Source organism: Eurosta solidaginis, chromosome 1 (genome assembly GCF_040869045.1).
Source record: "Eurosta solidaginis isolate ZX-2024a chromosome 1, ASM4086904v1, whole genome shotgun sequence".
Classification (NCBI taxonomy): domain Eukaryota; kingdom Metazoa; phylum Arthropoda; class Insecta; order Diptera; family Tephritidae; genus Eurosta; species Eurosta solidaginis.
This window is the reverse complement of record NC_090319.1, coordinates 10,320,020-10,607,771: the sequence shown is the minus strand read 5'-3', so window position 1 is coordinate 10,607,771 and position 287,752 is coordinate 10,320,020. Positions and strand designations below refer to the sequence as shown.

The 287,752-nt window shown below is 38.2% G+C and overlaps 13 protein-coding genes across 32 annotated transcripts; 7 read left to right on the top strand and 6 right to left on the bottom strand.

Annotated features, from left to right (window-relative positions):
* Window positions 1-18,261: 18,261 nt before the first annotated feature.
* Window positions 18,262-47,016, top strand: Hmt-1 (ABC transporter ATP-binding protein/permease Hmt-1). Of its 3 annotated transcripts, none has more exons than XM_067779679.1 (9): window positions 18,262-18,518; window positions 18,572-18,686; window positions 27,952-28,292; window positions 40,097-40,296; window positions 40,355-40,671; window positions 40,736-41,140; window positions 41,338-41,513; window positions 42,461-43,010; window positions 46,143-47,016. In XM_067779679.1, exons 3-9 carry the CDS (start codon window positions 27,996-27,998, stop codon window positions 46,751-46,753), a joined length of 2,556 nt encoding a protein of 851 aa, XP_067635780.1. In that variant the 5' UTR covers window positions 18,262-18,518; window positions 18,572-18,686; window positions 27,952-27,995; the 3' UTR covers window positions 46,754-47,016. The 3 variants fall into 3 exon arrangements, with proteins under 3 accessions (XP_067635780.1, XP_067635786.1, XP_067635792.1); XM_067779685.1 differs by having other exon boundaries at window positions 18,563-18,686; XM_067779691.1 differs by lacking the exon at window positions 18,572-18,686.
* Window positions 47,017-56,737: 9,721 nt separating this feature from the next.
* On the top strand, window positions 56,738-110,547 carry cv-d (crossveinless d). Of its 5 annotated transcripts, none has more exons than XM_067779639.1 (20): window positions 56,738-56,830; window positions 56,970-57,240; window positions 62,485-62,693; window positions 76,121-76,348; window positions 76,418-76,728; window positions 76,831-77,357; window positions 77,415-77,549; window positions 80,235-80,407; window positions 81,346-81,563; window positions 81,657-81,876; window positions 87,270-87,498; window positions 87,582-88,078; window positions 88,157-88,272; window positions 88,336-88,462; window positions 91,324-91,542; window positions 101,583-101,726; window positions 101,788-101,964; window positions 102,150-102,399; window positions 109,056-109,413; window positions 109,497-110,547. In XM_067779639.1, the coding sequence occupies exons 2-20, from the start codon at window positions 57,210-57,212 to the stop codon at window positions 109,678-109,680; spliced, it is 4,353 nt and encodes a 1,450-aa protein (XP_067635740.1). In that variant the 5' UTR covers window positions 56,738-56,830; window positions 56,970-57,209; the 3' UTR covers window positions 109,681-110,547. The 5 variants fall into 5 exon arrangements, with proteins under 5 accessions (XP_067635740.1, XP_067635756.1, XP_067635749.1 ...); XM_067779655.1 differs by having other exon boundaries at window positions 56,743-56,812; XM_067779648.1 differs by having other exon boundaries at window positions 56,743-56,859.
* LOC137248762 (arginine kinase) lies at window positions 93,487-97,522 on the bottom strand. The gene is made up of 4 exons (XM_067779671.1): window positions 97,149-97,522; window positions 96,762-97,012; window positions 94,391-95,127; window positions 93,487-94,074 (listed from the first exon to the last, which is right to left on the bottom strand). Exons 1-4 carry the CDS (start codon window positions 97,155-97,157, stop codon window positions 93,701-93,703), a joined length of 1,371 nt encoding a protein of 456 aa, XP_067635772.1. The 5' UTR covers window positions 97,158-97,522; the 3' UTR covers window positions 93,487-93,700.
* Window positions 109,592-196,249, bottom strand: spn-E (spindle E). Its single transcript, XM_067779627.1, has 18 exons — window positions 195,907-196,249; window positions 195,550-195,828; window positions 162,894-163,043; window positions 124,453-124,692; window positions 124,259-124,375; window positions 123,986-124,203; window positions 123,760-123,914; window positions 119,815-119,981; window positions 119,428-119,758; window positions 119,199-119,341; window positions 116,854-117,455; window positions 116,644-116,794; window positions 116,347-116,571; window positions 115,096-115,437; window positions 113,140-113,709; window positions 112,939-113,060; window positions 110,316-110,534; window positions 109,592-110,239 (listed from the first exon to the last, which is right to left on the bottom strand). The coding sequence occupies exons 1-18, from the start codon at window positions 196,096-196,098 to the stop codon at window positions 110,101-110,103; spliced, it is 4,362 nt and encodes a 1,453-aa protein (XP_067635728.1). The 5' UTR covers window positions 196,099-196,249; the 3' UTR covers window positions 109,592-110,100.
* Pbp45 (proximal sequence element A Pbp45) lies at window positions 192,074-193,473 on the top strand. Its single transcript, XM_067763897.1, has one exon. It carries the CDS (start codon window positions 192,129-192,131, stop codon window positions 193,362-193,364), a length of 1,236 nt encoding a protein of 411 aa, XP_067619998.1. The 5' UTR covers window positions 192,074-192,128; the 3' UTR covers window positions 193,365-193,473.
* A 563-nt stretch (window positions 196,250-196,812) lies between the features above and the next one.
* Window positions 196,813-219,571, bottom strand: LOC137248650 (uncharacterized). Of its 10 annotated transcripts, none has more exons than XM_067779581.1 (9): window positions 208,892-211,725; window positions 208,602-208,827; window positions 208,002-208,541; window positions 207,658-207,948; window positions 207,419-207,602; window positions 207,242-207,359; window positions 204,412-206,480; window positions 198,108-198,492; window positions 196,813-198,048 (listed from the first exon to the last, which is right to left on the bottom strand). In XM_067779581.1, exon 7 carries the CDS (start codon window positions 206,330-206,332, stop codon window positions 205,103-205,105), a length of 1,230 nt encoding a protein of 409 aa, XP_067635682.1. In that variant the 5' UTR covers window positions 206,333-206,480; window positions 207,242-207,359; window positions 207,419-207,602; window positions 207,658-207,948; window positions 208,002-208,541; window positions 208,602-208,827; window positions 208,892-211,725; the 3' UTR covers window positions 196,813-198,048; window positions 198,108-198,492; window positions 204,412-205,102. The 10 variants fall into 10 exon arrangements, 8 of the variants coding, with proteins under 8 accessions (XP_067635682.1, XP_067635669.1, XP_067635674.1 ...); XM_067779568.1 differs by having other exon boundaries at window positions 207,419-207,948; window positions 208,002-208,300; window positions 208,357-208,541; XM_067779573.1 differs by having other exon boundaries at window positions 207,419-207,948; window positions 208,892-209,104; window positions 209,292-211,725.
* A 2,673-nt stretch (window positions 219,572-222,244) lies between these two features.
* Window positions 222,245-222,941, bottom strand: LOC137238870 (uncharacterized). The gene is made up of 3 exons (XM_067763896.1): window positions 222,882-222,941; window positions 222,627-222,804; window positions 222,245-222,565 (listed from the first exon to the last, which is right to left on the bottom strand). Coding segments are annotated over exons 1-3 (444 nt in total). The 5' UTR covers window positions 222,884-222,941; the 3' UTR covers window positions 222,245-222,301.
* A 1,743-nt stretch (window positions 222,942-224,684) lies between these two features.
* LOC137248634 (histone-arginine methyltransferase METTL23-like) lies at window positions 224,685-225,738 on the top strand. Its single transcript, XM_067779549.1, has 2 exons — window positions 224,685-225,046; window positions 225,148-225,738. The coding sequence occupies exons 1-2, from the start codon at window positions 224,810-224,812 to the stop codon at window positions 225,736-225,738; spliced, it is 828 nt and encodes a 275-aa protein (XP_067635650.1). The 5' UTR covers window positions 224,685-224,809.
* A 25-nt stretch (window positions 225,739-225,763) lies between these two features.
* Window positions 225,764-226,149, top strand: SLIRP2 (SRA stem-loop interacting RNA binding protein 2). Its single transcript, XM_067779552.1, has one exon. The coding sequence runs from the start codon at window positions 225,764-225,766 to the stop codon at window positions 226,022-226,024; it is 261 nt and encodes an 86-aa protein (XP_067635653.1). The 3' UTR covers window positions 226,025-226,149.
* A 2,998-nt stretch (window positions 226,150-229,147) lies between these two features.
* Window positions 229,148-232,506, bottom strand: Dhod (dihydroorotate dehydrogenase 2). 2 transcript variants are annotated; one of them, XM_067779537.1, is made up of 3 exons: window positions 232,209-232,339; window positions 231,408-231,617; window positions 229,148-231,337 (listed from the first exon to the last, which is right to left on the bottom strand). In XM_067779537.1, exons 2-3 carry the CDS (start codon window positions 231,513-231,515, stop codon window positions 230,378-230,380), a joined length of 1,068 nt encoding a protein of 355 aa, XP_067635638.1. In that variant the 5' UTR covers window positions 231,516-231,617; window positions 232,209-232,339; the 3' UTR covers window positions 229,148-230,377. The 2 variants fall into 2 exon arrangements, with proteins under 2 accessions (XP_067635638.1, XP_067635627.1); XM_067779526.1 differs by having other exon boundaries at window positions 229,160-231,337; window positions 232,213-232,506.
* A 14,608-nt stretch (window positions 232,507-247,114) lies between these two features.
* Window positions 247,115-248,101, top strand: LOC137238869 (copper homeostasis protein cutC homolog). The gene has a single exon (XM_067763895.1). It carries the CDS (start codon window positions 247,193-247,195, stop codon window positions 247,970-247,972), a length of 780 nt encoding a protein of 259 aa, XP_067619996.1. The 5' UTR covers window positions 247,115-247,192; the 3' UTR covers window positions 247,973-248,101.
* A 3,153-nt stretch (window positions 248,102-251,254) lies between these two features.
* Window positions 251,255-264,370, top strand: asl (asterless). The gene is made up of 6 exons (XM_067779510.1): window positions 251,255-251,618; window positions 251,687-252,487; window positions 252,731-253,852; window positions 256,785-257,627; window positions 263,959-264,084; window positions 264,161-264,370. Exons 1-6 carry the CDS (start codon window positions 251,517-251,519, stop codon window positions 264,227-264,229), a joined length of 3,063 nt encoding a protein of 1,020 aa, XP_067635611.1. The 5' UTR covers window positions 251,255-251,516; the 3' UTR covers window positions 264,230-264,370.
* A 3,433-nt stretch (window positions 264,371-267,803) lies between these two features.
* On the bottom strand, window positions 267,804-275,873 carry SecS (Sec synthetase). 4 transcript variants are annotated; one of them, XM_067779520.1, is made up of 5 exons: window positions 275,474-275,848; window positions 275,277-275,406; window positions 275,030-275,218; window positions 269,101-269,195; window positions 267,804-268,630 (listed from the first exon to the last, which is right to left on the bottom strand). In XM_067779520.1, exons 1-4 carry the CDS (start codon window positions 275,585-275,587, stop codon window positions 269,131-269,133), a joined length of 498 nt encoding a protein of 165 aa, XP_067635621.1. In that variant the 5' UTR covers window positions 275,588-275,848; the 3' UTR covers window positions 267,804-268,630; window positions 269,101-269,130. The 4 variants fall into 4 exon arrangements, with proteins under 4 accessions (XP_067635621.1, XP_067635619.1, XP_067635616.1 ...); XM_067779518.1 differs by lacking the exons at window positions 267,804-268,630; window positions 269,101-269,195 and adding exons at window positions 273,714-274,136; window positions 274,199-274,915 and having other exon boundaries at window positions 275,474-275,873; XM_067779515.1 differs by lacking the exons at window positions 267,804-268,630; window positions 269,101-269,195 and adding exons at window positions 273,714-274,136; window positions 274,199-274,918 and having other exon boundaries at window positions 275,474-275,872.
* Between the last annotated feature and the right edge of the window lie 11,879 nt (window positions 275,874-287,752).

Below are 287,752 nucleotides of genomic sequence, written 5' to 3'. Positions count from 1 at the left end.
CTGCGCCTGTAAATCGCGGCAAGGATTTATTCAATTTTTAGGGAGAAATTGAGGGTATTTTAAATTTGCAGTCTTCAAGGCCATAACTCCTTCAGACAGCGCAGAGTACCGTCACCACCAAATATCAATATGATATCAACGTCTTTTGATTTATGGTTAGCCAATATTTAAAAAAATGTTTCTATTTAGTATGCATTGCGCATTTTCCAAAATTTTACTCAATTTTTATTTTACGTCATATAGTCAAGTCACTTCCCAAGCTGCATCACTTAATCAGTATTTGGTAATGAATTATTGAAATTTTTCCATTTTTCGAAAATTTCGATATTATAAAAGTGATCATTTTTAACATATTCTGGATTCAGATAAGCCAGTGGTAAAGATATCTGAATGTTTACTCAGGTATTGTGTCAATGGACGAACGGAGGAGGGAAAATTACGCGGTAAAAATCCTACTTGATTCTGATAACTTCGATATAAGGACGTCTTTGCGTCACATTCCTTTATTTCATTATAACTCACTAGAGATGGAGATGTACTGTTGTTCTCTAAAAGCTAACCTCGTTTTCAAAATTGCTTTTGTAAAACACACTCAAATACAGGGAAACTACGCCAGCTTTAGAAATAAGCGAACCAAACATAAACTGCCCTCAAAAGCTCGATGAGCTAGTCGGCAAGGTAGAGCTCACAATAACTACGCCTTGCAACAAGTGCACCCCATTTATTATTCGTAAAAAGAAGTCCCCACCCTGGTGAAGCGGGGACCTTAAGAAACTTAGAACGACAGTACGGAAGGCATTTAATGAGTGCCTTACAACTAAGGAGTGGCAGCCATATAGGGATGCGCTCAAAGCATATAAAAAAGCTATAAGGGTAGCGAAAGCTGTATCCTGGCAATCTTTCTGCTCCTCAAAGAAAACACTCGCGAGTCCTCCAGACCGAGTAAAATTCTGTCCAAAGAACACCACAACAATCACTTCGTAAGAAGCGAGGTAGGCCTATGAACAAACTCAGCAAAGGACTCCCTGGGCACACTCATCAATACTCACTTCCCTGGATGCGATCTAGCACCAGTAAAAGAATCCCTCTGCAGGGACTCTCAGCCCTCAGAGGGCTTACTGGACAGGATAATAGACAGCGAAAAGATCAGGTTTCCTATCAATGGCTTCTCTCCATTCAAATCGCCCGGTCTGGATAGCGTTATCCCGGTAATGTTACAAAAACTAGGTGATCTAATGATCCTCTGGCTGGAAACCGTATACAGAGCGAGTATCGCCCTGACCTATATTCCACAAAGCTAGAGAAAAACAGAAGTAATCTTTCTGCCAAAAGCTGGCAGACGCAAACACGAAAACGCAAAAGACTACAGGCCAATTAGCCTCACATCCTTCATGCTCAAGGTCCTTGAGAGGCTTCTGGATATCTATATTAAATCGATAATAATAGGACCAAATCTGTCAAAGGCACACTAAGGAAAGATCACTACACTACAAACAATTCACACTAGGAGCTTTCTTAGATATAGAAGGCGCCTTCAATAACATCGAAACCAGCACAATTGTGGAAGCCCTGCAAAAGACCGGAGTTGACAACCACATCTGTGGATGGACTCAATCAATGCTGGAAAACAGAACCATACAAGCGGATATGGGCTCAGTGACAATGACCCGCAAAGTGATACACCCCAGGGCGGGGTCCTCTCGCCAGGCCCATCCTGGCGTACGGAGCCATAGCATGGTGGCCTGCCCTGAACAAGCAATACAACATTAAAAAACTAGACAAAATACAAAGGGCAACATGCGCAGGAGGAACAGGTGCCCTTAGATCGTGCCCGACGGATGCACTAAACGTTATACTTAACCTGCTGCCACTGACCCTCCATATCAGATATACAGCGATCAGCACAGCCATCAGACTAAGAGAGTCTAAATGCTGGAAAGAAAAAGGATATGGCCACAGTGACATCCTAACAAGGCTCACCGATGTGGATTCGACAACAGATTACCTCTCAAAAACACTGATTTTCGACAGAAATTACAAGGTGCAGATACCCTCTAGAACGGATTGGGCGGACGACAGAGTTGGCAGGAAGGCCACCTCAATCTACACTGACGGGTCCAAAATGGACTGCGGCGTCGGTGCAGGTGTCTACTCCAACCAACTAAAAGTCGCAATCCCCATCCGTCTTCCAAACACAGCCAGCATCTTCCAAGCAGAGCTGCAAGGAATAGAGAGGGCCTGCGTCTTCCTTTTGCAGAACCGGATAGACGGTGAGGTAGTTATATAATCCGACCGCCAAGCGGGGTCAAAGCGCTACAATCACCGTACACATCCTCTAAAGCTGTCGATAACTGTAAGAGGGTGCTACGTGAAGCAGCCAACCAGGCAGCTGTCACTCTCAGCTGGGTACCCGGCCACAGGAACATTGACGGCAACGGAAAAGCGGATAAAATAGCAAAGGAAGGAGCATCGTTGGACAACACGGAAGCAGTTGCGGTGCATCGACCACTCACATCAGTTCAAAGAGAAATTCTCACCTATCTAAGGAAAATAGCAATCCGCCATTGGAAAAGAACCGATGACCTACTAAATAGGTCTAGGAAGGAAATACAGAGATTCACGGCCACTACTACAGGGCACTGGCCGTTTGGCACACACGCGAGTAGAATGGGTATCCCCTACAATGAGAGGTGTATTAGCTGTAGACAGGAGGGTGCCGAGGAATCGGTTACTTTAAATGCGAGTCCCCAGCCCTCGCGAATTTTCGGTCCCGAACTCTAGGTAGTTATGTGTTTCCGGACTTAAGGGCGGTGTCAAACTGCCGAATCAAAGACTTCAGTAGGTTTATTGATCTAACCAAGTGGTTTGAGTAAAACCATACGCAGGGTACATCAATCCAAAACGTAATTGGTTCCAGGAGGAAGTGCATCAAAATGGCGCCTAGAGCGCTACTTGGGCCCTGCTCCATGGCCGGGCAGCACAGCAACCAACCAAAAACAGGGCAAAAATCACACATTTGTTAACTACTTTAATATAGTAAAGATTTTACAAATAATTTACCTCCCAATTGATTTCTCATATTTTTGAATACCATTTCTTTAAACTGCTTACCATGAAAACTATACTACATTGTAACGAATTTACCGCAATTCCCCTTATTTGCAATCTTCTGCTAACGTTCGTATCGCTAAACTGTTGAATAAATATCTCCAATATTGAACAATGGAAAATTGCCTTTATTAAAGTACTTCACAATAACACTTATACTTTGCAACTAGCTTGCTTAATAACCAAACTGATTGATAGCTCAAATGAAACTCTACTATTGCCCGACAGATTGCGTGCTTAATCAAAAGCTGATTATAGCGCCTCTACCGCTGATGCTTTTATACTCTGTGATTTCCTCGTGGCATCTTCTAGGCGCTTCCAGAATTTTACTTAGTTAGTTATAAATTTCTCAGCTACAACTACAGATGTATAATTTTTATAGCTTCTCTCATACCCCATGCGCTTGTATGTATGAGAGACACTTCCACAATCACAATTGCATACCTTTAGGAGCATTTCAGATAAGATATCTGCATGTGCTTGTGCGTTGCTCTCAGCTGCGTGTACCTACATATGTGTAGACATAATGATTGATTCGTTTATGTAGATACCAGTGAGCTGCAATTATTCATCTTTTAAAGTTATTAGTGGACTAACCATAAAATGAGTATTAGTGCGTATGCAAACAAAGAATATCAAGCACTTATATCCACTAACACACATTTACATAGTCCTGCTTCGTAAAATGAATAACCGCTCATAAGCCACGAAGCAGTTCAGTACTCAATTGACTTATTGAACAAGAAAGTCAACTGTGTTATACGAAAACACTAATTGGAATAAGTAAGACTACAGTGGAATAAAATGAATAGGGTCCCATCAGTCTTCTGACGCTAGCAACACAACGATGTACACGAGACTAAACTGAACACAGCGCCAAAGTAAAACCGATGATAAACGAAGTATACAGTGTATTACACACGAAATCAAAGTGCTACTGAGTTAAAGCAACTATAACATCAGTTTATACTCAACAATGTCATATGTGTTTGAGACATATGTGTTACGGAGCACTCGCATGTATTTTTTATTTTATGTGTTAATCACTCATAATATTTGTCTGTACTTGACTAAGTACACATTTAACACACTAAGTGCACTAATTTTATTAGTACTGAAAGCAGATCTCTGGTAAATACATAATGATTGATCTATGGATGTGCATGCAAGGCGCTGCTTAGCATCGGCTTAGAGATGGCAGCACCCCTTAGTTTTCCTATAATTCGTAACACTGCCCTCCACCAAAGTCTGATCGTCCCGATCAGACAAATCTCTCGATCTAAACGCTGCTAGCATCTCCAAATGAACCACCCTTCTAATTCGTGGTTTCCCAATTGTTTGTATGCGGTAGATGACATCACTTATCATCTTCACAACTCTGTACGGGCCTTCCCAACTACACCGATATTTGGATGGAACACCTTTCCGCCGGTGAGGGTTGTATAGCAGTACCAAATCTCTCTCCAAGGAACCTTCCGAATTAAAGTTCTTGTCATACCTGTGTTTCATCTTACTTCTCATTACCCTGGGCCGTTCCCTCACACTCTGTTGCTTGGCCAATGAAGAACTACTTCGCAGAGCTTGATCTTGACGGATTGACTTTGCATCATCAGTATCGTCTTCACGTTTCACAACAGTAGTGCGCGCTGGCTTGAAACCACCCTTGCATTCTTTCTGGAAAATTCTTTCATTCGTTTTAGTGCGTCCATTAGGGTTTGTCAATGCCAGTGTTTTTCTCGCAGGTACCTTTGATTTCGCTTTATTTGGCCCATTCGATCCATCAACCTTTGCTCGATCTACATTCTTTGACTTTCGTGGTCTCTGTCGAATCTCCTTCACCAGCACTCGCTTACTGCTGAACCCTTTTTCCAAACTGAAGTTAAGTGGTATATCCTGGTTCTTATAACGCATCACCCTTCTCTGTATATCGATCTTGATGTCATGGTCAACCAAGAAGTCCACTCCAATTATGATTTCATCAACAATCTCTGCCACTATAAAATTGTGTATAACCGTGACGTTCCCAATTGCGACTTCACATGCTACTTCACCTAGAACCGTCTTCTCCAGTGGCTGTACGCAATCTTGCTCCATGCAATGGTCTTATCTTCGTGTTGACTAAATCCACTCGAATGATGGAATGAAATGCATCCGTATCTGCAGTCAGTAAACGTTCCTTTCCATCCACAAACCCTCCGACAGTAAGATTGCTTGACCTTCTTCCAATTTGCGACACAGATATCACAGGACATTCAATATCTGGAGCTAGCTCTCGATTTTTACATCTGGCACGCTCTTGCTCATCTCCTCCAGCTTTGCGCTTACGGCCAACAAAGTTGGAACTACCAGGACCAAGATCGCAATGACGTGCAATGTGACCGGGCTTCCCGCATTTGAAGCATTTGATAACTCTTTCACTCCGCTTTTGCGATCCTTTCATCGCCTCCAATATTGCGTCTATCCACTCTGCCCTTCGTACTTCCACACGGCGTGCTTTGGAAACTGGCTTACACAGAAGCGACGCTGTTTCCTGAATCAGAGCCTGTGATACCGTTTCTGCGAATGTTGGCTTTGGGTTTGCGTATGTGGCTCGCTTCGTTTCGACATCCCGTATGCCATTTATAAAGCTCTGAATTTTTACCCTTTCGGTATATTCCACGGGTGCGTCGGCATTCGCCAAATGTGCAAACCTTTCAACATCTGACGCAAACTCCTGCAAAGTCTCATCAGCTTTTTGGTAGCGGTTTTGCAACTCTATTTGGTGTATCTGCTTCCTGTGTTCGCTTCCGTATCGCCTCTCTAGAGCGCTCATCAATATTTCGTAGTTGTTCTGCTCTCCCTCGGGAACAGTCTGTAGGATTTCAGCAGCAGATCCTTTCAATGCCACGAATAGTGCAGCAACTTTATCTTCAGTACTCCAGTTGTTCACTGCTGCGGTCTTCTCAAAATGAATCTTAAACACCTGGAAAGGAACAGAGCCGTCAAAAGATGGTGTTTTTACCTTTGGATTAATCGTTGAAACTGCTGGGCGATTTAGTTGCAACTGCTCGATACGTCCTCTCAAAGCATCCACCTCGGCCTCGATTTTTTCTTCAAACTGTAAAATTTTTGTATCTTGCGCTTCCAACTTCGAGGAAATGCGTTCTTCTTTCTCTTCCAGTTCAGCAGAGATCTGCGATGATATCTGTGCTGAAATTTGCGCCGACATTTCGGATATTCGTGCCTCTTGTGCTTCAATCTTCGCTGTTATTTCAGACGACATTTCTGCGATACGTGTCTCCTGTGATTCCATCTTGGATTCCATATATGTCTTCTGTTCTTCCATCTTGTATGTTAACCGTGTCTCCTGCGATTCCAGTTGGGATGCCATATTTGTGGATATTTGTGATGACATTTCTGTTATGCGTGTTTCCTGGGTTTCCATTTTTGCCGATACCTGTGATAACAAAGCCAATATAGCATTATTCTCGCCGCTTGCGACTGTACTCAGACTTCCATTCTTCTCTTCAATTTTTGTTATTGTCTCGTCCCCATCAGGATAAAAGACATACTCGTCCACGTTAATTCCTTCTGTTTCCATTGCCTCTCGTAGTCTTGCCTGAAGTTCGAGTTTATTGCCGGTTGTATTCAATCCACGAGCTTCCAACTCCTTTTTCAGTTGCTGGATCCTTAAATCACTTAACTTCGCCATGTCCTTGTTGTGCTTTGCAACTCTCGAATTTATTCAACAATTCCTCTCCTGACACCAATTGTAACGAATTTACCGCAATTCCCCTTATTTGCAATCTTCTGCTAACGTTCGTATCGCTAAACTGTTGAATAATGGAAAAATGGCCTTTATTAAAGTACTTCATAATAACACTCATACTTTGCAACTAGTTTGCTTAATAACCAAACTGATTGATAGCTCAAATGAAACTCTACTATTGCCCGACAGTTGCGTGCTTAATCAAAAACTGATTATAGCGCCTCTACCGCTGATGCTTTTATACTCTGTGATTTCCTCGTGGCATCTTCTAGGCGCTTCCAGAATTTTACTTAGTTAGTTATAAATTTCTCAGCTACAACTACAGATGTATAATTTTTATAGCTTCTCTCATACCCCATGCGCTTGTTTGTGTGAGCCACACTTCCACAATCACAATTGCATACCTTTAGGAGCATTTCAGATAAGATATCTGCATGTGCTTGTGCGTTGCTCTCAGCTGCGTGTACCTACATATGTGTAGACATAATGATTGGTTCGTTTATGTAGATACATAATGATTGATCTATGGATGTGCATGCAAGGCGCTGCTTAGCATCGGCTTAGAGATGGCAGCACCCCTTAGTTTTGCTAATATTCGTAACAATATTATAAATTATCATTGATTTTGATACCTTAATTTTGCTCAGTACTGTATATATGTAAAGGGGAATGTATTTGAATATTTATTCCCTGTTAATAAAATAATATAATATAAGAAATTTAGTATTTAAGTTTACACTTAGCGTATATGTAATTAAAAAGTCCAAGTAATAACGGTTGAATATGGAGCGACGGTTCGACAACTGAAAAGAACGACTTTCGATTAGCAGCTGTACGCAAAAACTGAATTAGGCAACTTAACTCACCGACAACCTAAGGCGAACTTAACTGTACTCGCTCTCTTACATATATGTATTGTAACGAATTTACTGCGAATCCTCTTATTCGCAACCTTCTACTAACGTTCGTATCGCTAAACTGTTGAATAAATAACTCCAATATTAATTAATGCAAAATGGACTTTATTAAAGTACTTCACAATAACACTGATACTTCACAACCAATAGCTTGCTTAAATGAAACTGATTCTCGCGCCTCTACTGTTGCTGCTTTTATACTGTGTGAATCCTCGTTGCATCTTCTAGGCGATTCCATAATTTACTTAGCTACTGCTATAAAATTATAACTACATATGCACGTGTATAGCTTCTCATATGCGCGTGTATTTGTGAGCGACTTTTCCACAATTATAATTGCATTCTTTTTGGGACCATCTCAGATAAGATATCTGCATGTGTTTGTGCGTTGCTTCTCCGCTGCGTGTACGTACATATGTGTAGAGATAAAGATTGTATTATTGATGTGCATCAAGTCACTGCTTAGCATCGGCTTAGAGATGATAGTATCCCTTAGAGCTGCTAATATTCGTTACACTGCCCTCCACCTAAGTCTGATCGTCCCGATCAGACAAATCTCTCGATCTAACCGCTGCTAGCCTCTCCAAATGAACCAACCTTCTATTTCGTGGTTTACCAATTGTTTGTATGCGGTAGATGACATCACTGATCCTCTTCACAACTCTGTACGGGCCTTCCCAACTGCACCGATATTTGGATGGAACACCTTCCCGCCGGTGAGGGTTGTATAGCAGTACCAAATCTCCCTCCCGGAAACCTTCGGAATTATTTTCCTTGTCGTACCTGTGTTTCATCTTACTACTCATTACCCTGGGCCGTTCCTTCACACTCTGTTGTTTGGGCAATGAACTACTTCGTAGAGCTTGCGCTTGACGGATTGGCTTCGCATAATCAGTATCGTTCCCACGTTTCACAACAGTAGTGCGCCCCGGCTTGAAACTACCCTCGCATTCTTTCTGGAAAATTCTTTCCTTCGTTTTAGTGCGTCCGTTCGTGTTTGTCAATGCCAGTGTTTCTCTCGCAGGTATCTTTGATTTTGGTTTGTTTGGCCCATTCGTTCCATCAACGTTTACCTTTGACTTTCGTCGTCTTTGTCGACTCTTCTCCACCAGTACTCGATTACTGCTAAACCCTTCTTCCAAACTGATGTTAAGTGGCACATCCTGGTTCTCATAACGCATAATCTTTCTCGGCATATCGATCCTGATGTCATGGTCAACTAAGAAGTCCACTCCCAATATGACTTCATCAATAATACTCCGCTACAACGAATTTGTGTAGAACCGTGACCTCCCCAATTAAAACTTCACATACCACTTCTCCCTGGACTTTGTTACACTCGCCAGTAATCGTACGCAATCTTGCTCCAGGTAATGGCTTTACTCTCCTGTTGACCAAATCAGTTCGGATCAAGGAATGAGAAGCGCCCATATCGACAGTCAGTTCACGTTCTTTGCCATCCACATTTCCTCTGACGTTAAGACTACTCGATTTTTTTCCAATTTGCGAGACAGATATCACAGGACATTCAACAGCTGGAGCTAGCTCTCGATTTTTACATCTGGCACGCTGTTGCTCATCTCCTCCCGCTTTGCGTTTACGGCCACCCAAGTTGGAACTACCAGGACCGGTGCTGGAATGACGTGCAATGTGACTTGGGTTACCGCACTTGAAACAGTTCATAACTCCGGCATTTTTCTGTTGTAACCCCTTCAGTGCTTCCAAAATTGTGTCTACCCAGTCTGGTCTTTCCACTTCCACGCGATGAGCTTTGTACGCTGGCTTACTCAAAAGTGAGGCTGTTTCCTGAGTCAGTGCATGCGATACCGTTTCAGTAAATGTTAGTTTTGGATTCACGTATGTAGCTCGTTTCGCTTCCTCATCATCTCGTATGCCATTTATGAAGCTCTGGATTTGTACCCTCTCGGTGTATTCCACGGGTGCGTCCGCATTTGCTAGATGGGCCAGTCTTTCGACATCCGACGCAAACTCCTGCAAAGTCTCATTCGCTTTTTGGTAGCGATTTTGCAACTCAATTTGATATATCTGTTTCCTATGCTCGCTTCCGTAACGTCTCTCTAGAGCCGCTCATCAATTTTTCATAGTTGTTCCGTTCGTACTCTGGAATTGTCTGTAAGATTTCAGCTGCAGGCCTTTTTAATGCCACGAACAGTGCAGCAACTTTATCTTCAGCATTCCAGTTGTTTACTGCTGACGTCTTCTCAAACTGAAGCTTCAATACCTGGAAAGGATCAGAACCGTCAAAAGATGAAGTTTTTACCTTCGGATTGCTCGCTGGAACAGCTGGGCGATTTAGTTGTAACTGTTGCATAAGACCTTTCAACGCTGCTATCTCGGCATAAATTTTGTCCTCGAGTGGTAAAATTTTTGCATCCTGCTCTTCCAATTTCGCAAAGAGCTGCGATGTTACCTGTTCCGAAATTTGTGTCGACATTCCACATATACGTGCCTCTTGCGCTTCCAGTTGAGATGACATATATGTCTTCTGTTCTTCCAATTGAGTTGAAATTTGCGACGCCATTTCTGAAATGCGTGCCTCCTGTGACTCCAGCTGAGATGCCATTGTCGATGTTTGTGCAGATATTGTGTTCGTCACTGTCTGCAGTGTTTCGTATTTTTCTTCCATTTTTGTTGTTGTTTTGTCGCTATCAAAATGAAAAACATACTCCTCAGCATTGATTCCTTCAAATACCATAGCTACACTTAGTCGTCTTTGTAGCTGGGATTTATTGCCAAAAGTAGCAAAACCACGGACTTCCAACTCCTCCTTCAGTTGCTGGATCGTCAATTTACTCAACTTTGACATGTCCAAGTTGCATTCCCAATCTTCTCAATTTATTCAACAATTCCTCTTCTGACACCAATTGTAAAGAGTTTACTGCAAATCCTCTTATTTGCAACCTTCTACTAACGTTAGTATCGCTAAACTGTTGAATAAATAACTCCAATATTTAATAATGCAAAATGGCCTTTATTAAAGTACTTCACAATAACACTGATACTTCACAACCAATAGCTTTCTTAAATGAAACTGATTCTCGCGCCTCTACTGTTGCTGCTTTTATACTGTGTGATTTCCTCGTTGCATCTTCTAGGCGCTTTCAGAATTTACTTAGCTACTGCTATAAAATTATAACTACAGATGCACGTGTATAGCTTCTCATATGCGCGTGTATTTGTGAGCGACACTTCCACAACTATAATTGCATTCTTTTTGGGAGCATCTCAGATAAGATATTTGCACGTGTTTGTGCGTTGCTTCTCCGCTGCGTGTACGTACATATGTGTAGACATAATGATTGTATTATTGATGTGCATCAAGTCACTGCTTAACATCGGCTTAGAGATGATAGTATCCCTTATAAAAAATAAATAAATGTAAGGCGCGATAACCTCCGAAAAGATCTAAGGCCGAGCTTCTCTTTTAATTTGCGTCGTGCCCCTCTTGATTTTCCCTACAAATTGGCGGGACGGGACCTACATGTTTTATGCCGACTCCGAACGGCATCTGCAAGGCAGATGAGTTTTCACTGAGAGCTTTTCATGGCAGAAATACACCCGGAGCGCTTGCCAAACACTGCCGAGGGGCGACCCCGCTTAGAAAAATTTTCTTCTAATTTAAAAAGCTTATTTCTAAAATTTTGAGGTTGCTTTGCCCGGGGTGCGAACTCAGGGCATACGGTGTGATAGGCGGAGCACGCTACCATCACACCACGGTGGCCACGGTAGTATCCCTTAGTGCTGCTAATATTCATTACAGTATTTACATATATGCAATGAGTTGATCCCTACGGAGACAATTAAAACGCAGCGAATCACATTTTCTGTTCCGTTATGTTAATGCTAAGCTTTCAAAAGGAATAACCATAATAAAATCACAATAAGATACTGGACACAGCACTGATTATTTTTGTAAGCAATATAAATAATTTAATTTTTATACCTGTTAATAGCGCGTTGAGTTTTGCACACTTTAATTTAATCCATATTTTTATTAATGTCTGATTTGCTGCGATAGCGTAAACATCCACAATAGAAGCGCCCAAAGTAAACGAATTTCCTCTTCCGTTGGTAAAGCAGTGGAACAGAGGGTGCCTCATGTATCAAAAAATAAAACAATGTTCTTAAAAATATTTATCGAATGTAAATTAAATACAAGTCTTTTTCTTTCAAATGGCGTTGAGTTTGCTCAAATATCATTTTTTTCGCTGGGATATCGCATTTTGAAACTTTCATGTTTCTAAATTTTACTAAATTTCTTGAATTGAGTCGTATTTTTCTTAAAATTTTGTCTCACACCATAAGTGTGCAAACTCACCCCATCCCTACGCTATCTAACCCTCGGGTACCAAGTCACACACAGCCCTAACCCCTAGAAAACACCCCTATCATACCGTAACCAGGCTAACCCACTTAACCCCGGGGACAGCGTTTACTCGTATATTTTTCTTAAAATAATTCTTATTTATCTAGATATCTCATACCACAAGTGGGCTAACCAACCTAACTGTTAACCTCTCAACTCCCATATCCCCTAAACTCTAGAAACCACCCCAACCACACCACAAGCGGACAAACCCACGTAACCTTGGGAGATTTAGAAACATTAAAATTTCAAAATGCGAATCTCAGCGAAAAAAAAATTATATTTGAGCAAACTGAACGCCATTTGAAAGAAGAAGACTTGTATTTAAAGGTGCCGTCCTTTAATTTTAGTGAAAGGAAACATCTGCAAGGCTACGTAACCTCCAATATGGACCAAAACTACTACTAAATCTACTAAAACTCTCACTACAACAACTTCTGTAACTTCATCAGCTTTATATGATCCTTTACCGCGTTGCTTATTTTAATACTCTCCCATCTCGCCCGATATTTTGGAATTTTCTTTCATATGTATGGCTGAATTTAATATATACATTTGTATTTATTTATTTTTAAATGTAACATTAATTTATGTTACTTTTTTATTTGAGTGGTCGACCGCTTTGTGGCTGTGTCGACTTTAATCCAAATAAATAAATATGGAAAATGCGAAGTACGAGTTGGTAGGTAGACAACTTTGAATCGATTTAATTTCTCTTTTCGTACTATCCTACATTCATATCCATCCGCAATAACAATTTTAGGAATCAAATTAAAATCAATATATAATATAGAAGATACTTATTTATTGCAGCTACTTACCTTTTATGTTTATAATCAAAATTCAGTATGACAATGATACCAGTGAAGAATGGTACTGATTTATAACCTTTTTTGCCTGAGGATGCTAGGAAGGCTTGCTAAACGTAGGGTCGAACAAGTGGAGTTAATTTAACTTGCACTTTAAACCAAATTGGTCAAAAAACCAAATTTTAATTAAACTATAAAATCATTATCATTTTTACAAGTTCCGACATAAATTGTGAAGAAAAATCAACCAACCGAAAAAGAAGTGGTAAATATGTATGTGCTTTATTTTCAATATTATTTAATATAAAAAATAGTTTTACAGATCAAATTATAGTAACCTATTATTTTCACACTTTAAACCTTGATAGGTTCAGCATAGAATGTATGTGAATGAGCGTTAAATTACAAGGCGAGTTTCTAATGGAATGTGCACATATCCAGTAAATGGTTCGGCTACGTCAAGATCGTATCAAATGTGGTTTTCCGTGCCTGGTGCCTGCCACTGATTTGTATTGTAAATATGAAAATTTACGCTACGCTCCCACTGCCGCACTTTTCAATCCTTGATGCCGTATCCTTGCAGGACGGGGCAGTCCTTAGACCTTAAAACGAAGTTTTCTTCAGTTCCACAATTAACTCCTAATCGGTAATTGAATAGCTGTATTTTCCATATAAATTATTCTTGTCGATAATCGGTAGTTATAAAGAAATTTTAAAGTTGCCAATATCTTTTTCCTAAACCAAGACCACGTTTACATATCCACTAATCTACAATAAATCCACAATAGTTAATCTACGCGTTCACATATATGCCATCCCTAGGAACTAAATTATTCGCTGTCAAATTTTCAGGTTTCGGTTTTATTTGGTGCTTTCACATAGAAATTACACCGTAGAGGTGGTGAAGTGATCAAATGAAAACAAATTTTCGTACAATTGAACAAATTTTTTATGAGTTTTTTTTTTTTAATTTAACACTTCAAAGTACCTGGATGGACCCCCTAGTCTAGTTTACAGGGTTGGGACTGAAACATTGAGTCCCAAAGATCAAACGACAGCATTTAGTGACCTGAAAATGACAATCACAGGATCCCGGTATTTTTCGGGATTATCTAGAGAATGTTGTCGAAGAATGAATTTAGCTGATCCCGAAATAGATCTATACAACGAACTTTCGCAGTTGTCTAATACTTTTTCTTTCTTAATCCAATTTAAATATTTTTCCAATTAAGAAAAAATATATCTTTACTATTATGATGATAAAAAATGTTTGTTAGGCCTTCAGCTCTTTTCGAGCCTGCGATCTTAGACCCCAATTGGTACGCTATTTGCTCTGAAATGAGAACATCGAGTTTTGTAATGCCTGAAAAATCTGCAATTTAATGAATAAACGTTTTAATATCTAAACGTTTTCCCCATTAGATTCGACAAACTTTGGCCCCTATTATGAACATTTTTCGATCTGCGATCTTCGCTGGATATCGAACATCGAAAATCGAATTTGAAATTGGTATTATGACATCTAATATCTCTCGAAATTTTCGTTGAGTATCTAATTTTGAAGCGAATTGAAATTTGTTGTCGACGCTGTGTCGAATTAGAACAAATTGTTTGAACCCTAAGTTTTTGTTTTTATCTTCTAATTTTTTGCTACTTAATAGTAATGTCAAACTATTTGAATTAATCGTATACAGTGTAGGATGCTTTATTTTTATTAAAATTAATATCAACACAAAAATTATTTAAAAGAAAATATTATATTTTCATGATGCAAAATTGAATAATGAAATTTTTGAAAATAGAAAGATCAATATTGAAAATTAAAATATTGTAAAACATTAAAATTACAAAGTTCAACGTAACATAATAACAAAGTTAAATAAAAACAAATAAGGACGGGACTGTCTCCGGCTATGCCGAAGACTTCATACCTTTCATGAATGGGGCTGAACAATAATCTTATCCCGTTCGTAATCTCCGAATAATCGGATGTATAAGATAAGGAATATCTAGTGAACAGATCTACATACCTAAACGATTTTTAAGATAAATATAAAATAAAAAATAGGTAGGTACTTTGTGTGAGGATGCAAAGTTTCAGGTTTTTTGTGGTCTGCGTGTAAAAACTATGACTACGAATCACGTATTTCAACAATATATGACGTAAACGTAACTATTTGATGAAATGTTTTGAATTTTGAAGCTTCTAGCCGTAAAAAAGGGGCAAAAAATACAGTTTATATGGGGTATATAATATATGTACCACCGACCTCTATAATTTTTTCAGACAACAATATATGCTATATACGTAAGCATTTGGTGAAAATTGAAGCTTCTAGCTGTTAAAACGGGGCAGAAATTTCGCAAAGTTTCTTATCTGAACAATCGGTTGTAAGAGATATATACTACATATACCACCGATCTCACTGATTTTTTCAGACAACAATATATACTGTACACGTAAGCATTTGGTGAAATTTGAAGCTTCTAGCTGTTAAAATGGGGAAGAAATTGCGCAAAGTTTCTTATCTGAACAATCGGTTGTATGAGATATATACTATATATACCACCGATCTCAATGATTTTTTCAGACAAAAATATATACTATACACGTAAGCATTTGGTGAAATTTGAAGCTTCTAGCTGTTAAAATGGGGAAGAAATTACACAAAGTTTCTTATCTGAACAATCGGTTGTATGAGATTATATATACCACCGGTCTCTATGATTTTTTCAGACAACAATATATGCTATACACGTAAAAATTTGGTGAAATTTGAAAATATCTAAACGATTTTTAAGATAAATATAAAATAAAAAATAGGTAGGTACTTTCTGTGAGGATGCAAAGCTTCACGTTTTTTGTGGTCTGCATGTAAAAACTATGACTACGAATCACGTATTTCAAAAATATATGAAGTAAACGTAACTATTTGATGACACTTGATGAATTTTGAAGCTTCTATCCGTAAAAAAGGGGCAAAAATGACAGTTTGTATGAAGTATATAATATATATACCACCGATCTCTATGATCTTTCAGACAACAATATATGCTATATACGTAAGCATTTGGTGAAATTTGAAGCTTCTAGCTGTTAAAACGGGGCAGAAATTGCGCAAAGTTTCTTATCTGAACTATCGGTTGTATGAGATATATACTATGTTTTTATCTTGATCTGAATGATTTTTTCAGACATCAATATATGCTACACACGTAAGCATTTGGTGAAATTTGAAGCTTCTAGCTGTTTAAAAGGGGCCGAAATCGCAAAAAAAAATATATATACTATATATACCATCATATATATTATATATATCACCGATCTCTATGATTTTTTGACACAACAATATATACTATATACGTAAGCAATTGGTGAAATTTGAAGCTTATAGCTGTTAAAATGGGGTAGAAATTGCGAAAAGTTTCTTATCTGAACAATCGGTTGTATGAGATATATACTATATATACAACCGATCTCTATGATTTTTTCAGACAACAATATATGCCATATACGTAAGCGTTCGGTGAAATTTGAAGCTTCTAGCTGTTAAAATGCGGCTAAAATTGTGAAAATATATATATATACTATATATACCACCATATATATACTATATATACCACCGATCTGTATGATTTTTTCAGAAAACAATATATGCTATATACGTAAGCATTCGTTGAAATTTGAAGCCTCTAGCTCTTAAAATATGGCAGTAATTACGAAAAGTCTCTTATCTGAACAATCGGTTGTGGGGGATATATACTATATATACGACCGATCTCATCAATTTTTTCAGGCAACAATATGTGCAATATACGAAAGTATATGGTAAAGTTTGAAGCTTCAATCTGTTAAATTGAGTAAGATATTACAAAAATCCTCCTTTTCTGAAAAATCGGTTGTATGGAGGATATATGCTATAGTGGTCCGATCCGGGCGGTTCCGACAAACGTCTAATCGGACACCCATATACACCTGCTCACCAAATTTTATCAAGATATCTCAAAAATTGAGGGACTAGCTTGCATACAAACAGACAGACGGACAGACGTACAGACAGAGAGACGTACATGGCTAAATCAACTCAGCTCTTCATTCTGATTATTTCGATATACTTAATGGTGGGTCTATCTATTTTCCTTTAAGGACTTACAATTTTGGGTTTCGTGACGAAATTAATATACCATTTCATTTTCATGAAAGGTATAATAATTGAGTCAATATAATTTAAGAACGCTACATATAAGTCCAAGGTCGTGAATACAAAACAACTGCTTGGAAGGCTGGTTTCAAAATTGCACAAAATCCGTTTATAACAAAAGGAACTTGCAGAAACGATCAGGTGGAAAAAATAACGAGTGCATTCTCGTACCCGATGCTCAGTTGGGAAATCCCTAGCGCAAAATCTGAGAATTGTTGCCAATTTCAAAATGATTGGAATAGACTTGGCTCTTGTGCATTAGCTGTGTTTTTTTTTTTTCAAGTCTATATACGTTTACGCTCTATTTACATCCGCCTTTAAGGGCCAATTAATGGTGACTTATAACCATAAATATACCTTATGGAAATCAATTTATTCAATTAATGGTGCCATAACATAACGCTAACGCCATATCCATACCATAGCCAACCAATTGGTTTTTGGTTTCTCGCCATATCCATAACCTAAACATATTTGAGTTTTTGAATTTATAAACTTTTTGTAGATTAATTCATTGTTCTGGATACGTTATGACTAGGAGACTTATTTTTTGTGGAATATGTTTGTAATTTTTTGAGTTTTCTTAATTTTTATGAAATTTTCACGATTTTTAGGTTAAAGGGCGAATTAATGGTGACTTATAACCATAAAGCCATAACCAGATAAATCAGCTGATCGAACCTACCTTATGGAAAATAATGTAATCGATTAATGGTGCCATACCATAACGCTAACGCCATAGCCAATCAATTGGTTTTTGGTTTCTCGCCATATCCATAACCTAAAAATATTTGAGTTGGTGAATTTAATAACTTTTTTTAGATTTTCTTCTTTCTTTTGGATACCTTATGACTAAGAAACTTATTTTTTGTGGAATATGTTTGTAATTTTTTGCGTTTTCGTCATTTTTAAGAAATTTTCACGACTTTTAAGTTAAGGCCCATTAATCGATCACATTGAGATGGTTATGGATATAAGTATGGTTACGACTATGGCGTTAGGGTTAAGGAAGTTTAATTTTTATTTATATTTTTGTTTAACTATCGAAATTTCTATCGACGAAAATCACATCACTACCTTAACATTTTGACAATTGCGTTCGTTTTAGTGTCAGCTGTTCTCGCAATTAAATAGCCGGAATTTTTTGTTGTGTCGATTAATTATTTTACTTGTTTTTGAAGATTAAACTAAATATTAAATGAATTTGTAAAAACGCTCAGAGCAATTAATAGTAACCGACAAAAGCAATTGTATTAATAAATAACAGATCATTTGCGCATGTGAGGGCCTCGGCCGTGGTGCAAAAATCGTTTGTCATCCTGAAGAAAAACAAGACCCAAATTTAAAGTGCGTAAATGCAGAAATTGCATAATTTATTATTGTCTAATTAGCATTTCTAGGTTTTAGTTGCTACGTGTTGAATAGAAGATATAATCTGAACGAAAATATGACGCCTAACGTTATCTGAAGACCAAGTTAGCAAGTGAAATAACGAATTAGGTTGCATAAATAAAGGTGAGTTCACTGTTTGCAAAAAAGTGGGTTAGGGGGTCAGAATATACCCGCGGTAGGTATGCCTGTCGTAAGAGGCGGCTAAAATACCATTTAAGGGGCTGTGTAGCGCGCCTGTAGGCTTAATGTGGCCACACAAATCGTTCCCGAGATGGTGGCGCTAGCACCTTAATGACGATGTGTTACCGAAGTGTACCGGATCTGTATCCGGCAAAGGACCATCACACCGATAACACCAAAGCCGTCGGGGAGTGAACTTATCGCTACAACAACAACAACAGTTCACTGTTTGCTTGGAACTAACACGTTAATCGGAACAACAGCAGCAAAACATACGTAGTATGGAATGCTTCAAGATCAATTCCTAGTAGCAGTGTTGCCAGGTGATGAACAAAAAAGAAGCTAGATTGGCAAAAAAAAAAAGGTTAGAAAAAGCTAAATTTAGAAAAAAAAAGAAGCTAAAAAAGCCCAGACATTTTTTTGATTAATTCATAAAATTTTTTTTATATTTTAGTTTACACATTTGTAAATAAAAACTTATAACCATAACTTAAACATAACTTCTTGTTTCAAAACATATCAGGCACGTTTTCCTTGACTAGCACATGGAATTACTTTAAATGACTGCATATGTGCGGCCACTGTGGTGTGATGGTAGCGTGCTCCGCCTATCACACCGTATGCACTGGGTTCGCACCCCGGGCAAAGCAATATCAAAATTTTAGAAATAAGGTTTTTCAATTAGAAGACAATTTTTCTAAGCGGGGTCGCCCCTCGGCAGTGTTTGGCAAGCGCTCCGGGTGTATTTCTGCCATGAAAAGCTCTCAGTGAAAACTCATCTGCCTTGCAGATGCCGTTCGGAGTCTGCATAAAACTTGTAGGTCCCGTCGGCCAATTTGTAGGGAAAATCAAGAGAAGCACGACGCAAATTGGAAGAGAAGCTCGGCCTTAGATCTGTTCGGAGGTTATCGCGCCTTACATTTATTTTTTTTTATTTATATGTGTATATACATAAAAAAATATATTACAAACTAATTATTTATATAAAATATTCCCCGTCTGAAGAAATAGAAGGGCTTAAGTCTGCGTATAAAGTTTAGCTATTTACCATAGATATGAGATAATCGGTAATTTCAAAATCATTACAACATTTAGATAAGCGTTTTGACGAACATCTAATATTAAGCAGCGCATTAAGCATTTTAATTTTTAGTTTGTTCCTTAATTTAGTTTTCAGAATTTTCATGCCACTAAAAATTATTTCAACCTCCGCGTTACTGAGTGGTAATACTAAAAAACTAAATACGAATTCTCGGACTTCCGACCAAAATTGCATGGTGGAGTGTACATTTTTCCATTGTATAGTTATAAGTTTTCGCCACTGCAGCTCTATTAATGCTATTTGACTTGAACAATAACTATACTTCTCTTTTTCAAAGTAAGAAAATACATCTGGCTTCGAAACTTTCAACGAATTTTCAGCAGAAAAAGGGTTAATCTTTTGTAGAGAACTCATATTATTAGGTATTAGGTGTTCACAGGAACTATTGAAATTATTTTATTTTAGAAATTATTAAAACGTAAAAAAGGCTAGAAAAAAGTCAAAATTTCGAGGCTAAAGGCAAAAAAAAATGCTAAATCTAGCCTCGAAAAGGCTAACCTGGCAACACTGCCTAGCAGCAGGCTTTGTTGTACCTCGCTTATACATAAAGGAATATAGCAAGTTGTGTTCGAAAAAATAACCCAGTATTGAATATTGGCCATTATTCGATTTCATCATCATCGTGAATTGGCGGTTTACCGCCTAGAAGATTTTAGCCGTCGCGTAACAAGAAACAGCAATCTTTTCCTTCGGCATGCAGAAAACATGACTTAATATGGGCATTGCTAAATATGTGTACCTTAATTTAGTAACATGACTTTTTCCCTGTTGCAAGTGCACTTTTTCTTGCTTATAGTCATTAGATCCATCCATCGAAGCTTGGCGGATTAAACATGGTTGTGTACACACACCAAGGTCCTTAAAATGCATCATTATCAAAAAAGCTTTACTGTGTTGTATTTAAATTCAACTCAGCACATAACCCCCTGTTGTTGTTGTTGTTGTTGTTGTTGTTGTTGTTGTTGTTGTTGTTGTTGTAGCGATAAGGTTGCTCCCCGAAGGCTTTGGGGAGTGTTATCGATGTGATGGTCCTTTGCCGGATACAGATCCGGTACGCTCCGGTACCACAGCACCATTAAGGTGCTAGCCCGACCATCTCGGGAACGATTTATGTGGCCACATTAAACCTTCAGGCCATCCCCTCCCTCCCCACCCCTAAGTTCCATGAAGAGCTTGGGGTCGCCAGAGCCTCGTATGTTAGTGAAACAGGATTCGCCGCGGATAGGTGAGGTTGACAATTAGGTTTGGAGAAGCTATATATTGCGCTGGCAACCTGAAGGGTTGCGCTACACACCCCTTGAATCTGGTATTTTAGTCGCCTCTTACGACAGGCATACCTACCGCGGGTATATTCTTACCCCCTTACCCGCTGTGGGACACATAACCCCCTCTAGCGTGAGTCTGATAATATTTCACATTTGTATAGCCACCCCTTGGTGCAATACAGAACGCTACCGTCTACAAACGGGATTCAAGGGGTTATGTAGCGCAACCCAATTGTCAACCTCACCTTCGAGCGGCGAATCCCGTTTCACTAACAGACGAGGCTCTGGCGACCCCAAGATCTTCATGGAACTTGGGGGTGGGGAGGGAGGGATGGCCTGAAGGTTCAATGTGGCCATATAAATCGTTCCCGAGATGGTCGGGCCAGCACCTTAATGGTGCTGTGTTACCGGAGCGTATGGATCTGTATCCGACAAAGGACCATCACATCGATAACACTCCCCAAAGCCTTCGGGAAGTAACCTAATCGCTACAACAACAACCGTCTACAAACCCTAACAATTTTTCTTTATCGATTACGACAGAGCAGCTTTGTTAGCTATCCACCTATAAACGAAATAACCATCTTCAATCCGATATGATGGAATCACCAAGAAGAACATATTTGTATAATATGTTTAAAAACAAGGCAATTGGCAATCTGGTAAAAAAAAAACGCCATCTATGAATGATTAGATTTATAGCGCTTATCTATTAGATAGATAGATAGATACTTCTTTATTTCAAAATATTTAACATAAGTATTATGCCTTAAATCTAAACAACATCGGTTGGATTTTCTTAAAAATATATTTTAAAAAATAAAGAATACAACAATGACTTGTTAGTGTTGTTGTTGTTGTTGTAGCGATTAGGTTACTCCCCGAAGGCTTTGGGGAGTGTTATCGATGTGATGGTCCTTTGTCGGATACAGATCCGATACGCTCCGGTAACACAGCACCATTAAGGTGCTGGCCCGACCATCTCGGGAACGATTTATATGGCCACATTGAACCTTCAGGCCATCCCTCCCTCCCCACCCCCAAGTTCCATGAGGAGTTTGGTGTCGCCAGAGCCTCGTCTGTTAGTGAGGCGGGATTCGCCGCTCGAAGGTGAGGTTGACAATTGGGTTGGAGAAGCTATATATTGCGCTGCACAACCCCTTGAATCCCATGATGACTTGTTAGTCGTCTGTCGGAGTTGTTGGATTTATATAAATTTTGCTTCTAGCTTAAATTTATTCACAATTTCAATGAAAACACAAAGTCAAATTAATCGCTTATGTTTTATATTCAAATTAAAAAATTTCAAATTCTGTTATTATTAGTTTTCTGTATTTCAGAGCACCAGTAATATAGTTAATCAATTTTTTCCAATCAGGATCGTTTTCCCCATTAAGCACACTGATTACTTCCTCATCACCTAAATATTCTCTTTCAAAACAAACTCGTCTAAAAGGCCTTAATATAGGACATTGCCCTAAGAAATGATGTATGTTTTCCGTTTCATTGAGGTTGCAGAGTGTGCTGCCTCTATTGTACCTACCCTCTAAATAAATTAAGTCGCATCTCGCCTTGAAAATCCACATTGTGTTCGCACGACTGAAGCTTTCTTTAAAATACTGCGTCCCTAAATTATGGTCCAGGTATTTATAAATTTGATTTTCACTACTCAGTGATTTTCGCCACATTCTTACTCTGTTTTCAGCTTTTAAGTACGATAATAATAAGAAATTATTATTTTTCCATGCTTGCCTTGTCGTCTCTTCATTCCAAACTAGGTTCGCCTCATTTCCCAAAGCGTTTAATCTCTGCGCCCAAAATACATTTTTGTGCAAAACTTTTTTTGACAATATTCTTGGCAATCTATTTTCACTATATTCAAACAATGTCTTGCAGATTAAGTGTGTACAAATGTCCGTTTTCCATATCTGATTCCAGCATTATTGCGTAAGTTGGAGTGCAGTTGGGGAGCCTATAAATTCTTTTGAAAAAGTAACATTGCAATTTGTCAACCTCGCTAAACATTTCAGAACCCCATATTTGCGCTGCATACCCTTGTATAGCTCTACAGATCGCATTGTACATTTGCCACTTTGCCTTCATTGAAATTTGGTCGTTATTTAAATACGTACCCCAAGTTGCAGTTATGCTTGCCTTCGCAGAAGCATTCCTGTTTTCCAGATGCTGTGTAAATACCATTTTTGGTGTGAGCGTTACTCCTAAATATGTATATTCAGATACTATTTTGAGTTCTTCCCCTTTGTATATCCACCCTCCCTGTTATCCCTACTTATCTATTAGTTTAATGCCCTGGCTGGCTTTAGCTTATTGCAATAATTTGATATGTTAAAATTTGTGCCTAAAGGCTACAGGCAAAATATTTTTGGAAAATTTAACAATTTGCGTTAGCTGTACAAGTTCTGCTGCAATCACTAACCAGTATATTGGTATTGTTATTTTAACAGCGAAACACTCCAAAGATTCGAGGAGTATTGCAGAAGTGCCAGAAGTACGTTACTATCACGACTGTAGAGCAAACAGTTTCAAATGGATGAAGTGAACTTTATAGGCATCAAATAGAATCCGCCTCGCATAAAGGGTGATCCATAAATTACGTGATTCGCCCAAGCGTGAGGGGATAAAGGTCAGTGCCATGCAATTAGGGACAGGCTGTGAGTAAGCGTCACTAAAAGTGTCCTAAGTGAATAAGCGCATTTATTTATATTGTGTTTCACAAACCCCTGAATTCCGGTGAGAGACTCTAATGTGTATGTATACTTTAAAATCTTTTGAAACACTAAAATTTCTAGCAAATTCGGAAATCAAAAATCTTTTCATTCATCGCTACAACTCTGCGTACATATCACCCGGACCAATGATATGTGGTATATTATTATTATTATTTTTTTTTTTTTTTCTACAAAAGAGCACGAAAGAACTCTGGCTCGCAACCGGGGGCCTCGGAGGCCAAGAAAAAGTGCGATGATGGTTCTGCGAAGACAATCTCGGGCGAGGCCTGGACGACCGTAAGGAACCGGAAAGCCAAACCACGCCCTGAGAAAGAACAAAGGACAGCACCTGGGCAAGCCAAGAGGGCAAAAGAAAAGGCAAGCCCAGAAACAGACGGGCCGCAACTTTCGTAGTTAGACCAGCTCAGGAATTTTTTTATTATTATTATTATTTATTTATTTATTTATTACGGCCAGAAGCCTAATTCATAAATTTGAATATACATATTACAGTGTTTTATCTTATAGCTAAGGTTTTACAATATTCATATAATTTTGTTTAAAACACTGTTATTTAGTTGCAACTTTTTATATCCATAGGCAGATCATTGTAACTTTTCAGCCCTTTGTAAAAATGTTCTGTGGATCAATTTCAGTTCTAAACAAGTAAGGAAGGTTAAGTTCGGGTGTAACCGAACATTACATACTCCGTTGAGAGCTATGGTGACAACATAAGGGAAAATAGCCATGTAGGAAAATGAACCGATGGAAACCCTGGAATGTGTTTGTATGACATGTGTATCAAATGAAAGGCATTAAAGAGTATTTTATGAGGGAGTGGGCCATAGTTCTATAGGTAGACGCCATTTAGGGATATCGCCATAAAGGTGGATCAGGGTTGACTCTAGAATTTGTTTGTACGATATGGGTATCAAATGAAATGTGTTAATGAGTATTTTAAAAGGGAGTAATCCTTAGTTCCATATGTGGACGCCGTTTCGAGATATCTCCATAAAGGTGAACCAGGGGTGACCCTAGAATTTGTTTGTACAATATGGGTATCAAAAAAAAGGTACTAATGAGTATTTTAAAAGGGAGTGATCCTTAGTTCCATAGGTGGACGCCGTTTCGAGATATCGCCATAAAGGTGGACCAGGAGTGACCCTAGAATTTGTTTGTACGATATGGGTATCAAATTAAAGGTATTAATGAGGGTTTTAAAAGGGAGTGGTGGTAGTTGTATATGTGGTCGCTTTTTCGAGATATCGCCATAAAGGTGGACCAGGGGTGACTCCAGAATGCGTTTCTACAATATGGGTATCAAACGAAAGGTGTTAATGAGTATTTTAAAAGGGAGTGGGCCTTCGTTCTATAGGTGGTCGCCTTTTCGAGATATCGCAATAAAGGTGGACGAGGGGTGACTCTAGACTTTGTTTGTACGATATGGGTATCAAATGAAAGGTGTTAATGAGTATTTTTAAAAGGGAGTGGGCCTTCGTTCTATAGGTGGTCGCCTTTTTGAGATATCGCCATAAAGGTGGACCAGCGGTGACTCTAGAATATGTTTGTACGATATGGGTATCAAATGAAAGGTGTTAGTGAGTATTTTAAAAGGGCGTGGGGCTTAGTTCTATAGGTGGACGCCTTTTCAAGATATCGCCATAAAGGTGGACCAAGGGTGACTCTAGAATGTGTTTGTACGATATTGGTATCAAATTAAAGGTATTAATGATAGTTTTAAAAGGGAGTGGTGGTAGTTGTATATGTGAAGGCGTTTCCCAGATATCGACCAAAATGATGACCAGGGTGACCCAGAACATCATCTGTCGGGTACCGCTAATTTATTTATATATGTAATACCACGAACAGTTATCCTTCCAAGATTCCAAGGGCTTTTGATTTCGCCCTGCAAAACTTTTTCATTTTCTTCTACTTAATATAGTAGGTGTCACAACCATTTTACAAAGTTTTTTCTAAAGTTACATTTCGCGTCAATAAACCAATCCAATTACCATGTTTCATCCCTTTTTTCGTATTTGGTATAGAGTTATGGCATTTTTTTCATTTTTCGTAATTTTCGATATCGAAAAAGTGGGCGTGGTCATAGTCGGATTTCGTTCATTTTTTATACCAAGATAAAGTGCGTTCAGATAAGTACGTGAACTAAGTTCAGTAAAGATATGTCAATTTTTGCTGTAGTTATCGGGCTAACGGCCATGCGGAAGGACAGACGGACGACTGTGTATAAAAACTGGGCGTGGCTTCACCCGATTTCGCCCATTTTCACAGAAAACAGGTAACGTCATAGAATCTATGCCCCTACCAAATTTCAAAAGGATTGGTAAGTTTTTGTTCGACTTATGGCATTAAAAGTATCCTAGACAAATTAAATGAAAAAGGGCGTAGCCACGTCCATTTTGAAATTTTCTTTTATTTTTGTATTTTATTGCACCATATCATTACTGGAGTTGAGTGTTGACATAATTTACTTATATAGTGTAAAGATATTAAACTTTTTATTAAAATTTTACCTTAAAAAAAATTTTTTTTTAAGTGGGCGTGGTCCTTCTCCGATTTTGCTAATTTTTATTATGCGTACATATAGTAATAGGAGTAACATTTCTGCCAAGTTTCATCATGATATCTTCAACGACTGCCAAATTACAGCTTGCAACAATTTTAAATTACCTTCTTTTAAAAGTGGGCGGTGCCACGCCCATTGTCCAAAATTTTACTAATTTTCTATTCTGCGTCATAAGTTCAACTCACCTACCAAATTTCATCGCTTTATCTGTCTTTGGTAATGAATTATTGCACTTTTTCGGTTTTTCGAAATTTTCGATATCGAAAAAGTGGGCGTGGTTATAGTCCGATATCGTTCATTTTAAATAGCGATCTGAGATGAGTGCTCAGGAACCTACATACCAAATTTCATCAAGATACCTCAAAATTTACTCAAGTTATCGTGTTAACGGACGGACGGACGGACATGGCTCAATCAAATTTTTTTTCGATCCTGATAATTTTGATATATGGAAGTCTATATCTATCTCGATTCATTTATCCCTGTACAACCAACCGTTATCCAATCAAACTTAATATACTCTGTGAGCTCTGCTCAATCGAGTATAAAAACGGCAATTTGAAATTATGTTTATTCCTCGTATTTATGTTGTGAGTTTGCTCAACTAATACTATATTTTTATTTAAATACTCTGGTACATTTCCATGTTTGATATTAAATATTAATTTCATGGAGTGGAAAAAATCTTTTGTTTCACACTTAACCAGTCTAAAGTCTTCAACATGGCAGCCGTTCGTGTATCTCTAGGTTTCTGAAAAATAAATCTCATGCATCTATTTTGAAGCTTTTGGAGCTTGCCCACTTCTTTATCCGATATTAAGAATATAATGGACGGGCAGTATACGAAGTCCGGTTCTCTAATATATGATATATGGTGTTCGTTTCCAAGATAAATTCGGGACTCTTTGAAATATAATAACGGGACGATTTTGGGACTATATATTGAGATTATTTCTTAAGAATTGGACATTTGTTTCGCCATTAATTTAAATCGGTTGAAGATTTTATCGGCATCCTTCCGGGAACAATTCGGAATCACGTCATCATTGTTTTGTAATAACTTTCGGAAAATTTTGTAATCATTCGAAATTGTTTCGGGGTTACTTACTTAATTGCCGCTTTACCGTCTAAACTGTTTCGGTGTTACTTTCGGGATTTTTGAAAATATATTTATCTTTTCGGGATGATTTTCGTGATCAATACAATACTATTTCGATATCATTTCTGCATTGCCTATATTTCATTTGCGGTTAAAAAGCAACATAATGATGTTCCACAACCTGCGCTGATCTTCCACTGGCGCCCCGCGGCCCCCATATATGTATGTATGCCTTTATAGTAACATTTTACTAGATTGTTTCTCTTGCTAAAGAGCAATAGACGACGCGTGCAAGCACTGTATGTACATGCATATATGTATGTACATAAAAAAATCATTTTGTAATGTAATACAACAATAATATTATTTTTATCTCACACTTTTTAATACGTGCTATTACATTATATTAATATTCTACCTTCTATTTAGAATTTTTCAACCTCCCGAGCAAACGCAACTATATCAACAAAAAAATGCTGTACTGTCCGCCAAATGTAACGCTTTCCCAAATTTGGGTTAACAATGGCATTTCGCATTGTTTTATGGACACCGTCGGAAATGCAGTGGCAAGTGGTTTTATACTACTCCTAGGAACTGTACAATTGTTGATGTATAGAAGATATGCAACGCGTAATGATCCCACACATATCACCAAATCACGTCTCTACGCCTTTCAACTCTTCCTATTATGCTTCTTCCCTATGTTGGCATTGGTTAGATTTTTCCTAAATGCCCGTATATACAATGATCATGCGGTATATGGCTATATGGTGAGTATGCCTTAGTGAAGTTATTTAGTAGCTATTATTTTTAAGTTCAATTGTGAGTCAATTTAAAATTGTCATAGGGTGTAAGGAGTGTAATTTAATATCACGATGGAAGGCGCTTGTTGTTTTTCATCTTTGTTTTATTCAGAGTTTGAATGGCTGATGAAGATTGATTATGATTTAAATGAATATACTTCTAATAGTCCAAGAGACCGTAACTGCAAGACCTTCGTCATTTTATAAAAGTTGAAATTTCGCCAGTACATAGTTCCAACTGAAGCAGGATCGTTGGTCTATTATAAAACTTGAGTCATAGTGGCTTTAACAGATATCGTGCAAAAATTTTCCAGAAAAATAGACCTGCCTTTCGCCATTTTATAAAGACTGATTTTCATATATGGTCTTCGTCACGATATAAGAAGCGATTAGCCTCATTGCCAGACTCTTTCCATAGTGGCTTTGTCCAGCCAGACACTTTTTATAATGCAAAACTGTACTTTTTCATAAAGCTAAATACTTTTTCATAAGCTGCAAGTTTTTTACGGCAAACAAAATTTCAAAAGTTTTTTTTAAAGATTTTGTATTTGGATTTCAGTATAAAATTGCTTCCATGTTCTTTCAAGTTTAGAAGGATTAGAAGTGTCTGGCTAATCAAAGCCACTATGGAAAGTGTCGGGCAATGAGGCTAGTGGCTTCTTATATCGTAACGAAGACCATATGTGACCTGAAATCATGAAACGACCCTATTGTGCGAAAACAAGTTTTCGAGAAAAACGCGTTTAAAGTTTTTATTTAGCTTGACTCTGTGTAGCGGCTGGCCGTTGTGAACGAATTTTGTAATTAAAATTAATTAACTTCCCGATTAGTTACAACCTTGAAACTTGGAATATAGTTCAGAACTGTGATGATAATCATGGTTCATTTGTACTTCTTTTGGTACATTTCGCTTCCCGAAAGCACGTTGGTACTACATTGACATATTTGGTACATTTTTATAAAATACAGCACTACACTTCAAGTCATTTGCAAAGCAGTTCTGAACGTACAAAAAAATTTAAAATTTTAGAATAAAATATATAGTTAAGTTGTTTTGTTGCCGAGCACAATTTGCCATTTGCAATTATGGATCGTTTAAATATGCTTATGAAAAATTGCATAACTGATTCTAAAATTGTGAACAAATTTTGCATCAATAGAATTAAAGAACAGAAAATAATAACTCAAATAACAGGGCCAGAAAATTATAAATTCATAATTGAATTTTGTCAGAAGAATAATTACTCTCTAATAATAGATGAAACGACTGATATATGTATTTATATCAAAAAATTTGGCAGCTTCGATTCGAATTTTTGATAAAAAGTGCATTGAAAGATTTTTAGGTTTGATACCTTTGGCCGATAGTAGCACGGAGGGTATTTTTAATGCCATTATTAAATCTTTCAAATACCATTATATATAATTTAATTGCCTATTATTTCTTATTCTATTTAGTTCATTTAGTGACTCATTATTACAAGGACTCTTTCCTGACAATTTGTTACAATCTACGTCCTCAATACATAATTGCCTATTATTTCTTATTCTATTTAGTTCATTTAGTGACTCATTATTACAAGGACTCTTTCCTGACAATTTGTTACAATCTACGTCCTCAATACATTATTCTTCCAAAGACTTTACTCGACTCTGCGCCACGTATGCTTGTCCCTCCTCCAACTCCAAAATATTTTGATGTCACTTCTACCGGACTGTATGTAATATTTGTTCCAAATATGAGCCAAATCGGACATCATAGGTCGCTTTCAATTCATGTATGTATTATGTGTTCCGAATATGAGCCAAATCGGACCACAAATACGAATTTTGTGAATATCTCGATCCTTACGCCACCTAGCGGTGACTTTTTTTTCATAGGTCGCTTTCTATTCTCGTATGTATTATGTGTTCCAAATATGGGCCAAATTGGACCACAAATACGATTTTTGTGAATATCTCGATCCTTGCGCCACCTAGCGGAGATTTTTTCATAGGTCGCTTTCTATTCTTGTATGTATTATGTGTTCCAAATATGAGCCAGATCGAATCACAAATACGATTTTTGTGAATATCTCGATCCTTGCACCACCTAGCGGCGATTTTTTTTCTTATTATTGCATTGTCAGCGGGTTCTGAACTATATTCCAAGTTTCAAGCTTGTAGCTTATCGGGAAGTTACTTAAATTTCAATTACAAAATTCGTGCCAGCCAGCCAACCAACCAGCCTGTCAAGTGAAGCTAAATAAAACCGTTTAAAAATGATTGGCATCACTGCCAACAATTGCTCGGTTATGATGGGAGCAAAAAGCTGAGTGCAAGCAGGGCTGATGCAAGTTGTTTCAAATCTGCATTTAATGGATGTGTTTGTCACATCTTAAATTTAGCTTCAACAGCCGCTTGTGGTGAATTTCCAACAAAATTGATAAATTTTTAAAAGACGTAAACTATCATTTTTTAACAGCCCCCTTAGGAGGGCAGACTTTCGGAGTTTTCAAGAACATTTCGGTGCAGAAATGCATGTTATACTAAAGTACGCTCCCACAAGGTGGCTTTCTAGACAAGCAGTCAAGATACAATTCTTGAGCAATGGGATGCCCTCAAGTATTATTTAAGTATTTAAGTGGAAAATAAAAGCAATAATCAAAATATTAATCTTATATCTGAAATTTTTCAAAATCCTATTTATAAAGTATATTTTACATTTCTCACTTATATTTTAAATGAAATAAATAATGTGAATATAGAAATACAGTCTGAATATATTCACAGACATTTACTTATTACCAAATTAAAAATTTTATAAAAAAATCTTATTTAGGCTGTTTGCTAGTTGACCTAAATTTCTACCTAAATTGAGAAAAAACCTAAATCACTGGAAACTGTTGGTAAGGCAGTGCAAAATAAAAATTTAGAATTTTTATGAGCATACCATGTTTCAACTATATGGTTGGCTCATCTGTACAGCAACAAATTATGTCTGTTGAAATTGTCAAAATCTGTGTATTGGTATTAGGCGAATGGAATGAAATGAAAACATCAAACATAGCAGTTTTTGTGTGTGGTAAGAAAATGTTGTCAATCTGTTGGTTTCTTTTTGAGTTTGCCATCCCCTTTTGACAATCCCATCGACCATGCAATGATAAAAATAAAATCAGCTGAGGAGATGAGCCAACCATATAATTGAGGCATGGAGCATACTTTTCAACCTAAATTCAAATGTCAAATTTCAAAAGCAAAAATATGGACTTTTCAATATTGTAAATACAAATAAATGGCTCTTGTCCATTCAGTTTAAGTAAATCATAGATCATAGAGCGATGATCCCTGCTGCGATTAAGGTCCGATCGATTGTACGTAATGGTGAGCTCAATTTTGTTAAAGCTGATGTTGGCGACACAAGAATTGGATCCTTCTCAAATATGGACCGCAATCTGAACATATGTACATATTTGGCAGCCAAGCGCAAATTTTTGTACATTTTTTTTTATTGAATAACTTTATGTTTTGAAAATATATATTTCTATCTTTACATTTACTCTGTTTTATAATTCTCTCTTGATGGAAAAGTGATTTTTTAAGTAAATTTTGCATTGAAGAAACACCATACCTTCTTTTATGAAAAAGTTGTATCTGGCTAGCTCGACCTCCGCGTCCTTAGTTATATGAATATAAGTAAGTATTGTTAGGATTAGCTTGAAATCAAATAACCAGAGTCCTTTTCAATTTCGAACTTCACAGCCCACATTTTCTTTTTGTACACTGTGGGCAGTTGTCACTCAATTTTTACACACACTTATGCAATTGTTTTAGTATTTGTGTGGCCGGCTCTGGTGTACATCGTTGTGTTGCTAGCGTAAGAAGACTGATATGACTATATTCATTTTATTGTACTGTTAGTCATACTGATTCAAATTAGTGTTTTCGTATAACACAGTTGACTTTCTTGCTCAATAAGACAATTGAGTACTGAACTGCTTCGTGGCTTATGAGCGGTTATTCATTTTACGAAGCATGACTATGTAAATGTGTTTTAGTGGATATAAGTGCTTGATATTCTTTGTTTGTGTACGCACTAATACTAATTTTTTGGTTAGTCCACTAATAACCCTAAAACATGAATAATTGCAGCTCACTGACGAACGGACGGACGGACAGACATGGCTCAATCAAATTTTTTTTCGATACTCATGATGTTGATATATGTAAGTCTATATCTATCTCGATTCCTTTATACCTGTACAACCAACCGTTATCCAATCAAAGTTAATATACTCTGTGTGCAAAGCACGCTGAGTATAAAAACAGGCTTTTTCGATGTCAGCTTAACACGGACTTTGCATCGCCCAATTTACCAAGTTATTAAAACAAAACATTTTTATTTTTTTTTTTTTTTAATTTTATTGAGCTCAAGGCCGGTTTTCAATGAAACAAATAAATATGTTATTGTTTTAATTTATTTTTACTCAATATTTCGAATTCAGTCTGAATTCATCATCAGGAGCTAGAAATACACAAAACGAAAAAAGCCCTTTTTTATACACAAACAAAAAATTTTTAAAACAAAACATCGCTACTTACTTCTTCAACTGTGATTAGAAGACTAAATCGTTTATCACTAATTATATGTAACAAAGGTATTGAACATAATAAAACAGAAAAGATAAACACACTAAAGAACAGTTTTTGTAAACAAAAATATTGGAAAACATCAATACAAAGACGGCAAAACAGTAACGATTCAGCTGATCATCCTAGCGTTGGTGTTGTTGTCTCCAAGACGATGGTGTAAATATGCATGTACATCCCTACATATACATATGTATATATATGTTTATGAAAAATGCATTAGGGGTGTCTGTTGTTTTTTATAAGGTTGCGGTATGCATATGCACAATTAGAAGTGTCGGATTTGAAATTAATTTTCTTGTCATTAGGTGTGTCTACTATATGTAACATTTCTAAAATGAATCTTTTGTTGTAATTTTTCTCTTCTTCCAAGACGGTGACATTTTCGAAGTCCGGGTAATGCCCTGTATCTCTACAATGTGATGTTAAAGCTGTTTTGTTGGCCGAAAAATTATTCCTTAATTTTATATTTGATTTGTGAGCGGATATACTTGTTTAAGTTTAGATTTTCTAGTCCCTACATATACTTTCTGGCATATGTGAGACCCGTCGCCATTACAAGGAATCTTGTATACCACATCGGACTTGTCATACTTGTATATTTTATCCTTAACATTGCTGAAAATGCACCGGAGCGTATTGTCATACGTAAAGGCTAGTCGTACGTTTTCCTTATCATATAAGTTCGAATATTTTATCCTTTCCGGTAGCCCAGCGACATATGTTGCAGATTTGTATATTTTATCCTGCGATGTTTCTCTCACATTTTCACCACTGGATCGAGAATAGTGGTTATAAATCAGTTTTTTTATTAATTTGATGGGGAAGTTCTTGTCCTCTAACGTCTTTTTAATTATCTTTATGTTTTTGTTATGGTATATCTTGTCGCTGATGGACAGAACCCGCCGCACAAAGTTGTTGGCCGTATTAATAATTATTTTCTTCTCGTGTTTCGAGTTGAAGTTGATGAGTCTTCCGGATGCTGTTGGATTCTTAAACCAATCTATAGTGATCATGTTGTTTTTCTTAATAACAAGAGTGTCCAAGAACGGTAGCTTTCCATCTTCTTCCACTTCTATTGTAAATTTGACAGTATGGTATCCGTTTAGAAGGCCCAGCATTACCTCTATGTCTTCCGTTCTGACTATGGCGAATAAGTCGTCGACGTATTTTGTCAGCAGTCGTGGTTTGTTGACCGAATCCTCCTCGAATCTGGTAAGCAGCTCCTCCATCACGATATCTGATATAACGGGCGAAGCTGGCGAACCCATGGGCATCCCCGAACGTTGCTCATATATCTTATCATTGTATTTGAAATACCTGTTCTCTTTTATGCAGAACTTAGAGCTGTCAAACTTACAATAGAAGTGGAAGAAGATGGAAAGCTACCGTTCTTGGACACTCTTGTTATTAAGAAAAACAACATGATCACTATGGATTGGTTCAAGAAGCCAACAGCATCCGGAAGACTCATCAACTTCAACTCGAAACACGAGAAGAAAATAATTATTAATACGGCCAACAACTTTGTGCGGCGGGTTCTGTCCATCAGCGACAAGATATACCATAAAAAAAACATAAAGATAATTAAAAAGACGTTAGAGGACAAGAACTTCCCCATCAAATTAATAAAAAAAAACTGATTTATAACCACTATTCTCGATCCAGTGGTGAAAATGTGAGAGAAACATCGCAGGATAAAATATACAAATCTGCAACATATGTCGCTGGGCTATCGGAGAGGATAAAATATTCGAACTTATATGATAAGGAAAACGTACGACTAGCCTTTACGTATGACAATACGCTCCGGTGCATTTTCAGCAACGCTAAGGATAAAATATCCAAGTATGACAAGTCCGATGTGGTATACAAGATTCCTTGTAATGGCGACGGGTCTCACATATGCCAGAAAGTATATGTAGGGACTAAAAAATCTAAACTTAAGACAAGGATATCCGCTCACAAATCAAATATAAAATTAAGGAATAATTTTTCGGCCAACAAAACAGCTTTAACATCACATTGTAGAGATACAGGGCATTACCCGGACTTCGAAAATGTCACCGTCTTGGAAGAAGAGAAAAATTACAACAAAAGATTAATTTTAGAAATGTTACATATAGTAGACACACCTAATGACAAGAAAATTAATTTCAAATCCGACACTTCTAGTTGTGCATATGCATACCGCAACCTTATAAAAAAACAACAGACACCCCTAATGCATTTTTCATAAACATATACATATGTATATGTAGGGATGTACATGCATATTTACACCATCGTCTTGGAGACAACAACACCAACGCTAGGATGATCAGCTGAATCGTTACTGTTTTGCCGTCTTATGTATTGATGTTTTCCAATATTTTTGTTTACAAAAACTGTTCTTTAGTTTGTTTATATTTTCTGTTTTATTATGTTCAATACCTTTGTTACATATAATTAGTGATAAACGATTTAGTCTTCTAATCACAGTTGAAGAAGTAAGTAGCGATGTTTTGTTTTAAAAATTGTTTGTTTGTGAATAAAAAAGGCCTTTTTTCGTTTTGTGTATTTCTAGCTCCTGATGATGAATTCAGACTGAATTCGAAATATTGAGTAAAAATAAATTAAAGCAATAACATATTTATTTGTTTTATTGAAAACCGGCCTTGAGCTCAATAAAAATGTTTCGTCGAAATTCCAAAATTTCCCGTATTGCTATTATTTTCTTAGCAGAAATAAACAATTTAGGTTTTCAAATCAACTCGCACAGTTTTGACAGCTTTTTCCTAAATTATTGCAGTGCTGGAAAGTTCCAGTGGAATATTAGTTTAGGTACCTAAAATTTAGTTGAACTCGCACCCAGCCTTAGACTCCAGTCCTATTTCGATTTTAAATATTGATACAGACGAAAATCACTTAACCTCAGATGAAGTTTACTGCGGTGTTAATGTGGATATTATTCTATCAAACAACATTTTCGAAAAAGATGACGTACACATACTTAAGAGCTGTGCTAAACGATTTTATATACAATTTTGTAGTAATTTTTTATGAAAATAAATTTGAATGATAAAACTTTGTTGTGGCCTGCAAAACTTTCACCAGAAAGTATTTTAAGCGGTGAAACAAATAGTATTGTGCCTTTAGTTATGCACTTGTTTCCGAAATCTGAATTTTATAAAATAGAGAAAATTAATTCTGAATTTAGGGCTTTAGCAGAGAATGAGAGCCTTAAAAAATTCAAGAATTTAAATATATGCAGCTTTTGGGAAGAATTAAGATCAGTTAAAAATTAATTAAATGCGCAAATCTTTTCCAATATTTATAGAATAGTTCAAGGCGTATTGTCGATTCCACATTCATCCACAAACGTAGAAAAATATTTTCTATACAAAATTTTATTAAAACTATGTATAGAAATAGAATTGAAACAAACACGGTTTCGAATTTAATAAAAACTAAAGACTTGATGAAATCAACTAACAATGGTTGTCATAATATGTGTAGATACGAAAAAAAGATTTTTGTCAACTGAGGTATTTAAAGAACGCAAAGAAGAACTGTTAATGTAGTGATTGAAACATGAGTTATTAGTATAGATCTAGGCGACAATTTGTCAACTTTTATACCTGAATCTAAATCTTTTGTACCTAAAATGTTTTTATTAAATGTTTTTGCATTGAATGCAGCATTTTTATTTTTTTTTTAATATTAATTTTATGTTCCTTACTGGTACTCAATAAAGAAATGTTTTTATATATGTACGTATTACATAATTGTACGCTTCAATCGATAAACTTATTTTATTATTTATTATTAAGAATTCATGAGCTTAACACCGGGTTATAATAATTAAATATTCAATTATTATGTTTTTCTAAGAGAAACTGAAAAGAAAGAAAGAAACATTTACGCTTCCCAAGGCAGTCGGTTCTATGTACCGCAACGACTCGGGATTTTTCCCGACCAAGGACTGTCATTTCAGTGTAACCCCATTTAATTTGTTGCGTCCCTCCCACAAATTGTCGTCCTCCCAGCAGCTCCTTGCAGCGGGACTGTTCCATATTTTCTTGCTCCGGGAAGGTATCGAACCCAATCCGGGTCCGTCTCCTGACCCCGGTCCTGAGAAATGGTTTTGCTGCATCTGCCGGAAAAGAATCTTTTTAGGACGGTCATACTCTTGTCAGTGTGTCTCGTGTAAGGGATGGTTGTTCTGGGCTTGACCCCAAAACCCGGCGTCCACATAACTTTTATAAATCTTTTGTGGCTCCTTGCTATTCACGCCCAAGGGCGTTTCGTAGTCTACTTTAAAAAAGGAAAGTGGGACGAATACAAATCCTTTACAGACAACCGCTTTGAGGCCCTCCCTATCCCGACTGATGCCCGCCAAGGGGAGCGTGCTTTCCGCAAGGTCATTGAATCCGCCTCGGCTCGTTTCATTCCCGCCGGTAGAATTCCCGAAATTCGGCCCCACTTCCCAGCGGAGGCCGCAAATTTAGCGAGAGAACGTGACCTTATAAGACAACTAGATCCCGGCCACCCCCAAATAAGGGATATAAACCAACGCATCAGATTGCTTGTGGATGAACACAAGCGGGCGAAATGGGAGGGGCACCTAAGCGGTTGTAACCTCTCTGCCGGTGTAGGTAAACTTTGGTCCACCGTAAAGTTCCTATCGAATCCGTCTAGGCACAATGACAAAGTTTCCATCGCCTTTGGCGATAAAGTGCTGTCGGATGCGAAAAAATGCGCAAGCGCTTTCTGCCTACAATATATAATGCATTCTACGGTCGACAAAGACGGAGGGCCAACAGACACGCACATAAACATAAATTCAGGGCGTCACCAATTACCATCACACCCAATGAGGTTGAGGATGCCATCGGTCATGCTAAACCATCCAAAGCAGTGGGTCCAGACGGCATAGCCATGCCGATGCTTAAAAGCCTAGGTAAGAGGGTTTCAAATATTTGTCACATGTCTTCAACCTGTCTCTTTCCACCTTTTAAATATCCGAAAAATGGAAAATGGCCAAGGTGGTCCCGCTACTAAAGCCTGGGAGACCCGCTAACATAGGAGAGTCATATCGCCTGATATATCTCCTATCGCCAGTAGCCAAGACGCTTGGAGCCATTTTGCTCCCCTACTTCAAAGCAAATTTGCAGCTATCCTGCCATCAGCATGGCTTCAGAAAACTCCATAGTACCACCACCGCGCTAAATGCCATCAGCACCCAGATAAATTGCGGCTTACATCAAAACCCCCACCATAGAACAGTACTCGTTGCGCTAGACCTATCAAAAGCTTTTGATACGGTCAACCATGGCACGTTACTGCAAAACCTGGAAGGGTCTACGCTTCCCCCATGTCTTAAAAGGTGGACCGCAAATTATCTGGGTGGTCGGCAGGCCTCGGTGCAATTTAGAAATGAAACATCACGATGGTATCATTTCGAAAACCGCCACGAATTCATCGTCTTTTATTATTTTTACTGGAAAAGTATTTCTTCATAAATCATATTTCCCTGTTATACTACCTTTAATTTGTGTTACAAAGTTTACTGACTAAAAACAGTCTTTGGATAAAGAAGCAGAATATAACTCTAGTTTGGTTCAAATTCCATCCGAAGACTTTTGGTACATTTTTGGATGATTTGGTACATTTTTTTTCCCTCGTTTGATACAAAATGAAAAGGTCCATTTATCATCCCCGGTTCAGAACCCGATGACAATGCAATAATAAGAAACAAGTAAGGACGGGACTGTCTTCGGCTATGCCGAACAATAATCTTAGTAATGGCTAAAAATCTTTCTATCTGAACGATCGGTTGTATGGGATATATATTATATATAGCTCCGATCGAAAAGATTTTTTCATGAAACCTATGATATATTAGAATAAATATCACCAAATTTAACGTTTTTATATTGGAAATTAAGGGAGAAATTGCCAAAAATCTTTCTATCTGAACGATCGGTTGTATGGGATATATACAATATATAGCTCCGATCAAAGTGATTTTTTCATGAAACCTTCTATGATATATTAGGATATGATATATTACAATAAATATCACCAAGTTTAACGTTTTTATATTGGAAATTAAGAGAGAAATTGCCAAAAATCTTTCTATCTGAACGATCGGTTTGTATGGGATATATACTATATATAGCTCCGATCAAAGTGATTTTTTCAGAAACTCTTCTATGATATATTAAAATATATATCACCGAGTTTCACGTTTATACTTTCTAAATTGCGGCAGGAATGACCAAAATCGACTTATCTCAACGATCGGTTGTATGGGAGATATATGTTATAGTAGTCCGATCCTACCAGATCCGACAAATGTCTAATATAATACAAAAATACATCCTTGTGCCAAATTTCATTGAGATATCTCAAAATTTGAGGGACTAGTTTGCGTTTAAACAGACAGACGGACATGGCTATATCAACTCAGTTCGTCGCCCTGATCAATTCGGTATACTTAATGGTGAGTCTATCTTCTATATTTCTCAACGTTACAAACATCGGACCAAAGTTAATATACCATTTCATGTTCATGAAAGGTATAAAAAACGTTCCGATAGGTGGCGCATGGATCGAAAAAAATTGAAAAGGGATTTGTGAAAAAACGAAGAAGGATAGAAAACTGCGGGTTATTCCATTGGAAAGAGCGTTAAATTTCGTATAAGAATCACTCAAAAAGTTAAGAACGGTATTTTCGCACAATAGGGTCGTTTCATGATTCCAGGTCACATATATGAAAATCAGTCTTTATAAAATGACGAAAAAAGGTCTATTTTTCTGGAAAATTTTTGCACGATATCTGTTAAAGCCACTATGACTCAAGTTTTATAATAGACCAACGATCCTGCTTCAGTTGGAAGTATGCACTAACGAAATTTCAACGGGCTCTTGATCTATAAGGAATTTTACGAAAACTCTAAAAAATGCCTTGGAATGCACTGAAAATTTTGTTCAAATTGCCTAGAAATTGCTCAAAGTATAAAGTCGGGAAAAGCAAATCTTGCGCCTTGAAATATGCAACAATATTTCAAACCTTAAACAATCATTCAATCTAAGTGGAATCATTTTAACAATATTTTGTTATAATTTGTTATTGTAATTTTTCCCATTTATTTCAGATTCTCTCAACCATACTGGTTTGCATTTCTTATCCTTTTTCAATATGTATTATACTAAAGGAGCGTTTTTATCAATTGCCATCACTTCCAACAAGTGGACATGGTCTTATACTGTTGCTTTTTTGGACTTTATGTTTTATTAACGAATCCTTGGCATTTATAAATCTCAGGCATGAGGATTGGTGGTTCGGGCTTAAAAAGTATGACTTCTAATTTGCAGCATTTGTTTTATATAATATTTAATTGCCTCTTTCACAGCAATAAAGATCAAATTGAGATGGGTTTATTTGTTACACGTTTCATTAGCTCGCTACTCATCTTCATATTAGGCCTCAAAGCACCAGGCATAATGCGTCACTATACACCAGTCGACGAACCATCTACTGAGAACAGTAATAGCAATATTCAGCAAGGTTCCGCTTTTCGTAACGCTTTTAAAAAAATGCGCAAACTACTTCCATATCTTTGGCCCAAGAAAGATATTTTACTGCAATTAGCTGTTATTGCATGCATAGGTTTGCTAATCTCTGGGCGTGTTATTAAACTATTTTTACCAATTTATCGAAAGAAATTGGGTAAATGTCTAATATTTTAACTATGAATACACCGACTTAATAAATGAACTCAATGTCTTTGTAGTTGACAGTCTCACCATACCGCCTATACTTTTTCGCTGGGATTTCGTACTCATTTATGTGGGCTTATCTTTTGTTCAAGGCGGTGGCACTGGCACTATGGGTCTCTTTAATAATCTGCGCTCATTTCTGTGGATACGTGTGCAACAATATACAACACGCGAAATTGAAGTAGATTTATTCAATCATTTACATCAACTATCATTGCGTTGGCATTTGCAACGTAAAACTGGCGAAGTGTTGCGTATTATGGACCGTGGCACTGATTCCATTAATAATTTATTAAATTATATTATTTTCTCGATTGCACCAACTATAATCGATTTACTTGTGGCGGTGGTGTATTTCGTTTATGCCTTCAATTGGTGGTTCGGGCTGATTGTATTTCTTACCATGTTTCTTTATATTTGTAAGTGTTGTATAAGATAGCTTTGTAACAATTTTTGGGTTCCGAGAAGAGTAAATTTGAAGTTGATTCAATCATATAGAAAAATCTTCAAATCAGATTTTCGAAGTACTGGGGAAGTTGCTCCCAAGTTGTTATAATATAAATAATAGTGTATTTAATTATAGCTTAACCAATTTATAAGTTTATATCATTTTTAGTGGCTACTATTCTTGTAACTGAATGGCGTACGCAATATCAACGTCGCATGAATTTGGCTGATAATGAACAACGCGCACGAAGTGTCGATTCCTTAATAAATTTTGAAACAGTAAAATATTATGGCGCTGAGCAATATGAAGTTGAAGAATATCGTAAAGCTATTATCAAGTATCAGGTAACTTATAATTTTTTTTTGATTAAACTGTGCAACAAATTAAGAATACATAATTGAATTCCAATTCTGGTTGGAAGATCTACACCGATATACGAAAACCTCAACCCTCAATTTGCATTGTTTGGTCAAATTTCTATGCTCGAAGAATTATAGAAAAAGTTGAAAAAATTATTTACGAAGATTTTTGGGAAATATTTTAATGCTAAATGGAACGGTATTATTTGAATAAAGCGACATTTCGGTGGTTACTGAAGGGCGCAAGAAAATTTTACTAAAGGTGCTCTATGAAGAAACCATTGTTTCAAGAACGCGAAAAAACAGGAAACTTGAAACCTGCAAAATTTGTTTGAATTATTTCGGAATGATTTTTCGTCATTATTTGCCAATTTTAGTCATTTTCGTTATGTCGCGATTAGTTGTAAGTTAAGCTACTAAAAGTCAACAAAAATTAATGCAATTTTTTATTCTCTGTGGTCTTTTACGTTCTTTGCTGAAAAATTTTTTCTGCAAGCTTTCCTAGTGAAAATATTGTAAATTAAAGATTACGATAGCAAAGACAATTTACCTAATACTGCACAACAATTTTGTCCATTTACAATATGGGTCTCGATCTTTTACTCAAGGTTATCCAGAATTATTGCACCACCAAAGAAGGTGTTGTTCATTGTTATAATTCAAACGCTAAGCACTACATCGCACTCTCTTCGCTGCAGGTTTGAAAGCACGGAATTAAGCTAAAAACACGCTACGTCAAAATTACGTTCAAAATCTCGTAGCTGGTCGCTATATTGAATTCATAAAGAAACGCTAATATTGCCGTAAATTCAATTATTTACAGAAATAAAGTGTACCTTGTCGAGCTTGCAAGCTGAGAAAGAGCGAGCCTTCCTTCAACTACCGAATGCTATAGTTATAGTTAACATAAAACGCATCTCCTTTTTTTACAGAAAGAGGAATTTCTCTCAATGTTAACACTAAACATGCTTAACACATCACAAAATATCATACTCTGTCTTGGTTTACTTTGTGGCTCAATGTTGTGCGTCTATTTGGTTGTACATCACCAAACGCTTACTGTTGGCGATTTTGTACTCTTCTTCACTTACCTAATGGATTTGTATATGCCATTGAATTGGTTTGGCACTTACTATCGTGCTATACAAAAGAATTTCGTTGATATGGAAAATATGTTTGATCTACTCAGAGAGGAACAGGAAGTATTTGATTCACCTGGTGCTGTGCCACTACAAACGTCTGGTGCTGGTGTTGAATTTTCGAATGTTACATTTGGTTACACACATCAAAAGATTGTATTACGTAATGTAAGTTTCGTGGTGCCACCTGGGAAAACGGTGGCAATTGTAGGACCGTCTGGTGCTGGTAAAAGTACAATCGTACGTTTGTTATTCCGCTTCTATGATGCACAATCGGGAGCGGTGCTTATCGATGGACAAAATATTAAATTAATACAACAGCAGAGTTTGCGAAAGGCAATTGGTGAGTTGAGAATGAAAAACTATATTTTTTGATACGCAGCAGTGATTTGTAAAATAATAATAGTCTAGCTATACCGATGAAAATGCTCAGGATAACATGGTACGTTCAATTATACCCTGTTGATATTCAAGCCAAACACGAACCTCTTATCTAAATTTAATAATTTGAAACCATTTTTTCATAAAATAATTTTAATATGCACGGGTCTTACCTATCTTTGTGCGATTATGCCTTTACAATGCACAAATGAGTATAGAAGTATTAAGTAGATATAGAATGAACATTGCTTTGGAGGCCGAATAGAACCGACCTGCCTATCTCAAAGAAATTAAATAATAGGCATTACGAAATTTTATGGCCATATCTAAAGGGCTGCATACCATAAGTGGTACTCAAAATTCTGATAATTTTTTTTTTTTTTTGCATTAAAACCGTTTGATTCCTCACTTAAGTAGTTAATGCTAATAGCGACAGCCGTGACAGCAAACGAAAACGAACTGATGTCTCGGTTGGCGTACTGACCCTAGACCCCATTCAAAACAACCAGAACCCAATCGTTCCCGCACCCAGCACAATAGAATTAATAAACTTAGTATCTCCTCCAAGTCCACTTACACTAGAGCCTTTAACTTCAAACGCACCTCTAACAAAACCAGCAACTAGAAAAAATATTGAACCTGCAAACCGTTCTCAGGCAACTGAGCCTGGAACTAGGAAGTTGGTTATAGTCCCTGTTAAAAAATCGATATTGGTGTCAAGATTCGAGAGGGATACTACTGAGGAGGATCTGAAATCGTATATCTCCTCAAAAAGGAAAACCGATCAGTAACAATTCGGAAATTTAATTTTAGTTATGAAAGAAACGTATCTTCCTTTAGATTAGATGCACCTATTGAACATTTTTACACTATGTTGAGTAACGATTTTTGGGCCCCCTGGGGTACTTGTGCGAGAATTTGAATATAGGCGGAATAAGAGGGTTCCAAACTTAGCAAAGATCCCTCTTAATAACACTGAGTCAAAAACTGAACGTAAAATCTGCTTTAGATATATTTTACCAAAATGTTAGAGGCTTGAACACCAAATTAACAGAACTGTTTTTAAAATCATTTAACTTAAGTTACGATATAAATGCTTTTACCGAAACTTGGCTGAAACTTCATGTCTTTAATTCAGAGATCCTCTGTAATGACTACCAAATATATAGAAATGACCGCCTGAACAGAGTTGGAGGAGGAGTTCTGCTTGCTGTATACTCTTCAATACCATCTGAAGAGATTAGCGTACCCGCCATCGATACGACTGAGTTCTTGTGCATACGCACTCAACTAGCAAATATCTTCATTTATTTAGCCGTCTGTTATATCCCGCCATCTTCTGAACTGTCCGTTTATATGCATCATGTGTCCTTGCTAAAAACTGTTAATTCGCTGCTAAAGCCTTCCGATTCCATTATTGCCTTGGGTGACTTCAATATGCCGCACATATCATGGTGCATCTCTGACTTTAATATCGTACCAGTTTCATCAAAGTCTTCCAACAATGAATTTCTAGACGGAATGGCTGAACTGTGCCTTCCACAAATCAGCATCCAATCGAATAAATTCGGAAAAGTATTAAATTTAGCCTTCGTAGATAATGGCTCTAAATATTCCATTAGTCGATGCGAACCCATTATTGAACCTGAAGATGCTTTCCACCCTTCCCTCAAAATAGTTTACGAAGCGGTAAGTAGTGCTCGTAATTGCGGCAATAAACGATACAACCCCTGTTATCGCTTTGACTTTACGAAGGCCAATTTCAAAAAATTAAATCGTGATTTATCTCGAACAGTGAGGCCAATATTTAATGCTGATGTGGAGCAAAGCGTTTCTCACTTTTACAATACCATTTACGCTCTTTTTGAAAAATACGTACCTAAGCGGATTTATGTACATTCCGATACAAGCCAAGATGGATTCACTAAAGAGCTGAAAATTTTAAAGATTAAAAAGTCTCGGTCTTTCAAGTTGTTCAAAAAGACGGGTTTACATAACCATTACTTACAGTACTCGATTATACGCTGCAAGTATTTTCAATTGAACGAAAAGTGTTACAAAGCTTATCTTTGTAAAATGAAAAGAAATATAACTCGGTACAAGAAGGCGTTTTACGGATTCGTAAGATCTAAACGCAGGGTGAAAGGGTTTCCATCATCCATTAAATTCCAAGATGATATTTCCAGCGATGATCAAGAGATCGCCGGCTTCTTTGCGGAATTTTTCAAATCAAATTACTCTATTGAGACCAACGTTTCGCCTAATGAATACCCATGCCATATTGATTCGTGTTATTCAATCAGAGCTCCATTTATATCTTCAGAAGATGTATTATTTAAAAACTTTATACGTATCATATACATACGGCCCTGACAGGATCCCGACACACTTTCTTAAAAAATGTGCTGCAAACATCTATCAGCCGCTAACAGATTTATTTCATTTATCTGTAATATAAGGCGTTTTCCCAACAATGTGGAAGGAATCTTTTCTTATCCCGCTTCATAAAAATGGAAGCAGGTCTTCAAAAGAAAATTACAGGGGCATAGCAAACTTATCCGCTAGCACAAAGTTATTTGAGGCTATTATTACCCACCACCTAACGTTCTCTATTTCCCCCATAATTGCAAGCTCGCAACATGGGTTCTGTAAGGGCAAATCAACTATCACCAATTTACTGGAATTTACCACTCACGTTTGTAATGGATTTAGAAAAGGCCTTGACACCGATGTAATTTACACCGATTTCAGTAAAGTTTTCAACAAAGTATCACACCCATTACTTATTCATACGCTCTGTCAACTTGGTTTTCAACCCCGTCTTATATGTTGGATTTCTTCGTATCTTGGTAATCGTACGCAAAAAGTAATCTTTAAAAATACACTTTCTGGGGTCATCAATGCTTCTTCTGGTGTTCCTCACGGCAGCCATCTTGGCCCGATTCTGTTCTTGTTGTTCATAAACGATATATCTAATACAATTAAATATTCAAAAATCTTGATGTACGCAGACGATGTAAAACTTTTCAAATCATATGCATCTTTTAATTTCCTCTGTTAAATTTTTGAATTATATAAAGTATTTTTCCCATAGGTGTTGTGCCCCAAGACACTGTACTCTTCAACAATACAATTTATTATAACATTGAATATGGCAAGATTGGTGCACGCGCCGATGAGGTATACGAAGCAGCACATATGGCCGATATACATGAACGCATTTTAAGCTTCCCTGATGGCTATGAAACGAAAGTAGGTGAACGTGGTCTACGTTTGAGCGGTGGTGAAAAACAACGTGTCGCTATTGCACGAACCTTACTCAAAGCGCCTGTGCTAGTGCTGCTAGATGAGGCTACTTCAGCGCTCGATACAAATACAGAACGTAATATACAGGCTGCATTATCGCGCGTCTGTGCTAATCGTACAACAATTGTAATTGCCCATCGTCTTTCTACAATTATAAATGCCGATGAGATACTCGTGTTGAAGGATGGTACAATCGCAGAACGCGGTAGACACGAAGAACTTTTGCAGCGCAAGGATGGTGTTTATGCTGAGATGTGGATGCAACAGTTAAAAAATTTAGAAAGTGATAATGAAACAGATGGAACAATTAATGGCGCAAATGGTAGTGGTACAGGTAGAGGCGCTGCTGGCAATGCAGTTTTACGTGCTGGGCATGCGCATGGCGGCGATGCGCGTTAGAAATATGCTGAAATGCAAAGGGACACAATTGGCTAAGTGCTAAGATATACCAATTTTCTTTTAATTTAAATCTATGCGTATATATGTAGACTTGAAAATCATGTATGTGCCTCTACTTGTGTATATAAAAAACTGTTATGAATGGTGTAATGGAATGTTATATGATATGCAGTTTGCGGTTTGTACAATGCAAATTTTGAAGCTATGTATTAGAATGCTATATTCGTATTATAGCAATTAATAAATAAGAAATTCGATTAAAACATTTGTTAGTTTCCTTATAATTTTCATTTCAGTTAATTCTGAATGTGGCTGTTCTGTTCCTGTTACAAATTTATTATACACATATTTAGCAAGCGAGGCTCACGGAACTAGGGGGTGGGGGTAAGATGGCCTAGAAGGGTTGACTTTGTCATATCAAATCGATGTGCGTTATGGCCTAGAGGGTTCAGTGTGGTCTTATTAAATCGTTCTCGAGATGGTCGGACTAATACTTGTTGCCGGTACGTACTGGATCTATATCTAGCTGAGGACCATCAACATTGATCTGGGTATGGCGATGTTGTTGTTCAAAGATAAAAACAATCCTCGAAGGTTGTTGTTGTAGCGATAAGGACACTCCCCAAAACAACAACTTTTGAAGAGTGTTTTCATCGTTGACCAACAACAACGCCATACCCAGATCGAATACGAGTCCTTGATGTTTCTCTGCTTCCACCTGACTTTCGTGAGTTCAAATCATTTCAATTTCAAAAATTAATGTTGTTGTAGCGATAAGGACACTTCCCGGAGGCCTTGGGGAGTGTTATTGATGTTGTAGGTCCTTTGCCGGATGCAGATCCGGTACGTTCCGGTAACAAGCACCATAAAGGTACTAGCCCGACCATCTTGGGAACGATTTGGTATGAATACATGAAACCTTCTGGGCCATACCGCCCTCCCACCACCTTGATTCATTAGGAGTTCGGGGTAGCCAGAGCCTCGCCTGTTAATGAAACAGGATTCGCCATGGGTAGGTGAGGTTGATAATTGGGCTGGTGAAGCTATATATTGCGCTGGCATCCTCTTGGGAGGGTTGCGCTACACAACCCCTTGAATCAATTTGGTATTTTAGTCACTTCTTACAACAGGCATACCTACCGCGGTTATATTCTAAGCCCCGTAACCCGCTGGGGGTTCAAAAAATACTCAGCTTCCATGGCATCATATCAATGCAAGACGACTGTTAGACGGATTTTCTTGGTTGACCATCAGTTGGACCTGAGAAAAGGAACATCCTAGGGCCAAATCGTAACATCCGTGATCGTATGACTCTTCTGGTAAAAACATGGTTTTCGAAATATAACAAACGTGATCGTAGTACTTGATTGGTATTAGGGATGATAATATATGTGAACGAGCAATTGAACGTTATCACTGCATTGATTTTTTTTTGGTATTTTTACAACCAGTTCGACGTGTTTCTATATATTATGACTTCAATATGCTCCAACGTACTTTTGGTTCTAAAAAGAGTAATCCCGTTTAACTTATATGACTGAAGAATCACATAATTTGCTTTCATATCGTATCTATGATCGTATGCTACAATACGGCCCCTGAGTTCATATCCAATTAAGAACTCTCTGTCAGTGAACACTTCTTTTCGGTTCGCTTTTCACCATCCGGTAGAAACCCGGAAGATAGTCCAGGTTTTTACGTGACGAGTTATGTATACGATACAGATCAGCCACCTAAGGTTTCTTCTAGATGTAAGGCTCCTGCTAAAAACTCAGCTTCCTCTGGGGTAAATAGGTGAACCGCAACTTATCTGAACTGTCGGAAGGCGCTTGTGGAATGCAGATACGACGCATCAAAATTAAGAAAAAATTCCCATCCCCGCTCTTGTTCAGTCTCAACGTATCAAAACTCACATTTCGTTCAGAAGGTGTTGCAATGCTTTGATGTGCATAAGGCTGCCTAGTAATGACAACGGGTATCCAAATCCTGATGAGCTCTGTTCTACAATAAAAAGTTATCTAAATGTGATCTGCCGCTTTTGCGCCTCAATTAATTTCAGACTATATCCCAATAAGTCGACGGTCACTCTTCTCACGAAATTTACATGGCAAAGTAATGCCATTGAATACTCAGGTGGATGCACTACGATGCCCATCGTTGGCGAGTTAGAACTTTGGATGAAAGGAAATAAGACTTTTCTGGCAACAAATAAGGCTACATACCAGTCGGTCATCTCAGAGACCCACATTGGAAAAATTTGCAGACCAGCCAGAAGATCTCAGTCAAGACTTCTGTGGGATGCCTGCTTTTTACTGAACATAATCTTCACATTACATTAGCACTTGCTCAAAGTGCAGCTACTGTTGGGCTTTAACCTCACGCAACTTCTTAACTTGGTACCGTCTGTCAAGTGAATAACGTCACATAGTTACGATGAACTTGCCGGCCTGAAGGGACCGCACATATATTGAATGTTACCATAAGTTTTTTAGACGACCAAATTGAAAACTGTTAATTAATTTTTTCAACAAATTGGTGGGATGAGACCTACATGTTTTATGCCGATTTATGCAAGTCAGGGCCCGTATTACGTCTTACGATCAGTGAATGAGAACAATTTTCACTCAAGCGATAACTATGCAGTTGTCAACCTATTTGTGGAATCCATTGTGATTTAAAAATGGGTTTCGATCACGGGTCGTATAACGTAATACGGGCCCAAATGATGATAAACCCCTTCTGAGGCCCCAAGTCACCAGGTTGTTGTTGTTGTTGTTGTTGTAGCGATTAGGTTACTCCCCGAAGGCTTTGGGGAATGTTATGGATGTGATGGTCCTTTGTCGGATACAGATCCGATACGCTCCGGTAACACAGCACCATTAAGGTGCTGGCCCGACCATCTCGGGAACGATTTATATGGCCACATTAAACCTTCAGGCCAGCCCTCCCTCCCCACCCCCAAGCCACCAGGTATTTACCAATGATGTAAATTTTGTCTGTTCCGGCTTTTGCTGCCCGCTTCCTTGCACTCTTTGCACACACTGTTTGTTACCGTATCTACAATTATACCAGGTATATCGTTTCCTTCCCACCGAAGAGCAGCCGCGGTATCAGACAATTTTCCTCTGGCTACCCCAAGTTCCCCATGGATCTAAGGGATGAGAGGGCGGCATGGGCTTGCAGGTTTCATGTGGTCATAACGATTTAGGTTCCCGAGATGGTTGGGCTGGTACCTTCATGGAGCTTGTTACCGGAACGTGCCGGATCTGCATCCGGCAAAGAACCATCAACATCGATAACACTGCCTAAGGCCTTCGAGGAGTGTACTTATCGCTACAACAACAACAACAACATCTGGGTTTATATTCGGCCAAAGATTGATTTATGGACTACTTTATAAAAATAGAGTTTCACTGTTTATGGGTTATTACAAAATTAAGTATGCAGGCAATCCAATCCAGATGTTGAAGCTATGACAGAGGTCAATGTCGCTGAACAACTCATCCAAGTCTTTTTCTCCATAAAAAAGGGAAAAATCGGCAAACTTCAATTTAAATGGAAAATGAGAGTACAATTGAAGCAAGTTGCAAAAAGATAATACATTTGTAAATATGTATGTATATATTTTTGAATGTATGTGTATAGATAATATATGCCTATTGCGACTTACGCAGTGGGAAATGAAGGATTGAGATTATGTGCGTGCACTTTTATGCACCCAACAAACACTGAAAACAAAAATCTCAAATGTTTGAGAAAAACATTGATTATCAGTTTGATATTCAGCATTATTAATCATTTGAAGCTAAATATTCTCTCAACTTTTTCTCAAACGTTGTTCTTCAACTTGAGAATAGTTTGAGATATACTTGCATTTCGTTCCATTCTGGTTGAAAACCATCGATATCATGGAATATTTTCGTTAATAATAATGTGATAACTTTTTGCGCCAATGCGTCTAAATTTTAAAGTACATAATAAGTGTTCATGAAACCCAAAAATAACATAAAACATAGTACAACATGCTTATTTTAAATCAATGCTATCGATAGTGTCGTCGATAGTGCCGTTGATAATTCGTCGATCTAATTTGCATATTTTAGCTGGAAATGTAAACAAGCGATTTTATTGAGTGAAGTTGGACATAAAGTGAAAAAATAAGGAAGTATTTATACATTTTAATAATATTAAGTGATATTGTACTACATTATGCATAAATCTAAACGTAACTCGTTTAGTGAAGTGAGGCAAATAATAAATTTGCCTACCGAAAGTGGCACAACAGTGGATTCCATTTCGTTCCGCTTTATTCTCGTTTGAGAAAAAGTTGAGAATCCAAAAATTCTCAATTTGCAAATACAGAAAAATTCCATATTAAAAATATGCCTTTTAGCTTGAGAATGCTATCAACGGTTATTTGAAATGCATTTTAAAGCTAACGTTTGAAATGTGAGAAATGGACTGATTCTCAGATGTATCTCAAACTGAGAATTGACAAAAATGTTTATGGGGTAAGTACAAGCCCCACAAGAACTTTAATAATAACTATTAGCGATATAACTTGGAGCGATATAAAATCGAGCAGACTTAGTCCGAACGCCTCTTCAAATGAGTGGTGCACTAGATATTTGGAGGGTGGAGCCGTGTGTGGAGGGTGGAGCAGTGTGTAGAAGTACACGAAAGTGAGGAAAGCTTCTGACCGCCATTCACCTGGGAATGGCCAGAGCGATTCTTTTGCATGCGGTTCAAGCAGCTCACTACTGCCGGGCGCTTGCGGCCAAGTATCCTCTGGGTAGCCGCTAAACGTATGTGAGAAGGCGACAACCTGGCTAGGCCACTGTGACATAATCGGTTTAAGGGCTAGCCGGGGGAGATCTCATCGGCAGCGTCTGTACACCTCTAGGTGCGGCTGCAAGCGAGCGTCTGTCTTGGAGCAAGCGGCTCGCTATATAAACGTGCCAAGTAATATTTTTACCCCCGCTGAGCGGGTTGTGCGCTGGGCTTGGGACCCGCCACGTAAAACCATACTCCAATGAAATATAACAACAAGCCTCGGATAAATACACTCTCTATTGATGACGACCATGGCAAACGTTTGAAGGACAATGAATTGAGGGCATGCACCTGGAACTTCCGCTCCCTGAATGGGATTGGTGCAGATGCCCGGCTGGTTGATGTCCTCGTCAAAGCAAAATCTGACATCACCGCCATCCAAGAAATGCGTTGGACGAAGCAAGGAAGAAAGAAGATCAAAATTTGGGACATCTATTGGAGTGGCCATACTTATAAGCGCAGTTTCGGCGTCGGATTCGTGGTGGGAGAGAAACTTTGTCGCCAAGTTCTGGCGTTCGCACCTGTGGACGAACGTCTCGCCGCTATCCGAATAAAAGCAAAATTTTTTAATATATCATTCATCTGCGCCCATGCGCCGACAGAGGAGAAAGACGATGAGGTGAAATACACTTTTTATGAACAATTAGAACGCACATACGAGCGCTGCCCCCGTCACGATATAAAAGCCGTGCTTGGTGACTTTAACGCAAGGGTGGGCAAAGAAGGTGTTTTTGGCCCTACAGTCGGAAAGTTCAGCCTACACAAGGAAACTTCTCCTAACGGACTGGTGCTGATTGACTTTGCCGGTGCTCGAAACATGGTCATATCCAGCTCGAGGTTCATGCATAAAAAGATACATCAAGCTACATGGCTGTCTCCTGATAGAAATACTCGTAATCAGATCGATCACGTTGTGATAGACGGACGGCATGCCTCCAGTGTTTTAGATGTGCGCACGATCCGAGGACCTAACATCGACTCGGACCATTATCTCGTTGCAGCCAAAATACGCACCAGCCTCAACGCGGCTAAAACCAATGAACAAAAAACACAAGGAAAGCTAGACGTCGAAAAGCTTCAATCACAACAGACTGCCAATGATTTCGCAACTCCACTCTCACACCTGCTCTCTGTGAGCACAACTCATCCTGAAGGAATACAGGAGCAGTGGGAGCATATTTCCAAAGCACTTCGTACTGCCGCCGAGGAAAAAATTGGTTACCGGCGACCACGAAAAACGAACTGGTACGATGAAGAATGCCGCGTTTCAAATGAAAGAAAAGACGCTGCCTACAGGGCTACGGTAAAAGCGAGTGCGACAAGAGGAATGTGTGAACGCTATCGTGAGTTGGAAAAGGAAGCGAGACGCCTTTTCAGGAAGAAAAAAGCAGAAGCAGTAAGGCGTGAGTGCGAGGAGCTTGAGCTGCTAGCCACCAGGGATAACGCCCGAAAATTTTACCAAAAAATACGGCGACAGACGGAAGGTTTTAAGACCGGGGCAAACTCCTGTAGGAAAGAAAACGGCGACCTTGCAACTGATGTTGACGTTGAGCAACACCATCAGCTCAGTCAGAATTGGGAAGGACCTCTCCGAGCCGTTCGAAACTAAACGAAGTTTCAGACAAGGTGACCCCCTATCGTGCGATTTCTTCAATTTGATGCTGGAGAAAATTATACTAGCTGCAGAACTTAACCGCACCAGAACAATATACTATAAAAGCGTGCAATTACTGGCATATGCTGATGACATTGATATCATCGGCCTAAACACCCGCGCTGTTAGCTCTGCTTACTCCAAAACTGGAAAAAGAAGCGGTAAAGATGGGTTTGATGGTGAATGAGGACAAAATGATGCACCTGTTGTCATCGAGCAAAGAGTCAGCGCATATGCGCCTTGGCAACCACGCTACTGTTGGCTGCCGTAATTTCGAAATAGTAAAAGACTTCGTTTATTTGGGAACCAGCATCAACACTACCAACAACATCAGCACTGAAATCCAGCGAAGAATCAATCTTGCCAATAAATGCTACTTTGGACTAAGTAGGCAATTGAAAAGTAAAGTCCTCTCTCGGCGAACGAAAATCATACTCTGCAAGTCACTTATCGTACCTGTACTTATCGTCCTGCTATATGAGGCAGAAGCAGATGCAGCGGCTTTAGGAGTGTTCGAGAGAAAAGTTCTTCGAAAGATTTATGAACCTCTACGCGTTGGCGATGGCGAGTACCGAAGAAGATTTAATGATGAGCTGTACGAGCTATACGCAGACATCAACATAGTCCAGCGAATTAAAACGCAGCGGCTGCGCTGGCTAGGCCATGTTATGCGAATGAAAGATGATGCTCCGGCCAAGAAAGTGTTTCTATCGGAACCCGCCTATGGAAGCAGAGGTAGAGGGCGGCCCCCACTCCGTTGGAAGGACCAGGTGGAAAACGATTTAAACTCCCTTGGTGTGACCAATTGGCGCCGGTTGGCGGAGTGAAGGAGTGACTGGCGCGCCTTGTTGGACGACCATAACCGTTTAGACTGTTAAGCGCCAATTAAGTAAGTAAATAAGTAAGATGTTTTGTGACGACTCCAAGTGACATCTAAAAGGTAAGATAATGTTTAACAGGTAGCTTTTAAAGACTGTAATGCACTCTGAGGGTTTTCCAAATATTTTGACTGAACACTAAAGTTTGGGGTATAAACAACTTTCTTAAGTATAATTTTGATCCTAGCAGATGACCAAATCACGTCGTGACTTACGGCTGTAATAACACAGTGTCTAAGATATGCGCACTCTACGATGCCTTAATATCTACTAGGACCATAACCTTGCATCAGCCAAGAGACGCACATGTCTTTGTGCAACGAAGCAGTGATCACAGTGGCACAAGAAAAGTTTGTCGAGAATCTGCTCGTAAACCAGACAGCTGATGATTATTTCACTCGTCGGCTGTTATAACTGCTCAATGAGAGCGAGAAACGGAAGTGCAATTCCAATAGCCACGTTCAGACTACAATGAAAGAGGGACAAGGAGTATACTATGTAGATCTAGAGCTGACAGCCATAAACTAATAGCAAATATAGTTATTTCAAATATTCTTGATTTTATAAGCAACTCTGTCTGGTTATAGTACAAATCCGACGTAGCACTCAGTAGGTTCAGACGAGTTTAACTGCATTTAAAAGGCTTTTCATTAGCTACTTGGACGAGCTGGGTCGCAGCAATTATGCCTACCTATCGTGTAGGGAAATCTCCATCTCTTTTACATGCTTTCAACTGGCGTATTTAACATGGCGATGTCCTAGACGATGGAATATGTTCGTGCTCTATTACCTTTTGTCTAGGTCCGAACTAGATAAAATTTCCGCATAAGAACTAGTCGGTTTATGGGTACTTTTTCAATAGTTCCAAACTTGTGTAGAAATTTATAGCTTTGATTTCTTTCTTTAGTTGGCACTATTTCGTTTGTTCCGAAAGAGACCGAAATTTTACATGTTGCTTCTATTAAGATTTTAACCCCTTTTTTGATAGTTCCAAACCACTCCATAAATATCTTCATTGAAAATATTAACTCCCTTTTTAAAATAGCTCTGATGCAGAAAATTCAAAATATTTTAGTTGGTGCCTTTCTGCGTTGTCGGTCTGCGGCCGCTCTATTAAGGAATATCCATGGATCGGTCTAACACCGGCTACGCGATACAAAGTATTTAAGCGCAGGAACCCTTTCATAAGTGTGTGTGTAAAGGCAGTAAGTATTTCGTTTTCCCCGAAATTGCCCTCTGAAAGACTTGGACATGTTTAATACGAACTGACTCAAATATAAGTTGATTGTGGAACCCCTTTTTAAGGGCCAATTAAACATCCTTAACGCTAACGCCATGGGAGTGTTCGAGAAAATAGTTCTTCAAAAGATTTATGAACCTCTGCGCGTTGGCGATGGCGAGTACCGAAGAAGATTTACCGATGAGCTGCACGAGCTAAACGCAGACATCAACATAGTCGAGCGAATTAAAACGCAACGGCTGCGCTGGCTAGGCCATGTTATGCGAATGAAAGATGACGCTCCGACCAAGAAAGTGTTTCTATCGGAACCCGCCTATGGAAGCAGAGGTAGAGGGCGGCTCCCTCTCCGTTGGAAGGACCAGGTGGAAAACGATTTAAACTCCCTTGGGGTGACCACTTGGCGCCGGTTGGCAGAGAGAAGGAGCAGCCATAACCGTTTAAGCGGTTAAGCGCCAATTAAGTAAGTAAACCCTAACGCCATAGTCATAACCATATGTTTACTTATTCATATCAAATTGGCATCAGTTATTGGTGCCTTCACCTAAAAATCGTGAAAATTTCATAAAAATTAAGAAAACGCAAAAAATTACAAACACATACCACAAAAAATTAGTCTCTTAGTCAAAACGTATCCAAAACAATAAATAAAATCTACAATAAGTTAATAAATTCTCCAACTCAAATATTTTTAGGTTATGGATATGGGGAAAAACAAAAACCAATTGGTTGGCTATGATATGGTTATGGCTTTAGCGTTATGGTATAGCACCATTAATCGATTACATTGATTTCCATAAGGTTGGTTCGATCAGCTGTTTAATCTGGTTATGGATAAGTCACCATTAATTGGCCCTTTACCTATAAGCTAAAGAGTTTACACAAGAGAAAGGCTATGAAGTGTCGGGTAAGAAGGCATACTCATAGTCGAAGCTCTTTAAAGCTGGTAGTCGTTTTTTGTATACATGATATTTATCAAATATATTTTAAATATGAAATATAAAAACCCACATTGTCGATTTTTGAACTAGAGAAAATCTAGGAACTATCGAACTAATACTTATTTGATACTTTAGGTCTAGTTCTCAACCAGAAACTTGTATCACTAATTACTGACTTTCTTACAGGGTACCTACTATCACAGAGCCCATAGTGGGCAAATTTATAGATTCTTCTTATAGCGGGACATACCGCAACCGATTCATTACCAGGTCATGTACTTTTCAGCACTAATTTGTACACTCATTTCTTTGCCATGCTTATCAGTAAGAGTGAAAGGCAAAATAAGCCGAGCTCAAGAGCTAACAGCCACCAACGATCATCAAGTCTCGAGCACCCTTACTTTCAATTTTCGGTCAAGCAACGCTTTAGTACGGTTTTTGAAAGCGTTGTGTACAGTAAAAACTTGCCAATCGCGACTCTTGGAATATTCATGTTTTATATTATCGAATATCCGTGTACGCGAGTGAGCTTGTGTGTGTGATTTGCAATTGAAATAAATTTTGTATTGAAAATAGATATTATAGATACAAACCAGTAAATCATCGAAGCTAAAACGATTTAAATTTAAGTTTGAATACAAAACCAATTTTATCCAATACTCCTTTCTTACAGTTACTTGTAATTCTTACACATACATACATATGTACATCTACGGGTGCATAAGAGTTATCAGTGCCAAAATAATATATACGTACATTTATTAAATAACGTGTTTAAAAAAATAAATTCCCATAATATAAAAAAAGAAATTAGTACGTGCAGAAATAAGTTACATTTAATATTAAAGTATACTCTAAAAAATTGTAAGAGATCCAAAAAATATTGAGATTAGGAAATAGTTATAATTCTTCAATGATGCTTAAAGGCTGTTCATCTTTAGTGTGTACGTAAGAAAGAAAAAAAAAACAATTTTTATCAAATAATTCATTAATAAATACAATGGTGTGTCTATATGTGTGTATGTATTTAAATAATTTTCAATTGCTAATCTCAGTGATGACGTAATTTTATTTAAAATTAAAGCTACCACAACTTATATGAGATAAGCGTAGACCGAAGGCAGCATTAATCCCGATTAACGTGCTTAATTCGTGCCAAATTTTGGCTAAGCCAAAATCAGCCTGCCTGGGGTTAAAAAAAAATTTATGCAGAAGCTATTTATGGCCCAGACAACTTTTTCTTCTGCTAATCCTTCATCCATTAACATTAGGGTGACGTGAATTAATTTTTTTTTTCGAAATCGCTTTTATGTCAACTCCAGAAAGTTGCCTTTCTATACCAGAAATAAGGTTGAAATTTTTTATTTCACTCATCGTATGTTTAGAGGTGCCTCAACGCAACTAAACTTTGAAAAGGACGGTAGGTACATTTTTTTTTTTTTTTGCCATTGATTTACTTTCGCTTGTTGTTATGGTGCTCATTGATTTCAAAAGCTTAGTTACTGGTATATAATTATAACTACAGATGCACGTGTGTAGCTCTACTATGCGCGTGTATTTGTGAGCGACACTTCCACAATTATAATTGCATACTTTTGGGAGCATCTCAGATAAGATATCTGCATGTGTTTGTGCGTTTCTTCTCCGCTGCGTGTACGTACATATGTGCAGACATAATGATTGAATTATTGATGTGCCTTCAAGTCACTGCTTAGCATCGACTTAGAGATGACAGTGTTGCTAATATTCGTAAAAATATGTAAATAATGAGCTTTGTGAAAATCGCGATTATTTTGCTCAACTTCTTGGGGCTAGGGATACCTCAAAACGCCATCCTACGAAAATTATATTTGGTGGATTTGATTAACTCTTTATCTTTTCATTGCTAGGCTATTACAAAAAAAAAAATAAAAATTCATAGGGTATAACTCCACCCTAATAAACACGCTGAAAACATTTTTCCGATGTGTCTATACCGGACAGTCCGGAAAAAAAGCAACTACTAGAATATCCAGGCTCTGAGCTGCTGATTTTGCACATCTTCTAAGAGAGCGCTTGACTAAAACCTTCATGGACTCAATCGACTCGTAATATTTTTGCCAGAAGTTCACGTTCGCAAGGCTTCCAGCTTTTCTTTTTTTGTAAACTTTCGACGTTATTGAGATTTGTTCTGGCATGGATAGAAAAACTTTGGTCGTCCAGATTGCTTTAATTATTGTACAGAGTTCATCAATAAACATATTATAACGAATTTACTGCAATTCCGCTTATTTGCAACCTGCTACTAACGTTCGAATCACTAAACTGTTGAATAAATAACTCCACTATTCAATAAGGCAAAATGGCCTTTATTAAAGTACTTCACAATAACACTTATACTGCGCAACTGATAGCCTGCTTAAATCAAACTGATTTGCGTGCCTCTACTGTTGCTGCTGTTTATACTCTTCGATTTCCTCGTTCCATACTTCTAGGCGTTTCCAGAATTTACTTAGTTACTGCTATAAAATTATAACTACAGATGCACGTGTATAGCTTCTCATATGCGCGTGTATATGTGGGTGACACTTCCACAGATGATTGCCTACTTTTGGGAGCATCTCAGATAAGATATATGCGGTTTGTGCGTCTCTTCTCCGCTGCGTGTACGTACATATATATGTGTAGACATAATGATTGATTCGTTTATGTAGATACAAGTGACTGCCTGCTTTATTGTTGTTGTGGCTTCATTTACTTAGCATCAGACTAGTGATGTAGTGTCACTAATATTCGTCACAATATGTATTTTCGCAACACTTAGTTTTGGATTTATATGTGGTTGATTTATTTCCCTCTCCTAGTCTATATGAAATAGATCAAGCGGTATTTGTCAGTAAGATTTTTTTCCACACTTGCCAGTTCATTACTGAAGATCGTGGTAACCAGTTGCTGTAATGTCAAAGACTTCCTGTCACTATACGAAATCCTCTTATTCAGGAAAACAAAGGTAAAACCGTTACTCTTGTTACATGCTCAAAGATTATTTTCAAATACAAAATCAAATAGAGACTTTCCTTGGTCATTTACTTATCTACTGCCACAAAACGCATTTGTAGGCATTCGCGTCGTTGGCCATTAGGAATATCTCCGGTTATCGATTTCATTAGTTCTGCAGGCCCATTACCTTTGAGCAGCTAACTTGTGTCATCGTTCCTGAGAAGGCTAATACGATTAGCGATAGCAATTTTTGCAATATTCAGGGTAATCTGAGCCAAACCTGCACCTGCCAGGAGTTGATGAGGCCAGATCCTCAACCGGCTCTGCTGATGCTAGCAACACTTGGCTCGATAAACTCCCACGAGCAACCACCCACATCAGGTGCACCCACACCCGCACTTTGTTCTGCATGAGGACGACCATCTCAGAAATTAGCCCCTCAATGGAGCTCCACCTTGCCAGAACTTGCCTTCCAGTATTGTTCCTAGCATCCACCAGGGGTGGCTTTCCGTAATTCCATACTCCAGAGTTTTGGAACTTTTAACATAATTTCTTTTTAACCCGATGACAATGCAATAATAAGAAGAAAAAACTCCGATAGGTGGCGCATGGATCGAAATATTTCAAGAAATCCTATTTGTGGTCCGATTTGATTCATATTTGGATCGCATAATGAATAGAAAGCGACACATGAAAAAAATCGCCGCCAGGTGGCGCAAGGATCGAGATATTCAAAAAAATCCTATTTGTGGTCCGATTAGGCTCATTTTTGGAACACATATTACATACATAATAGAAAACATACATTATGAAAAAAATCGTCACCAGGTGGCACAAGGATCGAGATATTCAAAAAAATCGTATTTGTGGTCCGATTAGGCTCATATTTGGAACACATAATACATACATGAATAGAAAGCGACACATGAAAAAAATCGCCGCCAGGTGGCGCAGGGTCGAGATATTCAAAAAAAATCGTATTTGTGGTCCGATTAGGCTCATATTTGGAACACATATTACATACATGAATACAAAGCGACACATGAAAGAAATCGCTGCAAGGTGGCGCAAGGAACCAGATATTCAAAAAAATCGTATATGGGGTCCAATAAAGCTCATATTTGGAACACATATTACATACATGAATAGAAAGCGGCATATGAAAAAAATCGTCACCAGGTGGCGCAAGGATCGAGATATTAAAAAAAATCGTATTTTTGGTCCGATTTGGCTCATATTTGGAACAAATATTCCATACAGTCCGGTAGAAGTGGCATCAAAATATTTTGGAGTTCGAGGAGGAACAAGCATAGCGCCGAGTAGAGTAGAGTCTTTGGAAGGATTATGTGACCTAGATTGTAACAAATTGTCAGGAAAGAGTCCTTGTAACAATGAGTCACTAAATGAACTAAATAGAATGAGAAATAATAGGCAATTAAATAAAGACTAAAAACTTGAAAATAAAATAATTAAAAAAAAAAATTTTAAGTTATTTGACGCGTCCAACGCTTTTATTTAATTGTCTGATCAACGCCCTAGATTGAAGAGGAGTGTGATGACTAGCATTGTGAATGATAACTAGGTGTGATATCTTATTTGTCAAATGCCTGACAGGATGTTCAATATGGCTACTTTTTAGCGTTTTGACAGGGTGTTCAATATGGCGGCGCCTATCTTCAGCGGGTGATAGAAAGGGACACAGAATGAGACAGCGATAGTCAAATACAAATCAGGTGATCCAATCACTTTGGAATTTTGACGTCTATGTAGAAGATATCACACTTAGTTATCATTCACAATGATGACTAGTACCTAGGACCTACCTAATTATTTTCTAGAATTTAATATTATTAAGTACTTAATGTAAGTATTGTTTTCAATAAAACCGTTTAACTTAAACATTTTTTTAAATTATTTTATTTTCCCTTAACTTCTAATTAAGAAATCATTTTTAAATAATCACAAAAGTATTACAAAATCTCAGTTTACAAGTAGGTAATTCAACAGCTAATTTGCTAGCGAACAGTATTCGTCGCCCGATACAATAGCTGTGTTTTTTTTACTTCTATATATGTACGTTTACGCTTAAACTTTATATGGACTGCTAAGCGAAAAACTTTAAATACACCTCTGAAATTGCTACGCATAAAATTAGTACTACTAAATTTCAATACGCATTATACTCAGATGTAACTGAAATATGTGTCTATGTTTCACCCTCTGCACTAATTCTATTTATTCTATGCGCGTCCACTATTTATCACAACTGATTTAGCTATATGTTATACACAGAAATACAACAGAGGGTTGTGTCTCCGCTTTTCGGTACACCCTGTGTTGTAGCTAGTTGTTTAACCATTGCCGCTAAATCGGTCTCCTAAGCATTATCTAAGCGAGGATAGGCGTCTTTTTTCACGCGCAAACGAAACTTATACGCGTGTAAAAAAAAAAAAAAAAAAAGCTAATGTGTTGGTCCTATGTGTTGCAGAAAACAAAAACCATAATTTCGTTCACATTTTTATTGAATTACTTAAAGCCACCCAGCACAACTTAAAGGTCATCCATCCTCTTATCACCTTCCTATAGCTGTGCTTCGTCAATGCTCAAGCACTAGTGGAAAGGTCCCTATTCTGTTTGATTCGTCTGCTGCGGCTTTGATTTTTAATGGCGTTGTATCGTGGCTGTATTGCGGACTTGTTGCCGAGGGAAGTCTTATACTTCTTGGCCAGCGCTTAATACCATATTCTGTGCTAGGCCTCTGGTGTGTGGACTACGCTCTTCGTCTTCATATAAGTCATATTTTCCAGGATATGAAGATCCCTTAAGTATTTAGCATCTTGATATGGAGTTGGTGAGGCCCAAAATTTAATAAATAGCAGACCTCACCTTACAACAATCTATGGATTTTGGTCTATTATTCAGATTAACTGAATTAACCTTTCCAAAACATTATTTTGGATGAGTGGGAAAATACATAAAGACATACACATTTCATTATATAGATTAGGAGGGGTCCTTATAAATCAAATAAACTTACGTATTACCGTCTTAAGAATTGAACTGGAATAAATGATTTTATTTATTTATAAGTTCCACCCTAATATGTATACATATTTAAATTAACGGGCTTAAAAAATCTCTAGTAATACAATTTTATGCTAATTAATAAATTATATTAATTAAATTATTCAATTTAATATTTTTACTAGTTTTATTGCTTACTGCACTTAATACGGGCGTTTATGCTTTTCATATTACTGCGATAAATCGCCAATACGAATATGAATATGTTGGCTCTGTGGCTGTGGGTGCAAAAGCACCACAAGAAGATGAACATCCGGGACCGCCAACTTCCGGCTGGATTGTACGCGGCAAATTGACTCTACAACGGCAAGCGGTTAATGTTTTGGCAGCAGCGGTAAGTTCAAAATAAAAGTTTATCTACACATCATTTTCTTTTTTGAAAATGATAATGAGTTCAAGTAATATTTGGCAATCCTATTTATCATACATGATTACGTACGTAACACGGAATTGTGTTAAAGCCCCGACACATAAGCACTTTTTTATATAGATGAGTTTTACACAAGCTTATGCATTATGAGTAGATTGCCGCATTTTTATGGAGAACGGTAGAATGAGCGACACCGGCGCCATCTGATAATGAAAAGTAGCCATCTCCCAAATTTTGTTACAAGCAAAGCATAAGAAGAAGAATGTGACATTTGTTTTGGTTAAGGGTGTTGACACACTTTGCAAGTGAAATTATTTTTCCCACTGGTTGGTAAATTTTCTAACATTTTTCGCAAGTAAAAACTGCAATATAACAATCAAATACGACACAAACTATGTTAGCAAGTATTTTTCTTGTACAGTGAGAATGTTTAGAAGAGTGCTTCGCGTAATTTTGTATGTGAATGGGCAAGGCGAAATAAACTTCAATTGCCAAGTCTGAAGTTCTTTCATATTTACAAAGGCAACATCTTGGTTGATTGTGGCGATGATATTGGAATGCATAAGCTTGTGTTAAGCGCATCTTTATGAAAAATGTCATTGTGTCATGGCCTTAACGTACAAGTGTGACGATGAGAACGCAGCTTTATGATACTTAGTGTGTGAGTATATGGAATAGTACTCGTTCAAACCTTTCACATCGCTTCAAAGTCCTTTCAATTTAAATTCACAAATTCTATTTAGTTTTGGCAATGGCCTCGTTAACCCTCCTATTGTTCACCCCATAAGAAATTCCCAATTCAATAAAAACCTAAAAATGCAAATAAATCAGCGAAAAAGGCTACAAAAATGATACAATAAAATAACACTGTACAACAGCAATTTTGCACCAAACTATTTATGGCATTTTTCTGAGCGGCGGCGTCACACTAGGGCTCTTGTTTACAATCTATTTATCGGCAAAAGACAAGACCACTAATCGCGTAACAACTTTTGCGTTGATTGAAGATCGACTAGCTGGTAACCGATTTCAGGGTAGCATGCAATCGACTTACTGTCATTATTCGAATACCGACGGTTCATAAATTCTATATTTAGCATCATGATGCAGTGAAACCAGACAGGTGTAGTCTATAGTTCAACACTAAAAATTTGACGGTCCTCATAATCCGGTCATGAATTTAAATTGGAAAGGAGGAACAATTTTTATACTCAGTTGAGCAGAGCTCACAGAATATATTAACTTTGATTGGATAACGGTTGGTTGTACAGGTATAAAAGAATCGAGATAGATATAGATTTCCATATATCAAAATCATCAGTATAGAAAAACAAGTAAGGAAGGTTAAGTTCGGGTGTAACCGAACATTACATACTTAGTTGAGAGATATGGTTACAACATAAGGGAAAATAACCATGTAGGAAAATGAACCGAGGGAAACCCTGGAATGTGTTTGTATGACATGTGTATCAAATGAAAGGCATTAAAGAGTATTTTATGAGGGAGTGGGCCATAGTTCTATAGGTGGACGCCATTTAGGGATATCGCCATAAAGGTGGATCAGGGTTGACTCTAGAATTTGTTTGTACGATATGGGTATCAAATGAAAGGTGTTAATGAGTATTTTAAAAGGGAGTTCCATAGGTGGACGCCGTTTCGAGATATCTCCATAAAGGTGGACCAGGGGTGACCCTAGAATTTGTTTGTACAATATGAGTATCAAAAGAAAGGAGTTAATGAGTATTTTAAAAGGGAGTGATCCTTAGTTCCATAGGGGGACGCCGTTTCGAGATATCGCCATAAAGGTGGACCAGGGGTGACCCTAGAATTTGTTTGTACGATATGAGTATCAAATTAAAGGTATGAATGAGGGTTTTAAAAGGGAGTGGTGGTAGTTGTATAGGTGGTCGCCTTTTCGAGATATCGCCATAAAGGTGGGCCAGGGGTGACTCTAGAGTGCGTTTGTACAATATGGGTATCAAACGAAAGGTGTTCATGAGTATTTTAAAAGGGAGTGGGCCTTAGTTCTATAGGTGGACGCCGTTTCGAAATATCGCCATAAAGGTAGACCAGGGGTGACTCTAGAATGTGTTTGTACAATATGGGTATCAAACGAAAGGTGTTAATGAGTATTTTAAAAGGGAGTGGGCCTTAGTTCTATAGGTGGACGCCGTTTCGAGATATCGCCATAAAGGTGGACCAGGGGTGACTCTAGAATGTGTTTGTACGATATTGGTATCAAATTAAAGGTATGAATGAGGGTTTTAAAAGGGAGTGGTGGTAGTTGTATAGGTGGTCGCCTTTTCGAGATATCGCCATAAAGGTGGACCAGGGGTGACTCTAGAATGCGTTTGTACAATATGGGTATCAAACGAAAGGTGTTAATGAGTATTTTAAAAGGGAGTGGGCCTTAGTTCTATAGGTGGACGCCTTTTCTAGGTATCGCAATAAAGGTGGACCAGGGGTGACCCTAGAATTTGTTTGTACAATATGGGTATCAAAAGAAAGGAGTTAATGAGTATTTTTAAAAGGGAGTGGGCCTTCGTTCTATAGGCGGTCGCCTTTTCGAGATATCGCCATAAAGGTGGACCAGGAGTGACTCTAGAATATGTTTGTACGATATGGGTATCAAATGAAAGGTGTTAATGAGTATTTTAAAAGGGCGTTGGGCTTAGTTCTATACGTGGACGCCTTTTCGATATATCGCCATAAAGGTGGACCAGGGGTGACTCTAGAACCTGTTTGTACGATATTAGTATCAAATTAAAGGTATTAATGAGAGTTTTAAAAGGGAGTGGTGGTAGTTGTATATGTGAATGCGTTTTCCAGATATCGACCAAAATGTGGACCAGGGTGACCCAGAACATCATCTGTTGGATACCGCTAATTTATTTATATATGTAATACCTGCCAAGATTCCAAGGGTTTTTTATTTCGCCCTGCAGAACTTTTTCATTTTCTTCTACTTAATATGGTAGGTGTCACAGCCATTTTACAGTTTTTTCTAAAGTTATATTTCGCGTCAATAAACCAATTACCATGCTTCATCCCTTTTTTCGTATTTGGTATAGAATTATGGCATTTTTTTTATTTTTCGTAATTTTCAATATCGAAAAAGTGGGCGTGGTCATAGTCGGATTTCGTTCATTTTTTATACCAAGATAAAGTGAGTTCAGATAATTACGTGAACTAAGTTCAGTAAAGATATATCGATTTTTGCTCAAGTTATCGTGTTAACGGCCATGCGGAAGGACAGACGGACGACTGTGTATAAAAAATTGGCGTGGCCTCAACCGATTTCGCCCATTTTCACAGAAAACAGTTAGCGTCATAAAATCTATGCCCTACCAAATTTCAAAAGGATTGGTAAATTTTTGTTCGGCTTATGGCATTAAAAGTGTTCTAGACAAATTAAATGAAAAAGGGCGGAGCCACGCCCATTTTGAAATTTTCTTTTATTTTTGTATTTTGTTGTACCATATCATTACTGGAGTTGAATGTTGACATAATTTACTTATATACTGTAAAGATATTAAATTTTGTGTTAAAATTTTACTTAAAAAAAAAAAAAATTTTAAAAGTGGGCGTGGTCCTTCTCCGATTTTGCTAATTTTTATTAAGCGTACATATAGTAATAGGAGTAACGTTCCTGCCAAATATCATCATGATATCTTCAACGACTGCCAAATTACAGCTTGCAAAAATTTTAAATTACCTTCTTTTAAAAGTGGGCGGTGCCACGCCCATTGTCCGAAATTTTACTAATTTTCTATTCTCCGTCATAAGTTCAACTCACCTACCAAGTTTCATCACTTTATCTGTCTTTGGTAATGAATTATTGCACTTTTTCGGTTTTTCGAAATTTTCGATATCGAAAAAGTGGGCGTGGTTATATTCCGATATCGTTCATTTTAAATAGCGATCTGAGACGAGTGCTCAGGAATCTACAGACCAAATATCATCAAGATACCTCAAAATTTACTCAAGTTATCGTGTTAACGGACGGACGGACGGACATGGCTCAATCAAATTTTTTTTCGATCCTGATGATTTTGATATATGGATGTTGTAATGTACCTTAACTTTGGTACACATTACTTTTGTTAAATAAAATAGAACGATTGAGAAGGCACGTGTTTTATTATAGTTCGTGTCTAGAACAATCTTCAATAATATGTATATCAAGAGTGTGTACAATAAAAGTGGTTGTGCAGTAATATGTATATATAGGAATGTGTATTGTGAATCGATTGTATGTGTGTTCCTGAACCGATGATAGGTTCGTTCCTGACGAAGTCTATATCTATCTCGATTCCTTTATACCTGTACAACCAACCGTTATCCAATCAAACTTAATATACTCTGTGAGCTCTGCTCAACTGAGTATAAAAAATTGATTGAGCCATGTCCGTCCGTCCGTCTGTCTGTCCGTCAACACGATAACTTGAGTAAATTTTGAGATATCTTGATGAAATTTGGTATGTAGGTTCCCGGGCGCTCATCTCAGATCGCTATTTAAAATGAACGATATCGGACTATAACCACGCCCACTTTTTCGATATCGAAATTTTCGAAAAACCGAAAAAATGCAATAATTCATTACCAAAGACAGACAAGGCGATGAAACTTGGTAGGTGTGTTGAACTTATGACACAGAATAGAAAATTAGTAAAATTTTAGACAACGGGCGTGGAACCGCCCACTTTTAAAAGAAGGAAGTAATTTGGCAATCGTTGAAGATATCATGATGAAATTTGGCAGGAACGTTACTCCTATTACTATATGTATTCTTAATGAAAATTAGCTAAATCGGAGAACGACCACGCCCACTTTAAAAAAAATTTTTTTTAAGTGAAATTTTAACAAAAAATTCAATATCTTTACAGTATATAAGTAAATTATGTCAACATTCGACTCCAGTAATGATATTGTGCAATAAAATACAAAAATAAAAGAAAATTTCAAAATGGGCTTGGCTCCGCCCTTTTTCATTTAATTTGTCTAGAATACTTTTAATGCCATAAGTCGAACAAAAATTTACCAATCATTGTGAAATTTGGTAGGGGCTTAGATTCTAGGACAATAACTGTTTTCTGTGAAAAAGGGCGAAATCGGTTGAAGCCACGCCCAGTTTTTTTACACAGTCGTCCGTCTGTCCTTCCGCTCGGCCGTTAATACGATAACTTGAGCAAAAATCGATATATCGGTGTAATGGTGTAAAAAATTACCGAAATCCGACTATGACCACGCCCACTTTTTCGATATCGAAAGTTACGAAAAATTAAAAAAATGCCATAATTCTATACCAAATACGAAAAAAGGGATGAAACATGGTAATTGGATTGGTTTATTGACGCAAAATATAACTTTAGAAAAAAACTTTGAAAAATGGGTGTGACACCTACCATATTAAGTAGAAGAAAATGAAAAATGGGTGTGACACCTACCATATTAAGTAGAAGAAAATGAAAAAGTTCTGCAGGGCGAAATCAACAGCCCTTGGAATCTTGGCAGGAATACTGTACTTGGTATTGCATATATAAATAAATTAGCGGTACCCGACAGATGATGTTCTGGGTCACCCTGGTCCACATTTTGGTCAATATCTCGAAAACGCCTTCACATATACAACTACCACCACTACCTTTTAAAATACTCATTAACACCTTTCATTTGATACCCATATCGTACAAACAAATTCTAGAGTCACCCCTGGTCCACCTTTATGGCGATATCTCGAAAAGGCGTCCACCTATAGAACGAAGGCCCACGCCCTTTTAAAATACTCATTAACACTTCATTTGATACCCATATCGTACAAACAAATTCTAGATTCGCCCCTGGTCCACCTTTTTGGCGATATCTCGAAAAGACGTCCACCTATATAAGGCCCACGCCCTTTTAAAATACTCATTAACATCTTTCATTTGATACCCATATCGTACAAACAAATTCTATAGAACTAAGGTCCACGCCCTTTTAAAATACACATTAACGCCTTTCAGTTGATACCCATATCGTACAAACAAATTCTAGAGTTGCCCTGGCCCACCTATAGAACTAAGGCCCACGGCCTTTTAAAATAGTCATTAACACCTTTCGTTTGATACCCATATCGTACAAACAAATTCTAGAGTCACCCCTGGGCCACGGTCTTTTAAAATACTCATTAACACTTTTCATTTGATACCCATATCGTTCAAACAAATTCTCTAGTCACCCCTGGTCCACATTTATGGCGATATCTCGAAAAGGCGTCAACCTATTGAACTAAGTCCACAACATTTTAAAATTCTCATTAACACCCTTCATTTGATACCCATATCGTACAAACAAATTCTAAATTCCGCCCTGGTCCACCTTTATGGCGATATCCCTAAATGGCGTCCACCCATAGATATATGGCCTACTCTCTCTTAAAATACTCTATGATACCTTCCATTTGATACACATGTCATGCAAACACATTCCAGGGTTACCCTAGGTTCATTTTCCTACATGGTGATTTTCCCTTATTTTGTCTCCATAGCTCTCAGCTGAGTATGTAATGTTCGGTTACACCCGAACTTAGCCTTCCTTACTTGTTTGTACTATTTTTCTACTTTTGTACTACTTTAATAAAGCAATGTGCAGAAAAGAGCCAAGCCAAATTGGAAATAGGAAAAGGAGAAAATAATTTGAAGAGATTTACAAGTTATAATCGAAACAGCTGTCCCCTTGTCTGTCCTGATATTATGTTTAAATTTTTCCTATATTTTTAAAAGAAAGTAGAGGAGGTTGAAGGGAATTCCGAAAAGTAAAGGAACAAGAGGAAGAGCGAGACTGGAAGTAAAGTAAAAATAATGATTTTAGAAAAAGTTAAAAGCAGTGTAAGAATAAGAAAAGAGGTTAAAAGGAAAAAATAATAAGAAAAAGGTTAAAAGGAATAGTAAGAATAACATTAGGATAAGAGCAAGAGCCGGAAGAGGAAAAGGGGGAAGATTTACGAAAGAAAGTAAGGGATGGAAATTGAGTGGGCCTATTAAGGTTAACTTGAAAACGCAAAGGGATGAGGAAAAAGAGAATAGGAAAAGGTTGAGACAGAAAGGATGCAGGTGTGTAGATAAATGCGAAATATATGTCTGCTTTTATCAAAAGACTGGGATTATTCCATGCTGTTTTGAATTTTACCGGGGTTAGCTAGGGCTGTTTAAAAAAGGGCTGCTTAGCCACAGACCTCCTTTTTGGCATCAGCTCTAATTTTTTGAATCATCGTTGCTATAAAACCTCTGTCGCTAGATATTTTTGCTTTCTGCTCAATGGGCCTACCTCTCAATGCTTGATTTACATAGGTAAATGTTGGTTCTTGGGACGGTACCGATTTTTTGTATTACAAGCCTACCAAATACTCATCCCCAACTTTGTGATATTGTTGCAAAGCGTCAGTAATCTCATTGACGTCGGCGGTCTGTTGCCATATTCCTTAGTTGTGGTCAATTTCGTTGATTGAGACTTTTTTATTTCTTCTCAGTAAGTCCGTAATTCTGGAGCAATTAAACAATGCCAGCGGAATATAAGTCCTTATGAAATGAGTGCTAACACTTGAAATTTCACCATTTCTCCAATGTTGCTAAATATTTACTCGTTATTTTCATTTTTGGGGTAAAAACAAAACTATGAAGGACCAATCGTGTTTGAGTCTTATTATGATATGTTAAGTTTTGTACAGGGAGCAATATTTTCTACGATACTAAAGTTTCAACTATTCCAGATTTTGTAAAACTTCACCAAAGACCCCTTAATCTTCAGCTCTGTAAAATATTCAGCAAAATTTTTTCGGTACGAAGTACGCTTGATGAAAATTACCATGTCTACGCTGGTGTAAGGGAAAGTTCTACTTTTGTTGAACTGTGTAATCAATTAAATACCCAAAGACGACTGATTTTCTTTGCTCTCTACTTTGTTGCCTTATATTATGATGTCAAACAAATTAACCTCTCCAGTGGGTAGTGTGAAGCTTCGTATCCAAACGAATTGCAATCGCTTGGTGCAAATCTTACATTTGATTTTTTTACTAACCACGAACTAAGACGATGCCAAAAAACTAATACAACTCGGATTGGTATCAGGTACAAACTATCCTACAGTCAAGCGAACTAATTGCAAACTACCTTACTACTAACAAAAATACGCGTTTAACGCATTTCTAGATGCTCCTGGGCATGTGTAGTGGGAGGCCTGCATCACTTCATTCAGCGAGCATTTATCGATCTGAAGCCTGTGTGGTCTCGAAATCATGCCACTGCATGCTGCAAGTGCCAGTAAATGCGCAGCGATTGTCTTGGACAACTAGGGAGTTCTTTGCATCAGCGTTGATAATTTGTAAAATTGTGCTTCTTTTTAGTTGGGCTGCCGATGAGATAGCTCAGCGTAGATTGTCTTTTAATGGCACTGGAGCGGACCCTTGAACTTTTGGGCTTAAATAGACTCATATCTTTTAGAGTTAGCTTAACGATGTTAAATAATAGCTGAAAGCTCTATTTCAGTGTTATCGAACTTAATTTATTGGGTTCTGCAAATCCTATTTGACTCTGGGAAGGTGTCTTACCTAAACCTAGTGCAAGAGAGTGGAGAGTGGCTAAGGAAGCAAAGAGACAAAGCGACGTTAAGCACGGTAAATAGCGGAACGGCTATAAAACATTTAAAACCTTGGCGAGGTAATTTGGCCCCGAAGACCACGAATCAGAGACCTCAATATGGACATCACACTTCTGGTAAATAAACACAAGTGGGCCAAACGTGAGGAATATCATTTACAGACAGACGATATAGCTCAACATGCAAGAGAGTGATGAGACCCACAACAGAAAGTTTCACGGGAATTATCAAGGACCCGAGCATCTAAACAGACCACTGCTTGATGCATCGCCGCCTCCCAAATAGGGAGACATTTTCGTAAGCACTAAGAAAATACTCGGCATTTTTTTATTTAATGTGAAAAAGGATGAGAATACCCTTGACCTCATCTATACACGGTCCGTTAATTTTTTGATAAACAGTAAACCCCATTCTCAGAGTTCAGTACCTCTTTTTTCGGAAGGGAAAATCAAACTTTCCAGTATCACTTATCCAGAATGACCTTCGATATACGAAGTGTGTGTGCTGCTTGTAATGTGAGGACGATAAAGCCCACCCAAAATACTAGTCATCTCAGAGCACAGCTCAATATTAAGGAGCCTTTGATACATACATGAGTCATATCAGGCTAACAGCTGTTTACCTCGAATGAACAGCGATATATACTAAACACATAAGGAGTTTATGCGTGTCCATTCATATATTAGAATGGGTCTTATCACTGACGTCATCAACAATATCAGAATTTTTATGTTATGTTTATAGTCCACAAAGAAACGAGTTATAAATACAGTAAACTCCATGAATTAGAACACGAAGGTAGTTGAGGTTTGATTATATATATGCTTATACTCAGCGCCTCAGTAAGATTAGGCAAGGTTGCGTGATCCCTCAACTCTTTAGTAGCCGCGTATTTCTCCCATTTAGTCATTTTAAGCTCCCTAATAGATTACGCACTGGATAGCATCCCCTCTACAGGATTCTTGATAGCGACGAATCCCGTTTAGAAGATGATGCGCTGAACGGGCAGCCTAAACTTCCAACTTACTCCTAGTTCTTGACAAAATATTTCTCACCAAGCTTTCCATACAGCTTGGATCTATTTGTAAACAGCTATACCGGACCTATGCCCTGATGATTTCCTAAATCTTGGACACAAGATTTGTGAAGTTAACAAACGAAGCAGAAACTGGCGTACAGTAATGAAGCGTACAGACTTCTCCATGGTATTGCAGATTCAGATGCTAATGTAACAATCATAGTTGACCGCAATGCTGCCTTGAAGGTAATAAAATCTAACTTGAAAAAATCGAAGCCATTACCTTTGTTGGATTGCCGGGCATAGCAATATTGTAGGGAATGAATGGTCCTGAATTCTACTTTATTTGAGGATAGGAACAGACTTCCTTCTCAAACTAAGCCAATCTGAAGTAAAAGTACTTACGGGCGTCATCCCAGCTCATGGCAATTTTAAACCGATGCCTCGATGGATTCACGGCTTTTCGACTGTGTGTTAAACGTAGGGGAGGTATATTTTTCATTTTTACTTAATTTAGTATGTGAAAACAAGTGTTTTGTTTGAGGTATTTGTATTTGATTGCCTCCTTCCGACAATTACCGAGGGCGTTCACAATGAACAAAAACTTCTCCGTGTGGAAGTGCGGGAAGCTCCCATACACGCCCTACCAACCTAACCTTATCTGTCTAGAAACTTCCTCCTCGTATGGAAAGTCAGGTCATCAGCAAATACCACAACATTTAGAGGAGGAGAGAAAGAACACCTCCTTGCAATCAGCAACCTACATATAATTAAATACTGCCAGGGTTAATTGGGCTCCCAATACTAATCAACATTTTATATAGCTACAACAGTATATTAATGTGTACCACCACAACCCAAGCTATTATTTTCAAGTTTTAAAAACCAACTAGTATCGCCTGTGGTCGAAATTCAACCAACTTGTATTTTTTTCAACTCAGTTTATGCATCCAGTGTTGGGGGTAGTGCAATAATGCGGTAATAGTTAAGCAGTGGCGGCCACCAAGGTGTGATGGTAGCGTGCTCCGCCTATCACACCGTATGCCCTGGGTTCAACTCCCGGGCAAAGCAACATCAAAATTTTAGAAATAAGGTTTTTCAATTAGAAGAAAATTTTTCTAAGCGGGGTCGCCCGTCGGCAGTGACTGGCAAGCGCTCCGAGTGTATTTCTGCCATGAAAAGCTCTCAGTGAAAACTCATCTGCCTTACAGATGCCGTTCGGAGTCGGCATAAAACATGTAGGTCCCGTCCGGCCAATTTGTAGGGAAAATCAAGAGGAGCACGACGCAAATTGGAAGAGAAGCTCGGCCTTAGATTTCTTCGGAGGTTATCGCGCCTTACATTTATTTTTTATTTTAGTTAAGCAGTGAGTGGAAATATAGCAAACTGGTCTAACTTTCTTTTAAATTTTTCATTAAAATTTTTAATTTGATCTAAGACGTACTTTTTGATTGTAATTTCTTAAATTTTCTACAAACTTTTCAAATGTAATTACAACGTCTTGGTATGGAGCTCCTTAAACAAAAATATAAACAATATCTAAAAACAAATTAAGTTGACATAGAATTATGGTGAAATTACTTGAAATTGAATTGAAAAATAGCTTTTTCCACACCCCCCCGGGAGGTTCCCGTTGGCGCGCTACCTTAGTTGGTTTTGGGTGCTCGGTTCCCCAGTAGGCCTAAATCACCCATATACATATGTATATCGCCCCTTTACTTCAATAGTTTCATAATTCAAATAACACGAAGTTTTCGTTAAAAACGAAGAAATGTGCTAAAGGAATTTAACCTATTTCACGCCACCCGTTAGGTACGCAATTGCCGCTTTACCGAGTTTAATTTTGTATAAATACATATGTAATATGTAAGTGTGACACAAAACGAAAATTCCGAATAAAATAGAAGATACCTTCATAAAAAATAAAATAAAAATATAAAAAAATTATGTAATGAGAAAGAAGGTAGAGTTTACTAAAAAATGTTAAATGAAAGAAAAAAAAAAGAAAGTACTTAAAGTGCGAAAAAATTAAGTAAGTGAATAAACAGTTCCATATAAAAACGCAATAAGTGCACTTAGACTTTTTTCCGGGTTTTAATGTTATCATTGTGGAAATACGAAGATTCTAATGTTCGGATATTTGATGTTGGCATTCCCATTGAGATTTATGTATGTACGTAATTAATTTGTATTAAATTTGTAAACACTCCATTTCATGAATATATATGACCATATCTACCATAAAATATCGTCTGTGAACGACATAATACTAAGATATAACAAAGCAGAATAAATTAAAAGGAAAAGAAAAACAAACAAAACATTGAAATTATTCACGCAAACATATTTACTAAAATAAAATTAATTTCATAACTTTAAGCGACATAAACAAATTAGGGTTATGGGATCAAAGCATCCGATTAATGGGCATATAATCCAACAAAGTTAGCCTAATAATAAATATAGTGGGTAATATACTGCTTATGCAATACGGCCGCTATGATGCCGGTTGCCGTTTTGACCTAAAATCAAAAACGTTTTTGGGACGTTTTTTTTTTCGTTTCAAGTGAAATTTTCCGATTCTGTCAAGTTGCATTTAAATAATAATAAACTAAGTTGAAATAAGGGAATATATAATAAAATAAGAAATAAAATAAATTAGCATAAAAGATAATATAAAAAATGCATTGTCATATTTTTGTAGCAAATTTATTTATTTATTTTTTTTTTTTCAATATAAGTCGTACTTTATCTAAAATGAGGATTTAATCTGCAAATGCAAAAACATTTTCGGGCAAATTCGCCATTAATTGTTATAAATAAATTTAGTTAGTTTCAACAAAAGTTAAATCATTATTTGTGATTTCATGTTTTTTTAAAGCAAATAAAATAAGAAAACAAAGAATCTGTTAAATAAAGACCTATGCATTTAGGTGTAATTAAACTTTGTCCAAAAAATAAGACGGTTAAAAATTACTTCTCTTCAAGTTTTTTGTGCGCTAATAATTAGCGTGCTCCGCCTACCACACCGTATGCCCTGGGCTCGCACCCCGGGCAAAGCATCATCAAAATTTTAGAAGTAAGGTTTTTCAATTAGAAGAAAATTTTTCTAAGCTGGGTCGCCCCTCGGCAGTGTTTGGCAAGCGCTCCGAGCGTATTTCTGCCATGAAAAGCTCTCAGTGAAAACTCATCTGCCTGCAGATGCCGTGCGGAGTCGGCATAAAAACAAGTAGGTCCCGTCCGGCCAATTTGTAGGGAAAAATCAAGAGGAGCACGACGCAAATTGGAAGAGAAGCTCGGCCTTAGATCTCTTCGGAGGTTATCGCGCCTTACATTTATTTTTTTTTAATATAGGTAAGTGGCAACAATGGGAAACCATGTTTTATTCTTTCACCGTCTGGCGCGTACACGACTACGCAGCTTTTCGAGTTTCGAATTCAACATAATATGTAGGTTTGTGTCTTAGAGCACTAACATAATTGGTCCTACAGATGGCGCACTTATGGGCACGAAAATAAATTTCGATATTTGCAGAGATTGTTCGAATTTACAAAAAAACTGTTTCTATTAATTATAAACAAATAGAGTAATATTTTTTAACAAAAACAGGCCAATGCACTTTTATATGATTTTACGTATGCTAACTATGCGAAACAGCCTGTCAATTGATTGTATGGAAATTTTGTTAACGTATTAATATATAGATAATGTAGTTTTTTTTTATATTTCTTTCCAGCTCGTCATCGATGATGTTACTCTAAATAATTCGGGGGAAAAGTTTTTGCAGAATAAGGAAATGTATCCACCATACAAACCTTTCAAAATAGTACTCACATCAGATGGCACAGTCTCACATATTATCTTCAAGGAAGCTGATCCCATTTGGTCAACAAATTTCAAACGTGCCATTGCATCAATACTCCAGTTTCAAGTAGAGTCAACTGGTGCTTTCGTTGTTGACGAGGTAGGTTTCCAAGTTTATTAATTGCAAATTTCGGAGCATATAAGTTATATGAAATTCATTCTTGAAAAGATCGGTATACACGGCAAATGTTCTACGGAGTATTTTGTATCAAACAAAACCAATTATATTTCCATACGTAAAACACCTGAACTGAAAACTTGTACACCCTTCTCCGAAGCCATTCATGTAACCCGCAGCAATGTACCACCGAATACTTGCGAATTTGACTTTCAAAAGAATGTCATTAGTGGAAATGAGGCAATATATGGCATGTTGCCTCATCCAGTCACCGGTTACTTTCTTAGTATGGCACATGTAAAGGGTACAACTCTGATACATACATTCGAGTCTACGGGAGAAGCGCAATACATCAACTCCGAGTGAGTATTTTGGGTGCTTTGATATATGTATATAACCTCCCACCACAGACGGACATATATACTTGATTTACTAACAGAACCTTCTGTTAACTATACTCTTAGATTATTGCTTAATTTCTTGAATGAGACTTCTATCAACAATTCCATCGATATTGAGACATCAATGTGTTCCGAGTTGTCTGGTCTTGAGCTTCTACCTAACGAAGTAAATGACCCTACTGGTGGTCGCAATCCACAACTACAAGAATCTCTAATGACAGCAGCATCCACTATGCTAAATCATCTTGTAGAGGGACTCGAAAGCTCCCAGCTTGAATTTGGCGAGCCATATGACACAGCTGTTTCAGATCTGATTAAAGTGTTGTCTGAAATGGATTATGATTCCATAAAGAAGCTTTATCAGGATGTGGATATAGGTACATCGTATAGACAAGAAACGATACGCAATGTGTTTCTTGAGATTATACCGCGCATTGGTACAAAAGCCTCAGTATTTTTGACAAGAGATATAGTACTTGATAAGGAGTTGAAATCTACGATCGCGGTACAACTTTTAATATCGATACCATTTCATATATTCGAATTGTCATTGGAGTTGGTGAAAGAATGCGAGGTCTTTTTGACATTGGGTAAGTATAAATAAAATTTCATTCTGTTAGTATTAATGGTATTAATGTGCTTTGCAGGACCCGATAGACCGGATGTACATCAAGCGGCTATTTTGAGTTTTTCTACTCTAGTACATAACGTGTTCATGGCTGGACGTATTAATAGAGACATATTTGAAGAATATGTACAAAAATACTTTAATCACTATTTGAGTAAGACGTCCATATATTGCTTTAATTATTTAAAGAAAATAATTTTAAAAATTTTTTCTAAGTTAAACGGTTTTATTGAAAACAGTACTTAAAAAAAAGAAATGTAAGGCGCGATAACCTCCGAAGAGATTTTAGGCTGAGCTTCTCTTCCAATTTGCGTCGTGCTCCTTTTTAATTTTTCCTACAAATTGGCGGGACGGGACCTACTTGTTTTTATGCCGACTCCGCACGGCATCTGCGAGGCAGTTGAGTTTTCACTGAGAGCTTTTCATGGCATAAATACACTCGGAGTGCTTGCCAAACACTGCCGAGGGGCAACCCCGCTTAGAAAAATTTTCTTCTAATTGAAAAACCTTATTTCTAAAATTTTGATGTTGCTTTGCCCGGGGTGTGAACCCAGGGCATTCTGTGTGGTAGGCTGGTCCGGTGGCCGCCACAAATACTTACATTAAGTAATAATAACACTATAAGCTTGTCATCACACTCCTCGTCAATCTAGGGCGTTAATCAGACAATTAAATAAAAGCGTTGGACGCGTCAAATTTCTTTTGTTAGTCATAAGTAAGACCAACTGAACCTGATGGTACGCCTCACATTTTTAGAAATTTCACGCGCCCAACGCTTTTATTTAATTTTCTGATCAACGCCGTATATTGATGAGGAAGTGTGATGACTAGTACCTGGGACCTACCGAATTATTTTCTAGTTTTTAGTATAATTATTACTTAATGTAAGTATTGTTATCAATAAAACCGTTTAACTTAACAATTTTTTTTAATTATTTTATTTTCAAGTTTTTAGTCTTTATTTAATTGTCTATTACTTCTCATTTTATTTAGTTCATTTAGTGACTCATTTTTACAAGGACTCTTTCCTGACAATTTGTTGCAATCTAAGTCCTCAATATATAATCCTTCCAAAGACTTTACTCGACTCGGCGCCACGTATGCTTGTCCATCCTCGAACTCCAAAGTATTTTGATGTTACTTCTTCCGGACTGTATGTAATATTTGTTCGCAATATGAGCTAAATCGGACCAGAAATAGGATTTTTGTAATATCTCGATCCTTGCGCCACCTGGAGGCGATTTTTTTCATATGCCGCATTCTATTTATGGATGTATTATGTGTTCCAAATATGAGCCAAATCGGACCACAAATACTATTTTTTGAAATATTTCGATCCATGCGCCACCTATCGGATTTTTTTTCTTATTATTGCATTGTGATCGGGTTCTGAACTATATTCCAAGTTTCAAACTTTTAGCTTATCGGGAAGTTACTTAATATTTAATTACAAAATTCGTTCACTACGGCCGGCCGGCCTGCTGGTCTGCTGGCCGCCGATATACAGAGTCAAGCTAAATAAAATCGTTAAAAATTACTTAGTGGTCAAAATTTCAATCAAAAGAATGAAAAAAATGTGAAAGTGATTTGCCACTTAGTACATAAGAAGTATCGATAAAAGGATTTGACTATGAATCAGTGGATTTTATTTCAATCTTTTTTTTTTCTTTTGAGTTTTACTATAAAATTCGAGAACAATTTTTGAAAGTGGCTATTTGGCCGAAAAATCCGGCCCGGATGATTTGTTGTTAAATTATTTGCAATAAAAGCAACACCAAAAGGAACGTCACCACAAAAATCGAAATAAAATGAAAAACCACATGAAAATATTAAAAACAGGAAAAAAAATAACGTTTAATAAATTTTTCGGACGAATAAGAACAAAAATTTTCGAATAAAGAGGGATAGCCGTAATTGTATCTTTTGTTAATAAGAAAGAAGTCATTCTTCCGAGCTTTTTATTTCGCTCGAAAAATAAGGCAATTCACAAGGTCTCTTATTTTTGTATGTGCTATGCTTTAATAAATTTTTATATTGAAAATCATCGAAACAACTAAAATCTTAAACCAATTTTTATGATTAAACTTGTGGGAGTTTCCACCAAATCAGACCCCTCTAAGCTTATGCACAAATTCCACCTTGCCCTATCAAAAAACCTTTGCATGCGTTCAAGTATGGCTACTCCATTATAATTAAACATTTTTTTGCATTTGGATATTATGACGAAGACGTAAACTCAGCTCAAAGCTGGTAAAAAGATTACTTTAAAAATCTTTACAATCATAATCGTAGTTGCAACGATTTTTTATATAGTTGCCCTTTTTTTAAAACATCAAATTAAGCTGCGATAAATTTGACACACTTTTTCCATAATTCGGAACAAATCTCTAGATCTTTGGAAGATTGTACGGCTCACAGTAAATATGTGGACTTAAAAAGAAACGATTAAGGTACTAACTAGCCCAACCATCTCGGGAACGTTTAATATGACCACATTAAACCTTCTAGGCCATCCTAACAGTTCCATGAGGAACTTGGGGTTGCCAGAGCATCGCCTGCTAAATATGTGTATGATATATTCATATTTGTAACAGGATTGCCCTCCTACGCTCTTATTTGACCTTTCCTGGGCAATAAATAATTAATTTTTTAAATTGTAATTTATCTCAATATATTTCTTACTTGTTCAAGTCCTTTTTGCATACAATAGTTTAATCATTACTTTGTGAAAATTTTACGCAAAAGTGTCGCGCCTTTACTATCCTTGATAATTACTTTTAAATTTACGACAGGCTGAATTCGTTTTTAATTTTCCTCTATTTCTAAATATCTTCCACAGATAGCCCAGATTATGAGCTAAAAATGTTATACCTACAAGGTCTAAGTAATCTGCAGATGGGCAATGTTGCCAACTATCTGGATCCCATTGTTAGTGATCCAAATGAAAATGAAGATATCAAATTTCTAGCAGCATGGACGACACTTTCATTAGCCTCTGAACGCGCAGAACGAGTAAGGCTTACACCATGGTTCAACTATATGGTTGGCTTAACACTACAGCAACAACATAGCTTTGTACAGATTGTCAAAATCTGCGTGCTGGTATTAGGCGAATGGAATGGAGAGAAAACAAAAACTTGTGTGTTGTGGGAAAATAATGCACTAGATTAGATGCATTCACTTATAGAATAGCTTAAACCGATGTGAAACCAAAGCAAAGAGGATAAATATTATAAGAGACGTCACTCGTTACTTTGCATAATGTTTTTGGATAGGGTAATCGCAGGTTTTTTTTTGGCGAGATGTACATAAATGTCATTCATAGAAACCATTAGGCATCAATTTTTTTTAATTTGCAGCGAGTTACTCGCCACTCGCAGCAGACTGGTAGCTCTTATTATATTTATCCTCTTTGAAATTATGGTAAGAGACGTCACTCGTTTCTCGCCGCCATTTGCTCGATGTTTTTTAAGTGGTAGTCGCTGTTTTCTCTTTGGGCAAAATGTGCACAAAATGTCTTTTATACATTTTCGTCGGGTATTTGTGTTTATTTTTCCGACTGTATTAATTTAATTAATTCTCTTTCCAAAAATCGCATTTGCATAAGGTGCCTACACGACATGGATAAATGCGAGACAGTTAAAAATGTCCCTCATAGAAAACATTAGGCATCAATTTTTATTTAATTTGCAGCGAGTAGCAGACTGGCGGCTCTTATTATATTTATCCTCTTTGGTGAAACTACTGATTAATAAAAACTTTCCCACCAAGGCAGTAAATAACTGTCAAGGTGTTGGTTACATTTTGCGTTTAGCATCTCCTTTTGACAATCCATACGCCACTGCAATGAAAAAAATTAAATTAGCTGATGAGATGAGCCAACCGTCTAATTGAGCCATGGTTAACACTCGATTAACTAGCTTATTTTCTTAATTTAAAAATTTTTACAGATTTATGAAATCTATTGGCCAATTTTTGAGTCACGTAATGCCAGTTTGGAGTTACGTGTCGCCGCTGTTACTCTACTACTTATATCAAATCCTACAGCAGCCCGTCTTATCAGTATTCATCGTATTATACAAAGTGAAACGGATCCGCATATGATTAATTATTATCGTACAACCATTACAAGCATATCCGAAACAACTTATCCATGTTACCAACATCTGTAAGTCAACCAATCGCTCTGAATGAGGAAAAATTACCTCAAACACAACCCTAACTCTTCTTTCACTATAGACATAATTTTTTTTTCGTACAGCCGTCGTCTGCTCTCGTACATGCATCGACATTTACCTCAAAAGCCAGAACCACGTTATTGGGTTACCGGAAACTATATTTTTGATTATAGAGACTCGAAATTCGGTATCGGTGCTATGCTGCAGGCGTTTTTAGTAGGTGATTCGAAGTCGGACTTACCTGTAGTTGCATATCTCAAATTCGATACCGAGGCTTTGGGAAAATTTACTGGACAGTTGGCGGTAAGTAATTTGTTGACAAAATTCTCCTAAGATATATATATTTCCTGCGTAGTAAGTATGCTTAAAAACTGGCGATCTAACAGAGTTACGACTTTGACTTCGCTACATCGGAACGTCCGATTGTCTCAGATTCTAATTCCGATAAACTCTCATCCCTCATCTCATACTTAAATTTAACAAGTAAGGAAGGCGAAGTTCGGGTGTAACCGAACATTACATACTCAGCTGAGAGCTATGGAGACAAAATAAGGGAAAATCACCATGTAGGAAAATGAACCTAGGGTAACCCTGGAATGTGTTTGTATGACATGTGTATCAAATGGAAGGTATCAAAGAGTATTTTAAGAGGGAGTAGGCGATAGATCTATGGGCGGACGCCATTTAGGGATATCGCCATAAAGGTGGACCAGGGCGGAATCTAGAATTTGTTTGTATGATATGGGTATCAAATGAAGGGTGTTAATGAGTATTTTAAAAGGGCGTGGACTTAGTTCAATAGGTGGACTTTTCGAGATATCGCCATAAAGGTGGACCAGGGGTGACTCTAGAATTTGTTTGTACGATATGGGTATCAAATGAAAGGTGTTAATGAGTATTTTAAAAGGAAGTGGGGCTTATATCACGCCAGTTTCGGGCCAACTTAATAAATTTTTCATTGATTAGGGCAAAAGATCTCGGAAGAGTATACTCTGCTGCATCTCCGGATGGTGCCAACGTAACTCACGTTAGCTGAAGCTTGCGTATTTCAACATCAAAAGGCGGGGAAGAAACAATATTTTTACTATTTCTTCCCCTGATGAGGCGTCCAAGGCAATGCTAAGGTATTCGTGTACCCGGCTAATATGACACCTGGGCGATTTTTGCAGTAACTCAGGTGTCGATTGATCAGAGCGGTAGACACAACCGAAAAAGCCTGTTGATTATCACGCCCGTTTTCTATATAAAAATTAAAAACACGTTTTTTTAAACATTCAACGAGATACCTCCGTTTATTATAAAGCAACAATGCTAAAATTTTAGAGGAACTGTCTCAGAATGATTCAAAAAACTGTTAAGCCTCTAATGATGAAATCGAGTATGCATCTTCCCTCTTGATAGGGCCGTCATGGTGTGGTGGTAGCGTGCTCCGCCTACCACACAAAAGGTGCTGGGTTAAAGTTCCGGGAAGAGCAACATCACAAACTTAGAAAAATGTTGTTTCAATCAGAAAAACAAATTTCTAAGCGAGTTTGGCAGTGGTTTCGCAAACACTCCGAGTGTATTTCTGCCATTAAAAGCTTCTCAATGAAAATTCACTTTCCTGCCGTTCGCAGTCGGCACAAAACATGTAGAACAAATCCCGTCAATTTGTAGTAAAAATAAAAAAGGAGCACGTTACAAAACGGAAGAGAAGTTCGACCTAAATCTCCGCGGAGGTTACACCACCCCATCTTTAACCGTTTTCAAGATATCGATGCCATAAGTCGATCAAAAGTGGACGTTAACATTCCCATTTTAAAAATTGTATATGCTGTTCAAGTCAGCCGTACAATGTGAAGCAGCCGTACAATGTGAAGAAGTGTGCCCCCATAAATTCGGAAAGCAAAATTCAGAAACACATTTTTTCAGAAAAAATTATTCAGAACCCTTTTTTCAGAAAGACAAAATTCAGAGGTCAAATTGCAGAAGTCAAATTTCAGAGGTTAAAATTCAGAAAGTAGTCTGATGACAGACAAAATATTAAATTTTTCTCAAAATTCAAAAACGTTTACTTATTTCGAACATACATATGTACATATATGTAATACTCCTATATTGCTAATAGAAAACGCTCGCAATGTGTTTTGAATTCGAAATGAAAACAAGACAGCCAATAAAATTTTATTGATTGTAGCAGCATAAGTGTGGCAAGAAAAAATTTAAATTTAGGTACATTCGATTATTGCATACAAAAACAAAAACGTTTAAACAGCAATATATCGGCACTCTGATGTTTGGGAATGTACCTAGCTTTTTGTAGCAATATAAGGAGTATTATATATATGATTTGGAAGGAATATGTATAAAGAAAAAGTAGTACAATCTAAAGTTTTGAATTGTGTGCAATAGCAAGTATGTATATAATTAATTTTGTCCGCGTTTATCTTTTTCAAATGAGATTTACAATTTTTGTTGTTATATCGGCCTGCTGATTTGTAAGTTCGCGGGTTCGAATCGAGATCAAAGCCTAAAAATTGTTATTTTATCATTATTATAGTTATGATAAATTTTTTCTTAATTGAAGAAATTTAAAATTAGAATAGAAGAAAGAAAAAGATTTAGACAACTGCCAAAGCTCGTTGTATAGATCCATTTCGGGAACTGCTTAATTCCTTCATCGGCAACGTTTAGGCGTCGCTGCTATAACCATTCAGCTATCACAGCGGTTGTTTGTTTGTCTTCATTATTTCTACTTCTACCCTGTTTCTTACTTACTTACTTACTTAATTGGCGCTTAACCGTCTAAACCTGTTTCTTGCCAATTGATATTCACAGAACTGCAGCACATTTTTGCAGAATGGATGTAAAGATTGGACTTGTTTCGTGGCAATGATGCCATAGTGTCATATTTATTGACACTTTTTCCCCGTGCTCTGGGATGTATTAACAATTTTTGTTGTTTTAATTAAGAAAAAATGTATCATAACAATAATAATGATAAAATAATTATTGTTAGGTCTTGAGCTCGATTCGAACCCACGATCTTTTGAATTTACAGTATTAAACAAACGAAGTCTTTATATTTTTTCTTGTGTTTCCGATATGGCTCGCCTCCAGCTGAAAATTACTGCAGTTTTGTTTCTATTATTGCCTTTTGGTTTTTTGTTTTATTTCTGCAATTAAATATGTTAGGGTGTGTCCGAAAAGCACTTCGAATAACGTTGAATTATTTGTACGGACTTCACCAAATTTGGTAATATTATACATATTCCATAATTCTATTGAATATAATGCCTTCTTTCGACGTTGCTGTGTTCCAGGCTCAAAAAAAATTCAGAAGTAAAATTTCAGAAGTCAAAATTCAGAGGGTAATCAGACAGCAAAAAAACATTAAATTTTGCGCAAAATTTTAGTTTTTTGCTGTCTGATTACTTTCTGAATTTTGACTTCGGAAATTTGACTTGGGTAATTTGACTTCCGAATTTATACTTCTGAAATTTGATTTCTGAATTTTTGTTTCTGAGTTTTGACTTCTGAATTTTGGCTTTCTGAAAAAAGGGTTCTGACTAATGTTTTCTGAAAAAATGTGTTTCTGAATTTTTGTTTTCTGAATTTATGGGGGAACCGTGAAGAGGACAGGTGTTTTGCTACTGAAATATAGAATTATATCTATAGGAAATTTTGGATTCATAAATAGAAGGCTTGTATATTCCAATAACGCCCCTTTTTAGTGGTAACTTTACTCGTGGTAAGAATTTATGTGCCAAATTTCATAACGATACCTTTATTTAAAAGAAAGTTGCAAAAAAAAAACTTGTAAGTATGCCTCTTGGGGCGGCAGACAAATAGATGGATGAAAAATGCTAATTTAATTATTCCTTGGATTGCAGCCCCATAGGATTGCAATATTTTTTTAGTCGTAACTTAAAAATTTTATTAAAACGGAGGTTTTAACGAAATCGTTAATAAAGTCGTATCTCAGGAGACCGTTTAAAAAGGTAACTGAAAAAATAATTTTTTTTTTCAAAAAAGGCTTAGCGCCTCATTCTCTATTACGAAACGAACGTTCGTTTCGCCTTAGAGACGAATCGCTAGTGTATTTGCACTATGTTAAACGAAGGCAACGTATCATTTGACAATTGCTTTCGCCTTCCTGTTTGACATATAGTAAGAAACATAAAGGCCGAACGAAAGTGATAGAGAATACACAGTTCATAGACGAAATTGTTTGGAGGCGAATCATTCGTCTGAGCTATCGTTGGCAATACAGAATGAAGCCCCTAATTTATTTCCTATTCACAATTCGCAAACGACATAAATTGGTAAACCAGGATATAGATTCATGTGTCATGCATAGATTAGCATTTTAAGTAGTTAACGAATTGTGAAATAAAATTAAACTAAATTTGGTTCATATCTGTCTGTCAAAAAATTCTTTATTTCAATTAAAACCATTTTAACCCGCCCCCTGAGATACGTTGCTATTAACAACATCTGTCATCCATGTAATTAGAAACTGCTTTTACCTTAAAATATTTTCCTATCAAAAAATTTATAGGTTGCCATACCTGAAATATTGTAATTATTTAACAAATATTTGATGATTTAAATCAGATTTAACTTAAATCTTCCGCGTTTCGAGATTTAATTTTGTATGATAAAACTTGCAAGATTTAACTTTAAATCCTTTGAGATGCCTAAATCTCGAACAAATCTCAAGTGGATATATGCTATTAGGATAGGTCGACTTATATTTGTCTTGGTCAATGACGGAATTGGAATGGGAATGCATGGATTGCATTCCATGGTGATTGCATTCGTTAACAGCTCTGCTAAAAACTTAACTTCAAGCACAATAAAGGTGTCCGGCTAAAGTAATCAGTAATCCCTCCCTTTTCTGGGCCGAAATGCTTTAATTCATACGAACATGGAAATAAAATGACTGTAGCAAAAACATAAGCGCACACAATTGGAGGAGGATATAAAGATCAGTCACTTTATCGCTGCCATAGACAAGCTATGGTCAACCTTAGAAGCTCCATCCATCTCGATGAAGTTGAATGACAAAGACTCGAATATTTTTGTATACAATGTGGCATTGAGGGTGATGCTATGGCTGAATAGGCATTTCATTCTCATCCCACAGTGATCATGATTAAGCATCATAGTTAGGATAGTTTGAACTGGCCGGTACATGAGAACTTTATGTAGATTGAATGAGTTCGTAGTGTTACCAGAACTTCGTTTAACGACCAAACTGAAAACCCTATCAAAACCCAGGACCTTTGTTATAAAATAACTCCGTCCTCTGGGCAAATACTAGCTTTCTGGGGCATATGTCACTTGCTGCTTCTAGATCTGACAGCTGTAAGTCTTGGCCTGGCAAGAGCGAGCACAAAACATGCTCGATCGATCAAGCATCATACTACCAGGCCCAATAAAACAAACAATCCGAGTATATTTCTGCCATGAAAAGTTTCTCAGTTCCATTCGGGTTCGGCATAAAAAATGTAGGTCCCGTCGCGCCAATTCGTAGGAAAAATTAAAAAGTAACACGCTAACAGAAAAAAGAGGCTCGGCCCAAGTCTCTTCGGAAAATGTCGCACCTTGTATTTTATTTATTTTATACCTTTTCCGGCGTTCTTAATGATGCTCGTTAAAATCTACTTACTTATGCACATTTTTTTTACCAACATCTTCCAATCTCTTCGCAGCTCTATATCAAAGCACGCGGTTTGCCCGACGCAATCTTTAACAAATTTGTTAAAAATGCAACAAATCCATTAAAATTCGAACATATTAAGGAATTATTGCATGCAATGAAAGCTCCAATTATCGAATCAAAATCACTGCATCTGGAATTCATCATCCAAATGGAAGGCAAAACGGTGTTGTCATATTATTTAAATCAGAAAACTTTTCAAAAACTAACCTACACAGATCGTAAGTCATGATTTGATCATTGATCCACATTTGCATGCCACGCCCACAAGCGTACTAATGTACTTTTTATTAAAATTTTACAGTTATAAATCGTGTCAGCTATATTATGCGCGCCGATAGTCATATTAATATGCAGACAGTACGCTGGCCCTTCATGACAAAATACTCTGTACCGACAGTATTGGGTACCGCTTCCGATGTATTACTCCAAACCACAGTACTCACCTCGCTACGTGGAAATATAACACAACATCGTACAATCGATGTAATGAAATCGTCCTTAGAAATTGATGCGCGTTATTCGTCGTATGCGTCATGTCGTAGTCGTAGTTATAATCCTTTCTTGAATTTAGATCATGAAATTAACCGGGAACAGGGTTTTCTCATATATGTACCTTTTAATACAGACCTCGTAATGAATGTCACTAGCAAATGTTTGAGTTTCTCATTCCAACGTCCGAGGAATTTGACAAGTGGACTTTCGTTTAAATCGCGTTCAATTACATCGACACGTGGGCAAGTAACTAAAGCAACTCAGCCTTTTGAAGAGATTTTGTATCCCGAACGGCTAGTGGATGTGGTAAGTTGGAGTGTGATGTCGACGGGAAGATGTTTAAGTAGAGTATATTCTTTCAATTTGTAAATTTTTGTTTTTTAGTTCCAATTGTTCAAATATGATACAGAAGATTTGGGCATATCAGTGTCCATTAAAACGAATCTTAATGAATTGAATAAATATCGCGGCATGCTGCTCAAATCTGAGTTCATGGAAAAGTAAGTTTGCTTTAGATCGTTTTCATTATTTACTTGTTTGAATATAACTTGTATATATTATAGTGGTTTTTCCCGGAACGTGGTAATTAATTTTTTGATGTACGTTTTTGGTGTGGCGCAATTGAGTTCGATTCATCTTGGACATGATCGAAACTTTACATTGCTTGTGGAGAATGATAAAGCGACTAAGGTGAGTAGCCCTCCATCAACTCATTTAAAACAAGTAAGGAAGGCTAAGTTCGGGCGTAAGCGAACATTACATACTCAGCTGACAGCTATGGGGACCATTTAGGAAAAACCATTTAGGAAAATGAACCTAGGGTAACCCTGGAATGTGTTTGTATGACATGGATACCAAATGGGAGGTCTTAAAGAGTATTTTAAAAGGGAGTGCGCCTTAGGTCTATAGGTGGACGCCTTTTCGAGATATCGCCATAAAGGTGGACCAGGGGTGACTCTAGAATTTATTTTGTACGATATGGGTATCAAATGAAATGTGTTAATGATAATTTTAAAAGGGAGTGAGCCTAAGTTCTATAGGTGGACGCCTTTTCGAGATATCGCCATAAAGGTGGACCAGGGGTGACTCTATAATGTGTTTGTACGACATGGGTATCAAATGAAAGGTGTTAATGAGTATTTTAAATGGGAGTAGCCCTAAGTTGTATATGTGAAGGCGTTTTCGATATATCGACCAAAATATGAACCAGGGTGACCCAGAACATCATCTGTCGGGTACGGCTAATTTATTTATATATAGAATACCACGAACAGTAGTCCTGCCATGATTCCAAGGGCTTTTGATTTCGCCCTGAAGAACTTTTCCATTTTCTTCTACTTAATAGGGTAGGTCTCACACACATTTTACATAGTTTTTTCTAAAGTTATACTTTGCGTCAAAAAACCAATCCAATCACCATTTTTCATCCCTTTTTTCGTATTTGGTATAGAATTATTGCATGTTTTTAATTTTTCGACATTTTCGATATCGACAAAGTGTGCGTGGTCATAGTCGGATTTCGGCCATTTTTAATGCCAAGATAAGGTGAATTCAGATAAGTACGTGAACTAATTTTAGTAAAGATATATCGATTTTTGCTCAAGTTATCGTGGTAACGGCCGAGCAGAATGACAGACGGTCGACTTGTGTTTAAAATCTGGGCGTGGCTTTAACCGATTTCGCCCATTTCACAGAAAACAGTTATCGTCAAAGAAGCTATGCCCTTACCAAATGACACAAGGATTGGTAAATTTTTGTTCGACTTATGGCATTAAAAGTATTCTAGACAAATTAAATGAAAAAGTCGAAGCCACGCTCATTTTGAAATTGTCTTTTATTTTTGTATTTGGTTGCACCATATCATTACTGGAGATGAATGTTGACATAATTTACTTATATACTGTAAAGATATTACATTTTTTGTTAAAATTTGACTTAAATATTTTTTTTTAAGTGGGCGTGTTTGTCATCCGATTTTGCAAATTTTCATTTAGCACACATATAGTAATGGGAGTAACGTCTCTGCCAAATTTCATCATGATATCTTCAACGACTGCCAAATTACAGCTTGTAAAACTTTTAAATTACCTTCTTTTAAAAGTGGGCGGTGCCACGCCCATTGTCCACAATATTACTAATTTTCTATTCTGCGTCATAAGATTAACCCACCTACCAAGTTTCAACGCTTTATCCGTCTTTGGTAATGAATTATCGCACTTTTTCGGTTTTTCGAAATTTTCGATATCGAAAAAGTGGGCGTGGTTATAGTCCGATTACGTTCATTTTAAATAGCGATTTGAGATGAGTGCCCAGAAACCTACATACCAAATTTCATTAAGATACCTCACAATTTACTCAAGTTATCGTGTTTACGGACAGACGGACGGACGGACGGACGGACATGGCTAAATTAATTTCTTTTTTCGCCCTGATCATATATATATCATATAGAAGTCTATATCTATCTCGATTAGTTTATGCCGTTACGGGGTACCGTTATGCGAACAAAGTTAATATACTCTGCGAGCTCTGCTCAGCTGAGTATAAAAAAATTTGACAACAAACTAAGCTTATGCAGTCCTGCGGTCCTTTTACCCCCTCGAGGAAAACGCGAGCAAACATTAAGGCATAATCTTCATGTGAGATTAAATCCTTACTAGTCCTGAAATGTTTGGAATATCTGCACAACCTGCCTGGAACTCCATCATACTTTCCTGAGTAACAGGCTACAAAAGTGTGAGCATTCAGGTAGATAAGAAAGCAGCGGAAAGAGACACATTGTCACATTGTTGGGTGGCAGCTGTGGTATGGAGGTAGCGTGCTTGCGAAACCACATCGAATGGCCTCGGTTAAAGTCCCAGGAAAAGAACATCAAAATACTTTAGAAAAAAGTTTTCCTCTGTAGAGGCTTGGTACACACACCGAGTGTATTTCTGACATGAAAGTCTTCTCAGCTTATCTGCTTTTGTTAATGCTGTTCAAGTGCGCATAAAACATATAGGTCTCGTCCCTCCAATTTGTAGGTACAATAAAAAAGTAGTACGAGAAACTGGGTTTTAAGCTCCTCGGAGATATATCGCGCAAAGTTAGTATATTTTTATAATTTTTATCTTTGCTCTGGTCTTTTGAGATAGTAAGTTGTTGCCGACAGTCCCCTCCCTTGCTGGAGAGAAGTACGAGCTTTGACACAACCCAGACCTTTGGTTACCAGACCATGCCCTAATATTACCCGTAAATATCTCGATTTTATAACCCCCAGTCACCCGCCCATTTAAATCCTTCATCCTCACCTAGCCTGACCTTCTCTTCTGTCCTAAGCTTTGGAAAAGCACCATTTCTTTTCTAATTTTAGCTGAGTTAGACCTTTTTTTTTGCCATATTTTTTGGTCACTTCCGAAGGGGTGGAAGTACATTAGCTGCTTGCTGAGCAACAAAATCTTAGTGTGATGGTCTAATTTATTTTTATAGGACAAATCGATCCGAGATCAATGCAGCTTTTATCCTAAATCCTTTAATACTTAATATCAAATTAAAACATTTTTTTCTTTTAGATTGATGGGTCGATTTGTAAACAGGATCTTCTAAACACTGCCGAAAAAATCGGTCAACAATATAGTTTTACTATGGAACATTCGAGTAATTTAGACGTTAACGAAGCTTTGCATAACTGGAATATAACAATGGATGTTTACTCATCGACTAAAAGTAATTGGTTCAATGTTATAGGAAATTTGGAGCGTACATCGAAAATTGACACACGTGACTGGAAGGTAAGTACCGAGAGATTTTGAAAGAGTCGTTAAAAACAGGTAATTCGGAGCTACACAGTTAACGAATAAAAATCTTAACCAATGTTTTTTGTCGGAGCTAAAGGAGCGAAGCCAGGTCACAAAGTATCTGAACAAGCATTCCAGGAAGGGCTATAACTCATCCAGTAGTATAACAACCTTTCGCCTCTGTACAAGAATTGCAGTGGATTGATTCTGAAAAGAGCTGTTGTTATTGTTATTGTAGCAGTGCTTCGCCCCACCTAATAGGTGCGACCGATCACAAATTGTCATCAATATCCTCTAACGGAAGTCCAAGGAAACTTGCTGTTTCAACAGGGGTGGACCATAATGAGAGGGGTGCTAGAGGCGTTGGTTCCACATTACAATTAAAGAGATGATTGGTGTCATGTGGGACACATTGCCAGCGGGCCATACATTTTGTATGTCGGGGTTGATTCTGGATAGGTAAGAGTTTAGCCTGTTACAGTATCCAGAACGAAGTTGAGCTAAAGTGACTCGCGTTTCCCTGGGGAGTATGCGTTCCTCTTCCGCAAGTTTTGGGTACTGTTCTTGGAGTACTGGATTCACCGGGCAATTCCTGGCATAAAGGTCCGACGCCTGTTTGTGGAGTTCACTGAAGACCTGCTTGTGTTTTTTTTGCTTCATACGGCTGAGTTCTCAGGTGCCGTATTTCCTCATAATGCTTACGAAGATGACTCCTTAAGCCCCTAGGCGGTATTGGCTCGTCAATCAGGTGTCTGTTAGGATGCCCAGGTTTCTAGGTATTCAGCAGGAACTGTTTGGTTATCATCTCATTTCTCTCCCTGATGGGGAGTATTCTCGCCACATTAGTAGATGGTGTCCTGGGGACATAACAAGACAGCCCGTGGCGGCTCTGAGAGCAGTATTTTGGCAGGCCTCTAGCTTCTTCCAGTGAGGAGTTTTTTAGGCTTGGCGACCATATAGGGGACGCGTAGCATGCAATCGGCTGGCCACTTGCTTCGTATGTGGTAATGAGCGTTTCTTTGTCTTTTCCCCAAGTACTGCCAGCAAGGGATTTGAGGATTTTATTACGGCTCTGGATTTTCTGTACAATTGCGGCTGCATGCTCACCAAAATGTAGATCCTGATCAAACGTCACACCCAAGGTTTTGGGGTGTAGGACAGTCGGTAGCGTGGTGCCATCGACGTGGATGTTCAAAATGGTCGACATTTGGGACGTCCAAGTTGTAAATAAGGTCGCGGAGGATTTAGTCGGTGATAATGCCAGGTTTCGCGAGGCGAAAAAACTGGAGAGATCAGGGAGGTAGCCGTTTATTCTGTTGCAAATCTCATCGATCTATGGGCCTGGGCCTGTGGCCATTATTGTGCAGTCATCGGCGTAGGAAACGATAGTATCTCCTTCTGGTGGCGAAGGTAGCTTAAATATGTAGAAATTAAATTGTTTAATTCTTCTTGGTTTTGATGTTTCGTTTCTAAATTGCACCGATGCCTGCCGACCACCCAGATAATTTGGGGTCCACCTTTTAAGACACGGGGGAAGGGTAGACCCTTCCAGGTCTTGCAGTAACGTGCCATGGTTGACCGTATCAAAAGCTTTTGATAGGTCTAGCGCAACGAATACTGTTCTATGGTGGGGGTTTTGATTTAAACCGCAATTTATCTGGGTGCTAATGGCATTTAGCGCGGTGATGGTGCTATGGAGTTTTCTGAAGCCATGCTGATGACAGGCTAGCTGCAAATTTGCTTTGAAGTAGGGGAGCAATATGGCTTCAAGAGTCTTGGCCACTGGCGATAGGAGAGATATCGGGCGATATGACTCTGAAAAGAGCTAGACATGCCTTGTCGAGACGACGATTTTACTTTCTTTGAAAGATTCTTACTTCGAAAGAGCTGATTTCTTCTTCAATCCCGCTTCACAGTATTGAACAAAACTCGGTTCAATATTGTAACATTTTTCATTATTTATTAACCTTGGGTTTGAGGTAAAACTAAAATGAATAACAAGGAATACAGCGGAAAATCGTTGGAATACGTTGAAATACATTGGAGTATTTTTCAATTCAAAATTATATTTATTTTATTCGCTTTCACGCGCCATAATGTCACTCTACGCACTGAGTATACTATATGTACCGCGAGACGGTGACTTACGTCTCTAATCCTCACCGCCACCAGCTTCGAGTTCCTCTTCGGCGGCAATTAATGCCACGATACCCTCTTGCAAGGACTTAACCAACTCGAATTCGGTAAAACCCAAACGACGTTTATTCGATATATCCATTATGCCATCCTCTATTTGGGTATTTTCACCACCAGTACCACGGATTTGTAAATTCAATTCCTCAGCCATTGCTTTAAGTTTATCTTCCTGCTGAGACAACAAAGGCAAGCGTATATGTACCGAAGCACGAAGTGTGGTACCAAGATTAGTCGGGCATGCGGTCAAATTGCCATAACGTGGATGACGTGCAAATTGTAAAGACCTTTCTAATTCTGTAAGGCCAGTGACCAAACGATTGTAAACATCACCTGCAAAAGATTATTATATTTCAAGCAAGTGTAGCTTACAAATCTATAAAACCGAACTCCATATCTAACCTCACGGACAATTCAGGCTTTGCAGCATATCACCTTTCCCCTCGGCTTTTTCATATAGACAGCTGAACAAGGAAGTGAAAGTATTAAGCTTCAACCCCATTGGTACCCTTCCAGGGTTTGCTACATACGCGACTTTCACTTCGTTTGCTAGCTATGTAAATGGAATAGCTGAGAAACGAGGTAGAATTATATTATACCCGGCTAGTTATGGAGTTCTGCTTTTATACCTTCTCTCTTTTAAAACTACCTAAATCACCACATTTAGCCATAGAAATAATGCGCAAATGATCCTCCTCATTAACCCAAATTAAGAATGTTTCAGCTGGATTATGAAATATGCCACGCCCAGTCGGCCAAAAGCGATAGCAACCAGCTGTGCTCAAGAACTCATCGCCACGTTTGAAGAGGATATGACGTGACACCATTTCATGTTGAATCTCTGTCTCAATATCAGCCATTGTATAATAGGAGCCAGTATGTTCACCATCCAATCCTTCAGCTGCGGAACGTACCTTCTCTTCAATTTCCACATACTGCTTCTCACGCAATTTCGGAAAATATGGATAACCTTCTAGATTACGTGCAATACGTATACGCGCCGAGAGTATATACTTGCGTTCCGGATCCAAATTTTCTATTTCATCCACATTACCCCAATCTGTATCCTTTTGTAATAAATCACTATCGTTTTCCAATTGACCATGATAATCTCGTATGATCGGATCGAAAAGTTTATTAAATACATCATAAGACTCGGCATCGGCTGCATAAACACCACAACTTGAGTTATGATGAGTTATACCCGATTGTATGCAATCGTAGAGATTAGCTTCGGTAGGCGGTGATGTTGTGGTCATTGAATACTCGTCTAAGACTTCACGCGTCAAATATTTGCGTAATAGTGAATTATTGTACTCCTCATCTTCGGTGAGACTCTTAAAGCCATCTTCCAGCAATTCAGCAATCTCTTCAGGTGTTTTCTTGCTACGCATTAAGAAAAATGTTAGTATGTTTTTGATGGGTGGACTTTCGGATGGGTCGGCTCCCATACAAAAAGAAAATTGGCAAAAGACCCCTTAAATTTGAAACTTATGTTAGGATATCATAAATTTGCTTTGGGAAGTGGCTATTTGTCCAGCAAAAATGGTATCGTCCAAAATGAAGTATAACGATAAAAAACTGGAACTGAAAAACTAAGGGCGGAAACTGTTATTCCTTTTATAATCTAACTCCTTGCAAAACTATTAATTTTGGACTTTTAATATATTTGGATCAAGATAAAAATTATTTTCGGATTTGTATTACCCGAGTCCGATAGAACTAGTTAAACTCGGGACTTTTATTTTTATGGAAAAAGTTCGAAAAATAAAAAGGATGCATGATATTGCTATAGGGATACCTGGGAACTCAAACATTTTTACCTAGGAAATTTTTTTGACCAGGACTTTTTCGTCTCCGAAAACGAAATAATTATTATTTCCCGTCCCTGGAAAAACTTTATTTTAAGGGCGAATAGGGAAAGCCATTTTTTATCCTTGCCCAAAGTTTTTTTTATTGCAACTAGAGTATTTGATACCCGATTTTTGGGATTGATATTTCATCAGTATTTAGAAGCCCCCTTAACTATTTCGAATATCCTTTTGTGCTCTGCTGCCGTTCTTTAAAAGTTGCCGTTTTTCCTAATTTGTTGAAACGAGAAGCATACTTAAAGGGGCCACCACTTGTTTTACAGACGAAACTATATGTCGTAATTCCGACAAGACACAGTCCCGACAAGGCATAATCCAGACAGGCCATAACATGGGCATAACATAGTTCAGATAATTTTCTAAAATAAAGGAAGAGATTATGTGTAGGTGTTACAGCCTTATACTAACAAAGTTGCTTCTATCATTCAAAAGAGAGGACGTAGGCACATGACGGGTATTCTGACTGGACACTGCCTTCTGGCGCACATATGTACTTTAAATTAGGCTTGGTCAGTGATAGCAGATATAGGAAGTACGGGTTGGAGGAGGAAACGGTCGGGCATGTTCTATGCTCGTGTCCTGCACTTGCCAGGCTAAGACTCCAGCTATTAGGAGTGATACAGCTGTCAGATCTAGAATCAGCAAGTGGCTTAAGTCCTTGAAGCTTCTAGTATTTGCCAAGAGGACGGAGGTTTTTTGTAACATAGGTCCTGGTTTTTGATAGGGTTTTTCAGTTTGGTCGTTAAAACAAACTTCTGGTAACACTACGGACTCAATCAGTCTATGTGAGGTCCTCATGAACCGGCCAGTTCAACCTAACCTAACGGTTCAAATTTTTAAAATAATGTTTATGTTATCTGGGTTTTTGGCGGGAATTTGTGTTTAAATTTTGGCTTGTCGAGGTTATGTACTATCGGCTTTGTCTTTTCGGAACTTTGTATAGGTGGAATTTGGTACTGCCTGGATTATGTCAGGTCGGGACTTGGTCGTGTCTAGATTGTTTCGAGATTTTCTATTTCATAATTCCGACTAGGAAAATCTCTACTATATTGCCTAGTTGGTATTTTGTTTTTCGGGATTGTGTAAGTTGGAGTTATGTTAGAAGATGTACACCCCTGATATGAGCTACCTTGAAATATTTACACTTACATTTGGCTACGCAAACGTTCCAACTCCTGCTCCAGTCGTGCTATAGTTTTATTGGCCTCCTCCAAATCAGCCTTCATCATATCGAATTGATCATCGTCTGGACATGACTCACACATAAACTTACGCACAAATCGTATAGCATCATCTGGTTTATTCTGCTCTTCGTATAGCTTAATCAAAGCTTTACTGAGTGCGTCTATCACACCGGCGCGCTCTAAGTACTTGCGATATTGAACGCGTTTGGATTCAATCTGTATGAAAAGCATAAAAGATGAATATAATACTCCGTACGCAACCCGAAGACAACTTCTTTCCGAAACTTTTTACAGAACCTCGCATAGGAGAAGTCCTTGAATCAGTAATCAGTACTTAGTGGTGTGTGCTTACCGAAGACATCTTTTACGCGTTGAACTCGTTCCGACTTCAGCAGATATAAATTTAGTTTTTTGTTTTTCTGTTTGAGCTACAATATGCGAATTTGCGTTGGAAAACTTGCAAACTAATTCAAATCATCAACGCTAAAACTTTGCAAAACGACACCGATCTTTGTGGCTTGTATAGCACGAAAAACTGAAATTTTATCTGCCTTGAAAGAAAATTTCCACTTGTGTTGTTTTTGAAAAAAAAAATTCAAAACCAAACGTCTTTACACCCGAAATCGAAATCGAAATTGTCAACTAGAAAACACGTTGCTTTATTGATCAAACAAAACGTACTGAGTGCAAGCGACATGCAAAGTAGGAATTAGCAGATAAGACCATACAAATGAATGGTGATTGCAAAAACCGTGAAATTAGACCCGTCGACCCGGTTACTCGCTTATGTAACGTTGTTCCAAGTTAGGTTATGTTGAGCTAGTCGATCAAAAAAGACGATATATCTCCGACGAGATATAGACCTAGCTTGCGTTCCAATTAACGTCTTCATACTTTTGAATTTTTAACAAATTAGCGTTGTCGTGTTTCGTGCCAACACCGAACAGTATCTGCAAGGCAGATGCCTTTTCACAGAGAATCTACTTGGCACTTGCACTCAGAACCTTCTACATCACGGCGGCCGCTATTGTGCTCACAGGAATTGTTTTACGATCACATGTTCAACTTCAACGGAGGAAGGCTGATCTCCTTGGTGCCCCTAATACCATCAGATAACGCGAAACAGGGATAACTGGCGTGACTTGTTACGCGTCGGCCAAATTCGCCAGGTCCAGACCAGATCCGCGGGCGGGATATGCAGAATGACATGCCATGCTGATGACGGGTTAGTTCTCAAGGCTCCGATATGCCTCTCATCGATAATCTGTTTGCCCAAACTCGTAATAAATAATGTAGGCGTAACCGCAAAAACACTTCCCGAAGGTGTAGGAGAGCATTCGGTGCTATGCGTGGTGCTATGCCAAATATGATTCCGTTACGCTCCGGTACTGGCACTTTCTGGTACTAGCCCGACTGCTCGAAAAGGATTTCTCTCGAATCTTCGGGTCTGTGAAATTTAATCCCTCTTACGACAGGCACCTACCCGATGTGAAATGCCCGCACATATACCTTCTGTAGCACCTTATCCATTGTGAGCTAATTTTTGGAAGGCATTTGCCTCTTGTGGATGAAACGTCATCTGCATGGTCCCTTTCGAATCGCTTAGGTGTTCCAAGACTGCATGCATTTTGATGAAATTCAATTCATCCATGATTGCCTTGTCGAGACATGTTGAAAGCCTCGGCAATGGCTAGGAAAACAGTTTGGTATTCCAGAGCTTTCTTCATGTTCATGACAACCCTATCTATCGAAGTGATTTTGTTTTATGCGTGTTTGTTTCAGAAAAAGTATGTCAGATCGTAACGATAACTGACGACAATTGGACACACCAAGAAAGCAATCATCTTCCTTCGCCGGTTTTTTACAACTCAGGGGAGGTCTTTACCTTTCGCGGCTGCCGAATTTGGGTTCTGAGCCCTCTTTAGGCCATTGCACCTATGTACTCACGGTTGTGAATATAATAAGTATACGTCAGAAGTTGCACGTTTTGTAATGTGGTGGGTTCGCGACTTAGTTTTGCACCCTCAGTATCATCATTAATAATAAAATTTGAATCGCCTAGACGGTTTTGGCCGTTACGTAACAAGTCATTCCAGTTATTCCTATAACGCGATAGCTGATGCCAACCGAGTGAAACAGGAGAGATCAAGTCGTATTCTTCTCTATACCCCTCCTGACTCAGTGGAGTGTTTTCAGTTCTTTTTCGGTCAAAAATGAGTATCGAAAAGAGTACTTTCTAGGCAGGAGCTTCTCCATCCTCTCATTTAACATTCCCAGCCAGGGTTGCTTCTCTTGGTAGCGTCAATGATTCCGAAGCACACATCAGACAGGTATGGCGAGAGACTTAAAAGGCGTTATTTTTGTTCATTGAGAGAAGACTTCATAGGATGTTAACTAACATAAATCGGGTCCGGTCGAAATAACCAAGTCTGCAGTAGAACTTGAAAGCCGCGGCTCCGGAAATACTCGCAATCGCACCACACTAATGCACAATAAAGGAACCAAAGAGATATCAACGTCGTCACAGCTAAACAACCGTTGTTTATAATAATAATTCTCAACGCGGTAGGTGGTTGCTGGGTTGAAGTTAGAATTTCCATATTTAGACATATAAGGCTGTTCTACTAGCTAACAAATGAAAGTTTACTCCTCCCACCAACAAACAACAGTCAACGAACTGTTTTCAAGGACTAAGCAGTATCACAAGACAGTAACCGCAATACAACAAGGAAATATTTTATGGATGAGCCTATTGTGGAGTGAGCTCCACTCGAAGCATTGTTGTTTACAATTGTAATGTTGCGGCAACTGTGTGTAGACACTAACGAGTCGTCACCTTAGATAAACATTTATGTATATGTGAGTTACACTGCATTTATTAAGGTGTGTGAGTTTTTAAATTGTTTAGATAATATATAATTTTGTTTTGACCAGACTGTGATTTGAGGGCATACGACCGGAATGTCCTGGCTCTTAAAAGAGAAGGTACTGTATTATACATATTGGACTAAAACTTGGCATGCGACAGAGTTGGACAGTAGAAGCGACCGTTGAACGTAGTAGGGCCTGGAGGCTGAGACGTAGGGTTATGCAATATAATGATTTTTATATAATTTTGAGTCGAATACAACCGCAAAGATTTGGAGGCCAACCTTTCCCCTGAATCGACGCTATACTACTTTTTTCTGAAAATTGCCTGAGCCTACAGTTCTTATTCAAACTCCCAAGGCCTTTTTAGCCAAACATCCGTTTCCTCCTGCAGCCCGCACTTGAAACATCTGCTGTCACTGACGAGACCTAGTTTATGAGAATGTGAAGCCAGACGAAACGCGCAGTTAATACGTCCATTATTTTTAGAGACGTCCATTATTTTTTGACCGTTATGATATTAATAAGACTTGGTTTAGTTGAACATATGCAACTCACACATCCTTTTTACCTATTATGATGGTTGTACTTAGAACTCCCCTTCCTGTGCTACCCATGTGCAAGGGCATTTTCCCAAGCTACGCCTGCTTGTCTGATTGGTAGTACTGGCCCATGGCAGGAGTCGAGCTACTCTAAGTCCAGTCCCATAGCCAGCAGATTGGCATTTTACGAATTCAGCACACAATGGATCTATACCTCGGCCATGGTTACAGTGGGAATCAGCCCTCTATCCACTACCTGAAACCGTAAGCTTGTGATTTACATTTGGAGGTCTGGAATAACTCTCTTTGGAGATTTTAAGATTCCGTTAATTTTGGACCTTAACACGTTCAATGGAAGAATGGTAGCGGTGTGCATGATTCCTCGCTATTTGTTCTTGTAACAGTGTAAACCCATTTCATTTGTTGCGAGTTCGTACAAAGCGGCGAGCTTGCTTCACGGTTCTAGAGCTGGGACATTTTCCTCTACCTTTAACCTCATCTTTCATCTTTTTTTTGAAGAAAACCTAGCTTCCACAAAAATCCTCTTTCAATCCGAGGTCTACTGTTGTTGTTGTTGTTGTAGCGATAAGGTTGCTCCCCGAAGGCTTTGGGGAGTGTTATGGATGTGATGGTCCTTTGCTGGATACAGATACGGTACGCTCCGGTACCACAGCACCATTAAGGTGCTAGCCCGACCATCTCGGAAAGGATTTATGTGGCCACATTAAACCTTCAGGCCATCCCCTCCCTCCCCACCCCCTAGTTCCAAGAGGAGCTTGGGGTCGCCAGAGCCTCGTCTGTTAGTGAAACAGGATTCGCCGCGGATAGGTGAGGTTGACAATTAGCTTTGGAGAAGCTATATAGTGCGCTGGCAACCTGAAGGGTTGCGCTACACACCCTTTGGTATTTTAGTCGCGTCTTACGACAGGCATACCTACCGCGGGTATATTCTTACCGCCTTACCCGCTGGGGGACCGAGGTCCACTCTAAGGCCACTGTATTTCCGGAGGTTCCCACATATCAAGAAGACTGCAATTAAATATAGCCGAATTACGATCCACCAAATCGCCCAATAGCTCCGATCAGCATAAGACCTTCGACTATGAGCGTCGCAGTTTTTGATCCCCAACATCATAGTGCCGTTATGTGAGAGAAAACGACATAGATACCGGTTTCTGTGCCCTGTTGCATGCTGTGAAATTAATTTGTGGCAATGGGTATGTTTCTGGAGAGAACTCCAGATGATGTCTACGTACCAAGCTAGTTTATACAAAAAGATAATTTTATCCACTTAGTAACCTCAAACTTTATACGGGAAACACAGAAGCCCGAATAACTCCTCGTTCATGTCTTATGTCGTCTTATTATCATTTCAGGCCGAAATCAACGCTACTTATGCACCACTCGTATTTACGAAACGGCCGCACACCTTCAATGTGGATGTGGTATTTGGTAATGCCAGCAAAACCAATGAAAATCCAAGTAATACATCGAAGGTCCACTTTTCCGGCATGGCAGGTGTAAGTTGTTAAGACTTGGCAAATAAAAAATAAAAACATTACATTCGTTTTAAATTTACAGCCATCAGATTATGCGCGCGACTTCCTACTCTCTGAAAATCCCATGGCCGATACTGATTTTTGTCCGAAGGAAGTACTCAAATTCAGCCCAATACCAACATCAAAGTATTGCAAGCGTAGCAATTTTGAAAATTTTACATCGCTCACGAAATACGAAATGGATTTGAAGTTCGATAACGTAAGTGATTCTTCATAAAACTGCATACAACTCAAAATGTATCTAATCTTATCACGATTTACGACGGAAGTCATTGTCGAACTTGGAACTGGTTGGCAACTTAGGTTGTCTACCGACGATCGTGATAGGTTGAAGATATCTGAAACATTTCATCGTATTCCTATTCTAAATACTTTTTATCGCAGATGCCGGCTTGGTTTGATCTATGGTCTACACGTCTCGATCATTTAGTTTCAGCTTTGTCAGATAAAAAAGTGGAAAGTCTTAATCTCGACGAGGAAATCAAATTTACGCTGCATGTACCGAACGACTACTTTTGGCTAACATTAGCGATCAATGGCGTCAGTTGGCGCATCTATCACATACCATTCCTACAAAAATTGGATTCAAAATATGATGCTTCGCATGAAATATCCTACGCGTCGGGACTGAAACGTAAGTTAAGTATCAAATTAGACTACTGAAACCTAAGAATGCGGCGCTGGGGCGTATGAACTGGATAGGTCGTATCAAAGTATACTTATGTGTAAATTAGAGTAGTTTAGGATCTTGTAATGTCGAAAACCTCTATTATCATTGTCTCGCGGCATTACCTGCTCGAACTATTGTCTCCACCTCAAAATTAAAAGAAGTCTCACGAAAAGGAGGCGATTTTTCCGAAGCCTTTTTGGCCTTGAATAGCTCGGGAAGTTCCATTCCTGGCTGAGCGGTGTTGCTCAACACAGTTTTAGTATAAGTTTTAGAGGGAACTCAATACAGGCATATCGACCATCAAGTGCTGTTTTGGCATACTAGGATTCTGTTTTAAGGAATTTTTAAATTTTAAAAGTTAACAAGTAAAGAAAGTTAAGTTCGGGTGTAACCGAACATTACATACTCAGCTGAAAGCTTTGGAGACAAAATCACCATATAGGAAAATGAACCTGGGGTAAACCTGGAATGTGTTTGTATGACATGTGTATCAAATGGAAGGTATTAAAGAGTATTTTAAGAGGGAGTAGGCCATAGTTCTATGGGTGGACGCCATTTAGGGATATCGCCATAAAGGTGGACCAGGGCGGAATTTAGAATTTGTTTGTATGATATGGGTATCAAATGAAGGGTGTTAATGAGTATTTTAAAAGGGCGTGGACTTAGTTCAATAGGTGGACTTTTCGAGATATTGCCATAAAGGTGGACCAGGGGCGACTCTAGAATTTGTTTGTACAATATGGGTATCAAATGAAAGGTGTTAATGAGTATTTTAAAAGGAAGTGGGGCTTAGTTCTATAGGTGGACGCCTTTTCGAGATATCGCCATAAAGGTGGACCAGGGGCGACTCTAGAATTTGTTTGTACGATATGGGTATCAAATGAAAGGTGTTAATGAGTATTTTAAAAGGGAGTGGGCCTTAGTTCTATAGGTGGACGCCTTTTCGAGATATCGCCATAAAGGTGGACCAGGGGTGACTCTAGAATGCGTTCGTACGATACGAGTATCAAACGAAAGGTGTTAATGAGTATTTTAAAAGGGAGTGGGCCTTAGTCCTATAGGTGGACGATTTTTCGAGATATCGCCATAAAGGTGGACCAGGGGTGACTGTAGAATGTGTTTGTACGATATGGGTATCAAATGAAAGGTGTTAATCGAGTATTTTAAAAGGGAGTGGGCCTTAGTTCTATATGTGGACGCCTTTTCGAGATATCGCCATAAAGGTGGACCAGGGGTGACTCTATAATGTGTGTGTACGATATGGGTATCAAATGAAAGGTGTTAATGAGTATTTTAAAAGGGAGTGGGCCTTAGTTCTATAGGTGGATGCCTTTTCGAGATGTCGCCACAAGGGTGGGCCAGGGGTGACTCTAGAATGTGTTTGTACGATATGGGTATCAAATGAAAGGTGTTAATGAGTATTTTAAAAGGGAGTGGGCCTTAGTTCTATAGGTGGACGCCTTTTCGAGATATCGCCATAAAGGTGGACCAGGGGTGACTGTAGAATGTATTTGTACGATATGGGTATAAAATGAAAGGTGTTAATAAGTATTTTAAAAGGCAGTGGGCCTTAGTTCTATAGGTGGACGCCTTTTCGAGATATCGCCATAAAGGTGGCCCAGGGGTGATTCTATAATGTGTTTGTACGATATGGGTATCAAACTAAAGGAATTAATGAAGGTTTTGAAAGGGAGTGGCCCTTAGTTGTATATGTGAAGGCGTCAATAAACCAATCCTATCAACATGTTTCATCCCATTTTTCGTATTTGGCATAGAATTGTGACATTTTTTTAATTTTTCGAAATTTTCGATATCGAAAAAGTGAGCGTGGTCATAGTCGGATTTCGCCCACTTTTAAGCCCAAGATAAAGTGAGTTCAGATAAGTACGTGAACTAAGTTTAGTAAAGATATATCGATTTTTGCTCAAGTTATCGTGTTAACGGCCGAGCGCATGCGATGGCGTATTCCATCCCATTTCGACTAATTTTGAACCCGACCCCTTTAGAATTGGCTGAAAGTTTTGCTTCTTTTTCTAGCTTACGAAAGACGTTTTTCAGAAGTTTTTCAAATTTTTTCATCCAACTCAAAAAAAGTTATGAATTTAAAAAAAAAAACACCGTTTTTGTTTTCAAAATGCTATAACTTTTTCAAAAATTGACCGCTTTGAATTTTTTTTTTTTTAATTTGTTTTTAAATGTACTTTTCGGAAAAAATTCAAAAAAATTTTTAGTTTTTTTTTGTAATTTTTCTGTTTTTCGAGATTTTTCGGATTTCGCCCTTTTTTTCCTCATAAAAAACTTCAATCAATTCTGCAATCATCCCCACAAATCCCGGAGTGGGCCGAGAATTTTTTTTTTTTTTATTTAATTGAAAAAAAAAAAACTTAAAAATTTTTTTTGTATTTTTTCCGAAAAGTACATTTAAAAACATATTTAAAAAAAAATGATCCCAAACGGTCAATTTTTGAAAAAGTTATAGCATTTTGAAAATGTACTTTTCGGAAAAAATACAAAAAATTTTTAAAGTTTTTTTCTATTAAATAAATAAAAAAAAATTCTCGGCCCACTCCGGGATTAGTGGGGATGATGCAGAATTGATTGAAGTTTTTTATGAAAAAAAAAAGGCGAAATTCGAAAAATCTCGAAAAACTGAAAAATTACAAAAAAAAAAACTTTAAAAATTTTTTTTAATTTTTTCCGGAAAGTACATTTAAAAACATCTTTTAAAAAAAATCCCAAACGGTCAATTTTTGAAAAAGTTATAGCATTTTGAAAACAAAAACGGTGTTTTTTTTTAAATTCTTAACTTTTTTTGAGTTGGATGAAAAAATTTGAAAAACTTCTGGAAAACGTCTTTCGTAAGCTAGAAAAAGAAGAAAATTTTTCAGCCAATTCTAAAGGGGTCGGGTTCAAAATTGGTCGAAATGGGATGGAATACCCCATATATAGTGATAGGAGTAATGTTCCTGCCAAATTTCATTATGATATCTTCAACGACTGCCAAATTACAGATTGCAAAACTTTGAAATTACCTTCTTTTAAGAGTGGGCGGTGCCACGCCCATTGTCCAAAATTTTACTAATTTTCGATTCTGCCACACAAATTCAACCCACCTACCAAGTTTCATCGGTTTATCCGACTTTGGTAATGAATTATCGCACTTTTTCGATTTTTCGAAATTTTCGATATCGAAAAAGTGGGCTTGGTTATAGTCCGATATCGTTCATTTTAAATAGCGATCTGAGATCAGTGCCCAGGAACCTACATACCAAATTTTATCAAGATATATCAAAATTTACTCAAGTTATCGTGTTAACGGACAGACGGACGGGCGGATGGACGGACATGGCTCAATCAAATTTTTTTTCGATACTGATTATTTTGATATATAGAAGTCTATATCTATCTCGATTCCTTTATACCTGTACAACCAACCGTGCGCTCTGCTCAACTGAGTATAAAAAAAACGTACACTGTTCACAATAGAAAATATTTTGATAGAAATATGAAAACTAAAGTATATCAAGATACGGAAACCAAAGCGAGCTCGTTGACTGTTTGATATCGAATTAAAGTATCAAACCGACGAGTGTCAATTATCGAATAACGAGGACGAGTCTAGATTCACCCCTGCCTCGTGTTCTCCGCCCATCCCAAAGTGCAATTTCTATGAGTTCACTCACCATTGTAAACAATATTTCCAAAACTTCCGGCTTGGGATAATTCAGGAGCTTTCAGGTCTGTTTTTGACCTTGATTGCTCCGGTATCCGACGGATGCTTTGCCGAGAGAGTGTGAATCGACTTGCGACAAAACAGTTGCGGATTTGAGTAAAAAATGTTATACAACCAATTTATTCCATTTCGTCTTAATGCATTTGAACTCTCAATACAACCAAATTTAAAATATATTATTTCCTTTCTTTAATCTTCAAATCCATTTTTTAGTCTTCAAACTCAAATCCGCGACTATTCTATCGCCAATCGAGCCGCAGCACAAGCCCTTTCTCCGCAGACCTTGGGAGTTGCCCTAGGTCTACGTTTCTCCATACGGCCCTGGATTTGATGCGTAGCCTAGTTAGAGGGCAGCGAGGTTCGAATGTACATCCTGTACAGTCCTGACAACAATGTTGTTGTTGCATTAACGATAAAGACACTCCCAGAAGGTTTTGGGAGTGTTATCGATGATGATGTTCCTTTGCCGGATATAGATCCGGTACGTTCGGTAACAAAGTACAATTAAGGTACTAGCCCGACCATCTCGGGAACGATTAACGTGACCACATTAAACCTTCTAGACAACCCCACCCCCACCCCTAATTGCATGTGAAACTTGGGGTCGCCAGAGCTTGGCCTGTTAAATATATGTATGATATGATTTATATTTGTAACAGGATTCCCCCCCCCCCCCCCCCCCCCCGCAAAGGTGAGATTGAGAATTGGGTTGCTGAAGCTTTCATTCCTCTGTCCGACTTCTACTTTTGTAGGTGTCATTTTTTGAGATAAAACTTGCGAATGTTTTACGATGTTTTTATTTTTCGGATTTCTAAACGCCAGAGAATTAATGAAGAGTATTTTGCTCTAGTCCGGAAAAGAGAACGTGTCTGATACTCTGAGTAGTATACGTATAAAAAGCATTTTGTGTTCATGTGAACACCGAACATAGTGAGCAGACGACTGTCCTTTCAATTTTTATACGGCCATACAATGTATTCGTAAACATGCCATAGAAAAACTATTTTATTGCTAGCCGGCGGCGACCGTGGTGTGGTGGTAAGGTGCACGGCCTATCACACCATAGATACTGGGTTCAATCCCCGGGCAAAGGAACATCAAAAATTATGAAACAAGTTTTTTCAATAAGAATAATGTGTTTGTTTTATCGTCCTATTGATAAAGGATTCAAGGTTCGAAACGAGCTCAAGGCCAGATCAATAATTTTTTGTAATGATTATTGCTTTTTTAGTTTTTCTATAATTGAAAAATTTTATTTTGTTTTTGGAATAGTAAGTAGAAAATTTTTCAGACAACCTGCCATAGCTGCGGAGATAGATCCATTTCGAAGGGTGCTAAGTAGGCCGGGTCGATTTGTGGGGAGGCAAAAAAAATCGCCCATTTCTCTGTGAAAATCATATTCCAGGGATCAAAATAAGAAACTTTGCCGAAGGAACCATACCTCTAAAACGAATTCCGATGTCCCCCCCCCCCCCCCCCCTTTGGGTCGTAGGGGCAAATTTTGAAAAATCCCACTTTGAAATGCCTATGTTTTTTCTTTTTGGAGTTTATTTTTCTCTTTAGAAATTTATTTAGTCAGAACATATGTAAATGAAAAAATTAATATAACTTAGTAATAGAAAAGAAATTAAAAAAAAATATTAGAAATTAGCATTTTTACAACCCCCTTTTAAAACCAAGGCATCACTGTGATGCATTTGCATGTCGTGAACATAATAGTGTGGGTTTTTTTTTTCAACCGTTTTAAAAAATGACACAATTGCAGATCGTAAAATTGCTTGTGTTGTTTTTTTAAGCCACCACAAGACACAGCAGGTAGAATTGAAATTGTCCCTACCCAAAAGTTCGACCCAAAGGGGGGACATCAGAATTCGTTTTAGAGGTATGGTTCCTTCGGCAAAGTTTCTTATTTTGATCCCTAGAATGAGCGATTTTTAAATCGACCCGCCCTAGTGCTAAGCCTTCATTATCAGTACGCTTTAGGCACGCTGCGCTAACCATTTAGCTATACAACGGTGGTTTGTTTGACTCACAAATTGCTACTTCTATTCCTTCTTACCAACTATATTTATTCAGCGTTGCGCCATCTGTTGCAAGACACTGATAATGTTGGATTTGTTTATTGTCAATTACTTTTTTTGACAATTCCCAAGTGCTCATGGTTTATTAACAATTGTTTTTGTTTTATCGGCCTATTGATAAAGGATTCAAGGTTCGAAACGAGCTCAAGTCCAGAACAATAATTTTTTGTAATGATTATTGTTTTTTTTTTTATTTTTTCTATAATTGAAGCGTACTGATGAAGGCTTAGCACCCTTCGAAATGGATCTATCTGCGCAGCTATGGCAGGTTGTCTGAAAAATTTTCTACTTACTATCCCAAAAACAAAATACAATTTTTCAATTGTAATTATTGTTCTGGCCTTGAGCTCGTTTCGAACCTTGAATAAGAAGCATGTTTTTCTAAGCGAGGTCACCCCTCGGCAGTGATTTGGCAAACACTCCGAGTGTATTTCTGCCATGAAAAGTCTCAGTGAAAACTCATCTGCCTTCCAGATACCGTTCGGAACACGAAGCAAATTAGAAGCGAAGCTCGGCCTTAAATCTCTTCGGAGGTTATCGCGCCTTGCATTTATTTATTTAATAGAAAATTTAAACTTTGTAAATCTTTTGCTTAAACAGTATGCGCATGGGCGTTTGTTTTCAAAATATATTTTTTCAAATGCGCAAATTAACAATAGCCTCTCCGATATTGCTAACAATAACAAGAGGGCGCGAATAATTATTTCACTAGCTGAAAACCACACGTTTAAATTCATGTAAAATAAAATCAGCGCGAGCCTTTAAAAGCATTTTTTTTTTTCAATACGTTCATTTAATTCTTTCAGGCTCATGCTCGATTATAAATGGCATGATTAACACCTTTGACGATTATTTAATCAATTTGAGTGAGTTTACGAAAGTAACAGTGGCGAAACACTGTCAGACGCTGTTGGCTGCCGATTGTTCGGTAATGCCTGAAATGGCTATATTTTTATTGGCCTCACCGGAAAACGGTTTAAGTTCGAATTATGGCCTACGTGTTTATATAGGACAGCATTATTTTACATTTAGACCGGTTAGTAATTATACAAAGCTACAGGATCATGAACCAATCAATATAACAATAAATAATAACGAGAAAGTCGTCAATTTACGTGAGCGCTCCTATCGATATCCAGAGGATGTGAGCGCATATGAGTACCAGTGAGTATAACCTATGAGTAATATTATAATTTATTAATTTCTAAATTGTTTTTTTTTTTTTTTTTTTTGTTTTACCTTTTCAGCGTCGAATTAACCGAACATAATATACTCATAGTTGAAAATGCGCAAATGCATTCGACAATACAATTTGATATGTCCAATGTGTTGAATTTTGAAATTTATGGACTGTACAAAAGTAAAATGTGTGGCCTGTGCAGCAAACCATTAAATCCAATGCAAAATTATACGCTCTGTACGTCGAATTAATACAAAAACATGTATATAGATAAGCAGCAGTATAAACTTTTACATATATTTGCATATATGAATGCAGATTTGCACACTTTTTAATACAAATAAACAAAAAACATGAAAACAAATTAATGAGAAGTTACAATAAAATCGTATTTCATATGTCTAATTCTAGTACTATATTACCATAAGATAACAAAAAAAAAATAATAATAATAATAATGTAGTTTTCATAAACATGTGTGCAAAGAAATTTAAATATATGATCCGTTCATAAAATTTCTTCGTTCTGTCAAGTAAAATACCTATATGCATAAAAATTGGCATGTATAAGTATTAAAGAAAAAAAAGAAAAAAACTTAAAACTTATATTCCATTTTTAACATGATGTAAACGAAGTTACATTGAAATCATTTTCCTATTATCACCATATGTCTAAGTACGTGGCATTTTGAATCGTATCTGATACTCCCGATCGCGATGTAATTGTGAAAGTAAATGTATACGCAGTTGCACAATATTTTCCAATGTTTGATTACACAGTTGACAAGTAAGCGGTTGTATAGCGCCATCACTATTTGAAAATAATAATAGAGTTAAAATTTAAATTAATTTTTATTAATTAGGGATTAAAAATGTAGTAAACTCACAATTGACGTAAACGATGCAGTTCCTGACAATGTACACCCAATGCATGTATACGATCAAATTTCTCATCGTACAATCTGAGTGCCGTATGCAAAGGAAACAGTGAACGATGTCCGTAGATCGGTTCAGTTTCAATGACATCCTCTGGATCGAGTGGTAGCCAAACATTATCAAAACTATCCACATGAGTTTCAATGTATTTGCGGTTCTTATTTAAGAGCCTGAAAGAAGAAAGTAAGTAAATTATACAGTGTCAAAGTATTAAAAAATATGAATGAAATTTATTCTTATTTTTACAAAATCTAGAAGAAAAAAACGTAAAGTAAAATCAGTCTAGCGTGGAAGCGCTAAAGCATAGTGTAATAGCGTAACGGAGTAAATGTGTATACTTTAAAAACTACGTTTATGCACGAGGGATTCAAGAGGTTGATAAGCGCGATACAAAGCTTTATAGCTACAAAGCTTCAACAAGCCGATTGTCAACCTCACATTCGCGAGTTGAATCCTGTTACAAATATGAATATATCACACACATATTTAGCACACGAGGCTCTGGCGACCCCAAGTTCCTCATGGAACTAGGGGATGGGGGGCGGGATGGAAGCTTACTGTTGTACTGTACAGGGGTGGACCATACATAATGAGAGGGGTTATAGAGGCGTTGGTTCAACAATACAGTTGAAGAGATGGTTGGTGTCATGTTGGGACACATTACAAGCAGGACATATGTTTTGCATGTCGGGCTTGATTCTGGATAGGTAAGAATTTAACCTGTTACAGTATGCAGATCGAAGTTGAGCTAGAGTGACTCGCGTTTCCCTAGGGAGTGTGCGTTTCTCTTCTGCAAGTTTAGGGTATTGTTCTTTGAGTATAGGATTCACCGGGCAATTCCTGGCATAGAGGTCCGACGCCTGTTTGTGGAGTTCGCTGAAAACCTGCTTGTGTTTTTTGGCTTCATAGGGCTGTGTTCTCAGGTGCCGTATTTCCTCATAATGCTTACCGAGATGACTCCTTAAACCCCTGGGCGGTGTTGGCTCATCAATCAGATGTCTTGGGTATTCAACAGGAACTGTTTGGTTAGCATTTTTATTCTCGCCTTATTATGTAGATGCTGTTCTGGGGACATAAGATGACAACCCGTGGCGGTTCTGAGGGCGGTATTTTGGCAGGCCTGTAGCTTCTTCCAGTGAGTAGTCTTTAGGCTTGGCGATCATATCGGGGGTGGTAATGAGCGTTTCTTTATCTTTACCCCATGTACTGCCAGCAATAGATTTGAGGATTTTCTTGCGGCTCTCGATTTTCGGTACAATTGCGGCTGCATGCTCACCAAAATGTAGACCCTGATAAAACGTCGCACCCAAAATTTTGGGGTATAAGACAGTCCGTAGCGTAGTGTCATTGACGTGGATGTTCAAAATGGTCGACATTTTGGACTCCATGTTGTAAATAAGGTCGCCGATGATTTAGTCGGTGATAATGTCAGGTTTCCGCGAGGCAAAAAACTGGAGAGATCAGGGAGGTAGCCGTTTATTTTGTTGCAAAGCTCATCGATCTGTGAGCCTGGGTCTGGGCCTGGGCCTGGGCCTGTGGCCATTATTGTGCAGTCATCGGCGTAGGAAACGATAGTAACTCCTTCAGGTGGCGAAGGTAGCTTTGATATGTAGAAGTTAAACAAAAGTGGGGATAGGACACCACCCTGTGGCACCCCTTGTTTAATTCTTCTTGCTTTGGATGTTGCGTTCCTAAATTGCACCGATGCCTGCCGACCACACAGATAATTTGCGGTCCACCTTTTAAGACATGGGGGAAGGGTAGACCTTTCCAGGCCTTGCAGTAACGTGCCATGGTTGACCGTATCAAAAGCTTTTGATAGGTCTAGCGCAACGAGTACTGTTCTATGGTGGGTTTTCTAAAGCCATGCTGATGATAGGCTAGTTGCAAATTTGCTTTGAAATAGGAGAGCAGAATGGCTTCAAGTGCCTTGGCTACTGGCGATAGGAAAGATATCAGGCGATAGGGATCTCCTATGTTAGCTGGTTTCCCAGGCTTTAGTAGCGGGACCACCTTGCCCATTTTCCATTTTTCGGGGATGACAAGGTGGAAAGCGACAGGTTACTCTCGCGATCTTTTCTGTGGACATTATACCCAGAACACGTCTGCAGAGCAGATCTTGCTGTGAGTTTAGTCTCTTGAATCGCAGCGATGCGGATGTTATGCCGCTTCATGAAATCGACTATCTCCGTGATCTTCCCAGTTAACCCCGAGCTGATCGGGCTAGTACATTAATGGTGCTTTGTTACACATGCCTTAATCCACAATAAATCGTCAATAGATAATCTACATGTTTACATATGTTCTAACCATTGGATCTACATTATTTTCTGTAAAATTTTCACGTTTCTTTTTATTTTGTGATTCCAATTAGAGATTACTGCATCTCTAAAATTTGATCATAATTACGGATTATCAAGAAGAAAAATGTATGTGGGAAATCGAGTTATATAATTAACGATTATGAGTTGTTGAAGATAATATCGTTATATGGAAACTAGGTCTAAATCGACTATGAATTAAAAAGTACTGCAAGTGGGCCTAAGAAGTTACGTTCGAAAAGTATTTAATTACCGTATAATTAGGTTTTTAATTTTAGCTGATAAATCAGCGCGCATATTCGGTTGAATCGTTGGACGTTCATCACTAGGATCAGTATACAACATTGAATCCATGCAATAACGCAAATGATTGATCTGTACCAAAAACAAAAATAATAATTGAATGTGACATGTGTAAAGTTTATAATTTACAAAAAGTTTCTTTGACACTCACCAGCTCCAAATCATCTTTCAGAATGTCACAATCCAAATTCAGCACTATGTCATGCTCTTCATAAAGTGGTTTGTATGTTTCTTTATCGTAGCCCAAACCCGCTAATATTGCAACATATTTTGTCTTATTTACATTTCTTTTAATTTGCATAGTAGGACAGAATAGTAGAGTCATTAACGCACCAAAACCATGTATATTCGGCATCAATGTGGTGGCGCGTGCTGTAAGAGTTTCGGCGTTTTGTGCTTCCGTTATACTAGCAGCAACTATTAGACGTTCATGGACATCTTGAGGATCCGTGTCGATTAACACGGAATTCACCGAATCACGTTCAACGCCTACACTTTTCCAAGTGCCAATGCGTACGGCTGAAAAAATTTTTGTCTCAAGCGCACTGTATGGACCACGTAGCTGTATGGTACGTGTGCAATATTCACGTGGCGGTGGATCAACTTCCATATCATTTTCTGGTTGTATAGAACGTAAGTATTCTTCATTTTGTTTAGAATGATCTTCATCCAAGAAACGTGTTGCAACAGATTGTTTTCGTAAACGAAAATCATGATCGGCCTTACAATTAGAAAGTAAATTTATTAGTTTTGAAAAAATTAGGCACAAAGCAGCTGGAAAATACTAGAATTCATTTAAAAAATGGCAATTAAAAAATGTTTCAATAATATTTAATTTTGTCCAACAAAAGCACAAGCTAGTCCCTATATAATAATAACAATGGTAACGGAACGAAATTCCAACGCTTCCCAAGGCAGCCGGTTCTATGTACCGGAGCGACTCGGAATTTTTCCCGACCAAGGGCTGTCGTTTCAGTGTAACCCTATTTAACGAAATTCCAACTTTGTCCCGTAATTATACCGTAACAGTCGCTTGACCCGATGACAAAAACAATCCCAATATATTCCCGAGATAGGCATGAAATGATCCGGGGATAGTTTTGAAATAATCCTGAACCTTTCGCGAAATTATGCGCAAAATTCTACCAAAATAAGCTTGAAATTAATCCAAAATGCTCCCGTAACATTCCTTATCCAATACCGCAATTGCCCTTAAATTATACCCAAAGGATCCTTAAATCGATTTAGAAGTGGTATCGAACTAATATCTAAAACGATGCCAATGCTATTCTAAAATAATTACAAATTATCCTGAAATTGGCATTAAACGCTCCAAAAACATTCACAAATTAGTCCCAAAATCATTCCGAAATAGTCCCGAAATAATCCCTTAATAGCAGGGACGGAAAATAATAATTCTTTTTTTTTCGGAGTCGAAGAAGTCCGAATTGTCCTAGGTGAAAATGTTCTCAGGTATCCCTATAGCAATATCATGTCGAATCATGCATCCTTTTTATTTTTCGAACTTTTTCCATAAAAGTCCACACATAAAAGTAAAATCTGTATTTTTATTTTTTGAGTCCGATAGAACTAGTTAAACTCGAACTTTTAAAAATAAAAGTCCGGAAATAAAAGTTAAAGCCGAACTTTTATTTTTTAAGACCAAAATAAAAGTCCGGCTTGATAACAAAGAAACGGCTTATCCGAGTTAAAAAAATTTTTTTGTTTCGAATAAGCCGTTTCTTTGTTATCAAGCAGGACTTTTATTTTTGGCCTTAAAAATAAAAGTCCGGACTTAACTTTTATTTGCGGACTTTTATTTTTAAAAGTTCGAATTTAACTAGTTCTATCGGACTCAGGTAATAAAAATCGAAAAATAATTTTTATCTTGATCCAAATATATTAAAAGTCCAAAATTAATAGTTTTGCAAGGAATTATATTATAAAACGAATAATAGTTTCCGTCCCTGCTAAGTAGTACAGAGTTTATACGGTAATCAATTCCGAAATATCCGGAAAGATCGCAGAAACAATTTTGATTTACATCTGTTTACAATAAGACGTGCGATATAGCCAGTAGATCCTTCCAGGCTATTAGCTACCTTACCTTGGACATATAATTCTCATCTGATTTATGCGCCAATCCTTTCTCTACAAGTATATCATTTAATGTGCCAACAGCTGTTCTAATTATCACATTAGCAACACTGGCAACCAATGAGAAACATTCAATTTCTACAACCCCAGCATCGGCAGTTTCTTGCATTAATTCCATTGCCTCATCAGGCCATTTGCCGCTTGGACATTTAACCGATGATGGTTCGACCATAGCTAAGCGACACTCAAACATACGTGGTGGTATATCGATCAAAGATTCACAACGATAGGAAAAGCGACGTAAATGTTCAAAATCGACTACGTCAGTATTGCCATAATCCACAAAGAATACCTGTGGTGCAAATTGAATACGAAAAAAATATAAAATTATGTATCGATCTTGTAATATGTTCAGATAGTTATGAGGAAGAAATTAGCGATAAAAATTAAGAAACTTTATCAGTTATTTTCGTTTGTTTTATTGTTTATTTTCGTTAAGTTGAAGAAAACCTTAAAAATCGTTTAACCAAAAATATACTCATAATTCAACATTTTCAAAAATTGCTAAAATCGATCATCGATCGATTTAGTATGCAGCTCTTTAGGCCAATCTCCGAAAATTCGCATTCATTTTTGACAATTTTAAAGCAATTTTATTTTTTATGTGGCAAAACATCAGAAACACACTTCGAAAGAAATATTGTCAAAAGTTAATGCAAATTTGAAGACAGCTAAGACTTATTCTTTATTAAACTAAAACTCAAAGTAAAATTACCGAAATTTCTATGAAATATTTGAAAGCTTCTCGGGTTTTTGAACTTTTTCGAAAAAGATTTCGAACCTTATTTGCTTAAGTTTATGTAACTCATTCATGTTGTTTTAAAAATTATAAAAAATAAATAAAACAACAAAATAATTGTGTAAAGCAATATGAGCCTGTCTCGCTAATTAAATATGTACATACAAAAAAATAACTGCCGAAATTTTTTAATATGCTATTTTTGTCTTCGCAGCCATATGAACCTTATTTGCTTACTTTTATGTAACTCATTCATGTTGTTTTAAAAATTATAAAAAATAAGTAAAACAACAAAATAATTGTGTAAAGCAATATGAGCCTGTTTCGCTAATTAAATATGTACATACAAAAAAATAACTGCCGAAATTTTTTAATATGCTATTTTTGTCTTCGCAGCCATATGATGAGGTGTTCAACTCTTTAGCGTAATAAGCGACGAGAATCTAAATCACTTTCGCTTACCTTAAATTGACAATGCTGTCGTGCAGCTGTTAATACTTTCAATATCCTAGCGCGATGATATTTATTTTCAAAAGGAGCCGACACCATCATACCCCTCGATATGGCGGCAGGGCTTTTGAAACGCCCACGCTCCAAATCTTCAGGATTATTCAAAAGTGCATGAATTTCACGTAAACGTTCCATTTCAGAAAGTGGTTGAAAATAAAACTTACTGCAGTTTTCAATCTAAAATAGCAATTTTTACAAGTATTACAATTATGTAACTGCAAAAAAAAAAATATGTAGCAACTTTCTTACATGTGTAATATAGCCACGTATCATTTTCTGAAACACTGAAGGCAATACAATCAATTCGGGATTTTTAATTGGTTTCTTATTTGGACGCCAAACTCCTTCAACCATAGTGCCTATGCGCCTTTCCTCGGCGTATCTCACTTCATTACGTGGGCTTTCAAAAGAAAAAGTACATTATTGATGAATTAGAAAATATTTTATAAAAGCACTTACTCCATAACACGTATTGTTGTACGCATATTAAGCATACGCAAACGCACTGCTTTATAGATTTCAGGCAATACACGTCCAGGTACATATAGCTTCAATCTACCACCATCATCTTCATCATCTTCCTCTTTTTTAAATGTTACAAAAACCCGTTCTGTGCCAGTTTGAAAACGTACTTCAATATTTCGCGGATGTATATGTACAGCACGAAAGAGTTCTTTAATTGATCCAGTATATAATTGTCCAATGTGACGTGCATTGAAACCAGTAAAATATACTGTGGAACATGGATCATTGCCGCAAAGTGTGTGATATATGCCGCGTTCACGTTCAGTATCATTCAAATTGGAACGTGTAAAATAATTGGGATAAAATGCTCCTGCTATAATTATTTTCCATACAATCGCTTTTTCGTGATCCATCCAACATACACGTTGATAGGCATTATGTTCACGAATGCCATAATTTTGTAGACGTTCACGCAACTCAGTTACTAGCAGATGCATTTCCTTCATTGAACGTAAATTAACGTAATAACGTTCTGCCCAATTATTTTCAACTTCTTCGTCGTTTATGTTGTGTTGTTCTCGAAAGGAAACCCAAGTCTTAAATAAAAAAACAATAAATAAATGCAGGCATGCTTAACCAACGAAACGATATCATTTCGTTACGATAATCAACGTTAATAAACGAAACGAAGTCATTTCGTTTCGTTTATTAACGTTAAGATCGTCAAATTAACGAAATGATTTCGTTTCGTTTTCTGCCATATCAAAACGAAATCAAATCGTTTATGTTGATTATTAATTTCAAACTATGCTGGCAAAGCTGATTGATGGCGGAGTCATTAAAGGTGAAAGCATTAGCCAAGCTGATTGCAACTTTTCTCATGAATTTTGACAGTACAAACATTTCTCAGAGTATTTTTGACATTACCACCAACGAATTACACAAACAAATTACATAGAGTTTGTGTGTGTATGTGCGCTCGTTGTTGCCACCTTACGGCTTCACCATGGCTATAGCATTGCCAGCACAATTCAAACATAAAGTATCACGTTTTTGTTAACGTTTTTAACGTTAACGAAAGCTTTTCGTTTCGGTTAAAAACGAGATACAATTTATCTTAATAATTTCTTTATCGATAATATTTCGAAGTGTTTCAACGGAAACGGTGGAAATTTTTTGATAAACGATTAGCTTAACGTTAAGGTGCATCCCTGAATAAATGTTATAAATTAATATAAATTATAATGTGTGATTATTTATACTAGGGTGATTCAAACAACAAAATAACATTGGAAACAGATAGTTAAGTTAACTAGCCTTTTCCAGCGTCCATTCGCACGGACAATATAATTTCTAAAATTACGTTGAGTTCAAAAGTTAAATTTTATTTATACGTTACAAGATACAAAACAATCTTGAAATTATCGTAGAAAAGTCCCGAAATGATTCCGAATACAATCCAAATATTATCTGAAATAGTTCCCGAAGGACAAAGAAAACAATTTCAAAACAGTCCCAAAATAATGGGGCGGGATAGCCTAGAATGTGGTCATATTAATCGTTCCCGAAATGGTTGGTACTATTAATGATGCTTTGTTACCGAAAGGTACCGGATCTATAACCGGCAAAGGCCATCAACATCGATACCACTCCCAAAAACCTGCGGCGAATATCTTTATCGTTAATACAACAACATCTGGAAATTATCCCGAAATTGTTGTTGTTGTTTTTTGTGTAGCGATAAGGGCACTCCCGAAGGTTTTAGGGAGTGTTATCGATGTTGATGGTCCTTTGCCGTATGCAGACCCGGTACGCTCCGGTAAGACAGCACCATTAAGTTACTAGCCCGACCATCTCGGGAACGATTTATATGGCCACATTAAACCTGAGGAGCTTCGTGGCTGTTTCGAGACTATTACGAAACTCTTATGGTTTTCGTGTTTTATCGGCATATTGACTTGTAAGACCGCGGATTCGAATCGAGCTCAAGGCCTATTAATTTTTTTTTATCATTATTGTTATGATACATTTTTTCTTAATTGAACAAATTTTTAAAGTAGAATAAAAGAAAGGAAAGATAGACATTTATCATAACAATAATAATGATAAAAAAAATTAAAAAAAATTATTGTTAGGACTTGAGCTCAATTCGAATCCGCGATCTTACAAGTCAATATGCCGATAAAACACGAAAACGATAAGAGTTTCGTAATAGTCTCGAAACAGCCACGAATTGATCCCAAACTGCCCCTACATTCTTTTAATGTTTAAAAATAATTAAATATTCTCCGCTGGAGGCATATTGTTGTTATCACCATAATGAATGCAAATCAACCTACGCTATAGGCTTTGAAAATGGCAAACAAATCCGAACCAGATCCATCTGCCCAGGTGAGTTTTTCTATGTACGCATCAGCTTCACTTTTTCCAGCACTACGATCGACGCTAGATTTGAAAATCGAGCGTACACTTAGTCCAGCAGCTGGAAAATTTTAATAATAAAAATAAAATATATAAATATTAAACTTCTGTTTATAAAGGAGATCTTTAAAAAAATATGTATTTTACCCATTATTATCGCCTCATCCAAAGAACTAAATATATAGCCAAGCAAAATCAGACGTGTTAGACGTATATCAAGCGGCATGCCAGCCATTACACGTCCCATAAAGCTCAAATCACCATCCTGTATAGAATAAACGCCATTAACTGTTGTGAAAAGTGCACCAACCTCTTTCAAAGTTAATACAGTATTATGTATATCGGAAAGATTTGGTGGTGTCATAGCCAAACCAAGTATATCTGGTGGTGGACCCATATCGAGTAGTTTAGCTTTAAGGACGGCAGTTTCCAGAGGGCAACGTAGCATTTCAGCTGTGCCAAATTCTTCCATATAATGCTGTAATGAATTACATTATTGCAGACGGGCTATTGTATTAATACATGTGCTTTTACCTCATAAAAGTTTTTTGAAACCATACGATAGACACGTCCATTCATAACACGACCAGCACGCCCAGAACGCTGGCGACAATTCGCGCGTGATGCCCAATGCAATTGAAGCGAGGAAAAATTTGTTGCAGTATCAGTGATAAGTGATTTGGTCAAACAAAAATCAATAACTGTAAAACATTAAATTTATGCAACTATAATATTTAGTACGATCAGACCTGTTAAATAATGATTACTAATGGTAATGATTAGCCGATCCATTGATTATTTTCTTTAAACGCCATTTAATGATTACTTGCCATTATTTTCTATTTTTAATGATTACTTTTCAATTAATTAAAAAAATAATCAAAAAAAATCATGATTTTTTACGATTATTGAAAAAAATCAAAAAAAAATCAAAAATAATCAAAAGTAATCAAAAAATGCCTCCTTGATTACTTTTGATTATTTCAATTGTTTTCCGTAAAAAGCAATTACTAATTGATTAAAAAAAAAAAAACCAAAAAAAAAAAAAAACAAAAGCGTTGATCTAAACATATTCTCCGGCAAGTATATACACGTGCATAATTTGCTACACTCATTATATAAAATAATAACGATCCTCTATGGTCCATCCTTAAGTCAAGCCAATTTTGTTTTGTATACAAAATTAATATATCCACTATTTTAGATTACGTTAAGGCTATGCCCTGATTGTTTTGTAATCAAAGTTTATCATATTGTTCGCTTTATTTTAGTAATATTGGTTTCATATCATCGCCAGTGTGGTGCAATTTTCTCCAACAAAAGGTGGGCTGAAAAAATTTGGCTAAAAATGAGCTGTATAGCTATCTGGGTGATTCATGTACTAGCATGGACATTTGGAAAACACGAAGTGCTTTGAAAGAAACTGCTAAACTCTTCAACACGCCTTTAACTTCTTCTGCTCCTGTTGAGCGACTATTTCTTTGCAGGAATTATAAATACTCCAAGGCGTCAGTCTTTGTCGGACGTTTCATTCGAAACCTTAATTTTATTGAAAGCAAATGCAAATTTGTTATAATGACTAAAACAATTTTTAGATAATGAATATACATAAATACCTCTTATATTACTTTCTTTTAGGTTTTGATTTCCATCCAAATATTGTTAATTTTGGCAATGTTAATTTAATGAAACAATTTTTAATTGATGCAAATAATTATTAATTGGATACACATTTCATAACATCACTACTTCCTTTTAAAACATCAACTTGTGCAATTTTTATGTTTACAAAAACACATATATATAAAATTAATAAAAAATAACATGAAATTACTAAAATTTACATTTTCTAACTGTACCATTGAGCATGTACATTAGATTGAGACGAAGCCTCACTTTTCTGTAATTTCCGTTGTTAATACTAAAAATATGGCTCACTATGCAAAACCTAAGATTTTATAGAAAATATCCTAGACGTAATCATAATGAAATAAAAAGAAGTTTAAATCTAATATACATGGACATATGTTAATAAATTTATCTGGGATATAACAACCTTTGGTTAGACAACTAATCATGATGATGAATGACAACTTAGAGGATCGCTCCAGTTGGTAGTGAAGATATGAACCATCAACCTAAGTAGTATTACTCATACATATTGTTTGATCATATCGTGTTCTCATAAAACAATACGCACTCCCCAGGTATTAATCGGAAACACTTATAGACACGATAATTTGTAGGTAATGTAGGTAAAAAAAAAAAAATCAAAAAAAAAAAAAATCAAAAAAAAATAATCAAAAATAATCAAAAGTAATCAAAAAATGCCTTCTTGATTACTTTTGATTATTTTTGATTTTTTCGATTATTTTTGATTTTTTTTTTTATCTTTTTTATTACTTTTGATTATTTTCTTTGTTGAAAGAAAAATTCTTGTTTGTTGCATGCACGGAATAATTTCTACATACAAGTATATTTTAGGATGCAATATTAAATCGTAACCGCTTATCGAGGCAAATATATACATGCAACATATAGGGCTAATGGTATATGTGCGTTGATCTAAACATATTATCCGGTAAGCATATACACGTGCATAATTTGCTACACTCATTATATAAAATAATAACGATCCTCTATGGTCCATCCTTAAGTCAAGCCAATTTTGTTTTGTATACAAAATTAATATATCCACTCTTTTGGATTACATTATGGACTATGCACCGATTGTTTTGTACATACAAGTACATTGGAGGATGTACCGGTATATCGTGAGCGCTTATCTAGGCATATGGGTACATACCCACCTACAAATTATCGTGTCTATAAGTGTTTCCGATGAATACCTGGGGAGTGCGTATTGTTTTATGAGAACACGATATGATCAAACAATATGTATGAGTAATACTACGTAGGTTGATGGTTCATATCTTCACTACCAACTGGAGCGATCCTCTAAGTTGTCATTCATCATCATGATTAGTTGTCTAACCAAAGGTTGTTATATCCCAGATAAATTTATTAACATATGTCCATGTATATTAGATTAAAACTTCTTTTTATTTCATTATGATTACGTCTAGGATATTTTCTATAAAATCTTAAGTTTTGCATAGTGAGCCATATTTTCTCATTTTCGTCTCAATCTAGTGTACATGCTCAATGGTACAGTTAGAAAATGTAAATTTTAGTAATTTCATCTTATTTTTTATTAATTTTATATATATGTGTTTTTGTAAACATAAAAATTGCACAAGTTGATGTTTTAAAAGGAAGTAGTGATGTTATGAAATGTGTATCTAATTAATAATTATTTGCATCAATTAAAAATTGTTTCATTAAATTAACATTGCCAAAAATAACAATATTTGGATGGAAATCAAAACCTAAAAGAAAGTAATATAAGAGGTATTTATGTATATTCATTATCTAAAAGTTGTTTTAGTCATTATAACAAATTTGCATTTGCTTTCAATAAAGTTAAGGTTTCGAATGACACGTCCGACAAAGACTGACGCCTTGTAGTATTTATAATTCCTGCAAAGAAAATAGTCGCTCAACAGGAGCAGAAGAAGTTAAAGGCGTGTTGAAGAGTTTAGCAGTTTCTTTCAAAGCACTTCGTGTTTTCCAAATGTCCATGCTAGTACATGAATCACAGCTCATTTTTATCCAAATTTTTTCAGCCCACCTTTTGTTGGAGAACATTGCCCCACATTGGCGATGATATGAAACCAATATTACTAAAATAAAGCGAACAATATGATAAACTTTGATTACAAAACAATCAGTGCATAGCCTTAACGTAATCCAAAATAGTGGATATATTAATTTTGCATACAAAACAAAATTGGCTTGACTTAAGGATGGACCATAGAGGATCGTTATTATTTTATATAATGAGTGTAGCAAATTATGCACGTGTATATACTTGCCGGAGAATATGTTTAGATCAACGCTCATATACCATTCGCCCTATATGTTGCATGTACATATATATTTGCCTCGATGAGCGGTTGCGATTTAATATTGCATCCTTAAATGTACTTGTATGTAGAAATTATTCCGTGCATGCAAATAACAAGAATTTTTCTTTCAACAAAACGGAAAAATAATCAAAAAAATATTAAAAAACAATATAAAAAAATTAAAAAAATAAAAAAATTATCGAAAAAATCAAAAATAATCAAAAGTAATCAAAAACGCCCTTTTTGATTACTTATGATTATTTTTGAGTTTTTTCAATAATCGGAAAAAATCATGATTTTTTTTTTTTTTTTTTTTTTTTTGATTTTTTTCTAATGATAATCAATTAGTAATTGCTTTTTACGGAAAACAATTGAAATAATCATTGCCCATTAAAATATGCATCTAATTAATTGATTACTAATGCTAATTCAAATTTAACAGGTCTGAGTACGATCCATTGTTTAAGGTGCAGTGCACCTTTTATTATAATCAACATTCACTTTTACTCACCATATTTAACGTCTGGCACTGTAATTGAACTTTCTGCTATGTTTGTAGCTAATATGACTTTCCGAAAACCGCCGGGTGGATTAGTAAATACCTTGTTTTGTTCATGCGTTGAGATCATTGAATGCAAACGTATGGGAAACAACTTTACATTATTACTGTAGAGAGTATATTAATATTAATTTTCATTGTTTTCTTCTATGAAATACTTCATTTATATAGCACATACTCTTCCGATTCACTAAGCAATTGTAATTTGGTACACATTTGATCAATTTCATTTATGCCTGGTAAAAAGATAAGTATGGAAGTTTGTTGTGTTGGAATGTTTTCTATTGACACTGCAGCTTCTTGTTTTTCTATATTATCTATGACTATAATCAATTTCAATGCAATATTATACATTTCCTTCGAAATGCCAGGATCCGATATATCCACATCGATGTTCTAAAATGCAAAACAATGAATGAGATTTAAAAAAATTAGATTCCATTATCCATACTGTGCTATTAATTCGCCCCAAATCTGATAAATAAAATTCGCGCACTTGGAAGAGCCGACGTGAGTCGACACGTAGCACTGGTGCTGGATTGCGACGAATAGTAAAGTAATCGGAGAACTAAACACAGAATTAAAAAAAATATATATATTAATATTTTTGATAAAAGACACTCAATGAGTGGGTTTTGAGTTTACCTCTCCAGCATTTATGGTAGCTGACATAAGTATAACTTTAACATCACGTGAATTTGTGCATAGCAGTTTTCTGATAACAATCAAAAGAAAATCCATTTCTTGATCACGTTCATGCACTTCATCAAGTATTATATGTGTGAATTGTTTGAGCGATTTTTCTTTGATCAGTTTTTGTAGTAGTACACCAGTTGTACAGTAAAGTAAGCGAGTGTCTTCTGTGGTTCTGGCATGTAAACCAACCTAGAAAAAATAATAGTAATTTATTTTTTGAATGTAATCAAAATCCCAGTGTGGAATACAATTAATTTTCGAATCATGAAACCAAATAAAGTCCACCATGAACCGAAAATTAAAAGTGGTCAGACTTTGTTTCTGTCACTTCGTACTAAAGGTTAAATATCTCTATGATGTGGAAATAAAATGTTTTATTGTTCCTCTTAATCTGGACAGAGAAATATGATTTCAAACAAGTAAGCAAGGCTAAGTTCGGGTGTAACCGAACATTACATACTCAGCTGAGAGCTTTGGAGACAAAATAAGGGAAAACCACCATGTAGCAAAATGAACCTACAGTAACCCTGGAATGTGTTTGTATGACATGGGTATCAAATGGAAAGTTTTAAATAGTATTTTAAAAGGGAGTGGGCCATCATAGTTCTATAGGTGGACGCCTTTTTGAGATATCGCCATAAAGGTGGGCCAGGGGTGATTCTAGAATGTGTTTGTACGATATGGGTATCAAATTAAATGTATTAATGAGGGTTTTAAAAGGGAGTGGCCCTTAGTTGTATATGTGAGGGCGTTTTCGAGATATCGACCAAAATGTGGGCCAGGGTGACCCAGAACATCGTCTGTAGGGTACCGCTAATTTATTTTTATATGTAATACCACGAACAGTATTCCTGCCATGATTCCAAGGGCATTTGGTTTCGCCCTGCAGAACTTTTTCATTTTCTTCTACTTAATATGGCAGGTGTTTTACAAGGTTTTTTCTAAAGTTATATTTTGCGTCAAAAAATCAATCCAATCACCATGTTTCATCCCTTTTTTCGTATTTGGTATAGAATTATTGCATTTTTTTCATTTTTCGAAATTCTCGATATCGAAAAAGTGGGCGTGGCCATATTCGGATTTCGCCTATTTTTAATACCAAGATAAAGTGAGTTCAGATAAGTACGTTTAGTAAAGATATATCGATTTTTGCTCAAGTTATCTTGTTAACGGCCGAGCGAAAGGGCAGACGGTCGACTGTGTATAAAAACTGGGCGTGGCTTCAACCGATTTCACCCATTTTCACAGACAACAGTTATCGTCATAGAAGCTATGCCCTTACCAAATTTCATAAGGATTGGTAAATTTTTGTTCGACTTATGGCATTAAAAGTATTCTAGACAAATTAAATGAAAAAGGGCGGAGCCACGCCCATTTTGAAATTTTCTTTCATTTTTGTCTTTTGTCATTACTGGGGTTGATTTTTGACGTAATTTACTTATATACCGTAAAGATATTAAATTTTTTGTTAAAATTTGACTTTTAAAAAAAATTTTTTTTTAAAGTGGGCAAGTTCGTCATCCAATTTTGCTAATTTTTATGTAGCACACATATGGTAATAGGGGTAACGTTTCTGCCAAATTTCATCATGATATCTTCAACGGCCAAATTACAGTTTGCAAAACTTTTAAATTACCTTCTTTTAAAAGTGGGCGGTGCCATGCCCATTGCCCAAAATATTACTAATTTTCTATTTTGCGTCATAAGGTCAACCTACCTACCAAGTTTCATCGCTTTATGCGTCTTTGGTAATGAATTATCGCAATTTTTCGGTTTTTCGAAATTTTCGATATCGAAAAAGTGGGCGTTATAGACCGATTTCGTTCATTTTAAATAGCGATCTGAGATGAGTGCCCAGGAACTTACATACCAAATTTCATTAAGATACCTCAATTTACTCAAGTTATCGTGTTTATGGACAGACGGACGGACATGGCTAAATGAATTTCTTTTTTCGCTCAGATCATTTTGATATATAGAAGTCTATATCTATCTCGATTAGTTTATGCCGTTACAGGGTACCGTTATGCGAAAAAAATTAATATAATGTGTGAGCTCTGCTCAGCTTTATTTTTAAAGGCTTTATCGGGTTTGCTTATTTTGCTGTTTTACTAACAAAATATAACGTTCTTTTTTCATATAGTTGAGCTATTCAACCCAGATCTGTATATTTGTTATTGTGACGAATATTTGCATCACTAAGCGATACTAGCATCACTAAGCAGATACTAAGCAGCCACTCGTATGTACGTAAACAAATCAATCATCATGTGCACACATATGTACATACAAGGCAGCAGAGAGATACGCACAAACGCATGTCATCATCAGCCGAAGTAGTACTCACATATACACACGCATATGGCTACAAACTACAAATATACATGTATATGGCTGGTAACCAAGAATGAAGTTCAGGAAATTACTAGACCTTAAAAAAAATGGGTGAACGAGGAAACCGAGAGTATAAAAGAAGCGCAAGCTGAGGCATGACTAAGCAGTTTGATTTAAACACGCAATTAGTTGTGAAGTTAAGTGTTATCGTGAATTACGCTCAAAGTAGTATAATAAAGACCATTTTGCATTATTGAATATTGGAGTTATTTATTCAACAGTTTAGCGATTCGAACGTTAGCAGAAGGTTTGGAATAAGCAGAATTTCACTAAATTCGTTACACTATTATATAAATTTTTCTAGACTAATATTTAACATTGGAAAAATTTATATGAAACTTTGTGTCGCGTCCGTTACCCAAAAACTCAAATAATATAATAAGCAAACGTGCACTAAAAATTCATAATGCTTTTAGAAAGTTCGAGTAACAAACTTTATTGCTGACTAATATTTGCCACGTCCCTATCCTCTCCTTCATAGCTTGATTCATATAATGGCTTATAACTTTATTTCTGTTTATTCAACGAACAAAGCTTACACGTCGTCAAAAAGAGGGCGTGCTTTCAGCAGTATATAAACTCTTAATTTATTTTTGGAACTGTTAGAGAAATCTTACAAAATATATCGAAAATTTAAATTGTTACATACATTAATTTTGTATAGCGCTTTTATTGACTTTTTTGTTTACGGATATATATAAAGGATTACTTGATGAAAATCTAAAATCAGTTCTATTTCCAACAAGATACGAATTTTAAAGATTATTTTGGTATTATTGGTGCATCAACGATGCATATGCAGAGACAAAAAAGCATACAAATTACCTTGCATTTTTCTTTTGAATTTTATCTGCTTTTGAAATATATAATAGTTCGTTGCAGTACAAACATTTCTCGACTAGAAATGGTCAGCCAAATTTCAATGGATTAATTATATTCGCGAGATTTTGGAACATTATTTATGGCTTCTTAGTTAAAAAATGCGTACGTATGTCGCGTCCGTAACTGAAGACGTGCCCATGTAGAAAACTTCTGACAGTAAAATGGAAAGCTTTCTATACCTTCTACCCTATCTAGACAAAAAGAATACCCTTACGAATTTGAGGTTAGAAAATGTAGAAACCGTAAAAAAATTTTCACAAATGAATTTTGTTGTTGCGTGTAGAAAACGTTTGACAATAAATTGGAAAACTTTCTACGTTTTCTATGGTTTCTAGACAATTATTCAATATGCTTAACGTCAGTACCTGTCAACGGAAGACTCAACCCCACGGTGTCAAACACGAGCCAAATTGCATGATCAACGTCCCAACTATCGGCTCCCTGTTGCCAACCTCAACACTTCGTAGCCGAATCACTGGTACCAAATTAGCTTATAATCGGCCGTTCCAATCACATGGTCTTATCTTGATATGATATGGAGTCTACTTAAGCTGCACCATTTTAATGATAATGGCATCCGGTTGCAAGGCAACTCCACCGTGAATTCCATTACTATTCTAATCCAAGCATAAATATTTATCTACAACATGTTTTAATTCTAGGGCTCATCAGATACATGATACAATTTCATAATTATAATACAAGTATTAGGAGATGTGAACAACCCGTTCTAAGCACCAGGAATAATAATAAACAAAACTGCTTCGCAATTGAGGTGCTGCGATTCAACCTTGCCAACACATCATGATTGAAATTTCTGTTCGCTGTGAATAACTGCTTCGACGTCCTCATAATCGCAGCTACTGATTACATTTACTCTAGATCAGATGCCATCGCTCAGCATAGCCTGACGGAATTCCGAACATTTCAAAAAGAAGAGTAAACACAAACCCACTCTTATAATTATCAACTGATATCAACAAACGATTGGCATCTGTTTCACCTTCAGTTTTCTCACCGGGTTAGAACATTTTAAACAACGTTCACAATTTTGGGATGTGATCAACTCTTTTTTGACCTTCCGCAGACGAGTATTTGAAACATTTATGCTTGGGTTACAATAATTAAAGAGACAGTTTACCCTTGTGGGCGTACCAAGAGTAAACTATATGCCAACTTTCCAACGAAGAAGACTGCATTACTCCAAAGAGAATGCTTCATTGCCAAATCCAACGAAGAAGAGATTGCATAGCTTCTTTAAGTATACTTTATTGCCAGCTTGCACGAAAGTGAATTCATCGCATTAAGGAAAAACCAAGCAATCCAAAATGCGATACGAAACCACAACCCCGCAATTCATCCAAATCTTCAAGGCAGGATCAAGGCCTGAATATAAGAATCTCCGATACATTGTATAAGGTCACGATTAGCTTGTCTTGCTCCCAGCAGTACAGTTTTTAATTGACAGTGATAGGGACGCGCAGGTGATACACCACGGCCACTCTACTCCCTTTGGTATTATGATCACCTCTTACTATCGGTATACCTACTGCGTATACATATGTATATTATTTTCCCCTAACCCGGAGGGGGGATAGTTTCTATATAGAGAGGATTGTTTTGTAGACCTATGCCAAAATTTCAACGATATCTTTCAAACTCAGAAGATATTGGCGCATAATTATAGTCAAAATAAAATAGATTTTAAATTTAGTTGCAGCTTTTTGACATAATTTTCTATGAGCTATCTGTCAAAAAAACTGAAACTAAATGTAAAACCTATTTTATTTTGACTATGATTATGCGCCATTGACTTTATTATTTGAAAATCAGTAAAATATATTTTTTCTTTTTATTATCTATAACTACAGAATAATACACATTTAACAATTCACGCCAACCAAACACAACACACTTCACGAAACAAATGAGAAATGTTGCAACTGAGACGTCAAAGATCGCGAGTATGGGACGGGGAATCACCCACGACAGCGTCAGACTCATTTTCGGGAATCCTCGTATTATACATAAGGCTGAGCTAGTGCTAGTGGGGTAATCCTAGAAAAAGAAATTTTTGTGCCAGCAATTTTTTTGTTTGTACATTGTTCTTAAAGTTGAGAAACTGGGTAGGTGTCACCCCAAAAAAGGTGACACGCGGTGCGGACTGCCCCCGCTGCCCCCCTTTCGCTACGCCACTGCTCAGAGTATTAGACATTTTCTGGAAGATTTTGAAGAAATCATGAGAACGATTAATGCTGATGATCGTTTTAAACTTATTAGTCTTCGTCGTTCGTTGGCGGGAACTGCCAAACTGTTTTTGTCAACAACTACGGCATTAAGTTATGATTCATTGAAGAAAGCTCTTATCACAGAGTTTGCTATCACTACTACGCAATATGACATTTATCGGAAATTAGAACAAAGACGCTGGGATAGGCGACAAGAGACTTTGCATATTTATATCCTTGCAATGCAATCTCTGGCGAAACAGGGCAATATAAGTGAAAGGGAGTTAATAGATTTTATTTTGGATGGAATTAACCAACAAGGATCTAATACTCATCTTTTAATGGGAGCTCGTAATCTCCCAGAGCTTAAAAGTTTAGTAAATAGATACAAGGACAAATGTTTAGTTCCTATAGTTGAAGGGAGGCGAGTTAGTACTATATATATATATATGTAAGGCGTGATAACCTCCGAAGAGATCTAAGGCCGAGCTTCTCTTCCAATTTGCGTCGTGCTCTTCTTGATTTTCCCTACAAATTGGCCGGACGGGACCTGCATGTTTTATGCCGACTCCGAACGGCATCTGCAAGGCAGATGAGTTTTCACTGAGAGCTTTTCATGGCAGAAATACACTCGGAGCGCTTGCCAGTCACTGCCGAGGGGCGACCCCGCTTAGAAAAGTTTTCTTCTAATTGAAAAACCTTATTTCTAAAGTTTTGATGTTGCTATCCCCGGGAGTTGAAACCATGGCATACGGTGTGATAGGCGGAACACGCTACCATCACACCACGGTGGCCGCCAGTTAGTACTGCTGTTATGAATAAGCCGAGTCAAATTCAGCCAGAAACGCATATCTTTGCTTCAACTGTTCACAAAGAGGTCACATTAAAGCAAACTGTCCTTATGATTTACGACCAAGTGGGTCTTGTTTCCGTTGTTGTAAGATGGGGCATGATCACCGCTCTTGTACAGATCCGAAAAAGGTTTCAAAGTTGCGCCAGGATCCACCTGTAAATGCTGTATACTGTGAATTTGTCGTGGGTGCCGATAATTTAGATGTAATAAGTATTTCTTTTAATTACGTGGTGGGAAGTGCAGAGTTTAACAATTTTCTTTCTTTATTTGACACTGGCAGTCCAATTAATTTTGTTCGGAAATCTTGCATACCAAAACATCAAATTATATGTTCTGTACCAGAGTGCAATTGTGTTGGAATTGGGGGACGGAAGATTAATATAACAGGAGTTATTACTTGTTTTGTCAAATTTAAAAATCGATTAAATGATATCAAATTGCATATTTTAAAAGACAAAGAAATGTTTACCCCATTAATTTTAGGCCGCGATTTTCTAAAAAGGTACAAATTATATTTAACAAAATTGAGTTTGAAATATTCAATAAATGAATTGAAATCAGTTAATGAATGTATAAAACTTTGCACTTCACTCCCGGATAATATAACTCGTGTAACAAATGGGCTCAGTATTTTAAGAAAATGTAAGTTGTGTGTAAATGATTCTGTAACATTTTGTTCACAGAAGAAATACCCAATGGTATATCATCCTTAGAAGTTCCAAATATTTTTATACACAGCTGAGCAAAGCTCACAGAATATATTAACTTTGTTCGCATAACGGTAATCCGTAACGGCATAAACTAATCGAGACAGATATAGACTTCTATATATCAAAATGATCTGGGCGAAAAAAGAAATTCATTTAGCCATGTCCGTCCGTCCGTCCGTAAACACGATAACAGACCGCTATTTAAAATGAACGAAATCGGACTACAACCACGCCCACTTTTTCGATATCGAAAATTTCGAAAAACCGAAATAGTGCGATAATTCATTACCAAAGACGGATAAATCGATGAAACTTGGTAACTGCGTTGACCTTATGACGCAAAATAGAAAATTAGTAAAATTTTGGATAATGGGCGTGGCGCCGCCCACTTTTAAAAGAAGGTAATTTAAAAGTTTTGCAAGCTGTAATTTGGCAGTCGTTGAAGATATCATGATGAAATTTGGCAGAAACGTTACTCCTATTACCATATGTGTGCTACATAAAAATTAGCAAAATTAAAAAAAAAAAAATTTTAAGTCAAATTTTAACAAAAAAATGTAATATCTTTACAGTATATAAGTAAATTATGTCAACATTCATCTCCAGTAATGATATGGTGCAACAAAATACAAAAATAAAAGAAAATTTCAAAATGGGCGTGGCTCCGCCCTTTTTCATTTAATTCGTCTAGAATACTTTTAATGACATAAGTCAAACAAAAATTTACCAATCCTTGTGAAATTTGGTAGGGGCATAGATTCTATGACGATAACTGTTTTCTGTTGAAAATGGGCGAAATCGGTTGAAGCCACGCCCAGTTTTTATACACAGTCGCAAAAAGCAATTGTTTTAGAGTCGTACGTAAATTACAATGTAGATATAGAACCATTTGATTATAAGATGACAATTCATCTTACTTCGGATGTACCATTTCATTGTGCACCTCGGCGGCTCTCTTTTGCTGAGCGTACAGCTGTGTAGAGTACTATAAAGGATTTAGAGTCGCAGGGTATTATACGTTCTAGTAACTCGCCGTACGCTTCTGCTATTGCCTTAGTTAAAAATAAAAATGGGCAAATGCGGCTTTTGTGTTGATTATCGTGGTTTAAATAAAATTACAGTACGTGATAACTATCCGCTGCCGCTTATAGATGACTGTATAGAGTATTTAGATGGCAAAAGATTGTTTTCGATTTTAGATTTAAAGAATGGTTTTTATCAGGTTGCAGTTACACCTGATTCTATTAAATACACATCCTTTATAACTCCAAATGGGCAGTATGAGTTCCTTAAAATGCCGTTTGGGTTAAAGAATGCCCCTGCTGTGTTTCAGAGATTTATTAATAATATATTTAGTGATTTTATTGAAAATATAAAAATTATAGTATACATGGATGATATAATATTAGCAACCAATGACTATGAAGAACATAAAGATTTATTAGGAGCGATACTAGATCGTATAAAACGAAGAGGATTAAAGTTGAATATCGCTAAGTGTAAATTTGCCTACACTCAAATTGAGTACTTGGGATATCTCGTGTCTGCCGCTGGAATTACGTTAAGTGAGTCACATATCGAAGCTATTAAAAAGTATCCTATTCCAACAAATCAGAAAGAACTGCAGCCGTGTCTAGGATTATTTTCTTATTTTAGACGATTCGTACCTTCTTTTCCAAAAATTGCTAGGCCTCTGTTGAGTTTGTTAAAAAAAATATAACTTTCACTTTTAATGAGGAATGTTTAGATGCATTCAAAAAACTAAAGTCTGACCTGCCTGAGGCTCCAGTTCTGTGTATTTACAACCCTATGAGAGTGACTGAACTGCATTGTGATGCAAATGCAGTTGGTTTCGGGGCAGTTCTTTTACAACGGTAAGATGATAAGAAAATGCACCCGGTATCATATTTTTCAAAAGCTACATCGACTGTTGAAGCTAAATATCATAGTTTTGAATTGGAGACTTCAGCAATAACATATGCTCTTAGACGTTTTCGGCCCTACTTAGAAGGAGTACCTTTCAAAATTGTAACAGATTGTAACTCATTAGCCCTAACACTTGAGAAAAAACAAATTAATGCTCGCATAGCAAGATAGGCATTGGAAGTAGAAAACTACAACTATAAAGTAATTCATCGCCCAGGTATTTGCATGAAACATGTAGATGATTTAAGTCGTTGTATTATGTCTGTAAGTTATGCTGATGTAGAATTTCAAGCGCAGGTTGCCCAAGAGCGTGTTGAAAATTTAAATAGTGTGACGAATATTAGCAACACTAAGGGAAACTATCATCTCTAAGCCGATGCTAAGCAGTGACTTGTATGCAAATCAATAAATCAATCGTTATGTCTACATATATGTACGTACACGCAGCGGAGAAGAGACGCACAAAAACATGCAGATATCTTATCTGAGATGCTCCCAAAGGTATGCAATTATAATTGTGCTCACATATATACACGCGCATATGAGAATCTATAAACGTAGTCATTTTATAGCTGATAACCAACTAGTAAATTCTAGAAATGGGAGCGCCTAGAAGATGCGAACGAGAAATCACAGAGTATACACGGCAGCAACAGTAGAGGCACGACAATCAGTTTGGTTTAAGACGACGCTATCTGGGGAGCAATGGTAGGGTTATTTTGAAAGTAGTCTAATAAAGGCCATTTTGCATTATGGAATAGTGGAGTTATTTATTCAACAGTTTAGTGATTCGAACGCCAGTAGAAGATTGCAAATAAGAGGAATTGCAGTAAATTCGTTACAATTGATGTCAGAAGAGGAATTGTTGAACAAATTCCGAAGACTTCGAATACAACTTGGGCATGGCAAAGTTGAAGATCCAGCAACTGAAGGAGTTGGAGAGCCGTGGATTGAATACAACCGGCAATAAACTCGAACTTCAGTCAGGACTACGAAAGGCAATGGAATTAGAGGGAATTAACGTGGAAGAGTATGTCTTTCCTCTTGATGGCGAGGAGACAACAAAAATTGAAGAGAAAAATGAAACATCGCAGACAGTCACGAGCACAGACTGGAACATGATTTTAGCTGCAATATCTGCTCAAACATCGACAGTGTCATCTGAACTGGCAGAACAGAAGACATATATGGAATCGCAGGAGAACCGTATAACATCCAAGATGGAAGAAGAGAAGACATATATGGAATCGCAGGAGAACCGTATAACATCCAAGAAGGAAGAACAAAAGACACGTATTGCAGAAATGTCGTCAGAAAAAACATCGAAGATTGAAGCACAAGAAATAAATGTCATCTCAACTGTCAGAACAGAAGACAAGTATAGCATCCCAACTGGAATCGCAAGAGACACGTATAACATCCAAGATAGAAGAACAAGAGGAGCGCTTATCATTGCAGGTGACACAAATGTCTTCGCAGTTAGAAGCACAGGAAGCAAGGGTAACACCAAAGCAGGAAGCGCAGGATGCAAAAACCGCTCAATTTCAGGCAGAAGTCGATGATTTAAAAGGTCGTATGGAGCAGTTGTAACTAAATCGGCCAGCAGTTTCAGCGAGTAATCCAAAGGTAAAAACACCATCCTTTGACGGTTATGTTCCTTTCCAGGTCTTTAAGCTACAGTTTGAGAAGACCGCAGCAGTGAACAACTGGAATGCTGAAGATAAAGTTGCAGCTCTATTCGTAGCATTGAAGGGACCAGCAGCCGAAATCCTACAGACTATTCCCGAAGGAGAGCGGAACAACTATGAAGCATTGATGGCCGCTGTCGAGAGACGTTATGGAAGCGAGCATAGAAAACAGATATACCAAATTGAGTTGCAAAATCGTTACCAAAAAGCTAATGGGACTTTGCAAGAGCTTGCTTCGGATGTTGAAAGGTTGGCTCATTTGGCAAATGCGGACGCACCCGTGGAGTACACCGAAAGGGTAAAAATTCAGAGTTTTATAAATAGCATACGGGACGTAAAAACGAAACGAACTACATATGCGAACCCAAAGCCAACATTTGCTGAAACGGTATCCCATGCACTGACTCAGGAAACTGCCTCACTTTTGAGTAAGCCAGCGTACAAAGCTCATCGCGTGGAAGTGGAAAGACCAGATTGGGTAGACACAATTTTGGAAGCACTGAAGGGGTCACAACAGAAAAACTCTGGAGTTATGAAATGTTTCAAGTGCGGCAACCCAGGCCACATTGCACGTCATTGCAACACCGGTCCTAATAGTTTCAACAATGTGGGTGGCCGTAAACGCAGAGCTGAAGGAGATGAGCAAATCTCCAAGACCACTCAATCGTTAAACTAAAGCGAGTCAGCCGCAATGGGCGACAGCTGGCTCCCTCAATTGAATACCCCATAATCTCTATCTCGCAAATTGGAAGAAGGTCAAACAATCTTACTGTCGGAGGACACGTGGATGGAAAGGAACGTTTACTGACTGTAGATACGGGTGCATCTCATTCCATCATTCGATCAGATTTAGTCAACAAGAAGATAAGACCATTGCTTGGAGCAAGACTATGTACAGCCACGGGAGAGGACACCCAGGTAATTGGAGAAGCAGCATGTGAAGTAGCAATTGGGAACGTCATGGTAGTACACAAATTTATAGTGGCAGAGATTGTTGATGAAATCATAATTGGAGTGGACTTCGTAATCGACCAAGGCATCAAGATCGATATGAAAAGCAAGACGATGAGATATAAGAACATGGATGTGCCACTTAATTTCGGCTACGAGATAGGCTACAGCAGTAAACGAGTGCTGGTGGAAGAGAGTCAGCAAATACCACCAAAATCAGAAGCAGTCACCTGGGCAAAGGTTGATGGAGATTGTGGGACAAACAAATTGTGGGTTGTCGAAGCAGCAAACAAATCAACACTGAACGTATTTGTAGGAAAACCCCTGGCTATGACAAAACAAGATGGACGTATTCCGGTAAGAGTACTCAATGAGTTCAAGTCACCACTTAGTTATTAACTGTGAACAGCTCTAGGAACACGTTTCATCTAGTAATACTGATCTTTCAAATGACATCACGGCATGGACGGAGGGGCTAGAGAAAGATTATCAGAGTAAGGAAAAGCAACTGCTCCTAAAGTACGCAAACATATTTGACCAGGATGGTTCCAAACCAGGCCGCACCGATGTTGTGAAACATCAAATTGACAATGAAGATGCGAGGCCGATACGTCAAGCTCCTCGTAGTGTTCCACTGGCGAAACGGGAAGTTGTGAGTCAAATCGTACAAGAAATGAGCGACAGCGGCGTCATCGAACCATCAGTTAGTCCATGGAGCTCACCTGTGGTACTTGTGAAGAAGGATAGGAAAATGAGGTTTTGCGTGGACTACCGCAAGTTGAACGACGCCACGAAAAAGCATTGCCAAGAATTGACGACACTCTGGAGACGCTCTCTGGTACGAAATGGTTTTCCACACTGGACTTGAAAAGTGGCTACTGGCAAGTGGAGGTGAAGGAGGAAGACAAAAAGAAAACAGGGCCCGAATCGCTACATACGTGATCGTATAACTCGTCACGTAAAAACTTGTTTTTCGGATTATGACATACGTGATCGTACGATCCGTCACGTAAAATGTCACTTTTTTGGATTACTACATACGTGAACGTACTTTGTGGATCGTAAATCGGTATCGCGACAACCGTGAACGAGAGACAATTGCACTCGATCGTTCGTATTGTTATTCGATTACAAACCGGCAACCGAAAGCGAGTACAAATATATAAATATACAAAAATTTAATTCAAATATAAGAGAAAATGTAAGTTATTTCTCAAAATATGTGTTTATATTATTGTTGGACTATATTTTATTATTTAAGGACGAATTTTAACAAGCTAAACCCAAACCAAAAGGAGTGCGCAGTTTATGGCGGAACACCCGAACTTGGCGAAGAACAAATTTTCCAATTCCGCACAAGGTAGAGCAACGTCCAACAGAGCTTTCCAAGCGTTTAAATGCTGAGGGGCCACCAGTCAAAGACGCCAAAATGTGGCGGAAGGTATATATATATATATATATATATATATATATATATATATATATATATATATATATATATATATATATATATATATATATATATAAAGTGCAACCAAGATACTTACAAATGTTTGCTCGTAGGTTTTCGCGGATCAAAAATATCAGGCGAAGAAGAAGCTTTCCCACAACAAATTGTCCAAAAGACAAACTGGAGGAGGTCCTTATAATGAAATTCCCATCAGTGCAACTGAGGAATTGATTATAGAGGCAGCCGGATTTGAGGTCGCAGTGGACGGGAATAGTACCGTTCGCACTTTTGGCAACTCACCCGCTCAAAGAAGCAGCACCGAAAATAGTGATAGTGAGAGCAACAGTGATTGTGGAACAAGCAGCGCATCAGCCAGCGCTTTGCCTGGTCCATCTAGGTCGCTTACTACTCCAACACCGCGTGTAACCTCTCGGTGCAATACTCCACGGCGAGTAAGTAAGAGTGCCGAAAAATTGTCCCTGCTTCAACAAAATTTGAGTAGAGTGTCTGATTTTCAGCGCGATTTGGGGGAGAAGATTGACCGATTGGTGCAGGTGCAGGAGAGGTTGTTGCAAGTGCATGAAAGGATTCTAACCATTAAGGAGGAGAAGCATAAACTGCATCAAGAATCACATGCACTTGATTTACAAATCAAAAATTTAGAATTAGAGTCTCTAGCAATAAGTGTAAATAGAAAAAGAAGAAATTAAAATTTTATGTTAGCTTTAACAAGTTTGTATCTGAATTTTTTTTATTTTTTTGATTTTAAGCAATTAAACGAATAGTCATTTCATTTATTTTATTTCCAATTTTAACATACATACTTAGCACTTAGTAAATACAATTAGATGAATTCATTTGCTTTTACAAAACGGTTTTTCTTAATGTTTACGTGGAATTAATTAGAGAGTGTTTTATTTGCTCTTATTGTTTGACCAATTGTGGTAAGATGGTTGGCTTCGCCTGGGTCAACATCGCTGATTTGGTCTGATTCATATCTTCGTACGTTGTAATAAATTTTGAACTGTATGCAGATATTATGTAAAGCTGCACACACATTGGCAAATCGTGCCACTTTTGTAGGATGGTATCTACCCCTATTGCCATACCCTAATATTCTCCAACGTCCTTTAAAAATACCAATGGTACGTTCGATGATACATCTTGCTTTTGAGTGTACATCATTAAATGCGGATTCACTGGAACCATCGGCGGGGTTTCGGTAACGCGTTATGCACCACGGCTCTAGTGGATAGCCAGAATCACCTGTTGAAATGAAAACTGTCATTACAATAGTAATATTAACCACAAAGCATACACTGTCGTACCTAAAAGCCACGCATTGCTCCGCCTATTAATTTCAAACCTCTCTTGCAATACTCGTCGTTGATCTGAATGCCTCCAAATGAATGAATCATGAGCCGCACCACCGTACTGACAGTTGATTGCCAAAATTTTATAGGTGTGATCGCACATCTGCCAAAATATTTATATAGTTAGTAAAAAGAATAAAGAAAATGAGCAACAACTCACTATCATTGCGTTGATACTATGGTATCCTTTCCTATTAAAGTACATATGCTCATCCACAGATGGTCTTTGCAAGCCGATGTGTGTGCCATCAATGCAACCGATGACTGTAAAAGTAGATATTCAATTAAAAAACTTATTTAATAAATGTAATTGAATATTTGCCTACTCCAGGTATTTTGTATTTATCCATAAACCATTGCTTGCATTCCGAAATTTCGTTTAAATGAAATTGTATATTTTGTGGACACAACTTGTTCTCCATTTCGAGAATAATGTGGGATGTTGTCTTTGACACAGTGCTCTGGCACATTCCAACCAAATAATCACTGCCGACACAATGCTGATACCCGCCACTTCCTAGAAGAGAAAGTGTGGCAGCTAGTTGTAGAACTGGAGGCACCGCTTTTGCATCCGACTGCTTCAAATTTAAGGCATGGAAAGCCTCTTTATATAATCTAAATCGTTTCAAGAATCTGCAGAACACACATTTTTGTATACTTGTAAAACTTTATTTGCCACATACTTACGCAGTTTGTGGTAAAGCTAAAGGATCACTTTTATCTCTAAGTAGCCTCCGTGCTACTGTTTCATCTTCCTCACTATCGCTTGAACTTATATAGAAAAGTGCACATCCATTTTGAAATTTCGTTTGTTTATTAAAATTTTTAAATATTTTGACATTTCCACATCTATTGTGACATAAAAATAAAATCCACAGTGATGTGGACCTTAAAATCTATTGTGAACTAAGAATGAATTACGATACGATAGCTTTCGTATGTGGTAATGCCAATCGACCCATACGTCTGACGTATCACGTAATTGTCTTTCGTATAGTTTTCGATCCGTGATCGTATGTGGCGATTCGGGCCCAGCCTTCAGCGTCGGAGATGGTCTTTGGCAATTTACAGTAATGCGCTTTGGACTATGTAATGCACCAGCTACTTTCGAGAGACTCATGGATCAGGTATTGAAAGGACTACATTAGAAAACATGCTTGGTGTACCTGGACGACATCATCGTATTGGGCAAGAACTTTGATGAACATCTTAAAAACTTAGAGGAAGTTTTCCAGAGAATAGCTGGCGCTGGTCTGAAACTAAGTCCCAAAAAGTGTTCGCTGTTTAAAAAGGAAGTAAATTACTTGGGTCACAAAGTAACGACAGAAGGCATCTGTACAGCGAATGAAAAGATAGAGGCAGTAAAGGATTGGCCAAGACCACAGAATTTGCATGAATTAAGAGGTTTTCTTGGGCTGTGCACATATTATCGCCGACTTGTACCAAAATTTTCCAGCGTAGACTATAGCCTCCACGAGCTTACAAGAAAAAATAAAGCTTTTGAATGGAAGAAGGAGCAAGAAGTGGCTTTCCAAACATTGAAGGAGCGTTTGTGCACTGCCCCAATGTTGGCATGTGGCGTTTTATCACAACTGGTCGATGGACAGGAGAAGGTAGTTGCATATTACATCCGTTCCATTGGAAAACCAGAGAGGAACTATTGCGTTACACGGAGAGAGCTGTTGGCATTGGTAGAATGCATTAAACATTTTCACAAATACCTCTACGGCCAGCGATCCCGCGTCAGGACAGATCACGCAGCGTTGAAATGGCTTCTGCAGTTCCGTAATCCAGAATGACAATTGGCACGGTGCATCGCGACTACAAAGCTATGACTTTTCCATAGAGCATCGAAAGGTACTATCCATGGGAATGCCGTTACAATGTCACGAAGACCATGTAGTTTGGAATGCAAGCACTGTTCAAAGGCCGAGGCTAAAGAAGACATTATAGATGTCCGGCTAATGACTATAACGTGTACGGATGAATGGGACAAGGAACAACTAAGAAAGTGTCAGCTAGAAGATACAGATCTGTCACATGTTATGCAAGCACTCGAACGAAAGGAAAGACCAAGCAGAGAGGAGATGTCAGCAGAGAGTCCCATTGCGAAGTCATATTGGGCACAGTGGAACAGTTTAGAATTGATATCCGGTTGCTTGCATCGAGTATGGGAGAGTGAGGATGGTCAATGCAAGAAGAAACTGATAGTTGTTCCGAGAAAGAGGATTCCTGACGTGCTCAGCGAGCTGCATAATGGTCCAAGTAGAGGTCATCTTGGAATCACGAAGACGCTCGAGAAAATTAAGCAGAGATGCTATTGGGTCGGTTGCCTTTAGTCGGCCACCGAGTGGATTGCCAACTGCGAGGTTTGCAATAGAACGAAAGGGCCTAAAACACGAATTCATGGCCAGATGAAGCAGTATATTTCAGGTGCACCATTTGAAAGGATCGCCATGGATGTCGCAGGTCCATTTCCTACTAGCAACCGCGGAAACAAATACGTACTGGTGGTTATAGATTATTTCAGTAAATGGCCTGAGGTATACCCAATCCCAAACCAAGAAGCGGAAACAGTAGCAGAAGTGGTTACAAACGATTGGGTTGCGATGTATGGTGTCCCAATGGAGTTACATTCTTACCAAGGCAGGAATTTTGAATCAGCTGTGTTCCAAGAAATGTGCATGAAGTTGGGCATTCGAAAAACACGGACAACTGCATTGCATCCTCAGTCCGATGGTATGGTGGAACGTTTCAATAGAACATTGGAGGAGCATTTAAGGAAAGTAGTAGACAAGTACCATAAGGAGTGGGATACACACATATCATTATTCTTGATCGCCTACCGATCGGCAGTACATGAGACAACGGGCCAAACTCCCGCAAAGGTAATTTTTGGCAATGACCTTCGACTGCCAGCTGATTTGAAGTATGGGATAGATGCCAATGCAGAGAGAAATGTCAAGAAATCCACTGGTGTCTTGGAAGAAGAGCTGAGAGAGATACATGATTTGGTAAGGCAACGAGCAAAGATTATGAGTGACAAGATGAAAGCGAGCTACAATAAAGCAATTAATTCGGAAGGGTTTCGGGAAGGAGATTTGAAGCTGTTATACAACCCACAACGAAAAAAAGGTTTGTCCCCGAAATTGCAGTGTAATTGGGAAGGCCCGTACAAAGTTGTAAGATGGATCAACGATGTAGTGTACGGCATACAAACCATTGGCAAACCACGAACCAAAATTAAATTGGTTCATTTGGAAAGGCTGGCAGCGTTTAGATCGAGAGATTTGTCTGATCGGGACGATCAGACTTAGGTGGAGGGCAGTGTGACGGATATTAGCAACACTAAGGGAAACTATCATCTCTAAGCCGATGCTAAGCAGTGACTTGTATGCACATCAATAAATCAATCATTATGTCTACATATATGTACGTACACGCAGCGGAGAAGAGACGCACAAACACATGCATATATTTTATCTGAGATGCCTTCAAAAGTGTGCCCACATATATAAGTTATGATACCTTAATATGCCATGAATTTGTACACCCACATATAATCTATGTACCTACATATTTACGTTACTTGGTAATTCTTAATTTAGTGCTTACATATGCACATATAATACACGCAAGTATGTACGTACAAGCTTTTCATACGAACTCTTCATAGCAAGCAAAACAACAACAACTAAGTCACGAGTGCACCTGAAAAATTGGTCGATCAAAGAGTACTTAACCAAAACTGCGGATTAGCACAACAACAATGCTTAACAAGAGCACGAGCCACCTGAAGAGTTGGTACGCAAAAAAGTACTTAAGGTGTGACATTTTGCATAGTTCTTAAGTTCTGTGAAATGTGTAACAAGTGATAATTAAATAAAAGTGAAAACAACATAAGCCAGCAACCAAAGAGATCAGACTTTGCGAATTAATAAACAGAGATCATAAACTGTCGTTTAAACAAAGAGATCAAATTGCTCGGAGCAATAAATAGCGATCGAAAATTGTCGCTGATACAAAGAGCTCAAAAATTTACTATAGCAAGACGGCTTATGTTATCTGGCGCCCAACAACAATTAAATGCATACAGTTATGATAAAAAAAACACATGTAAAATTACGTGGAAACTCTATACTCGAACTATACAAAATAATTGGCCGAACAAAGGCGCCAAAGTATAAGTGCAAATAAGTTTATTTTTATGCGAACATTCCTATGGTTAAACCAAAGACCTTAAACAAAAATACAAAAATATTAAAAAATTGTATTAATACTTTGCAAGTGGGAAGATTTAATAAAAACATTGGAAAAATTAACGCTGCAAAGTTATGCTGTTTTCATAAATCAACTTTACGAAAATAAATGTGAACATTTTTGAATAAAAAGAGTAGCGAACTCTACGAAATTAAATGTGAATATTTTCGAATATAAAACACGCAAATTTTATGTGAGTGAGAAGATAAAAAATGCTTCAAAACCATTAAACGTACTTTACAAACACAAATGTGAATAATTTTTTTTAGAAAGCTTATGCAAAGAAAATTTGTGTAATATCAAACCTAAGACAATTCGACAAAACCATCAAAGTTATCGTTTACTAAACGAAGTCTATAAAAATAACTATAAACGCAAAGATTCGCATTTTTTGAGAAATAAGTCATATGCTAATTAATGCATAAAACATTTTTAATGTGAAAATACTTCGAAACATTCAACTTTATATTGAATGGAGAACACTCGTCGTCGCCTTATGATAGTATATTGGCCACACATGAAACAGAACATATCTGGATCGTTATTACACTCAAATTCTCGCGTCCTTTTACTCATTTTATTTTTTTTACTAAATCACGGTTTTGAAATTTGACTTATGAACTGAACTATCTCCGGCGAGCCTTGCAGATGTTATGAAGTTTCAAGGCGCATTAACTCATATTTATACTCAGAACAAGAATAAAATTTAAAAAATCAAATCTTACCTAGACAGAAAGGTTCCTTTATATACGAAGCCGGGAAAAGAAAATACTACCTGCTTTAGATGTAGGCTTTAAAAATTTTCTGTGTCTTATAATTTTGAAAATCTACCTGCATACTTACCCATAAGTGACGGAAATACATGTTTATAACTACATGCCTACAGCAGCTTTCGAACCCAACCACTCTTCCTTTCGATGCAACCACTCTACCTACTATAAAACAATTCGAGTATTAAAAGTACTATTTGATTTATTTAAAGAAAAAGTATTATCATTGTTATGGTGTTATTCGTTTATCCGGATAATATCCCATTTGCACTTTATACCTTTAATATATGTATGTATACATACATTGAAATTGCGCAACCTGGGTATTTTTATTTGATCGCTTATAACTTAGGTAGTTTTGCATCGATTTTCTTCGATGATAGCTTATCTTTTTTCTAATTAAACACGTAATTACGTAAATAAAAAATATTTGGAAAAAAAGTTGTGGTTTTGGAATGCTGCCCTCGCAAAAAGCAATTTTTTTCATATTTTTTCATAAAAAAAAACAAAAATCTGAAATGATGAGCTAATATCTCGAAAACTGTATGGTTGAGCAAAAAACAATGTATGATGCATTTATAGCAAATTTTATCGTCTTTCCGATTCTCTAAACTTATTTGCATTTGCTTGACCCGTTCGTGAGATATACGTAATTAAAGGGAGCCATCTTTTTGGTTTTTTCGAATAACGGTAAATTCCAAATATCTCAAAAACGGTACCATAGAATCAAAAATTAACTCATATTTCGAAATCAGGGGGTGATTTTACATACGAATTTCATAACGGCGTTTCTGGTAAAGCAAAAAATTTGAAATTCGTGGTCCAGTGTTATCAGCAGCTAAATTACCCACCAAATAATAATTTCTCTCAACTACACCAACAAAACAACTTTTCCAAAAGGCCACTTGATAAAACAAACAAACACCAAAACAAACTTCAACTCAATCTCCTTTTAATAAAATTCAGCGCATAAACGTGCTAGAAAACGAGTCTTTGTATTCAGAAGCAGAGGATTTGGAAACCGACAGCCAGTTATTAGACCAAATAAATTTCTTAAGCAGTTCTAATTTACCATATATCACCCGCAGATCTCCGAATGGAAAAACGCTTAATATTCTTCTAGATACGGGTACATCAAAAGAGCATAACTTTTTAGAGGGAATAGTTCAGTTAAAAGATCCTTTTCAAGTAAAATCTATCAATGGAATAAACAATATATCAGAAAAATGCAAAATTTACGTTTTAGGAAAACCCGCAACATTTTATATTTTGCCATAGTTAGAAAGCTTTGACGGAATCATCGGTTATGATCTGTTAAAAGATATTGAAGCCAAAATAGATACAAAGGTTGGATTCATTTTCCATAAAGGTGGGAAAGAAAAACTTAACCATTTCCAATGTCAGCAAATAAATATGAGCGAAGTAAGTACTAACTTCGCGTCCTGCAATATAAAATCACTCATAAACAGAAACTCTACCGCATTCGCCGATCCAGACAGAGCACTTCCCTATAATACGAGGGTAATAGCAACCTTAGATACCATAAACGAGAGACCAGTTTACTCACGAAGCTATCCATATCCTATATCTGCTGCAACTTTTATAAATAAAGAGAACAAAGTAGCCGATGCGCTTTCTCGGCAGTATATCCACAACCTCGACGAATTAACGGAAACCGCGCACAGCGAAATTTCTCTTTCTGATGCCATAAAAACTATAAAAAATCCAGTTAATCAGTTCAGAGCTCAGCTCGTTCTTGTGACTTCAGATTTCAACAGAAAATCGACAAAACTTTTATTCCAAAAACAAATAAGACACACTATACATTTTAACGACGCAGAGTTCTTATTGCAAACACTTCGCGAAAAAATAAACCCAAATGTTGTAAACGGAATTTGTTGTAATCTCGAAACGAAGGCCAGAGTTCAGTCCTTGCTTTTGTCAAATTTTCTTGGTGTTAAATTCGTACACACGGAAAAATTGGTCATAGACCTTATCAGAAGAGAGGATCAAATCGAAGCGGCTACTGCAGAACACAGCAGAGCTCACCGTTCAGTTCAAGAATGTTATAAAGAACTCATCTCGGAATACTTCCCAGATATGAAGAAAATATTAGCAACAATCGGTAAAAACTGTAGAATTTGTATGGAAAACAAGTATAATAGGCACCCTGGGAAAACTCCTATTCCAGATTACCCTGGCCAAATTTTACATGTAGATATATTCTCCGTAGACAAGTATCATTCAACGATAGATGTTAAAAATGCATTGCCAATAGCATTAAATAAGTTCAAAAGAACCACTGTTGTAGTATGCGATAACGAGAAATCGTTTCATTCAAACATAGTAACAAATTTGTTAAAAGACCATTTCAACATAGAGCAGTTTTTTATACCAGCGTTACACAGTAGCAGTAACGGACAGATAGAGAGAGTACATTCTACAATTACGGAGATAGCCAGATGCACCAAAGCACAACAAAATTTTACTGACATACAAGAACTGATTTTATTAGCAACAAACAAGTACAATAATACTATTAATTCAACGTTAAATGAAAGTCCTATAAACGTGCTCAATAATTTTTCAAAATAATTTCTGAAGTCAATTAAAGACTGTGCAGCACAAGATAGAGTAATAAGTAAGTCTAAAGGAAGCGAAAGAATATTCCGCGAAGGTGAAAAAGTTTATGTTAAACGAAACTGAGCAAAATTTATGAAGAAAATACCGTAGAAAAAGATTTGGGTACAACGGCTTTATTAACGGTAAAAAGGTACACAAAGACAATATTCGATAAAATCCAGATTATTTCAAAGCATATTTCATTGTAATAAAAAAATAATATAATGTATATCTTAATTTGAGCAGCATTTAAACTGTTTTATGTATGTAATAAAAATTAAATAACTTAATTACTAAAACCTGTATCAAACAATAAACACGAAAAATGGAAATTTATTCGAAAATTTAAGGATCTATACAGTGTTGGATAAAATTCATTTGCATTGCGATTATAAAAATAAATTATTTTGCCGATCATTTCGCTTACTTCAATAAACTTTGATTAATTGATAGTTAAATATGTAATAAAAACATTAATAAGAAACACTTCATTGCTTCAATAGATAACAAACATACAAAATAATTTTTTTTATATATGCGAACCACAATCAAACAAAATAATTCGGCAATAAATTATCCATCAAATGTTTACTGAAGAATAATTTATCTACGAATAAACTATCTTCGAATGATTTTGTTACGATGAAATTTCGTTTAAATAATTATCTAAGTAAAACATTTTCCAAATAATAATCATTAAATCTGTAATGCAAAACCTTAGTATATATCTATCAATAAGCCATTTATTTACATACATATATAGGGTTGCATAACTGAAACAACTATGTGTAAAATGTCAGTGAAGGCAAAATTTAATTTTTAGTTATAAGAAAGCTAACGGTCCGAGGACGTCCCGAATTTAAAACGGGGAGGAGTTATGATACCTTAATATCAGGCATGCTTAACGAACGAAACGATATCATTTCGTTACGATAATCAACGTTAATAAACGAAACGAAGTCAGTTTCGTTTATTAACGTTGATTATCGTAACGAAATGATATCGTTTCGTTCGTTAAGCATGCCTGCTTAATATGCCATGAATTTGTACACCCACATATAATCTATGTACCTACATATTTACGTTACTTGGTAATTCTTAATTTAGTGCTTACATATGCACATATAATACACGCACGTATGTACGTACAAGCTTTGCATACGAACTCTTCATAGCAAGCAAAACAACAACAACTAAGTCACGAGTGCACCTGAAAAATTGGTCGATCAAAAAGTACTTAACTAAAACTGCCGATTAGCACAACAACAATGCTTAACAAGAGCACGAGCCACCTGAAGAGTTGGTACGCAAAAAAGTACTTAAGGTGTGACATTTTGCATAGTTCTTAAGTTCTGTGAAATGTGTAACAAGTGATAATTAAATAAAAGTGAAAACATCATAAGCCAGCAACCAAAGAGATCAGACTTTGCGAATTAATAAACAGAGATCAAAAACTGTCGTTTAAAAAAAGAGATCTAAAACTGTCGTTTAAAAAAAGAGATCAAATTGCTCGAAGCAATAAATAGCGATCGAAAATTGTCGCTGATACAAAGATCTCAAAAATTGACTATAGCAAGACGGCTTATGTTATCTTATACACGCGCATATGAGAAGCTATAAACGTAGTAATTTTATAGCTGATGACCAACCATTCTAGAAGTGGAAGCGCCTAGAAGATGCGAACGAGAAATCACAGAGTATAAAAGGCAGCAACAGTAGAGGCACGACAATCATTTAGATTTAAGACGCTATCTGGCGAGCATTAGTACTGTTATTTTGAAAGTAGTATAATAAAGGCCATTTTGCATTATTGAATAGTGGAGTTATTTATTCAATAGTTTAGTGATTCGAACGTTAGTAGAAGATTGCAAATAAGAGGAATTGCAGTAAATTCGTTACAATAGTATTCGCGAGAAACTTTTAGTACGGAAACTAAAACATTTTGATTTGCAACATGGACTTGTTTACAGGCTGAAGGAAGATGGAAATAAGTTGCTTTACGTTCTAAGAGAAATGGAGGATAATATTATACGATTAGCTCATGAAAAAGTTGGACATCAGTCAGTTGAGAAGACATGTGACAAAAGAACTCAACTTTATTGGATACCAAATCTTCCACAAAAAGTGAAACGTTTTGTTGAAAATTGTTTGAAGTGTATTATGTATGCAGCGCCAGCGGTATCTCGTGAAAGACATTTATATAACATACCAAAAGAACCTTTGCCTTTTGAAACTGCATATTGACCATTTCGGACCTTTACCAACACTTCGTTCAAAAAAAATATATATTAGTAGTAGTTGATGCTTTCACAAAGTTTGTGAAACTATATCCAACAAATTCAACTAGCACAAAGGTAAGTTACCAGTGCTTTAGACAAGTACTGTAGTTATTATAGTAGGCCAAGACGAATTGTTTCAGACCGGGGCACTTGTTTTACCTCACTAGAATTTAGTGAGTTTTTACTTCAACGTAATATAGTAAAAGTTGCTGTTGGGCATCCGCAGACCAATGGCCAAGTGGAGAGAGTTAATCGGGTCATTAAATCTGTGTTAGGAAAAATTACCGATCCAATAGACCATGCTGATTGGTCGAATCGCAGAGTATGCAATTAATAATTCGCATCATAGCACGGTTAAAATTCTCCAAGTATGCTTCTTTTTGGCATAGAACAGAGAGGACAGTTTGTAGATGAATTTTCAGAATATTTAGATAATAAATTGAGGGGATGTGTGGAATAACGGTATAACTCAAGAATCAACCTTTTGAGAAAAGTGAAAAAAATTAACAAGGCATGTAAAAATAAATTTATAATAATCCTTTAGATAGTATGATTCTTTGATAAGAAAAAGTAACAAATTTTATATATACATAATTTTATTAGAAAATGGATGATTTCTTTTTTTTTTAGTTATACCGTTATTCCATAGATCGAATATCAAATATTTTGATTGAGATACTTTATTAAACAAAATAGTAGATACATTAATAACCATTGTTAAATACATTATATTCTATTATTTAGATGTGCTTATAACTATTTGTTATTTCCCTTTGTTATTTTTAGCAATCTTTTTTTTACTACTTTTATCATTTTTAAACTTTTTCTATTTTTAACAGTGGAGTTCTTTGTCTGCTTAGTCGTTTTTGAAACCACTTCAATTCTTTTATTTTTTAGTTCTTTCTGGTCTACGACATATATATATATATTTTCATACCATTTCGATGCTTCACTACTGCAAAATTTTATTAGAGAGTTATACCGTTTTTCCATAAATGAAGCTAATATCTTTGTTAAATATCACTATTATTTTCTAAGACTAATATGGTATGTGTATGGTAATCCTGCTCTTTTTATTTAGTTGATTTATGGAAAAACTGTGTAACTCGACTTATATCATTATTCCACACATCCCCTCAATTAGGCCTCTCTGTGAGGCAATTCAACATGCTTAAGAATATAATTATAATTATTTTTTGAATCATTGTATAGATGCTAAAAAATATGAGGTTGATGATTTTGTTGTTATAAAAAATGTGGATTCTGTAATTGGGACAAATAAAAAGTTTGTTCCTAAATATAAGATACCATACGTTGTTTTCAACATCCTTGGGAAAGATCGCTATGTAATTAGGGATATAGAAAATTGTCAACTTAGCCAGTTTCCATACGATGGAGTGGTTGAAGCTAATAAAATGCGGAAATGGTTAATGAATAATAATGCTGAATCCATTGAATGAATAGCCTTTAGTATGGTGTTATGTTCTAGATCGCTAAGAATCATTATCTAATACTAATATTTGTGACTGTAATCGAGGTCGATTAGATGTCAGATTGGCCGAGTTGTAAAGTGTTTTGATATATGTGACCCGGTCTATGAAAAGGTGGCTTATGACTCAAAAAAGAAATTGTGAGAAACAGCTGTTAAAGATAAACAATACATTTCTTCAGAATGTTTGTGCTCTTCTTTTTTTTTTTTAGTCATAAGCCACCTTTTCATAGACCGGGTCACATATACGCATGCAATATCGATATTGCCTTGAAAAATAACTAATTTGTAAATGACTTTGGTGAAAAATATATTGTTTAAAAGTTCAGTTTGTGAAAAACTACATAGAGAGAAGCTCTTCAATAAATATTAATTTAAGTTACAGGATTTAGTACTTTTATAACTAATTACTAAAAAAAAATTTTTTTAAATACATATATGCTATTGTTTATAAATTTATATAAAAGTAAATATAATAACGAACATTTTAAAGAAAAAAATCATGGGAATCGGTTAATTTTTGACAAAGTTATTGACAGTTGAAAAAATACGCGAATAAAATATCGATTGCATTTTATGGAATTCAATTGCCGATAAATCTGAAAAAAAAAATTTTATGAGGCAAACAAAACACGTGTTTCATTATTTTGACCAAAGAACAACATATTAAAATTTTATCAAAATCAAAAATCATGTCCTGCGCGGATCGGGTGTCTTGAAATGGAATGAGCCTAAAACAATTTCTACCATGAGAAAGCGAGACCACTATTCCCCCAAAATTAGCGAGCTTGACATGTTTTTGTTTATGTTTTAAGATTTATTTTTTCATAAACATTTTCACCAATAAAAACAATACAAATAAAACGGGAAAATTATTTTGGTCCCTGATGTTTCCCTTTTTCCACAAGAAAGTTGATTTTAGTTGTTGTGTTTTCAAACTAAAAACAAAATTTTCATTTGTCAGAAATATAGTGTACACACTTGCACCAGTACTGAGACCGTATTAGGAGGAAAAATATAAGAGAAAAATACAGAGAAAATAAAGTAGTCTCCTATATGTATTAGCAGATATCTTTGTAAAAATGTCCAAAAAAAGAGGACCTCACTTTGTCGTTTTGTAACATTTGTCTCTGTAACATTACTAGAAAGAACTAGACACATTGCCAGACACTTTCCATAGTGGCTTTGCGCAGCCAGACAACTTTTATAACATGAAAATGTACCTTTTCGTAATATAAAAAATGATTGTTTTTTTTCTGCAAACAAATTGTTAAGTTTTTTTAAGAAGAATTAAAATTATCTGCTGACAAAGCCTTTATGGAAAGTGTGGCAATGAGGCTAGTGGATTTAAAAGGTAGATCTACAAAAAAATTTTAAGCGATAATAACACAGCGCAAAGGGCGGTTAGTCATAGGCGCAGATGCAAATGCGCACCACAATGCGTGCATGGAGCAGATACGAACGAGAGAGGCCAACAGGGGAAATGTCCCTACATACATTGGTCCAACATCCAGCAATGTTCTGGATATTACATTGAGCTCCGAGCGTGATATATCAAGGTATGATTGGATGGTTCTTGATAGACCATCCTTCTCCGGCCATGCGTATATCAGCTTCAACATCCCCCTAAAGAGGGTAGAGAAGGGAGGAACCTTTAGAAACCCTAGGTCAACGAACTGGACTAAATTCCAGAAACATGTAGAAACAAAACTGGGACATCCCAAAGAGGTTGCTAATGTAGAGGAACTGGAGGAGTCGAATGAATTCCTAACAAGGACGCTCATGACTGCGTATAACAAAGCTTGCCCTCTAAGAAGATTCAGAGGAAAAGCAAAGCCGCCATGGTGGAGCAATGAGCTGAGTCTTCTAAGAAGACAGGTAAAAGAAATGTTTAAGCTCGCAAAGACCGCGGAAAGCGAAGCGTGTCGGGACGAGTACAGGGATCTACTGAGGATCTACAAGCGTGAAATTACCAGGGCGAAGAGAAACTCATGGAAAAGTTTCTGTACGGACATAGAGTGCTCCAGCGAAACAGCACGGTTGAAAAAAGACCTAGCAAAGGGAAACATAGTCCAGGGACTAATAAAGAAAGAGAACGGGGAATGGTCACGTAATAGTGAGGAATCCCTTGAGGTGCTTCTCGATACACATTTCCAATCGGGAGACGGTTTAGAGGAGCCAGCAGACATCACTCACACTTCGATCACGGAGCTAGTAGTGCCGGGCTTGGTGACCAATACCAAGATCGAGTGGGCAGTGAAGACGTTTTCTATGTTTAAATCGCCGGGCCCAGATGGTATATTCCCGGCCATGCTACAAGTCTCAAGTAGGGCGGTCGTGGAATGGCTTAAAATAATATTCGATGGGTGCATACGACTGAATCATGTACCGCACTCTTGGAGAACTGCTCGTGTAGCTTTTCTACCAAAGGCGGGGAAGATCGGTCACATGTATTCCAAAGACTATAGACCCATTAGCTTAACATCATTTCTGCTCACAACCTTTGAGAGGCTGATAGATGTGTACATAAAGTCCAACGTGGATGAAAAGCTGCTCTCCACAACACAGCATGCGTACACCAAAGGCAAGTCGGTAGACACCGCATTGCATAGGGTGGTAATAAGCATAGAGAAATCCCTGGAATATAAGGAGTATGCTCTAGGAGTCTTCTTGGACATTGCCGGGGCTTACAATAATGTTGCAAAATGGGCGATTATTGATGGTCTTAATTACATTAAAGTACATCCTGCCTTAATCAGATGGATCGGTTGCATGTTAAATTGCACAAAGATTACATCACAATGGGGATTGTACGAGGCCACGAAATCAGTGGACAGGGGCACGCCGCAGGGAGGGGTGCTATCACCTCTGCTGTGGACGCTGGTCATCAACCAACTGCTCAGGCAATTCGATGAGGGACCCGTAAAACTTACGGCTTACGCAGATGACGTTGCAATTGTCATAAGTGGAAAGTGCCTTCCAACGATTAGTTCTTTGATGGATCGGGCGCTTCGCGATATTCATACCTGGGCATCTAATGTCGGGTTGAAAGTCAATGCGGAGAAGACGGATATGGTCTTGTTTACAAAGAGGTACAAGGTCCCAAATTGGACCAGGCCTAAGTTAGAAGGGGTGACCTTACAGGAGAAACCTTGCACAAAATATTTAGGAATCATCCTAGACAGTAAGCTGTCATGGAAGCTCAACGTGGAGGAGAGGGTCAAGAAGGCCTCAACGGCACTCTACGCATGTAAAAGAATGCTGGGGTGTACGTGGGGCCTATCGCCCTCTCTTTCTCATTGGGTTTTTACAGCGATTGTAAGCCCTATTCTATACTATGGAGTACTTGTTTTGTGGAAAGCCACACAAAAAACAACATACCTCAAAAAATTAGAGGGGGTATGCAGACTATCGATGCTTAGCATTACGGGAGCCCTGAAAACAACCCCCACGGCTGCACTGTATGCCATTTTGCACATCCCACCTGTAGACCTGGTAGCAAAGAACAAAGCGTTAACGACCGCAACCAGGCTCGGTGCTTGAGCGCCGACCATATGGCCATAGTAGTATAGCGTCATCAATCACAAGACGAACAGACTACATGATTCCCTATCTGCGCTTCGAGGGAGATCTTAAGGCCACAATGGAGGTGTAAGCAGTTACTGGAGAGAAGCATACATCTATATTGGGTCCCAGGGCATATGGGAATAGATGGGAATGAAAAAGCGGACGAACTAGCTAAAAAGGGCGCATCCCTTGAAGCTTGCTCCGTAGATGTCCCAATTAGATTGGGCGATATTAAGCGAAGGCGAGAGGTGCACATGATCGACCAAGCGGGAAAGGCGTGGGTTCAAGCGCGGGGCTGTAAAGTGTCGAAGATTATGTGTAGGTCTTACAACCTTAGACTAACACAGTTGCTCCTATCATTAAAAAGAGAGGACTGTAGACTCATGACGGGTATTCTGACTGGACACTGCCTTCTGGCGTCACATGCCTTTAAACTAGGCTTGGTCAGTGATAGCAGTTGTAGGAAGTGCGGGTTGGAGGAGGAAACGATCGATCACGTTCTGTGCTCGTGCCCTGCACTTGCCAGGCTAAGACTCCAGCTATTAGGAGTGATACAGCTGTCAGATCTAGAAGCAGCAAGTGGCTTAAGTCCTAGGAAGCTTCTAGTATTTGCCAAGAGGACGGAGTTATTTTATAACATAGGTCCTGGTTTTTGATAGGGATTTTCAGTTTGGTCGTTAAAACAAACTTCTGGTAACACTACGGACTCAATCAGTCTATGTGAAGTCCTCATGGACCGGCCAGTTCAACCTACTTACCTACCTACCTAACACAGCTTCACACAATTTTCGCATTTCCTTCCACTGAATCCGCATTCGCCCCCTGCGCAATCCTAACGCTCATTCGATAGTGTTTTGTTCTTCCATCTTTTAATGTTTTAGTCATGGTATAAATATTACAAGGTAAAACCGGTGAGAGCCGAAATGACGTTTAAAAAAATTTTTAAATCCTCACTGATCTCACATTTATATTTTGGTTTTGTTTTCATAACAGAAGTATAGCAAACTGTAATATATTTGGTAATTATATACGACAGCATGACACTCTTAAGACACGTCCAAAAATATCAACAGGGGTATCAAAAGACGCGTTTTGGATCCAGGATCGCGAAAGGCGGAGGTAAAAGATTTGGGGTCTGTCAAGAAATATTTGCGAAAGAAATTTTGAAAATTTTCATGTGGCTGTTGTAATTTTGATGATTTTGTGGTACCCACAACAAAATTGTGAACATAAGTGCTTTGCGCGGATATAGTTGGTGTTGGACCCACCCAAGGAATTTTTTATAAGCGCGGCCAAATGACGCCAATGCAGAAAGGTGTTCTGCGCAAAAATACTATGGATCCCATCCTCCGTTTCGGAGCCCTCGGGATCATTTTTCGGCTTTTCGTTAATATCTTTTGAACGATCTAAAATTTTTATTTTCCGCCTTCGGATTATTGTTGTCGAGGTCAATACGAGTCTTTTGACACCTCTTTCGGTATTTTTGGAGGCGTATTACCAGTGTCATGCTGTCGTATAGAATTACCATATATTTTTGCGTTCTAACATTAATATTATGATATTTTATCCAAAACCGAATTTTTTATTGCTGGAAATAACTTTTTTTGGAGGGAAAGAAATCTCAACGGTCAACCGTATTTCAGAAATTTCAATGCAAGAATTGTTTTGTTGGTTTCCCGCAAAAAGAAGCATCAGGTGTACGGAAGAGGTACATATCTACCAGAGTTGTAAAAAGATTGAATCAATTGAGTGTGCATTCTCTCAGCATTCTTTTAAAAAATTGTGATTATTTGGTTGCATATTATAAATATCCATTCCTAAATGGCTCAAAATACTTTAACCCAAAGCTAAAGTGTGTGTGTTATTGAATGGTAAAATATAATTCAATATAGAGTGGGAATGTAGGAACCATTCCCAATCTTTAATGAATGTAAACTTGAAATGAATGCACACTTTTTTTCCATTCAGTACTAAATACTTTTTCCCCAAGGTTATTTTTTGGTATACTTTCATTGCCATCAGATATGTTAAATCAATTTAGGAGTTGGGTGCAAAAGGGCCATTCTAATTATTCAAGTAGTTTAATATTTAAGAATTCATGAGCTTAACACCGGCTTATAATAATTGAATATTCAATCATTATTTTTGAAAAGAAAGAAATATTTACTGGCATACTGCGATTTTAACATTTCGAAAACCGCCACATAATCATCATCAGTCAATTTCGAATGTTATCAAAGGTTTCACCGAGATTCGAACCGCGAATCACACCGTGAAACTGCAGTTGCCTTAAATCATCGCAATAAGCAAGTAAATGTTTCTCTTTTCAGTTTCTCTTAAACTTCGCAAAGACAATCTATTGCTTTCTTGCTATATGTCAAAATGGTTCTATATGTCCTACTTATTTTGCTATTGTAGTAAAATGGATTTTGTAAATGAACACATTGTACATTGACCAAATAGAGTAAATTGTGGATATTTTTTGTCGATAATATAACAAAAATAGATACTTGAGTTTAAGTCATTTAAATTTAGATATATCAAAGTACATAGGTCTATCGGCGATTTCGTTGGAGCTTCCTAATTCCGAGAATTTCGATAAATATATGTCTAATTCCACCTGTCACCTGAGTCAAGTTCCCAGTTAACCTTTATATGTGCCACAAAAAAAAATGCTTCATTGGGAGAAACTCTTCAGAGGTTATTAATTTCCCTCCCCACAAAGAGATTGACTGGCTCCATTGGACTACAGTTTTTTACAGCTGATGTTTTGACAGTAGCTGTATTTCGTTGCTAACTGTTAGAATTAAAACACTAGCTAGCTTACCGAATTGCATGGAAAGCAACAATAAAAAGTAAAGGTAATTGTCGACCTGATTGATAGTGTTGTATTGTGTTGCATATTCAAAAATAGGGCACTATTGTGAACGAGCGAATGAAATGAACATACGAATGTGCAGATAAACAAAAATAACAAAATAACAGCGTGGCGGCAAAGAGGATAAATAAATAAGAGCCACCAGTCTGCTACGAGTGGCGAGTAACTCGCTGGAAATCAAAAAAATTTATGTCTAATGTTTTCTGTAAGGGATATTTTTAATTATCTCGCACTTATCCGTGCCGTGTAGGCACCTTATGCAAATGTAATTTTTGGAATGAGAATTAAATATTAAATATGAAATTAAATATTAAATAAAGTTGGAAAAATAAACACAAAAACCCCACGAAATGTATAGAAGACATCTCGCCCAAAAAACCTGGGAGTACCCTAATGAATAACATTACGCAAAGTAACGAGTGACGTCTCTTATAATACTTATCCTCTTTGGTGGCGGCAGGGTGACATACATACAAACAAACACACGCATTTCATGTATTTTGTTTTTGTAATTCTTTGGTTGAGTGTCAAAAACATACTGCGCTAGAAGTAGAAATGTCATAGCAGCTAAAAAAAGTAACAATTAGCTGATAAACTTCCACCATCTGTATGGTTTTGCCATAATGAAACTGTTTAGCTAGTTGAAGCGTTTTTTCCAAGCTCGCTTGAAAAAAAAAGCAACTAAGTGTTTGACGGAATAGTGATTGAGAAGGACCATTAGTCTCTCTGCCTATTTGCATGGCATTTGTAGGTTGAATTCTATCTTACTTGAGCAGATTTGTATTCAAAGTTAATTTTCTTTGCTATTAAAAAAGCTACAACTACCTAGAGAGACGAGGCTCTGGCTACCCTAAGCTCCTCAGGGAACTTGGGGTTGGGGAGGGAGGGGATGGCCTGAAGGTTTAATGTGGCCACATAAATCGTTCCTGAGATGGTAGGGCCAGCACCTTAATGGTGCTGTGGTACCGGAGCGTACCGGATCTCTATCCGGCAAAGGACCATCACATCGATAACACTCCCCAAAGCCTTCGGGGAGCAACCTTATCGGTACAACAACAAACTATTGTGTTTAGAGGAATATTTTTCTTAGAAAATAGAGAAAAATAGTATATTGCTATTGCAATTTGCAAACTCACAAACCAGTATAAATAACAGTATTGGACCCTAAACCGCTAGGAAGAATATATTGTTACGAATATTAGCAACACTAAGGGGTACTGCCATCTCTAAGCCGATGCAGGGAGTGACTTGTATGCACATCCATAAATCAATCATTATGTATCTACATAAATAATTCAATCATTGTGTCTACACATTTGTACGAACACGCAGCGGAGGAGCAGCGCACAGACACATGCAGATATCTTATCTGAGATATGCAATATAATTGTGGAAGTGTCGCTCACAAACACACGCGACGCACAGCTCATGATCTGTAGTTACAGCTGAGAAACTTATAGCAGATAACCATTTAGTAGATTCTAGAACAGAATCGCCTGGAAATATAAACGACTAAACCGAACAGTATAAAAGGCGACACCGGTAGAGGCGCTACAATCAGTTTTTGATTAAGCACGCAATCTGTCGGGCAATAGTAGATTTTCATTTAAGCTATCAGTCAGTTTGATATCGACTAAAATGTGGACCAGGGTAACCCTAAAATGTGGTCATGTGATATGACGATAGGTATCGACGAGGGTTCTAATGTAGAGTTGAGTTCATTTCAATATCCAACTTAGTTTTCGAGATATCGACCAAAATGTGGACCAGGATAACTCTATAATATTGTAACGAATGTTAGCAGCACTGAGCGATGCTATCGTCTCTAAGCCGATGCTAACCAGTGACGTGAATGCACATCAATAATTCAATCATTATGTATCTACATAAACGAATAAATAATTGCGTCTACACATATATACGTATACGAACATCTGAGTGGCAATGCACAAATACATGCATATATCTTATCTGAGTTGTCACAAGAGAGAGCAATAATTTGTGCACGTAGTTGTGGCTGGCGATTTTGTAGCCGAACTAACTAGTAACTTCTGGAAATCGAAGAGCCTAGAAGTATGCAGCGTAAACTATAAAAGCGGGGCAGGCGAGTAAGAAGGAATTCAGTTTGATTTGAGTTGTCGAGCAGTTTGATTAAGATGATATCTAGCGAGCAATAGCAGTGTTATTTTGAATAGTAGAGTTTCATTGAGCTATCAATCAGTGTGGTTATTAAGCAAGCTATTCGTTGCACAGTTTGTTATTGTGAAGTACTTTAATAAAGGCCATTTTACATTATTACAAATTGGAGTTATTTATTCAACAGTTTAGTGATTCGAACTTAGCAAAAGGGCAAATAAGAGGATTTGCAAGTAAATTCGTTACAATATGTATGCATATAAAAGAAAGTGGTGTTAGTTACACTATTTATAACACAAGAACGGATGAACCGATTTGGCTGAAAATTCGTGGAAAGGTGGTCTAGAACGAGGAGACGAACATAGGATAATTTTTATCCCGTTCTGGCTAGGGTCTTGAAATCAAAACGTGGACCTGGGTAATCCTGGGATATGTTTGTACAATATGGGTATCAAATTAAAGCTGTTTATAAGTACTTTAATACGGGGTATTTTTCGTACCCCTGGGTGACTAGGGTCTCGAGGTATAGGCCAAAACGTGGGCCCGTGTACCCCTAGACAGTGTTTATATGATATGGATATCAAATGAAAGCTGTTGACGAGTGCATTAGTATAAGGAATTTTCATACCCCTGGGTGACTATAGTCTCGAGATATAGGCCAAAACGTGGATCAGGGTAACACTAGGATGTGTTTTTACATTATGGGTATCAAATTGAAGCTGTTGATGAGTGCTTTAGTAGAGGGTAGTTTTCATACCTATTGTTAACTAGGGTCTCGAGATATAGGCCAAAACGTGGATCAGGGTAGCACTAGGATGTGTTTTTACATTATGGGTATCAAATTGAAGCTGTTGATGGGTGCTTTAGTACAGGGTAGTTTTCATACTTATGGTTAACTAGGGTCTCGAGATATAGGCCAAAACGTGGATAATATGGATATCAAATGAAAGCTGTTGCCGAGAGCATTAAAGTAATTTTCATTGTGATATTCGATTTAGTCGCATCAACCTGGCAAAACTGATAAATATGCATGCGAAGCCGAAATAAAGACATGAATTAATAATACCCATATACCTATTTACATACGTCCTATTCGATTTGCCTGAAATTTGATATATAAATTTGCCTATTTAGTATTTACGATCCTTTTTTCCGGGAAGTAGACCAGAGACGAACTGGGACTGGCATTAGGACTACACTGCGATTGAGACTCGGAGTGGGACTGGGACTGGAACAAAATACATACCACCCTCTGCGACTGGCAATAAGAGATGAAGAAGAATGAGAACTTGAGAGAAGAGAAAAGAGAGAAGGAGAAGGAGACTGAGAAAGAGATAGAGTGAGACGAAGATAGATAGATGAAGCGAAAAAGACGGAGGGTGGAGTGAATAAATGGATTATGAAAGTGAAGAGGGGGGGAGGGCAGAGTTAGACGGAAAAAGCTTATTAAAATGTATGGAGATAAACCAAATTAAGGGATTTAGTAATATATAACTTTCAATTATTTAATAAACAATTGAGGACGTTCAAGTGTTGATTAGTACTTTTTCATGCAAGCCTTTTATATGATACATTGGCAACACTTATTTAGAACGATGACAATTTTCGGAACAGGGATGTTAAAATCTTTGTCATTTGCTTTTTTTATTATTAAATTTTTAGGAAAATTTCAATAAGAATACTTTTCCAGTTAACTTCTTTGTGCTTTATTACCATTTAAATATCGAAAAAAATGGGCATTACGGACAATAATTAAATTTTTGTGTAGATATTGTGCAGTGGCTTTAATTAAATGCATCCATGTGATATTTGAGCGGGTTTTGTGCATGTACGACATTTTTAATAATTGATTGGTACTAGAAAAGTGTGTGGACACTCAGCAAAGGCTGCATTCATTTGAATGCTTAATCTGTGTTGAAAAATGTTTGTGTTTCATTCAATTACTTCATTTTTTCTTCGAATGAGTTCAGGAGTGCATTCTTTTTTCCACTACTGAATGAAGAATGGGTTAACTTGAGAGCCACATTCCTTAACAAGGAATGAATGAATGAAGAGCAAGCATTCTTAAATCAATGATTTAAAATTTCAAATGATTGCACAGTTTTACAACTCTGATATCTACTAATAATAACAATTTGGTGTGATATATATCTGAGATTACGGTCTAGCTTTCCATCCAATTCGAAGGCTACGTATCGTGTATTCGTTTTTCTACGAACTGGCTCACCTAAATACATGTTTTGTGCCGACCCAGAAATTTATCTGCTAAGGCGGACGAACTTTTGGTGCCAAGGTAATGCCGAGGGACAATCAATACCATTTATACAAATTTTCGTAAATATTTTTGATGGAAAGGCCGACACACTAGCTCTACACCACGGCGGCAGGCATTGACCGTTCAGCCGGCAAATTCAGCCTCCACGAACTATCATACTCCAACTGGGCGATGATGTTTACCTAAGCTGCGAAGAGCTACAGCGTTTTTGCTGGCGTCGGCAAGTTATGGGAAGATCTCCACTGGATTCGGAGTAGCAGGTGGGGGAAGACTTTGATCTTTCGTGGTGCCTTCTGTTGGCGTCAGTTATCGCGAAACAGGGTTAGCTGGAGTGACCATCCACGCAACGACCAGCATCACCTAAAAGGTTAAGCGCCAATTAAAAGATGTATCTTCCAACCGCGAGGAAAAGGACCAAAACAAACCAAAGAATACCTTCAAGATCATTTTTTTCCGCAGTAGCGAGGACACTTGAGACTGCTGATCTCTTATAAAGTGAAGTTTCAACATATTTAAGGGTTAAAGACGTATCAACTAAGTGAAGAAGGATGAATGAAAAATCAATAAGGGTGGTCTCCAACATGCGCTTCTTACTGAGAACAGGTTAAGAAGTAAGGCCTTTTCTTTTGTCCATTTGCAAAAATAGGACGTGTTGAGGCATCCATTATATTGGTAACTCATTTTTTTTTTTGCCATATACATACATAAAAACCGATTTCAAAACTTTTCGAAATATTTTTTTACTAATTTCATAAGCATTTTATTTTTTTGGCATTCAAAAAAGTGAAAAATGTCAAACCAACAATTTTTTTTTTGTGTTTACTTTGGTTTGGCATTTCCACAAAGTTTAAGAGAGTGGTTTAAAAAAATTTTTTTTAAATCAAAAAACCATTATGGCCACCAAGAAGAGTAAATGGTTTACCTGGTAATATTTATACCATGGTTTTAGTGGTAACCATAACATCGAAAAACGAGAAAAACAATGGCGATTAAAGGTTAGAGGTTAAGGTCGAACTGGGACCCGCCAAAGAAGAGTATATCTATAAGACACCAGTTTGTACTTTTTGCGCAATTCATGTCTAATTTCCAATTTGCCGGGCATTTTAACATTGCTTCTGCAAATTTTCATGGTATATTCGGGACACATGCATGTGAACGTCATATTAACTATTGTGGGTTTATTTTAGATTAGTTTGCAATACGTGGTCTAAAATCAAGTTTACATTAAACGAGGCTATCTTCACTTTCGTACTTAACTTTAAATCGATAATATTCCTTTTTAACCTCAATAATCGGTTATTATCAACAAATTTCATGGATGCCGATTTTTTTCCTAAACCTAGAACGGCACTCTAGTGTGTCATCGCTGGATAGAAGCTAGTGAACTAGTTTATGCGATGGAACATATGTATGTGAACGTCTAGATTAACTATTGTGGATTTATTGCAGATTCGTACAAGCGTTAATGTGAGCCAACTTCGAAACACGGTTAAATCACTTTTTTTACTTATGGATCAATCTCTTTACAAAAATTGGTTTGGTCCAATACACAGCCGAGTTTTGCAAAGTGTAATTTGTATATCTATAACATTGATTTCAAAAGCGAGTCGACTTCAATTTAAATCGAAACCCAATACACGTGTTAAAGCTACTACTTACCTGAAACCCGACAACGGTGCCTTCTTCCCATTTTCTTTCAGCACAGACACGTCTAGCGATGGACATAGCAGCAATACGACGTGGTTGTGTACAAACAATTTTACAATAGTCCCGGTTTGTATAGGCCTCATCAAGTATATATTGTGGTACCTATTAAAAAAATTGTGTTATAATTATTGCAATTTACCTACATTTCAATTCATTCCAAGCTAGAAATACTGACGAAACTTTATTACAAAAACAGTTTCCAACATGAGAAAGCGGGACCAATAGAGGGCACTCCCCGTTTAAAAAAAGTCCTCTTTTTGTGATAAAATACTGCCTTCTTTAAACGTTACAAATCTTAATGGTCTGATTTCAGAGGATATAGACATTTCTATATCCGGTATATGTCGTGGTCTGTATTTAAAATTAATGTATAATATGTTAACAACAATTTACATACGCAGCACAATCCATTTATTTTTTTATTTGTAAATGCAAACGGGTTTCGGAGGAAATAATTAATTTCCTACTAAATATTTCGTGATCACTAAGCTGTTAGTAAATAAAGGCACAACAACAAAAAAAGCATTAAAGTAAGCTACACTTGTGTACATGAACACATTTATACACATACATAGAAGGCGACGAAGAGATATCTCACACACACACATGTAGTCATCAGCCGAAGTAGTTACTCACACATACACACGCATATGGCTATAAACTACAAATAAACATGTATATAGCTGATAATCAAGCATGAGATAAAACTGTTCGCGAAATTACTAGACGGGAAATGGGTGAAAGAGGAAACCGAGAGTATAAAAGCAGCGCAAGCTGAGTAATAACTAATCATTTTGATTTAAACACGCTAGGCTAATAAAGACCATTTTGCAATACAGAATATTGGAGTTATTTATTCGACAGTTCTGCGATTGGAACGTTAGCAGAAGGTTTCAAATAAGCGGAATTTCCCAAAATTCGTTACAATTGGTGTCAGAAGAGGAATTGTTGAATAAATTCCAGAGTTGCAGAGCACAACAAGGACATAGCAACGTTGAGTGAATTGAAGACCCAGCAACTGAAAAGGGAGTTGGAAGCCCGTGGATTGAATAGTACTGGAAATAAATCCGAGCTACAAACACGACTAAGGGCAGCTATGGAGTCACAAGGAATCAATGTTGAAGAGTATGTCTTTCATCCTGATAGCGACGAGAAAAAACGAAACACCGCATGGACGAACACAGACTTGAACTTGATATTGGCTGCAATATCTGCACAAACATCGACAGTGTCATCTCAACTGGAATCGCAAAAGACACGTTTAACATTTCAACTGGAAGAGCAGGAGACACGCATAACATGAAAGATTGAAGCATAAGGAACTCGGGGTCCAGAAATGTCGGCACAGATTACATCCAAGATTGAAGCACAAGAGGCACGAATATCCGAAATGTCGGCGCAAATTTCAGCACAGATATCATCGCAGATCTCTGCTCAACTGGAAGAGCAAGAAGGACGTATTTCCTCGAAGTTGGAGGCGCAGGATACAAAAATTTTACAACTCGGAGACAAAATCGATGCCGAGTTGGGGACATTTAGAGGTCGTATACAGGAGTTGCAATTAAATCGCCCAGAATTTTCAGCGAGTAATCCAAAGACAAAAAACCATCCTTTCAAGGTGTTTAAGCTTCAGTTTGAGAAGCCGCAACAGTGAACAACTGGAATGCTGAAGATAAAGTTGCTGCACTATTCGTAGTATTGAAAGGATCTGCTCCTGAAATGCTACAGACTATTCCCGAGCGTGAGCGGAACAACTACGAAACATTGATGAGCGCTCTAGAGAGGCGATACGGAAGCGAACACAGGAAGCAGATATACCAAATAGGTTTGCAAAACCGCTACCAAAAAGCTAATGAACTTTGCAGGAGTTTGCTTCGGATGTTGAAAGATTGGCTCATCTCGCAAATGCGGACGCCCCCTGGAATACACCGAGAGGGTTAAAATTCACAGCTTTATATGTGGAATACGGGATGCCGAAACGAAACGAGCTACACATGCGAATCCAAAACCAACTTTTGCTGAAACGGTATCCCACTCAGGAAACAGCGTCACTTTTGAGTAAGCCCGCATACAAAGCTCATCGCGTGGAAGTGGAAAGGCCGGACTGGGTAGACACAATTTTGGAAGCATTAAAAGGAACGCAGCAGAAAAACGAAGGTGCCGTCAAATGCTTTAAGTGTGGTAAGCCAGGACACATGGCAGGTTATTGCAGTACCAACCCTAATAGTTCCAACAATGTGGGTGGCCGTAAACGCAGAGCTGAAGGAGATGAGCAAATCTCCAAGACCACTCAATCGTTAAACTACAGCGAGACAGCCGCACGGGGCGACAGCTGGCTCCCGCAATTGAATGCCCCATAATATCTATCTCGCAGATTGGAAGGTCGAGGAATCTTACTGTCGGAGGACATGTGGATGGAAAGGAACGTTTACTGGCTGTAGATATGGGTGCATCTCATTCCATTATTCGATCGGATTTGGTCAAAAAAATATAAGACCATTGCATGGAGCAAGATTGCGTACAGCCCCGCAGTCTGGAACGTGAAGGTACTACACAATTTTACAGTGGCAGAGATTGTTGATGAAATCATAATTGGAGTGGACTTTTTGATCGACCAAGGCATCAAGATCGACATGCAAAGCACGACGATGCGATATAAGAACATGGATGTGCCACTTAATTTCGGCTACGAGAAAGACTACAGCAGTAAACGAGTGCTGGTGGAAGAGAGTCAGCAAATACCATCAAAATCAGAAGCAGTCACCTGGGCAGAGGTTGATGGAGATTGTGGGACAAACAAATTGTGGGTTGTCGAAGCAGCAAACAAATCAACACTGAACGTATTTGTAGGAAAACCCCTGGCTATGACAAAACAAGATGGACGTATTCCGGTAAGAGTACTCAATGAGTTCAAGTCACCACTCAAACTGACCAAAGGAGTTATTTTGGGAAGATGCCAAGAGGCTGAAGTAGTTATTAACTGTGAACAGCTCCAGGAACACGTTTCATCTAGTAATACTGATCTTTCAAATGACATCACGGCATGGACGGAGGGGCTAGAGAAAGATTATTAGAGTAAGGAAAAGCAACTGCTCCTAAAGTACGCAAACATATTTGACCAGGATGGTTCCAAACCATGCCGCACCGATGTTGTGAAACATCAAATTGACAATGGAGACGCGAGGCCGATACGTCAAGCTCCTCGTAGTGTTCCACTGGCGAAACGGGAAGTTGTGAGTCAAATCGTACAAGAAATGAGCGACAGCGGCGTCATCGAACCATCAGCTAGTCCATGGAGCTCACCTGTGGTACTTGTGAAGAAGGATAGGAAAATGAGGTTTTGCGTGGACTACCGCAAGTTGAACGACGCCACGAAAAAGCATTGCCAAGAGTTGACGACACTCTGGAGACGCTCTCTGGTACGAAATGGTTTTCCACACTGGACAAGTGGAGGTGAAGGAGGAAGACAAAGAGAAAACAGCCTTCAGCGTCGGAGATGGTCTTTGGCAATTTACAGTAATGCCCTTTGGACTATGTAATGCACCAGCTACTTTCGAGAGACTCATGGATCAGGTATTGAAAGGACTACATTAGAAAACATGCTTGGTGTACCTGGACGACATCATCGTATTGGGCAAGAACTTTGATGAACATCTTAAAAACTTAGAGGAAGTTTTCCAGAGAATAGCTGGCGCTGGTCTGAAACTAAGTCCCAAAAAGTGTTCGCTGTTTAAAAAGGAAGTAAATTACTTGGGTCACAAAGTAACGACAGAAGGCATCTGTACAGCGAATGAAAAGATAGAGGCAGTAAAGGATTGGCCAAGACCACAGAATTTGCATGAATTAAGAGGTTTTCTTGGGCTGTGCACATATTATCGCCGACTTGTACCAAAATTTTCCAGCGTAGACTATAGCCTCCACGAGCTTACAAGAAAAAATAAAGCTTTTGAATGGAAGAAGGAGCAAGAAGTGGCTTTCCAAACATTGAAGTAGCGTTTGTGCACTGCCCCAATGTTGGCATATCCGATTCCAGGAGCAACATTTATTCTAGATACAGATGCGACTGAATATGCTATAGAAGGCGTTTTATCACAATTGGTCGAGGTACAGGAGAAGGTAGTTGCATATAACAGCCGATCAATTGGAAAACCAGAGGGGAACTATTGCGTTACACGAAGAGAAATGTTGGCATTGGTAGAGTTCATTAAACATTTTCACATGTACCTCTACGGCCTGCGATTCCGCGTCAGGACAGATCACGCAGCGTTGAAATGGCTTCTGCAGTTCCGTAATCCAGAATGACAATTGGCACGGTGCATCGAGCGACTACAAAGCTATGACTTTTCCATAGAGCATCGAAAAGGGAATGCCGATGCAATATCACGAAGACCATGTAGTTTGGAATGCAAGCACTGTTCAAAGGCCGAGGCTAAAGAAGACATTATAGATGTCCGGCTAATGACTATTACATGTACGGATGAATGGGACAAGGAACAACTAAAGAAGTGTCAGCTAGAAGATACTGATCTGTCACATGCTATGCACGGACTCGAACGAAATGAATGACCAAATAAAGAGGAAATGTCAGCAGAGAGTTCCATTGCGAAGTCATATTGGCCTCAGTGGAACAGTTTAGAATTGATATCCGGTTGCCTGCACCGAATATGGGAGAGTGAGGATGGCCAGTGTAAGAAGAGACTGATAGTTGTTCCCAGCAAAAGGATTCCTTACGTTCTCAGAGAGCTACATAATGGCCCATCTTGCAATCACGAAGACGCTGGAGAAAATTAAGCAGAGATTCTATTGTGCTGGTTGCCGTCAGTCGGTCACTGAGTCGATTGCCAACTGCGAAATTTGTAGCAGAGCGAAAGGGCCCAAGACCCGAAGTCATCGTCAGATGAAGCAATATAACTCAGATACGACATTTGAAAGGATCGCTATGGATGTCGCAGATCCATTTCCTACTAGCAACCACGGAAACAAATATGTACTTGTGGTTATGGATTATTTCAGCAAATGTCCAGAGGTATACCCAATCCCAAATCAAGAAGCGGAAACAGTAGCAGAAGTGTTTACAACAATTGGGTTGCAAGTTATGGTGTACCAACGGAGTTACATTCTGTCCAAGACAGGAATTTTGTATCGGCTGTATTCCAAGAAATGTGCAAAACATTGGGCATTCAAAAAACACGAACAACTGCTTTGCATCCTCAGTCTGATGGCATGGTGGAACCTTTCAATAGAACCTTGGAGGAGCACTTAAAGAAAGTAGTGGACAAGTTCCATAAAGAATGGGATACATACATACCATTATTCTTGATGGCTTACAGATCAGCAGTGCATGAGACAAGGGGCCAAACCCCTACAAAAGTAATTTTTGGCAATGACCTTCGACTGCCAGCTGATTTCAAGTTTGGGATAGATGCCGATGCGGAGAGAAATGTCAAGAAATCCACTGGTGATTTGGAAGAAGAGCTGAGAGAAATACACGATCTGATAAGGCAACGAACAAAGATTATGAGTGACAAGATGAAAGCCAGATTCGATAAAGCAATTAATTCGGATGGTTTTCGGGAAGGAGATTTGGTGCTGTTATACAACACACAACGAAAAAAGGTTTGTCCCCGAAATTGCAATGTAATTGGGAAGGCACATACAAAGTTGTAAAACGGATCAACGATGTAGTTTACCGCATACAAACAATTGGGAAACCACGAACCAAAATGAAAGTGGTTCATTTGGAAAGGCTGGCAGCGTTTAGATCAGAAAATTTGTCTTCGGGACGATCCGACTTAGGTGGAGGGCAGTGTGGCGAATTTTAGCATCACTATGCTGTTTTTTTTTATGCTGTTAGTAAATAAAGGCACAACAACCAAAAACATTAAAGCAAGCTACACTTGTGTACATGAACACATCAATCATCATTTATACACATACATAGAAGGCGACGAAGAGATATCTCACACACACACATGTAGTCATCAGTAGTTACTCACACATACATACGCATATGGCTATAAACTACAAATATACATGTATATAGCTGATAACCAAGCATGAGATACACAACTGTTCGCGAAATTACTAGACCTTGGGAGTAATGGGTGAACGAGAAAACCGAGAGTATAAAAGCATAGCGGGCTGAATAATAACTTATCAGTTTGATTTAAACACGCTATTAGTTGCGAAGTGCAGTATAATTGTGAAATATAATTGTACTACTCCCAAAGTAGTCTAAAAAAGATCATTTTGCAATACAGAATATTGGAGTTATTTACTCGATAGTTCAGCGATTCGAACGTTAGCAGAAGGTTTCAAATAAGCGGAATTTTCCAAAATTCATTACAATAGTTATGTTAGTTTGGCCATTCTTTCAGAATTTGTTTGAATTTGAAATTTGAAAAAATGTACTAGTTCAAAATTTGTTTCAAAATCTCCCTATCTGAGCATAAGTTCAATGCATTTTGACATAAGAGGGAGTTAATGAAAAGCATCCGGAGATAAGCCATTCTTCAACCTAATTCAGAATTATATATAATATTGGGCGTTTTTGTGACAAATCCTAAAATGGGAAATTTTTGAAAAATATTTTTAGATAGGACAATTTCGAACTGGCAGCCGACATGTGGCTCTACTCAGCAGCGGCAACGAACTGACAAAAAAAATAAAAGAAAATGGCTTATTATCTTAGAACTTTATATTCCGGCCTAGACCTTCACAGAAGAGTTAAGCTTTTGTGCGGTCCTGCTACATAGGGATTTTTCTGAAATTTCCGAAAGCTCTTTTCCGTTTAAGTGATCATGGAAGTGTTACGGATAAACCGTTAAATGAGAATCTTCGGAAGACGTTCGTTTGATACTACCTCATGGGGTCCGAATTATCCAAATAAGTATATACATAATATTCCAAATATAAAACGATTCCATAAATTCTTAAATGGATACGAATGTTCCAAACATACGGAATGAATAAATTAACATACTCAATGAGTACATTTTGTTATGGCATCTACATTATTTACTAATGACATTTTTACGTGAATTGATTTACTAGTCGAGGTTTTGACGTTGAACAAAGAAATTTTAATTGGTGTAGGTTACGTATGTTCATAGGTTTGCGGAAATGCACGATTCCTTGGTGTCCGTACTTTTCATAAAATTACCTATGTTCGGCCACGCTAATAGACATGGCACAGTTAATAAATTCATCATAAAATTAAAAAAATTGTTTAAAGAATTATGCAATGCAGTTGTTATCAGGTATTTGTAAACTGACTGCTTCTTATTTCTACTACTATTTTTCAAATAATCGCAAAGAAACAACACAGTTTCGGATGTTAATTCGATTTGGGAGCAAAATGGCTGCAATTGTCAAAAAAATTTTCAGCCGAGCAAACCTCTTGTGATTGAAATATGCATCCATGGCGGGACTACACAAGGTGACATACCTACAAACATAAATAAAAGTTCCATGTACAGCAGTTTCTTGATATTACGAACATTCGATTCTACGAAATTTCGGTTTTACGAACATTCAAAATTTTTACATTGAGTACTTTATAGTACGAACAAACGTGCCTCGACAGTACTTGGTTGTACGATCAACTAACAAATTTTGTGTTTTGTATCATACAAAATTTGAATTAAAGAGCCAAAATTAAGCATACAGACGCTATTGAAAGTTTTGGCACGTGCATTCGGTGGGCCAAGCAAAACAATGCGTCAACATCAACTTCAAATTTGGTTGTTTTGACGGAGCTTTAAAAAACAGTTACCTCAATATTCCTGTCAAACAAACAATGATTAATCAATTTTTTACATAAACAATTTATGCATTAAATGACTTAGTGAATTAAGCACATGATATTGTTCGAACAACTTTTCTGAGCATATACATATGTACCTAAGCTAAAATATGCCATATGTATGTATGTACATATGGTAACGAATATAGTGAAACTCCGCTTATTTTACACCTTCTACTAATGCTCGTACAGCTAAATTGCTGAATAAATAACTCCAATATTCAATAATGCGAAATGGTCTTTATTAGACTACTTTGAAGATACTTCACAATAACACTTATACTTCGCTACCAATAGCATGCTTAAATCAAACTGTTTACGGACTACTCAGCTTCTGCTGCTTTTATACTCTCTGCCCAAATGTCTAGACGTTTCTTCTTCTAGAATCCTCTACCTGGTCACCAGGTCACATACGCGCGTGTATTTTTAGTGTGTAATCATATGCGTGTGTATATGTGAGCGAAGTAGTAGCTGATGACAGTGCTCGGACCTTTATAAAGAGAATGTTGGTAGACGAAAAATGAAAATAGTGGTAGAAGTTGGTATATTTTTTTTCCAAGAAAACAATATCTATAATTTATATTCGTACAAAACAATTCATAATTTATTGTAAAGCAAATAAAGCACATTTCACGAAAATAACACCTTTGAAAAAAAAAAATGTTAACAAAACAAAAAAATATATACATGTAAATTTGTATATACATAGCTTATGCCTATATGATATTTGCTTTTTCCTGTATTTTGAGCTTGAAATACTAACGAAAATTTACCGAAACGTCTAATTACAACAACAATTTTCCAATGTACCAAAAATACTGCCACAAAATAACCGACTTCGGATGTTATCGTTTACTTAAATTTTTTTTTTATTTCCGTTCAAAATTATTCACAAAAAACCATGGCTCAATTATAAAGTTGGCTCATCTCATCAGCTGATTTTATTTATTTCATTGATGGGATTGTCAAAAGGAGATGGCAAACTCAAAATGAAACCAACACATTGGCAACATTTTTATACACATACAAAAACTGATAAGTTTTATGTTTCCATTCCATACCATTCGCACCAACACCAATACATAGATTTTGACAATTTGAACTGACATATTTTGTTATTGTACAGATGAGCCAACCATATAGTTGAACCATGCAAAAAACTGATGAAAATAGCGCAGGAGAATATTTGAGTGCTCATTTAATACATTTCCTTCATAAACAAATTTACTTCTTTTTTTTTTTTGTTTTTATCGGCCTATTGATAAATGATTCAAGGTTCGATTCGAGCTCAAGGCCAGAACAATAATTTTTTTCTAATGATAATTATTGTTATTTTTTAATTTTTCAAAATTGTATTTTGTTTTTGGAATAGTAAGTAGAAAATTTTTCAGACAACCTGCCATAGCTGCGCAGATAGATCCATTTCGAAGGGTGCTAAGCCTTCATCATCAGTACGCTTTAGGCATGCTGCGCTAACCATTTAGCTATACAGCTATACAAAAAAAAAACAATAAACCATGAGCACTTGGGAATGTCAAACAAAGTAATTGACAATAAACAAAAATCCAGCATTATCAGTGATTTGCACCAGATGGCGCAATACTGAATAAATATACGTGGTAAAAAGGAATAGAAGTAGCAAATTTGCCAGTCAAACAAACCACCGCTGTATAGCTAAATGGTTAGCGCAGCATGCCTAAAGCGTACTGATGATGAAGGCTTAGCACCCTTCGAAATGGATCTATCTGCGCAGCTATGGCAGGTTGTCTGAAAAATTTTCTACTTACTATTCCAAAAACAAAATACAATTTTTCAAATTTAGAAAAATTACAAAATAACAATAATTATCATTAGAAAAAAATTATTGTTCTGGCCTTGAGCTCGAATCGAACCTTGAATCATTTATCAATAAAAAAGTTAGTAGATCTACCAATAAAGTGGTAAAGTCCGTACACTGGCTGATGATGACGTGCGTTTGGGAGCAGAGATCTGCTTTGAGTACTAATAAAATTAGTGCACTTAGTCATGAGCCAAAAAATTGTGTCTAAATGTGTACTTAGTCAAGGACAGAAAAATACTATGAGTGACTTGCACATAAAACAGAAAATACATACGAGTGCCCCGCAACACATATGTCCCATACATATATGACATTGTTGAGTATAAACTGAAATCATAGTCGCTTTAACTCAGTAGCATGTTGGTTTCACTGTATATTTCGTTTATTATCGTTTTTTTTAGCGCAGTATGCAGTTTAGTTTCGTGTACATCGTTGTGTTGCTGGCGTCAGAAGACTGATATGACTATATTCATTTTATTGCACTGTTAGTCTTACTGATTCCAATTACTGTTTTCGTATAACACAGTTGATTTTCTTGCTCAATAGGGCAATTGAGTACTAAACTGCTTCGTGGCTTATGAGCGGTTTTTCATTTTTCGAAGCATGACTATATAAATGTGTTTTAGTGGATACAAGTGCTTGATATTCTTCGTTTTTGTACGCACTAATACTCATTTTTTGGTTAGTCCACTAATAACCTTAAAAGATGAATAATTGCAGCTCACTGTTCGGGAGTATCTCTCTGCTGCTTGTATGTATGTGTGTACATGATGATTAATGTGTTTATGTAAAAAATAATAAATGTAAGGCGCGATAACCTCCGAAGAGATCTAAGGCCGAGCTTCTCTTCCAATTTGCGTCGTGCTCCTCTTGATTTTTCCTACAAATTGGCCGGACGGGACCTACATGTTTTATGCCGACTCCGAACGGCATCTGCATGGCAGATGAGTTTTCACTGAGAGCTTTTTATGGCTGAAATACACCCGGAGCGCTTGCCAAACACTGCCGAGGGGCGACTCGCTTAGAAAAATTTTCTTCTAATTGAAAAACCTTATTTCTAAAATTTTGATGTTGCTTTGCCCGGGGTGTGAACCCAGGGCATAAGGTGTGGTAGGCGGAGCACGCTACCATCACACCATGGTGGCCGCCGTGTTTATGTAGCTTGTTAAATGTTGTTGTGCCTTTACTTAATAACCTTAGAGATGGTAATATTTGTCACAATATGTTATTATACGGTGATAACCATTCTGAAATGATTTTTTTTTTTTTTGTTCTTTTTTTTTTTTGCATTTGTTATTTAAGTAAAACAAGTTTTAAAAAAAACGTGTTCTCTCTCTGGTTATTTTAGCTATTTTAATCAGGAATATATTGATTTTACGAAAAAAATCGATTTTACGAACAAACCCTGCAACGATGGTGTTCGTAAAATCAAGAAACTGCTGTACTTTGTTTTTGTAGATTCGATGGGATAATGTCAAAAGGACCCATTACTGATACTTAGCATAGACTTGACTTGACTTGGCGTACACTTGGCAACTTAGCCACGATTATACTCCACTTAGCGCATACAATCTGGCATCATAATCAATACATGTTAATTTTTATGACAAAATGTCAAAATGAAATGAAAACAAATGGCATCTCAAAATGTAAACGTCACTTAGAACTTACATAGAAAATCAAAATTCAACAGATTTCTAAAGGGCGCATTACTGATACTTAGCATAGACTTGACTTGACTTGAGAACTGTCACTTACAGTTCTGTTAAATGAACATTGCAAGTTACTGATTACTCAAAACTTAGCAACACTTAACTTGACTTAGAGGTCTGTTGAATTTTCATTTTCTATGTAAGTACTAAGTGACGTTTACATTTTGAGATGCCATTTGTTTGTTTTGTACTTGACTTGAGAACTGTCACTTACACTTCTGTTAAATGAACATTGCATGTTACTGATTACTCAAAACTTATCAACACTTAACTTCACTTAACACTTCTGTTAAATGAACATTGCATGTTACTGATTACTCAAAACTTATCAACACTTAACTTGACTTAAGGGCCCATTACTGATACTTAGCATAGACTTGACTTGACTTGGCGTAAACTTGGCAACTTAGCCACTTTTATATTCCACTTAATAAAAGTGGCAAAGTTGCCAAGTTTACGCCAAGTCAAGTCAAGTCTATGCGGCGCTTTTGTACAAAAAATACAAAAACATTTTGTTTTTAAATTCGCATGATAAAAAAACATGAAAATTTTTAATAAAAAATCGCACGATTAAAAATTTTCGCCTGCGGCGCTTTCGTTCAACACATACAAAAACATTTTGTTTTTAGATTCGTTTGATAAAACATCACAATTTTTAATAAAAAATCGCGCGATTTTTTTTTATTTTCGCCTGCGGTGCTTTTCTTCAACAAATACAAAAACATTTTATTTTTAAATTCGTATGATAACAAAAACAAGCAAATTTTCAATAAAAAATCTCGCAATTTTTTATTACAAAATTTTCGCATGCGGTGCAAATGTACAACAAATAAAAATACCCCTTTTTCTAAATTCTTATCATAAAAAGTTTAAATTTTTTAATTTCTTATCATAAAAAATTTAAATGTTCACTTAAAAATCTTGCGTTTCGTTAAATTAAGTACCTACATTAACTACATATTATTCAGAGAATTACAAAAACAAGATACATTGATAGTGTATATGTTTGCATTTATGTCGACCTGCCACCACCTAATAATTTTCTACCAAGATAAAAAGATATTGTTGCGGAGCTGGCAACACTATTCACCACCTTCATATGTTTTCGTTTGTTTAATTGCAACAACGAAGAAAGCGACTATGGTACCGACCGGTTTTTTGCGAATAACTTTTAAACTAGTTAAAAAATTCTGCTTTCGGATTCGGAATCTTGACGAAAATACGCGTCTTTGGCGTCTTGCGAATTTCAAGTGCAAAACTTAAGTTGTAATATTACCAAATTTCGGAATTTAAAAGCTTTTTTTCATAAACTAAGAGTTTCCTAGAGTTCCGAGTTTGTCATTTTTAGGACCCCCTCTTCCCCTCCAAAAAAAAAAATTGAAAATCGTGGCATCTTATACAAAATATTCCCCTCATACACATAAGATTGCGCTTTGCGCATGTAAACAAAAAATTTGCTGTTTTTTATGGGCAATTTTTACGTCATTTTCCTTTAGCTCTTGTTTTTTCACTCTTTCATTCGCTCAAGCAGTCAAGTGTGACGTAGATGCGCAGAACGAAGCAATTTTAACTCGTGCATGCGCAATCTTATATGAGTGATTTGTGATGCATGCATGCATGGTTCAACCATGGTGCAACGACACAGGTGGCAGCATGGAACAGCTATTACAAACTTTTTTTATTTGATTTGATACATCAACTTCCGGCGCAGTACGATTTTGACATTTGTCCATCGAAACTACAAAAACAAAGTACATGGAATTTGTATTTATGATGTTTGTAGGTATGTCACCATGCTGCCACCTGTATCATTCCGCTATGGGTCCAACTATATACAGGTTGGCTCATCTGTAAAGCAACAAAATATGTCTGTTCAAATTGTCAAAATCTGTGTATTGGTGTTGGTGCGAATGGTATGGAATGGAAACATAAAACTTAGCAGTTTTTGTATGTGTAAGTAAAATGTTACCAATGTGTTGGTTTCATTTTGAGTTTGCCATCTCCTTTTGACAATCCTTTCGACCATGCAATGACATAAATAAAATCAGCTGATGAAATAAGCCAACCTGTACATAATTGAACCATGTATGCATGTTTGTGGAAATTTATTAAAAACTAACTTGGCAGCACTTACTAATAGAAATGAGCTCTCTAAGTACCGATAGTTTAAGTTATCGATGTTTAACAGTAGATAAACAAACTATTTTCCTTATATATTCTTCAAGTTGTTTAATCTTTCCGTGTTTTTGCTTTTAAATATGGCGAAATCTTCGGTAGTAGTGCAGTTTAGGGGCCCCACAATAAAGTTGGGCCAAGATTTTTGAGAAGGACGCGCATTTACGTCTAGATTAAGAATCCGAAAGCGGAAGTTAACTTTTTTCACCCGTTCAAAAGTTTTCGGCGAAAAACAGGTTTGTGTTAGTGTTGGGGACTATCGAATGAATTCAACTATCGATAGTTAGTTACTGAATGATTTTAACTATCGAACGAATTTTTTCATTCATTCATTCATTCATTTGATTTGTTCTTTAGCTTGCCAGAAGCCAAAAGAACAATCTCTGGATTGTTTTAGTTACCCCTCGGGGTAGCTAAAGAACAAACCTATATAAGACAAAAAACGTCGTGTTCCAATGAAACGTGATCCAGATACGGCTAGAGATTTAACATGCAAATGCGACAACAATGTGAACCATATGGATCAATTTGTTGTTGCATTTGTATGTTAAATTTCTATCCGTATCTGGATCACGCTACATTGGAACGTAACAAAAACGTTAAATATGACTAAAATGGTGTAAATTTTGCTTCAAGTAAATAATGAAAATATTCAATTTAAATGCCTTTGTTACATGTTATGCAAAGCGCATGAATGATATGCAAATGACCTTGGTTAGCAACCCACTGAGTTTTTTGGTCTCCCCCAAACCTGTGGGGAGATTTTATGCCTCTACAACAACAACAACAGGAAAGAGGGTTACTTAAGATGGATTTTTATCTGTATTATTCAAATCTGTTTCAGAGGCATTATTGATTGCCTTAACTTATATAAGCTACTGTTTTTTTTTTTTTTTTTTTTTTCAAAATTCAGGTCACGTTTAATTAATATAAAAATTGCACATTAAATTTCACTTATAAAAGAAACATAAAACAAATATTTCAAGCACTTAAATACTAAAAGTCGCTATAGTTGTTCTAGCCAAAATCGGATAGTGCATGAGGGTCTATATTAAATTTTCGCCGCAGAGATGGCAACTGATTGCGTTATTAAACCGCTAAAAAAATTGATTGTAAAGTAAATAACACAAGTATGTACATCGAGTTGACATGAAAAATACCTTCAATGTTTAAATTGCTGTTCAAAAATATTATCATGTCTAGTTTATCTCCTTTAAGTCGGTTTCTCCTGTCGTTAATTATTTGCCCTGCTTTCGAGAAAACTCGTTCTGACGGAACCGATGTTGCGGGTATACATAAATATTTTTTCGAAAGCATATATAGTTCCGGAAATGTTGACTGGCTACGATTCCAATAGTCTAGGGGATTATTTGAGCGATCAACAAAATTTTGCCTTAGATATTGCTCCAACTGAATATTTGCATTGACATTGGGCGCGTTTTGACAAATTGTTTTTGCTTCAGCAACTCTTACATCGAGAAGGTCCCAGAGAGATACTTCGCTGTTATCGACCGATGCTTCTCTTGGGGTGTTGGTAGAAACACTTGTGTTTTGTTGCCGTATTAGGGAAGTTACTTCTTCCACTAGCCATTTTGTTGTATTATTTGCATTAATTTCATTACCGAACGCAATTTTTTAAACCTAGGATCTAGGAATGTTGATTTGGCGCACATTTTGTCAGACTCCAACTGCCCTAATCGTCTCCAAACTACCTCTAACAATCTGCTCTTCAAACTTTCTCCCTCTACAGTTTTCATTTTGCGATTTCGTACTGCGTATTGAAGACCTCTGATCAGGGCGCACTACCAGTGACATCGTGGGATAATTTTCTCCTGACAATTCGGTTGTCATGGCCTCTACGGGCTTGAAAAGATTAGTGTAGTCCAACAATGTTTCCCATTCTGATGAATTGAGGAAATCAGGAGCATTTGGTAAAGAAGTTATTATGGCAGAGAGTGGTTCTTTTACCAAGCATATGCGCTCCATCATTATAAGGGTGGAATTCCACCGGGTAGGGACATCTTGTTTTAACCTCAGTTCAGTAACGCCCATTTGCTTTTGCATATTTTTTAATTTTTCCGTCGCTTGAGAACTATGGTTAAAGTAAGTGATTATGGCACGACACTTGGTTATGAGCACAGTAACTTGTGGAACAGCTTTGATGGCATCAATTACACATAAATTTAATGTGTGCGCTACACATGGGTGGTGGTGCTTCTGTAGCATTTCATTTATAGCCTTTTTAATATTAGCCCCGTTATCACTTACTACAGTAACTATTTTGTCAAAAACGGACCACTCATCAAATATTAACTTCAATTCTGTAGCTATATTTTGGGAGGTATGATTTCCTAAGATTTCCTTTGTTGATAAAACTGCAGAAATCATTTTGTTATCCCGAACGAAATGACTAGTAACTGACAAAAAAGATTTTTGACTATCAGAAGTCCACATATCAGTTGTAACTGAAATATGTGTTACAATGTTGAGCAAGTAATGCAGTTTCTTTCTTACTTCATTGTATTTAAAAGGTAGCATTGTATTTGATAAAACTTTTCTGTTTGGCAAGGAATATAATGGCTGAAGCTTTTTTGTATATTCTACAAATCCTACATTGTCAACGATGGAAAGTGGCTCTAAGTCGTTTGTAATCATCTTTAAAAGAGATTCATCAATATTATTTTTTTCTTGCTCTGAGAGCTCAGAACGTGTGCTGGTAACAAAAAATTTTGTTTGAACAGTCCTTCTCAAACATCCACTATTGGAAATGTCTTCGGTAGGTACTGTTAACGAACTGCGCGCTGCACTCCCTGCAGTAGTTGACGAAAGAGAAGTGGAACTACGTTCCTCTTCTGCAATTACTGGCGCTATTTCTCCTGAAGTTAGATTACTATGTTCTGAGCATGGTGGAATCACCAGGTGAAGTAAATAAAAAGAGATAGAAGGTGTACGCTATCTGAAACGGTAGGGATGTATTTTCAACGGTCAGAAGAGGGTAAAATGTTTATCCACTTTGGAAAAGTAGGAGTAGAAAAACAAATGCCTTGCTACGAAAGCCATTACAGACTGTTTCTTTTTCAGCATATCAGTGCAACCTAATGCCAATACAAAAGGGATACACAAGACCAGTGCGAACTTATTTTACTTTAGGCATCGAATAAAATTAAAAACTTAAACTGCGATGAGTAGTAAAATTCAAGAATGCGTCTAAAGTAAACTGACCTCAACTTCAACTTCAGTTGAAGCTTTTATCGAAAAACCGGACATAAGTGGGAGAGGTGTTATCCATTATATAGTTGAACTGTAGGAACTTTGCGCACTTAAATGGGTTTCGGGTTTGATGAAAAGTTTTACAGTCACACTTGGAAGTGATCGTAATACTTTTAAATGTGTTTCGATCTCTAAAAATCCATTGTTCTTTCCATCTGCTCTGTTCATTTGACATTGAGAGTTGGAAGTAAAACATATGACCTTTTAATATATTATACAAACTTGATCAGAAGATCTCCCATAAGCTCTTGACAGTTAATTCATGATGTATTACTAATGGTCCCAAGTTATTATTTACTAAAATATGTCAGGGGATATAATAGGAGTCGGCCTAGAACCAGAAGGTGCTAATCCAAGCGAGCCGGATTCATATTGTAACGAATTTGCTGCAAATCCTCTTATTTGCCCCTTTTGCTAGGTTCGTATCGCTAAACTGTTGAATAAATAACTCCAATATTGAATAATGGAAAAATGGCCTTTATTAAAATGCTTCACAATAACACTCAAACTGTGCAACGAATAGCTTAATAACCAAACTGATATCTTAAAGGAAACTGACTTTCAAAATAATAGTGCTATTGCTCGCTAGATATCGTCTTACTCGTAGCTGCTGGACAATTCAAATCAAACTGAATTCCATTTTACTCGCTTGTGCCGCTTTTATAGTTTACGCTGCATACATCTAGGCTCTTCTATTTCCAGAACTTACCAACTATTTCGAGTGTTTATAGTTCTCATATAGTTTCTACTTGTTTACAATTTTCTACTTTTCAGCGTCTCTCAGATGTATGTGAGTTTGTAGTTTACAGTCTCTCGCACACACATAGGCGTATAAGTAAATGCATCTGTGTGTGACATCTCTCGGCTGCCTTATATATGTGTATACATGATTTGATTATTGACGTGAACATCGCTTAGCATCGCCTTAGTGATGGTATAGCTTAGGGATGCTAATATCCGTGACACTGCCCTCCACCTAAGTCTGATCGTCCCGATCAGACAAATCTCTCAATCTAAACGCTGCTAGCATCGCCAAATGTACCACTCTTCTACTCCGTGGTTTCTCAATGCTTTGTATGCGGTAGATAGTATCACTGATCTTCTTCACAACCTTGTACGGGCCTTCCCCACTGCACCGAAATTTGGATGGAACACTTTTCCGCCGGTGAGGGTTGTATAACAGTACCAAATCTCCCGCCAAGAAACCTTTCGAATTATTTTCCTTGTCGTACCTGTGTTTCATCTTACTACTCATTATCCTGAATCGTTCCCTCGCACTCTGTTGCTTGACCAATGAAGAACTACTTCGCAGAGCTTGCGCTGGACGGATTTCCTTTGCATAATCAGTATCGTTCCGACGCTTCACAACAGTAGTGTGCCTTGGCTTGAAACCACCCTTGCATTCTTTCTTCGTTTCAGTACGTCCGTTAGGGCTTTTTAATGCCAGTGTTTCACTCACAGGTACCTTCGGTTTTGATTTGTTTGGCCCATTCGATCCATCAACCTTTGCTCGATCTACTTTCCTTGACTTTCGTGGTCTCTGTCGAATCTCCTCCACCAGCACTCGCTTACTGCTGAACCCTTTTTCCAAACTGAAGTTAAGTGGCACATCTTGGTTCTCATAATGCATCACCCTTCTCTGCATATCGATCTTGATGTCATGGTCAGCCAAGAAATCCACTCCCAATATAACTTCATCAACGATCTCCGCCACAACGAATTTGTGTAGAACCATGACCTTCCCAATTAGGACTTCACATATTACTTCTCCCTGGACTTGGTTATATTCGCCTGTGACCGTACGCAACCTCGCTCCAGGTAACGGTTTTACTCTCCTGTTGACCAAGTCAGATCGGATCAAGGAATGAGATGCGCCCGTATCTACAGTCAGTATTCGTTCTTTGCCATCCACATTCCCTCTGACGGTAAGACTGCTTGATTTCCTTCCAATTTGCGACACAGATATCACAGGACATTCAATAGCCCGGTCTAGCTCTCTACCTCTTACTCGCTCTTGTTCATCTCCTCCAGCTTTGCGTTTATGGCCACCCACATTGTTGGAACTATTAGGACCAAGATCGCAATGACGTACAATGTGACCTGGGTTGCCGCACTTGAGACATTTAATAACTCCGGCGTTCTTCTGTTGAGATCCCTTCAGTGCTTCCAAAATTGTTTCTACCCATTCTGGCCTTTCTACTTCCACACGGCGTGCTTTGAAAACTGGCTTACACAGAAGCGACGCTGTTTCCTGAATCAGAGCATGCGATACCGTTTCAGCAAATGTCAGTTTTGGGTTCGCGTATGTAGCTCGCTTCGTTTCCACGTCTCGTATGCCATTTATGAAGCTCTGGATTTTTACCCTTTCAGTGTATTCCACGGGTGCGTCTGCATTTGCAAGATGAGCCAATCTTTCAATATCTGAAGCAAACTCCTGCAATGTCTCATTTGCTTTTTGGTAGCGGTTTTGCAACTCAATTTGGAATATCTGTTTCCTATGCTCGCTTCCGTAACGTCTCTCTAAAGCGCTCATCAATGTTTCGTAGTGGTTCCGCTCATACTCTGGGATAGTCTGTAAGATTTCCGCGGCAGGCCCTTTCAGTGCCACGAACAGAGCTGCAACTTTATCTTCAGCATTCCATTGGTTCACTGCTGCGGTCTTCTCAAACTGTAGCTTAAAGACCTGAAAAGGAACAGAACCGTCAAAGGAAGGTGTTTTTACTTTTGGATTACTCGTTGAAACTGCTGGGCGATTTAGTTGCAACTGCTCGATACGTCCTCTCAAAGCATCCACCTCGGCCTCGATTTTTTCTTCAAACTGTAAAATTTTTGTATCTTGCGCCTCCAACTTCGAGGAAATACGTCCTTCTTGCTCTTCCAGTTGAGCAGAGATCTGCGCTGATATTTGTGCCGACATTTCGGATATTCGTGCCTCTTGTGCTTCAATCTTCGATGTTATACGGTTCTCCTGCGATTCCAGTTGAGATGACATATACGTTTTCTGTTCTTCCAGTTGAGATGACATATACGTTTTTTGTTCTTCCAGTTGTGATGCCATATATGTCTTCTGCTCTTCCAGTTGTGATGACATTTGTGACGACATTGATGCTACAGTCGATGTTTGTGCAGATATTGCAGCCAATATCATGTTCAAGTCTGTGCTGGTAACCGTCTGCGATGTTTCGTTTTTCTCTTCAATTTTTGTTACTTCCTCGCCATCAAGATGAAAGTCATACTCTTCCACATCAATTCCTTCCGCTTCCATTGCCTCTCGTAGCCGTGCCTGAAGTTCAAGTTTAACGCCGCTTGTATTCAATCCACGGCTCTCCAACTCCTTCTTTAGTTGCTGGATCTTCAATTCACTGAACTTTGCCATGTCCTTGTTGTCCTCCGGAATTTATTCAACAATTCCTCTTCTGACACCAATTGTAACGAATTTGCTGCAAATCCTCTTATTTGCCCCTTTTGCTAGGTTCGTATCGCTAAACTGTTGAATAAATAACTCCAATATTGAATAATGGAAAAATGGCCTTTATTAAAATGCTTCACAATAACACTCAAACTGTGCAACGAATAGCTTAATAACCAAACTGATATCTTAAAGGAAACTGACTTTCAAAATAATAGTGCTATTGCTCGCTAGATATCGTCTTACTCGTAGCTGCTGGACAATTCAAATCAAACTGAATTCCATTTTACTCGCTTGTGCCGCTTTTATAGTTTACGCTGCATACATCTAGGCTCTTCTATTTCCAGAACTTACCAACTATTTCGAGTGTTTATAGTTCTCATATAGTTTCTACTTGTTTACAATTTTCTACTTTTCAGCGTCTCTCAGATGTATGTGAGTTTGTAGTTTACAGTCTCTCGCACACACATAGGCGTATAAGTAAATGCATCTGTGTGTGACATCTCTCGGCTGCCTTATATATGTGTATACATGATTTGATTATTGACGTGAACATCGCTTAGCATCGCCTTAGTGATGGTATAGCTTAGGGATGCTAATATCCGTGACAATATATTCTAATTTACAATCCATAACAGCAACATTCTTCTTATCATAGTGGTCTAATTTTTAGGCCAAAACAAACATAGTGAGTAACAATTTTTCGTAATTGTATTTAGAAATCCATTGTTTTAGCGAAGTGTTTACATAAATAAGGTGTAATACGATAGTTTTGTTGTTCTTGCACATTTTTCGAAAGTCTTCAGTAGCGCTGCACAGGCGAAAATCCTTGTTGGATATGACGCGAATTCAAATAGTTTGTTTTAACAAAGACCGGTTTCAAATTTTTTTGGAACAAATTAAACATACTTATATGATGGAAACATCAATAATATAAACGCAATAGTTAAGCACGACCTTACTTATGGAAGCCCACACCAAAGATACCCAAATATGAATCTCTGTAATTAAATCCGGTAAAGGTCCATCGATATTCACCTACTGGTTTAGATGAAAAAAGGACTAAAACTACCATATTTCACTCCTGAAAAATGCAAAAAAAACCTCATTTTTCGGGGACAACATTGGTGAAAAATTTTCAGATAGCCGAATGATAGAACAAAGAAGAATTTAGAGCAATGATGACATGATATGAAACTTCTCGCTCTCTGAGAGCGCGTGAAAATGTGCATTTTTTATAACATTGACCATAGATACCATCATCCTCAAAACCAAATTTGGGCATTTCGGAATAACTTTGGGGTATTTTACAAGGTTTAATTTATGATTTTCACCGAAAACTTACTCAAGATTGTCAAATGGGATATCAAAAAACTCGAATTTTTTCAGGATCACAAATACAAAAAAAAGCTTATTTTCCCCGTTAAAAATTTTTCCGTGACAACACGTGAAATTTAATTTTTTGATAGCTAAGATAAAATGTACTTATCTCTTTTCGTGCGTTAATATAACAGCTCATTTAATTTTGTTATTTCTTGTACCTTTTTTACAAATTTTTGATCCGCTTATGTAGTTGAATACACTTGAAATGAAAAATAATGAAAACGCACCGATTTTCTTGGAATTTTTTTTGCGCGGTTTACGCAACTCTGATCTTCAAGACCCATTCTTGGAAACGAATGAAGTTTGTTTACAATCGAATGAACCAATGTTTACAATTGAATGAACTTTAAGACCCATTCCTGGAAACGAATTGAGAATGAATGTTTCGTATCATGTCATCATTGATTTAGAGCGAGACAATTGACGGCTTACTTCACCTGGTTATTCCACCATGGTTCTGAGGAAGACGGATGCTTACGGCGTAGATGGTCATTTAAATTTGATGTGTTGCCAGAAAATTTAAAATTTTTTTTTGCATATATGGCATTTAACTTCATTGCCATTTTTGGTAAAAACTCCCAAACGGAAGATCTCTACAATCCAGGCCGCATTATAAATATCTACACAAATGAAATCGCTAAAATCACTTCCTCAGTTAAAAATATTTAATAATTACCACGCTTAAAACGTTTGTCGATTAGGTTGACGTATGCTAAATTTATTTTAATATCTTTTTAACACTGATATATGCACAGCAAAAATTAAAATAGAACGAACGATTCGAAGAAATAGTAACGAGCGAATCATTCATACCAAAAACTAGTAGTTCGATAAAATAGTAATGAACGAATCATTCATACCTAAAACTAGTAATTCGAAAAAATAGTAATGAACGAATCATTCATAACTAAAACTAGTAACTCGAAAAAATAGTAGTGAACGAATCATTCATAACTAAAACTAGTAACTCGAAAAAATAGTAGTGAACGAATCATTCATACCTAAAACTAGTAACTCGAAAAAATAGTAGTGAACGAATCATTCATACCTAAAACTAGTAATTCGAAAAGATAGTAATGAACGAATTTCAAATGACTATCGAATGAATGAAAATTACTGAACTATCGAATAACTCGATAGTTTTCATTCGATAGTTCCCAACACTAGTTTGTGTGATACATATTGTTCCCGCATGTTTGCAATCTTTTAAGCGCACACATCACTTTACTTTTTATACTTGGTATATTAACATAATCTAACTTGCACGAATTAACGAAAAAATTATGTTACATTTCACTAATTTACTTATAAAATATCAACACAAATATTGCAAAAAATGTCTGTCCAAATGAAAACATATGAAAGTGAACATTGTTGCCAGCTCAGCATGTAATAAAACAAAGTTTTGTTTGATATATAAAACATCTATATTTAGAAGAAATTTCTATAATAAAATTTTTTTTATGGGAAAATGATTGCTAACTTATCATAAATCGAATAAGTGGAAAAAATGTGTTATTGACAAATTAGTTTAATTTTATTTTTTTTCAAAAAAGGCTTAACTAAACATGCACAGTAATTCTGCGTAGAACACCCTTAGTCGATCCAACACCGGCTGCGCCATGCACAGTAATTCTGCGTAGAACACCTTTCTGCATAGGCGGCCTTCGGCCGCGCTTCTAAAAAATAACCCTGGGCTACGCCATCCCAAGTCCGGGTGTGTGGTATAACCGTGGCGGTAGCCAAGGGTTGTTTTTTAGAAGCGCAGAAAGGTGTTCTACGCATGGCGCAGCCGGTGTTGGATCGGCTAAGGGTGTTCTACGCATATGGCTTGAGAAAAGCAAGAGTAATTTCTTGTTCAGTTAATTTCTATTATTGCTCATCTGGTAGCACTCCTCAACATCAGGTGTTTTTCTTCAGCAACGTGATTAGAGTGTATTTTCTGTATTTTTATTACCTAAATGCATATTAATTAGAGAAATTAGACACAATTTTTTCACTAATTCGTGAATATCAAATTGTATTAATCTATCGAAAAACAAAACAGGATGTGATTTGTGCGCTTAAAAGATTGTAAATGTGCGGGAACAATATGTACAAGACGAACCAGTTTTTCGCGCATAACTTTTAAACTAAATAAAAACGGGATTCTTAATCTAGACGTGAATACGCGTCTTTTGATACCTCACTAAAAAAAACAAAGGCCCACTTTTAGGGTGGGGCCCCTAAACTGCACAATTACCAAATCTTTTATGTATACAAATATTTATTTCAGTGCTACCATGGCTCAACTATATGGTTGGCTCATCTCATCAGCTGATTTATTTTTTTTTTTCACTGGAGTAGGGATTGTCAGAAGATGGTAAACTCAAAATTAAACCAATACATTGACAACATTTTCTTACTACACATAAAAGCTGCTAAGTTTTATGTTTTCATTCCATTCCATTCGTCTAACAGGAACACGCTGATTATGACAATCTGAACAAAGGAATGTTGTTGCTGTAGAGATGAGCCAGCCATATAGTTGAGCCATGAGAGCTACCAACTCAAGTGTTTAGCTGTCAAAAAATCTACTATAGAAAACGAAACGAACAGAACTGGTATGCGGATCAGAAACTGAACCAGATTAATATCAGGATCACATCGTTGTTGCATTTGCATGTTAAATTTCTATCCATATCTGGGGGTCAATTCCCTAACTGTGAAAAACTAAAAAATGTACACTCATTGAAAACTCATTTGCACACACAATTTACACTTCAAATTTTCATGCGATTCTGTAAATTATTGTATACATTGTTTTGCTGAATGAGCGCTGAATGTAAAAGTCTTATGTCAGTGAGAAAATATTCATCAAACGTCATGAAAACAAAAAAGTCATTCTGCAACAGTGCGTATGAGTTTTGAATGTCAGAATAGTGTACACTGGCTGCCAAGAAAACTCACGAAGTTTTTATCAGTGATTTTTTTTTTGTTCACAGTTTTGCTTTACAGAATCAGAATTTCAAAGTTTACACAATTTCTTGTGTACACTTTAAAACTCACAGTTAGCGAATAGGGCCCCTGGTACACACGTCATTGGAACGTAACTATTGCTTGGCAAGCCCAGAGATGCCGTGTGAACTTGTTGTGAATATCTTTACGATTTATAGTAGACATTTCTTGAGAACTGCGTACTACAAAAGCAAATTTTACAGACCGAATATTTCTTAGGGCCCCAATACAATCGGCTTTTGTGTCGTTTTTGTCGCTGGTGCAACGCGCGTTGGAAATTTGCCTGCCACAATGAACGCAATAAAACTCGAATTTTTGACTGAATTTTTAAAATAATTTTTCCATGAATATGGATTAATGGATAAGAATTAATCGACTTCGAATACAATTTAGGAGATTGGAATAAGGAATTGTCAGCGTATGGAAACACGTAAGTTTTTGAACTCTTTTGCTATCGCTTTGATGTTACCGTTGCGTTGCCTGTGGATTGAGAACATAGCAATAAAGACTTGCGTCTTCGAAGTCAGCTGTTGACGCAACATAAACGCCAAAACGAGCAAAAGTCGAAGGTGTTTGGGCCTGAGTGTAATTTTATGTGGATTTTTTGTTTTCTTTAGAGCTGCATACGGCTCTTAGCATCCATTGACAGGACAAAGCGTTATATGTAAATCCGGTCTAATACTGTTTTCACACAGATACTTAATGATCTCATTTCACCTTCTAATGAAATCGTAAATTTTTTGCTTTCACACAGAAGTAACTGCTCGATTAGTATGAAGGATGAAATGTCAAGCGAATAAAATGACGATGCTATATGACAGACAATCATGGCGGAACGATACAAGGTGGCAGCATGGTGATATACCTACAAACATAAAAAAATTCCATGTACTTGTAAATTCGATGGACAAATGTCAAAATCGTATTGCGCCGGTAGTTGATGTATCAAATCAAATAAAAAAGGTTATAATCAGCTGTTCGATGCGGCCACATTGTATCGTTCCGCCATGTAGACAATGACATTTACTTTGACAAATGACATTTTTAAGCACTGAACACACAAAAAACTAAAGCGGCAATTACCCACCGACGTGTGCCGTACGTATGGACGTTTGTCATACGAAACACGTTTGACCGAACCCTCAAGCCCGTAGGAATCAATGTGTGCGTCTGTGTACATGTACATAATATATTTGTGTGTGTATTGTTTACAGATAAGCACTGTTGCCATTGACCATTTTGCATGCATACTTATGGAAGCATCAACTTTTTCCAATTTAATTTTTGATGTTGTAAAAGGCTGGAATTAATATTAAATAAATATAAATAGACTACATATTTATAATCTGCACTTTTACATAATTATTTCGAATTATTTTCACAATTTTTCAAACTTTAATTAGGTGTTTTTGCATAAAACTGCAAACGGTCAAAAATTAGCGCACAAAAGTTTACTAGGCAACTCTGTCTAGCGAGAGAGCGATCAGCTGACACGTTCTTACGGAAAAAATCAAAATTGTTTTGATTTCTACGTTCCGGGCTACGTACGTACGGGCGTTGCACGTCGGTGAGTTTTCGTTTACATTGCACACTCATAAGATAGGTCGGGTCTTTTTACCCAGCGGGTTAGGGGATCAGAATATACCCGCGGTAGGTATGCCTGTCGTAAGAGGCGACTAAAATACCAGATTCAAGGGGCTGTGTAGCGCAACCTTTCAGGTTGCCAGCGCAATATATAGCTTCTCCAAACCCAATTGTCAACCTCACCTATCCGCGTCGAATCCTGTTTTACTAACAGACGAGGCTCTGGCGACCCCAAGCTCCTCATGGAACTTGGAGGTAGGGAGGGAGGGAATGGCCTGAAGGTTTAATGTGGCCACATAAATCGTTCCCGAGATGGTCGGGCTAGCACCTTAATGGTGCTATGGCACCGGAGCGTACCGGATTTGTATCCGGCAAAGGACCATCACATCGATAACACTCCCCAAAGCCTTCGGGAAGCAACCTTATCGCTACAACAACAACAACAACATAGGTCGTGTCAGCTGATACGTTTTTGGTACGTACGTTCGTGAGTAACTGCCGCATAAGCGGAAACGGAAGCGGAACGCTGCCAACAGAGTTGCATTGTGCTTTTGACTTCATTAGGCATTCGATTAGCTACTAATGAAATAATTATAGATTCGAATTTTGTAGGGAAGATTGAGCTCAATAAGCGTCTTAATGTAGAAAACTGCCTTTATTATTCAATAAGCCGTCTGTGTGAAAACAGTATAAATCTCATGGCCGCGTCAAGTAGTGCTGCAGCCTCTAGGTGTGAATTGCTCCATAGGAATATATGCAGAGTATTTTCCGCATAATTACTTCCGATTAATAGGCACCATCCGGCCGCAAAGATTCGGGGCTAGTTTAATTTATTTTTTAATTTATAATAATTATTATAAATAATAATTGTTTTAATGGAACAACGATTTCAATGTGTGAGCCAGGTAATTTGTTAATTTCTTGTCTTTAGTTTGGCAACGCTGCCTTTGATTAACCTACTTTTTCAAAAATAAAAGCCCCGACACATAAGCACTTTTTCATATAGATGAGTTTAACACAAGCTTATGCATTATGAGTAGATTGCACGCATTTTTATAGAGAACGGTAGAATTAGCGACACTGGCGCCATCTGATATTGAAAAGTAGCCATCTCCCAAATTTTGTTACAAGCAAAGCATAAGAAGAAGAAAGTGAAATTTTTTTGGTTAATGGTGTTGACACAGTTTGCAAGTGAAATTATTTTTCCAACTGGTTGGTAAATTTTCTAATATTGTTCCATGTAAAAACTGTAATAAAACAAATGAATACGACACAAAATATGTTAGCAAGTATCTTTGTTGTAAGGGGATAATGTTTATACCAGTGCTTCGCGAAATTTTATATGTGGATGGGCAAGGCGTAATAAACTTCAATTGCCACCTCTGAAGTTTCTTCATATTTACAAACGCAACATCTTGGTTGATTGTGGCGATGTTATTGGAATACATAAGCTTGTGGTAAACGCATCTATATGAAAAATGTCATTGTGGCACCGCCTTAAATGTCGCTTATTGGCCTTTAGCCCTTTGTATTATATGAAATACAACAGCGACATCTGCCCATTACAACTCATGTGTACAAAATATCACGACCTCTGCTTTTCAAGAATTGAGCGTGATACGGAGCTATAAAACTAACTGAATGATGGCTAATAAGCATCATTCGGTCGCAAAGATTCTGAGCAGGATAAATAATTTTGCATGTAAATGCACATAGAAGCCTGGTTCTATTTTTGAGCCAATTAGTTTGTTAATTTGTTGTCTTTTATTTAGCAGCACTGCCTTTAATAAGCCCTACTTTTTCATGGCCTTAAGACTTAGCCCCGTATCACGCTCAGAACTCACGCTCTCCATTATTGGGAGACTTGAGAAGCAGAGGTCGTGGTATTTTTGTACACATGTTTGTGATAGGCAGATTTCGTCGTTGTGTATCATCCATAGTAGACGATAGGCTTTAAAGCCAAATTAAAATTCCTTAACCCTAACGCCATAGTCGTAACCATACCCATATCCATAACCATCTCAATGTGATCGATTAATGGTGCCTTAACCTAAAAATCGTGAAAATTTCATAAAAATGATGAAAACGCAAAAAATTACAAACATATTCCACAAAAAATAAGTATCTTAGTCATAACGTATCCAAAACAATGAAGAAAATCTAAAAAAAGTTATTAAATTCACCAACTCAAATATTTTTAGGTTATGGATATGGCGAGAAACCAAAAACCAATTGAATGGCTATGGCGTTAGCGTTATGGTATGGCACCATTAATCGATTACATTCCTTTCCATAAGGTAGGTTCGATCAGCTGATTTATCTGGTTATGGGTATATGGTTATAAGTCACCATTAATTCGCCCTTTAGAATCGCTGTAAATACCCAATGAGAGAGAGAGAGCGATAAACCCCTCGTACACCCCAGCATTTTTTTACATGCATAAAGTGTCGACGAGGCCTTCTTCACTTTCACTCGCTCTTCCATGTTCAGCTTTCATGACAACTCGCTGTCTACAATGATTCCAATATTTTGTGTTTTAAACATGACCATATTTATTATCTCTACATTGGCTGTAAACTCGACATTAGATGCCCAAGTATGTCCATCCCAAAGCGCCCGATCCATAAAATCCATCTGCGTAAGCCGTAAGTTTGACGGGTCCCTCATCGAACCGCCTGAGCAGTTGGTTGATGACCAGCGTTCACAGTAGAGGTGATAACACCCCGCCCTGCGGCGTACCCCTATCCATTGATTTCGTGCCCTCGATACAATCCCCATTGTGAAGTTATCTTCCTACAATTTAACAGCAGCCGATACATCTTTTTTATGTCTGCATCTACTTGTAATAGTTAAGCCATCCATGATCTCCCCAGCATAACTTAGATAACATTTCGATGTATCGATTTCAATGGTCGATAAGTTCTTAATTCTAATATCTCCCCACCTCTAGGTGCCGACGCGAAGTACGGCAAAATGAGATTCGCATTTTATCTGTATACAGTAAGGAGGAAGTATGGAATATGCAATTTTCGACGACTGCCGTCATTTGGTAGATCGTTTTGTCGCTGAAGACAATAGCAGTTTTGAATCATTTTGCAAACAATGGAAGAAGTTACAATTTCAGCATCTATTCGCTGGGCAGACAACGTATGTTGAAACAATGCAAACAACTGCAGCCGTCATACATTATGCACGCCGTGAATTATGCCAACGTGCAGGGAATGAAACTTACAAATCCATTACAACCGATTTAAATACAACTGCACAACACTTCACGGATGAAGAGATACGACGAAGAATTGGTTGCTTATTTCTTTTGTATGCCATCTATTTTAAGCAGCCCACAGAACAATTTATTAAAATTGAAACTAGCCTCACTACTTGGCGTAGTATAAATAGTTTTGTGAACACATTACCAATGAGTTTAGATATGGATTCCGCACGATATGTATTTTATCGCCTATTGGAAGCAAATGCATTTCGTTTTACAGCATTAGACTACTGTGTTGGGTTGGAAGAATTAGTTGATTATGATCAATTAAATGATAAAGAAAATACCAAATTTTTATCTAAAGTTAGTGGTAAAGAACTCGGACAACAATTGCAAGACTTTCCAGCTACACAACGTATACTACCGGCACTATCAGTACTTGAAGATGGTTATAATGAAATGAAAGAAATGTTAATTAAAACTAATACAAATGGTATGCATAAGAAATCCCTACCAACAACATCGATTTTTAAGAGTATTGAGCAATGCTTTAAAAATATACAATCTATACTTGATGATAATACGGGAGCAATGAGAAGATGCAAAACCATTCCTTCGGAAATTACGAGGCAAAATTTGAAACGTAAACGTTTTCGCAAGAAAGCTATTGATGCAAATGATGATGGGAGTGATATCAGTGAAGATGTTGGTGCTAAAAAAGGGCAATATAAAGCACTTAGACGGATGTCAGCTCGTACGGTATTTACGGAACAATTGCCTGCAGATTTGTTGGAAGATTTAGGCGAACAAGCCGACTTGGAAAAAAGAGAGTTAAGTGAAGAAACAGAGGGAAGGAGATTGGTGATAGATGAAAATTGGGAGGAAACCCCTCCAGAAAAGGCAAACAAAGAAGAAACTTGCAAATTACCAGATGTGCCCGTGCGTAAGGAAGAAGCCATTGAAAAGCATCTTAATGATCTTTTAGAAATAGAGTTAACAGAGGAGTTTATATCAATTTCACAAAATGAGAGACTGTAATTTTTGATTGAGCTTACAATGTAGAAATTAATATCTAATCCCAATTTTATATAGTTTAAAAAAAATTAAAAAATAAATAAATGTAAGGCGCGATAACCTCCAAAGAGATCTTAGGCTGGGTTTCTCTTTCAATTTCCGTCGTGCTCCTTTTAATTTTTCCTACAAATTGGCGGGACGGGACCTACTTGTTTTATGCCGACTCCGAACGGCATCTGCAAGGCAGATGAGTTTTCACTGAGAGCTTTTCATGGCAGAAATACACTCGGGGTGCTTGCCAAACACTGCCGAGGGGCGATCACGCTTAGAAAAATTTTCTTCTAATTGAAAAACATTGTTTCTAAAATTTTGATGTTGCTTTGCCCGGATCTTCGGTGTGGTAGGCGGAGCACGCTACCATCACACCAGGGTGGCCGCCTTTAAGTTTTCTAAGGTAGAGCGCTTAATAAACTCAATCCTTCGCACAAAAAAAATTAAGCGGATAAAAAACTCAACGGTGCGTTCAGAAAATTATCTCAACGAATGATCAACATCATATCGAATATAACGAGATAAATACAAGTTAAAAAAAATAAAATAAGAAATGTATTAAAATATTAGCAGACCCGGCAGACGTGCTGCCCTAACTTTAGTCTATATGCATAACTTTTAAGAAGTTACTACCTTACTCTCCATTTTTATTTATTGTTTGATATTGCGCAGAAGGGACCAGTAGATTTCTGAAAGGGATGTGTTCTATCTCCTCCGATCTGGATTGTGGTAAGCCAGTGGCAGTCAGGAGGTTGCCTACGCAGATAACCTGGCTATTCTAGTCATCGGCTAATTTTGGGCACCCCTGCACGATGTTTTGCAGGGCTACATGGACACTGTGGCTAGATGGTCTGAATCATTGGAGTGACGGTCAAGCCAGTGAAAAAGGAAATGGTTTTATACAAGGAGATATAAGATGCCCCCTTTCAGAACTCTCTCAAGTTTGGATAAGACACTCCTGTAGACCTAAGGCCACGAAGGCCGCGGTTGGCTTGTACTAACAAAAGAAGTGCTGTGATTAAGGCTGAGGTGGATGAAAAGTTAACTAGTGCTACTGCGTTTAGGGAATTTAAAATCTAAAATACCAAATTGATTCAAGGTGCTACCCCAGGGAGTTAGGGGCTTAGAATATACCCGCGGCAGGTATGCCTGTTGTAAAAGGCGACTAAAATACCAAATTGATTCAAGGGGTTGTGTAGCGCAATCCTTTCAAGGTATTGCAGTGCAACCCAATTGTCAACCTCACCTACCCGTGGCGAATCAAGTTTCGTTAACAGTCAAGGCTCTGGCGACTCAAAGTTCCTTATGGATCTAGGGGCTGGGAAGGCGGTATGGCACAGGCTTCATGTGGTCCTCCAAATCGTTCCCGAGATGTTCGGGCTAATACTTTAATGATGCTTGTTACCGTAATGTACCCAATCTGCATCCGGCAAAGGGCCATCAATATCGAAAACACTCCCCAGGGCCTTCGGGGAGTGCCCTATCACTACAACAACAAGAAGAAGGGGTTGTGTAATGCAACCCTTTCAAGACCTTGCCAGTGCAATTTATAGCTTCTCCAACCCAATTGTCAACCTTACATGCCCGTAGCGAATCCTCCTTCTTCAGCAGCTGAGGCTGTGAGGTCTCCGATATCCTCATGGATCTAGGGGTTGGGAGGGCGGGATGGCCTAAATTTTTTGCACATGATCATACTTAATCGTTCCCGAGGTGGTCGTGTTAGTACCTTAATGGTACTTGTTACCGCAACGTATTGGATCTGCATCTGGCAAACGACCATCAACATCGATAACGCCCAAATACCCCTTGGGGGTGGGGAGGGAGGGGATGGCCTGAAGGTTTAATGTGTAGACCAAAATCATAGCGCCGCACCTTATAAAGTATTATTATTGCTAAAATGTTTCTCGTTAGATTTTAAAAATTGTGCAACTCTTTATCTAATGTGAGCAGCCCAACTATATATTAATGTTTGGATAAACTCAACATGAAAGGCTTCTCGGAAAAAAAATGATCGAATGGCCTAAATGTCTGGGACTTAGTATAATGTAGGGAACCGTATACACGGAGCCGTAATATTTTACACCCCAGCTATAAGGACCCGTAATTTAGTTTCAAACACCCCAGTCCTATTTTTAAGCTTAGTAAGCATAAAGCTTACCTGTGTAGTTTTACCGCAACCTGTGTCACCTTCAAGCACCACAACTGGATGTTTACGTATTGCTTGTAAAATCTGTTCCTTATTATCGTGTATGGGTAGGGACTCATCTCGTTGCAAATTGAAATGATATCTATCATAAACACCATCGTCCATTTTGTGTATTTTTGCTTTAACGTCATCTTCGCCCTCACTCAAATCTTCAAGTTCATCCATACAAGTTGATGACGAGACACCATGGCGTGACGAGTGACCCTCTTCCATTTGGACATCTTCATCACTCTATAATTTGGAAGAGAAAACAACAGTCGCTCAAATAAAATTATTCCTCAACTTTTCACAAAATATGCTTTGCCCTACCTCTAACATTCGCCTACGTTCTAGTTCAGCAACACGCTTTGAATATTGGTCACCAATATATTCCCGTTTAATAGGCCTGCCACTATCAATTTTGCCAGCCGTGGCTGCGACGCTGCCCGACACACAACCACGCGGCGCAGGTTCACGCTTAAAATCTTTTGTAAAGTCAAAGAATTGAGCCACTTCATCCATTTTCCTATCACTTGTTTCCTGTAGTCATAAAATAAGTGACTGAGCCTATAACAATTAACTTCTGTGAAACAAAGATACTGTGAAAGCTTTGCAATACGATCTCTCCGTTATTTTTTTTTTTTTTGATAAGTGCAGCGAAAACAGAGATGTGAGAAAACATCAATTTATCGAGCAAAAGTGATGGTCGATGATGATGGCTCCAAACATGGTGGAACGATACAAGGTGGCAGTATGGTGACATACATCCACACATAAATAAAAATTACATGTACTTTGTTTTTGTAAATTCGATGGACCAATGTCAAAATCGAAATGCACCGGAAATTAATGTATCAACCCTGCAAAAACGCTCCACGTCATTTGACTAGTCATTTGACCGTCATTGTATTGTCACGCCCCTTATTAAATTTTGGTCACGTTTGTTCAGGCGTCGGTAACTTTTTTACACTTTTTTCCCACTTCGTACCTATTTATGTGATTGTGCATTCCGCTCCCACTTATAGGATACGAGCATAGCACTGCTCTGCTCACACACGTCACAATGCGCGTCAAAAGGCGGTCAAATTTTCGGTTTTTTCCTCTACATTTTCGAGTCATTTGACAATCAATTTTACTGCGGTTTTACCGTTTATATAACCGCCATATAACTTGAATTTTACCTGCCGATTTACTTTACCTGTAGCAGCCATATGAATAAAATATGAACCAAAAAAATTTAATTTTCAATATTTATTATTTTCATTATTATTATACATATATGTACATGAAATTGGAACTTATATTAATACAGTTTATATAAAAAAGAAGTAAGTACTTTAATAATAAATAAACTCGCTTAATTGGTTTTTGTTTTCCAATTGAAATCTTTTCTAAGCGAGCAGAAAATAATTTTAAGCTTTAGAAAAAACTCCAATTATTTGTATCAATTTACTCAACAACAGATTAGATTTACTCTTTTTTTTCAGATCAAGAATATTCAAAGCTGTCGTGGAATCGGATTGCTGTCGTAATTGAATTTGAAAGTAATAAAGTAAAATATGAATTAAAAAATGTAGGACTAGTAATTGAGTCAGACTTATTATTGTTCTAAATCTAATCATTCAAGCAATAATTCTGAAACCCTAGCAGGAGTATTGATTGGTTGCAAATCTAATTCCAACAGCAATCGTATCACGACATAACTTATTATATATGTACATGAAATTGTAACTTAAATTAATACATTTGATAAAAAAGAAAAGTAAGAATTTTAATAATAAATAAACTCGCCTTATTGGTTTTTATTTTCCAATTGAAATCTTTTCCAAGCGAACAGAAAATAATTTTAAGCTTCAGAAAAAACTCCAATTATTTAAATAATCTACAACTTAAAGCTTAGTAGAAATTCAGATTAGGTTTACTCTTTTTTCAGATCAAGAATATTCAAAGGTGTCGTGGAATCCGATTTCTGTCGTAATTGATGAACTTAAAAATGTACGACTTGTAATTAAGTCAGACTTATTATTGTTCTAAATCTAATTATTGAAGAAATAATTCTGCAACCCTTAGCAGGAGTATTGATTGGTTTCAAATCTAATTCCGACAGCAATCGTATCACATCCCTTATTATATATGTACGTGTTATTGCAACTTAAATAAATACTGTTGATATAAAGAAAAGTAAATATTTTAATAATAAATAAACTCTCTTAATTGGTTTTTGTTTTCCAATTGAAATCTTTTCCTGTGCAAGCACATCGCTAACCTGTGTTGGCAAAAGATATGATTATACTGTCTTCGATAGATAGTCGGACGAGCCGCTACTCGGCGAAGTAGAGATGACCGTTGTGTCGGTGGCAGCTGTTACAACAGCAGTTTCTAACTTTACACCATCCGAACAGTGTGATAAATGCTTCACTGCCTTTTCCAATTGCTTGGTGCCAGCAATTTTTGCTGTTTGTAAAGCTTTAGCTGTAATGCAAATATATAGATGGGTTAAAGTGGTTTTCGTATGTTGTTCAACAACTCACCCTATACCATCATCACAGCCTCCTCATCGATTTTGGATATGTGTACTGTTTCAGTATTCAGACCCAGTTCGTTTGGTGCAATATTTTCGATTTGATGAATATGTATACTATCCGTTAGGCAGACAATTAGGTGCAATCGATTCATTCATATACTGTGGGTATTTGAGCCGTAGACGCAATGGCAGATATTTTGATTCTTTTTGAAGTGTAACATTTGTAAACAGTTGGGTTTCTCTGCTGTCACCATCACCACTAGAGAGCTATTGAAGAAACGCTCGACCAAGATAATATGTGAGATTTACACGCATAGATTTCTTCCACCTTTTCACAGTTATTGATTGAGAAAATGCGAAAGCCATATTTACCATCCAATACCGAAATAGAACTGTAGAGGAAGAAACATTTTAGAAAATTTAATAAAGTCAAAAAATGATAGTTGTGCTAAAATGGGGTAACGTATTGTATGTTAAAGTATAGCGAAGTCTCAGCGGCTTTGTCTTGGTGAAAATTGAGTTTGAATAGGTTTTATTCTTCATTCTTAGAAACATGTACGAAGGTTCCTGGTAAGATATTAAAAATCCTCAATGCTTTTTTTGCTATAACTTAAAAAAACTCATATTCAAACTTCTGCTTAACTTCTACATATCAATAGCTACCTTTACCACCAGGAGTCACTATTGCTTCTACGCCTATGCTATTGTTTCCTACATCGATGAGCTTTGTAATAAAATAAACAGCTATCTCCCCAATCTCTCCAGTTTTGTCGCCTCGCGAAACCTGATATTCTCACCAACCAAATCATCGGTGACCTTATTTAAAACATGACCGCGCCAAATGTCGACCATATGGCATTACCCTACCGACTGTCTTACACCCTAAAATTTTGGGTGTGACTTTCGATCAGGATCTACATCTTGGAGAGCATGCACTAGCAATTGTAACGAAAATCGTCGTTCGTGTGAGGGCTTAACCGATCTCCATAGCGCCCGACTATGAGAAGGAGCTGTTTAGGACTGGCATCTACTCCGTTTCGCCTCATAGGAGGGCGGCGGGATGTCGGTGACCAAGAACTGCCAACCCCCTAATCCAGGGTGTTATGCGGACCGTGCCTATTGGACGATTTGTAGCCAGGGGATAAATTCGGCTGTATTCGAACGGAGCCTTCCCGATACCGGAGCACCTCGGGAAGTATTGATGGCCTTACCACAGTAAGGGGCGCTGCTGTGGCTGACGGTTCTTTCCCCGTATATAATACTGGACCGCTGAGCCCGCCTTGTCGGGCTGGTGGTCGTACGACCAAGATGAACTACTCATTACCTATTTTCATAAGGACGATGATAAGAAGAGGACTGAGCCGCAAGCCAAGGACGACAAATACGCATTAAGCCATGCGTCGGACTCGGGGAGCGAGAGTAGTGCTGATTCAATGAATTCCGTGTTGGAGAAGCACACAAATGAAGAAGGAGTAGAAGAGTGGAGAAGGGTACGGAGCAAAGAGCACTCTCGAAGTACCGTGCAGTACTAAGAATTGTACAACGCTTGGGAGCAGTGGTTGACCTAACAGAAGAGGAGATCGAGCGTTTGGCATGGGCTCATGAGGCGGTAGAAGTAGGTCGAAGGCAGTTCAAAAGGTTTGCTGCGAGAAACCCTCGGTTCTGCAACCGGTATGAGGAGGAAGAAGCGTCGAATGGCAGAATGAAAAGGCAGCGTTCGGCGGAAGGCGACAAGCCTGCTTTCAAGAAGCAGAAAGGGCCCAGTCCCAGAGCCGCGACGCAGGGCAGTCCCATAGACAAGACAAGTAGGCCCAAAGCTGTAAGACAGATGGGCCCCAATAGCGAGGTAGCAACTACCTCGAAGGCTGCGAGTCAGAGGGAAGTTCCAACTATGGAAGTAGGAGATAAGCCAAAGGGAGATAACGCTAAGACTCCGACTTTCTCGGAGGTGCTAAAGGGAGCTTAGACTCCGGCTTTCTCGGAGGTGCCAAAGGGAAATAACACTAAGACGCCGGCTTTTCCCGAGAAGATGAGTGATGTGGCAAAGCAGTCACTGACTGTGGCGCTGGTTGATCGTAGCAGTCCTTTCGAAAAGATGACTAGTGAAAGGTGGAGATCTGTAGAAAAGGAGCTTATTAGCTTAATGCTTAAGATGATGCGGGAATAACCAAGTAAGCTCCTTCCAACCTTTGATTCGGGGGATGGTATAATGGTATGAAGATGATAGCGTGCGACAACATCGCGAGCTTGCGATGGCTGGAGGAAGTGGTTCCAAACCTCCAAAGGCAGGGCACGAACGCGCGTTTTGAGATGGTGGATAAAGCGCAAATCCCCAAGGTACCAAAAGTTAAGGTATGGATACCATGCGTGATGAAGTCGGAGGATACACTGCGACTTTGCAGAATCAGAATTCGAACATACCGACACAGGATTGGAAGGTACTTACTGTATCTCGGCCTACGGAGGAAGGTCAGTTATACATCTTCCAAATAAACAAGCAGGCGGAGGATATATTGTACGCGCAGCTTGGAAAAATGTCCTTAGGTACAGGCAAAATTTATATGCGACTCAGGAAAAGAAGTCGCGGGTATACAAGTCCTAACACGCTGGACATGGGCGAAGTCGAAAAGGACCTCAAAAGCCTAAGGGAAAAAAGACACGTGGAGGTAGCCCACGTCACCCCGAATGTGTTAGAAGGGGACCAACAGCCAGATGATATGTGATATGAGGTTCACCTCGTACATTCATTACAGCTAACTTTTATGCTGGTCTTCTCAAGGTGCCACTCGATGTCTTTACTAATGCCGACCTTACCTGCCCATCTGGAGCCACGAATACTTCCAACACAATTCCACGCCTCCATTCGCCCAAATTCTCATTACCATCACACACAATCACAACATCCCCAACTTTAATTGGAGTAACTCTTTCATACCACTTAGTGCGTCTGGTCAATGTTGGCAGATACTCCAGAACCCATCTGCGCCAAAAGGTTTGTTTTAGACATTGCAAAATTCGCCATTGCTTTCTCAAACATGTTTCTTGAGAATCTGCTGAAGTTTGTATATAGCTTGGGCCACCCAGAATGAAATGATTAGGCGTTAATGGATCATCGTCAATATTTTCCAGAGGCAAATGCGTAAGCGGACGAGAGTTTATTAAATTTTCGGCCTCAATTAGTAGAGTGTGCAGCGTTTCAATCTGGGGTGCTACCTCTTTCAAAGTGAATGCCAATACTCGTTTCACACTACGGACCATTCTTTCCCATGCACCACCGGCTTCTGGATTTCCAGGCGTATTGAATACCCATTCAATACCACGGCGGGTGCATTCATCTCCAAGACGCTCAGCTACGTGCAACCACTCAATCTTACTTGCTCCCACGAAATTGGTACCCCTATCACTACGCATACGTACGGGAACACCTCTGCGATTTACGAAGTTCCGGAGGCATAAGATCGCTGCGTCAGCCGATAGATCTTTGGCTACTTCCAAGTGGATTGCTCGAACGGTTAGGCACGTAAACAACGCAACCCATCTCTTTTCACGTCGCCGCCCTATAGAAACCAAAACAGGTCCGAAATAGTCCACTCCCGTAAACGAAAAAGGTCTAACATATGGTGTGAGCCGATCAGGTGGTACTTGGCCCATGAGGGGATTCCTTGGAGTAGCAGCTGCATTTTTACAAAGCTGACAGGCGCTTTTAATAGACCGCAAAAGACATCGTACGTTGGGAATCCAATATTTGGACCGTATCGCACCGATAATAGCCTCACTGTTCTGATGATAAAATAGCTCGTGATAATGACGTACTACTAAACGCGACATAACGTGGGCTTTTGGTAGGATAATTGGTCGTCTGGTTGATAAGTTTACGCATTGAGCATTGTCGATCCGACCGCCTAGGCGCAATATTCCTTGGTCATCCATTATGGGGGTTAAAGTGTACAACGGACTACTTTTCGAAAGCTGCTCTTCATTCCTCAATGTGTCTATATCTTCGGCAAATATGTCCTCCTGCACTAGTCGAACCACCATGAACTCGGTTTCTTTAATATCTTTAGCAGTGATCTTTAATGGTTGTGGAAACGTTTCGATATTATTTCGGACTAAAGAACGGAACCTTTTAACCGCATATCGGACCCAGGTCATGACTCTTAGAAATTTGTAGAAATTCGAAAATTTAGAAAAAGGTATAACGTCATCATCTAATTTAATTGAGTATATAAAATTTGTTCTCATCTCGATGTCGTTTTGCACACTTTAATCGCAGCCGGAAGCATTGGCCATTTGTCTTCGTGCTCTTTCAAAAATTCAGGTCCACTAATCCACTTACTACTTTCAACAAACATCTTGTTAAACTGTGGTCGCATTGCGTCATCAGCTGGGTTCAAAGTACCAGGAACCCAGTGCCATTGCGAAACATTTGATGCATTAAGAACTTCTGAAATGCGATTGCACACAAATTGTTTATATTGGCGCACTTCAGACCGAATCCACTGAATGACTGTTTTTGAGTCCGACCAAAATATTGTTGTTTCTGGTACAACCGTATGACTATCATGGATTGCTTTGCTCAAACGCGTTCCTAGCACCGCAGCTTGTAACTCTAGTCTGGGAATTGACATTGGCTTTAAAGGACTGCACCGACACTTGGCTGCGACAAAAGTTACACTAATATTATCAGCATGGCATATGCGGAACTATGCAGCAGCCGCAAAGGCTAGCTCACTCGCATCTACAAATATATGTAACTGCACTTTAGTAACCGGATCTTTGAATACGCTGTCATAACACCGAGGAATGCTGAATTGTTTTAGCTGGTCAAGCATAGCATACCACTCGTACCATTTTTCATAAATTTCGTCCGGTATGGCATCGTGCCAACCTATATTTAGTCGCCACAATCGTTGCAATAAAATTTTTGGTGTGAGCGTAACATTTGCCAAAAAACCGAAAGGATCAAATATCGACATAGCTATTCCTAGTACTTCTGCCTTCGTTGGCCGCCGACTACCATTCAAAATGGCTTCGGTATTCTTGCAAAGGTTAAATTAAAAGAGAATACATCACGCGTAAAAGTGATTTATCAATAGATTGGAGCAGCACCTCAGAGTTGGAAACGAAACCCCTTAACTCAAAACCTGCTTTGCTGTGAATTTCAATCACCCTTTTCGTCGTGCTTATACCTTCTTCAATATTAGAGAAATTATCTACATAGTCATCCACATAGTGGCGATTGATAATGGCCTCGACTGCTCGTGGATTTTCGTTTTGAAAAGTCAGCGCATTTATATTTTTTAGGTATTGCGCTGAACATGGAGAGCAAATAGAGCCAAAAATCATAGCTCGCATAACGTAAACATCAGGTTTTTTATTTACATTGCCCCCACGCCAAAGAAACCGCTGGGAATATTGGTCTGCCTCGCGAATATTTATGCGGTGAAACATTTCCCTAATGTCGCCACATATAGCTATTTTACCTTCCCGGAATTTAAATAATATTGACTGCAATGGTATCGGCTGATATTCGGCGGGGCCCTTCATAAGTGCAGAATTCAATGACGTATTGTCAACCTTAGCTGCAGCGTCGAAAACTAATCGTGGCTTATTTGCTTTATTTACATTGTAAACAGCGAAATGGGGTAAATACCATATACGCGGATTTGGCAGTTTCGTTTCAACTTCAGATAATTTTCGGGCATATCCCTTTTCCAAATATTCATTTATCTTCCCTTTATACCATTCTGAGTAATTCGTATCGCGTGCCATTTTTTGTTCGACCAGCTGAAGTCGCTTTAATGCCACCTCATAACTTTCTGGCATGACTACATTATTACTGTGCCACAAGAGGCCCGCTTCGTACCTATCACCTATTAATTTAGTTGTGCTGCGTAAAATGTGATCTGCTTTAATATCTGCATCGGACTTTATTGGCGCTAGCTTTGTGTTGAACCCTTCAAGTGAAAAATAATCGTCCACTTGCTTTTGCAACTCTTTAATATCGTTATCATCTATGTGTACGTGACACACCGTAGCGTTATCAGTATTATATTCATCAGAACCAAACAACACCCACCCCAGTTTAATTTTATGAACTGTGAACCCATCGTTAAAGTTTTCTACTTTCAAAGGCCTAATGAGATTGGTGTGCGGCGTTCCAATTAAAATTTTTGGGGCTGCGTCAACGTAACTCTCAATTGGAATATCTCTTATTGACTCATTAAATTGCTTAAAGCTGTCTACGCATAACGTTTGTGGTGGCAAAAACAATTTCTTTGTAGTTCGCACACCTTTCATATAAAACTTACCTTCACCGTTATTGGTAGCTGAGATTTCCAAGTTTACACGTTTAGAAATCTCGCTTGTTGTCTGATTATCAAACCATTTTAAGCGTAGTAAATCCTTCGCGCCAGTTAGACCAATTTTACTTGCTACATCTTCTTCTAATAATGTGAATTTTGCTCCATCATCGATGAAAGCTATGACTTGCATGCTTCCTCTTGGCCCATGCAATTCCACAGGCAGAAATTTGAGAAAGGTCCTGTTTATGTTTTTGTTTGTACGCTCTCCTTCAGATTGTTTAAACTGACTATTGTTGTTGTTGCTGTAAATATTTACATTAGCAACAGATGTTTCAGCTGAGGTGGGGCTGCCAATATTATCGTTCTGATTGTGAAGCAGTCTATTATGGTACTTTTGGCACGATGATATACCACACGCGCGACGTCGTAAACAGTTGTGAACGCTATGTCCCTCAGAAAGGCAACAAAAACATAAACGATTCTTCTTCACAAATTCCCAACGCTCATTATAATTTGATTCTTTAAATTTTTCGCATCGATATAATTTATGGTTGTCATTACACAAAATGCATTTACTCTTTTCTTCCGATATGGCTAGCACAGTTTTTACAGATTTATTACCTTTATTCACCAGCTGATCGGATTTGATATTTGATGTGTTCAACTCAGTTGCTTTAACAACAAACATTGAAATTTGTTACAACCATAAACTAAATTCGCTAACAGTGGGGTACGGCTTATTTATCATAAATGTGTGACGTGCCCACCCTTCTCGCTTATAAATTGGTAATTTACTTACCAATTCGTCCAGCAGTGTTGGGTTAGAAAGGTGAGGTAGAGCACCAGCGTTTTCCAGGAATGCAACTAAATTTGTTACCATTGCAGATAAGTTGACAATTTCATGCACCTTACCACTTGTGATAGAAGGGAATGCTCTAGCTTTGGCTAGTTGACTACGAATAAGCACCTCCGGTCTTCCAAAATGAAATTCCAACGATGAAATTAAGGTATTCACGCTTGAGGGATGAATTAAAAGCGATTCGACTTTAGACCTGGCGTCTCCCTTTAAGGATTTCTGCAATCTAAGTAGATTTTCAACATTAGTGTACGAAAACATGTTAGTGGTTTCTCGAAAAGCAACAATAAACATTGGCCACTCCTCTGGCGAACCAGAGAACTGTGGCAAATCTTGAAGTTTGCGGTTGTAGGCTGGCATCAGCATTTGTGTCTGGCTATTTTGTATAGGTGACGAAAGTGGTGCATTTAACGATGCACCAGCTGTGGGATAAATGTATGAAAAGTTGTACGGCGGCAAATTTGTAGGATGGCTTCCTGTGATGTAGTTTCTTTGCGGAGCGTAGTGTGACGCTACAATAGGTGATTGCTGTTCCGATGATACGATGTTATTGTTGTTCCATGAATGGGCATGAAAAACGCTGTTAGAAGTGATGGTAGATATTTGTGCAGTGTTGGCGGCTGTAGCTGTAATGTGCTGTGATGTAAGGGCTGGGTAACCAGCGGCAGCAGATGAGATTTCTGGTGATGTGCGGATTGGATAATTCGCAGCAGCGTGTGACAGTGTGTATACTGGACATGAGGCGGCGGTGGCCAATATGGTGGCTGAACAGTAGGCGGCAGTAGAGGCATTTGCATAAATTTTTGTCGTGTTATTAACAGATGATTCAGATGAAGATTCGCAAGGCATATTATTTGCGGTTGTTGACGAAGCGAACGTTTTCATCAAGTTTAGTCTGCCTCTTTCGGACGCTTCCAAGGACAGTTGCAATTTGTGGACTTGTTCCTGAAGATTGCTGGCTGTGTCATCTTGAATGACAGTACGATCAGCCTCGCTATCGCTAGATGAATCATTATTCGATTTTGGCATTTTCGGCGACGTTGCGTAATTTCTTAAATTATAGCGTCTCATGTACAAACTTAAAATGGCGATTTTCTTCACATCGATTCGTGGAAGAAATATTAAAATAATGTTGCGGCGGCGAATGCAACTGATTATCAGCACGAAAATATTAAGAACACGTTACAAGTTGTTTATATTAAAGCGTCGGTTTTAATATCTGTCAAATATTTATATTAATTACAAAAATCCAATTTTAAAACAATTAATTTCCTTTGTACTTATTTCTTCGTGCTTCCTCTTTAGTAATTCGTGAAAAGTGAAGCTCGAAGAAGCCGTTATAGCCAAATTTTTAGAATTCAGTCTCTATACTTAAACAGGGTTGTATTACAAAGTAGGAGTTACAAAAAATTATTTCATATGCTTAAGCCACGTATCCATTTCTAACACTAATATTCCCCAGGTCTGCTCGAATCAACGACCTAATAGTACCAACTTATAACTATCTAACATCTGGACGGCTATTCTTTGTCAATGCCATTCGCCTATGGAACTCTATTCCAGTATCCGTACGTAGTAGTCTAAATAAAAGCAACTTTAAAAATGTTCTTTATGCTCATTTTAGTTGAAACCATTATACTTCTTGAGTTTTCGCCATCAATATGTATGAGTGTATACAATGTTTTGTTATTGAATTTAATTATTTGTTTATTTTAGATACTAGTAAATTACGATAATTCTCTATGTTTGATGTGATTATTTAACCTTCATAACCCTCTGTTATGACTTTTGTTCTTTTTTACATTGCGATTTATCTTTTTGTTGTGCTATAAAAGATCCTAGATCTTATTGTACTAATACTATTTTCGCAATAAATGATGATGATGATAATTCATCTCTGATCCGCATCGAAAGTTCGTTTCGTAATAGAGAATGAGGCCCTAAGATTAGAAATTTTTTTCAATTTGTATTTTGACTTACCAGCAACAACAGAATCATGTTTAATTGTACGCCGCACAAGCATTATAGCATCATGTAACGAAGCTCAGTTTCTTCAAAAAATTGTTCAACACTGCCACGTAAAATCAATGTACTTGTTCTAGAATTAACGCAACCTTTAAATAATTATAAACTATAAAAATGAAATTAATGTCAAACCTTGGAAAATGTTGAAACGTTCACCACCAACCTGACGTTCTTCAAAGTAATCACATTGACCCAAAACACTTGAATTAATATCATTAGCTGTAGTCATAACAGCACCACCACAAGCTTTCATTCTACGTTTCCAATCTTCTTCTGGTACATGAACAGCACAGAACATATCACGATTTGCAAAATACTGTGTAGCAAAATCACCAATTGGTAATTTAGAAAACACAACATTGGCGCCTTACTTAGCTAGTTTATTTTACAGAATACGCCATTCAGCATCAACAATTTTCTGATACTCTTGGACATTGGAGGACATTGCTGTGGCAGATCATTTTTCCAATAAAGCACTTTGTTGCTCCTTTGATTGGCGCTCCGACATGTACAGCCATGTCATATTTTAGCATGCATAATTGTAAGGCTTTACGTATTGCTTTAATGATGATACGTGCATGCACGCCTTCCTCAACATCTGGCTTAACTTGTTTTAAGATTTCACATGCTTAAAATACTACTGAAGTGGTGCCATCGCCGACCTGATAAGAGAAACATTTTTATTCTACACATTCTAATATAACAAAAAACTTACCTCAACATTTTGAGATTTGGCGATGTCTACTGGAGTTTTACGGCTGGATTCACAATATCCAATAGTTTCATAATGGTTGCCCCATCATTGGAAATTGTGACCTTACCACTGGAATCAACAATATGCTTGTTCATACTACGTGAACCCAATGTAGTGCGTACAGTGCCACAATTGAATGCGAGGCATTGATGTTGGATATGAGTTGAGGTTTACTCATGTACCCAATACAAGTTCAGGACGTTCATATTTATCGACACGCTGTCCGGTATGGTCCAAATGTTGGAAATATGCAGTTGGCACTGTTGAGTAAAAATATGGATCAATGAACACAAGTAAAGGTGAAAGAATTTTTAACCATCTCTTGTTGCTTTACACATTAGACATTGGAAACGACGACCAGCATCTACAAGTTGCTATTGAGCCTTGCAACGATTACATTTAATTGCAACCGTGCGTGCCATTGGTGAGACGGTAAGTGTAATGGACAAAGCTGTTGTTTTTAATAAATCAGCTGTTGCAGGTATGCAATACAAAGACGACCTGCAAAGAAGAAAGATCAATGTAATTGCCAAACAAAACATTAATTTCGATTAGCGATACCTAACGTAACGTGGCGAGGAGTTACCCTGATCTTCTACCACATATTTTGTGGTCACCAATGGTGGTAATAAACCCTGTTCATTAGTAATAAAAGCACCACCAACGCTATTTTGGTTTCAATGATAACGCTTATCGGATTTGGCATCTGATCTGGATCTAAACGGCGTTGGGCTTGATCATACTGTTGCGGCTGTTGATATTTACCAGTAACAGGTGCAGGTGGTTGCTAAAGAAAATAACACAAAAATAATCATCAGCAAATTTGTAAATTATTAGTTGTATTAGCATACATTATAACCAGGACGTCCGGACGTGTCCGGGTATTGGGGGTTGACCCGGCTTGGGTGGTTGACTGAGCATTGGCGTCTGTCCAGGTTGTGTTGGTGGCATCATAAAAGCCATCAATAACAAGTGCCAAGAATATATCCGCGGCATACCTGCCGACCAAAATGATTCAAGCGGTTGTGATTGCCAACCTCACCTAGCCGTGGCAAATCCTGTACCTAACAATTTGGGGGAAAATTTTAGAATAGCACCCCCCGAGTTCGGGGTTAAATTTGGTATCAAATGAAAGAGGGAGTTCTCCCGATCACAAATATATATAACCTAAAGTGCGCAGACTTATAGTTTACGAGTTATTTGATGTTAAAGTTTGCAAATTTAGCAAATTTCTATAGCACTTTCACTTACAATTTACACATCTTTCAAAACCTTTATGCACATAAATATCTATATAAATTGGCAACGATACACTTAAATTTCATTTTAGTATATTTCACATATAATTCTTGCATTGTTTTTACTTAATATAAAAGTTTTTATTAAATCAATCGCGCTTTTGTAGCAACATTCACATTTATGTATATATATATTTTATTGATGACATAACAAAGCTGTGCTGCCACATCTAAAAAACGGAACAAGTGCAGAATCGAAAAATAACTTATAAAAATATCTTTCATCTGATGTATATATATCTTTAACTTTTCTAGTCTTTATTTACCAAAAATTGGAAAAAGCTCTTTTTTGCATTCGTGAACGAGCTGATATTACCTTATAACTCTTATGTTTATTGTTATGTTAGCCGATCCAACAACGGCTGGGCCATGCTCAGTAATTCTGCGTAGAACACCTTTCCGCGTAGGCGGCCTTCGGCCGCGCTTATTTAAAATAACCCTGGGCTACGCCATGCCAAGTCCTGGTGTGTGGTATAACCGTGGCTACCGCCACGGTGATGTCCTTCCGCATATTACCTTTTAACTCTTATGTTTATTGTTATGTTAGCCGATCCAACACCGGCTGCGCCATGCACAGTAATTCTGCGTAGAACACCTTTCCGCGTAGGCGGCCTTCGGCCGCGCTTATTTAAAATAACCCTGGGCTACGCCATGCCAAGTCCGGGTGTGTGGTATAACCGTGGCTACCGCCACGGTGATGTCCTTCCGCATATTACCTTATAACTCTTATGTTTATTGTTATGTTAGCCGATCCAACACCGGCTGCGCCATGCACAGTAATTCTGCGTAGAACACCTTTCCGCGTAGGCGGCCTTCGGCCGCGCTTATTTAAAATAACCCTGGGCTACGCCATGCCAAGTCCGGGTGTGTGGTATAACCGTGGCTGCCGCCACGGTGATTTCCTTCCGCATATTACCTTATAACTCTTATGTTTATTGTTATGTTAGCCGATCCAACACCGGCTGCGCCATGCACAGTAATTCTGCGTAGAACAGCTTTCCGCGTAGGCGGCCTTCGGCCGCGCTTATTTAAAATAACCCTGGGCTACGCCATGCCAAGTCCGGGTGTGTGGTATAACCGTGGCTACCGCCACGGTGATGTCCTTCCGCATAGTAGTAAACATATATTTTTTCCTTTTTCTTTATTAACTGAAAGGTGGCACGTTAATATTTATATTTGTTTTTTCTTTGTTGATGTGGCAGCACAGCTTTGTAATGTCATCGATAAAATATATACATACATAAATGTGAATGTTGCTACAAAAGCGCGATTTATTTAATAAAAACATTTAAATTAAGTAAAAACAATGCAAGAATTATATGTGAAATAGGCAGCGATTTAGTTTAGCACCCCCCGAGTTCGGGGTTAAACTTGGTATCAAATGAAAGAGGGAGTTCTCCCGATCACAAATATATATATTTTAAAGTGCGCAAACTTATAATTTATGTTATTTGTTGTTAAAGTTTGCAAATTTAGCAAATTTCTATAGCACTTTAAATTACAATTTACACATCTTTCAAAACTTTAATCCACATATGTACATATCTATATAAATTGTCAACGATAAACTTAAATTGCATTTTTATATATTTCACATTTAATTTTTGCATTGTTTTTACTTATTATAAATGTTTTTATTAAATCAATCGCGCTTTTGTAGCAACATGCACATATATATATATATGTATATATATTTTATTGATGACATTACAAAGCTGTGCTGCCACATATATATACGTATACACATATAAAATTTGTATAGAAATTTGCAAACTTTAACACCAAATAACTTTTAAATTATATGTTTGCGCACTTTAAAATATATATATTTGTGATTTGGAGAACTCCCTCTTAATTTTAAATCTTTCCGGAGACATTCCATTTAAAACTCTTTTTTTTTTTTTTTGTGTTCACAGTTCTATGGCCGCCAGGATCAATTGAATCTCTAATAGGCCAGGTTGTATTCCAAATGTGTTGTGATTCCAGGTTTGCGTTTTAGTTTTAAGGTTCCAGGTTATATTCGACTCGTGTGAGGTTTTGTAGTTTATTACAAAAAGTTTTTGTATGTACAAATGTGTTGAATGAAACGAAATGACATTTGGTAAATTGACGTTTGTTTAGCGAGCGCCATGGTCATAGTGTACCTATACCAAGTGTGTTCACTAAGCGATAAACGTCAAAAATACAAACAGCCTCGCTCACCTGATGGAAATCTCAGGTCTAGAGTCGCATTTTTGGTCTCAACGACAACATTTTTGACTACCAATCGTCTCGACTTTTTCAATTTTTCAATCATTCGGCGCATTCGGTAATGGTATCCATTTTGAATTCGCTGTCATTCCGAATCCAGCGAGTGCCTGTCAGAATGCTTGACAGATAAGTCAACACACTTGTACTTGTACACTATGGCCATGGTACAATTACCAGGTAGAAGCATTAGCGAAAATGCAACCCTCCCCTGTATTTTGTTTTTGCCGATTGTACATAAACTGTCAATCGTTCTTTCAGTTTCTGCTGTCAAAAGTGATGGAAAAAGAAAAATGTCACATGTAATTTTCGTCAACAAAGCCAAAACAAAAAAGAAAAAAGTTGGTTTGCTGATGAAGCTGGAGGAAAAAGGCTTTCGGGACTTTTTCGCGACTTATACGGGATCATTTGGGAACCCTTTCGGCATCATTTCTGGATGGTTTTCGGGATCCGTCCGGGATCTCGTCGGGGTCATTTGGGGACTTTTTCGGGATCATTTGGGGGCTCTTCCGGCATCATTTCTGGATGGTTTTCGGGATCCGTCCAGGATCTCGTCGGGTCTTTTGGGGACTTTTTCGGGATCATTTGGCGGCTCTTCCGGCATCATTTCTGGATGGTTTTCGGGATCCGTCCGGGATCTCGCCGGGGTCATTTGGGGACTTTTTCGGGATCATTTGGGGGCTCTTCCGGTACCATTTCTGGATGGTTTTCGGGATCCGTCCGGGATCTCGTCGGGGTCATTTGGGGACTTTTTCGGGATCATTTGGGGGCTCTTCCGGCATCATTTCTGGATGGTTTTCGGGATCCGTCCAGGATCTCGTCGGGTCATTTGGGGAATTTTTCGGGATCATTTGGGGGCTCTTCCGGCATCATTTCTGGATGGTTTTCGGGATCCGTCCGGGATCTCGCCGGGGTCATTTGGGGACTTTTTCCGGATCATTTTGGGGCTCCTCCGGCATCATTTCTGGATGGTTTTCGGGATCCGTACGGGATCCCGTCGGGGTCATTTCGGGACTTTTTCGCGAGTAATACGGGATCATTTGGGAACCGTTTTGGCATCATTTCTGGATGGTTTTCGGGATACGTCCGGGATCCCTTCGGGGTCATTTCGGGACTTTTTCGCGACTAATACGGGATCATTTGGGAATCCGTCCGAGATCCCATCAGGGTAATTTCGGGACTATTAGGGGATCATTTGGGAACCTTTCCGGCATCATTTCTGGATAATTTTCGGGATCCGTCCGGGATGCCGACGAGGTCATTTCGGGACTATTTCGGGGCTAATACGGGATCATTTGAGGATCCTCTAAGGGTCGTTTCGTGACTTTTTCTGTTTTATTTCGGGATCATTTGGGGACCCTTCCGGCATAATTTCTTGATGGTTTGCCGGATGTTGTTGTTGTTGTTGTTGTTGAAGAGATTTACACGGTTTGCCGGATCCATCAGGGTCATTTCGGGACCATTTTGGGATCATTTGGGGACCCTTCCGAGATCATTTCTGGATCCGTCCGGGATACCGTAGGAGCCATTTCGGGATTTTTTGTTACTTTTCCGGGATAGTTTTTGGATCCTTCCGGAATCATTTCTGTATGGTTTTCGCGATCCGTCGTTGATTCCCTCGGAGCCATTTCGGAACTTTTTCTGGAGTATGTCGGGGTCATTTGGGGAGCTTTTCGGGATCATTTGGGGGCTCTTCCGGCATCATTTCTGTATTGTTTTCGGGATCCTTCCGGGATCCCGTCGGGGTCATTTCGGGACTTTTTCTCGACTAATACGGGATCATTTGGGGACCCTTTCGACATCATTTCTGGATAGTTTTCGGTATCCGTCCGGGATCCGGACGGGGTCATTTCGGGACTATTTCGAGATAATTTGGGGTACCTACCGGCATAATTTCTGGATGGTTTTCGGTATCCGTCCGGGATCTCGTCGGGGTCATTTGGGGACCGTTTCGGGACATTTGGGGCTCTTCCGGCATCATTTCTGGATGGCTTTCGGGATCCGTCCAGGATGCCGTCGGGGTCATTTCGGGACTTTCTCGCGACTAATACGGGATCATTTGGGAACCCTTTCGGCATCATTTCTGGATGGTTTTCGGGATCCGTCCGGGATCCCATTAGGGTAATTTCGGGACTATTAGGGGATCATTTGGGAACCTTTCCGGCATCATTTCTGGATAATTTTCGGGATCCGTCCGGGATGCCGACGAGGTCATTTCGGGACTATTTCGGGATCATTTGGGATACCTACCGGCATCATTTCTGGATGGTTTTTGGGATTCGTCCGGGATCCCGTCGTGGTCCTTTCGGGACTTTTTTTCGACTAATACGGGATCATTTGCGGACCCTTTCGGCATCATTTCTGGATAGTTGTCGGGATCCCGTCACGGTCATTTCGGGACTATTAGGGGATCATTTGAGGACCTTTCCGGCATCATTTCTGTATTGTTTTCGGAATCCTTTCGGGATCCCGTCAGGGTCATTTGGGACTTTTTCGGGGCTAATACGGGATCATTTGGGGATCCTCTAGGGGTCGTTTCGTGACTTTTTCTGTTTTATTTCGGGATCATTTGGGGACCCTTCCGGCATAATTTCTTGATGGTTTGCCGGATCCATCAGGGTCATTTCGGGACCATTTTGGGATCATTTGGGGACCCTTCCGAGATCATTTCTGGATCCGTCCGGGATGCCGTAGGAGCCATTTCGGGATTTTTTGTTACTTTTCCGGGATAATTTTTGGACCCTTCCGGGATCATTTCTGGATCTGTGCGGGATCCCATCTGGGTCATTTCCGGACTATTTCGGGATCATTTTGGGATCCTTCCGGAATCATTTCTGTATGGTTTTCGCGATCCGTCGTTGATTCCCTCGGAGCCATTTCGGAACCTTTTCTGGAGTATGTCGGGGTCATTTGGGGACTTTTTCGGGATCATTTGGGGCTCTTCCGGCATCATTTCTGGATGGTTTTCGGGATCCGTGCAGGATCTCGTCGGGGTCATTTGGGGACTTTTTCGGGATCATTTGGGGGCTCTTCCGGCATCATTTCTGGATGGTTTTCGGGATCCGTCCGGGATATCGTCGGGGTCATTTGGGGACTTTTTCGGGATCATTTGGGGGCTCTTCCGGCATCATTTCTGGATGGTTTTCGGGATCCGTCCGGGATCCCATCAGGGTAATTTCGGGACTATTAGGGGATCATTTGTGGACCTTTCCGGCATCATTTCTGGATAATTTTCGGTATCCGTCCGGGATGCCGACGAGGTCATTTCGGGATTATTTCGGGATTATTTGGGATACCTACCGGCATCATTTCTGGATGGTTTTTGGGATTCGTCCGGGATCCCGTCGGGGTCATTTCGGGACTTTTTCTCGACTAAGACGGGATCATTTGCGGACCCTTTCGGCATAATTTCTGGATAGTTGTCGGGATCCGTTCGGGATCCCGTCACGGTCATTTCGGAACTATTAGGGGATCATTTGAGGACCTTTCCGGCATCATTTCTGGATAGTTTTTGGAATCTTTTCGGGATCCCTTCAGGGTCATTTCGGGGCTTTTTCGGGATCATTTAAGGATGGCTTTCAGGATTCGTCCGGGAGCCCGTCAGGGTAATTTCTGGACTTTTCCGAGACTATTTCGGGATCATTTTGGGACCTTCCCAAGATCATTTCTGGATGGATTTGGGGTTTTGTCCGGGATGCCCTCAGGGTCATTTTGGGACTATTAGGTGCGCATTTGAGGACCGTTCCGGCATCACTTCTGGATGGTTTTCGGTATCCGTTCAGATTCCCGTCGGAATAATTGCGGGACTTTTTCGGGATCATTGGGGTCCCTTCCGACATCATTTCTGGATGGTTTTTGGGATTCGTCCGGCATCCCGTCGGGGTCATTTCGGGACTTTTTCTGGACTAATACGGGATCATTTGCGGGCCCTTTCGGTATCATTTCTGGATAGTTGTCGGGATCCGTTCGGGATCCCGTCAGGGTCTTTTCGGAACTATTGGGAGATCATTTGAGGACCCTTCAGGCATCATTTCTGATTAGTTTTCGGGATCCTTTCCGGGTCCCATCAGGGTCATTTCGGGACTTTTTCGGCATCATTTAAGATTAGTTTTCAGGATTCGTCCGGGATCCGTCAGGGTAATTTCTGGACTTTTCCCAGACTATTTCGGGATAATTTTGGGACCCTCCCAAGATCATTTCTGGATGGATTTCGGGATCTGTCCGGGATGCCGTCAGGGTCATTTTGGGAATATTAGGTGATCATTTGAGGACCTTTTCGGCATCACTTCTGGATGGTTTTCGGTATCCGCTCAGGATCCCGTCGGAATTATTGCGGGACTTTTTCGGGATCATTTGGTGTCCCTTCCGGCATCATTTCTGGATGGTTTTTGGGATTCGTCCGGCATCCCGTCGGGTTCATTTCGGGACTTTTTCTCAACTAATACGGGATCATTTGGGGGCCCTTTCGGCATCATTTCTAGATAGTTGTCGGGATCCGTTCGGGATCCCGTCAGGGTCTTTTCGGAACTATTAGGTGATCATTTGAGGACATTTCCGGCATCATTTCTGGATAGTTTTCGGGATCCTTTCGGGGTCCAGTCAGGGTCATTTCGGGACTTTTTCGGGATCGTTTAGAGATGGCTTTCAAGATTCGTCCGGGACCCGTCAGGGTAATTTCTGAACTTTTCCGAGACTATTTCGGGATAATTTTGGGACCTTCCCAAGATCATTTCTGGATGGATTTTGGGATCAGTCCGGGATGCCGTCAGGGTCATTTTGGTATTAGGTGATCATTTGAGGACCTTTCCGGCATCACTTCTGGATGGTTTTCGGTATCCGATCAGGATCTCCTCGGAATCATTGCGGGACTTTTTCGGGATCATTTGGGGTCCCTCCCAAGATCATTTCTGGATGGATTTCGGGATCTGTCCGGGATCCCGTCAGGGTCATTTAGGGGTGCGTTCGAGATCCCGTCAGGGTCATTTCGGGACCTCTTCGGGACTATATCGGGATCATTTCTGGATGGTTTATGGGATCCGTCCATGACCCCTTAAGGGTCATTTCGGGACTATTAGGTGATCATTTGAGGACCTTTCCGGCATCACTTCTGGATGATTTTCGGTATCCGTTCGGGATCCCGTCGGAATCAATGCGGGACTTTTACGGAATCATTTGGGATTCCTTCCGGCATCATTTCTGGATGGTTTTCGGGATTTGTCCGGGATCCCGTCGGGGTTATTTCGGGACCTTTTCGGGGCTAATACGGGATCATTTGGGGATCCTCTAGGGGTCGTTTCGTGACTTTTTCTGTATTATTTCGGGATAATTTTGGGACCCTTTCGGCATAATTTCTTGATGGTTTGCCGGATCCATCAGGGTCATTTCGGGACCATTTTGGGACCATTTGGGGACCCTTCCGAGATCATTTCTGGATCCGTCCGGGATGCCGTAGGAGCCATTTCGGGATTCTTTGTTACTTTTCCGGGATAGTTTTTGCACCCTTCCGGGATCATTTCTGGATCTGTGCGGGATCCCATCTGGGTCAATTCCGGACTATTTCGGGATCATTTTGGAATCCTTCCGGAATCATTTCTGTATGGTTTTCGCGATCCATCGTGGATCCCCTCGGAGCCATTTCGGAACTTTTTCTGGAGTTAGTCGGGATAATTTAGGGACCCTTCCTGGATATTTTCTGGATGGTTTTTGAGATCCGCCCGGGAGCCCGTCAGGGACATTTCGGAACCTTTTCGGGATCATTTTGGAACACCTTCAGGGATCATTTCTGTGTGGTTCTCTGGATACGTCTAGAATCGTGTCGCTCTCATTTCGGGTTTTTTTGGGACTATTCGGGGAACTTTTGGAGACCCTTTCGGGGCATTTCTGGATGGTTTTCGGGATCCGTCCGCGATAGCGTTGTGGTCATATCGTAGCTTTTTCTGGATAATTTCGGGATCATTTGGGATCCTATCAGGTTATCAGCTCATTTAGTTCTTTTTTTTACTCAATTACAAAAATAAAATGCATTAGACAGAAAACAAAATTTTAAACAGATAATAAGCAGGCTAACGCGAATAGCCCATATATTTAAAATTTTCCTTGCGGACGGGGCCGCGGGTAAAGGCTAGTATATATTATAAATGGCAAAGTTTGGATGTGAAGATGTTTGTCCAGACGTTTGTCTTTGTGACTCAATCACGCAAGAACGGCTGGACGTATTTGGATGAAATTTGGCACACATATAGCCAATAGTCTATAAGGATCTACTAGCTATATATTTTTGAAGAGCTATATATTTTCGAAATTAGCTGTACTTAACGAACTAAGAGATGGACAGTCTCCATGCCAAGTTGGCTCAAGAGTAGTGCTCGAATTATATTAGCTTGAAGTGATTCCCCCAAGCACATTATTTGTCGTATATAATCTTGCTTGGCAACACAGTTTACTGCACAACATAGTACAAGCTGTAATAAATGCTCGAGCTCACAAACAGGACCTCTATGCCAGGAATTGTCCGGCGAACCCAGTTCTTAAGGAAAAATGCCCAGAACTCACAGAAGAGGAAGCACACTCCCTGGCTCAACTTCGATCTGACTACTGTAACATGTTAAACTATCCAGTTTCAACCCCGACATTAATAATGTATGTCCTGCTTGCAGTGTTTTCCTACATGACACCAAACATCTCTTTAATTGCAATGTGGAACCAACGCCTCTAACACCCCTTTCACTCTGCTCCACCCATGTTGAAACTGCAAGTTTCCTAGGACTGCCGTTAGAGTATACTGATGACAATTTGTGAGTGGTCGCAACTATTAAAAGGGGCGATGCCCTGTTAACACAAGAACAAGCAATTTCGACCCAATCTGGACAAAGCAGTAGAAGTTTCTACAATTGAACATTTTTTTTTAGATTACTGTTCGTCACTTTTATTGCTTGATACCACACGTATACAAGTTTTCTTTCTGTATTCGCTTGATAGCCAAATTTGCATTGACAAACTGAATTTCGGCACTCGATATTTTCGGGCTGCTTTTCATCGAATCATTGAGTTGATCGCGTAGAGAAATCGTTAATAACTAAAAAAAAAAATAATTTAAATTTTTTACAGATTTAGATAGTTTTAATTGAACAACAACGTAAAGGAACCCAGGAGTACCGCTTCTTCGAACAACTTATAAAAATTGTTGTCATCTTTATTAGAATAACGAATAATTACAAGAGGGACGACTGCTAATATACTTCCAAATATATCGTGAGGTGGCAGAGAACGCGCCTTGACCCCTCTATCATTGATCCGAAGGCGAAAAAACCATATTTTGAGTCTATGCAAAGATATTCCCGAAACCCCGAAAAATTACCCATAGCATTTGCGCAGCACACCTATATGCATGAGCGGACTTCGGCCGCGCTTATAAAATACTACCCCGGCTCGTGCAACACCTGTTTGGGGTCAATATTAAAGCCGTGCAAAACCCCTTTCTACAAAATTTTTTTTATGTGAACATGTCGTTTGACGCCTCTTCCGATATTCTTGGACGAGTATGAGCAGTCCACCCCTGTTTTAAATTGTTACATTTAATATTTACATATAACAAAGAGCACATAAATTTCGATTCTATGCATAAGGGGAATGTATTCCAGCGTAAGCGGCGTAGATGGTAATCTTCCCGCAGGTACAATTGTTTGAACAAACTACGGTAAAGGTCTAGTTGAGGGGTCGACTGCTAATACGCTACCAAAAATATTGAGACAGGTGTCAAAAGACGCGTATTGACCTCGACAACAATAATCCGGCAACTAGGAGGATCTCTCTACCACCTCGTATTTATATTTATTGTTAAATCACTGTGCACTCATCACTAGAATTACCTGCGTTAATTTCTTGGAATCAGCACTTGTTTTTTCCTTGTAGATTCCTTTAAAATATTTTTTATGAATTTATTCCACATGGAATTTTTTTGTAAATAAATAATTTGTATTATTTGCAAATAGAAATTGACATTTAAATGTCAAAATATCTATTACAAATCACCATTCAATCTATTACTGTCTGTCATAAATTACGATACGTTACTGAACGTACCTCATAATACCAATATTGCCATACGTACGATCAGTCACGTAATCTTTATTCGTACGATTGCCGTTTCGATCGCGGAAAACGTAAGGCCCCTATTATGAGACAAATTCGATCTTCGACTGTGGTCGAAAGAGCTGATCGAACGAATTTTCATTCGGTATTATGACGCGCGTTCGATGAAGGCAAGCGTTATTGTGAATTTCGATAAATTCAAACGTTCACAATAGCACATTTCCAATACTCTGTCAAATAAAATAAAATAAATAAACAAAAGCAGAACTAGATTAAATGCAAATATTAAAAATAAAAGTATGGGTACAACGGAATTATGGTTTGATGATTCGTCAGATGAAAAGGAAAGCTTACTGAAGCTAGCCAGAAGTAGAAGACGGGTGAAATGCTTCAAATCCTTTGGAAATGAATTCTACCACGTACATAAGTGTAGCTTTCTAAATAAGTTGTTAAATTGTAGAAATTATAAGTTTTGTTTATAGATTTGTTCAAAATTTCAGACTGTCCAAAGAAGCATTCATGGACTTATTGTCCAGTACAGATGAACTGCTGCAGCAATTCACAAGAGCCAATTCTATTCCTAATATTTTTTAATTTTGGTAACAGTTCTCCGATTTTGTGCTCAGGGATCCTACCAACTGAGCACTGGAAACGAAAATGCACTCGGACTTGCCCAGCTGACTGTGTCTGTGGTACTATCAGAGGTGTTGAATGTCTTGGAAAATTTTATTTGTGAAAGATGGATAAAATTGAATTACGAGGAGGCTGAGCTGCAGCACGCAAAGTTGCATTTCTATAATGTGCAAGTTCCTTTTCTATATGGGGATTTTATTCCATAATTGAAATCAGTCTTTCAAGCTGTTGTTTTTTACTCACGACCTTGGATATATATAAAATTAATTCAAATAGTTTAAAATTACTACTAGGTAGTAAAAAAGTAGAACATAAAGGCCCCTATTATGAGCATCTTTCGATCTTCGACTGTGGTCGAAAGAGCTGATCGAACGAATTTTCATTCGGTATTATGACGCACGTTCGATGAAGGCAAGCATTATTGTGAATTTCGATAAATTCAAAAGTTCACAATAGCACATTTCCTTCAGCTGTCAAATAAAATAAAATAAATAGACAAAAGCAGAACTAGATATTAAATGCAAATATTGAAAATATAAGTATGACTACGACGGAATTGTGGTTTGATGATTCGTCAGATGAAGAGAAAAGCTTACTGGAGCTAGCCAGAAGTAGAAGACGCGTGAGGGATGCTTCAAATACATTGAAAATGAATTCCACCACGTAAGTGTAGCTTTCTAAATAAGTTGTTAAATTGTTGAAATTATAAGTTTTGTTTATAGATTTATTCAAAACTTCAGACTGTCCAAAGAAGCGTTCATGGACTTGTTGTCCAGTACAGATGAACTGCTTCAGCAATGCACAAGAGCCAAGCATATTCCTAATATTCTAAAATAGGCAACAGTTCTCCGATTTTGTGCTCGGGGATCCTACCAACTGAGCATTGGAAACGAAAATGCATTCGTACTTGCCCAGCCGAATGTGTCTGTGGTTCTAACAGAGGTGTTGAATGTCTTGGAAAATTTTATTTGTGAAAGATGGATAAAATTCAATTATGAGGAGGCTGAGCTACATCAATCAAAGTTGCATTTCTATAATATTAGCAGAATTCCAGGGATTATTGGCTGTGTTGATGGCACATACATTAAAATTTTTGCTCCCAAAAAAGAATTACAGAATTTATATTACAACAGAAAAGGATTCTACAGCATTAATGCTATGATTGTAAGTATACCATTTTGATATTAGTTTCAGGTTGTAAATACATAAGTTTACATTTTTATACAAATATTTTTTAGGTTTGTGACCATTCTATGACTATACGATACATAAATGCAAAATATCCGGGAGCAACACATGATTCTTGTGTGTTCAATATGTCGGCCTTATAATCACATTTGGAACAGGCAAGAGCCCTTCACTACACACCAGAAAAAGCAATACAAATTATAAACGTGTGTGCGGCTTTGCACAATACAAATATCTGTAGAAGAGTTATCTAATGAAGATGACGACCATGATATCCCATTCGCCGAAATTGAATCCACAACCAACTCGGAAGCAGAAGAAATCAGAAACTAAATATTGCGAGTTTTGTCGATACTTCATTTTATTGAAATAAAAAATCATTATGGTTCTTAGAAGCTAAAGATTTTCAGTTTTCATAATACAGTCTTAAATTTTATTATAAATTTGGTATAAAAAATATCACCAGTTTCATATGTATGTTTAAAAAAAAAAATCAGGTATTGTTCAGCACTTAAAGCATACATTTGTGATGGCCTTATTTTTTCATTTGGCTTTTATACAACTCCAGCTTTTCCTGTTTCAATTTAAAAAAATTACGTTTATAATAGTACTCCAAGCTATACGTTCTCTTCGCATAATTTTCTGCTCAAGAGCACTTTTTTTGATCTCTTCCAATGTTTTCAGCATCACTTCTTATACATTTTTTTGATTTGCTGTCTGCTCTTGCAATAGTTTGAGCCTATCGTTTTTGCTGCACTTTTTCGATTTGCTTTTCGTGGCCTCCTCATCAGGTGCACCACTTTGTCAACTTACTTCCAAATTCTCATCCGATTCCAAGTTATCACTATATAATCGCTCCACAATCATATCTTCACATTCTTCATTCGCATTAGTACTAAGGCCATGCTCTTGTCCAGGTGGATCTACACTGGTCTGAAGACTTAACAAACCCGTTATAGACTCTTCTGAATGCGTAAAGATATTTAACCTGTTTGGTCCACCACCAGTTGCACGGTATTCCAGTATGTTCTCCGACATTTTTGTTTTTGACTTCATGTCCGCCCACACCTGAGACGACAAAAATAAAGTTTTATTATACAGAATTGACTTCTGTGGTTCTTTAGTTCACCTTAATCCACTTTTTCGTCGTTCTTACTGGTGGTCCTAAACAGTTCATCTCCACTGTTATATCATCCCACTTTTTTGTCACCTGAACCTTTGTGCAAGTTAATTTTGCTATATGGGAATTTTTTTCCATAATTGAAACCAGTCTTTCAATCTGTTGTTTTGTACTCACGACCTTGGACCTATATAAAATTAATTCAAATAGTTTAAAACTACTACTAGGTAGTAAAAAATTAGAACATAAATACAAAAAACTTACATTTTAAACAATTCTTTTTCTATTCGATACAGCGTCGACAACAAATTTCTATTCGCTACAAAATTCGGTACACAACGAAAATTTCGACAGAGATGAGGTGTCATAATACCAACTTCTAATTCGATTTTCGATGTTCGATAGCCAACGAAGATCGAAGATCGAAAGATGCTCAAAATAGGGGCCAAATACAAAAAACTTACATTTTAAACAATTCTTTTTCTATTCGATACAGCGCCGAAAACAAATTTCTGTTCGGTTGAAAGTTAGATACACAACGAAAATTTCGACAGAGATGAGTTGTCATAATACCAATTTCAAATTCGATTTTCGATGTTCGATAGCCAGCGAAGACCGAAGATCGAATAATGCTCATAATAGGGGCCTAATTCGGGCCCAGCTCTTTCGACCACAGTCGAAGATCGAACTTGTCTCATAAGGCCTGTGATTGCAAATATGTCATTTTTATTTGTTAAATACTCTAGCTGGTGCATTATTTATGTCGATTAATAATTTTTATAAAATATTTGAAGTATTTATTTAAAATATAGTATTAAATGTTGCATATAATTAATCACTTAATTTATTTTTCTTTTTCTATCTTGAATGTTCCGTTAGTCATCCAATAATTTTCATTTTACAGTTATATAGCTCCGTTATATCATGTACTTATGATAATTTTACCGCTTTGTATCTCCATTTTATCATGCGATTATGATAATAGCTTTAGAGTAAAATTGATTTTAATATTTCACATAATTACAACATTTTTTTATTCATAAACGAAAGTTTATTTATCCAAAACATAATTCTTTTAAGTTCCACAAAACATATTTTCTTAGCACGACAATACTACATCAAACGAAAATGTAATAATTACACGGACATTTTTAAAAACACGATGTTGCTTCTTCGGCGATATACTTGCGCTATGATTTTTTTGCTCTCTCATTTTTTAATGCGGGATCTGTTTATCGGTTCATGATGACTATGACCTTGCCATATGATGCTTGCCATGGCGGAAGGATACAAGGTGGCAGCGTGAGACAGCTGATTGTAAACTTTTTTATTTGATTTGATACATCAACCCATGGCGGAACGATACAAGGTGACAGCATGGGACAGCTGATCATACCCTTTTTTTATTTGATTTGATACGTCAACTTTCGGCGCAGTACGATTTTGACATTTGTCCATCGAATTTACAAAAACAAAATACATTGAATTTTTATTTATGTTTGTAGGTATGTCACCATGCTGCCACCTTGTATCGTTCCGTCATGCATCAACCGGTGCAGTTCGATTTTGACAGTTGTCCATCGAATTTACAAAAACAAAGTCCATGGAATTTTCAATTATGTTTGTAGGAATGTCACCATGCTGCCACCTTGTATCGTTCCGCCATGTTTAGATCCAAAAAAAAAAAAAGAAACCAAGCCAAGTTTTTAGTCATTGTTTACTATATAGTTTGGCAGCTTAAGTAGAGGTTATGTTGCGAATAGAGTGGAAGGCAGTGGACTAGGCAGTCGAATGTCATATAATGAAGGAATGGTGTTCGGAGATTTTTCAAAGTTAAAAAAAAAATTATAAAAGCTTTAATATAAATAAAACTATTGTTTTAATAACAACAAAAACGCCATATATATTCTGTATACATAAATTTGTAAGCAATATCTCACTTTAAAATTTTAATTAAATAATCTAAAGTTTTTTTTTGAAACTGAGTCGAGAACTGTGCGTGTGAATGTGCGAATTTTCACCGATCAGCTGTTAGTTGCGCTACTTGGTAAAATTTACAATGTTTTTAGTTTTCCATTTGACTAGCTTTTTGAAAGGCGCAGATTTTATGAAATTTTATTCCGTTTATTTGCATTTCTAAAGTAACTCCCTAATGTGGGTTTATTGCGTTTCTGTTAGCGAATTATGCAAAAATGACTAGTGGTTATCAGTTGAATGAGGGAAACGGTAATGAGCATACCATCTCAACAGCAACAGTGACAGCACCAACAACAAATATAGATTCAATAAGCAATAGCATTGGTTGTGGCAGCAGCAGCGATATTGCGGAGCACGTTAGAAAATTTCTTTTTACAAGTCAATACACAAGCCCTATAGAAACGGAAACACTTGCAGCAGAACTTGATAAGTTGGAAATCAAAATACCAGAGGTAAGTTTGCCACACTATTTACCAAGAGTGATGACGCCATTGTGTTACGTAGTAACTAATATGTGATGATGTAAATATATAACCTATTTTTATCCAAACAGCTCTTACAAAGCGGTTATTCTTTCTATACTTGGCCCTGTGCACCTATTTTGGCTTGGTTTTTGTGGGAGCGGCGACACAATTTAGTTGGAAAAAGTATACTCGAATTGGGCGCTGGTACAGCACTTCCTGGCATATTAGCAGCTAAGTGTGGAGCACGTGTTATACTCAGCGATAATTGTATACTTCCAAAGTCGTTGGCGCACATACGTAAATCTTGTTTGGCAAATAATTTAGTTCCGGGCAAAGATATCGAAGTTGTCGGTCTTAGTTGGGGATTGTTATTGAATAGTGTTTTCAATTTAGGTCCTTTTGATTTGATAATTGGCGCTGACTGCTTTTACGACCCCAGTGTATTCGAAGATATATTGGTAACCATTTCTTTCCTATTAGAGCGAAATACAAAGGCAAAATTTCTTTGCACCTATCAAGAGCGAAGTGCAGATTGGTCCATCGAGGCATTGTTGAAAAAGTGGAGGTTACGTGCTGTACCAATCATAATTGATAACGTTGGAAAAGGTTGCGGCATTGATATTGTAGATTTAATGAATGGTCACACAATACACCTGATTGAAATAACAAGAGAGCCCTAAACGAAAAGCAGCAGCAAAACATATAATGTCTGGCACGGCACGTCAATCGTATAAGCTATTCATAGCAAATTTACCATGGACTATTGGACAAAAGGAGCTGCTATCTTACTTTTCCAGTTTTGGTCATGTTGCCAATGCTTCTGTGGTGTTTGACAAGTCAATCGGCTTTTCAAAAGGTTACGGCTTTGTCACGTTTAGCGGCCGTGATGGTTTTATGGGCGCCTCAAATAAAAATAGGCATTTCATCGAAGGTCGCGTACTAAACGTGCAACCAGCCAATTCTTAACATTGCGAGTATTTGTCTGAAACCTTATTAATTACTATTACTGCGATTGCTTAACTTTTAGTCATTGCTTTACTGACTATTATCATCTTAGTATGTAATAAATTGATAAAATATTGTCAAGGGGCTTTACTGATTTTTTTATTAGTTATGCTAATCGTAAAATTTAATGTTTTTACTATAACTGATTAATTCTTAACTTCGGGATATGAATTAATATTACACAAGTAAGGAAAGCTAAGTTCGGGTGTAACCGAACATTACATAAATATGGGAAAATTACCATGTAGGAAAATGAACCTAGGGTAACCCTGGAATGTGTTTGTATGACATGGGTATCAAATAGAAGGTATTAAAGAGTATTTTAAAAGGGAATTGGCCGTAGTTCTATAGGTGGACGCCATTTCGGGATATCGCATTAAAGGTGGACCAGGGGTGACTCTAGAATGTGTTTGTACGATATGGGTATCAAATGAAAGGTGTTAATGAGTATTTTAAAAGGGAGTTGGCCTTAGGTCTATAGGTGGCCGCCTTTTCCAGATATCGCCATAAAGGTGGACCAGGGGTGACCCTAGAATGCGTTTGTACGGTATGGGTATCAAATGAAAGGTGTTAAAAAGGAGAGAGCCTATAGGTGGACGCCTTTTCGAGATGTGTTTGTACGATATGGGTATCAAATTAAAGGTATTAATGAGAGTTTTAAAAGGGAGTGGCCCTTAGTTTTATATGTGAAGGCGTTTTCGAGATATCGACCAAAATGTGGACCAGGGTGACCCAGGACATCTGTCGGGTACCGCTAATTTATTTATATATGTAATACCTCGAACAGTGTTCCTGCCAATATTCCAAGGGCTTTTGATTTCGCCTTGCAGAACTTTTTCATTTAATTCTACTTAATATGGTAGGTGGCACACCTATTTTGCAAAGTTTTTTCTAAAGTTGTATTTTACGTCAAAAAACGAATCCAATCACCATGTTCCATCCCTTTTTTGGTATAGAATAATGGCATTTTTTTAATTTTTCGTAATTTTCGATATCAAAAAAGTGGGCGTGGTTATAGTCGGATTTCGGCCATTTTTTATACCACGATAAAGTGATTTCAGATAAGTACGTGGACTAAGTTTAGTAAAGATATATCGGTTTTTACTCAAGTTATCGTGTTTTGGGCCGAGCGGAAGGATAGACGGTCGACTGTGTATAAAAACTGGGCGTGGCTTCCACCGATTTCGCCCATTTTCACTACTGTAAAGATATTAAATTTTTTGTTATAATTTGACTTAAAACACTTTTATTTTTGAAAGTGGGCGTGTTCGTCATCCGATTTTGTAAATTTTTATTTAGCACACATATAGAGGAAAAAGAGTAACGCCCTTGCCAAATGTCATCATGATATCTTCAACGACTGCCAAAATACGGCTTGCAAAACTTTCAAATTACCTTCTTTCAAAAGTGGGCGGTGCCACGCCCATTGTCCAAAATTTTACTAATCTATTCTACGTCATAAGTCAACCCCACCTACCAAGTTTTATCGCTTTATCCGTCTTTGGTAATGAATTATCGCATTTTTGGGTTTTTCGAAATTTTCGATATCGAAAAAGTGGGCGTGGTTATAGTCCGACTTCGTTCATTTTAAATAGCGATCTGAGATGAGTGCCCAGGAACCTACATACGAAATTTCATCAAGATACCTCAAAATTTATTCAAGTTATCGTGTTAACGGTTTGACGGACGAACATGGCTCAATCAAATTTTTTTTCGATACTGATGATTTTGATATATGGAAGTCTATATCTATCTCGATTCCTTTATAAAGTTAATATACTCTGTGTGCAAAGCTCGCTGAGTATAAAAAGCTGGAAATTGTAACGCGAACTAACGGAACAAATTAACGGCGTATAAAAGATAGTCACATATATATTTTATGCTGAAAAGCAGCTCGTTTTATATACTCTGCAATCCTCAATCCACATCAAACTACAATTTTTATTGCAATCATTAAAAAATTCAATTTTTATTGCACTCATCATACCTACAACATAATCAGACCAATTCTAAATATTTTCCCGGATTTTTTTATTCCCGCGGAAAAATTCCTCCAATTCTGTTGTCCTAGGGAGAACAATAATTTGGGAATAGGAATTTCGAATTTTCGAAGTCAGCTGTTTTGTCAATTGAAATTTCGTTGCACATTTCTTATTTTGTTTAAAAAATTGAAAAGTTTAATTATTGTTGCAAATTTGTTGGAAATTAAGAAATAAAATATAAACACTGCACAGTATTTATTGCATTTCATGTGGTATTCACTGAAATGAGTAATGAATTGGTGCCACAGCAACATCAACAGCGGAACATAAGAAGAAGACGGCCGAATAACACAAATCTGCCGGAGTTGCCTGCTTTCATTCAGCAAAGCAATTTTCTGGCGGCCAAGTTGAGTTAATTCGTCCTTCATCATATGCCAAAATCTATTTAAGCCTTATTAAAAAATCCTTGCGCAATTTCTGGATGGCTGCATCAAATTTGTATACCAAGAGCTCTTCCGTTGCTTATGATATACTTTTCGACTTAAAATAAAGAATATTGTGGTTGTAGTTGTTGTTGTATTAACAGTGAGAATATTGTGGTAGAATGTACATACATATTTTAGCACAAATTTGTACAAATAAGTGTTCTTTCTTAAAAGAACTAATTTCCTTTAAATATTTTGATGCATTCCCTTTAATTTAACTAGTGAAAAAACTATGAAATGGCAGAGAAATCTCCCTCTCCCTCACATTCATAATACCTACTTTTCTCCCATAACCGGTTTCCGCTTTTTCGAACATTGTTCAGAATAGGAGGAAAGGGAGAAGTGAAAAAACTCACAAGGAATTTTTATTTATTTGAATTATCAGCCCAATTCAAAACGAAAATTCCGTGCGAGTTTTTTCCCTTCTCCCATTCCTCGTATTCTAAATAAAAATTCCTTGTGAGTTTTTTCACTTCTCCCTTTCCTCCTATTCTGAACAATGTTCGAAAAAGCGGAAACCGGTTATGGGAGAAAAGTAGGTTTATGAATGTGAGGGAGAGGGAGATTTCTCTACCATTTCATAAGAGTTTTTTCACTAGTTAAATTAAAGGGAATGCATCAAAATAGTTAAAAGAAATTGGTTCTTTTAAGAAAGAACACTTATTTGTACAAACTTGTGCTAAAATATGTATTTACATTCTACCCCAATATTCTCACTGTTAATACAACAACAACCACAATATTTATTTTAAGTCGAAAAGTATATCATAAGCAACGGTAGAGCTCTTGGTATACATATTTGATGCAGCCATCCAGAAATTGCGCAAGGATTTTTAAGAAGGCTTAAATAGAGTTTGGCATATGACGAAGGACGAATTCAACTCAACTTGGCCGCCAGAAAATTGCTTTGCTGGATGAAAGCAGGCAACTCCGGCAGATTTGTGTTATGCGGCCGTCTTCTTCTTATGTTCCGCTGTTGATGTTGCTGTGGCACCAATTTATTACTCATTTAAGTGAATACCACATGAAATGCAATAAATACTGTGCATTGTTTATATTTTATTTCTTAATTTGCAACAAATTTGCAACAGTAATTAAACTTTTCAATTTTTTAAACAAAATAAGAAATGTGCAACGAAATTTCAATTGACAAAACAGCTGACTTCGAAAATTCGAAATTCCTGTTCCCCAATTATTGTTCTCCCTAGGAGAACAGAATTGGAGGAATTTTTCCGCGGGAATAAAAAAATCCGCGAGAATATTTAGAATTGGTCTGAATACCTACTTTTCTCCCATAACCGGTTTCCGCTTTTTCGAACATTGTTCAGAATACGAGGAAAGGGAGAAGTGAAAAAACTCACAAGGAATTTTTATTTAGAATACGAGGAATGGGAGAAGGGAGAAAACTCGCACGGAATTTTCGTTTAGAATTGGGCTGAATATTATTGAAAAGAAATTTACTTTTTGTACATGGTTCTGGCCTCTGTCGTATTACCATTGTGTACTAGTGGTGCCAAATGTACACTCAAGCAACATTGGAAATTTAATCCAGAAATTAAAAAACTTACTATGGACAATAACCTGGAACTTTCAAAGATAACGAGGTCCCCCTCCACGAAATCCAATCTCGAAAAAAAATAATGGTCCAAAGATTTAGCGACTAACTTGCATAGTAACAAAATTAAATGCATAAAATGGAATCGAGAAAAGGTCGATTCTATTCCGATCGACAAAACGTAAAAGCACGGTTTTACAAATATTTTTTGTTATATTCATAGCATTTCGGCTAAGGCAATATATGCTTTTACACTATTTATGTATTATATGCTAATTGAACTATTTTATAATCATTTATTAAGATAGTTTTTGTAATTTTTACCAACTGCTTCTTGTACGCTTTTGTAACCTTTCTCGTCCAAAAGTTGTGATAACTCTTTCTTAATGCGCGTCACTGCCGGAGGTCCTTCGTATATAAATGCAGTATAAAATTGTAAATAGGTGGCACCCGCTTCCAATTTTTCTAATGCATCTCGACCCGATGAGATTCCACCAACACCAATAATTGGAATTTTGCCTCCAGTTTGTGCGTAAACATCTGCAATAAGCTGTGTCGACTTCGAACGCAATGGCGTGCCACTTAACCCGCCCGACTCATGGGCCAACTCAATTTCCTTCAAATTTTCACGTGCTAATGTTGTGTTGGATACTATAAGGCCATCAACACGGCAAGCTTTCTTGTTTATAACACCAACAATATCTTTTAGATCCTCTTTATTAACATCTGGTGAAATTTTTAATAAAATTGGTACTTGATTATTAGCTGGCAATGAATTTCGTGCTTCAACGATTGACGTTAATAACTGTTCAAGCTCTTTCTTTCCCTGTAAATCACGTAGTCCGGGTGTATTAGGACTGCTCACATTAACTACTAAATAGTTAGCCACTGGTCCAAATACTTTAACTCCACTAACATAATCTGCTATTGGGGAATCTGTGGTTTTATTTTTTCCAAGATTCACGCCCAACACACCTTCATATCCGCGTGCACTTTTAAGCTCATTCAAACGCTCGAAGACTGCTTTATGACCTTGGCTGTTGAAGCCATACCGATTTATAATAGCCTTATCGTTAAATAAACGAAAGACGCGCGGAGTTGGATTACCTGGTTGTGGTTCAGGTGTTACGGAACCAATTTCCACAAAACCAAATCCTAATTTTGACAAACCCTCAACAGCTTCACCTTGCTTATCAAAGCCAGCAGCAATTCCAATGGGGTTTGAAATTGGTTTATCAAAAAATGCAACAGCCTGTGAATGTTTATAACAAAGTTTCAAATTATTATCCCACTTGAAGGTCTGTTTGCCAATTTTTATATACCAAGTTTTGCGCGTCCGGTTGTGCTGGAGCTGGAAATACTTTATACTTACAAGCTAGCAGTGCCAAGTTATGGCTCATCTCTGCAGGTAGGTAACGCATTAAAGGCATTAATGTGTTCTTATAGAACTTCTCGTTTCCTTTATAAATGCTAACACCCACATAAAAGATGGTAGCTCCAGTTGTGACAAGAGCCAATGACTTTAACTTGTTCTGCAAAGTAAAAAAATATCAATGACAACTGCAATGTACAATACTATTTGTATAAAAGTGAAGCAGTGGAGGTAATAGTCTAGTTGAGGGGTCGACTGCTAATACGCTACCAAAAATATCGGGAAAGGTGTCAAAAGACGCGTATTAATCTCGAGAACAATAATCCGATGGCGGAAAAGAAAAATTTTATATCTGTCCGGAGATATTTGCAGTTGAAGTTGGCGATTTCCATGTGGTTGTTGTTGTTTTCGTACCCACAAAAAAAATTGTGCATGACCGTGGCGCAGAAAGGTGTTCTGCGCAAAAATGCTATGGATCCGACCCCCGGTTTCGGAGGTACCCGCGGGTCTTTTTTCGGTTTTTCGTTAATATCTCTTGAACGCGTTAAAATTTTTATTTTCCGCCTTCGGATTATTAATACTGATGTCAAGACGCGTCGTTTGACACCTCTCGATATTTTTGGTAGCGTATTAGCAGTCGACCCCTCAACTAGACTTTTACCGCAGTGGATAAGGAACTTCTTCAACAAGACAGTTTCAAATCAATCATTTTTCCGATGCTCAGAATCACTTCGTGATCAAATAAACTTACTTACTCTTCCTTTTGGGTATACCGGCTCCCTCACAGGTACTGCTCTTAGAAAATATGACAGACGCATTTTTATTTCGACAAAATATTACCTGCTTGTGCAAATTGTATAAAAATTGGTTTTATTTGCGCAGAGCTTGATTTCGATTCAATTCTTAATCGATATTTTTTTAGAAATGTAGAATCGATTTTTTAAATCGTTCTTTAGCCATCGAAGTTTTCATCACTATCTACTCTACACTCAGAAAAAACTTCTACTGATATAAAAAACGGAATGAAAAGGTACTTAAGAAATTCTTCCTCATTCGCATGGTCAAAATTTCGGGTAGACTATACATTAAGGGTCCAGGGGGAGGGGGTTGGGAGTGGGGATGACTCCCCCTTTCTAAAAACTCTACACCCACCCAAGGAGGCTTATAGTTTGATCACAATTTAATATTAAGTTACCAAACAAATGCAAGAAAATGTAGTGAATTAAACAAAAATGGTGCTACCAGACTTCAAAATATGTAGTAGTAGTAGTAGTAGGAGTAGTTTGTTTTAATAAATAGAATCTTTTTACAAAGTTGATTACAATATAAAATTTAAATTATAACTAAACTGGCGTAGAGCCGTAAGTTTATAAGTACGTGTGGTAGGTTTTTCTGTATATTATATAATAAAATATTTCCTAAATATAAGTTTCAAAATTCCTCTTCTAAAATTTGCTTCCTATATTTTAACGCTGATTTAACGTACTGATTCAATGTGATCCAGTTTTTACCATTTAGGTATTCATCAATCTCTTGGTGTGTTAATACATTTTTTTTTAAAAAATAATATTCTATATTCCATAAGTACGGGGCAACTACCCAGAGAGTGTAAAACGTTTTCTTCGTTTCCCGAGTTGCAAATTGGACAGCGGTTATCTGGCTGCTCAAGATGAGGTTCGTAATTTAGTTTCAATAGTTCTGCTCTTACGCGAAACAAATTGCTGATCGCATATATGCTAAATTCATCTCTAAAATAATTAAGCTCACAAAGATTATGTTCGAGGACGGGGTAAGTTCGGCTTACTTTGCTAGCTTGAGCTTTTAACAGAAAATATTCCCTTTTCCTGCATCTATTTTAGCTAATATATTGCGGTGGCAATGTCTCCACAAAGTGTTATCATTTATTAGAATTGGTTCACCGTACTCATTGGCAAGCGCATCCCACTTTTGGAAACATTGAGACCTAGTTTCTAGCAAACGCATTGCGATTAACTTTGGAAGACGGTTATAACCCATTTCCATAACCCTGCAAATATAATTGAAATGTGTTTTCAAGAAGTCAATATACAATTCTGGGAGTCCGGTTCCGAAATGAATCATATAGTTCGGGGTGTTACGCGGTAATCTGAACAGCCTTTTAATAAAGTACGTCAGCAACTTTTCTACTTCTTCGTAATATTCAATTCGCCACACTTCTGATGTATAGCCCAATACTGTTCGTATAGCTGCTTCAAATAGTTTGTACTTATGACTATGAGGAATGTATTTTTTAGACAAAAAAGATCTCCAGGTGCTGTTTATAGCGTATTTTGCTGATTTAAGCTTACTTGACAAATGTTTATGGTACGATGCATTGTACGTTATAACTACTCCTAGATAGTTGTATTCCTGAACCTTCTCCAACCTGAATATAATTACTTTTGTCTTATTCGTATTTATTGTAAGCCCCCAGTCACTACAGTACTCCTCTAGTTTCTTGATCATTTTCTGTAATTGTTTTGGGGTTTCTGCTAAGATAACTACATCATCGGCATACATAAGTATCTTTTTATGGATGCCCCCAAACGTAATACCCTTTGGCAAGTGATTAACGAAATCGTCCAGGAAAAGGGCAAACAATGATGGGCTAAGTAGGCAACCTTGTTTAACACCCGTTTCCGTTGGAAACCATTTTGAGGCAGTGCTACCATCCCACACCTTTGCAACGTAATTTTTTCTAGCATTTTCGTTGAAAGACCTAAATTACTAAATTTGAAGAAAAGAGCATTTCGTATTATGGAGTTAAAATTGGCCTTAAGGTCCACCTACAAAGCATACAGTTTTCTCTTCTTTAAAATGTAATGCTGAGATATGCTAGATAAACTAAAAAATATGTATAAATAAAAAACGACTCAATATATTTTAATCGCGCCATTTTCTATTTCAGATTTTCCTTTTTTTTACGAAGTAAACGTAATATATTTTGAAAAATCGCGTCTTCTAATTTTCTATTTATTTATGAAATAAATCTATTTATTTATTTATGAAATAAACTGTTGAATAAATAACTCCAATATTGAATAATGCAAAAATGGCCTTTATTAAAGTACTTCACAATAACACTTATACTTCGCAACTTTATAGCTTGCTTAAACCAAACTGATTGTCGTGCCTCTACTGTTGCTGCCTTTTATACTCTGTGATTTCTCTTTCGCATACTTCTAGGCGCTTCCAGAATTTACTTAGTTACTGCTATAAAATTATAACTACAGATGCACGTGTATAGATCTCAGCAGGTTAGGGGATCATAATATACCCGCGGTAGGTATGCCTGTCGTAAGAGGCGACTAAAATACCAGATTCAAGGGGCTGTGTAGCGCAACCCTTCAGGTTGCCAGCGCAATATATAGATTCTCTAAACCCAATTGTCAACCTCACCTATCCGCGACGAATCCTGTTTCACTAACAGACGAGGCTCTGGCGACCCCAAGCTCCTCATGGAACTTGGGGGTGGGGAGGGGGGAATGACCTGAAGGTTTAATGTGGCCACATAAATCGTTCCCGAGATGGTAGGGCTAGCACCTTAATGGTGCTGTAGTACCGGATCTGTATCCGGCAAAGGACCATCACATCGATAACACTCCCCAAAGTCTTCGGGGAGCACCCTTATCGCTACAACAACAACAACAACATGTACGTGTATAGCTTCTTATATGCGCGAGTATATGTGAGTGACACTTCCACAGATAATTGCCTACTTTTGGGAACATCTCAGATAAGATATATGCATGTGTTTGTGCGCCTCTTCTCCGCTGCTCGCATGGACATATGGGCAGACATAATGATTGATTTGTTGATTTGCATACGAGTCACTGCTTAGTATCGACTTAGAGATGATAATATCCCTTAGTGTTGCTAATATTCGTCACAATACAAAGAACACCATGAACTTGACGCACTAATGCTATAAATTAAGTAAGAACGTAATTCCTATTTTTATTGTACTTTTTAAAGAATCTAAAATATATTCCAGACGGTTTTACGCATCGCTTGATCCTGAATCATTTTGAAGAAATTTTGGGTCGGCAATACATTAAGGGACCAATTGGTTTTATTCGTAAACCAAAGGGGTTTGACCTTTAAAATTTTGCGCATATGTTCTCAGGGAGTTCCCAAACGAGAATCAGTGAGTAATTATACCTTTCATGAACATGAAATGGAATATTAACTTTGGTCCGATGTTTGTAATGTTGAGAAATATAGAAGATAGACTCACCATACTATTAAGTATACCGAATTGATCAGGGCGACGCACTGAGTTGATATAGCCATGTCCGTCCGTCTGTCTGTTTGAACGCAAACTAGTCCCTCAAATTTTGAGATATCTCAATGAAATTTGGCACAAGGATGTATTTTTGTATTATATTAGTCATTTGTCGGATCCGGTAGGATCGGGCTACTATAACATATATCTCCCATACAACCGATCGTTCAGATAAGACGATTTTGGTCATTCCTGCCGCAATTTAGAAAGTATAAACGTGAAACTCGGTGATATATATTCTAATAGAAGATATCCTGCAAAAATCACTTTGATCGAAGCTATATATAGTTATATCCCATACGACCGATCGTTCAGATAGAAAGATTTGTGGCCATTTCTCCCTTAATTTAGAAAGTATAAACTTGAAACTCGGTGATATATATTTTAATATATCATAGAAGATTTTCTGAAAAAATCACTTTGATCGGAGCTATATATAGTATATATCCAATACAACCGATCGTTCAGATAGAAAGATTTTTGGCAATTTCTCCCTTAATTTCCAATATAAAAACGTTAAACTTGGTGATATTTATCATTTCGATCGGAGCTAAATATAATATATGTCCCATACAACCGATCGTTCAGATAGAAAGATTTTTAGCCATTTCTCCCTTAATTTCCAATTTAAAATGTTAAACTTGGTGATATTTATTCCAATATATCATAGAAGATTTCCTGAAAAAATCACTTTGATCGGAACTATATGTATATAGTATATACCTATCCTATACAACCGATCGTAAGATTTTTGGCCATTTCTACCTTAGTTTCCAATATAAAAACGTTAAACTTGGTGATATTTATTTTAATTTATCATAGATGATTTCCTGTAAAAATCATTTCGATCGGAGCTATATATAATATATATCCCATACAACCGAAGGGGGTTTTTTGAAATTTTTTTATATTTATCTTAAAATTGTTTATATGTATTTAATTAGCGAGCTTTGCTCATATTGCTTTATACAATGGTTTTTGTAATTGATATTAAAGAAAAATTGTAAGTTTTACAAACGGCGATGGTTACTAGGGCATGTTTCTGAATTTCACTTCTTCATCAGCTAGCTTTGCGGGAGCTGAGCGTTGAACTCGAATCTGCAACATTCATATCAGTGAAAAGGTAGATGCCTTTAGCTGCTAAGCCATATGAATGTCCCGTTGTTCGCTGTATAATTGGTCTTTAAGAGTTGCCTTTTTGTTTATATTCTTTTTGATCACCATGTAGGCACATACACTCTGTATGTAGTTTATTCCTAATGGTGTGGATATGATTTTTAGGCGCGCTTTTGAAAGCTTAGTAACATTTGTTCGGATTTTTATAGTATTTGTTTTTAATACTTCCGCTGTTACTATTATATCAATATGATCATATGTATTTAATTTGCTCATATTGCGTTGAACTCGAATCTCCAACATTCATATCAGTGCAAAGGTAGATGCCTTTAGCTGCTAAGCCATATGAATGTCCCGTTGTTCGCTGTAAAATTGGTCTCTAAGAGTTGCCTTTTTGTTTATATTCCTTTTGATCACCATGTAGGCACATACACTCTGTATGTAGTTTATTCCTAATGGTGTGGATATGATTTTTAGGCGCGCTTTTGAAAGCTTAGTAACATTTGTTCGGATTTTTACAGTATTTGTTTTTAATACTTCCGCTGTTACTATTATATCAATATGATCATATGTATTTAATTAGCGAGCTTTGCTCATATTGCTTTATACAATGGTTTTTGTAATTGATATTAGAGAAAAATTGTAAGTTTACAAAGCTAGCTGATGAAGAAGTGAAATTCAGAAACATGTCCTAGTAACCATCGCCGTTTGTAAACTTACAATTTTTCTCTAATATCAATTACAAAAACCATTGAAAAGGATTATAATTTGCAATCCGAAAGCATTTTACGGATTCTTTAAAAGTATAATAAAAAAAGGAATTACGGTCTTACTCATTTTATAGCATTAGTGCGTCAAGTTCATGGTGTTCTTTGTATTGTGACGAATATTAGCAACACTAAGGGATACTATCATCTCTAAGCCGATACTAAGCATTGACTCGTATGCACATCAACAAATCAATCATTATGTCTGTCCATATGTCCATGCGAGCAGCGGAGAAGAGACGCACAAACGCATGCATATATCTTATCTGAGATGCTCCCAAAAGTAGGCAATTATCTGTGGAAGTGTCACTCGCATATGAGAAGCTATACACGTGCATCTGTAGTTATAATTTTATAGCAGTAACTAAGTAAATTCTGGAAGCGCCTAGAAGTATGCGAACGAGAAATCACAGAGTATAAAAGGCAGCAACACTAGAGGCACGACAATCAGTTTGGTTCAAGCAAGCTATTAGTTGCGAAGTATAAGTGTTATTGTGAAGTAGTTTAATAAAGGCCATTTTTGCATTATTCAATATTGTAGTTATTTATTCAACAGTTTAGCGATTCGAACGTTAGCAGAAGATTTGGAATAAGCGGAATTTCAGTAAATTCGTTACAATTGGTGCCAGAAGAGGAATTGTTGAACAAATTCCGAAGATTTCGAGTGCAACAAGGACATGGCAAAGTGGAGTGAATAGAAGATCCAGCAATTGAGGAAGGAGTTGGAGAGCCGTGGATTGAATACAACCGGCAATAAACTCAAACTTCAGGCAAGACTACGAGAGGCAATGGAAGCAGAAGGAATTAACGTGGAAGAGTATGTCTTTCATCTTGATGGCGACGAGACAACAACAAAAATTGAGGAGAAAAACGAAACACCGCGGACAATGGCGAACACAGACTTGAACACAATATTAGCTGCAATATCTGCACAAACGTCGACAGCAATATCCAAAATGGAAAAACAACTAGAATCACAGGAGACACGTATAACATCGAAGATTGAAGCACAAGAAACGCGTATGTCAGAAATTTCGACACAGATTACATCCAAGATGGAAACTCAAATGGAAGAACAGAAGGCATATATGGCATCCCAACTGGAATCGCAAGAGACACGCAAAACATCTAAGACTGAAGCACAGGATACGCGTATTTCCGAAATGTCGGCACAAATTTCAGCACAGATCTCCACACAACTAGAAGAGCAGGAAGTCCGTATATCATCGAAACTGGAATCGCATATTGAAGAAAAACTAATCCAGTTTCATGAAGGCTTCAGTGGTCGACAGGATAAAATAGAGGCAGAGATGGATGCTTTGAAAGATAGGATCCAGGAATTACAATTGAACCGCCCAGTCACTTCAACGTCTAATCCGAAGGTAAAAACTCCATCCTTTGAAGGTTCTGTTCCTTTCCAGGTTTTTAAGCTACAGTTTGAGAAGACCGCAGCGGTGAACAACTGGAATGCCGAAGATAAAGTTTCTGCACTGTTCATGGCATTGAAAGGGCCTGTAGCTGAGATTTTACAAACCATTCCAGAGGGCGAACGGAACTGTTATGAAGCATTGACGGTCGCTCTAGAGAGACGATACGGAACTGAGCATAGGAGACAGATATACCAAATGGAGTTACTGAATCGCTTCCAAAAGCCTGGTGAAACATTGCAAGAGTTTTCGTCGGATGTTGAAAGGCTGACACATTTAGCGAATGCGGACGTACCCGTGGAATACACTGAAACGGTAAAGATTCAGAGCTTTATAAATGGCATACGAGACGTCGAAACAAAGCGAGCTACATACGCAAACCCAAAGCCAACATTCGCAGAAACGGTATCACAGGAAACAGCGCCGCTTCTGTGTAAAAGCCAGTTTTCAAAGCACGCCGTGTGGAACTAGAAAGGCCAGAGTGGGTAGATGCAATTTTAGAAGCTCTAAAAGGAACGCAACAGAAGAATAATGGTGCAATCAAATGTTTCAAGTGCGGTAACCCAGGTCACATTGCTCATCATTGCAGCACCGGTCCTGGTAGTTCCAACTTGGGTGGCCGTAAACGTAAAGCTGGAGGAGATGAGCAAGAGCGTACCAGATGTAAAGATCGAGATCTAGCTCCAGCTGTGATATCTATCTCGCAAATTGGAAGAAAATCGAGCAGTCTTGCCGTCAAAGGAAAGCTGGATGGCGAGGAGCGTGTACTGACTGTAGATACGGGCGCATCTCACTCCTTAATCCGATCTGATTTGGTCAATAGGAGAGTAAAGCCATTACCTGTAGAAAGGTTGCGTACGGTTACAGGCGAGTATAACCAAGTCCAAGGAGAAGTGGTATATGAGGTATTAATTGGAAAGGTCATGGTTCTACACAAATTCACTGTGGCGGATATTGTTAATGAAGTCATATTGGGACTTCTTAGTTGATCATGACATCAGGATCGATATGCGGAGAAAGATTATGTGCTATAAGAACCAGAATATACCACTTAACTTTAGTTTGGAGAAAGGGTTCAGCAGTAATCGAGTACTGGTGGAGAAGACTCGGCAAAGACCACGAAAGTCAAAGGTAAAGGTTGATGGATCGAATGGGCCAAATAAAGCGAAATCAAAAGTACCTGCGAGAGAAACACTGGCATTGACAAACCCTAATGGACGCACTAAAACCACTGAAAGAATTTTCCAGAAAGGATGCAAGGGTGGTTTCAAGCCAGCGCGCACTATTGTTGTGAAACGTCAAGACGATACTGATGATACAAAGTCAATCCGTCAAGATCAAGCTCTGCGAAGTAGTTATTCATTGGCAAAGAACATAGTGTGAGGGAACGGCCCAGGGTAATGAGTAGTAAGATGAAACACAGGTATGACAAGAGCAATAATTCGGAAGGTTTCCGGGAGGGAGATTTGGTACTGTTATACAACCCTCACCGGCGGAAAGGGTTTAGATCGAAAGATTTGTCTGATCGGGACGATCAGACTTAGGTGGAGGGCAGTGTGAAGAGCAACACTAAGGGATATTATCATCTCTAAGCCGATACTAAGCAGTGACTCGTATGCACATCAACAAATCAATCATTATGTCTGCCCATATGTCCATGCGAGCATCGGAGAAGAGACGCACAAACACGTGCATATATCTTATCTGAGATGCTCCCAAAAGTAGGCAATTATCTGTGGAACTGTCACTCACATATACACGCGCATATGAGAAGCTATACACGTGCATCTGTAGTTACAATTTTATAGGAGTAACTAAGTAAATTCCGGAAGCGCCTAGAAGTATGCGAGAAATCACAGAGTATAAGAGGCAGCAACAATAGAGGCACGACAATCAGTTTGGTTTAAGCAAGCTATTAGTTGCGAAGTATAAGTGTTATTGTGAAGTACTTTAATAAAGGCCATTTTTGCATTATTCAATATTGAAGTTATTTATTCAACAGTTTAGCGATTCGAACGTTAGCAGAAGATTTGGAATAAGCGGAATTTCAGTAAATACGTTACAGTATATATGGAACCAAAACTTATACGGACTATAAATCTACAAAATAAATTATTTGATTAATAATTAATAGTATTTAAAAGAATATGCTGTCATAGCTATAAAGGATACTTACTTACTTACTTAATTGGCGCTTAACCGTCTAAACGGTTATGGCCGTCCAACAAGGCGCGCCAGTCGCTCCTTCGCTCCGCCAACCGGCGCCAATTGGTCACACCAAGGGAGTTTAAATCGTTTTCCACCTGGTCCTTCCAACGGAGTGGGGGCCGCCCTCTACCTCTGCTTCCATAGGCGGGTTCCGATAGAAACACTTTCTTGGCCGGAGCATCATCTTTCATTCGCATAACATGGCCTAGCCAGCGCAGCCGCTGCGTTTTAATTCGCTGGACTATGTTGATGTCTGCGTATAGCTCGTACAGCTCATCATTAAATCTTCTTCGGTACTCGCCATCGCCAACGCGTAGAGGTCCATAAATCTTTCGAAGAACTTTTCTCTCGAACACTCCCAAAGCCGCTTCATCTGCTGTTGTCATGGTCCATGCTTCTGCCCCATATAGCAGGACGGGTACGATAAGTGACTTGTAGAGTATGATTTTTGTTCGCCGAGAGAGGACTTTACTTTTCAATTGCCTACCTAGTCCAAAGTAGCATTTATTGGCAAGATTGATTCTTCGCTGGATTTCAGTGCTGATGTTGTTGCTAATGTTGATGCTGGTTCCCAAATAAACGAAGTCTTTTACTATTTCGAAATTATGGCTGCCAACAGTAGCGTGGTTGCCAAGGCGCATATGCGCTGACTCTTTGCTCGATGACAGCAGGTACTTCGTTTTGTCCTCATTCACCATCAAACCCATCTTTACCGCTTCTTTTTCCAGCTTGGAGTAAGCAGAACTAACAGCGCGGGTGTTTAGGCCGATGATATCAATGTCATCAGCATATGCCAGTAATTGCACGCTTTTATAGTATATTGTTCCAGCGCGGTTAAGTTCTGCAGCTAGTATAATTTTCTCCAGCATCAAATTAAAGAAATCGCACGATAGGGGGTCACCCTGTCTGAAACCTCGTTTAGTTTCGAACGGCTCGGAGAGGTCCTTCCCAATTCTGACTGAGCTGATGGTGTTGCTCAACGTCATTTTGCACAGCCGTATAAGTTTTGCGGGGAAACCAAATTCAGACATAGCGGCATATAGGCAGCTCCTTTTCGTGCTGTCGAAGGCGGCTTTAAAGTCGACGAAGAGGTGATGTGTGTCGATTCTCTTTTCACGGGTTTTTTCCAAGATTTGGCGTATTGTGAAAATCTGGTCGATGGTAGATTTACCAGGTCTGAAGCCGCACTGATAAGGTCCAATCAGCCGGTTCACGGTGGGCTTCAATCTTTCGCACAATACACTTGAAAGGACCTTATATGCGATATTAAGAAGGCTGATTCCACGATAGTTGGTGCATTTTGCAGTATCCCCCTTCTTGTGGACTGGGCAAAGAACACTTAGATTCCAACCGTCGGGCATGCTTTCGTCCGCCCATATTTTGCTAAGAAGCTGCTGCATGCGCCTTACCAACTCCTCGCCGCCGAACTTGAATAGCTCCGCAGGCAATCCATCAGCGCCCACGGCCTTGTTGTTTTTCAATCTGGTTATTGCTATTCTAACTTCGTCATAATCGGGCGGGGGGACATATATTCCATCATCATCGATTGCGGGATCGGGTTCTTCATCTCTGCGCGGTGAATTGCTGCCTCCATTTAGGAGAGCAGAGAAGTGTTCCCTCCATAATCTAAGCACTCTCTGGACATCAGTTACAAGGTCGCCGTTTTCATTCCTACAGGAGTTTGCCCCGGTCTTAAAACCTTCCGTCTGTCGCCGTATTTTTTGGTAGAATTTTCGGGCGTTATTCCTGGTGGCTAGCAGCTCAAGCTCCTCGCACTCACGCCTTTCTGCTTCTGCTTTTTTCTTCCTGAAAAGGCGTCTCGCTTCCCTTTTCAACTCACGATAGCGTTCACACACTCCTCTTGTCGCGCTCGCTTTTAACGTAGCCCTGTAGGCAGCGTCTTTTCTTTCGGTTGCAACGCGGCATTCTTCATCATACCAGTTGTTTTTTCGTGGCCGCCGGTAACCAATTTCTTCCTCGGCGGCAGTATGAAGTGCTTTGGAGATATGCTCCCACTGCTCCTGTATTCCGTCAGGATGAGTTGTGCCCTCAGAGAGCAGGTGTGAGAGTCGAGTTGCGAAATCATTGGCAGTCTGTTGTGATTGAAGCTTTTCGACGTCTAGCTTTCCTTGTGTTTTTTGTTCCTTGTTTTTAGCCGCGTTGAGGCGGGTGCGTATTTTGGCTGCAACGAGATAATGGTCCGAATCGATGTTAGGTCCTCGGATCGTTCGCACATCTTAAACACTGGAGGCATGCCGTCCGTCTATCACAACGTGATCGATCTGATTGCGAGTATTTCGATCAGGAGACAGCCATGTAGCTTGATGTATCTTTTTATGCATGAACCTCGTGCTTGATATGACCATGTTTCGAGCACCGGCAAAGTCAATCAGCCTCAGTCCGTTAGGAGAAGTTTCATTGTGTAGGCTGAACTTTCCGACTGTAGGGCCAAAAACACCTTCTTTGCCCACCCTGGCGTTAAAGTCGCCAAGCACGACTTTTATATCATGACGGGGGCAGCGCTCGTATGTGCGTTCTAATTGTTCATAAAAAGTGTCTTTCACCTCATCGTCTTTCTCCTCTGTCGGCGCATGGGCGCAGATGAATGATATATTAAAAAATTTTGCTTTTATTCGAATAGCGGCGAGACGCTCGTCCACAGGCGTGAACGCCAGCACTTGGCGACAAAGTCTCTCTCCCACCACGAATCCGACGCCGAAACTGCGCTTATTCGCATGGCCACTCCAATATATGTCACAATTTTTGATCTTCTTTCTTCCTTGCTTCGTCCAACGCATTTCTTGGATGGCGGTGATGTCAGATTTTGCTTTGACGAGGACATCAACCAGCCGGGCATCTGCACCAATCCCATTCAGGGAGCGGACGTTCCAGGTGCATGCCCTCAATTCATTGTCCTTCAAACGTTTGCCATGGTCGTCATCAATAGAGAGTGTATTTATCCGAGGCTTGTTGTTATATTTCATTGGAGTATGGTTTTACGTGGCGGGTCCCAAGCCCAGCGCACAACCCGCTCAGCGGGGGTGAAAATATTACTTGGCACGTTTATATAGCGAGCCGCTTGCTCCAAGACAGACGCCCGCTTGCAGCCGCACCTAGAGGTGTACAGACGCTGCCGATGAAATCTCCCCCGGCTAGCCCTTAAACCGATTATGTCAGAGTGGCCTAGCCAGGTTGTCGCCTTCTCACATTAGCTCACCGCTAAACGGGTGTTTAGCGGCTACCCAGAGGATACTTGGCCGCAAGCGACCGGCAGTAGTGAGCTGCTTGAACCGCATGCAAAAGAATCGCTCTGGCCATTCCCAGGTGAATGGCGGTCAGAAGCTTTCCCCACTTTCGTGGACTTCTACACACGACCCCACCCTATAAAGGATACATATATGCAAAAAAAAGGCTTCAATATAATTTTTTTGTTTTTAAAGTCAATACTTTATTTGCAATATTGTTTTTATGATATAGACAGCAGCAAACACGAAAACAGAAGCATAAATTTTTATGAAATTTCGTCAATTAAATTCCTTAGTCCTCTTTATTTTCAATAAGTTAAGAAAATACTTCCATAAAGTTTATAACTGAACCTACGGAAACCAAGACACAAATTGTCACTCCTATGAAAGGATCAGGTGAAGATCCATGCGTCATTCATCGATGCTTCCAATTTTGTCGGCAGGCAACGAAACGAGAGAGAAACTGTTCAGCTTTATTTGTCGCGAAAAACCGTGTAAATGGTTGAGTACGTGAGAACACTTATAAGCGGGAGTCATTGGTGCCGTATGTCGTATCGCTGTATCCGTATCCCTAACGTAATCAGCTGTTTATCGTTACGACGGTAAACCAAAACCCAATTGGTTGGCTACGATACGGTTACGACTTTAGCGGCACCAATAATCGATTGCATTGATTCTCATAAGGTTGGTCGAATCAGCTGTTAAAAGGTTACCGATACGGTTACCGATAAAGCACCAATGTCTCCAGCTTTAGAAAGTATAAGCAAAATTTAAATATACTTCGTTCGCTTCGATTTAATCGATTTTTTTCTAGAATCGAATCGAAAAAATCGATTCTTGAAAAAATTGAGTCGAATCCCAGCTCTATATGCGCGTTCATCCAGTTTGGTACATTTCGACTTTAATCTAACTGTAACACTTGGACTATTGTTGTTGTTGTAGCAATGCTCGCCCCACCTAATAGCCGCGACCGATTACAAATTGTCATCAATATCCTCTAACGGGAGTCCAAGGAAACTTGCCGTTTCAACAGGGGTGGACCATAAGGAAAGGGGTGTTAGAGGCGTAGGTTCCACATTACAATTGAAGAGATGGTTGGTGTCATGTGGGGACACGTTGCAAGCGGGGCATACATTTTGTATGTCGGGGTTGATTCTGGATAGGTAAGAGTTTAACCTGTTACAGTATCCAGAACTAAGTTGAGCGAGAGTGACACGCGTTTCCCTGGGGAGTATGCGTTCCTCTTCCGCAAGTTTTGGATAATTTTCGTTAAGCACAGGATTCACCGGGCAATTCCCGGCATAAAGGTCCGACGTCTGTTTATGGAGTTCACCAAGGACCTGCTTGTGTTTTTTCACCACATACGGCTGGGTTCTCAGGTGCCGTATTTCCTCAAAATGCTTACGGAGATGACTCCTTAAGCCCCTAGGCGGTGCTGGTTCATCAATCAGATGTCTGTTGGGATGCCCAGGTTTCTGGGTATTCAACAGGAACTGTTTGGTCAGCATCTCATTATGCAGATGGTGTTCTGGGGACATAAGAAGACAGCCCGTGGCGATTCTGAGAACAGTATTTTGGCAGACCTGTAGTTTCTTCCAGTGGGTGATTTTTAGGCTTGGCGACCATATGGGTGACGCGTAGCACGTAATCGGCTGGCTAATTGCTTTGTATGTAGTCATGAGCGTTTCTTTATCTTTTCCCCAAGTACTGTCAGCGAGGGATTTGAGGATTTTGTTACGGCTCTGAATTCTCGGAACAATTGCGGCTACGTGCTCACCAAAATTTAGACCCTGATCAAACGTCACACCCAAGATTTTGGGGTGTAGGACAGTCGTTAGCATAGTGCCATCGACGTGGATGTTCAAAATGGTCGCCATTTGGGGCGTCCATGTTGTAAATAAGGTCGCGGAAGATTTAGTCGGTGATAATGCCAGGTTTCGCGAGGCGAAAAAACTGGAGAGATCAGGGAGGTAGCCGTTTATTTTATTGCATAGCGCATCGATCTTTGGGCCTGGGCCTGTGGCCATTATTGTGCAGTCATCGGCGTAGGAAACGATTGTGACTCCTTCCGGTGGTGAAGGTAGCTTAGATATGTAGAAATTAAACAAAAGTGGGGATAGGACACCACCCTGTGGCACCCCTTGTTTAATTCTCCTTGGTTTTGATGTTTCGTTTCTAAATTGCACCGATGCCTGCACACTTGGACTCATGAGTCATGATACAAAAGTAAGTGAAGTGATGTTTAAAAACAAAAAACGTTCACAACAGTGGATAGCCAGATCACCCGTTAATTCGCTGTTCGATTACTTAAATCATTTGTTCAATAGTGTTTTCCAAACACTTGTAAGCGCCTGGTATATTGAAATACTTACATATTATAAAATGTTTGCTTAATTGACTGCTCATATTTGCTCTATTAACTAGATAAAAAAAAATCATATGCAGTCTGACTTTCCTCGGTATCATTTAAAAGAAAAGTAGGTTTAAAATACAAATGGGCAAAGCATGGCACTTCCATTCTTTGGCCATTCGCGACATCCATTTTGTTATCAGGCAACGCCAAATTTCTTCCGTCTTGGCAGTACTGTATTTATTCATAAATTTGTTTGTTTACCTTTACCATCGCTTCCGTCATCGTTGGCTTCGGGAAACTGGAAATTTGTTTACCAATGTCTACAAACAATATAAAACTAGAAGTTTGTGTCGATTCAATCGCTTCAGCTCTGGCCGCCACGGAGGGTGGTGCATCACGTATAGAATTGTGCTCAGCACTTACCGAAGGTGGCTTAACACCTTCACCTGGAACTGTAAAAACATTGAAAGACCATATTAATATACCAATTTACTGCATGCTGCGACCAAGGCGCGGAAATGATTTTATTTATACAAAAGAAGAAATGGACGCAGTTCTTTTGGATATGGATATTTTACGTACACATGGTGCTGATGGATTTGTCTTTGGTGCACTAACCAAAGAACGTACAATCGATATTGACAAATGTCAACGTGTAATGGAACGATCCGGAAGTATTCCGCTTACATTCCATCGAGCCTTTGATCTAACAAACCCACAAATAATGCATGACACCATAACAGTCATTAAGGAATTGGGTTTTAAACGTTTGTTAAGTAGTGGTTTTCGTGCAACTGCTCTGGACGGAAGCGAGTATTTGGCACAATTGATTGCGAAACATCGTGATATTATTGTAATGCCTGGTGCTGGTATTAATGTAGACAACTTGGATGAATTGCTAACGAATACAAAATGTGTTGAATTTCATGCTTCGGCGCAAAGCACGGCAAGAACAGCTGTGGTATTACCAAATAATGCCGAAGGGGTGCAAATGGATTGTGATGTCACTATGGGTAAGCAAGATGTAGAACCATACTCTATCACAGATATTGATGTTGTACGCAGTATGGTTAGTATCGCAATGGCGGCAAAGTGAAAATCGTTTCAAAAAGAACGAAACATTAAAGTTTACTGTAATATATATGTATTCAAAATTAATTTATACCAGATAGCTTTTATTTGAGTTTCGAAGACACCCCGAATTTAATAAAACTAATCAGCCGGAGTCGTATTATTTTTTTCTTAGAGCGATTAGGAAACCTCGAAGTTTCTGGGGACCATTTGGGTATTATCCCGACCAGCGCCACGGGTTGGAGAAGATATAAATGATGCTAGCAACCTCTTGAAAGGGCTGAGCTACACAATCCCTTGAATCTCACACCATGCCTCCTAATTGTGAAAAAGCTCAATCTTGCTATACCACTTTTGAGTAAAACTATCTTAGAATCAGATGGATGAATTGTTTTAATATCTATGTACTATATAGTCTGCACGGTTTTTTCGCATACGTTTTGCCTCAATGACTTATTAATTGTGCAGTTTTCTATTAAGTTTTTGAATTTTCTATTTTTGGTAACGTTTGAAGACTGTGCGAATCACACAGAGTCTGCGCATGTAAACATTAGATCAGCTGTTTTTTATGACGTATGAATCGACTCTTTTCCTATAGCTCTCGTTTTTATTCGCTCAAGAGTCAACTATGACGTTTATGCGCAGAACAAAGCAATTTTGAACTCGTGAATGCGCAATCTGGGTAAATGATTTGTGACTGTGCACCACCTAAAGGCCGAATTAATGGTGACTTATAACCATAAAGCCATAACCAGATAAAACAGCTGATCGTCGTACCTTAAGGAAATCAATGTAATCGAGTTAGCGTCCCTACAAGACGGAGGTAACCAGTTCACTCACACATTCAAAGCTTTTTTCGCTCTCCACTAACACATCGACGACGCTAATTAATGGTGACCTATAACCATAATCAGATAAAACAACTGATCGAAACTACCTTAAGGAAATCAATGTAATCGATTAATGTGCCATACCATAACCAACCATTTGGTTTTTGGTTTGTCGCCATATCCATAACCTAAAAATATTTGAGTTGGTGAATTTAATAATTTTTTGTGCATTTTATTCATTGCTTTGGATACGTTATGACTTATTTCTTCATTTTTATGAAATTTTCACGATTTTTAGGCTAAGGCACCATTAATCGATCACATTGGAGATGGTTATGATAGGGGTATGGTTACGACTATGGCGTTAGGGTCAAGGAAGTTTTATTGGCCCTTAAGGGCTAATTAATGGTAACTTATAACCATAAAACCATAACCAGATAAAACAGCTGTTCGACCTTATGGGAATCAATGTAATCGATTAATGGGGACATACCATAACGCTAACGCCATAACCATACCATAGCCAACCAACTGGGTTTTGGTTTCTCGCCATATCCATAACCTAAAAATATTTTAGTTGGTAAATTTAATCATTTTTTGTAGATTTTATTCATTGTTTTGGGTACGTTATGACTAAGAGACTTATTTTTTGTGAAATATGTTTGTAATTGTTTGCGTTTCCTTCATTTTTATGAAATTGTTACGATTTTTAGGTTTAGGCACCGTTAATCGATCACATTGGAGATGGTTATGGATATGGTTACGACTATGGCGTTAGGGTTAAGGAAGTTTTATTAGCCCTATAGTGCCAATTAATTGTGACCTAAAACATTTAAAAGTTATGGATAAAAGTCCTTTTGACCGAACCAATTAAAAAGATAAGCGCACAAAAGAAAACACGTCTAATTAACAGTTGAACAATTAGCTTTTATGGAAAGAAATTTTATTGAAGTGCTTCTTCTATAAACGTCACATTTCAACTGTAGTTAACGAAGGTAAAAATAGTAAAATATAATACAAAATAAAAGGGTTGCCATCTTTGTTTCGACAATGGAAAATTCTAATAATAACCAGATAAAACAGCTGATCGAACCTACCTTATGGAAATCAATGTAATCGATTAATAGTGCCATACAACAACGCCACAAATCACAACAGAAGATTGCGCATTCACGAGTTCAAAATTGCTTTGTTCTGCGTATCTACGTCACACTTGACTGCTTGAGCGAATGAAAGAAAGCAGGCATGCTTAACCACCGAAACGATATCATTTCGTTACGATAATCAACGTTAATAAACGAAACGAAGTCATTTCGTTTCGTTTATTAACGTTAAGATCGTCAAATTAACGAAATGATTTCGTTTCGTTTTCTGCCATATCAAAACGAAATCAAATCGTTTATGTTGATTATTAATTTCAAACTATGCTGGCAAAGCTGATTGATGGCGGAGTCATTAAAGGTGAAAGCATTATCCAAGCTCATTGCAACTTTTCTCATGAATTTTGACAGTACGAACATTTCTCAGAGTATTTTTGACATTACCACCAACGAATTACACAAACAAATTACATAGAGTTTGTGTGTGTATGTGCGCTCGTTGTTGCCACCTTACGGCTTCACCATGGCTATAGCATTGCCAGCACAATTCAAACATAAAGTATCACGTTTTCGTTAACGTTTTTAACGTTAACGAAAGCTTTTCGTTAACGTTTTTAACGTTAACGAAAGCTTTTCGTTTCGGTTAAAAACGAGATACAATTTATCTTGATAATTTCTTTATCGATAATATTTCGAAGTGTTTCAACGGAAACGGTGGAAACTTTTTGATAAACGATTAGCTTAACGTTAAGGTGCATCCCTGAAAGAAAGAAACAAGAGCTAAAGGAAAATGACGTAAAAATTGCCCATAAAAAACAGCCGATCTTTTGTTTACATGCGCAATGCGCAATCTTGTTTGTGTGATTTGTGCCATAAAGCTAACTCCATAACCATATTATAGCCAACCAATTGGTTTTTGGTTTTTCGCCATACCCATAACCTAAAAATATTTGAGTAGGTGAATTTATTAACTTTTTGTATATTTTATTTATTGTTTTGGCTACGTTTTGACTAAGAGACTTATTTTTTGTGGAATGTTTGTAATTTTGTGCGTTTTCTTCATTTTTATGAAATTGTCACGATTTTTAGGTTAAGGCACCGTTAATCGATCACATTGGAGATGGTTATGGATATGGTTACAACTATGGCGTTAGGGTTAAAGGGCGTATTAATGGTGACTTATAACCATAAATCCATAACCAGACAAAACAGCTGATCGAACCTACCTTAAGGAAATCAATGTAATCGAGTTAGCGTTATGGTATGGCACCATTAATCGATTACATTCATTTCCATAAGGTGGGTTCGATCAGCTGTTTTATCTGGTTATGGCTTTATGGTTATAAGTCACCATTAATTCGCGCTTAAGGAAGTTTAATTTGGCCTTTATTACCCAATATGTCAAACCCCAAAAAACCAACCAAAATTTTGTACCGAAAAGCGATTTGGGTTTTATAGAAGAGTACACAAAAAATAACCCATTTGGGGGACTTCGTGCAAGATATTATAATCAAAAGAACATCTGCCTTATTAAACAATACAAAAGCGCCGGCGCGATCAATTAATCGGTTAAATATCAATTAATTTAAAAAAGAAAAATATGTTATAAAAAGGCTGTGATAATAAAAAGTAATAAATAATGAGCATTTTCCAAGGTGCAGAGAGTATTAAAGTAAACTCGAGTTTTGATCGTGCTGCTGAAGAAGAAGCATTGGCTGATGAAAGACGCCACAAAGAGGAAGTAAGTTAAACAAAAACCCAAATTCGAACATGATTTCCTAATTCTGCTATTTATGATGCGGTTTTTAGCTAGGTGAGTTATTAGCAAAAGCTTTTGATGACTTGGACGACGATGAGACAACCATCGACTCAACTAGTAACTATCAATCTCACCTTAACGATGATCAGCAACATCAAAACCATATTGCGACCCATCATGAAAATGATGGAAATGCTATGCATTTACAACATGCCAGTTACGAGACAGAAATGCATCAAATGAAGATGTTACTTGAATCACGTACCCGTGAATCTGAACATTTTAAGCAATTGGCACACCAGGAACAAAAAAAACGAGATGAATTTCAGAAGCGTCTATGCATTGCTGAAGCAGAATTGGATCGTGCATTGGCTAGTAAAAAAAATACACATGAGCTACTTGTGGAGTGCAAAGAAAAATGTTCCAATTTAGAAAATAGTATTAGTAAGTTGCATGCTGAAAAGAAGTCGCTCGAAAGTGAACACAATCAAGTTTTGGCCAAATTGGAAACCACACAAATGCTTTTGGCGGATGTACAGCAAAAGTACGATATGGTTGAACGTGATTTAGGCAAACATAGTCAACGTAATGCAGAGCTGCAACGTAAGCAAATGGAAGATCGGCATCGAGCAGAATTAGCTGTTATGCAAGAAAAAATGGAACAATTATCCTGCAAGTTAGATAAGAAAATTAGTGAATTAGAAAGTTTACAGGCGCGTTATCAAGCATTGCAAACTAGTCATGAAACTTTGTTGGTAGAAAAAGCAAGTAAAATTAACGATTTAAATCATGCATTGTTGGATACGCAAAGAAAATGTGAGGAATTAAGGGGAGGTCATGAATATCAAAAGGTATGTTATAGAAATAATCAATTTATATACAATATACATTTCGGCAGACTTAATTGAACCCTAGCTAAGTTTTAGGTGAATGTAAACACATTGAAATAAATTTTATTTATTTTATACAGTAATGTAGAAATAGATTGCATACATCTAAGAGACCATTATCCAAACGTAGTGCAATTTTCACATATTATATTTATTGCCTAACTTATATCCCATATTAATATACTAAATTGTATATATTTGCAGGAAAATATGCGTTTGCAAAAATTCGTAGCCAGCCTACAAGATCAAATCAAAAGTATGGAGGAAACAATAATTTCGTTAAATAAACGTTTAGACTACACTACAGCTGAATTGGATGTAATGGATAGTGTACTGCATCAACACAATCTCGAAGATACACCACGTCATCTCAGTCAAACGCAAGGTAAAGTGGTGGGCAGCACACCACTAACCACCATTGATCGTTTGGGTAATCTCAAAGATGAACTCTATCGGGCATTGGCAAATATCAAAAGTAAACGTGATGAAATACGTAGCTTACAACAGAAGTTGGATGAGAAAACCGCTGAGATACGAGTGCTGCGCGAAGAAGAAAACAAAGCTTTGGTTCAAATTACAACAATGCGGGAAGCAAATGTGCGTCTGGAGAATCGTTTAAAATTACTCGAACAGGAATATGAGGCATTGCAAAATAAATCAAATGCAAAAAATAATAATAGTTTTAACAACAATACAAACAATAATGTAGAGTTACAACAACAATTGCAAGCTGAAAAGCAGGTCCTTAATGAAAAGTGTGCACGTCTAGAAGCTGAGTGTAAACATCATGAAATGGAACGTAAAAAAATGGATTTACAATTGCGTAATGTTGAAGTGGATTTAGAAGAACTTAAGCAAGAACATGAAAGTATGAAAATAAATTATGAACAAATAATGAAAGAAAATCAAAATTTGCGCAATCGCACCACAGCCGATAATACGCGTTTAGAATTAGAAAAACAAAAATTTCTGCTAAAAGATGCACAACGGGAATGTGATCGTTTAAAAAATCTCTACATTGAAATTTCAAATGCTAAGGAAGCGTTGAGTTACGAAGTAGAAAAGTTACGTAACACAGACACGATAAAAGAATTACAAGAACAACGCGAGAAAATAGCCAATCTGCAACGGGCTCTACAATTAGCGGAGGTGAAATCTTCTGAATTGGCAAAGATATTGGATGCTGAGAAAACATGTCATGAACGCGATGTTGAAGAATTAAAGGAACGTTGGGAAAAAGAGAAAACAGCAAATTTCAAGGCAGCAAAAGTAGAAAGCTCCAATAATTGTAGTAAATGCATTGATTATATGACTGAGATCACAAAGGTAAAAAAATAGTAGGAAGAGAATGAATGTAGACCTTAGTACCAAGAATTTAATTGAAATTAAACTTTGCTTGGAGTTCTTACTGGCCATATGAACCTAACATTAATCTTAGACAATAACATAAACGGCATTCTGCCAAGAAAATAAAATAGAGGACAAATTAAAAACATTTGTTCATAAAAAACTGATCAATTGATTAAAATGTTGTGAGCGACTTGAATCTGTATATTTCGTAAGAGTCGTGAGAGAAGTTGTTTTATATTTATTTTTTGTTTTATTTTATGAACGCAAATTATCGTACACACTAAATAACGGTACAAGCATAGGCTTTCGGATGATTGGAGAAATAAGTACATCCATTTAACCCTTTTAATGGCTAGACCAAACTGTTCATTATGTAACGTTTTTTAGGTAGTATTTGTTACTTAGCTCCCAAGGTTTTAAAAATACATATATGATTGCTAACTGTGGTGACTACTTTTTCCCAGAACGTTTTCTATATATCTAATTAATATTTTTCTTAAACATTTAAAAGCAAACAAATTTTTTATAAATCTATTCGCGAAGGAAAAGTATGCATAATTAAAATTTTGGCATAGAAGGCTTAATGTTGTCATAGTAATCGTTCCCGAGATGGTCGGGCTAGTACCGTAATGGTGTTTGTTACCGGAACGAACCGGATCTATATCCGGCAAAAGACCATCAACATCGATAACACTCACCTCAGCGGGTTAGGGGTCAGAATATACCCGCGGTAGGTATGCCTGTCGTAAGAGGGGAATAAAATACCAGATTCAAGGGGCTGTGTAGCGCAACACTTCAGGTTGCTAGCGCAATATATAGCTTCTCCAAACCCAATTGTCAACCTCACCTATCCGCGGCGAATCCTGTTTCACTAACAGACGAGGCTCTGGCGACCCCAAGCTCCTCATTGAACTTGGGGGTGGGGAGGGAGGGGATGGCCTGAAGGTTTAATGTGGCCACATAAATCGTTCCCGAGATGGTCGGGCTAGCACCTTAATGGTGCTGTTGTACCGGAACGTACCGGATCTGTATCCGGCAAAGGACCATCACATCGATAACACTCCCCAAAGCCTTCGGGGAGCAACCTTATCGCTACAACAACAACAACATCAATAACACTCCCCAAAACTGTCGGGGGTGTCTCTATAGTTAATACAACAATACAACAACACGCGGATTCGCCCCTCGTGTCGGTTGAAGGGGCTTTGGTGGGTAATCCGTTGAGTTTAATATAATAAAGACACGCAAGTGCCGAATAATAACTTAAACAAGTAAAGGTGTCTAATTTCGGGTGTAACCGAACATTATATACTCAGCGTGAGCTTCAATTGTACATTTCATTTCAGATAAATTACTTTTCTACATAACACGTGGCACCGCCCGTTCAAAAAGAAAATGTCTCCCCATTTCCTCTTACAATAAAACCTGATAAGTGAAATATCATTGATTCAAAACCATTTTTGCTAAGTTATTTTGGTGATAAACCAAATAATAAAAATATTTATTTATTTTTGAAAAATTATTTTATTTATTTTAAACATTTAACTAATAAGAATTTTCGTTTTTGCTAAGTTATTTTGGTGATAAACCAAATAATAAAAATATTTATTTATTTTTGAAAAATTATTTTATTTATTTGAAACATTTAACTAATAAGAATTTTCTTTTTTGATGTAATCAAAAATTTCATTTTCAAAAAGGAAACTCTATTCAAAAGTTATTTAAAAATTAAAGTATAAATTAAAAAGTATATTTTGTTATAATAATTAACACTATAATTATAGCATATTATTCTAGTCTACGACCCTTTTAAATTTGTTTTATATCTAAGTTGCCGCGGTCTTTCATTACGATATGTTAATTTTTCTTCGAGTTATGGCTCCCGAAACATAGGAAATTGCTTAGTCATAAAAGAGGAGGTGCCACACCCATTTTCAAAAATTTTACTGTTTTCCAATATAATGTTATAATTTAATTTAGAAAGTAAAATTCTATTGACACAAAGCTCTTTTTCGCTAAGATATAGTTTATTATTTTCGTCTACGACCCTTTTAAAAATCTTTATATAAAAGTGGGCGTGATCCTTAACCGATTTCGTTAATTTTTCTTCAAAGCATTCCTTATAGTAAAGGCAACCTCTCTGCCGAATTTGTTACGATAGGTTTAACGATTTTTGATTTATGATTAATAATATTTGTAAAATTGATTTTATCACAAGTGGGCGGTGCCACGCCCATTTTAAAATTTTTGTTCAAATTTTTATCAAGAGTCCACACGTCAAATTTCAACATTCTAGGTGTATTATTTACTAAATAATCAGGTTTTTTGTGTTTTCCAAAATGTTATATATAGAAAAAGTCATCCGATTTCGCTCATTTTCTATACCAATCTATTCTGGGTCCAGATAAGCTCGTGTACCAAATTTGGTGAAGATATCTCAATATTTACTCAAGTTATCGTGTTAACGGACAGACGGACGGACATGGCTCAATCAAATTTTTCTTCGACACTGATGATTTTGATATATGGAAGTATATATCTATCTCGATTCCTTCATACCTGTACAACCAACCGTTATCCAATCAAAGTTAATATACTCTGTGTGCAAAGCACACTGAGTATAATGAATGAATTTCCTATTATTGCAACTGTATTTCGTAATACCATCGATAAATTCAAACAATATGTGTAAAACCCTAAAGTTAGAACTATTTTGATATATGTTCATTATATTGGACAAATCCAGATCGGAGTGAAAACCGTTATTTCGCTTTTTTGACGGTAAACGCTTTTTTCAGTGAGAAATCAAAATTAGTTTTTGATGAATATTTATGGCAAAGTTTCACTTCTTTCTCACGGAATCAAAACGCTTCATTAATTTTTAATTTTCTTTTTCGCCTTTAAACAGTTTGAAATACAAAATCTAAAATTGAGTAATACCAATTCAATTTACAAAAAGGAAATTGACGATCTTACACAACAACTGAATAAATCTAAAGCTTTAATTGTAGAGCTCAAAGAGAAGTTAAAACTAACCGAAGAACAAGAAACGCTTATACGCGAGCTCAAAGCCAAAGCTGCACGATTCGAAGAGTATATCAAAAGTCAAAGTAGCACATCCGAACATAGCTCAGCTCCACCAAAGCAACCGGCTGCCAATGATGCTGATAACAGTAATGAGCAAGAAAACAAGCACTTGCACACAACAGAGGTAAAGCAAATTGAAGCGCGTGTACGCGATGAAATGTCGAAGTTATTTGCCAGCGAAATTAAACGTTTTCAAATAAAACTTCGACAAACTGAAGAGAAAAATATTTGTTTACAACGTGAATATGAACTTGCGCGTAAAGACCTACAACAGCGACAAACCGAAGTGGAGCTATTAAAGCAAGCTATTCTAGCTGAACGTGAACATATCGCAGAATTACTTAACAAAAAAGATGCTGAAGCGCATGCGATGATTGAAAAACAAACTGCCATATTGCATAAATGTCGTGATGAATTATTAGCAAAAAATCAACGTGCTGTTCAACTATCTAAAGAGTTAGAAGAACGGCAAACACAAATCGAAGCCGAGCGTCAATCGATGAAAGCTGTAATGATGCAATGGGAGGAGCAACGTAAACATGTTGATGCTATAGAGAGTGAATGGAAGGATAAGGTACAAACTTTGGAGCGAGCGCACCAAAAGGCGTTGACAGCATGTCAAAAGAAATACAATTCAGCAAAGCATACAGCAGCGAATTATAAGGTAATTAAAAAACAAGTAAGGAAGGCTAAGTTGGGGTGTAACCGTACAACGTGTACAAAATCATCTGAGAGCTTTGGAGACAAAATAAGAGAAAATCACCATGTAGGAAAATGAACCTAGGGTAACCCTGGAATGTGTTTGTATGACATTGGTATCAAATGGAAGGTAATAAAGAGTATTTTAAAAGGGAGTGGACCATAGTTCTACAGGTGGACGCCTTTTCGAGAAGACGCCATAAAGCTGGACCAGGGGTGACTCTAGAATGGGTTTGTACGATATGGGTATCAAATGAAAGGCGTTAATGAGTATTTTAAAAGGGAGTGGGCCTTAGTTCTATAGGTTAGGTTAGGTTGCAAGGGCTGAGCTGGACACTATGGTAACAGCTCACTACTTAGGCCACCAATGAGCCCATTGTAATACCCTATACGGTCTCAAAGATGACCCCTACCCTGCCTAACGCGGGTCAAACCACTTCGTGGAAATTATATATTTTGCTGGAGCCTTGACTTTATAGCTAGAGACCTCAGCAAGGTCATGTAGAAAAGGTTTACCAAGGATGGTCAACCTACGCCTACTAAGCGCTGGACAATGACAGAGGATGTGCTGGACACTCTCCTCCTCTTCTGTACAACTGCAGACGCGACAATAGTCGAAGGTCGTTGCCCCCATTCTAGCGCCATGCGTGCCTATTAAACAATGCCCTGTTGGAACCCCTATCAGGGACGATAGAACTGATTTGTTTAAAATCAGAAGTGCTCCTGTGCGCCCCTTGTCATATGAGGGCCAGGTTAGCCTGGATGTCTCACACGATGATATGGCTGACCATAGTCGATTTGCAACTCTTATAGTGCTCGTATTCACACGAAGCCTGAAAGTTGCCTTCAATACCCCTGTGCCCAGGTACACATAGAAGGCTGATACTGAAGTGCTGAGCTATCTCGTTAAGAGATCTGCGGCATTCAGTTACCGACTTTGCGTTGTCGACGACTGAGTCCAGGGCTTTTAATGCGGCCTGGCTGTCTGAGAAAATAAACACCCGTTTACCATCCTTAGGCATAGACCCGAGATGGTTCACAGCCCTGTGTATTGCCAGCATTTCCGCTTGGTATATACTACAGTGATCTAGTAGGCGAAAAAAGACCTCTAGACCCAGATCCGGTGAAAAGAGGCCTCCTCCCACCTTCCCGTTGATCTTAGAACCATCCGTGAATATGTTGATGGCACCCGGAACCGTATGTTGTCTGCTATTCCAGTCTGGTCGCGATGGTATATATATACTATAGTTTTTAACGAAGACGTTCTTTGGCGTGCTGTAGTCAGTGCGCACCGGTATTGGGACTGGGGCGTTCGTGTCCAGGATTGTTGCATGTCCACTAGATCCATTTGACCAGAGACCTGTTTCCCTTATGCGTAGAGCGGCGACGACCGCTATTTCTTTCGCCACCAGGTCAAGAGGTGGAAGGTATAGCATTGAGTGCTTCAGACGGAGTGGAGCCAAGAGCCCCGGTGATGCAAAGCTCCGAACTCCGTTGCACCTTTTGAAGCATTTTAAGATAGGTGTTTTACCTAGTGCAGTCCACCAGACCAAGTCACAATAAAGAAGAATCGGGCGCACAATGGCTGTGTAAATCCACTAGGCCACCTTAGGGGAGAATCCCCAGGAGGTGCCAGTTGCCCTCTTGCATGTGAACAACGCTGCTGCTGCCTTCTTGGATCGCTCCACTGTATAGTCACTCCATAATAGCTTCCTATCCAAAATGACTCCCAAATACTCGACTTAATCGCTAAACGCTAAAAACGTACCCTCAATTCTTGGCGGTGTTAGATTTGGTACTTTGTACCTCCTCGTGAAGAGGACAAGCTCGGTTTTATCCGGATTGACTTCCAAACCTGTGGCTGTGGCCCAGTGCGATATTTTGGATAGTGCCCCTTCCATTAGGTTGCAAAGAGTTTGCGGAAATTTCCCCCGCATGGTGACGCAGATGTCATCTGCATACGCGATCACTTAGTGACCTTCTGATTCAATGAGGCGTAGTAGTTGGTTGACGGTAACCACCCAAAGTAGCGGAGAGAGAACGCTTCCCTGCGGAGTGCCTCTGCCGACCGGTCTGCGGATTACGCATCCACCTAGCTCAGTTTTGATCTGCCTACGCGTGAGCAGTTTGTATATAAACTCCACCAGACACGCGTCAACCCCCAGATCGGTCAGCGCCGAGGTGATGGCCTACGGGAGAACATTGTTGGAGGCACCCCCTATATCTAGAAATGCCACCAGTGTGTATTCCTTGAGATCTAGTGACCTTTCGATAACGGATACCAGTGAGTGCAAGGTCGTGCCAGTTGACCTGCCCTTAGTATAGGCATGTTGAGCTTACGAAAGAAGCGATGGCTCAATCCTCCTCATGATGTAGTCCTCTAGGAGTCTTTCGAGTGCTTAAGCAGAAAAGAAGATAAGGTTATAGGCCTCTAATCATTTGGTTTAGAGTGGGAGGTTTTCCCTGCCTTGGGGATAAAGACCCCGTTGACTTCCCTCCACGATACAGGTACGTTATTGAGCCTAAGACAACCTATAAACATCCCTTTTATTCAGGGCCTTATAAGTTCGGCAGTATACTGTAGCTGAGTCGGAAAAATTCCATCCGGCCCCGGCGATTTATAGGGCTTGATGGTCTGTAAAGTCCAATCTATCCTTTTATCATCTGTGATTTCGCTTGTTAGCTGATCATTAGGTGACCCTCCGCTGACAATATTTGAAGACACGCCCGCACTTGCTGGTAAGTGTGTATCCATAAGCAAGTTTATGGTTTACGGAGTCCGTCCAGTACCCATCCGGCTTTTGGACGTTACTTAGCTGAGTAGGAGATTTCGATAGCACCTTCCTTAACCGGGAGGCCGCGCATGCGGATTCAATCCTGCCGCATAAATTTCCCCAGGAGGATCGCTTTCCATTTCGGATTGCTTTTTTATATATATTTATTTTCGTTTTATAAGCAGCCCATTAGGATTCATGTCCATCATGCTTTGCTTATTAAAGGCCGCCCTACATGACTTCCTAAGCTTATCAAGATCGGACGACCACCATGGTGGTTTGCGAGTTTCCATAACCTTTTTAGTCGGGCAAGCCCTATTTTTGACTGAAATTTTTACAAGCACGTCCAGCTCCTCCTCGCTTTCTGGGGCTCGTACCTCTTCAGATATCTTCTTATAGTAGCCCCAGTTCGTTCTTCTAATATTTCGTATGTACTTAGGACTTATGTGCGCCTGTGATATAGAAAAGCTTATATATCTATGGTCAGAAAAGGAGTGACCAGGGTTATGTCAAGGACCTCTTCGCGGTTGCTCGTATATTACATATACTTAGATTAGTGCCTAAAAGATATTTAAATAAAGACTCACATCGGTCATTTATATCACTGCTGCCCCACTGGGCGTGGTGATCATTGGCATCGCCTCCGAGTAGGATGAAATCATTTCGTGGATTTGCTGCTCGCACGACCTCCCTGAAATTATCCGGTGGTAATGAGCCTTGGTGATCGTGCGCTAGGTAGAAGGAAGCAAATTTAAAGCTCCTCCCTAGCACATCGATGCTAACCGCTGTCAGATCCCCGTCGCTAAAATTGGGTAGAAGAAAAACATTAAGAGTAGACTTAGCCAATATACAAGTGCGAGGCTTACCCTTTTCCTTTTCCAGCTTATACGCTGGTGTCCGCAGGCCACATATCCTAGTGCCAGTGATCCACGGCTCCTGGACCAGTACGATGTCTACTGTACCTGAAGACAGGTGCAGTAGGAGTGCAGCTCATGCTGCTTTGCAGTGATGCAGGTTTATTTGGAGGACCCGAATCACTGTTTGTTTGCGCTCTCCTCCGTGAGCGTCGCGTCCGAATCGCCATCCTCCAGAAGCTGACCCTCAGAGTACAACCCTCTGAGATCCAAGCTTCCGCTAGAGCCTGACGAAGCGTAGCCACCAGCTTCTTCGTCTACCTCCATCTCGTCTTCACTGAGGGGGAGTTCAACCACCTCCGTACGAGACTCAAGGTTTACCAAGGTTTCAACATCAGCCTTATAAACCTTAAGGCTTATATTCTTGAAGCCGTAACTTACCCTGAAATCCTGCCTTTTCAGCGCTTCGACGCTTGCGCTCTCGAGCAGCAGGACTATCTGCGACGGCGGCTTTATAAAGCTTCACCGACCTGGCGTCGTCACAGGCAATTAGTTTAATATTGCCCTGGAACCACCCCGCATCGGTATAAGTAGGCGGTGGACCAGGGTTGTGTTTTTTGACAACGGCCACATTAGCGAGCGCTGCCTCAATCCACTTCCACTGTTGTTTCGGAATCCTGCCATCTTCGCTGCTCTCGTCTATAACGCCAATGTTCTGCCGATCCTTGGCTATTTCGGCGAAAGACCACGGACTTCGGATCCGAAGATTGCAGGTTCGAGTCCTGTCACGGTCGCCATATAAGAACTTTAGTTGCATCACCGGCATTTTGGATTTGGCCGGGCGAACTCACCCTCACGCTGGGGCGATACCACACTCCCACTCACACTAGTTACCTTTTTGTTTCCTTTTTATTTAATTAAAATGTACAGACACCTTTTCTTTTAGTTTTGGTCATAGAAAAATTTTATTTGTATTCGTCTAAAAAATCTTTTCTTTTTTTGGTTTCGCACAACCTTTCTTTTAGTTCTTACTATTTTAGGTTACACACGCACAACTTTTCTTTTAGCCTAGTTACACACTGAACTTTTAGTTTTACTTCTTCATCAGTTGCACACAGCTTTTCCTTAGTTTATGGTTTATCGCAACTTTTAAATTCTTCTTATTTTTAGTTGTAGACAATTTTCTTTTAATTTAAGTTCACCGCAAACTTTTCTTTTATTACTTTTTAGTTCGCGCACTTGCGTCTGTATCCCCGGCTCAATTCAAACTGAAAACTGTAGAAAAAATGCTGACGCTTCAAAAGCAACTTTGCCGGTATGCAAAAGCGCATAACGGGAAAATCTTATGATGCGATGGCGTGATAGAGTCGACTAACGGAGGATTCAGCCAATCAGAATTCTCCGTCATTCGACTCTCTCACCCAGTAATGCCAAGTGCATACATGCATGGTTGCATCTTTTTATTTATTAGAGGGGGAGTTGCCAGATTTAAATGCAGTAACCCAATTTGACACTACACCAGCCTCCCTTGGCCCTTTTCGGTGCCGTAGGGTTGGATTCATCCTAAAACCGCTGGCGCTTCGAGACTTCATCGATCTCGACCCAGTCCAGCCTGAAGTTCGGCAACATTTGTCTCGCCCAAGCAAGGTCACGCTGCGCCTTCGCCCAGTCCTCCGCATAAACTTCCCCCTCCCTTATCGGCGAGGAGGCATTCCTGCGCAGGATCCGGGCAGCCCAGCGCTTGTTCTGGTGACTGGGCTTTTTTTAGTCCCTTGACCCTAGTGCCGGCCACACCCGCATCCCTGGACCACATAATCTCTCGGCCCTTTTCTGTCTGTCTACCGCTGTAGCAGCGAACCTCTGAGCAGTTCGCTCAGCTAACTTGAGGCCCGGCTGAGCCGTAGCCTTTGCGGAGCAAGCTCCTGTCAACTTCTTACTAGGAGAGCCGGCCTCATTATTTTTAAAAATGTTTTTCTTCCATACTAACAACATCCCACGAGTAGCGGAGAAGGGAAAAGGTCCACCCGGACAGAGATCCGGATTGTCATCCGATTTTGCAAATTTTTATTTAGGACACATATAATAATAGGAGTAACGTTCCTGCCAAATTTCATCATGATATCTTCGACGACTGCCAAATTACAGCTTGTAAAATTTTTAAATTACCTTCTTTTAAAAGTGGGTGGTGCCACGCCCGTTGTCCAAAATTATACTAATTTTCTATTCTGCGTCATAATGTCAATACACCTACCAAATTTCATCGCTTTATCCGTCCTTGGTAATGAATTATCGCAGTTTTTCTGTTTTTCGAAATTTTCGATATCGAAAAAGTGGGCGTGGGTAGTCCGATTTCGTTCATTTTAAATAGATATCTGAAATGAGTGTCCAGGAACGCACATACCAAATTTCATCAAGATACCTCAAAATATACTCTAGTTATCGTGTTTACGGACGGACGGACGGCTAAATGAATTTCATTTTTCGCCCAGATCATTTTGATATATAGAAGTCTATATCTATCTCGATTAGTTTATGCCGTTACAGGGTACGGTTATGCGAACAAAATTAATATACTCTGTGAGATCTGCTCGGCTGAGTATAATTATAGATAATTATATGCAATGCAAATGTAATTATTGTATGTTGTAATTACCCTTCCCTAAATCAGCGTTACGCCGAAGATAAAGAAGCACATATGTTGCGAGAATATGATCGACTTAAAACAGAATATGATGCTTCACTGACAAAGATCGAAACTCGTATGAAGGATACCCTGGAAAAAAAGAATCGTGAGGTAAGCTTCTAAAAATTCTTTATTGCTATATTATTTATGTTCATGTTTCATGTTTATTAAATCCTATTTCTTGTAGATGAGGGAAACTATAGCTGCAATAGAGAAACATCATGAATTAGGTTATGACAAGGAAAATAGAAAATGAAATTAAATAATTGTTTTAGACAGTGGATACGAAGCGCATATATCGTATATTTATTTTAATGATATTAGTTTATAGTCGTGCTATTATCAGAATGTTTAATAATCTTTTTTTATAAAAAGTTGAAATTTTATAACAGTTAAATTTTTATAAACTTGAATTTTATTGGTATGCTCATTAGGGTGGAGTGAATTGATTTTTTTTCGAAATCGCTTTTGGCTGACCTCCAGAAAGTTACCTTTCTAGACCAGAAATAAGGTTGCCCAACGCAATTAAACTTTGAAAAAGACGGTAGGTACAAATTTTCTTAGACTTTTCATTTTCGCTTTGCAAATTTATTTATTTGAGTACGATTATTATCACGGCAAAAAATGCCTTCTTTTAACACGAAAACCCAATTAAAAGTTTAGTTTAAACTGTATGTGCCTGTAAAACTCTTACTTATACACTTCACTTCGTTGTGTAACGTCGCCGCGTCAAGTTCGTTTTTCCGCACAACTCAACCGTGTGCTATAAAAGGACGCTATTCATGTGGTTGAGAATAAAATGGCGGATAGTGCGGGAATCAAAATGGCAAAAAAATTAAATGAAAGACATTGAAAAAACTAAATAATTTATCGTATTTTCATTTCTGCAGTCTGATTTAGCATTCTCTACAATTGCATGCGATGCTGAATGAAATCCTTCTTTCTCCGCATGACTGCAGAATTAAAAAAATGAAAGCATAATTCTCGTATGAAGAAAAAATTGTGAAATACTGATTGTAGAAAAGCTCTAATTTCAAAAAGCAAATGATTCTTCACCAGCTCTGCTCTATGTATTACCCTCTGAGAGTGTAACTACGCTAGTTTGTTTTCATGGGCAAGTCCAATCGATCTGCATTGTAAACAAGGGCGTAGCCAGGATTTGATTTTGGAACAATCAGAGGGGGGGCGGGGGGGGGGGGAATCCAATTTAATATTTTTTTTTTTTACGAGGAGGAAGCATCGAAAGTCTCAAAGTTAGTGTGGGACTTTAATCGCACTAAACCTCCTACAGTCTGAGTACCATATACCCCCGGTACCACAAGTGCCAAACGGCGTGGATCTTGTGCAAAACGTTCTAAAACTCTGAGTACCATATCCTTTCCTTTATCCTTGACCATTTTCCTATGTATACTCATCATGCATAATCCTAAAAAAAATGAATCATATTCATCATTACAATCCGAGAATAACTTTTGGAAATTCATTTTCAACATGATAGCTGGGTGCAAGTGAAACAATGTATACGCTGGCAAGTTCTCTTCAGGAAATCTTTGCTCCAGTGAAGCGACAAATGAATCTAAATACGGAATTAAAAGTGATCTCTTCCAAAATTGAGCGTCATCAGAAGCAGGATGATTCGAGCGATGTTTTTGACGGTCCACGGTCCTGGGTTTTTGTAGTTCTAATCCTAGTTGTTCAGCAATCGACTTTGAATCTGTCAAAAGTTAATAAATTCCAGAATCTGCATTCACTCGATGATCCAACTGGCTCAAGATAAGAAGAGTATTTCGAAATCAAAGAAAGACATATGATGAAAGTTGATTGGGTGACAGCTGAGTGCAGCTGAAAGGCAGTTGTTTTTGTTGAAGTGTTTCCTTCGATGGGCAGTTCTTTTAATCCATTAACAATCTGACAAAGTGCTGTAGAAAGATCTAAATACTCCTGTATTTCTCTGACCATCGTGTTTCGCAAAAAGCAGGAATATGTGGAACATATTTCCTTCTGGCAAGAGAACCACGATAAAAATTGATGACGTCCTTCATTGTTGCAATAGTGTTACGAATTTCGGGGACTTCATTTAAATCATTTACTACTAAATTCAATTTGTGACTTGCGCAATGAAAGTATAAAGCTTGAGGATATTTCTCTCTCGAAATAGCTTCCACACCATTTTCTTTTCCTGACATTGTTGAACAACCGTCATACCCTTGTTCTTCAAGTTTCATAGAATCAAGTCCTGTTTCAGTGATAAAATTATCTACCGCGGTGGCGATTGGTTTGCCATCCATAGCGTCTAGTTCAACAAAACCTACAGATTCTTCTCGAATAACTTGCTTTTCTTCATCGCAGAGTCTGATACCAATTGATAATTGTTCATTTCCTGCTATGTCACGGCTTTCGTCCCCCATAAGACTGAATGCTGTAGCTTTTTTTTACATCGTTTATAATGTCATCTTGAATAACCTGTCCACAAAAAGTGATGATTTCATTCTGGATTTGGGGCGAGGTGTAAGTAGCATTTTTCCCTTCTTCAAAATGCTGCTTAAGATGCTGATCACCCGCTTTGATTTTGAGGCCAAGTAGGTAATAAAATACACCTTAAAGCATAAAATAGTTTTCGAAGTTTGCTCCATATCATGAGATATGAGGATAGAAGTAAAAGTTTTGAAACGATAAGCAGTAACAAGACAACTTAAACAAGGTAGAAATGAAAACTGAAAAATTTTAGTTTTGCATGAATTGTTACTTCAAAAAATTGCAAACAAGCGCACTAACCCTTTGTGGCCTAAGCATATATTTTGGATCCTACACATGATTCAACTACTGCAGGTTTACTCACACGAAATTAAAAATCAGTACGGGTTGCTTTTAGGTAAAATGGAAGAGGAGAAATTATATCTTCCTCAGCAGAAATTGTAATAGAAAAGGACTTAAAGTAGTATGTAGTAGCTAGCAAATTCGTAAATGCGAGTAGGTTTTCAGAAAATTGTAGATTTCAAACTAAATATTTCTTCACTTTGGCATCCAGGTTTCGCAAAAAAATATAACCAGCTCGGTCGGAAATATGCGAAAACTTCCTTCGTGAGCCCCTTGGAGTCGCTATCTATCCGAACTAGATGCCTTAAAGAATTGAACAACTGATATTCTGAGTAACTCCGTAAACAGTACAACTTATAAATGTCTTCCCACACTGATTTGTCCCAGGATATCACTTATTACGGCTGCGCGTTCTTTTTTTTTTTAACAAAAGTATTCAAATTGAAAATTTTGTGTTTACAAAAAAAAAAAAAAAATTACAAGTTTCGAAAGCCAACGGGTTAAATATTTTTTTCATTTGGGACAGCAATTCACAGGTAGAAGGGAGAACTTTAAAGTTCACTATTACTTTGTTTAATATACTTTGAGCAGTAATATTCGGATTTGTTCCAGGATATCACTTATTACTGCTGCGCGTTCTTTTTTTTTTTTAACAAAAGTATTCAAATTGAAAATTTTGTGTGTTTACAGAAAAAAATTTTATTTTTCGAAAGCCAGCGGGTTAAATATTTTTTCATTTGGCACAGCAATTCATACAGAGAAGGGAGAACTGTCAAGTTCACTATTACTTTCTTTAATATTCTTTGAGAAGTAATATTCAGATTTGTCTTATTTACAACACTTCTATTCTATCACAACTGAAAATGAAAAGTGATATTTAGCTGAAGTGATAAAGTTCACAATTCTATGTAAATCTGTAATTTACGAAGCTTCACTGGATGAGTCTTGATATCCATAATACAAATGCATTGCAAAGTGCGCATTACTGAACAGGATAATCAAAATGCGCTTAATTTAGAACAACCAAGTCTCAAATGATACTTGTATTTTTGCGAGAAGCGTGCTTATGGATATTGTCACAATCAAAATTTTAGATATGATTTTAAAACTGGTGCTAGTTTAAAAATAAATACTTCTACCTTTTACATAAAATTCTAAATTTGAAGGTAATATCATCCTCTCAGTGGCAGATCATGGATGCCACAGAATATAACAGTTTCTATAATAGACGATATGAACTTTTTCTATTCTCCTCCACTATTTTTTCGTGCCCAATTTGTAATGACAGGTTGATTGGTGTTGTTTCCAAAAAGTTCTTTGCTTCTCTGACTGCTCCCAGGTGCCATTGATTTGTAGTGCTTATTGCAATATTCACGCGTGTTTTTATAACGTTGGAAAGGTTTTTTATCAATGATCCTAGAACACCTTGAACATTTTTCGACGGAAAAAGAACACAATATAACAATGCTCCCTTGAGTTTTTTTCGAATACTGAAGCCAGGGAGAATACATTTTCAGCCATTCAAATTTAAATTTTCGGCCTAAGTCTACGACGTCGTTATTAAAATTGTAATTTTCTGACGGTACCCAAAATCTCTTTAGAAATTCCATCTTGTCAGTAGTTGATATCTGTGATGATCGTCCAACACAAAAGCCTAAATCGTGTGAGTGATATTCTTCCAAACTTGATCCATTTAAAGATGATGATGCTGAAGTGAAAGAACTTGTTTTAACATGATCGGAGGAATTTGTAGGTTGCTGACTCGAGGTCGAAGTTTGGCCTTGATCACACTTTTAAGTGCGTTCTTTCGGATCGTTCGATGGAATATCTGTTAAATTTTCTACAAATACGAGCAATTATTTGTTATCGAGAAATTCACAATGAATGTTACCAGCATGAAGCTATAATTGTTACCAGTCACAATATTCATTAGTATTTATGCGCAGGTAATATTCTGGGACAGTGGCCGAGTGCTAAAAAATAGCTACAAATCCGGAAGTGGTACCCAAAAACGCGTTTTGCAAAGCATTTCTGCGCAGAACACTTTTACCCACAAATTTTTTTGTGTGTACAACAAAAACACAACAACCACATGAAAACTTAAAATTGGTTTTGCAAATATCTCGAGAATTATCATAGATATCGGGTTTATGGTTTCGAATTCGAGATCCTGGGTTCAAAACGCGTTTTGGGTATCACTTTCTGATTTTTAGCTATTTTTTAGCACTCGGCCACTGTCCTAGAACATTACCTGCGTATACATGCTAATAAATATTGTGATTGGTAAAAACACAAAAAATTCATTCAAACCTTTTGAACATGTAGGCTTCTCTTGCAGACTCAAACAGGAAGCAGCAACTTCTTTAACCCGAGTCGTAGCGGTTCCACAATCTTTCGTTTTGGTGCTGTGAAGACACAAGTATATAATTTGGGTTGAAGCAAGAACAAACCTTTTTGGGGAAGATAAGCTTCAAATGGGAATCCCTTCAATTTGAATAGTTTTGCGATTATGTGTGGAAAGGCATTGTATACTTTAACTCTTTCAGCCTGACTTTTACTTGAAAAATTTTAATTGATAAAACTTATTTTAGTAATATTCTAGAACAGGGATCAACTTCAAAAACATTTCCAAAAATATCTGGAAAGTTGTCGAAAGACGCGTTTTGACTTCAGTATTATTAATCCGAAGGCGGGAGTCCAAAATTTTGCTTTGTCAAAAGATACTCACCAAAAAAAAAACAAAATGACCACGGATATATATATTTGTATGCGCTAGTGCACATATGTATTATGGTGGATGTCAAACCCGGCTAAGTGCCAGGTCCCTGACAAAGTTCAGCAAGATTTTGTAGTATCACTGTAATATATATATTTGTACGCGCTAGTGCATATATATATATTATGGTGGACGTGAAACGCTGCTATGTGCCAGGTCCCTGACAAAGTTCAGGAAGATTTTGTAGTATCACCGTAATATATATATTTGTATGCACTAGTGCATATGTATATATATTATGGTGGATGTCAAACCCGGCTAAGTGCCAGGTCCCTGACAAAGTTCAGAAAGATTTTGTAGTATCACTGTAATATATATATTTGTACGCGCTGGTGCATATATATATTATGGTGGACGTCAAACGCTGCTATGTGCCAGGTCCCTGACAAAGTTCAGGAAGATTTTGTAGTATCACCGTAATATATATATATGTACGCGCTAGTGCGTATATATATTTGGTGGACGTCAAACCCGGATAAGTGCCAGGTCCCTGACAAAGTTCAGAAAGATTTTGTAGTATCACCGTAATATATATATTTGTACGAGCTAGTGCATATATATTTTATGGTGGACGTCAAACCCGGCTAAGTGCCAGGTCCCAAGTTCAGGAAGATTTTGTAGTATCATCGTAATATATATATTGGTACGCGTTTGTGCACATATGTATTCTGGTGGGTGTATTTTCTGGCGCCCGCTGGTAGTTTGCATTTTTCTGGACTTTCCGTCTTGCGCCATTGCGATTTTATGATATAGAATAGATTTATTAATTAATACAATATCTCGAAACAAACAATAATACATCAAAAAAGTGTGTAAAATGCATTTCAAAAGCGGGCGGCAGAAAATTCACCATCCAAAACTTCAGCAAATTCTGTCCGAATAACGTTAATAATTGCAGACTGCAATTTAGAAATGCGACTAAATTTAACTAAATGGTAGTCACTGTGGTTAACAGTGCTAAGGTTATCAGTAGTAAACATTTTACCTTTAAAAAATTTGCGTATGTCCATCTTTGTAATTTGTTATTAAACAATTCAACTTTTTTTTGTTTTTTAACTTTAAATCAATGGCAGAGAAACTAAGTCTCCATAAACCAAATGTATTCCAAGAATGTTGTATTCAAATCAAAGTAATTGTTTTTTTTTTTTGGGTTAGGTTTAATGGCACGGACGTTTATCCATAAAGCCAGGTTAAATCTCAGTTGGTTATTTCTTTTGATTGTTGTAAAAAAAGTTTATGTGTAATGTTGGCTTCACTAATACGCAATGGTAATACCATAGCGGCCAGAACCATGTGTAGTAGCTTGCTGTTTGGTATTCATTCTTGTAATTGTTCGTATTTCTGGTTTTAAAGATGGCGCCACGCCAGGTTCTATTCAGTTTGATTGGTTTTTGAATGGCACCACGCCAGGTTATATTCAGTTTGGTTGGTTTTTGAATGGCACCACGCCAGGTTATATTCATTTGGGTTGGTTTTTTGGATGGCACCACGCCAGGTTATATTCCATTCGCTTAGTATTTTAGATGACACCACGTCAGGTTGAATTCGATTTGATTAGTTTTTAACAGATTGTGAAACTCTATATGATGACTATAGCGGGGCATTATCTGCCCTTTTGTTATTGGTTTTAAAATGGCGACACGCCAGGTTCTATTCAATTGGATTGGTTTTGAATGGCACCACGCCAGGTTTTATTCAGTTTGGTTGGTTTTTGAATGGCACCACGCCAGGTTGTATTCGTTTGGGTTGGTATTTTAGATGGCACCACGCCAGGTTATATTCGATTTGGGTTGGTATTTTAGATGGCACCACGCCAGGTTATATTCCGTTTGTTTGGTATGTTAGATGGCACCACGCCAGGTTATATTCAATTTGATTTGTTTTAAAAGGTTGTGAATCTCTATATGATGACTATAGCCGGGCATTAAATGCCCCTTTGATTTTTCCGTTTTTCTTCTGTGGCTTAATATATTTTTGGTATTTTATGTTTTTCAAGATTTATGGTCAAATTTGATACAATGTAACTTTATGGTTGTAACGCACATATGTGTCCTCTCAACTAGTCCACCATTTGGTAATTTCAGTCTGGTTTTAAATTGTTTTATTTTAGTAAGAAAATTTTTTGTCGTAAATTGTTTTAGATTATAACACGTTTATGTGGATTGATTATATGTACATTACTGTACATTTATGTTAGGTTTTTTTCGTTTTCATTACAGTTATATGTTCCGTTTGTCCTCTTTGACATTATATATTTTCCAAATCGGTATGTATGTACATAGCGAGATAGATTTATGTATATATAAATTTGCATTGTTTTAAATTTATTATTTTAACATAATAATACTGATTAAATTTATTATATTGGACAATTGCCCGCTAGCAATTGTCCGTGTTTGACACTGAAAAGCGTATAAAACGAAGGTTTTATACACATATGTTTGCACTTCACATGTGGTTTATTTATTCCTTTGAATTTTTAGGCACGATAGCACTTGAATATTTTTAACCAATTTCGCAAAATGATGTTTATATATATTTTGATTTAATGGTTTACTCCAAGTACGATAATATTTAATTTGATCTTTGTTATTTCGATTTCCGCACTATCCTCCATTTTGTTCTCAACCGCATGTATCTCGTCCTATTTTTTGCACACGGTTGAGCTGTGGGGAAAAACGAACTTAACGCGACGACGTTACAAACCGAAGAGGTAAAATGGGGATTGTGGTTTTGGAAAATTGTGATAACATACCCGCGAAATACGTTGCCACTTCGACTCCCCCATGACTATCATACACAGCGAAAAATGAGGTATTTACATCATTTAAAAACGATTTGTGAGCGTCCTACAAGTAATAAATTGTTTGCAAGACTCCATTTTTTTCTTTTTTTTCAAAGTAATTGTAATAATCACACACTTTCCACTTCAAGAATAGAATTTAATTGTAATAACGACTTGATAAAAACTATTACTCAAGTAGTCATATTTGGACTTGAAATACTACAGGGTGATCTATTGCATTCAATTTCACCAAAATTTGGTACTCCAACTAAAAAGTTGAACCGATAAAAACATCTGTAAACTTTTGCCATTTTTTTTTTAACTTTTTTTCGGTAAATTGTTATCGCATTTAGGTGGGAGAGAGGAGCGGGCTTGTCAAGCGCAAAAAATAAAAAAATTATCCCACTAAAATTAAAAATGGCAAAAAAAAAAAATTTATTGTATAAATAAAGAAAAGTTATAAGACTATATGAATTTAGGGGTGGGAACTTGTCCCCCCTGCCTACGCCCTTGCTTGCAAAGCGGGTTTCCATCAGAAATCATCAAAATATTTTAGGACGGAGTGATTCTAAGTGTACCCGCACGCCACTACATGGTGAATGACGCTTAGGAAGTATCATACTTGTGTGTATTCCTTATACACTTCCATCCTTCTGTAACTTTTAGCCGGGCAGATTATACCACCTCTGTGGTGCTTAGCAGACACACGATTCGATGTTCCCGCCAATACAACAATGCCTGAAACAGCAAACTGCCATGTTCTTCCCCGGCTGCCCGAATAATTTGGGTTATGCCCGGGTAACCGGATAGCAGGATGGCTGGGTATTATCCGACCGTTCTTGTACTCTGTGATAACTCATGCTCTGATTCATGCAAATACATACAGTCACCTTAGTTCACAAAGACCCTAAGCAATTTTTCAAACCCACATTGCTCTGCTTCACATTATTTCAGGAACAAGACGGCAAGGCTTTGTAACAATACACGTATAATGCCGACAACGCAAGGCATTTGCTAAGGCTAATGAAGGTTTTAAAGGCAGAAATAGACTTGAAGGGGTTTTTGATAGACAATCCTCTTGTCAAAATAAGAGGAAACGTCAACGGGCAAAACCGCTGTGGTTTACTTCAAGTTAGTTTTAATCTGTAAAAGACAAACATCCATAAACTTATATCCAAAATCTTATATAGATATGAGAGAAAACATCACAAATATTGAGAGAGCCGCTGTCTTTGTGGATGATTATATTTTTCCCCGACCTTTTTAAAAAAGTTAACCAAGCCTGCCGTATGGCTCCTAACCACGGTTATAGTCAAGTATGGCAGTTTTGAAACCTTACTGGGGGTTTTTAACTAATAAAAGTTTACAAAGTTGAAAACATTTTTAATTTTCAAATATAACAATTTTTGTAAAGTTTCTTTATCGATTTTTAAGACATACAGGTGTTTTAAGGAATCCAAATTTCTGGCAATTGGTTTTGTTCAAAATTTTCTATTTCATATACTGGATCCATCTAAATCCACTCTCCTAATGGAACGGTTATGGGCTGTTGTTTGTTCATGACATGTTCTAGACCAGGTTCGTTCAATTTCAATAGGGCTCAACCTCGTACACCAACCACAAAATTGACATGGAAACGCTTCTACTTTTTCAACCGTTTCAAAAATGCCTCCCAACATTCATGTAATTTAACAAAAAAATTATCGATTTCTACCTTTGTGATACCTAAGCCAGCGGCGATTGTTAAATATGCATATTCAGTCCTTGAATGATGTGTACCCCAATCTACAATGTAAATATATTTTTTTATTTGTACGCAAAGATCTCTAAATTAGGCTTTTACTTACTCAAAAACTCGTATCCTTCAATTTTTCTATCATCACCCACAGCCACCACACGTGCACCCGAAACACCACGTGTATATAACATTGAACCAAATTTTGTGATTTCTTCGAAACCAGCATTTCGAAACTGTTTCAAACTCAATGCCAAGGAAATGGGATTACATTTGCTTTCAATCACCTGCTCGCTATGTATTTTAGCAAATCCATGCAAACGCGCAAGTAAATATTCAAAATTTTCTTTACGCTCTTTAACTAATCGCATGTAACCCATGCGACCCAAAGATAACAATGTCATAAAAACATCAAGCGTTTGCGTAGATGAAGCACGTCCTGGATAGGCTTTAGCTACACTACGCACCAACTGTTCATCGAAACCAGCAATTATCGCGCCACCAACAGGTACTAATAAATTTTTATCTGTACTTTGCACAAACAAATCGAGACGACCTAAACGTTGCGCTTGCTCTAACTGATGTGTTAGATATGCACTATGCAGGCCATAAGCATTATTTACTAAATGCGGTAGGGAATGTTGTGCCGCCAACTTTGATACTTCAACGATATCATCACATTGACGTGGCGCAAAGCAGCTCGTTGTTGTACATAAACAGAGTATATTTTCGGTACCAATATCTGTGACCTTTTGCGCAAATGCTTCTAAATTTGTTGACATTGAGCCATTATCGTTGAGTTGTGGCTCAATAATTACTGGAATGAGCCCTGCTGTGATAATACTTTTAAAGCATGACTTCTGATCGATACGTGACCATAAAACATATTTAGCTTGTGGTCTCTGCTGATGCAGCGTGAGAAAGCATAACATTATTGACATACCTGTAGCAAGTGGTGCTAAAAAGCAACAACGGCAACTGCGTACACCCATTTCATGTATCAGATCCAACAATAGGTAGTTTGTTAGGTTAACCATTAAAGTTGACCCAGCTGCTTTCGGTTGTGCCTCTAACAGATCACCTGAACGTCCTACGCCATGACCAAAATTATAATGCCGCCGTGCCACAAGCGCTATAAAAAGTGAAGATCATTTGAAAATGGTCAAAAGAATTAAACTTTATACACCCACAGCATGCTATGCGTGCTTCGCGCTCGCCCACGCCTACTTTCTTGGGTAAATTGTTACTATCGAGCGCAGAAAGCTGTCGTACCAGCTCTTCAATGTGACTATCTGACCAACCATTTTTTGGTAATTTGCGCTACAAATTGATATATTTCTTAAAATAAATTTAATTGCATTTCTTCATGAGTGTCATAAAGTCCTACCTTTTCAATCAGCTCTCTGAACTCAGTTTCTTTAAATTTTTGTGCTTCTATTGCTAGTCGTAGATAGTTTTCTGGTATTAAGCTTTTGCTGATATTTATGTTTTTTAAATCCATGGGCTACGTTATCAGAATGAAATCTTATGACATTTTTCTTTTCGTCGAAGACAATTGCTTTTTTCGTTCCTTAGTTTTATCCACAAATGATTTCAACACACAAATCACCTACCGTCTTGTGTGATTTGTGATTTCAACAGCTGAATCCATGGCGGAACGATACAAGGTGGCATCATGGGACAGTTGATTATAACCTTTTTTTATTTGATTTGATACATCAACTTCCGGCGCAGCACAACTTTTTACAAAAACAAAGTACATGGAATTTTTATTTATGTTTGTAGGTATGTCACCATGCTGCTACCTTGTATCGTTCCGCAGAGGCTGAATCTTTTTAAATAAAACAGCTGATCGAACCAACCTTAAGGGCCAATTAATGGTGACTTATTACCTTAAAACCAAAACCAGATAAAACAGTAGATCAACCTACCTTATCGAAATCAATGTAATCGATTAATGGTGCCATACCATAACGCTAACGCCATAACCATACCATAGCCAAACAATGGTTTTTGGTTTTTAGCCATATCCTTAACCTAAAAATATTTGAGTTGGTGAATTTATTAACTTTTTGTATATTTTATTTATTGTTTTGGAGACGGTTTGACTCAGAGATTTATTTTTTGTGCAATATGTTTGCTTATTTTTTGCGTTTTCCTAATTTTTTTGAAATTTTCACGATTTTTAGGTTAAGGCACCATTAATCGATCACATTGGAGATGGATATGGATATGGGTATGGTTACGACTATGGCGTTAGGGTTAAGAAAGTTTAATTTGGCCTTTATGAAAATCAATTTAATCGATTAAAGGGCCAATTAATAGTGACTTACCCATTATCAGATAAAACATCTGATCGAACCTTATGGAAAGCAATGTAATCGATTAATGGTGCCATACCATAACGCTAAAGCCATAACAATATCATAGCCAACCAACGGTTTTTCGCCATATCCATAAGCTGTTTGCAAATCTGACTTGGCCGTAAAGCCGTAGTAATAACAATATCTATTGCCTTAACCTAAAATATGTAACCATTTCACAAAATTGCATTGGCGGCCTTCGGCCGCACTTATAAAGAATTTACCTGGCTTGTCCGCCAATGGTGTGGCATCAAAATTGAACCCGTGAAAACAACCGCAACAGCTCAGTAACATCTCTTATGTTTTGTTTGATTTGCTGCTGATGATCAATAGATTTTCAACATTTCATTCAACGGACGCGTCCCCTCTCCACAGCTGCTCAAGCTTTGCCAAAGAACGAGATGTTTTCTAATCCAATACCCTCTTATTCATAACTTTCTTTTAATTCATTGAAAGGTGAAACAAAATCATTTCGTGAGTTCATTTTGCATAACGAACTTATTATGTTAAGCCTTTATTCTATTTAACCTGTCGTTATTACTGAGATGTTTTCCAATAAAAAGTAACATTCATTCCGGTCTTGTCTTTTCGCGCGAGCGGTCGTTCGGGTCATCCTCTACCCAACGTCAATTTTCGGGCTTTTTGCGTTGAGTGAAAAATTAAATAGGCCACAAGGTTGGCTTCTGTGCTTCCCTCGGGCGTTTTGGCGGAGTTAGGAGATGCAGTGCCTCCCTGACCTGGAGTTAGGGCGGTTTTATGCACTCCTAATAGGAATCAGTGACATTGAAAAAATGGCGTGGTACCAATTAAAAACCTAACCTAAATAATTTACATACATATATAAACTAACGGAAAACCTGGCGTGATGCCATAAAAATCAAAAGGTTTTTATATACGAACGGGACTTGTACCCGAATCATTGACATTGGAAAAATGGCGTGGTGCCAAGAAAAATATTATACATACATACATAAATTAATGGAGAACCTAGCGTGACGCCATAAAAATTATATACGAACGGGACTTTGCCCATAACGGGATACTGGAATAACATGGCAACAAGCCATATATTGAATTTTAATAATATAACGGGATAGAAAATATCCTCATATTTTAATGTACAGTCATGTACACATGACTAGAGTGAATATGAAAAATAATTACAATAATTAAATGGATAATTAACAACTTAAGACAATTTGAATATAACCTGGCGTGGTGCCATGAAAAAACCAGTTTACAAAGCACATAGTTAAATACAAAAAGCAAGCTGCTACACATGGTTCTGGCCAGTTGGTATTACCATTGTGTACTAGTGGAGCCTAAATTACTTACATACTTTGGAAAGTTAATCCAGAAATTAATCATTTTATGCATTGGACAATAACCTGGAACTGGGTCTTTCAAATATAAGAAGGTCCTCCTCCATGCAATCAAATCTCGAAAAAAAAAAAAATTACATTGCTGCAACAGCTACAGCTGAAATACACATTTATTCATACGTTTTTTTAAATTCGTTGAAAGCCGAAACAAAATCATTTCGTGAGTTCATTTTTCATAACGAAGAAATATGATATCGTTTCGTTTAATTAAGCGTTTATTCCACTTAACCCGTCGTAAGCGCTGGTTACCCATATGAAATGTGTAGGCAGCATTTTAGATGTCCAGAATCAACCCAGACATACGTTATGTATGTCCTGCATGCGTGGAAAGGCTGAATCAACTAGGAGCACACAACGAACTACTGTTGGCCTGGGTTCCAGGCCACATGGGAATTGAGGGTAATGAGCAGGCGGACAGCCAGAGAGGCACTAACAGTACGACCTATTGGTCCTGAGCCGTTCCTGCCAGTAGGCCCGCAGGAAATTAGGGGGTATCTATTATTAGAAGGGAAAAGAGGGAAGAACACTCACTTCCAAAGGCAGTCGGTTCTATGTACCGGAGCGACTCGGGATTTTTCCCGACCAAGGACTGTCATTTCAGTGTGACCCCATTTAATTTGTTTCGTCCCTCCCACAAATTGTCATCCTCACAGCAGCTCCTTGCAGCAGGACTGCTCCATACTCTCCAGCATCGAATCCAATCCGGGTCCGTCTCCTGACCCCGGTCCTGAGAAATGGTTTTGCTGCATCTGCCGGAAAAGAATCTTTTTAGGACGGTCATACTCTGTTCAGTGTGTCTCGTGCAAGGGATGGTTGCATCGGACAGGTTGTTCTGGGCTTGATCCCAAAACCTGACGTCCACATAACTTTTATAAATCTTTTGTGGCTCCTTGCTGTTCACGCCCAAGGGCGTCCCGTGGTCTACGCCTAAGCGCCCCCACTACCTTCCAGCAGCCCCGCTGCTCAGCAAGCCACAACAAGTACCCGCTGCTGCTCGCGCCCCACGGCGCCAACAACTCAAACAGCTGATACCACTCATAACTACTACCTTCTTTTCCAACAGCAATCGTGCAGGTCAGGGAAACAGACTTAGTCCCTACCTCCGTTTGCACCGTCTGCCAGCACAGAATATATAGGTTTGCGACATCCGCCCAATGCAGCTCCTGCCTTGGGTGGTGCCACTTTCCTAGATGTTCTGCTCTCCGCGACGGCAACCCCCCGACGGGTCTCATCGCGTCATGTTGCCAGATCGCAAACCCAGATCATCCGGGTACCCCAATGCTTGCCCAAGGACGCCCAGTCCCAGGGCCACAACAGCAATTGCGTCTTGGCCTTCCACAACCCAGGAGTAGTCACCCGTCACCTACCCCCAGAGTGGCGGCGTCTCCCCTTATGCACTTCAGAATTCTGCAGTTAAACTGTAATGGACTAACTGGGAGATTACGGAGATAGTCGATTTCATGAAGCGGCACAACATCCGCATTGCTGCGATTCAGGAGACTAAACTCACAGCAAGATCTGCATTGCAGACCTGCTCTCGGTATAATGTCCACAGGAAAGACCGCGAGAGCGGAAATGGAGGCGGCCTCGCGTTTATCATACACTACTCTGTGCAATATTATATATTTGATCCTGGCTTCGACCGCAGGGACAATGTCTTAGAACGTCAAGGCCTATTTGTCCGGTCAGGCGATGCAAACCTAGAAATCATCAACATCTACATCCCTCCTGCCACCTGTTGCCCCAGTGGATACCGCCCTAATATCAGGGCCTTACTCACTGGCAACAATCGCATTATCTTAGGCGATTTTAATGCCTATCACGATCTATGGCATTCAAACTTGCGGACGGACAGTAGGGGTGAGATGTTGGAGGATCAAATAGAAAAAACGACGTTCTGCACAATAAACGGAGACGCCCCCACACGTATGGTAGTAAGCTGTCACAGTTCGCCGGATATTTCAATCGTGAGCGCTGAACTCGTAAACTGCGTCAACTGGCAGCTGATGGTAACATTGGCATCCGACCACCTGCCTATACTTATTTCGCTCGAGCGTACCGCCTACTTCATCGTCACTGAAAAACGCACTTTCATAAACTTCAAAAAAGGAAAGTGGGAAGAATATAAATCCTTTACAGACAACCGCTTTGCTGCCCTCCCTATCCCGACTGATGCCCGCCAAGGGGAGCGTGCCTTCCGTACGGTCATTGAATCCGCCTCGGCACGTTTCATTCCCGCCGGGAGAATTCCCGAAATCCGGCCCCACTTCCCGGCGGAGGCCGCAAACTTGGATGAACACAAGCGGGCGAAATGGGAGGAGCAGCTAAGGGCGCTTCCCAAGGCAGTCGGTTCTATGTACCGGAGCGACTCGGGATCTTTCCCGACCAAGGACTGTCATTTCAGTGTGACCCCATTTAATTTGTTTCGTCCCTCCCACAAATTGTCATCCTCCCAGCAGCTCCATGCAGCAGGACTGCTACATATTCTCTTACTCCGGGAAGGTATCGAACCCAATCCGGGTCCGTCTCCTGACCCCGGTCCTGAGAAATGGTTTTGCTGCATTTGTCAGAAAAGAATCTTTTTAGGACGGTCATACTCTGTTCAGTGTGTCTCGTGCAAGGGATGGTTGCATCGGACAGGTTGTTCTGGGGTTGATCCCAAAACCCGACGTCCACGTAACTTTTATAAATCTTTTATGGCTCCTTGCTGCTCACGCCCAAGGGCGTCCCGTAGTCTACGCCTAAGCGTATCCCCACTACCTTCCAGCAGCTTCGCTGCTCAGCAAGCCACAACAAGTACCCGCTGCTGCTCGCGCCCCACGGCGCCAACAACTCAAACAGCTGATACCACTCATAACGACTACCTTCGTAGTAGAGCTGGTAGCAATGCTGAGCATCAGCCCCTGCCCCCGTCTTCTTCTCCCCCCCCTCTTTTCTGTCAGCAATCGTGCAGGTCAGGGAAACAGACTCTTAGTCCCTGCCTCCGTTTGCACCGTCTGCCAGCACAGAATATATAGGTTTGCGACATCCGCTCAATGCAGCTCCTGCCTTGGGTGGTGCCACTTTCCTAGATGTTCTGGTCTCCGCGACGGCAACCCCTCGACGGGTTTCATCGCGCGATGTTGCCAGGTCGCAAACCCAAATCATCCGGGTACCCCAATGCTTGCCCAAGGGCGCCCAGTCCCAAGGCCACAACAGCAATTGCGTCCTGGCCTTCCACAACCTAGGCGTAGTCACCCCTCACTTACCCCTAGAGTGGCGGCGTCACCCCTCATGCACTTCAGAATTCTGCAGTTCAACTGTAATGGACTAACTGGGAAGATTACGGAGATAGTCGATTTCATGAAGCGGCACAACATCCGCATTGCTGCGATTCAAGAGACTAAACTCACAGCGAGATCTGCATTGCAGACCTGCTCTGGTTATAATGTCCACAGAAAAGACCGCGAGAGGGGAAATGGAGGCGGCTCGCGTTTATTATACACCACTCTGTGCAATATCATTTATTTGATCCTGGCATCGACCGCAGTGACAATGTCGTAGAACGTTAAGGCCTATCTGTCCGGTCAGGCGATGCAAATCTAGAAATCATCAACATCTACATCCCTCCTGTCACCTGTTGCCCCAGTGGATACCGCCCTAATATCGAGGCCTTACTCACTGGCAACAATCGCATTATCTTAGGCGATTTCAATGCCCATCACGACCTATGGCATTCAAACTTGCGGGCGGACAGTAGGGGTGAGATGTTGGCGGATCAAATAGACGAAACGACGTTCTGCACAATAAACGGAGACGCCCCCACACGTATGGTAGGAAGCTGTCATAGCTCGCCAGATATCTCAATCGTGAGCGCAGAACTCGTAAACTGCGTCAACTGGCAGCCGATGGTAACATTGGCATCCGACCACCTGCCCATACTTATTTCGTTCGAGCGTACCGCCGACTTCATCGTCACCGAAAAACGCACTTTCATAAACTTCAAAAAAGGAAAGTGGGAAGAATATAAATCTGCAACAGACAGCAGCTTTGCTGCCCTCCCTATCCCGACTGATGCCCGCCAAGGGGAGCGTGCCTTCCGTAAGGTCATTGAATCCGCCTCGGCACATTTCATTCCCGCCGGGAGAATTCTCGAAATCCGGCCCCACTTCCCGGCGGAGGCCGCGAGCTTAGCGAGGGAACGCGACCTTATAAGACAGCTTGATCCAGGCGACCCCCAAATAAGGGATATAAACCAACGCATCAGATTGCTTGTGGACGAACACAAGCGGGCGAAATGGGAAGAGCACCTAAGAGGCTGTAACCTCTCTACCGGTGTAGGTAAACTTTGGTCCACCGTAAAGTCCCTATCGAATCCGACTAAGCACAAAGACAAAGTTTCCATCGCCTTTGGCGATAAGGTGCTGTCGGATGCCAAAAAATGCGCGAGCGCTTTCTGCCGACAATATATAATGCATCCTACGGTCGACAAAGATAGACGGAGAGCCAATAGACACGCACATAAACACAAACTCAGCGCGTCACCAATTACCATCACCGCTAGAGAGGTTGAGGACGCCATTGGTCGCGCTAAACCATCCAAAGCAGTGGGCCCAGACGGCATAGCCATGCCGATGCTTAAAAACCTAGGGAAAGAGGGCTTCAAATATTTAGCGCATGTCTTCAACCTGTCTCTTTCCACCTTTGTCATACCCGAGAAATGGAAAATGGCCAAGGTGGTCCCGCTACTAAAGCCTGGGAAACCAGCTAACGTAGGTGAGTCATATCGTCCGATATCTCTCCTATCGCCAGTGGCAAAGACGCTTGAAGCCATTTTGCTCCCTTATTTCCAAGCACATTTGCAGCTAGCCCCTCATCAGCATGGCTTCAGAAAACTCCATAGCACTACCTCCGCGCTAAATGTCATTAGCACCCAGATAAATTGCGGTTTGAATCAATATCCCCACCATAGAACAGTACTCGTAGCGTTAGACCTATCAAAAGCTTTTGATACGGTCAACCATGGCTCGTTGCTGCAAGACCTGGAAGGGTCTACCCTACCCCCATGTCTTAAAAGGTGGACAAATTATCTGGGTGGTCGGCAGGCATCGGTGCAATTCAGAAACGAAACATCAAAACAAAGGAGAATTAAACAAGGGGTGCCACAGGGTGGTGTCCTATCCCCGCTTTTGTTTAATTTCTACATATCTAAGCTACCTTCACCACCGGAAGGAGTCACAATCGTTTCCTACGCCGATGACTGCACAATAATGGCCACAGGCCCAGGCCCAAAGATCGATGAGCTATGCAATAAAATAAACGGCTATCTCCCTGATCTCTCCAGTTTTTTCGCCTCGCGAAACCTGGCATTGTCACCGACTAAATCTTCCGCGACCTTATTTACAACATGGACGCCCCAAATGTCGACCATATTGAACATCCACGTCGATGGCACTACGCTACCGACTGTCCTACACCCCAAAATCTTGGGTGTGACGTTTGATCAGGATCTACATTTTGGTGCGCACGCAACCGCAATTGTTCCAAGAATTCAGAGCCGTAATAAAATCCTCAAATCCCTTGCTGGCAGTACCTGGGGAAAAGATAAAGAAACGCTCTTGACCACATACAAAGCAATTAGCCAGCCGATTACGTGCTACGCGTCACCCATATGGTCGCCAAGCCTAAAAACCACCCACTGGAAGAAACTACAGGTCTGCCAAAATACTGCTCTCAGAATCGCCACGGGCTGTCTTCTTATGTCCCCAGAACACCATCTGCATAATGAGGCGAGAATACTCCCCATCAGGGAGAGAAATGAGATGCTGACCAAACAGTTTCTGTTTAATACCCAGAAACCTGGGCATCCCAACAGACATCTGATTGACGAACCAGCACCGCCTAGGGGCCTAAGGAGTCATCTCCGTAAGCATTTTGAGGAAATACGGCACCTGAGAACCCAGCCGTATGAAGCGGAAAAACACAAGCAGGTCCTTGGTGAACTCCATAGACAGGCGTCGGACCTTTATATCGGGAATTGCCCGGTGAATCCAGTACTTGAAGAAAAATATCCAGAACTCGCAGAAGAGGAACGCATACTCCCCAGGGAAACGCGTGTCACTCTTGCTCAACTTCGTTCTGGATACTGTAACAGGTTAAACTCTTACCTATCCAGAATCAACCCCGACATACAAAATGTATGCCCTGCTTGCAATGTGTCCCCACATCACACCAACCATCTCTTTAATTGTAATGTGGAACCAACGCCTCTAACACCCCTTTCCTTATGGTCCACCCCTGTTGAAACGGCAAGTTTCCTTGGACTCCCGTTAGAGGATATTGATGACAATTTGTGATCGGTCGCGGCTATTAGGTGAGGCGAGCATTGCTACAACAACAACAACAACAAGCAGCTAAGGGGTTGTAACCTCTCTACCGGTGTGGGTAAACTTTGGTCCACCGTGAAGTCCCTATCGAATCCGACAAAACACAAAGACAAAGTTTCCATCGCCTTTGGCGACAAACTGCTGTCGGATGCGGAAAAATGCGCTTTCTGCCGACAATATATAATGCATCCTACGGTCGACAAAGATAGACGGAGAGCCAATAGACACGCACATAAACACAAATTCAGCGCGTCACCAATCACCATCACCGCTAAAGAGGTTGAGGACGCCATTGGTCGTGCTAAACCATGCAAAGCAGTGGGCCCAGACGGCATAGCCATGCCGATGCTTAAAAGCCTAGGGAAAGAGGGTTTCAAATATTTAGCGCATGTCTTCAACCTGTCTCTTTCCACCTTTGTCATACCCGAGAAATGGAAAATGGCCAAGGCTAGCATAGGTGAGTCGTATCGTCCGATATCTCTCCTATCGCCAGTGGCAAAGACGCTTGAAGCCATTTTGCTCCCTTATTTCCAAGCAAATTTGCAGCTGGCCCCTCATCAGCATGGCTTCAGAAAACTCCATAGCACTACCACCGCGCTAAATGCCATTAGCACCCAGATAAATTGCGGTTTAAATCAATACCCCCACCATAGAACAGTACACGTAGCGCTAGACCTATCAAAAGCTTTTGGTACGGTCATCCACGGCTCGTTACTGCAAGACCTGGAATGGTCTACCCTTCCCCCATGTCTTAAAAGGTGGACCGCAAATTATCTGGGTGGTCGGCAGGCATCGGTGCAATTTAGAAACGAAACACCAAAACCAAGGAGAATTAAACAAGGGGTGCCACAGGGTGGTGTCCTATCCCCACTTTTGTTTAATTTCTACATATCTAAGCTACCTTCACCACCGGAAGGAGTCACAATCGTTTCCTACGCCGATGACTGCACAATAATGGCGACAGTCCCAGGCCCAAAGATCGATGCGCTATGCAATAAAATAAACGGCTACCTCCCTAATCTCTCCAGTTTTTTTCGCCTCGCGAAACCTGGCATTATCACCGACTAAATCTTCCGCGACCTTATTTACAACATGGACGTCCCAAATATCGACCAATTTGAACATAAACGTCGATGGCACTACGCTACCGACTGTCCTACACCCCAAAATCTTGGGTGTGACGTTTGATCAGGATCTACAATTTGGTGAGCACGCAGCCGCAATTGTTCCGAGAATTCAGAGCCGTAACAAAATCCTCAAATCCCTCGCTGGCAGTACCTGGGGAAAAGATAAAGAAACGCTCATGACTACATACAAAGCAATTATCCAGCCGATTACGTGCTACGCGTCACCCATATGGTCGCCAAGCGTAAAAATTACCCACTGGAAGAAACTACAGGTCTGCCAAAATACCGCTCTCAGAATCGCCACGGGCTGTCTTCTTATGTCCCCAGAACACCATCTGCATAATGGGGCGAGAATACTCCCCATCAGGGAGAGAAATGAGATGCTGACCAAACAGTTTCTGTTGAATACCCAGAAACCTGGGCATCCCAACAGACATCTGATTGATGAACCAGCACCGCCTAGGGGCTTAAGGAGTCATCTCCGTAAGCATTTTGAGGAAATACGGCACCTGAGAACCCAGCCGTATGAAGTGAAAAAACAAAGTATGTAAAAATGTATGAAAAAAACACCCCAGCGGGTTAGGGGATCAGAATATATCCGCGGTAGGTATGCCTGTCGTAAGAGGCGACTAAAATACCAGATTCAAGGGGCTGTGTAGCGCAACCTTTCAGGTTGCCAGCGCAATATATAGCTTCTCCAAACCCAATTGTCAACCTCACCTATCCACGGCGAATCCTGTTTCACTAACAGAAGAGGCTCTGGCGACCCCAAGCTCCTCATGGAACTTGGGGGTAGGGAGGGAAGGTTTAATGTGGCCACATAAATCGTTCCCGAGATGGTCGGGCTAGCACCTTAATGGTGCTATGGCACCGGAGCGTACCGGATTTGTATCCGGCAAAGCACCATCACATCGATAACACTCCCCAAAGCCTTCGGGGAGCAACCTTATCGCTACAACAACAACAACAAGTGAAAAAACACAAGCAGGTCTTTGGTGAACTCCATAAACGCGTCGGACCTTTATGCCGGGAATTGCCCGGTGAATCCAGTACTTAAAGAAAATTATCCAAAACTCGCGGAAGAGGAACGCATACTCCCCAGGGAAACGCGTGTCACTCTTGCTCAACTTCGTTCTGGATACTGTAACAGGTTAAACTCTTACCTATCCAGAATCAACCCCGACATACAAAATGTATGCCCCGCTTGCAATGTGTCCCCACATGACACCAACCATCTCTTTAATTGTAATGTGGAACCAACGCCTGTTGTTGTTGTTGTAGCGATTAGGTTACTCCCCGAAGGCGGTGGGGAGTGTTATCGATGTGATGGTCCTTTGTCGGATACAGATCCGATACGCTCCGGTAACACAGCACCATTAAGGTGCTGGCCCGACCATCTCGGGAACGATTTATATGGCCACATTGAACCTTCAGGCCATCCCTCCCCACCCCCCAAGTTCCATGAGGAGCTTGGGGTCGCCAGAGCCTCGTCTGTTAGTGAAACGGGATTCGCCGCTCGAAGGTGAGGTTGACAATTGGGTTGGAGAAGCTATATATTGCGCTACACAACCCCTTGAATCCCTGGAACCAACGCCTCTAACACCCCTTTCCTTATGGTCCACCCCTGTTGAAACGGCAAGTTTCCTTGGACTCCCGTTAGAGGATATTGATGACAATTTGTGATCGGTCGCGGCTATTAGGTGGGGCGAGCATTGCTATAACAACAACAGGGAAGAACACTGGCGTAATATGCCACGCCTGAGACAATCTAAGCTACTGTTAGGAGGTTACTGCACAACTCGATACAGGGCATTAATAGGCCTCTCGAAAGATAACCTAAGTACCCCGACAGCTATTCTTACAGGACACTGTAGACTGAACAGCCACATGCAAAAACTGGGTGTAATATCGAACAACACATGCCGCTTTTGTGATCGATCAGCGGAGACGGCGGACCATATCCTCCTGGAGTGTGATGCAATCTCAAGAAATAGGGCTCACCATGGCCAGAGCATTCTGACATCAAATACCTCAAGCCAGGTGAACTGCTAGGGTTCATCAGAGATGTCGGGTTGGATGAGGTGTTGTGAAGCGGATGAGGGCACAAAAGACCAATGGTTGTTGTTGTTGTTGTAGCGATTAGGTTACTCCCCCGAAGGCTTTGGGGAGTGTTATCGATGTGATGGTCCTTTGTCGGATACAGATCCGATACGCTCCGGTGACACAGCACCATTAAGGTGCTGGCCCGACCATCTCGGGAACGATTTATATGGCCACATTGAACCTTCAGGCCATCCCTTCCTCCCCACCCCCAAGTTCCATGAGGAGCTTGGGGTCGCCAGAGCCTCGTCTGTTAGTGAAACGGGATTCGCCGCTCGAAGGTGAGGTTGACAATTGGGTTGGAGAAGCTATATATTGCGCTACACAAC

Excerpts from the sequence above, each read along its gene's own strand:
- SecS (XM_067779512.1), bottom strand. The coding sequence starts at position 275,587 with ATGGATTTAAAAAACATAAATATCAGCAAAAGCTTAATACCAGAAAAC. Across the intron at positions 275,407-275,473 it reads TCAGAGAGCTGATTGAAAAG|CGCAAATTACCAAAAAATGG; the intron begins GTAGGACTTTAT and ends ATCAATTTGTAG. Across the intron at positions 274,137-274,198 it reads TGAAGGATACGAGTTTTTGA|ATTGGGGTACACATCATTCA; the intron begins GTAAGTAAAAGC and ends TTTACATTGTAG.
- LOC137238869 (XM_067763895.1), top strand. The coding sequence starts at position 247,193 with ATGTCTACAAACAATATAAAACTAGAAGTTTGTGTCGATTCAATCGCT.
- Dhod (XM_067779526.1), bottom strand. The coding sequence starts at position 232,275 with ATGCGTCTGTCATATTTTCTAAGAGCAGTACCTGTGAGGGAGCCGGTA. Across the intron at positions 231,618-232,212 it reads CGGTATACCCAAAAGGAAGA|AACAAGTTAAAGTCATTGGC; the intron begins GTAAGTAAGTTT and ends TTTACTTTGCAG. Across the intron at positions 231,338-231,407 it reads AACCGGACGCGCAAAACTTG|GCTGTTGCATTTTTTGATAA; the intron begins GTATATAAAAAT and ends AAACATTCACAG.
- Pbp45 (XM_067763897.1), top strand. The coding sequence starts at position 192,129 with ATGGAATATGCAATTTTCGACGACTGCCGTCATTTGGTAGATCGTTTT.
- LOC137238870 (XM_067763896.1), bottom strand. Across the intron at positions 222,566-222,626 it reads CGACGAAAAAGTGGATTAAG|GTGTGGGCGGACATGAAGTC; the intron begins GTGAACTAAAGA and ends TTGTCGTCTCAG.
- LOC137248634 (XM_067779549.1), top strand. The coding sequence starts at position 224,810 with ATGACTAGTGGTTATCAGTTGAATGAGGGAAACGGTAATGAGCATACC. Across the intron at positions 225,047-225,147 it reads TGGAAATCAAAATACCAGAG|CTCTTACAAAGCGGTTATTC; the intron begins GTAAGTTTGCCA and ends TTATCCAAACAG.
- cv-d (XM_067779639.1), top strand. The coding sequence starts at position 57,210 with ATGATGCTTAAAGGCTGTTCATCTTTAGTGT. Across the intron at positions 77,358-77,414 it reads CGAGGTCTTTTTGACATTGG|GACCCGATAGACCGGATGTA; the intron begins GTAAGTATAAAT and ends TGTGCTTTGCAG. Across the intron at positions 91,543-101,582 it reads TTGACACACGTGACTGGAAG|GCCGAAATCAACGCTACTTA; the intron begins GTAAGTACCGAG and ends TTATCATTTCAG.
- LOC137248650 (XM_067779554.1), bottom strand. The coding sequence starts at position 202,342 with ATGAGAACAAATTTTATATACTCAATTAAATTAGATGATGACGTTATA. Across the intron at positions 198,493-200,914 it reads TCGTGGCTCCAGATGGGCAG|TTCTATTTCGGTATTGGATG; the intron begins GTAAGGTCGGCA and ends CTTCCTCTACAG.
- Hmt-1 (XM_067779691.1), top strand. The coding sequence starts at position 27,996 with ATGCTGTACTGTCCGCCAAATGTAACGCTTTCCCAAATTTGGGTTAAC. Across the intron at positions 28,293-40,096 it reads ATGCGGTATATGGCTATATG|ATTCTCTCAACCATACTGGT; the intron begins GTGAGTATGCCT and ends CATTTATTTCAG. Across the intron at positions 41,514-42,460 it reads AAGCTATTATCAAGTATCAG|AAAGAGGAATTTCTCTCAAT; the intron begins GTAACTTATAAT and ends CTTTTTTTACAG.
- SLIRP2 (XM_067779552.1), top strand. The coding sequence starts at position 225,764 with ATGTCTGGCACGGCACGTCAATCGTATAAGCTATTCATAGCAAATTTA.
- LOC137248762 (XM_067779671.1), bottom strand. Across the intron at positions 95,128-96,761 it reads GAACGTTTGCGTAGCCAAAT|CAAGAAAACACCTGAAGAGA; the intron begins GTAAGTGTAAAT and ends CTTAATGCGTAG. Across the intron at positions 94,075-94,390 it reads GGCTAAATGTGGTGATTTAG|GTGATGTTTACAATCGTTTG; the intron begins GTAGTTTTAAAA and ends AATCTTTTGCAG.
- asl (XM_067779510.1), top strand. The coding sequence starts at position 251,517 with ATGAGCATTTTCCAAGGTGCAGAGAGTATTAAAGTAAACTCGAGTTTT. Across the intron at positions 251,619-251,686 it reads AAAGACGCCACAAAGAGGAA|CTAGGTGAGTTATTAGCAAA; the intron begins GTAAGTTAAACA and ends TGCGGTTTTTAG. Across the intron at positions 253,853-256,784 it reads ATATGACTGAGATCACAAAG|TTTGAAATACAAAATCTAAA; the intron begins GTAAAAAAATAG and ends GCCTTTAAACAG.
- spn-E (XM_067779627.1), bottom strand. The coding sequence starts at position 196,098 with ATGGATGAAGTGGCTCAATTCTTTGACTTTACAAAAGATTTTAAGCGT. Across the intron at positions 119,759-119,814 it reads TTTCAAAAAACTTTTATGAG|CATTATATGGAAGAATTTGG; the intron begins GTAAAAGCACAT and ends AATTCATTACAG. Across the intron at positions 110,535-112,938 it reads ATTAAAAACCTAATTATACG|GCTCTTAAATAAGAACCGCA; the intron begins GTAATTAAATAC and ends TTCTTCTTTCAG.